This window comes from Aythya marila, assembly GCF_965140915.1.
Source record: "Aythya marila genome assembly, chromosome: 2".
Taxonomy (NCBI): Eukaryota; Metazoa; Chordata; class Aves; order Anseriformes; family Anatidae; genus Aythya; species Aythya marila.
The window spans coordinates 5251581-5520537 of record NC_139043.1 but is presented as its reverse complement, the minus strand read 5'-3'; the positions used below and the strand labels follow the sequence as shown (position 1 = coordinate 5520537).

The window sequence follows — 268957 nt, the reverse complement described above, 5'->3', positions numbered from 1 at the left end:
CTTCGTGGAAATACTTCCAGGTTTATTGAGGGAATCGTACTCATTAAATAGCAGCTGGTTATTTAATAAGGAACGAGGTGGTTTGCTCTCTAGTTAGCAAAGGCAAGAGTGTACATTGTCTCCAGGCATTTTTCATGGCATTTTTTGCCCAGGATCATGCAGTGGAGTAAGGAGGAGTGGTTTAAAACCCTCTGACTGGAGAAAGTCTTTCATAGTTGTTGTTTTCAAAACACCAGTGCCAGTCTAAACCTCACAGACAGGTTTTCCTAAATGCTTCTCTGTAGCACCTCCGCCCCAGCGCTCAGTGCCGGTGTGTAGGGCATTAAAACTCACCTTCGGGGTCACTTTGAAGTCAAGTAGCTGAAGGCCCGGTTCTAGCAGGTGGATTCTGGCTCTTACAGCGTGTGCTCTGAAACCAGATTTCGCTCAGCAAACACACCGCTGGTCCCATCCCACTGCCTCTCTGCAGAAACGCTGCGTTGTTCTCTCCCTTCCTCCCCCCAAAAATCCCCGGTTTTAAGCATTAGGAAACAAGCAAAGAACGTGTGAACAAGACATTTTTGTTCTTCTTACTCTTTTTTTTCAACATTTATGCTTTTTTTTTTTTTTAAGTATACAAATTGAAAGCCAATTAACCTTGTCTCTAACAAATTACAGCTTTGCCGTCTCCTCTAAATCTAATACAAAATTGATGCTAGGTTTAAGAAATAATTATGACAAGATCTTGATTGCCACGTACCTGAACCACAGCTTAATAATCATTCTTGCCTTCTTCTGGCTAACAACAATGCTGTGTGTTTAAAGAAGCTGCTGAAAGACGTTTCTCTTGCTCGTGCTTCTTTAACCCCCAGGAATCCAGCTGTCTCCTTGGAACAGCAGAATGGTTTTCCCACCGGCCTTTTCTGTGGAGGCTAAATCAGAAAGGATTTGCTAAACGGCTGAGCAGGACAGGGGGAATAAGGATGTGTTTCAGAGCTTTTCTCTTCTCCATTAAAAGCGCAACACAAGCCTGATGCAAGCATCCAAACCCAGCTGCACCAGCGGGTACACCTGGACGGGCTCCTCTTTTGTAGGTTATGAGGAGAGGCCAAAGATTGTTGGCTCTGTTACATCAAGCATCGTGGGTGTGCCTCTATTTAAGGCCATTTCAGGCATTTTATTATTCAGCAAAACTCTTCTATCAAAATCCAGATATAATTCCTAACAGAAATCAGCTTAATAATGCCAGATCGCCTCCTTGCTGTTTGGTGTTGCAGCAAAGAAGTCTTGAGTGTCCGTGGGGACTTACATCGTATCTCGAGGGCTGGTCGTGGCAGGACTGAACAAAGAAAGCAGTCTTCGGGGAGAGAAACTGCTGCTTTCAGGTGATGCTCCATGGATATTCTGGCAGCTGGGAGTTGCCCAGGCCAAATCTGCCCCATTTACAGCTGGCAAACTTTGAAGAAATAAAATAAAACATCTTTTGTGGCACTACAGGGAAGCAAGATGAATTCACTTTAAAAGGCAGTGAGAAGGGAAACCTTAGAAATAGAAAAGATCGGGCTGAATACGATTTCATTTATTTTTTTGCCATCTGGGAATGAGGAATGTAAGGGAAGATATCTCACAAATATCTCCCTGAATCCAGCTACGCCGAGGCCAGGCGAGGTTAGTGGTTCACAGGAACAGATCCTAATGCCATGAGTTTGCAATCACAGTTTAAGAGTTCAGTGTAACGGTGACTCACAGCTCATTACTGTGTCGATAGGAATGTAAAGAGATCTCGTTTGAAAAAAAAAAAAAAAAAAAAAAAAAGAAAATAAATCTGTTTGGATGGTTCGCATCCTTTCCTCCCTACTCATGGATTCCTGTGTCACTGACTGCGGGCTGCCAAAAATAGGCTGGCTTTTCGTGTAGCCCAAGTCAAGGAAAACCTTAACTAGGAGGAAATATTTACAGCGAAAGCTCCCTGCGAGCGCAGGGGTGTTTTAAAAAGATGGGAACTATCGAAGTATAAGGAGGTATTTTGCAGGAAGGAGAAGAGTTGATGGATCCCACCAGCTCCTTGCTTTGATGTTTAGCATCACGGGGAGGTGAAAATTCACCTTGCCATCAGACGTAGGCTCAAGCTGTGCTTTTGTCTCCATTTTACCAGCAGGAGAGGAAGTTTCAGGGAGCAACTCAGGACTGACAAGGAGCCAGAGAAGAGCCACAGAAGAAGCATCAGGTGAGCTCTAAAATCCGAGGCTGTTTTGCGGTTGCCTGCTCTTGCTCTTTGGATCCCCGAGAATCTGGGAGTTGACGCCTGGAGCCTCTGGATGTCTCGGTAATGAGGGAAGCACTCAGAGCTCCCCGGAGAACAGAGGAATGGAGAAGGAGGCTCGAAATGAAAGGAGGAGTCCTTTCATTTGCAGTCACCTGAAGCCGTACAAATCGTTTAAGTAGGAGAAGGGAACTGGGGGGGCAGGAGCAAGGTGTCTGTGAGTTACGTGCACTCCGTCCCCACCCCTTTGGGAAAAAAAAAAACCCCGCATGGCACCTCGGAAACAAACTGCTGAAGTGTGAAATCAGGCGGCAGGGAAAGCTGTCACAGAGGATCAGAAATGGAGTTAATAGGAAAAAAAAATCGACTGCTGCATAAATTGTGCAGATTGCCGGGAGAGGGAGGGCGAGAGATCCCCGGCTCCGGAGGGTTTAACCGCGCGCACCGTCTGGCGCGAGGTGCAGAAAGCAAGATTTCGTAGCCGGCGGTTCGACGTGTGCTGAATGCCTCCTCTTCAATACCCGACAATTAAAATCGATGACAAGATGCTAGGTAACAAAGGGAGATGACTGATCAACATGCATGTCTTGGAGCTGAAGGAAAAGCCGCCTGCCAAGAGCCGCATGCTGATGAGGGCAGATTTCTGAGAGCTCGGAGGGGAGATCTTAAAAGCTTCCATTCCCAGCGCTCGATAAAACAATGCAGCGAGCCAGATGCCAGACGCTGTGCTAGGAGAGGTGAAGTCACCAAGGAGGCTAAAGAATAACTGTTAGGAAAAACAGGGGATATTCGTTTTTAGGGGAAATGGCTCTGGAGGAAAAACCGTGATACTTCTCTTCCTTGCCTTTCTTTCGAAAGATCTCAAAAGCTACTGAAAAATTTGTGTTTTCAGTATCATTACTTGTTTGTTTTTTTAATACCCTTGTGAGGTTTGGAGATGCTGATGACGTTTTAAGGCCAACATCCATTTTAGTCCTCAGATTTCCAGCAGATTTCCAAACATTTCTGCAAATGTTGCTCCGAAGCAGCCGTCGTGGCTCATCATGGCTCGGGCAGCACAGGGACCAACACACGTGGATTTTCAGGTTCATTTACCCAATTTTCCCATCTTAATGGATTTTTTTTCTTCCCGAGGTGGCGGCTCACAGGCTGGCAGGCGAGCAGTTAAGCACCTCAGGACGTGCGGCTCCGAAATCCGTTCTGCTGACACCGACAGAAGGCGAGCGTGGCCGGGGATCGGAGCCAGAAAAACGCTGCAAAAAATTAAAAAAAAAAAAGTTTGTGAAAGTTCACTTCGTCAGAATGACCACGTGGGTCCAAACATATTCCCTCCAAGTCCATACTTTTCACCTTAAAGGGTGGATAAAGACCCGTTTTATCACCCTGTGGGGTTGATTTCCTCAGCAAACCCCATCGGGTTCGTACCACGGAGCCCTCACGTTCCTACTGGGGGTTCTTCTCCTCCAGCTCCTGCACCTCCTGGCCTGTGGGCCCCTCTGCTCTCAGCACAGGTGAAACCAGCAGCAAAACCCACTGACCTTTTCCCCCTGCAGGCTGGCAGCCGGCCTGGCTCATTCTTTTTTTCCTCCTTCATGTGACTGCACGCTCGGGCTGCGAGCAGAGCAAAACCTGTCCGGCCCGGGCCAATTTGGGTGCTTGGCAGTCGAGGAAAGCCTGGCACTTTTCTCCCAGTGTTTCCGTGCTCCCAGCCTTCTGCCACCTGCGTCCTTAACCCCCCAGGTGTGCCAGGAAGAAGTTTGGAAGGAGAAACTGCACCAACCCGTGTCCGGAGGGCAGGGACAGCCCCAGCTCTGTGGGCAGGAGGATTTGGGAACGGCGCCTTGCGTCGGCTGAACCAGGAGCAGTTGCAGAGGGGAGTTTGTTGCTCTGTCGGGGCAGTGCTTTATCCACCACCCTCCGGCTCAAAGCTCGGAGCATTTTGCACCTTACCCAATGTCACCAGGTAAACGCTGTCATCCAGAAAAAGAGGGGATGGCGCCGACATTCCTGCCTCCCAGCTGCAAAAGGGAATGAAATCGAAGTTCCTTCTGGCACAGGAAAAATGGCAGAGGGAAAGGAGCCACCACAGCCCTGACCCCACTGGGCTCTGAGCTAGTTTTACGCTTAAATATGGGCAAAAATCACCCAGATCACTGAGTGCCACAACATCACATCGAAAGGGATGCTGTTAGGGACCGCGAGGCACAGGTGGGTGCTGCGAAGGAGAGGAACCACACGTCTCTGAAGTACAATTTCTTGGTAATTTTCTTGCTGCTGTCACACAACGACACCTCTCCCCGTTCCAAGCCTTCACTGAGGAAGATTTTTTAGTCAAAACAAGAAAAGAAAAAAGAATCAGCCCGTATTATTCCCCACTAACGCTTCCTTCTGAGACCCAGGATATATTTTTCCGACGCCCAGGAAGGAGGACGCTCGGCCCATGGGGGTTTTCTGCTTTATTTTACAATGTTTTCTCACAGGTAGCAAAAGTTTGCTGGCAAGGAGGAAGAACCACAGAGGTGTTGGCTATTTTCAGAATGCCTGTACAACACAAACGCGTTTCTAAAATGCATATCAGGATAGAAATATAAACACATCTGTGTACGTATAAAAATAAACGATTTGGTATTAACAGCTTCAACGAGGACAATTTCGGGGAGGGAAAGAAACACAATTTAAAAAAAAAAAAATCATCATTTTTAAATCTCTTTTTTCCAGATGTTCAGAACAGCGACCTTCCAATAAGCACCGAAGAAGGGAGAAGGGAACCGTGCTGCCACGGGGCCGCGTTGACAGTAAGAGCATTTTGTCACCCACAGGTGTCACCCTGCATAAAGTCAGCGTGCCGAGACAGATGCAGAAATGTCACAAGTGCATACGTTGGGTTTTACTCGGAAAGGACTGACATTTAAACCACCTATTTTACATCCTAGGGCTACTGCTTCGCTTTGCAACACCCCCAGCCCCGAAGCGCAGCATCAGGACCCACGCAGAAGGGCTGAATGTGCCTCCAAACCTCCCAAACTATTTTAGGTGCATTTCCCTTAAAATAGTCTGTGAGAGGCAAAGGAAAAAAGCCCAGGGCGCTTCCCATCTTCACCCAGGACTCACTCAGGCCATGAAAATGAGCAGTCAGTGCCTGTTTCTCCTTCGTGGAGCAAGCAAGCTGCTCCCTCCAGCTCACAGCACAAGCCCTGCAGCTCCAGAGCTGGCAGCACGGACCATTGCCTCCCTCTAGCGTCTGGACCAGAGCCTCCTGCTTTTGTTCCTGCCCCTAATAAGACACCGGACGAGTTCTTTCAGCCCTCAATTCGAGAGGAATCTGGTTCAGTCCTGTGAGTAATGACCCGTAATTAATGTTGAGAGGCACTCTGCAGTATGGGAATTCACCAAGCCCCAGGAGCGGCCGGGGATCAAGCAGCCTCCAGAAACTCGTCCGTAATTAACATTTAACCATTATGCAGAAGCCCCGAGGCCAGCAGCTGGCTGTTTCTGCAGGAGAGGCCCGAGGGCGATAGGACACGAAGAGGAACTATTTAGAAACCCATCATCAGCTCAACTTTTCTCCTCCCGTGCCCAGGGGGCTTCTTACTGGAGACAGGAAGATGCAAATGTCACCTTGGCACCATGGCAGCGGTTGTGTTTGTAGAAGGGACTGAAAAACACCCAGTTTGCAGTCCCAAACTGCCCTGATGCTGGCATAAAACGTGTCACCAAGCGTTGCTGTGCTCAAATCAAGGCCTGAGTGCTCCCAGCCAGGAGGGAGCAGCAGCCCCCGGTGAGCCAGTATTAATTTCTGCTGTGGGTGAGGAAAAGAAACGTGCACGTTCCTGCCTGAGGAACTCAGCCCTGGTAATGCTTTAAAACATCTTTAAAAAAAAACTCACATCCACCTTAAAAATGTAAACTAGTAAACCATTAAGCTGTAAAATCAACAGGAGGCAGGGGCTGAAGTGAGGAACAAAGAGGCAGAGTTCAGACAACTGCAGAGACACGAGCAAGCTTCCCCTCTTCCCAATTAGTGGGTAAATATTTACTGAAAAGCTGTTTCATAGACCAACAGGTCACTTGAAAGCACTGCTTGGGGCAGAATTCTTGCCCACACATCAGTGACTCTGCTGGTTAACTCAAATATGCTCTTTCCTATTAAGGGCACATTATCTTTTATAATTTAAACAGCCCCATCTATAATTCAGTACGCTTTTTATTTGATATTTATCCCCGTGCCTTTGAGGCATCCCAAAAGCTGATGTACTTCTGGCAGGCTCTTCAAGGTGACAGTTTAAGAGCCGGACCCACGGAGGTGCCCAGCTCTGTTCCTCTTCAAGTCAGTGAGCAAAAGCACCCTGCACCTTGTGTGGCGAGGCCTCCCCCTGAAAATAAAGGTTTAAAGACTGATTCTCTAATAACAAGTGTCTGTTGCAAACGTTTAACAAGGCCTGGGAGTGTAAAATCCTGGTGTAAGACACGCTGCTTAATCAGATGTCACCTGAACACGGGCAGACACGCTGCAGGAGCGCGTCCTTCCTCGCAGTTCTCGCTTCAATAAGCAAAAAAAATCACTTCTGTCAAACCTGAGGAACTACCTCAGGAAGCGCTGGTGCCAAGGGATTCACGCTGCAAATGAACACGGAACGGGAATCCTGTCAGAGAGCCTAAGGATGGAAACATCCGCGGAAAATAAAGCCGAGTTCAGTGATTCTGCATCAGTTGTAATTGCAAGGATAACAGCTCTGATTTTCCTGATATTGCTAAGAACAGAGGTAAAAAACCAGACCAGAAGACGTGGCCGATTTTGGTGCCACAATCGGTCGTTCTGCTGGTGCTGGCCATTGCCAAACTGGGAACTGGAGTCCGAAGCCTCCCCTCCTGCAGATCACCGAGCAGCCGTGGGATTTCACTGACGTGTTAACAAGAAACCAACCCTAAACGTCACTGTAGCCCTTAGAGAGCTTTTAAAATAGCACGGCAATTTTGTTTACAAAAGCCTGCAGTTAGAGGCATTTCCTATCTTACACCAGCATTTTATGTTCCCAGGTTTCACTAAATGCTTACAGTCGGCCTTCTCGTGTTAGTGACTCAGTTTTTAAATGTGTATTTCCTCCATCTCCAGTAGAAGTTCTTCCTACACAAAACGCCGGGCGCCGTTGCTCACCGACCCAAAGAGGAACACCCGGGCAGTTCCTTTATCTCCCCTTACAGGTTAAGAAAAAGCAGAAGAGAAAATTCTTTGCTCCCAGTCGCCGGCTCCAAGCACTGATGGTGAGGCTCCAAGTTCTGCAGTGGTGAAAGGCACCGCGTGAGCAACACCGTGGTCCCAAAGGCAAAGTCAGGAAAAATTAAAAAAAGAGCAGCTGGAACTCGTAGCTTCGCGTCACGGCAGCATGAGGGATTTGGCCAGTCTTGTCCAGAACCATTTTTTGGTGCAAGGGTTGGTGTAATCACAGATTGTGATGAACCGCAGGATACTCGGGAACTCGTTCTTCATGGCTTTGCACTTCACGGGAATCAGCCGCTTGAGACGAGCGCCTGAAAGGTGAGCACAGGGAGAGCGTTACACAGAGCCCCGCTCAGATCACGGAGTCACAGAAAATTTGGGATGGAAGGGACCTCAAAGCCCACCCAGTGCCACCCCCTGCCATGGGCAGGGCCCCCTCCCAGCAGCCCAGGCTGCCCCCAGCCCCATCCAGCCTGGCCTTGGGCACTGCCAGGGATGGGGCAGCCACAGCTCCTCTGGGCAGCCTGGGACAGGGCCTCACTGCACTCACAGTGAAGAATTTCCTTCTAGTATCTAATCTAAATCTCCCCTTTTTTAATTTAAAGCCATTTTCCCTCATCCTACCCCTGCCCAAGAGTCCCTCCCCAGCTCTCCTGCAGCCCCCTTTAGGCCCTGGCAGGCCGCTGTGAGGTCTCCCTGGAGCCTTCTCCTCTCCAGGCTGAACAACCCCAACTCCCTCAGCCTGGCTCCACAGCAGAGGTGCTCCAGCCTCTGAGCATCCTCATGGCCTCCTCTGGACTCTCCCCAACAGCTCCCTGTCCTTCTGTTGGGGGCCCCAGAGCTGAGCGCAGGCTCCAGGTGGGGTCTCAGGAGGGATGCTGTGTGCATTTCCTCCTCACAGCAGCACACACATCACAGGACCCAGGTTTGGTCCCAATTTTGTGTCATCTCAGCACAACGCACCGAGCTCTCACCCTGCAGAGCAAGGTTCTCAATCAGAAACCCTCTGCTCAGAAGGTCTCAGCCAAAATACAGCTCAGGTCCCACGTTTCATCTAGCCTGCATGATGTGGCAGCTCGCACTGAGCCCATCTGGGAGTGGTGAGGCTCTAACAAACTAAAGATGTAGAAAAACAAAGCGCAGTTTCTTGTCAAAAGCACCCAGGAGTGCAGTGCTGAGTACTTCCAGATGTGCTTGGAGATAAAATCGGGACGCTCAGCTTCTCCTAGATGGTCAGCTCTGCTGGGTTATCTCCAGGTCTTTTTCTTCCTGCCCTGAATCCCTCAGAGAGGCTGCAGAGAGGGGCTGCGAGGGATCCCTGATAACAGGAGCTGCTTTTTGACAACCATCCCTGTGACAAATGCTGCTCGAAGAAGCTCTGGAGAGGAAGCTCTCCCCTCACAGCTTCCCACAGGGACACCTGCCACCAGCACGAGGCAAGGACAAGATCTGGGAACTGCAGGAGGTGCTTCGGTGCTGTGTGAAGCCACCCAGTTCGTCACTGGGGTGAAACTGCGAGCGAGTCGTGTTCCTTCTGCAAGCCCGTACTCACACGCCTGTTTTTACAGGCAGAGCTCAGGTTTTACGTTCACACAGGCGTTTTTTTTCCTTTTTCTGCTGGTCTAACTGCAGACATAACGCCAGAACTGAAAACTCTTTGCTGCAAATCCTCCTGGCTAGGGGCCGATGCAGTGCGCTTGAGATGCTCGATGGATTAATGGCCACGACAGGAATTATTGCATCAAGGAAGGTGCAGCCGACTCCCAGCTCTGCCACCCGCTTCTGACTTAACTTCTGGCATGTCCTAATGCCACGCCAAATCCCTCACCTAGAAACGAGGCTCGGTACGTGGGCACTCCCACAGATATTGCACAAGCTCCTCCTCCCCAGGAGCAGGGACGTATAAAACACGTATAAAACCCCTGTTAGCTTCAGCGGCTGCTTCTGGCGCTGATAAATCTGTTTGCTCAGGGAAGGGCAGCCCCAGGGCAGCCCCTGGGACTTTTACACGTCTGAGACATCGGTCGGTGGAAAGAGCCCGGGTCTGAGGCAGTCACTGCTTCTGTAGCTGTTGATTAACCATTTTCTCCTCTCTCACCTGTATTTATCTCACCTGTTTGATCACATCTAGGGCTCCGCCTCATTCTGCACTTGTGCAGTGCCCACGAGTAAGGCGCTGATCTCAGCCGGAGCTTCAGATGTGACCGTAGTACAAGTTATGATGTGGAGAGGCAATTTGAAGTGGGGTGGTTGGGAGATCTTACCTGGGGAAAGGCTAAGAGCAAATTTGGTCTGAAAGTCGCACTCGTCGCTTTCCAGGTAATCGTCTGAAATGACGACCACCATCCTCCGACACCTGGAACCGAAGCAGTCAAGGGTGAAGAAAAAATAAAACGTCGAATTAGACGCTTCTCATCCTCACTGGTAAAACTACAAATGCCTCCAAATTGCTCTGATGGAGAAATGAGCCCAGGAGCTGTGATCCAGCAGGAATTAAGCACAGGGTACAGACTACAGACAGACAGACAGCTACACTACGCACAAAAACTTGATTACAGACACACTGAACCACCACAAGATGAAATAGCAAAGTCCAGATTGTCTGTGCAATCTTTATTTGGTCCTCTCTTTATCCATTATAAAAAGGCCATCTTAATTATCTGCTCGCATGCTCCCTTTAATGACTGAGCATCGTTACTATGAGAATTAACTGGACAGGGCTCTGTTATGTGACTCAATTCACCTCGCGTAATGAATTTGAGCTTTATTCACCAATTTCCTGCTTCCATTCGTTGGAGGAGCCTGGCTGCAAACTGCGTGTTAGGCTCTTTAGGGAAGGCTTTGCTGCGTGCAAACTCCTGCCTGGGGGTTCTGCACAGAGCTAAATCTGGCAGGACTGAGGGAGCAAAAGAGCTCCGGAGGTCAGCATTTCCCCACGCTGCAGGCATCGCGGTGAAACCACACCGAGCTGACCCCTCTGCTCACCTCCTTTCTATAAGCTCTCCGCTGATGGACCACACGCACGTTCCTGGCAAGACGTCCCGGTCAAAGACACAGAGCTTCAGCTTGAACTCAGTTTGTTCCAGCTCCCTGATCATCTCCTGGACAAACTGGAGGTCTTTCTGACAGTAGCAGATGAAGGCGTCAAACAGCTCCGTTCCGTTCCCTGAAACCACGAAAATTTTAGCTGTCATCTCCTCTAAATAAACTCCTGCAGCGAACATTCACGTCTGGCAGCTCTCATTTATTTAGCACTCCTACCAACGTTAAAGCTCTTTATTTTAAGGGCCACGTCTCTCGGAATTAAGCACCTCAATATGGCCGGATAGTTTTCCACTGCGTTATTTTATTCCCGTGCCAGTTTCACTGCACGTATCGGGAAGTTTTTATGCCAGTCGAAGCCTGCGACAGTGAGAAGTAGGTCAGGCCCCGAAAGCTGAGGAGGGAAGCAGCAAGCCGGCAGGCAGATGCAGCCCAAGCAGCGCCCAGCCAAGCAGAAGGGCAGTTTGGCTGCCAGGAGGGGAGGGGAACAGAGCTGCTGTAGGTCAAGGCAGGCAAAGCCGCTGTGCACAAGCCCTGTGTTTGCTGCTCTGTGGACGTTTGGTGGGGACAGAGATAACAGCAGAAGCAGCCACCCAAACTCAGACCAGCCTTTTTGCTTTTCTGTGCGTCCCGCAGGGCTGTGGGGGGCAGCTGGAGGCGATTTCTACGCGAGGCATCGTGCAGCGCTGCGAGCGCGGGCAGGCACTCACCGTACGGATCGTCCCTGGTGGTGATGCCCATCAGCTCCGACGTTTTTGGCACGCTGCTGTCGACGGCCGGCACCTGCAGCGGCTGCTCGGCTTGCTGCTGCTTCCTCTTCAAGTACTTCTTGCAGTCCTCCTCTGCAAAAACACAGCAGCAGCGGCACGTGAGGCTCCCGTGACGGCGCTTTCACGCTGCCGGAGCTCGTCAAAACAGAGCTCAAAACCTATTTCATGGAGTAAGGATGTTTAGAGAGTAAAACCCCGCCTGCTTTTTGGTGCCTCTTTGCGGATGTGTTGGCCTGGAGTTTATCTAACCCCTCCTCAAACCTCTCGTTGCTGCCTCCAGCATCTCATCCAGCATTTGGCTCCAGAAGCTTACTCTTGCTGTGTAAAGAACTCTCTTCTAATTGTTTTAAACTTCAGCTCTGGTCTATCCCCGTACACTTTAAGCATCACTTAACCTACTGCAGGCTGCCACCACTGTGATTCTGAAATATTTATCATTGCCAAATAACTTTGGGAAGGGGGAATCTCAATTAGAACTCCTCGTCTTTTTCCTTTTCCTAATAAACGTCACACTTCAGCTGATTTCACACCTCCAGCCTTCGTAAGCCGGAGCTGCAGGTCACGATGAGTGCGTGTGCTCATCACAAACAGGAGGGACGTGCAGAATTCCAGCAAGCCCCTGAAAAAGGCTTTATGTTCTCCAAGAGCTACCAGAAACCTTCTTGTGGCTCAGGCACTGGGATAATGGATAGGGCAAGGAGGTCTGCTGCTACGAATTTCCCAGCCAGAACAGCCCTGAGCTATTACAAACAGGTTTTGTTCAAAAAATGAAGTGGTAAATCTGATGATCAAGACTTTGGAGAAGCGACAAGAAATCCTGCAGCCTCCGCTACCCTGAAACGGGCAGTTACAGAAGAACTTGAAAGTAAAAGGAGATTTGAAACTGGCGATTACCAAGAAGATGAACCTCCCGTCTGCCTTCTGCTGTGCTTAATGTATAGAAATTAAAAGAAAACAAACAAGCAGCAGTCAGAAAGCCCCAGTCACTCCGAGGGTTAGGGTGGAAAAGCGACAGGGATGGCTGGCACTGCAGCCCTGGCAGCGGGAAGGAGTGCCTGGAAGCACCCTGCCTGCAGTTGTGAGCAGGTGTTCGTTTTCAATGCATTTGCTGTCTTCTCTTCTTCTTTCTCCTCGTTGCAGAAGTGGCATCTGTGCCAGCCCGAGCTGAGTTTCTGCAGCTTGGTCCCCGGCTTGGTCACCTCTCCACTCCCAGGTGCTTGCTGGTTCACCCGGACCAGCCACATTCACAGATTTTTGATGGCTTCATGCTGTAATCTCATCGATTCCTGCAGCATAAACTTGAGCCACCAATGAGCCTGAAAGGATGGAAGATCTGCAGTAATTTGGCTTGGATCAGTCCCCAGCAGGAGTCACTGCCTGGGCACTCACAGGTTAATGAGAACGAACAGGAGTCAAAGACAGTCAAACAAAGCCTGAAGTATTGGAGAGAAGGAATAAAAGGCGTTGGGGAGGATAAAACATGAAACCTAAAGTGCAAAAGATAAGCATGTGGTCCTTGTAAGAGAGAGAACAGACCCACGCCCTGTCAAGCGGGAAAGCGGGACTTGTAACTGGTCAGGAAGACTTAAAAATCACTGAGTTTCAGCAGGAACCAGTACACACATACCAAAGAAACAAATTTTACATCCCTAAAGACGATCGTACAATGAAATAAGCTGCTGAGAAAAATTAAACATAGGGCACTGCTGCTGAGATGGAAAAGCTGCCCCCTGTACCCGCAGGTAGGACGCTGGACCTGAAATGACCTGTGACAATCAGGAGGTAGAGGCCGTGCAGGACATCCTGAGGCCTGTCAAGTGACTGAAGACACCTTTGTGGGGTCAGCTGCATCGTGCCCCAGATCTGCTCCTCCCGTAACGGAAGCAGAGACCACAGGAACCTCGATGCTGATGTTTTAATCTCTGAGCTGAATCCCACAGCTGAAGTCCTAATACGTGAAGTCCTAGTTCACGAAGATGCCTTTCACATCAGGACATACCGCACGTGACAGTTTATGCAACCGTCCATTTTCTTTCTTCTTATAAAATAAATAGCTCCGACTTCTGCAAGAGTTTGGAGAACTAGCAACAGATTGCAGGGCCCAGCCGCAATCCTCAGCCAAAAATCATAAAAGACAGGAACGGCCACACTGGGTCAGGCTGTGGGTCCATCTAACTGTCCAAACAACGCTTAAAAACAGCTGTCTAAGGGAGAACAGAAGAATAAAGTAAACATAGAGTGATATTTTCCAAAATTAATCTTTTAGCTGTAATCTATTTGTAAGATCTATGTTGTGGACAACTCGCAGCTCAGACATTTCCTGAGCCAGTGGCAATATTTTTGTACCCAACAGCCCTCAGTGGGTTTTTCTTCCAAGAATTTATCCGTCTCCTCTTATCAGCGTGACCCACAGCTGGGCTCAACTTGTGGCTTTCCTGGAGCTCTGGCTCCTCCTGCTCACCCCACTATTGTCTGTCCGGGGTCTGAAGAAGTCAGCCCACTGCGCTCCCTCCTTGGGGCTCGGCTGAATTTGGGGCCACGAGCAGCCTCGGTGAGCGATGTGTGCCATTTCTGATACCTCAGGTCCCTCACGCAGCTGTGGCTCACAAAACACTGATTTCTTTTTCCTTTCCCCAAAGTCTTCAGAGCGTCCTTCGCTGGGCAGAGCAGCGGGAGCACAGGGAAGCCCTCCGTCGGTTCGTAGTCAGGCTCTCCGCGCAGCCACATTCCTACAGCTTCAGCTCTTGCAGTAACAGGAAATGAGATTTGTTATTTCTTCATCGGTAACCCCGTAAACGACACGCCACAACACACGGCCTCAGAGCAGCCCCTGGCTTTGGAAGCGCTTTGGCAGTGAAGTTCCCCTCCAGTTCTCGCAGCCGGCTTCCCTGTGAACTCCTGTGATCGCGAGCAGAGCCTACAAAGCACAGGTTATAAAAGCAGCCGTGGGGCCTCCACGTTCACTGCTGTGTGCTGATTCTGCCTTGTAATTTTTCGGTTTACATGGAAATGAACTTCCCCTCCTGGCGCCCTGACCCTACAGGCGGTGCTGCACACCCCGCACCCCAAATCTCCCCCTAGCACCGCACCGCTCCCACATTGTTCAATATCTGAGCCTCCTCCTGGCCCAGGGTGCCGAAATCATCCTTGGACGTGCTGATAGGAACTGAGGGGGACCTCTGGATAAGATGAAGCTCGCGATTACTTCGCAGGGCTCACGGTTAGCAGAACCGGGGCGCCCTTCCCTCCTGAAAGCCCTGTGAGGAGGAACCGTGAAGGGGCTGCCGCGTCGCTGCGTGACCCCAAAAACCCCCAGCAAGGAGCCGTGGGGCTCAGTTTCCCCTCACACCCCCTCTGGGGACATCCCCAGGATAAAACCCGGCCCCTTTGTGCCCATTTCCACCTCCCCCTGAGGTACTCCCGCGCCTCACCCACGCTGGCCGCCAGGTCAACCAAGACGTCGTGGCGCTCCAGCTGCCTCAGCAGCTCGAGCAGGCGGCCCACGGTGGCCCCGCCGGGGCAGCGGCTCTGCCACTCGTCCAGCAGAGCCCCGGTGGGGTCTGGCAGAGCCTCCAGCCGCCGGATCTCCAAATATTCGCAGCCCAGCTCCTCGGCCAGCGCCGTCCAGTCGGCGGCGGCGGTGGTGCGGGGGTTGAGGTAGAGACCGAGGCGGCGCCTCACGCCGTAGTTAAGAGCCACCATGGGCACCGCCGCCAGCTCCGGGGGGAAAAAACCCGGAGCCGAGCCCGGAGCCGAGCCCGGAGCTGAATCCGGGGTCGAGCCCGAGCTCGCCGGGGCCGTGGCCATGGCTGGGGCCGCTTTCGGCTTCTACTTCCCTCCCCCGGAGCCTTCCCGCCCCGCCTCGCCTCACGGGGCAGGACCCGCCTCTGCCTCTGCCGCCCCCGGTGGGAGGCGAAAGGAGGAAGGATCGGCGCTTCAGGAGCCTTTATTATTACTATTATTATTATTATTAATGTATTTTTTTTTGCCCAAATAGCACTTCAGGAATCCACATTTTGTCTTATTGCCCAGCTCCAGGCTTCTCCAAAGGATCTGGGGGTGCTGGTGGATGCTCGCCTGAGCACAACCCAGCGGCGTGCCCAGGTGGCTGTAGAGCTCAGGGATATGGTTTAGTGTTAGGTCAGAGGTTGGACTCGAGGATCTTGAGGTCTCTTCCAACCTAGAAATTCTGTGATTCTGTGATTCTGGCTGGTAGCAGCCAGCAGGAGCAGGGAGGTGATTGTTCCCCCAGGCTCTGCTCTGCCGGGGCTGCACCTCCAGGGCTGTGCTCAGCTTTGGGTCCCTCAATACAGGGACATCGAGGTGCTGGAGTGTGTCTAGAGCAGGGCTACGGAGCTGGGGAAGGTGATAGGACCAGAGGGAATGGCCTCAGGTTGTGCCAGGGGAAGTTCAGGTGGGAAATGAGGAGACATTTCTGCTCAGAAAGCAGTCAGGCACTGGGACGGGTTGCCCAGGGAGGTGGTGGCGTCCCCGTCCCTGGGGGTGTTCAAGGAGAGGTTGGACGTGGTGCTTGGGGACATGGCTTGGTGGTGACATTGGTGGTAGGGGGGTGGTTGGAGCAGGTGATCTTGGAGGGCTTTTCCTGACTTAATGACTCTGTGATTGTCCCACCCAACACCCAGACCACCAGATTCACAAGGGAAGGCTGACAGCTGATGTACACCCAATCTCCGTGTCCATGGTTGTGCTTCTGCTCCTTTTCCACTCAAAAGCTGAGGCACTTCTGCACATCCAGCTTTGGAGCTGCCAACTCTGCATTATTCAATTTGTTTCCTTTTGACAGATCTCGCTTTTGTGCTCCATGTTGGCTGTCTTCTCAAGGCAGTCCTGAACCCCTCTACCTAAATAACTAAGAGATTTAGCAGAGTTACGGGATTATTCTTTACCAAAGAGGTCCGAGTGGATCCCTAGTGGTAATAAATCCCAGAGCCGCGTCCCTTCTGCTGAGAGGGGCCTGCTTCTAGGCACTAGACATCCCCTGAAGTCTCACTATCTGTGGATCTCTGTTGCGTCAGTGGAAATGAGGAAGATAAAACACTCCAGCAGCAAATTTTTTAATTGCATAATGAGCAGTGGTTTAAAAGCTTTAAGAATGAAAAATCAGCATAACAAAATTTGCGCTAAATGGTTCTTTCTGAGTACCTGCTGCACAAACCAGCTGCTCCAGTTTGTAAGAAGAGGTAGAAATGGAGCTTGTAACAGCTGTAAGGAACAGTGCCAAGCAGGAGGCACTAGAAAAGCAGCAACACCTGCTCAGAGTCCCAGTGAACTCTTCTCCAGCTCTTCTTCTGATGTGGATCGCCTCCGTCACTCATCTTTCTTGCGAGAGAAGTAAAAATCTATCCCTCTGTCCTTGTGCTGCGCCGGGGCGTCAGCAGGTCCTCTCCTGCCCTGGGGATGGGGGCTTCTTCCCTGCTGCAAAGGAGAGACGAGCACTGAGACACTTCTGCTGCTGCTCTGGGCACTACACAGCCTTGGCACGCAGTGTCAGGAAGAAAAACGTGCACGTGGCTCTTCCAGCCCCCAGATACGGGGCAAAAATTTGGGGTTGGCCTGAGGGACATGGTTCTAGTCCTGGATTTAGGAAATGAGAGTTTCTTGTAAGGTTTCCCAGCCCGTCCCAGCTTTCCCAGCACTCACAAGCCTCTGGTTGATGTGCCTGCTCCACTCCGGGGCCCTCACGAGCGGCTGTGGGTAGGTCTGGCCCAGAATTACGCCCGCCTGGCGGAGTGCGGCACTGCTCAGTGCCCACGGGGCGTGGGCATCAGCTCCCGCAATGCCTCGTAGCTCTGGCAGCCACAGCCGCACGAAATCTCCCTGCAAACAGAAGGGACAGGGTCCAAAACTGAAGGGTCCAAAACTCCCCAAAAGTTGCATTTTTCTTCCCAATGACAGATGGAAACCAGCATGAGCTTAGCTACACACCTCGGTGCTTGGCTAAACAAACCCCGGGATCTCTCCAGCTGCGTCCCCTGCTAGGAAAAAATCTGATTCCTGCTAAATTCTTCCTGCTACGGTGGTAAAAGGGAATGCTGCTACCTAAGGAACGGGGTGGAAGCAGGTAGCCCAGGATGTGAACGACACCAAAGCGATTGGAAAGGGCAATCTGTGTGCTTGGAGAGAGGCAGAGAAGCCGCAGGTTTCATCCAGCACCTCCTGAGGTGCCAGGCGAGCAGCTGAGGCTCTCCGGCCACTTCTGAGTCCCTCCCGAAGCTGCTGGAGGCAGGAGGTGTGTGACACCGATGGGAGGTGGCCGCCACCCGGAAGAAACGCTGACGAAACCAAGCCGCGGGGAGCTGGGGAGTGCAGCAGGCTGCAAACGTCAGCTTTTCCTGCACAGGGAGGAGGAGGAAGCTGCCAGCCTGCCGGCAGAGCGAGCACAGGGCTGCGGTGCCCACACGGCGCATCGATCCCCGGTCCCTGCAATATCAAGACGAGTTTTGCTCTGCTGCTCGCTGCGAGGCAGCCCGGGATGATTTATAACTTACGTTGCCGTCGTAGTCCAGGCCTTGTTTAATCACGTTGAATTTCCTCTTGTCCCTGGGGTCGTTGCCAACGCCGGCGCTGTACAGCCAGTTGCCATAATTGCTGCAAACGTCGTAATCAACCTCGAGGAGAGGAGGAGGAAAGGGAAAGCTTCACCACAACTCTCCCAGCCTTCAAGGGCTCACGTTCCAAGATGGAGCAGCCCGGAACATTTCAAATACTCCAGAAATTCTTCCTGGAGACCACAGACAAGCAAAATCATCCCTGCAGATCCCATTAGGCAGGCTGGAGAAAAGTCTGAGGGAAGGGAGTGAGCACACAGAGTGCAGGAAGCTGCCACCAGCACAAAGCAGCAGTTGAGTTCCTGCTACACTTGGATCTATTCGACATCTCAAAAAATCTATTCTGCACCTCAACAGAAAGCTCTCAGGGATGCTTGTGTAAAACGGAGCCAGGCTTTTGAAAGAGGCACAAACGAGAGCAGAGCACGGTCCTGCCTGAGTGCCCTTGGGATTGCCAGGATCTCGGCCACTCCTAACTCTTAATCACCGCTAGCTTTGAGCACCAGGCTTGTCCTGACACGAATTAAGCTGGCCTCTGCATATCACACCCACCTTTGTCAGCCACAGCTGGCAGATGCCACCAAAAGCCAGGCATGAAGCCATCCAGAAATGTGTCAGCGCCTTTGTGCGTGTGGGCGCCCCTCAGCTGTGCCAAACCAGGCTTCAGGGCAGCCCGTACACACAAGGCACTCAAGGTACAGGACTTAAATCAGTACTGAAATGCAGATCTTGGCTGCCAGAGCCCAGCTCCAAGGGAGCTCGGAAAAGTTACGTTAATAAAAAAAGGCTCTTTTAATTAATTAACAAAAAAGGCTCTTTTAATTGCCTGTGGGAGGGAAGTGATGGTTTCGTTGCACCTCCAGCCGCTCTCGTGAGCGGAAAGTTTCCTGAATATCCACAGCCTCTGGCATCCCACAGACGAGGTCTTCCTGGAAAGAAGCTGTGGGGCCAAGGGCAGAAGAGCAACCCGAGACTGTGTGAGTGCTGACTGGCACAAGGGAACGCTGCTCCCCTTGGCAGGGAGGCTGCTGACTCCCCAGAAGGAAGAAAGATGCCTCCAGCCAGGGTGGAGCCCCGTGGAAGCTGAGCCAGTACTGTCCCTGCTTGCCTGCTCCTCTCTGGGTGATTTCTCCGTCCACATCACCGCAAGGATCTGGGCCAACCCTGGCTTCAGTGGCGTGAACACATTTCTTTTTCTGTTCTATTTCTGGGCTGCCCTCCTCCCCAGCCTCTGGGGCGAGCAAATTAGAGCATTGTTAACGTTATCTACGTTAACGTTATCTATGCTTGACAGTTTTATTGAGTATGACAGATTTCTGGCCAAAACTCAACAAGAGAAGAACCAAAATTATCACTGCAAACTTCCTGGCTACCTCTTGGCTTCAGCCTTACCAGCAGGTGTTCGAACCACTCCGCCCCCATCCTCCAGTCCAGCCCCAGGTCCTTGGTGAGGAAGCTGGCGACGTTCTGCCGCCCTCTGTTAGACATAAAGCCCGTGGCAGCCAGCTCCCGCATGTTGGCATCGACAAAAGGAACCCCGGTTTTGCCTTCTGCGGAGACAAAAGGCGCTGCTGGGATGTGACGGCATTTTTTGGCACTCAGAACCGACCCGTGTGCATGCATTCACGGCTATCCGAGCAGGTAGAACAGTGCCAGTGTGCAGCAGCAGGGAGAGAAGTTTATGCTGGGGAGATTTCCTGATGTTCAGCTCTAAAAGACACTGGGAAGTAAACTGAATGGAAAAGTAAAATGAGAATTTAAAAATAAAAAGGTACAGAAAAACTTCAGCTTGGAAAACCAATGCTTCAGGTGGAATTGGAGCAAAATAAATGTACAGACAGCAGGGAGATGGGCCAAGGACAACAACAAAAAAATGCTGAGAAAGGATGAAGAGTGGAGTGGGGTGTATGGGACAAGTCCCTGAGGATTAGCACCTGAAAAGCAGAGAGCTTTGTCTGTTGATAAGGAAAAAAATTGCTGTAGCTCTGTGTGAATGGACAGATATGGCACTGATATGAAGAAAGATCCACAGATGTGCATGTCACTCGTTTGATACTTTAACCTGTTAGGCCCTCTGAGTTTTAATTTGGGATACTATCTTTGCTATTCATGTGACAACAAAGTTATAAAAGTTAAAAAAAGAAAACAAACAACAAGTGTATGAAAAGGCTGTGTGGCACAGCAAAAGGTGAGATTTATTCTAAGGCTGCTTTAACCTCACCAAAACCTCCTGGAAGAACAAACCTGGGCAGGGAAATCTACCTGCGGTTCATCTCACAGCCTGTGGCAGACAGAACCCGGGTATTTATGACATCCTGGGGGCCTGCTCCTGGATGGTGCTCGGTCTGGAAAGGCAGGCAAACATCCTGCACTCACCCAGGGTTCTGTGCTTGTTTGGTGATGAGAGTACAAAGTACAAACCTCAGCTGGCGCTGGGGCACACGTAAGCATGCAGCAGGTGGAAATCAAGAGCACAGCTAGCCAAACCTCTTGTTCCTACTGACCTTTCCAGCAGTCAAAGAGCTGAAGATCCTTTTTCCAGGGGACCTCCTTACTCTGAAGCCCTGTTGAGGATAAAAAGGAAGTGTTTGTGAAGACAAACGCTGACACAAGCATTTAAAAATGAAATGCTGACAGCCAGAGGTGCCTTGGCTGACACAAGACATCGGGATGGAGCTAGCCCCTCTGTCATCACAAACCACATTCCTTCTGCAAAGATTTAGAGATAATCTGTTCATCCTACAAAGTGTTGTAAAGGGGTGCCTGGTGCACGCAGGTGATGCTCAAGGCTTTCTGGATTTTGATTACTTGGCTTGCTGGTGTTTGCTGTTTAACTTAAAAATGGCTCAGACCTCCTAAGCAGCTAGAGATACGCTCTGCTCCAAGGTAATATTTTCTTGTTCGGTTTTATCCCAGCACAGTGCGTGTGTGAAAGCCATTTCCGCAGCAGATACTGACCCCAGAATTACTCTGCAGAAGCCCCTGGTAAGATTTTGCTCCTGCAGCTGTGTAGGAACAGATAAGGAGGATGAATTTTAGGTCTGCAGGGGTCCAATGGCAATTACAGTTCTGCACGGTGGGACGGAGACAGCAGGGACTCAGCTCTGGCTCCAGACATCTCAGTTCAGGCCCACCACTGGCACCAGGTACGATTCGAAACGCCACGGGGTGTTTGAAACAGCCACTTGGGCTTGGCAAATGTGACTCAGGCCCTAAGGGAGATGCGTGCCCCTCCGCAGCCACAGCTAGGTGCCAGGCAGAATGCCCAAGGGCATCTAAAAGTGCTGCCCGAAGGAAGAGGGTCTCTGGAAACAGCACTTTTACTCTTGTTGTGCTGCTGGTTCCCACTAATGTGTGTGATACTGTTCCCTGTAGTTAATCAGATTGGAGGCAAAACTTCACAGCAGCCAGGACCGTGGTGTTAAGGCACTTCTGTGCAAAAAGCAACTCACCAGGAGCGTCCCAGGGCAGTGACACAAGCACTGTACCAAGGGTGTTTGTACATCACAGCGCCTGCAGCCTCTTCTCTTCCTTTCCCTGATTTAAGACTGTCCCTTTCCCCTCCGGATACCGAGACCCGCACGCACCTCTCACTGAGAAAATCCTTCTGCCGTGCTTCAGGGCCACGAATCGGAAGTAATCCCGCCACAGCAGTTCAAACAGGACCCTACAACACAAAGCCACGCGTTTGAAGAAGAAAACAAACAAAGAGAAACACACACATAAGCGAGCAAGAGGTCAATATCTGTCGCTTGAATTGGAATTGGGCACGAGCGAGCTCAAGGCCAGCCCAGAGATGGATTCACTGACCCCAAGCACCCTGCAGCAGCGCAGATTCCCCCAGTGCCACCTGCAGGCACGCAGGTGGTGGGTGAGGAAGAGCAGGGATCACCGGGCTGGCTGCGTGAAGCCCGCTTCCGATCCCTTCTTCCCCTTTTCTAAGGCGTCGTGCTCGTGGGCAGCCAGCTGAGCGAGCGCGGGGCCCTTTTGCTGATTTACAGAGATCCGTCTTAAAAATTCTGAGCAGAAACCCGCCACCGATAATAATCCTCACTTATAAAACGCCTGAAGCCTCTGGATGTCAAGGGCAGAGCAATAAACCCGTCCTGAAACAGAAGTGCGGTGAGCCCCAGAGGAACCAGACAGCAGGCACAGGCAAAACGAGCATTAATTAAGAAGAAAGTTAACAAATCGCTCTCTCCTGTGCGTGAGACGCCAGTTTCCTTTCCAGAAAACACGCGCCACAGCCATCACGCAGGGTCGTACCAGTAGGTGCTATCGTTTGCCCCTCTCTCTTTTTCATACTTCCGTAGCTGCTCGTAGATGTAGCGGGGTGAAATGCAGCCCAGCGCCAGCCTGGAAGCAGAAGGGAGATGTTTGGAATTCAGAACAGGGCAGTGCCTCGCAGCCTGGTGTCTCCACAGAGGGCACAGAGGGGCAGCTTTGTGCTTAGAGCCTGAAAAATCTCGGAGGTTTTTCCAACCGAGATGATTCTGGGATTCTGTGAAACCTCTTCAGCATCTGCCGCCGCTGTCCAGCTCTTTCCCCTCCAGACCAATTTATCCCAACATCCAGGGCTCCTACAGCTGCAGCACCCACGTGTCTCGTTTGAGGAGCCACAGAAGGCGAGTGGCTTGCCGAAAATCTCAGGCAGGGTAGGAAAATGAGGGAAGCAAAGCCAGCTCTGGCATTTCAACCCTGCAGGCTCCTTCTGTTTGTTCCCCGTCGGTGCCGTGCAGGGCAGAAAACAAAACGCAGACTCCAGCCCGATGGAAAAGGGTGATAAGACCCTAAGATTTTCCCAGAAATGTATTTGAATGCTATTCCTCACCGGGGCTGATGGAAACATTTGACCTTCTGGTGAGTTTTGGAAAACAGGAAGAAAGGATTTGAGTTTTTCCTTAATTGCTGACCAGCTGCACGCCTCAGCAATGCCCAGCGTGAGGCGTGAACGGCTGCAGCCGGAGCCGGCCCGGTGCTGATTGTCCGGCAGAAGAAGATTTCGGGGCAGGCAGATCGGGACTGGCTGTGCTGGGCAAACGGCCAGCTTGAAAAAAAAAAACTCGAGTGGCCACAACGGAGAAAAGAAATTCCCAGTGGCCCTGGGATCCCCAAGTGCCAGCAGGTGGAGCCATCCGCTGCGAGCACTGAAGCACAGGGCTGAAAAGAAAAATCCTGAGCTGGAGCAGCCCCGGAAAATTGTTTCGCGTTGCGGTTCTGTGACACAGATCCACAAAGCAGCACAGAGCCCACGCTGCTGCTCTCAGCACGCTCAGCTCCTCACTGCTACCCTTCAGCAATTCCTAACTGCAGGACTGTTCCCGGGGAATAAAGAGCCTGATAACAAAGAGCAGTCCTGAGACTGCTGTACCCCGACAAAAAGGACAAGGGAATCACACTCAGGCCCCCGTCCGTGCTAAATGAGTGTTGAGCAAACAGGTAACGTCGCTTTAGGGTGGGGGCAGAAAGGGAGCTTAAACCTCACAACAGAAGTTGTTTTTTTTTACCATGGTGCGAATTTGGTTGAGTAATCCGTTCCTATCAGCCCGTTCCGAGTCTCCTTGTACGATGCAACCAGGTCCTGGGCGAGAAAAGAACAAACGACTTTAATACCTGACGTGCCACCTGCTAAAATGTCTTTTATGTCAGAGCCAGGACGATCCAGCAGGGCTGGGCTCCCTCTCACGGCTGCCCGCAAGGGTTACAGAGCTGCCAAATGACAGCCTGGAGAGCGCAGGAATTATTCAGGCCAGCTCTGGGAAACGTGTCACGAGCCGTGCTCCCTGCTCCAACCTGCAGCACGTTTCTTTCTGCAAGCACTGTGAAACACAGCACAGGTTACGAGCACTAGCGAGCTGTTCCGGCTCACCAAGGGCTGATAATATTTGCATAACTGTAAAAAAAAAAAAAAAAAGGAGCATCCAGCAGTGATCATATTAGTGCTCCCTAAAGATTAAAAGCTGTCCGTGCTCCCCAGCACCAAGCAAACGCAGGATTTTCATAGCACAGCTGAAAGAATCCCCTGGAAGCTGTGTCAGTGAGCGCACCGGACAAATCGTTTCTGAATTATTTGGCCACGAGTTTTTGGGCCAGACTGCTGGGAACGGCTGGCTGTGGGCAGCAGCCTGGCTCAGTTGTTCCTCACCCCAAACACAACTGCAGCCCTTCGGGCTCCTTTTCACTCCGCCAAAACGGAGGAACTGAATTGCTGCTGACGTGGGAAGGGAAAGCAACACGAGGCAAGTCAAGGTAAAGAAACCAAAAGGTGGTTCCAATTCCCTAAAGCTGAAAAAAAAAAAAAAATACTAAAAAGGGATGGCCACTAAACTATGTTCCTAAATGTTTGTCTTACATTTCCAGTTCCTGGATGGCTTCTTTTTGATTTAGTTTGTCTCGCTGTAACACTGAAATAATGCTAATTCTCTCCTTTGTACAGTGCTAATACAGGAGCTAAGGGATTATTAGGAAGTGAACTGCAGCCTCACCCACTGGTACAGCTGGATGGAGGAGGGGGAGGATGCAGAGAAGGAAATGTGTGGGTTACCGTGTCCCAGAAATAATACTGGAGCCTCGCTAAAGCCTGGGTCTCTCCTCCATGGCAGGGGAAGGCTGTTCGTGGATCGGTCCCGGGATCTGCCACAGAAAACATTACCAACAAAAATCAGCCTCTGGAAAGCACCTCAACAGCAAGGAGCTTAAAAACAGGACATTCAGCACGAGGGATGCTGCTCCGGGGAAATGCAAGGTTCTGCCAGAGCCTTGCTTTGAAAAAGGGCCACATCAGACACTCAAAACTGCTGATTAGGAGAATGTTTTCCACCCAGGGCCTGCCAACCCAGCTCCTGCAGGCAGGGAATTTACCAGGGGCTCAGCTGGTGTGTGAAGGGCAACCGCTGCCTTGCGAGGCCTCCTTCTTTTGGTTCTCAGTAAGGAATTCACGGGAGCAGCGGCCAAATTCTGTTTTCTTACCTTTCTGTCCCAAATCCTCCATCGTGGGGATACAGCCTTCTTCCACGCCCGGAGCCAGAGGCTTCAGCTGATCTGGCAGCTGCAGGGTTGGTCGGACCTTCCCCTCGGCCTCCACCGCTTTTCGGAACTGGGTGTAGACATCGGGCAGCCTGCAGGGATCGGAGCGCGGTCACATCTCCGTGGGAGAGCCGTGGAATTTCTGCCGTGTGCCCTCCTCACAGCCCTTCACTAATTCGCTTTCTGCTTCTGATGCAAACGGTGCCTTTTCCACTTGTGGCGTGTCCTGATGGGGCGATTTATCTCACCTGAGGGGCGGATTTATGGCACCTAAGTTTTAATCACCCCCAGGGCTGACCTCAGCATGGAAATGTGCAACCTCAGGCTGGCTTTATGATCGATGGAGACCAACAGGCATTGTTCTGGCCTGGCTTTTCTGCCCTATTTTATATATTTTCTTTAGGATACCACAAATCATTCAACTATGAACGAGATATCAAGGGATTATTGATGGAGGCATGAAGGGTCCACACCCAGAAGGCTCCTGTCACAGGCAGTTCCATCACGACCCCTCCTAAAACCCCTAAAACCCCTCCTGGGCATTCAGTGGAGCGAGCAATCAGTGGGACAGGCGAGGAGTGCGTGGCATCACCTGGCGATGGGCCTGAAGGGAAGGTCGTCGCGGTGGTACAGCGTGGCTGCCCAGAAGGGCTGCACCTCCACCCCGTGCTGCTCGCACACTTGGCACAGCTCCTTCTCCACGTCCAGCTCCTCCTGCGTAGCCTGGGGAGAACACAACGCGCTGAGAGCACTGCGGGGCCAAACCCAGCTGGCATTTGCACTCTCCGTTAGCAGCGCTGACGCCAGAATGGGGAGGAGGTGAGAGCAAAGCTGCTCTGAGGAGCCAAATCCACCACCAGACGCCCTGGAATACTTGTTACAACCTCAGAGATGAATATAAAGCGGATAAACGAGGCCAGGCTTTTTCCAAGAGCCAAGCAGAAAAAGATTCAACAAAGTGCCACTCAGGGCAAGAGGCTGGGTTATCATCTCGTGAGCAGTGAAGCTTGATAGATATTTTTGCAGATATTTTACGTTTGCATGGACTGCAAAGGTAACTGGACAAATACATGGACAAGAAGTTTGTTGATCAGTAGGGAACATCAGGACAGCACTCCTGCCTTAAGAAGTCCTTCAGCCATGGGATCTTGGGGGCTGGGGAGGTATTTACGGGGAGCATCTTGCCCTGCTCCTTTGGTTTTCTCTCCCCATCTGCTACTGGGCACTGCCAGGAGATGAGTTCCAGGACAGGTCAGCGAAGTGCCAACCCTGCCGGCAGCCAGGGCCCAGATTCCTGCTTCCTTCCTCACCAACAGCTGCGATCCAGCCAGGAATCCCACCAGACACCTATACCACCCCCCTTCCAGGAGCTCGCCAGCTTGCCTGGAGTTGCAACACCCCAGGGAAGGAAGGCTCTGAGCGTACAGGACCTGCATCATGTAGAAGAAACCTCGCTAATTTTACCTTTGAACCATGACAATACCTCCCTTACCTCTTCATGGAAAGCTACGACTCCAACGCAGCCCAGCTGAGTAATCAGATCACGGACCACATCTTCTGGCTTCCCTTTTCTCACAACCAGGGTACTGCAAACACAAAAAGTTGGCCCCAATCAGGTTTGATGTCATCGCTGGTTGTGCATAGAGGAGCCCAGGCACCCCTGTGCCCGTTCTGTGAGGAGCACAGCCAGCCTGTGGAGGCAGACAGACAGGATTTGACTAGCCCACATTTTTTTTAGGAACCACTGAACGCAGTTTGCAAGCCACCGAGGCAGAGTTTGCACTGAACACATTCCTACCAGCCCGGAAGCCTTAGAAAGGATGACCGGGCAGAAAGCCAGGCTGTTACCTAAACGTGAATCTGTCAGATCTGCTCAGCCTCACACACGCACAGGCTGAGATTCGAGAACTGAATCCTCTTCCGATCTCCTTCGCAGGTAGCGGTGGCTTGTGGGCAGCCCCCCCTCTGCTTTCACGTGGGATCGTTCAGAGGAATTCTTTCCTCGTCTTAGTAAGAATCAACAAAACTCCCCTCCCACACTGCAACCCCACAGACTGCCCGGCTGTGTACCCAGGGCACCGGGCCAAAAGAGAAGCTGTGGTGAGAAAGCTGGCCAGAGGTGGGTGCAGAGAATTCCGGGCAGAACCATCTCTCAGCAGCCACTAAGGGTGGCCCAGCAGCATTCGAGCAGCTCTGGATCTGTTCGCTGCAGGGTGAGGGTGCAGCTACCCACTGATCACTTGTTTCAGCCCCCCAAAACACCCCAAAGCTGCATGGTCCACACCACACTGCAAACGCAGAGCCATTCCTCTTGCATCTCCTGCCAGCACCGTGCTGCCCTGGGAGAAGATGGGCTCGCTGATGCATCTTCTGCTAGGCAAAGCCAAGTGTTCCCAAGTAATGGGATCTCTTTCATGCCCTGGTGTACCCTAAGTATAGTTCCTAAAGGTACACGAAAGAGGAATCCCTGAAGATCCCCTTCCTACGGCGTAGCCTGCCAAAGGGAACAGGTTTGCTGGGACAGGGCATGAGCAAATTTAACTCCAGTCTCACAGGACAGGACCCACGGAGGTCTGGCAAGCCAATTCCTGAGGAAAACTTGCTAGGGACAAGGAAGGAAGCATCCCAAGGTGCTTGGTGCCACTGCCTGTGTCTCGGACAACTGCAGTTCATGTCTCTGCAGGATTCTGGGCAAAGAGCTGAGGCTGACACCCATCTGTGCTATCTGAGGTCAGGGAAGCAAAACCTGACTGGCACACAGCCTGGATGTTACCTAAAAGTGAAAAGTTAGCCTCAGTCCCTTGCAGATGTCACAGCAAGTCATCCAAACAGGGCTTGGGCAGTGACCAACGCTAACAGAAGGGCTGCTCTCTGGAACAAACCATCGTCAAAGCCCCAAACTGTCAGGATTTGACTCACAGCATAGATAAGTTTTGAAAAAGAGAAGGAAAATTAAAATAGATGTGATATCTCTATGGTGCTTTCTCACCTTCCTTTCTTCTTGAGCGTTTCCCTCAGATCTTTCACGCTTTCCAGCAGAAACCTGAGCCGGTGCGGCCCCGTCTTTGGGAAGCCGTAGCAGTGCGTGCCCGCATAGTGCCGCGGGTCGAAGCAGTAGAGGGGAAGGAGGTAATCGGCATTGCTGGCAGCCCAGTGCAGCACCTGCAAACAGAGAGGGCCTTGACAGCACAGGTGTGGGGGATTTAGGGTTAAGGTTGGGGTTGGGGTTGGAGTTGGGGTTAGGTTTGGGTTGGGGTTAGGGTCAGGGTTAGGGTTAGGGTCGGGGTTGGGGTTAGAGTTGGGGTTAGGGTTGGGGTTGGGGTTAGGGGTTGGGTTGGGATTGGGGTTAGGGTTAGGGTTGGGGTTAGGGTTAGGGCTGGGTTAGGGTTAGGGTTGGGGTTGGCGTTTGGGCTGGGATTGGGGTTGGGGTTGGGGTTAGGGCTAGGGCTAGGGTTAGGGTTACGGTTAGGGTTGGGGTTGGGATTGGGATTGGGGCTAGGGTTGGGGTTAGGTTTAGGGTTGGGATTGGGGCTAGGTTTGGGGTTAGGTTTAGGGTTGGGGTTAGGGTTGTGGTTAGGGGTTGGGTTGGGATTGGGGTTGGGGTTAGCGTTAGGGTTAGGGTTGGGGTTGGGACTGTGTTGGGGGTTGGGGCTGTGGTCGGGGTTAGAATCGTGGCTGGGGTTAACGTAAGGGGTAGGGTTGGGGTTGGGGCTAGCACTATGGTTAGGGCTGGGGTGAGGGTTGGGTTTGGGGTTTGGGGGGGGCCACCTCTCCCCAGATTACCCACAAGCGGGGTGGCACCGGGGGTACTTGCACAGAACCCTCCCCACTGAGGGGATTTCACCGGCCGGGCCCTACCTGGTTATCGTGAGCCCGCAGGTCGCAGCGCAGCAGGCAGACGGCCGCCCTCGCCATAGCCCTCCCTCAGCCCGGCCCCTCAGCCCTCCCCGTTCCTTCATCCCGCCCCGATTTTCCTCATCCCTCCCCATTCCTTCAGCCCGCCCCGGTTCTCCTCAGGCTGCCCGAGGCTCTGCAGAGCCACCACATCGCCACCAGGCCATCCTCGAAGTCCCTTCCAACTCCCCGTCTTGGTGGTTCTCCTGGAAGCCCTGAGGAGGCACGGAGACCGTGGTGTCAGCCTACTGCTTGCTCACCTGCTGCTTGCGAGCTGTCACTTCAGCAATAAAAGTTGTGATTCCCAGCACTGACGGCAGCAAAGTGAGGCTGGCCTCATCCGATCGTTTCCGTAATTCGGCGTCGGACAGCGGGGATCACGCATCCCTCGCTCAGTCTGCATTACTCACTGAATTGTTCCTCGGGGTCTTTTTTTTTTTTTTTTCATTCAGCTGCTCTCATAATACGAGGAAATGTTAAAAAACAAAACAAAACAAAACAAAACAAACTGTCTGCGTGGCTCCCTGGCCGAGGTCTCCAGCCACATCCTTCTCGTGTCTGCCCCACTGGTGCTGCTGGGCTGGGCGAGGATGGAGAGGGGTTACTGGTGATGTCGGGGATCAGGTTTACAAGAAGGAATTCTTCCAGACATACCCAAAATGCTGAAAGGGACATCAGGGCGAGCCACACCGGCTCTTAAACACCCACCAGATTGTAGCACCCTGATCCTACAGAGTCCTGGGGAGTCCCGGTTTTATTTTCAGCGCTGCGCATTGGCCGCCTGCGGGAAGCGGCGCCGCTTCCCCACGTGCTCCCCGTGACACAAAACCTCCTGAGTCCCTTTCTGTGGGCTCCTTTTCCTGGCTCAGCAGCCTGCCAGGCCCTCTGCAAGAGCCGGTGACTCATCTCGGAGGCCTCCTGGTTGGTGAAAGAAAAAGGAGAGCCGCAAACTTTGGCCCGCGCCCAAGGAAAACACCGCCTTCGGCTCACAGCGCGCACGCTGCGGAGGGAAGCCTCTCCCCTCATCGCACCAGAAATTAAAGGGTTTTATCAGTCCGGTTTAGTAAATCTTCCCTGTTTGCCTCTGCCTTCGTCGGGCCAAGGACGAGCAGCGCAGTTGGCTTCACTTCTGTCTGCAGACGAGTAATGACATCCGCTGGTGGCTTGCTCAGAGCTGGCACTGCGACTCCAAGAGGTCTTATTTAAGGTGCGTGTAACAGAGAGGTGCCCAAAGGCTGAAAGTGCTCCTTTCCCACTGGAAAGGAAGGCTGCTTTAGCAGAAATAAAGAGAAGAGAGGAGATTTGAAACTCCTGCTACGCCGAGGAGGAAGCAAAAGTGGGTTTAGAAGCAAGCACAGCTCGGCCAGCTTGCTGTTTGTGTAAAGGATGCAATGGTGTTCAGGAAAAGTGGTGAGGAGCACTTTGTTCCAAAATTAGAAACCAGGAGAGCTGTCTGTGTTATCCGTGGGCTCTGGAGATCCTCGCCTGGCTTTTCCATTCCGACGAACGCAGTCACCGAGAACAAAAAGCTTTATTTTTTTCCACTGACACCTGTCTCTTCACTCCGAGGTGGCGTTCCAGCTTTCCAGCACCCCCTGAGCAGCGCAGAACCTTTGCCAGGAGGCTCTGCAGTAGCAGCAGGCCTTACGCCAGCACGGAACAAGCCTTCCACGTTTGTGGGACATGGGGGGAGGTCTGTGAACTCCCGTAGCCGTCCTCTTCCCCTTCGGGTGTCCCTGTTCATTCACTAAAGCCATTTATCAGCTTGTGTTTATTCCCGGAGGTGTCACAGACAGAAATGTTTGTTGTACCTATGGGTAACAGAGCCACAGAATTACAGCTCATCGTTCCTGCAGCACACGCTCCTTTTGTGCCTTGTGCAGAATAAACCTGTCAGAAAGCCAGCTGGTTTTGTGCCAGGGGGGGTCAAAGCTTCCTTTTGTCCTCCTCCTCTCTCCTCTGTCCTGTCCTATCCATTTATGTCCATGTCCATAAGCACCTGTGACCAACCACATCCACTCAGGTGGGGTTTCAGGTGGCTAAAGTAACAAAACGGGCCTGAATATTTCCTCTCTCAGTTTGGAAGCAGGTCCCAGCCTTTGCTTTCTCTAAGTCTCTGTGAGAACGATGCTTTTGCAGCTAGTTTGTCGTGCATGAAACGGCTGGCACCGCTATTTGATGGTTTACTGAGTCTCCCCCTGGGCCCCGTACAGAATCTCCAACCACGCCACCATCAGCTGTTTCTGTAAGAGCTTATCTGTGATGTAGCGCTCAAAGACAGCTTGGAGTGATTCTGTTTGCAGTCCTGCCGTGGCCAAGCATATGCCCTAACGTCTCCTTTGGGTATGACAAGGACAATCTCATTTTCTGGGAGTTGAGCAGCCTGCTAAATCCTCCCCACCAGCATTAGACACCTCTTCCTTTTCTGATATTCCATCAGAGCCTTTCCCCGGTGCCATTTGTCACACTTAATTGAAGAGCTCTTGGCTTGTCTTGGCTCTTGCCAGCAGGCAGTGTGTGGGGACCGTCTGATTTTGGTTCTGCCACCTTTGTAGGACAGCACACAGACCGGTCGCTCTCCCTAGGTCAGCCCGTGATCATTAAATCTGTCATTTCCCCCGCTGCCTTTCAGCGCTGTTTCCTCCATCGGGAGCCTGATGACCTTCTGCGAGCTCTCATCCACCTGCAATTACTGCACTCGGCTGAGGTTTGCCAAACGGTTTAAATAAATGGGTTAGTGGCGAGGGTCAGCTACTGCTTGTGGCTGCTGTAACACACCCTCGCCTGGAGTATGCCCTCAAAATACGAGAAGAAGCTACCTGGCTGAAGGATCAGATGTGCAAACTGCAATTAAAGTAGCTTAATGTCAGTGAATTAAATCCTTGCTTAATGTAATCCAACGTGGCTTCACCGGAGCTGACCGAAGACTTGCTTCAGCCCTCGGTTGAGCAGGAATCTCAGTTCAAAAGGCTTCTAAAGCAAAAAAAAAAAAAAGAATTTGCGGTTTTGTGGTCACAATTAGGCCTGGGAACATCACGTCTTTGTCGTGGTCTGATTCAGACTTCCTCCTGTATTATTGGAACGGCCCGGTTCAGCCTCTGCCTCCAGCTCTCGTGCTGCACAGTGGATGTAACATCACTGCCACATCGCACAGCGCATCTCAGCGTGGGCTGCCTGCGTCTCAGAGAGCCATCTCTGATGATACTGGAAGCACGGAATATTCCAGACAGTTACATTTATAGAAGGATACACTCAGGTCACCTCAGGCATCGTAAAACACAGATCCCAATGTTCCTGCCCACTGAGGTACGTCGATAGACACCAGGCCCTTTCTGTGATGCCCGGTATGGGCTCCACATCTCTCGGAGTTTTCTCTTGGGGACGAATCCCATAATCCTAGCAGTCCTGCAGGCCCCTTCTCCTTCCCGTGCAGCAAGGAAAGGTTCTGTGCTTTCTCCACTCCTCCCCAGATAATATTTAGCGTGGTGCCCACCAAGTTCTACCTAAAATAGCTTTTGTCTGTCGCCATTTACCCATTTAGATCAGATCTACGAGCTGCATTAACTTGCTGCTATTGTACTATTGCAGTTGGACTCTTGCCATCCTCCCCCCGTGGGTTTTCCACAGATCTCAATTTCAAAGTTTCGGCGCTTGCAGAACTCCGTTGTGTGAGTTCAGACAAGCTAAAAAAAAAATTAGTCATGTTTCCTCTATTCCTGCTGCTTTACGAGGCTTCCTATTTGCAATCCAATTATTTTTAATTTTGCCCGTGGTCCTATTGTTTGCCGGGGAGATAATCATCTTATCTCGCCGCCGTGCTATTTCTCTCCTTTCTCGTGTAGTTTCAGCTGGATTCAAGAAATCCCCCTCGCACAAAGCACGCCGAGTTGGGCGAAAGGGCATCTCACGACCGCTGGCTGCTGCGAGATTTGGGAAATGTCTCCCTTTTGGACAAAATAAGAGGTTGGAAGGACGCGGACATGCCGCAAGGGCAGCTGTTTCGGTGTGCTAATTGTACAGATGGTTAATTTTTATCCATCCCGGAGCACCCTCATGGAAACACGTGGGTGAAGTGACAAGGTGACACTGAGTTTTGTTCACCAGCTCTGACCAATGGCCACAGATGACAGCCGGCTGTGATTTTGGTCAGGGAGAAGCCAGAAAAATGTCTGAGTGCTCCTGCGGGACCCTTCTGCTCCTTGTTTCCCTGCTGAAACCACGTTAGCTCCACGCTGGAAAGTGGGATCTCCCCGCCAGGCTGCCCATCCCATAGGAAGGCTTTCCGCAGGACATCCCTGAACGCTCTCAATCCCCTCCACGTGTCCTGAGACCTTATCAAAGGGATTTAAACGGCAGCAGGTCAGCTCATCGCATTTTGAGGCTTGATTTTGAGTCATTTCCACAGGAAAACAAATGCCCAGGACCGGCTGAACACAAACCCAACACATCAGGCCCCTCGCAAACCTTCCTGGTTTCCCCCGTGCGTGGAGGATTTGGGTGGTTAACACACCAACAGCCACACAACGGAAAGTCAGAGGGGCTGCTCCCTTCTGTGTTTCGTAACCTTCACCCAAATCCACTCTCCCAGCGCTGGATGCCGCGCGCTTTACCCCCAGCTTCCTAATTATGGCTCGTATTTTGCTGCAGCTGAGGAAACGAGGACATATGGCTGCTGTGATAAGAGACGGCCGCGAGCTGTCTGTGCAGCAGGGCTGCAAACTTTCTGTGCAAGCCCACTTCTAAAACAAAACAGGCGTAAACAGCCAGCTTGTGATTGTTTCTGCCGTTTCTTCCCCCCCCCTCGTGACAGATTTAAGGGAAAAACCGCGGGTTTGCAGTCGATGCGTGCGGATAAGTTTATGGCTAACGGGACGGGTCCCACTTGTGGTAAATCGGTTTCTGCTTCCCCTGGTTTCTGGCAGCTCAAATCCAGCTCCGTGAAGAAATATGAAGGATCACAGGCGTGATGGCTGCTTGTGCTTGATTCCCCGTCAGCTGCGGGAGTGCAGACATGCCTGAAGAGTTCTGGTGGGAGCTTCTTCAGCAAGAACGCACCAAGAAGTGCAAAAGGCTGTAAAACAGCAGCTGTAATCCTGTGATTAAAGGGTAGATGGGTTACGTCCCAAATCAGGAGAGGGATAATGGAAATAGGGTCGGGTTCTCAGGGAGCCAAAGTCTGGGGAGTCAAAGAACAGGGCAGGCTGGAGGCACACGCCTGAAGCCAAGCCAGGACCAAGTCCTCGTCTCATCCCTCAGCCTTTACTCAAGAGGGGCCAGTCACAGCGTGGGGAATCTCAGTTCTACCCAGGAAACTTGTGATTTTCTCTGAGCTTTCGGGGAAGTTGGGACAGAAATGCAGGATATCCCCTGTGATTTTTGGCTTTCTCACACTTTCAGCTGCAAACGCTGCAAGGACGGTGTTTCTTGTGCTCCTTTCCACAAGCTTCTGGCATCAGACGAGCCCGTAGGTATTTTGGGATGGTTCTGACCTTGTCTGAAAAAGTCTCAAGTGTGTCTGTTTGCAGCCAGGGCTTTCAGCTCTGCCCCTCTGAGCAGCCTGATGTCCAGCATCACCGTGCAAATTCTGCTTGGAGGACGCAAGTTTCCAGGTACACACGGTGTGTGCAGGAGCACTGCAGAAAAACGCTCAGTAATTGCGTTTGCTCAGCAACCCACCCTGCAATCGGGTCCCCTCCACTTTCACTTTGTCCTCCTTGGAGCTGTTTCTGCCTTTGTTTAGGCAGAGAAGGTGAGTCATGGAACAACGGCGGCACGGAAAGTTACATCCAGCCATGCGAGCACACGTGACAGCTACCAGGAAAACAAAAAAAAATCATCCACACAACTTAACCTCGGTGTAATCCCACCCGGTGGGGGTGAATTCTGAGTTAAAACCTTCGTGGTTTGGTGTATCAGCGCTGCTGCATGCTGCTGTCACGCTCACCCTTCTGCATTTGTTTGAGGAAAGAAGACAAAACCCAGTGAGGCAAAGAGCCTGCTTGCTGAGAGGGCTTTCCCATTGCAGATCCCACGCAGGGAGGACAATCCCAACGACCAGGGAGCATTTCGTGCAATACGAGAGGAAGAGGAGGGCAGCTGGGAAGCGATGGCGGCTCAGCAACCCTGCCACAGCCCAAAATAGCAGCAGTTAGGTAAAAGCCAAGTGTCTTCCCCTTTCGCTCCCTGCAGCAAACGCTGGTGCTGACATCATGAAAGGAGGAGCATAAACTGAACTGCCCAGGGCTGTGATTTGCAAGTTCTGGGGCTGCAGATCCACTTTTCTTGCATGTCACTAGCACCCACTGGTGTTACCCAACTTTTCTCTGCAGATTTTGTCAGGGTGGTGTAGGCCTGCACTAACCAGTCCTCCACTAAACCATATCGCTCAGTTCAACATCTAAACATCTTTTGAAGACCTCCAGGGATGGGGACTCCACCACTTCCCTGGGCAGCCCATCCCAATGCCTCACAACCCTCTCAGTAAAGGAGTTCTTCCTAACATCCAACCTAAAGAAAAGAAGGAAGAAGCAGGCTGTATGGATACAAGGTGTGCCGTGCCTGCTGTCCTCAGGGACAGAGAACAGCTCCGTGTCTCTCTTTATTTCTGCATAGCAAGGAAGAAATAAGAAATTAAGAAATTAAGAAATTAAGAAATTAAGAAATAAGAAGTTAAGAAATAAGAGAGACACTACAACCACCGTCTGCACTGACTTTCCATAAAGCTCTCCGCTGTGTGTTCCCTGCTCCTCTCCAGAAAGGTGGTGAGGGAGGGTTGCTGGATTGCGTTTGTACCACAGCACGCAGAGCCACACAGCTCCACGCATCCTGCCAGGCTTCAGCAATGCTTTCAGGAGCAGCTCGAGGAGGCAGAATTTCGGGGCAGGGCCTCAGCACGCCCATCAGCAGAGAGCTGCTGGCATCAACGGAGCGAGGCTTTGCACACAGGGCGGGTGTTGCATTGTTCAGGAACACCCTAGAACCAAAATCCCTGCAGCTGGAGTCCTGGAGCATCAAACGAGTCGAGGAAAGAGAAGCTGCTTGGAAGGAGTTTTCACAAGGAATTGCTGCTTGCCTAATGGATTCCCATTAAAAACAGGAGGTTTTACAGGAGATCCTTGTCACTTAGTGCCTTATATACTCGAAGCCCAAGTCCTGGAGCCCTGTGCCTGGTTCCCAAGGTAAACACATCTGATTCATTTCAGAAATGCATCTGCACGAGAATTCATTACATATATCCCCGGTGGGCAGGAGCCAAATATTTCGAATGTGCCAAGTTACCAGAGCTTTATTAAAAGCTGTAAGGGTTAGAGGGAAGGTGCAGAGAGAGGCAACCTCCTTCTCCAAGCCAGGTGGCTCAGGATAGACTTACGCCGCTTCCCAAACCGATGAGGCAAGCTGGAGTCAGAGGTTCCTTCCAGCAACAGCTCGGTCCCCCTGGATGCCTCTCCGTAAGCTGCACAAATATTCTGGGGAGGGGGAGGGAGAGGGAGAAGAGTGAAACCTATTCAATTACATCAAGATCACGACTAGCCCCAGTAAAATCATTTATGGAGTGAGGGAACCCGGAGCGGTTTGGGCTGGAGCCATCTGCTGTTATTTGGTACACAGAATTGGTTTCTATGGATTTTATTAATAGGTCACGCGATTGTATGCGGGGCTGTGAGATCTGAAGCTCTCTGGAGGGGTCCCTGGTTGGGGTTTCTATTGCCTTTACAGGCAATAGGCTTTTTTGCTTAAACTTTCTTGCAGCAGCCAGCCCTGAAAAGCTTGAGGGGAATGGGTCTGGGTTTAGGATTCTGCCTGTTTTGTGTTTTTTTTTTTTTTTTTTTTTTTTTTTTCTCTCCCACACAACTGCAGACTGACTTTGTTCCTGTTCTTCTCCACAACGCATTTACTAAATGGGGAAATGGGGAACCAGTCAGCAAAACACTCTTACTCACTTTCTCCATCGTCTGCAAGAGTTCTCTGCCTTTCTCACAAGCGTGAGTGATTTCTAGTGCAAACCTCAGGCCCCACTCACATCATCTCTGAGGCTCAGGCCTTGTTTTCACTTGTTTTGCCTTCAAGCCTTCGAGGGCTGAGCCCAAAGGGACCGGGACGCACCAAGGAGCCTTGGGGCAGGTGGGTGTGAGTCCGAGCAGCCCCGAGGCTGTCTGAGGAGCCTGGCATCACTGACAGCCCAGGAAGGGCTGGGGGTCCTTCGGTCCTGGCTGCTTATTGCTCACCCTCAGCCCCCCTAAAGTGGCAAAAACAAATTAAGTGACAAGAGGAATCCTTTCATGTCCTGGCTGTGTGCAGACAGCTACACAGTTTAAGCAGTTTCTTCATTGTCCCCCCTGCCGCAGCCCCATGAGGGGGCTTCACCTCCCTACCTCCTCACCCCCCCAACCGCCCCCCACCTCACCAAACCCCACAGAACCCCAACCGGCTCCCTCAACAGCTCACCCCCTGGACTCCCCAAGGGCTAAACACCACCTCGCTAGCCCAAATTAACCAAAAACTGAAGAAACTGAAGGACCGAGGACCCAGCGGGGCTGCCACCCCCACACAACCACCAGCGCCCCTCAGCGGCGAAGGGGCCACAAAATGGCGCCCCCCAGCGGAGGGGGGGGTGAGGCACAAAATGGCGCCCCCTGGCGGCGGGACGCGGGGCGGCCGCGGGTGGGGGCGTGGCCTCGGGGCTTGGCCGGTTCCCTATTGGCGGAGGCGCCCGAGCGCGTCACCGCTTCCTCCCGCTTTTGTGCGCCGCCCCGCGCCGCCCCCCCCCGAACCGAGCCGAGCCCCAGCCGAGCCCGAGCCGAACCCGAACCCGAAGCCGAGCCCGAGCCGAAGCCGGAGCCGAACCCAGCCGAGCCCGAGCCGAGCCGAGCCGTGCTAAACCCAACCCAGCCGTGCCAAACCCAACCCAATCCAACCGAACCGAGCCAAACCCAACCTAATCCAACCCAGCCGTGCTAAACCCAACCCAATCCAAGCCAGCCGAGCCGTGCCGTGCCAAATCCAAGCCGTGCCGAGCCGTGCCAAAGCAGCGCTCGCAGCCTCCGCGCATGGCTCCCCGCGGGTAGCCGCTCTCCGGACGGGTAAGGCTGTGCTGGAGGGGATACAGGGGGGTATGCAGCCGCGCTGCCCCGCTTGGGTTTGGGGTTTTGTGTCCGGGTTTGGCTCCGCGGGGTCGGTTTTGGGGTTTTTTGTCCGGGTCTGGCTCTGCGAGCGTTTTATTTCGAGTTTTTCCCTGCCCCATCCTCTAGCAATGCAAGGGAGGGGTGTCTCTCGTCTACAGCACTTCTAGGATTTGGGGGGTTGTGGGTGCTGGGCACCCTATAACAACCTCCCCACCTCTGGGATGTCCCCTTAGAGGCAGCAGGTTGGGTTCCCAACCTGGTCCTGGTGTCCCTTTCCTCCAGCCTGCTCGGGTTTGGCTCCAGCAGCCGTCTCCCCAAGTTGGTGCCCGACACAGTTGTCCTACAGCAGCCCTATATGGGACAGAAAAGCAGGATGGGTTTCATCTCGGGGTAAAAAAGCTGCTCCCAAAGCCCCGGCTGCAAGGCACGGCTCAGCACGAAGCCTTCCACCCACCTCCCCGTGGTGAGCGTGTCTCTCACCGGCCCCATTTTACCCAGAAAAAGCCTTTTTTCCCCTCATCTGCTGCTTTTTTCCTCTTCCTCCCCAATTCCCGGGTCGCAACCCGGTGGCGTTTTCATTTTTTATTATTTTTTTTGCAATTAGACCTCGCTTCTGGTTCGGGGCTGGCCCCGCGTTGTCGGTGCAAGGGGTGAAAGCCCTCAAAAGGCTTTCTCAAAACGCTGAGGATGGGGAATGCGACATAACAGGGTCTTTTCTTTGGAGATTTGGGGTTTATACAGAGTTTAGGTGACACTGGGAGTTTCAAGGCTCAAATAAATGCATGTTGGCATAGCTGCATCTGAGGGTCCGCTTTCCAGACCATATAATAAAAGGGGGTCAAGGTTTTGGGGCTTTCCTCCGCAGCCGGGCACGGTCTTTGCTTTAGGAAGTTTTCCCGGCTTGTAAAAGCTCCTCTGTTGGAGGCAGGATGCGTGGCTGGCCGGGCTGCCAGCCTGGTGGGCTGCGGCTTTAAAGGCTCTTTTATACATCCCTTCTCTGAACGGGGTTCGGTACCACGAGTTTTTTTCCATGGGTCTTAAATCTCCGTCAGAAACTCTGCCGTGGCTACGTGTGCCGAGGGGCAGTGCGTTTCTTTTTTTTTGGAGACCCTTACAGCTCGCTCAGAGAGATGTAACCTGGATTTCCTAATGGGATGGAGAGCCTGTGTTGTGTAGAAATGGACAAATCTCTCCAAATCTCCGGATTTTTTTACATTTCCTGGGGTCCAACACAGGAGAGGGATGCGTGCCCCGTGTCCCTGCTGTCCCGGGAGCTGGGGCCGCTGGTGCCCGACGGCAGCAGGAACTTGGTTGGACTCTGGCCTTTCCACTCCCCTCTCTGCACGGAGCTGCGGCCAAGCACAGTGTGCACAGCAATGTGCAGAATGTCAGCTGTGCACCAGCGGGATGGAAAACGCATTATAGAGCCATAGGAAGGGGGATATGGAATTCAACTTTTTTTTTCCTTGAAGTCCTCAGGCGCTTTTCAGCCTTTCGAAAAGAGCTCTAAACGGCCCGCTGATGCTGAACCCGAATCCCCAGACTTTATTTTCCTATCTAAGCTAGAGCAAGGTGAAGGTGACCGGGTGTTTTTCTGGGAATCCTTCCAGGAAAGCATCCGTGGGGGCAGCGTGTCTGTCCCGACCTGCGAAATGCCACTGGGCTCCAACCAAATCCCTGTCCCGTCAGTAACACAAGACCGAAAAATAGATGCCTCACACTTCAAAGCCTGCTCCCTGCAGAAGATGGGCTGCACAGGATGGCAGAACAAGAGTGCTGAGATGCCCTCGTGGCGTAAACAGACGGGTTGCAGTCCCAGCATGAGCCATAGTGGGGAGGAATCGGCGAGGAATTTGGCGCAAAGCTGGCTCCCCCAGTGCTGCAGTGGTTTGGGGAGATTCATTTGGTGAGGTGGGGTGTAGGAGGTGCACACTCGAGCCCTGCGTCTCCGTGTGGTCCCTTCTTGTGGGGACGGGGACGTGGTGCTGGGTGTCATCCTGCACCAGTCCCTAGAGCATTGGGAGTGCCTCAGAAGGCAACCCGCAGGGGTGGACCTGCAGGTGCTGAGGCTTTTAGGGTGACAGGTACTTGTACCTCACAGAAGAGGGTGTTTTGGCTCCAAAATGCATTCTTCAGCCACTTTTCCCTTCCCTGGAAAATCCTCAAACAAATGTCAGGGGAGACCAAGTGACTCAGGATTTAATGAGAATCCCTAGCAGGGCCTGCCCTCCGCTGCGATAAAACCCCTGTTGGCTACCATTTTACCCCAAAATCATGACTATTTTGGCCAAAGCTCCTCTCCTTTCGCCCTCCCCACTCTGCAAGATGATCGGGGAGGACGAGCCGCTGCCAAACCGAAACCCAGGGTGGAATTTGGCTGGGTGCCGAAGAAATGGCACGGGACAAAGTCCGGGCAGCCTGGGGCCGTGCCCGGCAGCGCGGGCCAGATCCTGGAAGGAGCCGGCCAGTTCGCTGCGTGGGATGCTGTGTAAACAGCCTGGGTGGAAGGGGGGTGGATGGATTGAGCGTTCAGGTAGTGATTTAATGCCCAAAAACTTGAAAAAATATCCCTGGCTGGGGGGGAGTGTGGATGCTGTAGGAGTTTGCTGTGGCGTGGAGCTTGCGTGCTGAATAGCAGCTAGTCATCTGATTGATAACCAGGTGATTCATGGGGGGAAAGGCTCTGTGCAGTTGCTTTAGGGATTAATTGGTGGGGTTAAAAGCCCTTGTGAAGGAGGTCGGAAGGCTGTAAGTGCTGCTGTGGTGTTTGTGGGGTCTGCAGTGCTTGGAGCGCTCTTGCACTACTAGGATTGTCGTGGAGCAGTGGTGTTTGTCCAGTCCTTGTGAAGGTATTCCTAGCTTCTGGAGCCATCCAAGTGCCTGCAGATCCCTGTAGGACTGCTGGAAGTTTAATGTGATGAGCATTTGCCAGCCATCAGGTGCTGTGCAAAGATGAGCCCAGTGCTGTGCTCTGAGTTCTGCTGCTGCCAGGCTGGGTGCGGAGGTGTGGAGGCTGTTGTATGGGGGAGTCTGTTGAGGTCTGGCATGCTCCTTGGATGTGGAAGCCTGTCGTGATGACGATGGTTGGTTACTTCTTGCTTTTACACCTTTTACACTACAACCTTTAAGTTTTTGGTTTTGTTTTTCTTCAATTTAGAAGAAGTCAGGTCATCCCAGTCCAGTTGCAAACTGGAAATAGTGCAGCTCCCTCCGTGATAAGAGCCTAAAAAAAAAAAAAAAAAGCAGATATTTACTGTTTGCAGCGAGTTCTTTGCACCTTCACCTCCACAAGGCTGCAGCAGGGGTGCCCACACACAAGCTCTCGCTGACAGGTGGATGTCACCTCCGGGCCAGGTTGAAGGGCTGGGGCAGCCACCACGTGGGGCTGCGATAAGGAAGGCTCGGCTGGGGAGAACGGTGTAGGGTGAGGTCTTGTAGCTGTGTGCGTGCACAGAAATCCTGTCCTAGATGCTCTGTTCGTGCTGGCGTCGTGCCTCTTCCTCTCTGCCACTAACCAGGGAGTGCCCTGCAGAGGGACTGTCCCTTTTCTGCATGCCGGGTCAGCACAGTGCCATCGTGGAGGCTGGCTGGTGATGTTATCTGTACGTGGGTGATGCTGACGGCTCGGGTACTCAGCTTGCTGTCTGGAGAAACGGGGTGGCTGAGGTGGAAGGGGGTGGCTGGAAGGAGGTGTGTGGGCTGGGACAGGGGAGTGACTCAGTCCAGGAGGCTGCAGGCAGTGGGGAAGCTGTGCTTGGGCATGGGAGGTGAGAGACTGGGTTTGCTTCTGCTGAGGGAGATCAGTCACAGAGTGCTTTGGGTTGGCAGGGACCTCAAAGCCCAGCTAATCCCAACCCCCTGCCATGGGCAGGGACCCCTGCCCCCAGCCCAGGCTGCCCCCAGCCCCATCCAGCCTGACTTTGGGCACTGCCAGGGCTGGGGCAGCCACAGCTCCTCTGGGCAGCCGGGGCCAGGACCTCACCACCCTCACAGTGAAGAATTTCTTCCTTCTCTCTAATCTAAATCTCCCCTTTTTTAGTTTAAAGCCATTTCCCCTTGTCCTATCCCTGCCCAAGAGTCCCTTCCCAGCCCTCCTGCAGCCCCCTTTAGGCCCTGGCAGGCTGCTCTGAGGTCTCCCCGGAGCCTTCTCCTCTCCAGGCTGAACAACCCCAACTCCCTCAGCCTGGCTCCACAGCAGAGGTGCTCCAGCCTCTGAGCATCCTCGTGGCCTCCTCTGGACTCACCCCAACAGCTCTCTGTCCTTCTGTTGGGGGCCCCAGAGCTGAGTGCAGGCTCCAGGTGGGGTCTGAATGCTCTGTGAAGCCAGGTTTGTCTTGCTGAACGTATGAAACATCCTTCAGTAAAAACACCAGGCTGGGCCAAGGCCCTGGAAAGCTTGCCAGGGTGCTCTTGCTGCAGCCTCGATGCCTGTTGTTCACCCTTCAGCACAGAAGTGCAGTGCTGATCCCTTTATTGCAACCCTTTTTGCTGGCTTCCAGCTTGGAGGGCGGCCTTTGGGAAACCTGAGCACCCGGTTAATAAACTGGTGGAATGTGTTTGCTGCTCCTTGGTCTTAATCCTTCAGTGCTGGTGTAACAGAGTCATTAGAGAAATATGCAAAATATGTCAGTTATTTCGATTTGGAGGGAGCTGGTAGCAAAGGAGAAATAGACAGAGACTGTCCTGAGCTGTGCTTGGCTTATTGCAGCGTTGGTTTCAGTCGAAGGTTCGAGGTCCAGCTCTGAAGGGTGTCTTTGAGCCGTGCTGTGCATTGCCAGAGTGCTGAGGGCAGGGAAAGGAGCCGCTTTGGTGCTAGAATCAGTCATTAAGGCTGGAAGAGATCTTCAGGATCATCTGGTCCAACCATCCCCCTACCACCAATGTCACCACTAAGCCATGTCCCCAAGCACCACGTCCAACCTCTCCTTGAACACCCCCAGGGACGGTGATGCCACCACCTCCGTGGGCAACCCGTCCCAATGCCTGACTGCTCTTTCTGAGCAGAAATGTCTCCTCATTTCCAACCTGAACCTCCCCTGGCACAGCTCGAGGCCATTCCCTCTGGTCCTGTCACCAGTTACCTGTGAGAAGAGGCTGACCCCCAGCTCCCCACACCTTCCTTTCAGGTAGCTGTAGAGAGCAATGAGGCCACACCTGAGCCTCCTCTTCCTCATACCAAACACCCCCAGTGCCCCCAACCTTTCCTCACAGGACTTGATGTGCTTTTCTGGCTTTTCCCTTGAAAACTGCACGTGGCTCCTGCTAAGCCCCGGCCACTTCTCCTCAGGTGGTGGCAACCCAGGGAAGCCCTGCTCGTGTCTCCTGAGGCACCTGCTGCAGTTTGGGGCTGGGCAGGACCCTTGGGGCTGCCTGGATGTGGGACCACACACAGTTTTCTGCTAGGCCAGCTCTTGCTGGAGAAGGATCTGCTTCCCCAGTGGGCTTGGGCTGCTGCCCCCATGTTCCTTCTCCCAAAGCACTCCGGGATGCTGACTTAAGTCACGGGTGGCCCTGATGGGAGGGCGGCTGTGGTGTTCTCTGCATCCCCTAATGATGGTCCCTGCAGGCTGGCTTGGCTTCACCTCGTTTGGCTGAAATTAGCTCTTGAGTGTGAAGGGTTTGAGAAACTGTACCCGCTCTTGCCTATTTTTGTTTGGTGACGAAACACTTTGCTTGCTGGGGCTGTCCCTAAAGCGCTGACCTGTTGAAGTTACAAATGGTGCTTGTGTCGTTCCCTGTGATACCTGGCTGATGAGTCAAGAGAAAGAGAAAACACTCAATCAGCACAATATTTCAGCAGCTTCACGTACGGCACTACCGGTGTGACTAACGCCTGCCGTGTGCCTGCTCAGCGTCGGGCTGGGGCGAGGACCTGTGGTTTGTGCTCACGAGCTGCGTCACAGGAGATGAGCCCAAACAAATGCCTTTTGGCCCCGTTATGGAAGGTGTTGAAGATTGAAACCATCGCTCGAGGGAGAGCTGGGGACAAGCTCGTTTCAGCCTTGGATGTGTCTAGGAAATCCTGCACAGGAGAAATTCCCTTTTGGAAAGCCAGTTGGGCTGTCCCAGGGAAGAGGTGGCACGCTGAGCTTTTGTCTTATGGCTTTTCCCTTTGCGGTGCTTGGATACGTTGCCTGGACCTCTGTTGCTTGAGTCTTGAGGTGTCAGTAAACGCAGTCTCCTGTTTTAACTGCACGTGGGCATCCTTTTTGGCTTTCAGTCCTTGAGACATGAGAAGAGCCAACAGTTTGAGGGGCTGGTGAAGGCATGTCTTGTGTGTGTCTGTGTGAACACGTTCATCGAGTCCTGTAGGTGTAACTGTGGTGTGCAGACCCACCTGGTTGGAAGGGGTCTGTGGATGAACCACCCTGCAGTTCTCCCAACAAACCTCCTTGCCCCGGCGTTGGCTTTTGGGCTGGTGGCTTGGGAGAAGAGCATGGAGAAAGCTCTCGCCTTCTTCTCACTGCTCCTTGCCTGCATCTGCCACTCTCCCCTCCATTTGGGGTTCAGGATGAGGCCCACAGAGGACCCTGGCTGCTAAATCCTATTTGTGGCATGTCCTATAAAGCCTGCGAGGCAGTCGTGCCGCGAAGCTCTATTTTGGGGCCGTTTCTGATGTAATCCGTCAAGAAACGGTCTGCTCTTTGACTTACTGCTGGCAGCGTGGCTGTGGATGGATGAGCAGTTGCTTACCTAGCATTACCAAAGCAACGAGTTGTTGCTTTCCATGACTCATGAAAATGCACTGGAGGCTCTCTTAAGAATGGCTGAGATCATTTTTTTGGCTGGGGCCAAGCAGCTGGTTTCCTTAGCAAACAGCAGTGGGGGTGGAGGGAGGGGGATTTCCAACCTTGTTTCTTTGTATGCGGCGATCTGGAGTTTTGAGCTCGCTTAATAAAATACTTCATTTGAAAAGGGGAGGAAAAAAAAAAAGGCCTGTCGCTTCCACATCTGTTGAGTTTTCGTGGCATGACTTGTTTTGCCTTACCAAGGGGAAAGGTGTATTTTTCCTCTCCTGTAAACACAAACACGATGGGTGGCATTTTTCTCCTGAAGTAAATCTTCTGGGGGAAGAAGAAGAAGAAGAAGGAGGTGCAGAGAAATTTGGGCCAACAAAGCCGTAATTACACCGAATCTGGTTTTAATTTTATTTTTAATATATTTCTTTACTTATTTGTCACCTCTTCAGTCACCTTCTGGTTTTGGCGGCTCATTTTCAGAGGAGCAGCACTCCTGTCCTTGGGAACCAAGCTGCACAGAGGTGGGTTTAACGCACCTGTGCTCTGCAGGAAGGGTGAGGGTCAGGCTCGTTAAATGCCACGGATGCAGCAACATCAGATGTGGCTGGCAGTTTAATAGATGTGGACCAACTTGTTGCATGCTGTGGGTTCCTGCTGGTGAAGCTCCCAGCTGGGGAAGGCACAGCTACGTCCCCACACACTGCAGGAACGGCCTGGAGCCCCTCGTGGGCTGCACGGGGGCAGCAAATCAGCCCTGGGAACAGCAGGAACCCGGGAGCGTAAGCACCCGGCCGAAAGCCAAGGGGGAGCGGGAACAATGCGCCTCAACAGGTTTGTGCTCACTTCCTCCTAATCGCAAAGATGAGATAATAGAGAAACCCAGAAGCGTTTGCCAAGCCAGAGCAGCGAGGCTTCCTTTCTCTGCGTGGCCTGCGAGGCAGGAACAGCGCCTGGCACGGTCCTGCTGGCATCGGGGCCACGGGTGCTGGCTCCAGGCTGCTGCTCGTGTTGGCACACAGCACCCAGAGCTGCTCAGGGCGCTCAGCACCATCACGGTTCGGGCTCCGTCAGAGCCCAGAAAGGCTTTTTCAGCAGGATGAGGCCTTATTTACAGACTGGTTCTTACCACGCAGTATTTCTGCTGGACAAGACCCACCAGCAGCTGTAAATCTGGTAACGCTGGGGAGCGGAGGATGCCAGCAGATGAGCCGGCACAGCTGGACTTGCAGGGCTTTGCCTTACTTCAGGCTGGGTAAAAGAAGTGGAAGCAAAATTTGGCAAGTTGTTCCACTGCATTTTATTATTTTTTAAACCACTGTGCCTTCATATTGCCCTCTGCTGAACGGGGCTCTTTTGAGGAAAGAGGCCGACAGCTGCATACATCAAAGGTCTGTGTGGTTTCTGGACAGGTTTTGCTCTGAAAGCTGGATTTTCTGATCAGTAACCTACAGATGGGGATGTAGAAGCTCAACCCCATATTAAACCATTCTCCCCAGTCTAAAATTTCCAGTGTATATCACTGGGGGAAAGAGTCCTTGATCCCATTCCTTCCTCCAAAAAAAATTAAAATTGTGAATTGACTTTTTTGTTTGAGCACTTCAGACTTTGACTTATTCTTCTTTCTTCAACTTAGACATCTACAAGTACTTCTTTTTAACCCAGAATCAGGAAGTGTGGATTCTGAGGTAATCATGTGACTCCAGGAACTGGCTACTTATGAAAAACACCAAATCCTGTGAGAATTGGCAGTGCTCAGGGTTGGCCCATGGTCCAGCATCTGAACTGGAAGCTGAAGCAGAACCTGCTACTCCCAGCTCCCTTTGCAGTGGTAGGAGCAGTGGGCGTTGCTTCCCCATCCATTGATGTCCACCCAGTTGCAAGAGGAGATGTAGATTTGTGTGGCTTTCCCTTTTTACTCCTTTACACGGTTGAAGTGTTTTGGTTTTGATTTTTTTCCTACATTGTGAAATTTGCAGATGAGAGATCATGGGGCTCTCAGTTGCTCTTTGGATTACGTGAGGGCATTTTCTTGTGGCAGCCTTACAAATCGGTGCATGCTTTATTTGACTGCTCTTTGGAGGTGTTGGAGTAGCGCAGCTGCTGGGCCCTTCTCCGTGTGACTGAGCTTCTTTTGCATTTTGAAGATACGAGAGGGCCTTGCTGCTGCTGGGGACATGAACTGCTGCCAATGCAAATTGCAGTCGAAGCTGTACAGTTTAAGCTGCGTTGGATTCTCCTCTCCCCAAACCCATTGCTTCTTTGCCTCTTCACTTTTTATTCTTTTCTTTTTGGAGCTGGGTTTCTGACAGCCTGTTGCACCTGGCTGGCTGATGGATGGGATGCTTTTGTCTGTTCTCCTGCCAGCTTGTGCTTTGCAAAACCAGAGTGCTTCTCCGTGTCAGACAGGATCAGGAGTGAGTGCTCAGGGAAGCACGGAGTTCTCCAATAATAGAGAAATGAGGTTCTTGCACTGCTTGTGGCTGCAAGGGGAGAAATTAGGAGGCTCACTTGGGTGCCGGAGAGCTCACTGAAGCAGAAAGCCAGGCAAAAGCCCTCCTTTGCTTAACTTTACCTACTCCTTGGGTAAGTCCTGCTAGCACGAGTGACATCGCAGCAGGAACCGAGATGTCTTCAGAGGGCGACGCTCTCCCAACATAAGCAGACCAGCACGTTTCTTTACAACGTGGGAGATATTTATTCTGTGACTAAGCATAAAAGCTAAGGGATGGAAAAGGTCCTATTAGATCATCTCGTCCACCTCCCTGCTGGTGCACAATTTTTCTCCCCGGGGTCTATTTGTTAGCGGGCTGTCGGGCAGACAGTAGGAGTTTGCCCGGGGTGCTGTGGACGAGCAGCTTGCAGCCCATGCAGGTGAGGGATTTGTGCACGTGTGACTCGGCTTGCGTGTGCCCAACTTGCATGCAGCGAGAGGATTTTGTAGTAAATCAGCCCAAAACCCTGGGCTCAACATTCTTGGCTTGCTTGGAGCCTTCCCGGTGACTTGCTGGGACTCGGTTTGTGCGGGCGTCAGCTCATCTTTTTTTAACGTTCGAGGAATAAGCTAATTTTACTTGATATTTGTGATGGAGTAGGTGGTTTGAACACTAATAATAATAATAGGGGGGAAAAAAAAATAGAATCCTTTTGGTAAGGAGAGGTCAGCCAGCTAGACATCTGCACAGCTGGCTTGGGCTCCGTTTGCCATGATCTATGACGGCGGCGCGTGAAGGCTCCCGGAGGAGCCATCAGAAAGGTGCAGGTGGAAATGCTATTGCTATGACAAACAGAGCAGTGCTGGAGTTTCACGCCGGAGCTTGGGGACCATCAACACTGCTTCATTTATTATTCCTCGGAACGTGTAACCATAGCACGGCCTCATACACATGTACTCGGTGTTTTGTTTTTTTTTTTTTGTTCACGCTCCCTGATTTCGTTTATGGCCGAGAGCACTTAGCTTGAAACCCAGGTTGAAATCACCGAGTGTTGAATGTAAAGGGATGGATTCTGTTCTTACCTAAATCGGGGAAGACTTGGAGCGTGTGCCAAACATTGGGGACTGCAGGAGAAATTTCATATCGAGGCACGTGCTGAACTGCCTTCCTGCGTTGAGACTCTTGGCTTGTGCATTTAGGATCACTCCACCGCTTCCAAGGGTGTCTCCTGGTCAACAGTGTTGTGAGATCAATATTTGGGGCTAGAAACCAGGTCTCTTATGTGGTGCAGGTGAGCAACCAAGCTTGCTTCAGCACCAGTGACGTGGTTTTGCTGGTGTTGGGCCCCCAGGGCTGTGCTTTGGCCCGATGATGGGTATCCTGACGCTGCTGTGCGTTTTGTGCAGTTTTCTGCAGGTGTTACGGGACATCTTGTGGCTCAGCAACTGCTCTGCTAAATCAGGAGGAGCTACCCCCTAAACCTGAGGCTGGTAGGAGCTGTGGGTGTTTCACGGTACAGAACATGTCCCTGGCACCCGTGGTCTTTCTCTTGGCATCTCGTGTGGAAGTGACAGTATCGCGGATGACGTTTTCCAGGAAAATTTCCAACACTTGTAAATGAGCCCCGAGATGCGTTTTGCCTTCCTTCCTCCACCAGACATCTTACAGGGAAGGGGGAGTTGGAGCAGGGCACAGTGCATGCAGCGAGCAAATCTGCCTTGTTGTTACTTGATTTAGAGAAATCTTGGTCTGAAGATGCAAAAAGCAATCGTAAATGCTGTCTGGACACCACCTCCCCTCATCAATTAGCAGCATTAAACACTCAGCAGGGAGGATTAATTGGAAAACTGAAATCTTTCCATCGTGACCGCCTTCTGGTTTCCATCGAAATGCAGCTGAAGAGCTGGAAAGGCTTCTGTGTTTTGTTTTGATACGCAGGCATATGTTTCTTTCCATCCTGGAAATGAATTCTGTCTGGAGCAGGGCCGTGGGAATCAATACGAAGTTGTGCTGGGTTTCTCTGAGGTTTCTTCTGAGAGGAGCTGACTGCTTCCCCACTGCCCTTAAAGAGTGGCCTGGCTTTGGAGCAGCCAAGCAACCTCTGCCCCGACTGTCTTTGAGTCTGGAGGTGTTGTGTGGCTGCCCTGAGTGTCCAGGGGTTGCTCCGTGGCCTCTTGGGGGTGACAGGCTTCTTTATTCTGAAGGTCTTCGTGTTAGACTTCCTCCAAGGTACCTGCAGAGCCCCACAGGCTGTGATGCCAAAGACTTGCCGCTACACGCTCATGTTTTGTCATGTTTAGTCCCACATGAAGGCGAGCACCCTCGAGCTCATGTGATACCGTAGGTCAAGAGGACAAGGAGAACGAAATCTCTGTGGAAGCTGCCCCACGTGGCTCTGTTTCATAATCCCATCACCACCCCACCGGTGGCGCACGCGAACCCGCGGCTTGTGGGGATGGCAGCGTCCCCGGGGCTATGCAGGAAGGCGGTCCTTTCACCCAAAAACACAGCAGGCATTTTAGTCTTCGCTCTATGAGCTTGGCTTCCCCCTGGTTTAATCTGGATCCAGAATTACACAGCAGAAGTTGTGTGAGCAAGAAAAGGATCTCGCAAATTCTGAGGCGATTCTTGGGGGCCGAGCCTCAGGTCCCGGTCTCCCCGTGCGCTGTGGAGCTCATGCTCCTTGCCCACGGGAAGGGGTAAAATAACCAAGTAGCTGCTGAAAGGGCAGGAGGCAGTCGATAAACCTGCAGCCCGCGGCTTCGCGGTCGATCAGAAAGTCGTGGTTTGATCGATCGAAGGCAGAAGGGCCGCGGGGAGGAGGCCGCCGCTCGTTAAGGAGGCGGGATGGCTGTGAGAGGGACTATCGATCGCAGCCAGCGGAGGGCAAATGGTGGCGTAGAAAGGCCGGGAGGATGAACTGTGGGAGGCGTGGGATGTCAGCGGGGTGTTGGAAGTGAGAGAAAGTGGGTCAGGTAGCAAGGGGAGAGGGCACAGCAGTTCCAGCAGCCTGATGCTGCCACAAGGCCTTGCTGCCCGCCTCAGGGATGTGTGAGCCTCCCTCCCTCCTGGCCCAAACGTGGTCACTCGGTGTTTGACATCCTGTTAGAGCACATTGGGCCTGTCAGAAATTGTATTTCAGGACGGATTTCGTCTGCAAGTTTTACTATCTCTTCCTTCTTTTAGCTTCTGCTCCTTCTTCCTCTTTCTCCCCCCAGGGGAAGGACGGTCACCTCACTTTTCCAGATACGCTTTCTTGGTTGAATTTATCCTTAAGGTCTGCAGTCGTTTAAGCAGAAAGAACAACAAAAAAGGACAAAAAACCTTCTATAAGAAATTGTGATGCTTCTCTGCTTTGGTTTTTATCTTGTACACAGATGTCTTCCCCCTTGCCCCTTCACTTAGGGGCACTGCTTGTTGAAATCTAAGAGGATTTCTCTTGGTGTTGCTTGCATCAGGGTCTCTCTCCGTTTTATAAGCGCATAGGTAACCATCCAAGGATGTGTTTTTACCCTGTGTAAGGAGAAATGATGCATAACAGTGCTCTCCTCTAATTGCAGACCATCTTAACAGAGCTGTGCATTGAAATGAGCCTGGCTGGGTTGGCTTCCTGAGAGAAAAACGCCTCAGCCTGCAGGAGATGAGGAACCTTCGGACTTCGTCGCTGCAGTGCCAGACTTTTAACATTTGCATCTAGGGCTTGGGGTGTGATCATGGTGTCTGTAGGGTTGTCTGTAGGGTTGGTTGGGCTCTACCAGCTGCTGGAGGAGGCAGCTCCTCTGTAACAGGCAGGAATTCAGCAGGGATGCAGCTCTGTGCTGCGCCAGAAAGCATCCGAACAGCTGCTTCCACGTGTGCTCCCTGGAAATTTACTCTGCTTGAATTGTCTGTTTGATATATACAAATATATATATGCAAAATATGCTAGCTCTGACCTGTTAGGGCTGCGTTAGCTGTTTTTGCTGATGGAAGAGTCCTTTTGAATACTTTCGATTGCTTCCTTGTTTTGTGGTTTTCCAGAAGTTTGCAGTCTCAGTGCAAAATCAAAACTATTTTATATGCTAGTATGCATTACTGATTATTCCACTGAATTTGGTAAAAAGGATTATTACTGTAAAGCAGAAAGGGAAACTGATGGAAAAAAACCTTACTGGAGCATGTTATCTGCGTTATTTCATTTACTAAATCGTTTGCAGGAAGAGGAGGGGTTGACAGGAGAGATTTTAATATCTCAGTGGCTATTTTAAAGGGCTGTCAGGGAAGTGAATAGCGAGCAGCCGTGCATGTTTTAAAGCTCGTATTCTACACACATCTTGTGCTGGAATCGACAGGATGGTTTGGGAGGTTTTTCTTGAGAGGCAGCTGCTGAACTTAGCTGCGTTGGTTGGGTCTCTTAGGACTACAACAATCTTCCATCTTTCACGACAGCTCTTGGCTCATGCAGTTTGCCCACTTCAGAGATAAGCCAGGCTTGCACACGTTTGCAGAAGGTCCATCCCTGTTGCGTGCTCATAAACATTGGTGCGTGGGCTTAAATGGCTTCTTTTTGAGTACCCCTGCGTTGTGCATCCTTTGGATACCCTGAGCAGGACGTGCTGTGAGGGTGGGGTCTTACATTTCTCAAGCATCACCAAAATTTAACAGTTTTTTTTTGTAGATCCCCTAAATACAGATCCTATTTCCAGGGCAGCTGTATGTGCTTCAGATCAAATGTCCTGTAGTGTCTAGAACAAAGCTTTAAGGATGAATTTGAGGTGATCTGAGGAAATCTCTAATATTTCAACCTTTCTTTGCATTTGAATCCACCGTGATAACCTGCAGGCAGTCTGACTAAGCTATCAGCATGCAGGCGTTTGTATTCTCTCAGTTAAAACAATCTCATTTGCTTTGCTGTTGTTTTTAACACTACCCCAAGCCCTGGCCTCTGAAGCTTTTTGAAAATAACATTTACAATAATATTTTTAACAGTTCCGTAGTATACAAAACTCCAGCGCCCTGGCAGGACTCCCGGAAACTTGCTGAAAGTTAATGTGGTCAACTCTTAAAAAAAGGAGAGATTTTTTCCGCTTGACTCTTGCTTGTTAAACTCTCTGAGCCCAACATGTTGTTCCCTGCTGCTTGAAAAAACAAGGAAAGTCCCAATTTTAGCAACGCCGGTTTGAGTAGCTTTCCAGCTGAGCCACATTTCAGGGGCAACTGTGGCTTCTTATTATTTTTTTTTTACGGTGCCGTGTCCCTCCACCTTCAAACCAACGTGGTAAGTGGTGCTCAGGCTGGGCTAAGTAGGTGCTGCTTTCCCTGGAAACTTGGAGAAGAGATGCCACTTGTTCGTGCTGTGGTAGTGATAAGACATCCTGGTTTTTGAGGCTGTGTTTTATGCAGGATGCTGAGCCTCTGTGGGGTAAGACCAGCACTTCTGGGGGTAGGTGATACCATAAATCCCATTTCAAATCAGGCAGGCTGCTGGTGACTGCAGCTCTCAGTGCTGGACTGAATTCACCCCTCTTTCCTTACCCCTATCCCAAACCTTTCCTCCCACTAACTGCCTTCCCATCACTTCGTAGTCTTCTCCCAAAGCCAGGTCAAAACTGCTCTTCTCCATCACCTCCTCTGCTGCTTTGCCCAGAGACCAGAGCTGGGAGGCGTGTTGCTGCTGCCTCTTGAACCCAGTCTTAGTTAATCCCTTCCCACCTAGAAGCAGAGGAGAAAGGGGAAAAAAAAACCACCTGGGATTCATTTTTAAAGGGGTTTAATTGCATAGAGCTCTCGTGTGGATACTTCACTCGTGTAGCCTTAATGTTTTCGAGCCACTCGGGCTGCAGAAATGAATTCAGCCTGGTCGAATCCAAGCTGCTTTTATTCCAGATGAGCGTATCTGTCCCGGGGTTTCCTGCAGCTTGAGTAATCTCTGGCAGTTTCCTGAGCAGATCGGAGCAGAGCAGCTCAAGTCTCTTGCGTGCACGACACAAACCTGGAATATGAGCCCTGCGTCGCCCCTGCAGCCCTGGGAGCTGACGCTTCGCTCATCTCTTGCCCTCCTTGCTTGGGAGGAAGCCTTTGTGCACGGTGAGGCTACCAGGGCTGTAGTTTGGAGGTTCATGGTGGAGATTTACAGCAGTTTCACAGCTGAGGCTGGTTCTGCCGTGGTTGGAGAGGTGCAGTGTGGAGCAGGAGCCCTGTTTCAGGTGGTTTGCGTGGCGATCTCCAAGATTTGAAGGCTCTGCTGGGGGACCGTGGTGGGAGGAGAAGTGGGATGCTGCTCCAGAGTGCGTTGGAGGAGGAAAAGGATTTTTCCTCTCCCTCCCACCCCCCTGTTTTTTTACAGGAGATAATAAAAAGGCAGAATTTGTACTCGAAACAGGAATTTGGCCTGCTGTAACAGGAAGCTGCTGGTATGTATTTTTGGGAAGCCACGGAAATCGCCGGTGTTTGTGGTCCAGTTTGAAAGCTGCCTGTCCTGAGGATTGAAGAGAGCTGCTACAACAGAAAACCTCTTTCTCCCGTGTGTCTGTCCCCCGTTTTCCCAAGGATTGCTTGTGTGGCTCCTGTAGGCGCACGCTTTTGGGACTGGGTGCAGACTGCAGAGGCCTGAAAGGTCTCCAAAAAGGCGTTAGAAAAATCTGACAAAGTTAACCCGGGCTAGCTCAGGAATTTCGGGCTAAATCCAGGCTATCTGCAGGTGACCCTTGGAGCAAACTCTGCACGCAGCTTGTTTACTGGAAGTCCTGCATCAATTCTGAAAGCAAAAGCAGAGAAGATCTGAGCTGTTTCCTGTTCTTGTTACAATCAGCTGGAGCTTTTGCGCTGGTTTTGGTGGATTTTTGCTCTCTTGATCCAGTTCTTGCATAGACTGACCAGTATTTTCTCGAGATGGGATTTTAAACCTTCCTGAGCCTGTTAGTTACTTCCTTGCCTTCTCCTTTGTCTTGAAAAAGGACAGAGAGGAGCCCCCCACGGCCGTGAGCTCTCAGGGTAAGTGCTGCTGTCCCGAGAGGAAGCTGCAGCAGCAGAAGGAACAAGGCGCTCCGTGGCACTCGCGCTTCTCCGCCTTCACTGCTTGCTTATCGCCTTCCCTTCCTGCCTGTCTCTCTCGAAATAGGCTGGATAAATTTCCTCCTGCTTGCCAGCAGCGAGGCAGCAGAGTTGCAGAAAATCATTTCAATCCGTTCCTGGTTCACTTCAGATTTGTTACTGCTTTTAAATCGATTTGGCTGGGCCGGGGGGTGCTCAGAGCGCCTTCCTCCACCGCTCCAGCACGATACGGGGTATGTAGTGCTGCAGAGTTCATGGCCACATCCTGGCACACACATATCTTGGTGGTTTTGGGGCAATATTTCCCATAGGGACTGCAGGACAGGGGTGTCTTCCTCTCTCCGTGCAAGCCTGATGAGGTATGTGAGATGCCTCTGCGTTGAGTCATGCTATTAAGTTTATGGCCAAGAAATCTGCGGGCTTATCAGCCAGCTAACGTGTAAAAAAGAAACCTTTCTATCAGCTAAATGCAGCACGCCGGGTAAACTCATGGGCTTTGGGTGAATTCAGAGAGAAGCAGGAGCAGCTTGGGGCAACAGGCAAAGTCTGTGTGAGCGCTGCAAGGAAACTACCTGCTGTGAGGGATGTGTGGCTCATACTTTGCTGCTGAGAGCTGCCTAGACTCATTTTTTTTCCCATGAGGTCAGAGAGAGGCTGATGCAGTCTTTGGGAACCTTGGCTGGAATTGGGAAGACCTAAATTTAGGTCTCTGCTTTGGTACAGGCTGCCTCTAGGAGTGACGCTTTATGTCCTGCAGTTGGTTTGTGTCCCAAGGGAGTGTTATCTCGCGGGGACGCTGCAAAATGTAATGTGTAATTGCGTTTGGGTTGCATTAAACAATGTAAAAGATCCATTAAAGATGTAATGCATTAAGGATGGTGTCCTCTTGTCATTGCAGGGTGGATGCTTGAGAGTGGAGGATAAGGTGCAAGCGTCTGGGACCGGTGGAATGGAGGCCTGATGTAGATGGAAAGATGGGTAAGGACTGTGCTTCCCTGAAGCAATTAATTCTCTGCAGCCTGCTGATTTTGATTGGGGTTACCAAGCATGACAATGGAGCAGCAGACCTTGCCAAGGCTGCCTGGCTGAATATTAGTGTTTTCTAATTTCTTCTTGCCTTACAGTGGTGCCAAAATTGGACAAATTCTCTTCTTAACACCAGTGTGTTCTGGTGGGGCATGTTCTAGGTGGAGCCCCTTCCCAAATCTGCCTGTATTTCTGGACAGGGCATCTTCACTCCCTGTATTTCCTTTCCTAAGGAAGCTTCAGTTTCAAACAGAGCTTTGGGATTTTGCTTTTATAGCTGGTGACCTGGGCTGACTTGTACCAGCACCTTCTTCTGCAGGAATAAAGGAGGAAGTCACGTACCAGATGCCCTGTGGTGCTGAGGGAAATTTTATTTTATTTTTTACCTCGGAGCGTATTTATAGCTCTGGAGGTGCACAGTGATTGTTTGATCTAATCACTGCGCTAAAGGAAATTTGTTACTGCAGATACTGGGACCGTTTGGAAGTGCTGGGCTGTTTCTGTGGGTAATCAGCTCAGTGGCATTGTCTCACATCAGATAATCAGTGCGAGTGCCCCAGCTCCTTCAGCTTTTTGTGCTGTGGGCCATCAAATTTATCTCTTGCAGAATCACACCTTGCTTGCAGGGAAATGTCCGTGCTTTGCCAACGTGCTTGCAGCCTGGCACACAGCTGGGACGCTGCCGCAGGGATCGCCTGGTGTCTTCCCATCGCAGTCCTCTAGGGATGAAGGATGCTGAATGCGCTTTGCAGGAGGCACCTGCCTTCCTGAGAGCTGTGTGCTGCCAGGTTTGGGGTTCAACTAGAATCTTGTGCGTTTAGGAGCAAGAATTCATTCTTTGCAGAATGAATGCTGCCCTCAAAACCACTTCCAAAGTGGTCTGTAAGACATTTTGCCAGCCAGTAGCAGTTCAAGAAACTGTACGGGTTTCTGCTCATTTTCTTTAGTTTTGCTCAAAAGAGAAAGCTCAGCACGTTGAAGAAGGGCGGGTTCTGCCTTACAGAAATGTGTGTGATTAAATATAATTAATCACATGCTAATTGAGCTTGGATTGTCCACCAGAAGATAGAATTTGGATTGTCCACTGAAAGAGGCAAGTTACAGAGAAGCCTAAATGCATCTCCTGAAATGGTTTCCTGCCCTGGTGACCCAAGAAAGGAAAAAGTCAAGAATCCTCTGAGATTTTTGCTGTTAGCTGGGCACCTCACTTTTAGATTTTCGGTATTTATACAAGTTTATCCAAAACTTGTCAGGGTTGGTTGAAATGGTGGGGAAAAATAAAAAGAGGTGGTGGAAAATGCCTGTAAATTGTGACTGTCTCTCTAGGCCTAATAGAAGAGTGATGAAGAATTTGGTAGTGGTTTGAATTTAAAAAATAGAAGATGCAAAGCCAGTGCCACACCTTAACTGTTTGTCTTCCCTTATGGAGAAGGGAGAATAGGAGAAGAGCAGTGTTTAGCCCATCCTGGCTTTATCTATTTTTTTTATTTTTTTTTGTCTCTCTATTAACTGGGAGAGAGATTTTGAGGTAAAAAAAAAAAAATAATTTTAAGCCAAGTTTAAAAAAAAAAAAAAAAAAAAAGAAGGGCAGAGAAAGTTCAGACCTGGTTCTTCAGTATACAGAATGACAAATTTCACTTGAAAAACCCAGAATTTTTTTTTAGGGAAATTGTCGCTTTGAAGATGAGAGCTACTCCTATTCAATGCTTTTTTTTTTTTTTTTTTTTTTTAAAGGAGGAAAGTTCAGCCTTGCTCTGAGGGCTGGCAGGGAGTGAGGTGCTGGCTCCAGCCCAGTTTTCAGCAAAGAGTGCTGTGTGTGTCCCCCTCTTCCCAAATGTCATTGCCATTGCAGGGACTGCTTAGATCCGCCAGGCTGCCTTCAGAAGGGATCGTGGGGTGGTCCTGAGCCTGGGCCTTGCCTTGGCTGTTGGGGCAAGAGAGATGAACCGATGTGTCTCTTGATCAGTGTTACAGATCTTCTGTTATTTGATAGTCAAATGATGACTGCAACGGCTTTGAAAATTCGGCTGAATTTGGAGGGTTTTTTAGTTTCACACACACACCATTTTACATGCGTTCTGGTTTCCTCTGTGTGTAGGAGAAGGGGAGCATTTTCAATGGAAGAGCAGGGAATTTTCAGTCATTTCCTTGATTCCCTTCTGGTAAGCCACAGAGGAGTTATGCTGAAATGATCTCAGGTCTCCTCCAGGTCTGCCTTTCTTCCTAGGATCCTTTTCACACTCAGCCAGGCTGCATCACACAGCGCTTGGTGCCCAGTGCTGCAAATCAGACCAAGACAGCCCGGCAGCTCAGGGCCAACCTCAGCAGAGCTCCTTGGCCCTGGGTTTTCTTACATGGTGCAGATATAACTATGACCACATCGCCTGAGATTTGTATCTGCTCTCTTAATGCTGGCTGTGAAGGACTTGGAGGTCTTGCTGCAGGATATGGCTCCATTTCTGAGGGAATTGGAACTGGGTTCAGCACAGGGGCTTAGGACAGAATTACGCTGGTTTTGCTTCATGTTTTGGTTGTGGAACAGAATCACAGAATGGTCTAGGTTGGAAGAGACCTCCAAGATCACCCAGTCCAACCTCTGACCTAACACTAACAGTCCCCACTAAACCATATTGCTCAGCTCTACATCTAAACGTCTTTTAAAGACCTCCAGGGATGGTGACTCCACCACTTCCCTGGGCAGCCCATTCCAATGCCTCACAACCTGTTCAGTAAAGAAGCTTTTCCTAATATCCAGCCTAATTCCTGCTGGAAGGACTGGACTAATACTGAAGTCATTTTTTACATTGTGGCTGGGTTGCCACGCACCTCTTGCAGTGGCTTTCTCAGCCACAGAACAATTTCTGCAGCTCATGGTCCATTTCCATCTGCTGCCCCTCCAAGAGGATCCAAACCCTTTTTGTTGATGGATCAAAATGTAGCTGAGCACCAACAAGGGCCGAGGACACTTCCAAAGCTGTCTGTGTAACGCAACCCAGGGAGAGGACCGTGCTCAATGGCAGTTAACCGCTGTGTTTAAACATAACATCACGGTAAAAATAACATTAAAAATTGTGGAAGTGGGTATAAAAGGCACCAGCGTTTTCATTGCCCAACGTTTTTTCTTTTTGTTTAGGAGTGATTTGAGCATTCTTGACTCTGGTTGTGAAATGGTGTGTGTGTTTCTGACTGCAAAAACACTGGGCACTCTGATGCGTGAGTCAAAGTTTAGGTCTTCGGTACTTCTCTGGAGAAAATGTAAGTTTTGTTTCAGCAGCAAGGTAATTGGAAGTTTAAGGGATGGAAGAATAATGCCTTTTTACAGCCTTGACTTGACAGAGTGGGGGTTTTTTTGGAGAACAAGACTGCAGGATGGGCTGGCAAAAGGCAAGGCAGCTTGCAGCAGGAGGAGGTGGCCACTTCGCACAGTCCTGGTCTGTCCATTTAATTCCAGTTCTGTGCTCTTCTGGGGCTGCCGAGACACTCAGAGGAAAAACACCAACTCTCCGCACACAGACATTAATTTCTTTCACCTCTCCCATGCTCTGTGTTCCTCATCCCTCATTTGAAGGCAATGTCTGTGCACTTTACCTGCTCTTTGTATGCTGAGAACTGCAAAAAAAATAAAAATCAAGTTAAATTGCAGCAGTTTGCTTTATTGTTAGGCACATCAGGCTTTCTAGCTGAGTTTTTTTATTTTTGAGAGGTGTCTGACTTAAGCTCCTTCTCCCTTTCCTGGCAACATTGCGCCCAGGGCTCCTGTTTTGGGTCACACCAGGCATTTTGGGCAGCTGGGAGGGCAGGATCAGACCTGCACTGCTGTATTTGGGGCTCTGCAGCTCTTGCTGCAGCAACAGATGGAGAGTTCACAGTTTCTGGGCTGTGACTTTGAGCACTGGAAGTAGCTGAGTTGGGAGGGAGAAAGAGGTCTTTATGAGCCTGCAAATAACCTTCAAAGGTATCGGAGGCAGTCAGGGGAAATAACTTGCCAGCTGCATTTCTCACTGTGTAAACATTTTTCTCCTTTCAAGTGTGCTCAAGAGAGGCGCAGGTTGCGGGGAGAGGTAATATCTTTTATTAGACCAAACTGATAGAGGTGGAAAAAAACAGGCTGCCTTTTAGGTACATAAGCCCTTCTTCAGAAGCAGCAGATTTCAAGTAAAGCTGGAAAAGAAGCTGGAAAAATTGCCCCGAGTTTAATTTAATTTATGTTAATCCGTTGAAGGAAAAGGTAACCAGTGTCTGTGGAGCAGAAGGGAGGGTTGGCAAAAGAAAATCTGTGAAAGGTGGTGGTGGGTCAAGGGAGAGAAAACAGCACCTGGCACCTTTGAAGTGGCGAGGAGCTTTGTGGGCAGATGCTATGGGATAAAATGCATCGTGCCATAAAAGCAGACAGTCCCTGAATTTTCTCTTCAATTCTCAGTGGAGCTATAAGCATGCAAACTTTTCCTAAATGTTATTTTTGCTCTTTAAGAGTCAAGTCCTTGCCTGCAGGTCCCCAGAAGCCTCGTGAGACTAATACGTGAAAACAAATGCGAGATGGTAACTGCTTTGCCCCAGAGGCAGCTATTTAGCCCAGTTTATCTCAAAGCAGCTCCGTGCTTTTACAGGAAAGCCCTGAATCCTGCAGCTGGATTCCTGTCCCTGCCTCCCGTCTTCCTGAGGGCTGCAACTGGGAGCCGTCCAGTGCAGGAGTGGGTTCATGGCTAGGGAGCGCTGAGCAGCTGGAGCGGTCAAGGTTGGGTTGAGTTGGTCTTTGGTGCTCTGCAGGGTAAACGCTCGCTCTTTCTGTGACAGAGATGTGTTTATTTAATCTTCGCTGGGCTTTAGATTGCTTTACGAGCTTCTATAGCAGGGAGCAGGGCACTCTGCTAGCGATCAGCTTGTTGTGCGAGGGCTGTTGTTCACCCGTGTTACGGTCCCTGCTCCACAGATAAGCTTAGAGGCACTTGGAAGCAAAGTGATTTCCCCTGTTACACCTCCGTCAGTAAGCAAAACACGTCACGGCCTATTCTTTCTCCCTGCGAGCTAATGGCACAGCAACACGTGTGTGAATGTGGCCAAATTCCTGCCTCACAATGGGGTGGCCTCATCCCCCTTGCTGATGGGGAACAGCCCAGGAGCTAGGGGAGTGAGGTGAATAGATGAAACAAGTAGCAAGCTCTCAATGAGGTATGGAAGATGATAACGTAGGACTTGGGCAATGATCTTGTTGAGTCAACTAAAAATAAAAATAGTCTAAGGCGAGTAGAGCTGGTAAGAGCTCTTCTTGTGAGGCCCAGCCCTAACATTGCTTCATGCTGGGGACCCATTTGGGACCAGCATGGCTCTGGCCTCCACTTCAGCTGTACCGACAGCAAAATGGCATCTGCTGAGGGTTGGGGAAGAGTTTAAGGGATCAATACTTGAAGAGATGTGGGCGGGATAGGCACTTTGGGGTCCCCACAGCGTGGAGGCATGGCTGGGCCTGTGCACCTCGCTGCAGGCTTGGGGAGCCATGGCAGCCAGGCCTTGGCCCTGCCAGGGCTGGCTGAGCACCACTGCCCTGTGGTGACATTACAGTGTAAATCAACAAGCATCAGTGAAGCACTGAAAACCCTTCATATCCCTGAAAATGTGTTTTTTATTTTTGAACCATCGTACCTCCAATTCCAGGATCTGAATTGCTGCAGTTGCTGGCTGGTTTTGAGGGGCAGCGCCCATTTTCTCCAGCCCTTCCCTCGTCAGTAAATCTCTCTTCCTTCCCTATATACCACCCAATTTTAACACAGCCATCTGTCCTGTTAACCAGGGAGCATTAAAGGGCGTGGAGCACACACACTTGGGCCCCACAAGTTACTGCAGGGCCCCAGTGGGGCTGATGGAGGTGGCTGCAGGGAGATGGAAGGAGGGGGGAGGCCAGTTCTTGTGCCTGAAGGCTTCCAAAAACCTTTGGATAAACCTCACAAGGGCGAAGATTTTTGTCCATCCCCATCCTGTCCAGCTTGGACACCCATCACAGTCCAGCTTTCCTTAGCCTATAATGCTGGGGAGCTTGTGTGTCCTCTCGCTAATCAAAACCAACTTGTGGTGGTCGGGGTGTTGCATGGCTCCTATCTGGGGAAAATGGCTTTTAAGATGGATTTCACTGCTGTCTGCATCTGTGGTGACATCTGAGGATGTCTTCTGACAACATTGTGGGGGGACAGGGATGCGGAGGAGTGCGACACGTGTAAATTTGACTACACACATTGCTCTGAGGGATGGCTGTTTTGGGAGGGGAGGGTCGTAATGAAATGCAGATGTTGCTCTGCTTTCCCTCTCTGTCGAGCTCAACCAAACACCTTTCAGATCCTGAGTGTTTCTATTGCAAGAGTCCACGGTAAATCTCCAGGATGACTGTACATCGGGATTGTGCCGCAGCCTTTCACGTTTCTCAAGAAAAATTTACTGTGCTATTTGTGGCTTAGCCCCCACAGCTTTTACACGAGTGGTAAGACTTGCTGTGCTGTGCCCTCGAAAGGTTTTGGTTTTGGTGTTTGCATCGATCACTTAGTGTTTAAGGGCATCATTCTCACCTTACCTAAACTGAGGTGAATTCCCTGTAGCTCTCTGTTTTCCCTGGGGAAATTCAGAAGTCAGTCCAAGTTCATTATCTCACGTAACATACCTCAAATATGTTGCAACATAACATATTTATTTGCTAGCTTCTCTTCTGCTGTTTTCTGAAGGCTCTTAGAGTTGTAAGAGCCCAAATGCATCTAATATAATGTTATTTGCGTCGATGAATATTTTGGGGACTGTTTTTTTCGTGTCATTGTGGAGATCAGAATTACTTACGTATGCGATAAATGATTATTAGTAAAACTGTGTAAGATGGTAACTGGTTTAGCTTTTTGAAACAAATTCTTGCCTTTCCCCCAAGCCAATTGCTGGCTGCTAAAATCTGTCCTCTTTTACAGGAGGCTGTAAATGGAAGAGTTGTTTTTGATTCAAATACATTCTCTGACCTGTGATATTTTATTGATAGCTGTGTGGGTTACCCAAGGGATAGCTTATGATGGGGAGTAGGAGGCAGGACTCTTAAAACAAGCTTTATCCCCTGATAAAAAGATTTGTGGGGTGGTTATGTCAGTGCGTGAAAAACACAGGTATTTTATTGGGCATTTGGCGTGATGGACATCTGTAAATGCCTCAGATGGGTTTGCTTTTGTTCCTGATTGCACTGTAAAAAGCAAATTTGAAATCCCAAATTTTGTCATCTATGGAGAATGAGTGTTTAACATTGATTTGGCAGGTAAAGTATCGATGACCTTCGATACCTATCAGATCATGTAGCTTTCAGCATCGCAATTCCTCAGCTAGGATACGTGTTTTCAAGAAACCCCAGCACCTCGCAGCATTATTTATCTGGGGGAGCGTCTGCGTCTCGAGCTGGAGACGTCAGCGAGCGAACTCCTGCCAAGAAATCCTGCGTATCAGAAGGGTCTTTCCTCACTTCCTCCTGTATAATTGCTCTGTGTGACCTGCTGAGCTGTGCCCTGCCCTCGAGGCGTACACGGGTGACCTTGCTGTCCCTTGGGTGGGGTTGCAAGAAGGTGAATGACAGCAGGATCCAGCTGCCGCCGAGACTTTGCTGACTTGCAAAGGGAACGTGCTCCGCTGGTGGCTGCCACAGCGGCTAGCAATCTGGGCTGGGGGAGGGTAATGGGGTGATTTTTCTCCTCATCAGACACCAAACGCTGCTCCGGACAGTAGCAAAGCGACTTGTGAGTGTGGGTTTCATTTAAATGGGGGATTATCTGCGTCTCTGTCACGGGATGGCTGCGTGCAGCAGTCTTATTTTCCTGCAGGTCATTTGCAGACAGCCCTTCTAAGGGGGAGAGTCGCAAAATGGTATTTGAAGCTGTCAGAGCATCTGGTCCCTTCCTTACTTGCTTGACATGGTCCAAGCCAGGGTCTTGAGCTTGTGTTTCCTGCTCAGGATATGACTGATCTCCCTCCTAGTTTTGTCTGGGACAGTGTTTACTTACTAATTGATCCCTTCTGCTGTTTGCTGTCTTTATCTCTGCTCTTGATGTCTGTGCAGCTGGTATTTTGTGCGTGCCCTGAATGCAGGTGGCAGAACATAGCCACTGATGGAGTCTGTAGGTTGTGAAGAAACCTGAAGGTCTGAGTCCTTTACAGGCAAGGATGCTCTTTCTTCCTCAGTCAGAGTTTTGTCTTCAAGCTCTTTTTCCCTGTTGGCTTTTGGAGGAAAGGCAGTGTTTGCTTTCACAAGAAGGTTCTCTGATACCTCCTTAGTAGAGGTTAGTGCTATTTTCTTGGACCAGGGAAGCAAACTGGGGACCGATATGACCTTGACGTGATGAAGGCAGTGAGCAGCCCAGCTTGCTGCTGGTCCAGTAGATGTGAGCTGTTGCACTGGCAACGTTTGCTGCTATCCCGTGCTCACACTCCAAGTAGAAATGAATAGGTTTTGTGGCCACTGAATGTTGCATCCTGCTGTCTCCAAAACACTTCAGATACGAAGTTCAACGAACGAAGTATGAAGCAAGCTCCTCTCAGACTGGAACGTGGAGAGACATCGGTTACAGCGAGACTACTGAAATTATTGCGTGAGCTCTTCAAACTGAGACTTTCTGGACAGCTTTCAGAAAAACACTGTTGTGTCTGTTTGATTCAAGGTCAGGACATGATATAGACACTGCTAAACGAATTTCTGTGGCCTTTGTATCCATCCAGGAAGGCCAGATCGAGTTAAACCCTTTCCGAATTTAAACTCTATCAAGCTGTTTAGCTCTGGCCGCAGACTTGTGCAGTCTTGGTCAAGACTTTTGTCTCTCTCAGATTCCTGTCCGTAAAATGAGGCATAAACAGCAGCTCATCTCTCCTCCCGTGTGCCAATTTAGCCAAATTCCCAATTTCCAGCAGGAACTGCCCTTTGCAGGGTACTGGGCGATGCTGGGTGAGGAGTCTCGGCTTTCTGGGGCTCTCTTTGGTAAACGAGTAATGTCTTACCCCAATTAATCCAAAACCAGAGAAAACGAAGGGATGATGTCCTTTGCAGGCCAAATTTAAGATCGTTGATGTTACAGCCACGCGGTTCCACGTTTCTTGGTTCCGTCGCCTTGCTGAGAGGGGGATGCTGGCGAGGGGCAGGCGCCGCTGGAATTTCCACGGGCACGGCTGCGAAAAGCACAGCGGGATCTTCAGTGGCCACAGGCGCCTCCCGGCTGTGGTTTTACGCCGGATCCGAGCAGAAGTGTGTGTGGCAGCGTGCAGCCCCTCGGCTGCCCGCTCCTGCCTGCCTTCCCAGTGACTCAATGCCACCTCTCGGCCCTTCTGCAGCACCCAGGACTTTTCCCTAACTTTTCCCAGCCTGGTGGGCTGAAATCAGAGCTCATCCTGTTTTACAACACCCTGCTTTACTTCTGCAGGCTTTTCTTTTTTTTTTTTTTTTTCTTGCCCTGTGGATGGAAGCAGCCTCATGGCAGTACCGTAAGCTGCGTCTTAGTAATGACCTATGAGCCAAGCCAACAATAACAGTGCTGTCTAGACCATCCGAACACAGCTAAATTATTCCTTTGTCCCTCCTTGATTTGCTTTCTCTCCTGATTCTTGGATTGTTTCGGGTGGTCTGTGCTGACCTTCAGCCTCGCTATTTCTCCCATGCCTTATTTTATTATTTTTTTTTAATTTTTTTCCCTTTTTTTTTTTCGTTCAGCACCGAGCTGCTGTACTAAGACTGAAACTCCAGGTTCCTCTCTGCCGTGCAGCAGCGCCGGAAACGTGTCTCTGAAGGGCAGAGAGATGTGTCACGCTGTGGCTTTCTGCTTTTGCTTCGTAGTTGATTTTTCCAAGCGCTCGCTGCCCCAGATTCGCATCGGTAGCGCCTGGGACTTGCGAGTCCGAAGGTCTGACTGAATGGAGAGCGTGACGAGAGGAGGAGGTGCTCCAGGTTTGATACAAGATCTCACCAAAGCGGGTCGGGGTGATTTTAGTCAAGTTTCAGACCCTCTCGTGTCACTGCAGCTCTGCTGGTCATTGCTCGGCTGACTTCTCTACATAACACCAGAATTTAGGGAATTATCTTTGAGACCTCCCGACCTCCGTTATATTTGGTTGGAAGTGGTCCTCGGGGGGGCTGGCAGCGTGATCGAACGAGCTTCGTCACAGGAAGCTGATTAAAAAGGGCAAAACTGAGGGGTTGGTGGGAAGGAGAGAATAAAGAAACGAAACTGCTAAGAAGGGAAACGGCTGGAAGGAAGGAGAGAGCCGGGGGTGGAAGACGAGACACGGGGGATGGAGGGCTGGTGGCAAACAGCATTCCCCCAAAATTTTCCCCCAAGGAGAGCCGTCCCTCCCGCTCCTCACACGAAGCAAACCGGGGGAAGCGAGCAGCCTGCGCCGCCCCTTTCGCTTCGGAGCCTCGGGAGTGGCATTTGGATTTAATTAGGCAGCCAGCCGCTTGCTTCAATTTGCACTGAGCTGGCGGAGCCGGCTCCTCGTTTCCATGGAACAAAGTTCTCCACCCTTCCAGGGAGTCAGCTCGGAGACCCCAAAAGCTGTAATGAGGATGGGCAAGAGGCTTGGGTCTGGAAAGCATCAGGCCCGGTGCAGAGCTGTCACCCAGAGGGCTGCGAAGCCTCAGTTTTGCAACCGATGATGCAAAACAAATCGTGCTCCTGCTCCGAGGTTACCTTGGAGTGTGGCGTGGGGTTTTTTTGCTTTATTTATTTTTTTTGAACGCTTGAAGCTTCAAGTGTTCAAAGCTTCTTGAGGCTTGCTCTGAAATTGCAGCGTTTGGACTAAAGGCACGTGTTTTTTCAAGGAATACCATATTTCTGCTGGTGCTTGAGTAGGGTGCTCTGGTACATAGATGTTTCGTGCTTCGGTGGCAGAAAACAGGCTTGCTTGCTAGGACAGCAAGAAACCATCTTGTCTTTGTTTTGTACCACTCTTCCATGATGGCACGGATGTGTTTTCTGGTTTATGACACATCACGTGTAGGTTTTTATTGTAAAAGAGAAAAAAATGCTCATGTGCTCTTCAGAATCCTCTCCAGCATCAGGTTTTTAGTCAATGGTAATGGAAAGGGGCTGAGTTGGCAGCCTCAGTATTAGAAATCTCTCCTCTTTCGTCCTTTTTGCTTCTAGGCTGAGAAAGTGGGTGGCTGGGCGTTTCTGGAAAGGGGTTAGCTTTAAGCAGTTGGTTTTGGAAATGAGGGGGTGCTTCAAGGAAGGGAAACTTCCTAAGGAAAGGAGGTTTTCGGTCGTGCAGGTGATGCTGCAGCACCAGGAATTTGGCAGTGATAGGATCCACTTCAGCTCAAGGATCTCTTTTTCAATGGCTTTATTGGTGCCATGAACTCGTCCTCCACGTCCTAGCTAAGATGTAGATGTGGGGAGGACAGCGCTGAGCGGCGTGGCCGTGCTCACGGAAGCCCAGCTCTCTGCCACTGCCTGCTGAAACCCCATTTCCCCGTGACATCGGGGACTGTGCTTTGTGTCATCGCGCTCAGGAAACTTTTGTTGTCATTCAGGTTGGAAAAAAAAAAGGGGTGAGGGGCATTTTAGAGATTACAGCTAGCTTTGGTGGAAAATTCCTGGAGGGTGGTGTGTGGGTTTTTTGTTTTTGTGTGTGGCTTTTTTTTCATTTGTCCCTCCCCCATTCCCTTCCCCCTCCGCAAAATAATTTTTTTTCTTCTGTTTTTGTGTTTTTTTTTTTTTGTTTTTTTTTTCCTACTACAAAATCTGTCTGGAAAACCAGGCTTGTCCCCAGGGGTCCCTTTTTTCAACAACAACAGAAAGTAGGAAAATTCTGGTTCTTTTGTTTCTCCTTTTTTTTTTTTTTTTTTTTTTTTTTTCTCTTTCCTGAACAGGAACAAACCTCCTCATAAACCTCCTCATTTTCTTGAGTGCTTTATTGTGGCATCCCAGGTTATATTCCCTGCCACCCCTCCCGAAAAACACATCCACGTGCTCACTGAGCAGGGAAATGTGGAAGGGGCGAGGAACTGTACCATTAAGTACTTCATATAGACATGTTAAATATGTAATAAATAAAATAATAAATGTAATATTAAGTATATTTATTTAGAGACACATCGACTACAATAAAAAGTTTTTTGAGCTTTAAAAGTAACACCAGATTTTCAACTTTTCCCCCTTACTTTAATGAGGTGGCTCTGGGTACCCAGCACGCATGAGAAGCCTTTTTCTTAATCCCTCTTTGTCACAGCTTCAGTCCCGATGTGACCCGGCCATGCATGACACAGGAGGAACAGAAAAAGAGGAGGTGGTGTCTGAGCATGAAGACACACGGCGTACACATCCCTGGGGAAAAAACCTCCGTGTTTGGGTCCAGACCCATGCGTTTTCATGGCAATTTTTGTCATCTTCATCTTCCTTGCAGACTTGGAGTTAGGTGTACACTCGGCTTGGCGTGGGGGTGGCTCAGGTCCTGGAGACGCTTGGTTTTCCACAAAAATCAGGAGCTGTATTCATATTTATCCAGTAACAGCTGTGTGAACGTAATATTTGCCCTTCCTGACTGGATCACGAGCGTGGCAGCACGCACAGCGTGCCTCTTGTAACAGGTTTCTCGTCCTCTCCCCTGGTTTCTCACTGGCTCTAGGTTTGAAACTCCGAAGGGCCCCATGGGCAGCAGATGTGGCTCTTCTGGGGGATCTCTGTCTCCTGTGATGAAGAAACTTTCATTCCCTACACACGACGGGTTGGGTGGGCTGTGCTGTGTAGTCTTAGAGTGCCTCCCTCCACAGCAAGGCTGCACATCATGGCTTGGGACCCGTTTGGGTTGAAAGACGGCACATGCGATGCTGTATTTTCACTCCCTGTTTTCAGGGGTGAGGCTACCTTCCGTGCTTCAGTTGTCTTTTCTTCTTTTGCAGATGAGGAAGAAGCTCTGAATTCTATTATGAAGGATTTGGCAGCGTTGGGCAAATGTGGGGGGCTGCTGGACAACAACAGGAATAAAAACAGCGTCCACTCCAGCAAACAGGTAAGGCCTTGCTTGAGTCCACCCCAAGTAGAGGTGGGCATGGTGCTCACCAGGCCAGGAGCACAGAGTTTAAATGTTAGAGATGAAGTTAAAAAGTGCTGTCGGAGCTCAGCATGTCAGAAATAAAATAATTTTACCACGATGTAAGCTCTAGGATCTCTTATTGAAGAGTTGCAAAGAAGCTACAGGCAGCCCCATGTCACAGAGGGACAGTGGAGGACCAGAGGATGAAAATGATGCTCCAAATCACTCCTAAATATTGAGACAGAGCCTGAAACTGGTTTCAAATCTCAATTCCCACCCCCAAGGCTCTTCTTTTAGCACTGAATTTAGCAGAATTTGTTACAAGCGCTGCAGCTTTAAGAGTTAGATCAGTCAAATGTTTTCTGTTGACGGTGTTGATGAAATTCAATATTTATCACACACACATTTTACTTCAGATATTTTATAGATGGACTGCCAACTTTGAGCTGTAGACACCCAGGCTCTTTGGGGAGGAATAATGTCATTCTTATATAAAGTGTTTAAATATTAATTACTGGTGTTTATCTTTGCGCGCCTCAAACAAAACGTTTTGGCCCTGTCGCGTGCTCGGCGTTGATGGAGTGAGCAAAAAGCTCGTCCCTGGAGCAACGTTAGAAGTTATTTGCTGACATTGATATAATATGTAATAGCTGAAGGGGATTTAATAGGCGATTTGCATATGGAACAAATAGCATACAAAACTGAAGTTGTGAAGAAAATTCAGTCGTCAGAATACCAAGGCAAAAAAAAAGTTGGGGGGGGATAATTAGGGGTGCTGGGAAGCTGCTGGAGAAGTATGCAAGCAAATCCTCTTGGAATCCCTCTTCTAATGCTATGGCTTAGAGGAAACTTGTAATCAGCGTCACAACTGCTGAATGCCTTGCAAGGAAGAAACCAAACTGTCATTTACAGTTGTCGTGCCTATTTTAATGGCATCTGTGCTGCAAACAAAAAGCTCCTGAGTGTGGAGGAAGAAAATCCTTTTCCCAAATCCCCCCAGACTTCCTAGACACACGCAGACGAAAGCACACGCACACGTCGCATGTCTGTTTTCAAGCGTGTCCTGGCGGTAGCAGCTGTCCAAGTTGAATCACTGGAGCTGTGTTCAGCTCAGGCTGAAATAAATCCAAGATGTTTACAGGACTGACCGGAGACGTTTGGAGCTGGCTCTGCAGCTGCAGGCAGAGCAGACGATCCAGCGCAGCTTTGGATGGCTCTGAGGGCAGCATTTTCTGCGAGGCGATGGGTGGGGACCATACCAAACCATCTCAGGATGCTTGCAGGACAGCAAAACTTTTCAGGCTTCTCTTACATGCCGTGTTTGTTTTCTCACAATGGGAGAAAATTCCTGCTGTCGTTTTTGAAAACGATAGCTAGAAATGCTGCAGATGCATGGTTAACCAGACATTTAGTCAAAAAATGAGGAAAATAACAGTTTGCACTGTCTGAATTGTTAACTACAGAGGTTTCATGAAGTTGAATTCTTACAAGTTTGTGTCTGCAGCCCATCCACTCCATCTCCTTATACCTCGCCGACAGGGTCACGTTGTGCTCTGCTATCAGCTTGAGGATTGCTGGCTGCCCCGTGCATTTCGTCCTATCCTGTTAGGAATCCAACTGTTCTTCGCAAAGACAACACGGATGCTTGGAAAAGCATTCCCTCCTGTATCATTTTCCTTTTTATCCATAAGTGGATCGCCCGTAGCTGCCTGCTCAGAATTACTCAGAGCTCTCCGCCGGAGGAGGCGCAAGTAGTCAGCGTCCCGCACCCCTCGCGCATCCGGGGCTGAGGATTCAGACCAACAGGCCCCCCGAGATGAAGGGCGTTGGAGTTATGTCGAGCTGTTGCTTCACTCAGTTGGCCTAGCTGGAACAAGTCTGGCTCGCAAAACGATGGGAGTCTGGGCTGTGAGGTGGGGAGTGGCCACAGGAGGTGGAATTAGCGGGGACTGGGTTCGTGTTTGCAGCTCTCAAACCCTTAATTGCCTTGTTTGGGTCTTTTTTTTTTTTTCTTTTAGGATCTGATGGCAGGAGCTGGGAGGAAATTGTTATAGAAATGTGATTTGTTGTTCCTTTGGTACTTGGCGTTCCCACTTTTTTTTACGCTGAGGTTGGCTGATTCGGGCTGAGCGATGCAACACACATTCTCCTTTCTTGGACCAGGGCTAAGGCACGGGGCATTTAGATGCTCGATGCTCCTCTTGGGATTCTCATTGTGGGTGTCTGTTACGAGGCCCTGTAGCCACATGCTCACACATTGGTCTGGACGTTCAGTTCTCAGATTAAAAAACAGAAGTTATTTTTTTCTGTGGAAGAATGCTCTCTGAGGCATGGGAATCCTTCTGTCGTCGTTCCAAATTTCTGCTGAAAAACATTTTAGAGGAAAATGTGTCGACTAACTGTCTTGTCCCTCTGTGACTTGCAGTGGTTTTTTTTTTTTGGTCCACAAAGAAATGCAACCAAAATGCTACCTCATCCCTGTCTCTTGGAGGGGTTCCTCAGTGCTCTCTTGACAGAAGATGAAATCTGGAGCCTGCCAGATCGTGTTGCTGATAGGACTGGGCCACACAAGAAAATAGTCTGCGGTGGTGTGTGCTGCACAATATTTCTTCCCAGAGATAATGACAGATTTTCCTTTAGATTGTTTTACGGAGGGAACTTCTCCCGAGGCAAATTGCTTAAAAATCTTTCTTTTTTTTAGTTTGCTTTCCTTACAAATGAGTTTTTGGGACCCCCAGAGATCATCCTGACGTTATTCCTAGTGCATCCTCTGCTCTGTTATTCCTCCGTTATTCCTTTTATCAGTCCTTTATTCCTCTAGTACAGCTGGAAGGAGTCCTTTCAGGCAATCTTCTGGACTGAACAAACAGTTTCTAGCAGTTGGCTCAGTTCTTCCGTGATGCGAGAGAAGGGCAGGAGGAAACGGCAGCACAAAGATGTGCATTGTGATCCCGAACGAAAAAGATGAGTGGGATAAGAAGGGAAGCCACAAAGAACTAGCAACCCCAAACAGAACCGTGGAGGAGAAAGCAGTAATTATATTAACGTCTTTTTGCATCTGTTTATATGCACGTCCATTTAATTATATAAATAGCACTTGGCAGTGAGCAGTGCGAGGCTGGTTATCAGTGCTGGGCTTCAGTCAGACACCGAGGCATTGGCGTGGGCCTCTGCCCCGGCCGATGACAGCCAGCAGCTCCTCTGCCCCGTTCCTTTTGATTGCCAGCTCTCCCATGGCAATAAAGGCCGATATTTGTCGGGAACATTTCCCCGTGCAGGGCAAGTGTCAGACTGACCTAAAAGTTGTTCTTTTAGTAAATTACCTCTGGACTCTCTTTTGGCAAGTTGAACACAGCATAAGGCTTGCTCATAACCGGGATAAAATATAGCTCATGTTGCAGGGTTCTCTGTAGGTCTTCAAGCAGCCTAAAAAGGAGTTTGGCTTTATCACCTCAGTTTTACTGTTGGGGAACATAATGGGGGTCCACAAATACCACCTTGAAGATGAGAGTTGCTATGAGGAGAGCTGTGGGGTCTTCCCACACCATGGGGGCAGAAGCAAGAGACCAAGAAGGGAGTAGCATCGGCTGGGAAAGGCTTGGCTGGATCTGGCAAAGGCAGTGGGAGTCCCAAGGATTTGGGGAGGAGGCTTCCCCTTGCCTGCTGTGGAGCTGACTTGGGTGCTACAGGGTAACACCCAGCAGAAATCCTGCTGGGCAAAAGCTATTCCCTGCCAGGTAGGTGGTTTCAGATGGGCATCTTGAAGGCTGTGATTTGTGCTGCTGCATAAAACCAAAATATCTGTAACAAGGAGCAGCAAACCCTCTAGACGTGATCTTTCCACTGGCCTCAGGGGCTCACTTGCTGGTCTTTCTTATTCAGAGGAAGAAAGCTGTAAGGATTCGGGGGGACCTGGCTATCTCGTAGCTCCCACCCACCAGGAGGAGAAGGGGGCAATCCCAGACAAAACCCTTTCTGTCGGCTTTGCTGAAGAGCCCGAAGCGCGTGGGGGTTCTGTGTGGATAATTCCTAATGACGCCGATTAGTCATCTCCTATTGTGGTTTAGGGACACGGTCCAGCTGTCTGGCTTGTAACATACATCCCATTGCTAAAAGCAGGGGTGAGCACAGGACTAATCCAAACAACATGCGGCTTGGGGAGGTAGAGAAGTCCCCTTGGCCTGGCTCTGCGGTGCTTATTTCTCTTGGCTGCAGGCAGAAGTTGGGGAGAAAACCCACCTTTTTGTGGCTTTGTATGAAAGAGTAACTAAATCTCCAGTCCTTGAATGCCACAGTGCTCTGTGGGGTTTTCTCATTGTTTCCTAAGCCAACAAGTAGAAAATGAAAGAGTTGAAACCGTTTTACCCTCCAGCATGCAGAAATAGATCTCTTTCATTGCCCTTATTTTACCCAATTCTACCCAGAGGGGAAACTGAGGCAAAGTAGGTGTCATGGGTGGGGAAGAGCAAAACTGGAATGTCCCTCTTGGTTCATTCTGGGTTCAGACCAGAATACCATTAGCTGAATTTGAAAGACAGCGATGAGAGGAGTCTCGAATTTGAAGTTAACCCTGGCTGAGGACTTAAAAGAATGGCAATTTTTGGTGCTTCAGCTCTGGGTGCTGTGCTAACACACTGCCAGGGGTGTCTTGCTGGGTGTCTTCAGGCAGGACTGATCATCCCTTCCCTATCCGTGGTGATGTAGCCAGGATGGCCCTGTCTGGTCGGGTGTCTCCTACCAGTTTGGGCCCGTGCCCCCAGTCTGATTGCCCCTCTGGGCAGACAGAGGCTGAGGGTGCTCAGCACCTCCTGTTCCTCCCAAGCCGTTTCCATTTTCAGCCTTGCTACGTGTGCTGCTTCTCTCTGTGTGTGCTTTTATTACAAACAGCAGTCGGCTCTTCGGGGATCTCTCTAGCAGATCATGATTCACCTCGCTTGGAAGCACTTTTTCCATTTCTCCGACATCTTGCCTAATCCCAACCAGCTCGCTCTGGTTCCCCGGTACCTCAGAGGGCTCCAGGGGCCACCCCGTGTCCCCTGCCAAGCCCCGCTCAAGGGCTGTGCTGGAGGAGCCCTTTCCCCCTCGCCACCATCGCGTTCCCCTTCACCCTGACCCCAAGCACGTAGCTGCCGCCCTGTCAGCACTCGGAGGCTGTGGGCTTTTCCTCTTTGAGTGAAACGAGAAGTTTTAAGGAAGGAGCTAAAAATATACCCTCTGGAAAGCCTGGAAAGATGGTGATGTATTTGTGGCCGCCACAGTGGCTTTGCTTTTCCTTTCTGAAGGCAGATGGCAAGAAAGAGTAAAACACCAGGAGCCATTTGTTAGTGAGGCTGGAGGAAATGCCAGCACGAGTATCTCGGGGAAGAAATTATTCCAGAAACGAAGGGAATGACTGTGGTATTTCCTGTCAGTGTTGTCGCTAGTTTTGTTTGTGTCGCAGCAGGGCCTCAAGGCGCCATTTGAGACGCGGGCTCCCCGGTGCCACGTCGGATGCGAACGTGGAGCTTGCTGAAGTACATGCAGCCCGGGAGACCCAAGGTCTATATTTTGGACCTGGCTGCTCTGCTTCATCTCCTCGTGTCCTAGCACCATGGTGTCCCCTGCTTGCTTTTGAAATTGTTCATGAAACCATAGCAGGCATCTACTGCAGCTTGGCGTGAGGGCCGATTCCTCACAGCAGGGCCTCACCCCTCACCTCCGTGTTTAACACACGCCCTCCTTAGACATCTCGCCCTCTTCTCCTTTATCAATTAATGGCCTCCTGATTGTGGGGCAGAAAGAGTCCGTCATTAACCTCATTTGCCATCTGGCGGCAGCGAGGCCTAGGCAGGGCGAGCAGCACAGCCTGGGTTGTGCAAGGAGGAGTCGCTGCTGTCATAATTCCTCACAAAATTACAAAACTGAGGGGTGAGCAGCAGCCTGCACAACCAGTGCCTCTTCCACCTCAATGCCCTCATGTCATGTTGAGCTCCTGACAGAAAAGAGTCTGATTTTGCCTCCTCTTCATCACGTGTTTGAAGCCCTGGATGCAGGCTCATGTGAGGTTTAGCTCCGGCGCTTGGCATTGCCCCAGGCTCCCTGTGTGATCTCAAACGAGCTGCTCCGAACCAGATTTCCATGGGTGTAAAAAATCACAGCCCACTCCAGCCTTTAGGAAGTGCTTTGCATCCTCCCGGGACTTCCTAGCGCTTTGGGCACTGCCCACTTTTTTTTTTTTTGAAGGAAAAAAGTATTTGTCGCCGGTGGCGGTGATGAATTCAGCTTGAGCAGTGAGTCAAAAACGTGAGCAAGCCAAGGGAAAATAACTGTAACCAGCTCCTCAGAACACATATTCATATATACATACATGTTTTTCCCCTCTTCCAAATACTTACATGTTTAAGATCTTGCTTTCTTTGAGGGAGGCAAGAGCATAGTGGTTTTTACATCACCCCAAACCCTGATAATCTCATGAACAAACGAAGTGGCTTTTCGATCCTCTGATGCAGCCGGGGTGTTCTCTGCTTTGCTCAGAAAAAGAGCGGAGCAACGTGGGGCAGCTGGCCTGCTTCTGTTGGCTTCGGGCCACCGCACATCAGCCCTGTTGTTGATGTGGAAGAAAAGGATGCAGCAGGGTCATGGCTCTTTTTTTTCCCTTTTCTTCTCTCTCCGGAGCTTTACACAAGTGTTTTGACGTTTCCCGGCCACAAGCTGTTTTTTAAAACTTGTTTGTCTGCGAGGTTGGTTTTGCTCAGCACAAACACGCCGCGGCTGCTCCATCCCAGCTCAGCGCAGCTTTCAGGTCTGCGCTGAAAGTGAAACCTGTGTTTTGAAAGGTTTCCTGCAGTGAGGCTGGAGCTGCGTGAGCTTTTCCCCTTACACGTCCTGCTCTTTTGTAAGGAGAAACCTCGAAAGTTCCTCGTCCTGATTTTTCTCTTGTTTTGGAAGAGGACTCTCCAGGGCTGCATGCTGTGAATCCACTCTGGCTGATTTGCTTCCAGCATCCAGGAGAGGTGAATTAATTAGCCAGGCCCTGTTCAGATAAAATATCTGAATATTTTATTCAGATAAATGAAATAAAAAATGGCACGAGAGCTCATTTCGTGTTTTATTTTATTTTATTTTTCCTTTTCCAAGCTGATAATCAAACTTGGCAATTCCACACATATTTGGCTGTCTCTCTAGAGTGATTCAGACCCTCAACATTGGTCTGTTATGGTCATCTTTTCTTTTCAATTTTGGCCTGTTTTGTCCAAAAATAACCTGGGTTGGTATTTTAATGCTTTGGGCCTGGTCGTAGAAACGAACCACGAGTTTGAGCAAACATCGTGGGGCTGGAGAACCGGCTGCAAGACACCGAGGTGATGTAAGTGCCTGTAACGCTGCTGAAAAGTCCCATTTTGTGATGGTTCTTCCAGTCCTGTCTGGAAATGCCACAAGCAGAGCTAAAAAGGATGTGTTTCAGGTGATGCAGTGTGCTACCCTCTATCTGCCAGGGTTTTTAAGCTTTTTGACTGAGTCTCCTCTAGGCTCAACTGCCTGAACTTTGTTGGGTGTTCGCAGTGCTCAGGGAGCTGCCCTTTTAAAAATAAACCTAAGGACACCCGGCTGGCTCATTTTCCTCATCGGAGTCAAAGCTGTTTTGCTGCAGCTCTGCTTTCCCTCTGAGAGGGTGGAAAGTGTGCCTTCATGTGCTGGAAATCCAGGGTTAGAGATAAGGCCCTCGCTCAGGAAGGGCTGTCATCCACCCAGGCAGGGATTATTCCTGGTGGCGAGGGGCCGAGTCCTCCCTGGGGTTGTACTTTTGAAGGAGGTGGCGAGTTTTTTTTCTCCATAGGATGAAAGCCACTGTTTGAGGAGGCTGGTGGGGATTAGTGGGAGCAGAGCCCTGGTTCACTGGGGTGACAGAGTGGTCTGGGAAGTAAAAGGGTTTTTCATCTGCCTTGGATGCCATTGGAAAGTCCTGGCACGAGCTGAGGGATGCTAGAGGGATGCTTGGCTCAGGCTCAGTCTGAGAAGCTGAATGAATGAAAAGGCTTCTTTTGGTCTTACGATAGCTGCTAAATATACACAAGTAGAGGAGGGAAGAAGTGGCTTTGACTGGTGTCTGTGTGGTTGTGTTCCCAGTCTGCCCGTGAATCCACTGGAACTTATTTGGGCAAAGCTAAAGGTTTCTCCTGGGGTGAGCAAGAGTTCAGGGTGCGTATTTACTGTGTGTGGAGTAGTGATACCTGATATACTTTGCTTCTTGCCCTTTCACCCTTGTCTGAGTGCAATTTATTAATATTACACAGATGAGTCACGGAGTGATGGAGGTTGGAAGGGACCTCTGGAGATCATTTAGTCCAAGCCCCCAGCTCGAACGGGGTCACCTGGAGCACGTAGCGCAGGATTGTGACCAGGGAGGTTTTGAATATCCCCAGAGAAGGAGACTCCACAACCCCTCTGGCCAACCTGTCCCAGCACTCTGTCACCCTTGCTGTAAAGAAGTTTCTCTTCATGTTCAGGTGGAGCTTTCTGTGCTTCATTTTGTGCCCGTTGTCTCTTATCCTATCACTGGGCACAACCGAAAAGAGTCTAGCCCCATCCTCTTGACATGAGTAAGTGTCCTCTTGTTTACAGAAGACTTTTTTTCTTTGGCAAGTACGCTTATTAGCAAAGCAGTGGAGTTTCCCCAAAGTCCAGCAGGAAACTTGGCCCTAAATAGATCAGACACCCAGCAGAGTTAGGGGAGTCTCCCTGAGAACTGCTCTGCGGTTTGGATCTGCCTGTTAGTCCAGGACATGCTTTGGGACCTAACTCTTTTCTGTTTTTAATTTCAGCAGCGAAATGTCAGGATCAAGTTTGAATATGAAGGAGAGAAAAGGTATGTACCCACCCCAGTCCCCTTCCGTGTACAGGGACAAATTACCCTTTTTACCCAACAATGTCCCACTGACTTCAGCCAGCTGCAGATGAGCTCACAGCAGGATTTATTCCCCTGAAATCAACTACGATTTTATATGCAAGAGCCTTGCCTCATCATCCTGTTCTCCATAGTATCTCCTGGGATTTGCATGCGCTCAAAGTGCTTCCAAACTGGAAGTCATTAAATGCCTCTTACCAGGGACGTAGGGTGCCCAGTTGGATCCTTTTCTCTTTTTAATTCTTGAGCCTTGCTGAACTGCAGCTGAGCTGCAAGTCTACAGAAACGTGTCCTTTGATTAGCAGCCTGTGACACTTACTTAAGATAACCAGATTTTAGGCACGGGTCCCATAAAAATAGAGCTGGGAGTTAAAGCCTGCACGCCCTTCCCTACTTGACATTTTCATGGAATCACCTCTGCTCGATGCTCAGTGAATGTGGCAGGGCAGGCCACAAGGCTGGAAACTCACAGACTCACAAAATTGCATGGGAGAAACAAAGAAAATTCAAATAATGTCAGTGTGGGGCTAGCCTGTACCTGTTGACGTGTACCTCTCGAGTGCCTGCATGTGATGGTACAGGACAGTCACAGGATGTCAAACTGAGCCATTCCCTCCCTGCTCAGAGCCACTCGCTGAAAATGGAGGTGATAAATCACTCGCTGACTTGTGACCCTAGGGCTTCTCTCATGAAATGCTGCTGGATTTTCTTCTTTTCAACCTGTAAACAGGAGGGGGAGGAACAGAGGAGCTGTATTAGGATTTTTTGTAGATAGTCTTTAAGGGTAGGTCAAGTCTTCTCTTGGGCGTAGCAGCTGAGCAGCATTTTTATGAGTGTAAAAGCAAGGAGCAAGCTCTGTGTTCTGTGATAGAATACCAGTCCTTTTTTCTGAATTGTCAGTCTAATTCTGAATCCCAATATGCTTTTACTAACTCGATACTGCTGCTATGTTTGTTTGCAAATCCAGGATCATCCAGTTTCCAAGACCAGTCAAATTCAAAGAAGTGGTGCAGAAAGTCACGGATGCTTTCGGACAGACGATGGACTTGGTCTGTGTGAACAATGAGGTACTCTTCTCTTTATGGCTAAAGGATAGTTTTAGGGTACCTGCTGCTCACTTTGGAATTGAGTAACAGTTTGTTCTGAAGGCCATGATTTAATTTTGTACATTCATGTGAAGAAAAATATTCTTACTTTGTAAGAATTCTTACAAATTCTTAGTAAGAATTGGTATTCTTACTAGAATTCTTACTAGCAGGCATACAAGAGCTGTTCTCCAGACGCCTTTTGGTTGTATTCTGTGACTCCGAGCCAGGCTTTCTCCTTCTTAAAATAATTTCAGTTCAGGCTTATTAATTGATGACATAAGTAAATTGACCTTCCCCCAGAAAAAACGTCCCCAAACTCAGGGAGGTGATGGAGACATTGTCTGCACAGCCAGCAGCTGCCAGTGTTTCTCCATGAACACTACTTGGACCAGATAGGGCCAAATTTCAGAGCATTTCTTGCTGGTGAGGGCACACATGGGGCAGAGAACAGCCCAGCTGAGACCAAATGGCTTTCATGAGAGCCACATGAAGTGAAAGCCTGCTTGGGTTGGATGTGAAGACTCCTCACCTTGGGAGCAGTTTTAGGAGCATGCTGAAGTCCAGAGCATGAGGGACAGTGTGAGTAAACCAGCATACTTCATCCAGCACTGACTTTGTTTCCCCTTGAAGTGGCAGAACCCTGTGCATTTTCTGTGAGCAGGTCTGCAGTGAAATGGGCCTCACTGTGGGTTCCTCTAGCGGGTCCTGTGGCCACAATCAGCTGGCCAAGAAACCCTCCCTCTGCTATCCTTGCATTTTAAGGCTTGAAAACCTTTCTACTCTGACCTTCCAATGAACACAGACCACTTTATTATTTTTAACCTGTTCCTTGAGCTCAGCACTGGGTCTGAAAGGAGCATATGCAGGCTGCTGCTGAGGGCCTTCACCTAGAAGGGGGCCATCCTTGGGTGTCAGCTCTGGTACGCTCAATGTTTTCTTGTGAGGCACCTCCCCTTCCCTTTCAGTTAAGATTGAACCCAACAGAAGTTGCTGTTCTTTATTAATAGATACCTCACGATACCAACGTGTCCTCTGGGCTTTAGCTTTGAATGCGGTCTGGTTTCTAATCTCGGGCATTCTCTGACAGCCCTCCTGGGAACAGCTCGCCATTGAATTCTCCAGGAATGACTCATTTCATTCCAGGTTTCTTTCCACTGGAAGAGAGGACTTTTTTCCAACGACGGCAAACAGAAGCCTAAATAGTGCATTTTATCCTATTTTAGAGACTGTAATCCTGGGCATGTGCAGAGAACACAGCGGGACCCTAAGCAGGCCTTTGGGTAATCCTAACTTCATAGGTCTGAGGAGGGCCTTCAGTGGTTTGTTGCTGTTTTTATATACATCAAAATTCCTCTTTATGAGGAACTACACATTTGGGAAGCAGTAGCAATTCGGGGTGCTTGTGGCAGAAACCCTATAAACAGACAAACACTGACCTTTGGGGAAATAAACCATACGTCCCCATGGTGACCCTCCAGGGCCTGTAGTGTGCTCTCAGCCTTGTTTAGTCTCACGTCTTCAAGTCTCAGAGGTAGTTTGTCCACAGACTCATTCCAAGGACATCTTTCACCCTTTCTTCATACTCAAGGGGAGCTCTGCAGCAACTCTTCGTAGCTCCTGGATGTTTCTCTTGCCGTAGCGCCTTGTAGGCTGAAATTACACGGAGGGCAGCAGTCCCGTACAAAATCTTACCAAATGGCAGTCCCTGTCCTAGAGAAACAAGAGCCTTGAAGCCAAGGTGGACGAGATGAGCATGCCAGCTGGGTGGAGCAGGGGCACGCATGATTCACATCCTGGTGGGCCCATGGAATCAACGGGTTTGGGCTGGTGCAGATAAGAGCAGGGCCTGGCTGTGGATGTCCCACGCAGGGCATGTCTGCACGGTAGCAGCACAGCCAAATCGGGCCGTGAAATCAAACCATGGGCAGCATGGTGTGGTGACTTTTAGAAATCTGGCTGTGTTATGGCTTGGAAGAGTGTCTTCTCCAACAAATGCTCTCTGAATTTGCTCTGTGGTCGCTGCCCAGCAGCTGCTCCAGATGTGGCGAAGCGTTCCCCTGTCCCACCTCTGTCACCAGCTTGTGAGGTGACCTTGGGCAGATCACTGAACCTCTGCGTGCCACCAGTTCCCCTCTGCGACCTCCCTTTGAGCGTTGTTTTAGAGGCAACCACCACTTCTCAGCATCATTTCAGGAGGCTGAGGGGAGTTAAAGCCTAGGGAAATGGTAGAAGCTCCGCTGGGGGGGGGGAGGGCTGTGTAAAAGCATATTTAACAAACCTTTGTCGAGAATTGTTGATGCCAGTCAGCCCTGTATGGGGCAGGAAGATGAACTAATTGACCTCTCAGCTTTTTCCCTAACCCCATTTCCTACTATTCTTTGGCTTTCTGCAGTGTCTTACGCAGTGAGTCTGAGCAATAAAGCTGTGGCTGGTGAAAACTCACCCTGTGAAATCACTTTCTTAGGCTTATTTCTTGGACCTATATTTAATTCCATGCCTGTATCTGTTCCTGATACCCATGTGTGCCCCAGTGTAGAAGCCAAAAGGAGCAAAACCTACTTGCCAGATGCGGGTGATCGGTAAAGCCAAACCAAACACTGGCTCCAGGCCCTGGGAGGGCAATTTCTGCCTGATATTTTTGGCTCCTCAGGAGCAGGCATGCGAATGTGTTAATGTTGTCAGCCTGGAGTGAGCTGCAGAACATTTTGTTCACAGCAGCAGCTGAGGGGTCGCAGCTCCGAACGCTTGTGAGGAGCTCGGTGGGGAGATGGGTGAGCAGCGTGTGGGACCCGTGAGCTGTGCTTTAACCTCTTGAAAGCCCCGAGGGGTTGGTACCTGCCTGGGGAGCACTTTCCCCTCACACATGACCCGTACTTGACAGACTATGGAGCGCTCTGTGGCAGGGCTTTCTCAGCTTCCTCACAGAGGCCTTTTCTGACACAAAAACATTGAAATAGTTCTTGGACAGAGGCTGCACAACCAAATTCACCCTCTTCCCAGGTGAGTGTGCTGAAAGCTTTGATCTAGGGTCTCTCATGGCTTTTTGTAGAAATTTATCAACCGTGTTTGTGTACCTTAAAGCAGAACACCCCTGGCTCAGCCTGGGGTAGGTGTAAGCTCAGGCCTCCCTCCTACCCACAGCTTTGATCTCTTGAGGGATGACGATGTTAAGCCCGGTGTTTAGCCTCTAAAAGAGGTAGCCTGTGTGTGACCCAGCTCCCTGTCTGCAAAACGGGGCTGAAAGCTGACCTCCCTTTCACCCAGGAGAGGAGAAACACCACCTAAACCTTGAGGTGCCCGCACAGCAGCCACGCAAACACCTGAAACGAAGCTTGGCAGGCTCAGGCTGTGGTCTGGGGGTGGAAGAGGTGACTGGAGGAGTTCCCTGAGACGAAACCTTGTCTGTGTTGGCCGGGGCCTTCCCTTGACCTGCTCATCCCCAAAGCCCTGGCCTTAGTGCACGCGGTCGGAGGCGTGTTTACCTTCAGGCCAGCAGCCAAACCGGTGGCAACACCTTGGGATGGATCAAAAAAGGGAGACACAGGCAACTTTTGAGCATCGTCTCCTTGGGCAGTGGATCTGAGGCGTGTTTGCTGTGGCTGGGGCACGAACTCTGAGCACCCAGAGAGCCGCCTTTCACAAGGGCAGGGCTCCCAGTAAGACCGGTGGGGCTTTACTGGGAGCTGTGGCCGCCCGGTCCCTTTGGTAAGCAGATCCCGTGTGTGCTTTGGCACAGGCAGGAGCCTGACGTGCTCTGCTGGCTGCTCTTGGTGCCAGCACCCTGGGCAACCTACAGAGTCTGCAGCCTGCTTTTTAGGGCATTGGGGGCAAATCGTTGCGTTTTGGGCACTGGGAGCTTTGCAGTCCCTCTGCGGGACGTGGTACAGCACACAGCGATGCCAGGGGGTCGGATTCCCTCAGGAGGTAGGAGGGGAAACTCTGTTTGCTGTCTAAAAAGCAGAGCTGAATCTGTCCTGCTGGGTGTCAAAGAAGCTGTTCTGGCAGGGAAAGCGGCGCACACCTCTCACAGCAAAGGGTTTGAGGCCAGTTTTTGAGGTGTTCCTGTCTCATCTGATGCCCAGACGCTGGGGAAGCTGTCAGTGCACAGAAACTCAAACTCTTCCAGGGGGGAAACCCAAACTCCTCTTAAGCACGGGGCTGATTTGGCGCGGGATAGCAGCAGGTCCTGTCTACGAACTCCCAGATCAGAGCAGCCCCAGAATGGCAGGCAGCAAGGCTTCGTCTCAGCCCTCTCTGACCGCTCGCTGAATCGGTGAGCTGACCTTTCAGCTGTCTCCTCGCAGATGGTTTGTGTTGTGATTCTTGTGCCTGTTCCACGGTAGATGAGAACTTGGAAGAAAACACTGCAGCTCGATGAGCTGGAGGGCATGGGGTCTCTGTTTTCCATCCGCCTCCTCGGGTTCCTCCCTCGTCCCCCCATTCCCAAGCTGCTCACGGCGAGGATCTGGCTTCCTTTGTTTACCCAGCGGTGTGACACTGCCGTGCTCCGGTGTTTGTTCAATCCCTTCCAGCTCCTGATCCCGCTGAAATCCCAGGAAGACTTGGACAAAGCGCTGGAGCAGTTGGAGCTGAGCCCTTCCCTGAAGAGCCTGCGGATCCTCGTCAGCGCTCCAAAGAAAGCCAATGTGAGCTCCTCACCCTCTCTCCTCTTTCGTGTCCGAAGCGAGGCGCCTCGTTATTGCCTTGGGGAGGGGGAAAAGTCTCCTGACGGAGGGCAAGCTGGGCCTCGGGGGGTCTGAAATCTTCCTGGAGACCGAGCTCAGCTCCCTCCCACTCCTCCTGCAACCTCTGAAGGGTTAAAACTGTACTCATCCTCAAACTAGGAAGCCCCCAGGGAACCCTCTTGGTTTTTTTTCGGCCTGGGGAGGCTGTCACCCTTCCTCTGCATCCCCTCCACGTGCAGGAGGAGGTGCTGGCTGTCCCCGTGACCCAGCACGGGGACCCTTCCCTCCTTGTGGTGCTGAAATCCTAACAGCCAGGGGGGAGCAACCCAGAGAATCCTTCAGTGTCACGCGGGACTGTCTTTTTTTTATTATTATTATTATTATTTGTTTTTATTTATTTATTTTCCCTGAGCTCAGTGGTTTTGCAGCTAAGCCTGTTAGCTTGACCTCGCCTGCACGGAGCGCCTTGCCAAAGCACATGTCGTTCTGCCCCAAGCACAGGCTGTAAAACAAGAGATTTGCAGATGTTGCAACTCTTGTTTCTCCCTTATATTTCCTAGAAGTACCGGAGAGGCTGAGAGCCTTGAAACTCCTAGTGCTTGTCCTTGCAGCACTTGGGTTTCCTCTGCTCCTTTTGAGAGCCGCCCAAAAGGTGCAGGGAGCGGAGTCCCAGGGGGAAACCGAGCCATCATTTGGGGTTTCCTAAATCCACTTGCTCCTAGCTGCAGCAATATTGCAGCGTTATGCCAGCTACTTCAGAGCGGGGCAGCCAGGCAGATGCACGCATCCCTTTGGAGCTGGTGGAGCTTTTCCTGAAGCATGGCAACACAGACTGCAGGTGGGGGGATCATTCTGAGGTCATGCACAAAATCCTCACAAAATCACAACGCCCTGAGCACGGTACGTTGGTAAGATTGGCCACCAGCAAGTCCTGCCAGTATAACTCAGACTACACTTAACTTACCAGCTGGATTGGAAATTCTTTGCAGCCCTTCTTCTCTGTATTCCCTAGCGAAGACTGACTGACTGCTGTCTGCTCTGGTACAGAGGAACCTCTGCAGTGCTTGGTCTGCCACTGAGGGAGCACGGAGGAGAAGTTTTTGGGGTCACAAACGTGGGTTCAGGGCAAGGATCAATCTCCGTACCAATCCTGAAATCAGGCAGTGCAGGAACAGTCTGTATGTCATGTGTCTGTATTTATTTTTTACTGACTGGGCCTCAATTTTATTGTTTGACAGTATTTTAGTAACAGATGTAACTTGTGAGCGATTTTGGAGTCTTTTTTTTTAATGCTTCTTGGGTAGGATGGCCGGAAGGAGTCGCATACAGGATTTCACGGGGTGCCTCTGCAAAGGGGCAGAGTCTGATCGTTCCCTTTGTCTGATCCCCAGCTCCTCCAGCCGAACAACAGCAAGCAGCACGAGATGAGGATCTCCAGATCCATGGGGGATATCATGGGATCCCTGTACAAGGACTCCGAGAGGACGCGGAAATACTCAACAGGTCGGTGAGATGTGGTGCTCTGGGGGGTGCTGGTGCTATAACAAGCAGGGCCACCATTCCCTTTCCGTTTTCCCTCACAATCTCTGTAAGTATTATGGTCTGCAGTCTACCCCGAGGTCTCCCACCGGTATTTCAGTGCAGTTACAGCTTATCCTCAGCCTGAGGAAGAAACTGCAAGGATGTGGACAAGGTTGTGGTGAGCAGCAAGTCCAGTCAGGCGTGGAAACGAAGGAAGAGCAGAGGATCTGAGGTGTAACGTGAGGGGGAAAATGTAGTGATAAAAACCTCCAGTGAATTCGAGCTTCATCGAAGTGAAGAGTGAGGATCTTATGTGGTCTTTTCTTCTGTTTTCTGTGCCTGAGTTGGTGCTTTTCTTGCTTTCTGAAATAACTCGGAGCGTTTTGAAATGCGAAGTGCTGCTGGCAGTCTGTCTGTAGGACCTTTTGGGCGAGAATCCTTGGGGGATTTTGTAGAGAGAGAAGTCTCGTGCAGCCCTGGCAAAGCAGCCCGTCGGTCCGTGTAGCAGGGCTGTCAGTCTGCACGTTACAGCAGGCAGGCTCGGTGATTTTGTCTGGCAGTGACTGTTCCCTGCTACATCCGTGGGTGATGCTTACACGGGGATTTCTACAGAGCCCCAGTGTGCTCATCCAGTTATTTCCCATCTGTAAAGTGGGGCTCTCAGATACACGAAGATATCCTTCACCCTCCGAAGAGCATCTCTATCAATACAGCCTGAAAGCTTCCAAACTTTTTCCAAAAAGAGTATTGCTCTCCGAGGATTCTCCCTTTCTGTCTCTCACAGTCTGCGCTGCCTTGATAACAAATCCTGTGGTTTGCTGCAGCTCAGACAATGACATAGAAAGAAATTTCCTTCTAGGTTGGGTCCAGTTTAGCCTCTTGTGCAGCAATGCCCAATTCTGAAAGAAGCCAACTGTGGGTGCTGCGTGTACCAGAGCTCTCTGTGGTCCTGTTGCTGGGATGTGCCAACGATATCTTTTTCTGTTGTATTTTTTTTGTTTGTTTGTTTGTTTGTTTTCTAGCTTTCATAGCTCTTGAGAGTGTGCCCAGAATCTGGCAGAGTTTATAGATGGTTCTGAATGAAATGCAGACACGAGGACATGGCAAAGCACAGAGCCTCAGCAGAAACTGCTTGAGCAAGACATCTCTGAAGGGCTTTTTTTGGCACTAGCTACGCTGTTAACGTAACCCAGTGAAGAGCTGCGGCACCGTGAGCTGTCACTGATGTGTGAGCCGAGTGTAATAGGCAGAATTGATCCTGTGTGCAGTGAGAAAATTGATCCTTGCGTGCAAACTGCATCCCAAACAGGATCTTTGGTGCTTTTGCATCGTTAGCTGCCCTTGCCACAGCCAGCCCTCTTTTATTCCCGTGCAAACCACAACTCTTGCTCTTAGTTTGGACGGAGCCTGCAACAAACCTGCATGGCAGCAGCCCTCCAGGCCTCTTTGGAGCTCTTTGGGCTCCGTATGAAGCTACCACAGCCCACTTACTGGGGTAGTTGCAATCCAGCAGCTTCGTTTTGATGACTTCTGGAGTCAGAACTGGGCTCTCCAGCAGCTGGACAGAAACTTCAGCGAGCTGAAAGGGCGAGCAGCATGGCAGATGGAACAGAGAGCTGAAGAGCAGGCCTTAGACACACAGAAACATAATCCTGTGTTGTGTTTCCCTGGATTCAGTTTGGTGGATAATCAAAAATCATCCTAAGAGGTTGGGGTTTCTGTAGGAGAATCCGTTCTCCGCTTGCAGGTGCAAGATATTTCACAGTGTTTGCTTCTGCTGTCATCACAGCAGCTGCTAGCACGTGAGGGTCTCAGCTCAGTTCAGCTTTTCCCTTAAAACCACGTTTAAAAGGAGATTTAACGTGATGTTACAGCAAGAGGTGGCTCAGGGTCATGTTCTCGGTGCTTCTCAGCTGTCTCGTGTTTTTCTGCTGACTCCGCCGTGATAGCAGCAGCAAAAACTAATAAAACTGCATGTCGTTGGCACGAGCACGGTGGAAGGGGGGGGGGGCAGATGTTCTGGGGCAGATTTGGCTATTTTTGCTTCTGCTGGACAGAAAATGTCTTCAACTCCATGTCCCCAGAAAACCTCATGCAAAGTCAATATTTTTCTTATTTTTTTTTTCATAAGCATTTTCGGTGAAAATCCCTCCCCCCACTCCACCTTTTTTTTTTTGGAAGTGGAAAATGTTCCAGTCTCTGTAAGCGGCATCTGAAAACGTTCAGCCGAGTGTCAGAAAAAGTTTGGCTTCAAACCTGTCGGGGTCCTAAATTTTCAGCTAACTGAGGGCTGGATTTATTTACTGAGAGAAAACTCCACAAGGGCACTTGGGGGGGACACCGGCTGGCCAGGTGGCTCCGAGAAACATGGGCAACATGATGGCAACAGCCGTGCCATTAAATTCACAGGGCACGAGCACAGGCTAAATGTTGATGAAGGTTTTTAATCATCACCACGTTTCCTGACCCAAAATCTACCCAGGGGCAAATCGGGACTAGAAAACGGAGTGTCCCACTTGCTTAGCCTACACATAGCCTTAAATTTAGATGTAGGAACCCGTCCTCAGGGGATCAGCACAGAGAGGAGGGCGACTTGCAGGGGTCCCACTGCACAAGAAGCCCAAGGGGATGTGGTCGAGCTGCTCACACCTCCCCGTGGCAGCCACAGCTCATCAGTAAGACGTTAATTGAAGGTTTCTCTCTGCTTATCGTGCTTGAGGACTTCTCCTTGATGCAGCTCTGCGATGGGTGAAGTTTTGGGCAGGGAAGGGGTGAAGCCAGGGAACGAGGAGGCAGAGGGAAGCCAAACCTGGCGCGAGGGAGCCGGCCGTACGTGCAGCACCACGAGCTCCGCACACACAGCATGAAAGAGGCTGCTTAAATAAAAAAATAACAGAAGGGAACATGAAAAACCCCAGCAGATGCCAGCAGTGACTGTAAGTCTCCGTGCTGGCCTGGTTCGTCCCTGCCTGGGACATGCTGTGCTCTGCTCTCGAGTGCAGGACTTTTACATCAGCGCCTGCAACATGGAATCCCGTCCCAAAGCACCTTGCTGCAGAGGGGAATCGAGGTCAGCTGCTCGCCTGGTGCCAACCTGCAGAGTTTCTCCGAGTTCAGGAAGCCTGAAAAGAAAGGCTGAGATCTGGCCAGCCTCTGGCTCCTCAACGAGTCCCCCTGCCCCTTCCCCGCCGGGGGAACGTGATCCTGGAGGCTCCGGGACAAATCGCCTGGCGGCTTTTTGGAGCAAGAGCCGCCCTCGTTCCTTCCCGCAGCCTTCAGGGCTGACATCTGCCGAGCAAACGAGGGGACGGCAACGCGAGCCCCAAATGGTTAAACGTTTGTTTATCTTCCCAGAGAGGATGCTGAACTTCCCAACTGGTTTTGTTTTTCGGGCTGGGGGGAAGCCAGTTCATTATGCGCGCCGCAGCGCTCGAGAGATTCTCTCTCCTTGATCTTGGCCTTACTTCAGTTGGGCTGTATTTTTATTTTTTTTCCTTGCTGTGTTCTGCAGGAAATCTGTGAAGGAGAAAATAGGAAGAAGAACAAACATAACGCGAAGCCCTCGGAGTTTTATTTTTAAAATTCGAGCGAGGAGGCTGGAGGGAGCCGAGCCACGGGACGGGGCTATCGATGTGTCTGGTAGAAATCCAGCAAGGCTGATTCAGGGATCTTAAACACCGGGGTGCTGCTCTCCGTGCCAGCAGCTCCTGGGGCGTAGCAGCTGGAGGGAGAGGTGGGATTTGTAGCGTTGGTTGTGCTGATGGATTCGTGCCAGAGATGGGGCTGGCACAGTGGCCGTGATGCAGAACAGCAGCAGCAGAGGCTGAGGCGTTGTGCTGAGGGACTGGAGATGACTTCTCATCTGTTCCCCGTTCCTTTCTCTTGCAATGGGGCAGCTTGTTGGGGGGTGATGAACTAAAAGACTTCTCAAAAATACTTCAGAGGTGGGTGAGAAGTGCAGGGAAGGACACAGGCTTTTTAAAAGGCTTTCTAAAACGCTTTTTGAGCCTGCTTAAGAGCTCGTTGTGCTGCGTGAAGGCTCGCATTGCACAACGCTGCTGAGTTAAAGCTCCAGCACGGAGCAGCACAGACCTCGGTCAGCAGTTCCTCGCTGTGGAGCGATGGCAGCCCAGGGATGGAGGGGAGGGACTGCAGAAAGAGAAGCCAAGCCAGGACAACGCTCCCTAAACCTCAAACAGGCACCAGGCATTGGCTAGGGTGGGTTTGGGGGAATAAAAGGGAGGGACAGGGCACGAACACAAGGAAGTTGTGGAGTTTTCTCCCCTTGCTCCCGTGCTGCATCCTGCAGGGAGCACAGCAAAGCCCCAGGGACTCCCAGGTGGCTCTTACCCCGGAGCCTCCAGGCAGGAGGGTTGATCCCATCATTTTTTTCCCCCCTCTGTGGCTCTTGGGTTTGAGGGCCGGGTTTCTTCTCAAACAGAAGAAGACAGCGACGGGATCCAGGGGAGGAAATGCCTGGAGCTCGAAGCCTGGGAGGGGGGATTTGTGCTTTGAGTTCTCCCCATCGGATTGCAACAAAACTCTTGGAGCCTTTTTCTTTCTGGCATGAGCAGAGTACCCGGACGCGGGATCTTAGGATCCAGGGGAGGTTGAGAGCCAAGGCCGCTGGATGTTGTGTGGTCCCACAAAACAAACTGTCCCGGTTGCAAAACCTTTGTAGGGTCTTTGTGGCCAGCGTGGCTTCTCTCCTTCCTCCCTTCTCTTCCACGCAACTTCAAACCCCAGCAGCATCTCCAGGAGGTCTGTGCTCGCTGGAAGGACTCAGCTGTGGCCAATCCTCTCCTTCACCCGTGCTTTTCCCCTCTCCTAGGCTCTCTGCACACTGGCCGGAGCTCTCCGCCCCCGGGCAGCGTTCCCGAAGAGCAGCAGCAGATCGCTCGCCAGGGATCCTACACCAGCATCAACAGCGAGGGCGAGTTCATCCCTGAGACCATGGATCAGAACGTAAGCGGGGCTGCGATTGCAACAGCCTGGGGGTGTCAGCAGCTCTCGCTGCCTCCCCTGTGCTGTTTCTGCTTCAGTTCTGCTTGCAGTCCTTGGCCCTGCCTGCAGCCTCTCTGTCTTTTTTTTAATTTATTTTTATTTTTTTTCCTCTCTCTCTTCCTCTCCCGTTTTTTTTCTTCCTTATTAAACAGTTTGTATATTCCAGTCCCTCAGTAATAAAAAGAAAAGTGGTTTTTAGGCATGGTGATGAGCAGAACCTCTTCATCCACTCACTTTGGCCACGGTGAGGGGAACTCTGGAGTGCCCCGGGACCAGACGGGGGGGGAAACTTCCACCTCCCTCTCCACTTCCATCTCAGCTCAAGCTGTAGCTCCAAAGGGCTTGGTACCGGTGGTACCCTGCGCTTGGCTGAAGTCAGACGGGCAGCTTGAGTGCAAGACAACTTTGCCAAGGACTGGCAGCGTGCAGGAGGGATGTGGAGGGACTTTGGGAGGGAGCTAAGCAGTTCCTCGCTCCAGCAGGCTGCTGCAACACCCCCCAAGGGTCTTGCCTGCAGAGAAACGCATTTCCCCTGCTCGAGCAGCACCCGCTAGCTCTGTTCTGGGGCACGGGCTGTGCCAGCGTTGCCGTGGCGAAGCTGTGTTTTTGGTGCTTCCCCGTCCAGCCGTGAAGAAAACCAGAAACGAGCTGCGGGTGAGTCCTGGCAGCATCCACCCGCAGATGTATCTCGTGCTGCTCGCTGCCAAAAGCCAGCCCGCTGTGGTTTCCACACCACGTTCGGGAGACAACGCGCGTGTGAGCGCAGGAGGAAGGGTCTGCACGGCTCCGGGGGGGTCAGGGGAGCTCTGCCAGCACCGCCTGAGCTCTGCTCCTGCTGCTGAAGGCTCCCAGATGCTCCTCGCTCCTCCCCAGCAGCACGCTGTGGGTGGGCTGCCGCCCTTCTCCCCGAGGTGGATGCGTGCGCCGGCGAATTCAGCGCAGGAAAAAAGGGGTTTTGTGTTCTTCCCCACGTGGACTTTGCCCTCAGAAAGCCCTCGGGCTGCAACTTTTGCACGTGCCTGTTGTAAAAGCACTTACAGGTGTTTTGCTGTGGGTGCTTGCTGCCTTTTGGGGGATGCCCCCGCGCAGGCCCGTGATGTAAGCGAGGTCTCAGAGGTCTTCTCCTTGCCTCCGGCTTAGCAGATGGGCAGAGGCTGGTTCTTCACCCTGCTCCAACCTCCAGTTCTGCCCCCGTTGCCAGGTTTTGGAGAAATATTGAGTCCGTTTCAGCACCTCAGTGGGGAGAGGTGTGGAGTCGCGCTCCTCTTTGGCAGCTGCGCTCCGAAGCACGAGGCGTTGGGGTCAAAACTGGGAAGGAGAGGAAAAAAAATCAGGCTTTCCCCTCGGGACAGGCCCAGCAAAACAACGTGAGCTGTTGTGGCAACCCGTGAAGTAGGCAGAGCACAGGCACAGCCTGTGGGAGGAGAGGTTTTGTGCAGGGGAAGGAGGAGCAAATGGTCCAGGAGCCAGCAAAGGGGGGCTCCGTGCGGTGCTTAACCCCCATCCCTCGGCTTTCCCGGCCCTGTGTGGCTCTGCACATAGCCCCAGCTTCACCACAAACCCTCTATTGTTCCTCAGGGGCTATAAATAACCCCGGGCAGCACAATGGCTCATCCAGGAAGCAACACCAGTGTAGCTTTTGACTCACTGAGCTCGCCAGAGCCAAGCTGGCCCCGCAGCCAAAAACCCCGGTGATGCTTCACAGAGCACCGGGGACGGAGGCAGGGCTGCTGTGCCCTGCAAGTCAGGAGTCCACGGCCACCTGGCTGTGCTGCACGAGATCCACTCGGCCTTGGGCACCCCATTTCTGTCCTGTTTTCTGTTTTTTTTTCTGTCCTGTTTTCTTTTTCCTGTCCTGTTTTCTTTTTCTCACTTATTTCCCCCCCCCCCCAAATGCTTCGAGCGCTTTGAATCTCGTTGCCTCCTCGGCGTGCTTCAGATGTCAGGGTGCCAATTATCTCTGCCTCGGGTTCCCTGCTAGCAAATAAAAGTGAAATAACAATTGGGAAGGATCCTAATCCAGAGGGCATCATAAAGGAACTTCCTCTAGGAAGAAAACTTTGCTTGGACTGGATATTTTCTCTGCTGGGGCTGGTATCAGCTGGGGTAAATCAGCTGGTTTCAGTGGAGTCAGGTAGATTTGTATCCTGCAGCTTTCTGTTAGTGATGAGATTTGAGGAGTTATAATCTGTTGTTTGATTGTTTTTCCCTTTTCCTTCCTTGTCAGATGCTCGAAGCTTTCATCAGCCCCGACGGGTCGCTGTCTGGGAGCTGCCAGTCCCTGGACAGGCCCGTGGACAGGTGAGCTGCACGTGGCCCCGCTGTCACCACCAGAAACACAGCCTGCCCCTACAGCAGGACAGATGAGGTTGCACCCGAGCAAAAAAAAGCATTTAGACTGCTAAAAACCAGATCCTAACCAGATCCTGGGCTCTTACTCCTGCTGTAGATCCCCCTCTCACCCCTCCGCCTTCCTGCCCTCATGGGGCCAACGCGCCTCCTCCCCGGGCGTGCTGCCTGCTCCCTGCTGCCCCCCTGTAAATTTGGCAGCCCGGGCTGTGTCAGTCAAGGTGCTGAGGCCACCAGACGAGCAAAAACTAACTTTAGCTCCACGGCAGGAAGCGACTGGGACACGCTGTACTGCCGCGGGCGGCACTTCAATAGCGCTGCAGCTCCGAGCTCCCACGTGCAGAGCGACCGTGCGCCCGCTGCCAGGCTGTGTGTAAGACACGGTGTCCTTTTGGGAAGCGAGATACGCGTTTTTTTATTCATCCTCATCAAAGGGATTTTATTTTTTTATTTTTTTTCCACTGCTGTTTTTAATTTTTTCTCGCCACCCAGCCCCGAGGCTGCGCTGATCGCGTGGCGTGCCTTGGGTCTGTCTTGGGTCTGTCTCAGCAGCGAGGTCCCTTTCCTTTTTGTGGCTTGCGGTGTTTTCCTGTGATGTATTCGCTCATTGTCGTGGATGCATCAAAACCGGGTTCTTTTGCTCCCAGGCTCTGTGCCCCAGGTTTGCTTTTCGTGTAGATTTTGCTGGGGGTGACAGCAGAAGGAGCACAGCCGAGCTGTGATGCCTGGCTGTGAACGGAGAAGAGCATCAGAAACATCTGCAGGAGAGCAGCATGGCTTTGGTTCACAACTCTGTACATCCATTGGGTCTAGAGAGCTGGAAAAGGCACGAGGAGGGCAGAAAAAGGAACAAGTGTGACTGTTTCACACAGGTTGCTCTGTTAGGAGGCAGGATTTGGCCCTGATGATCCTCACAGGTCCCTTCCAGCTCAGGAAGTGCTGCAGTTCTGTGATCCTGCACAAGATGCAGCCGAGTCCTCGCTGCCAATTGCCTGAGGTGTTGTTAGCCTCCAGAGGGCAGAGCACGGTGACCAGGCTGATGCGACACAACACCACAATTAATCCCTCTTCCCCCTAGCAAACCTGCTGTGATCGGTGTGGACACAAATAGACTTCGGAGCACTTTGCAGAGCAAGTTTTTGCTACCACGTCCATTTTATTAAGAGGAGAGCAGAGAGAGTGGAAAAAACATCCTGTCCAGATCACCTCACTGGCCCTTACGGAGTGCTGGGATGAAGTTCCGATGGCTGAGATCCCCGCTCCATGCTTTACCATCCTCTCTTTGCAATTTTAAGACCTTGAGCCTGCTCCCTCCCTCCTGGTGTACGTGCACGGTGGTGGTGCAGCTTTTCTTGCATGAGGAAGGTGGGAGGTGATGCTCCAAGAAGAGGAGACCTTCGTGAGCTGAGCATGAAGGAATGACTCCAGCGTGTACATCCACACATCTGAGCAGTGCTCACAAAAAGCAGAGTTGCACAAACGAGCACTTGGCATCGAGGGAAGACAAATCTCCAGCCCTCCTCCTGCCCCATTTTGTGCCTAGGTGTTACGGTGCAGACTTGGCTGCTTTCTTTCAGCCTGGTGACCCTGTTTTCTCCAGGATCCCTTCTGTTTTCACAGGAAAAAGCTGTGGACCACCCCCCCAAAAAAAAAAAAAAAGAAAAAAAAAGCCTTCAATCTTCAGTTTTGTGCAGATTTAAGATGAGAGCTCAGTTTGGTCAATTGGGGTGATGAGTGCATCTTGCTGATTAGTGCGTGCTTTCTGTGTGTTACCACTCCTAATTCACTCCCCAGCCTTTCCAATGTAATAAAACACATTTTTGTTTTTCTCTTTGCAGCCCTCCCTTTACCCAAACCCCTGTTCCTGGAAGGAAGAGCCATCCCAAAGACGGTCTTGACTGCATGGGTAAGCATCGCTGGAGGTTCACGCTTGCTTAAAAGCACGGGGAGCATGTAGATGGAGGAGAGCAGATATTGGAGAGATGTTACTGCATGGAAAGTAACTAAAAAATTAAGCAAACCATCTCCATTGCTTAGGCTACACTTCAAAAAGGACCCTAATGATTAAACAGGAATGTTCTCTAAAACCAAACTGAGTCCTAGGCTCTCTAGGGAGTTACACCTGGAGAAACAGGAGGCAGAATCTGTACCACTGCAAGCTGTGTTGGAGAAAACATACTGGTAACTCGCGGGGACCAGAGGTTACTGCTTAACCGCCTACAAACAGCTGGTTAAGTCATGGAAACTCTGTAATGTCATGACTTTCACTATTAAAAATGAATAAATGGCAGTCAGCCCCAGCAGGATACCACGCTTCTGGCCAGGGGCAGCGTTTCCAGACCGAAGCGCGGCGATGGAGCTGCAGGCAGCCCGTGGTTTAACACCTCCCTGGTGGTGCAGGAGGCGTTTTGCCTCGCCGTGCCGCTCGGCGGTGTTGCCCACACGTGGCTTGCTGAGAACCCGTTGACCCGTCCTTGCTGCTTTTCCTTGCGGGCCGTGTTTCAGCCGTTACGGGCTCCTCTCACACCTCGCTGTGACGGGGAAATGATGCTACATAACGCTGCGGCGAGGCTTCGGCCAGGATGGGTCTCCAAGGAGAGGCTGCTGGCCCCTGGCTAAGACAAACAAACAATCAGAACGGGCTGTGTCGGTGGGGCTGGCTGGAGGAAAAACAGGAGGAGAAAGTTGGGGGGGGAGGGAAATGACAGATATTGTAATCTCACGTTAGGCAGTGCTACCAGCTGTGGCTTCCCGTGCTCCTTTTTTTTAATTAAAAAATACGTCCTTAGCTTTCACGTCCATCCATAATCACAGAATCACAGAATTTCTAGGTTGGAAGAGACCTCAAGATCATCGAGTCCAACCTCTGACCTAATGCTAACAGTCCCCACTAAACCATATCCCTAAGCTCTACATCTAAACGTCTTTTGAAGACTTCCAGGGATGGTGACTCCACCACTTCCCTGGGCAGCCTGTTCCAATGCCTCACAACCCTTTCAGTGAAGAAGTTCTTCCTAACATCTAACCTAAAACTCCCATGGCGAAATATAAGCCCATGTCTAATCAAAACTCTGCTGTTCAATCCCTTCTCTATATTCTAAATCGATCTTTCTAGCATTTAATCAAGGTAAATAGAAGGGTTTGGAGGGTATGAGGAGTTCTGCAGCTTTCACAGGTCAGGAGTCACATCTGAGAAGTGGGGATTGTCCCTCAATACCTGCAGATCCCTGCAAGTAGCTGATAGCACAGCGGAGATCTTGCACGAGATAGATCCGGGCCTGCCCCTGCCTGACAGTTCTGTTTCCACTCTAATTTTTGTGTTTTTCACGTGTAAACCAGACACGTAGCAGTCTGTGTTGGAAAGCAGACACGTTCTGTGTCAATCCCCTGCCTCGTTGTGAGCAGCGTGGGCCAGAGTCCGCAGTCAGTGGTTAACCTCTGTTTGCTTTCGGGAGACCAAGAGCAGGGCGTCTGGCCCTTCCTTTCCCTCTAGGATGTGACTGCGGGCAGATTTCAGCGAGCCTTGGGGAATGCCTGGCTGAGCAAAGGAACAATTTGTTACCTTGTTCGTCCCCGTAACTCGGCCCGGGGGCCTGAATGCTTTCCTGTAAGAACCTCTCTGGGCTTTTGGTACTGAGCTGACGCAAGAAACGTGTCTGTTCTTCCCTCCTCCAGAATTTGACATCCCCTTCTGCGAAAGGTTTGGGAAAGGGGGCACCTTCCCCAGGCAGTACCACCTCTCCCAGAGTCGCAAGGACTACAGCGACGGTAAGAAAACCACGGGGGGCTGGGGAGGGAAGAGCTCAGTGCGGGATCTCTGTGGGGATGGGAAGGGCAGGAGGCTTGTAACAGCGCCCAGGGCTGCAGAGACTCAGGAGGGAGAGGGTTGTAATAAAAGGAGGAGGAATGAGGGGTTACAGCGGGTTTCTCACAGAGCTGGAGGGAACCACCTACCAAATTCAGGTAGCGGTGTCTCTCCACGGCCGTTTCGAGCTAACGAGCTCTGAGCGTTGGGGACGGCTCCCTCACCTCACCGCTGCTCCTCCTTGCACTGTGTGAGTGGTGGGAGGCAAAACTGAATGAAGATCAAATTCCCTTGGAAAAAAAACCACAAAACCAACCAACCAAAAACCATTAAGGACACGCAAACAGCATATTGAGCCTTCAGAATGACCTTCATCTCTCACTGGCATCGTGATGCTGCTGGTGTGGTTGTTTGTGTTGGGGTCTTAGGGGACGCCAGGGATAATTGGAAGTGTAAGTCCTGTCCTGAGTTTATTTGTGATTAAAACCCGACAAAAACCTGATGTAATTAAACTGTTGCAAACCTCGCTGGGAACATCCTACGTTCAGTGTGATCCTACCTGCTGTAAACGGCTCTTCAATTGAATTCAGAACGGGAACAGGGCTTTGCTTCAGTTTCATTGAACTTGTTTTTCGTTTGAGGGGCTGCCTCGCTGAATCTGAGCAGTGACGTGAGAAGGTGGTGACAGGTGGATCCCAGCAGGCGTCTGTGTTCTTGCCATAACTCTTCCCCTTCTCTCTTGCAGGCCGGAGGACTTTCCCCAGGAGTTATTTCCCCCAGGAAAACCTCTTCCAGCTGGTCCCCTCCAGCCGAACCAAGAGCTTTAACGGGGACAGCAAGCTCAGCACCCTGCAGTACGACGAGTACAGGCCCAAATGGTGGAACAATTGTGAAAAAGGGCTGCAGGTCTTCAGCACCTCCCCTACAAAAGCTAGGAACTGTAAGTGAATCAAAGCTTAGCTCAGCACATTTGGGTTTCAACACGAAATCAAGTTAATCTTGATTTCTGAGTTATTGGGCATCAACTAAGCTAACCCTCTGTGAATGCACTCTGCTTCCAGCCCCAAAAGAGGCACGCTGCACTCACATTTCAACGAGGAATGTTAAATATAACTCACTGCACCTTACATTGGCCTCGAGGAAAGGGTGCTCAGAGTCAGCTGGTGCTCAGAGCTTGCTGAGTTGCAGAAAACTGCTTCTGTGTTGGACTTTTGATGTGCTCGCACAGCCCCAAGCTTCCAGGAGCCTTGGGATGTGGGAGCAGATGGGTCCCAGAGCAGAGGAGAGAAAGTTCAACGTGACCCAAGAAAGCAGTTGCTGGAGGAAGGACTCTAAAGAAACGTGACTTTGCTGTGACTTGTTTCTGCTTTACAGTAAAGTAGAGCACAAAGGAAGAGATCTTCATGCACGCACCAGTAGCACTCGTGCAACTAAAAGAGTTTTGTCAGCTCGCTTCCTGCCCTGCTGGGATCATTGCAGGCCTGCTGTGCATCTGGTAGGGTCGGTGCTGAAGCCTCCCTGCTGTGCTTTTCTCTCAACCCTCTCCTTCTTTTCTGCAGCCCTGCAGGCACCAGTGAACTGGAGGCTGGGGAAGCTGCTTGGAAGAGGAGCTTTTGGGGAAGTTTACCTCTGCTATGATGCTGACACGGGCCGAGAGCTGTCGGTGAAGCAGGTGCCATTTGACCCTGACAGTCAAGAGACGAGTAAGGTGAGTGTGAGGGCAGCACCGCGCTCTGTGGGGCTGTGGGGTGGAGGCTGAGGGTAAAAAAATTCCTTTAGCACACCTTCTCTCACGCAGTGTGTCTGTCCTGTTGCAGGAGGTGAACGCTTTGGAGTGTGAGATCCAGCTGCTGAAGACTCTCCGCCACGACAGGATAGTGCAGTACTATGGGTGTTTGCGGGATCCCGAGGAGAGGAAGCTGTCGATCTTTGTTGAATACATGCCAGGGGTAAGTGCAGTTCCTGCTGAGGATTGTCATGACCTACCCTGCCTTAGAGTTTGGAGAAATTTGGATCTGGAGTTACAGGGGAGCTTAGCTGTCAAGTTTATCTGATGAGCCAAAGCAAAGCACTGCATCCCAGCACCCCTAGATGGAGTTTAGATCGAGCCAGGTGTCATGGTCAGGCCCCTCAAGGTGCAGCAGGTCAAATCAGAAGCCTGGAAGGGTCTCAGGTTTGGATCCTGGGGAAGGGTGTGTGCACAGCCTGCAATCTGAACGTGGTGAATGCGGGACGTGCTCCAGATCTGGCTCCAAACGCCGCGGCCTGAGCCCATCCTTAAGTATTTATTACAAATCCCTCCAGGACACGTTAATAGCACAACTGTCCGCCCACAGCTGTCACCAATTATTCCTGGCTTTCAGCACGTGTGCGTTCAACCCAGCGTTACTCACTGCTAAGCCTTCTCCTGCTCAGGACTGAACCTTGTGTTGGTAGCACGATCCAACCTACCAGGAGGGGATTAACTTTGCGGTTTTGCTGACACATACAGGGTGAAATAGCTCCAGGGAAAAGGGAAGCTCTGAGGGAGCCTGGAGAGCACACACACATCAGCTGAACATCCCTGCAAGGACGCAGGTTGCATCAGAGTCAGCTGGACAAAGTCACTGCGTGGTATAAACCAGCACAACTGCTGGCGTTGCTGCGTGAGCTGCTCTCCTGCATCCTGCCTGCCCAGCTGGGTTCGTCCCCTAGCCCGTGGAAGAATAAATCCTTGTTTGTTCAGGCCTTGTTTGTAAGGTCGGAGGGGGCTGGGAAGTCACCTGGTCACAAATAATTTCGGTCGTTAGTAAATGTGCTGCAGGCTCTGCGAACATGTCACGAATCAGGTGGGCTTCATGCCTTCGAGCCCCTTCCAAGCACCGTCCTGCCTCTGTCCCCGGGGACAGGCACATCGCTTCCAGGCCTTAAGACAAGGCTCAGACCCCAAAGAGAAAAGCCCAGAAGCTTCAGCAGCACCCTTGCTGCTCGTTCTGCAGCGTGCTGGTGTTTGTTAGCAGCCAGGAAACCACCGTTTGGTGCTGGGGCAGCGTCCAGCAAGGCTGGAAGCTGAGTGTTTGTTTTCTTTGCGATAAACCAGAGCTCTGACCAAATACAGATTGAGTTCAGTGCCACGGGGATGGCTTACTGCACAAAAGCAGCACAGGGCTTTGGTTTCCAGTGGCAGTGGAAGTGGCTGAGCTCCCAAACCTCGCAGAAGAGCAGCTCCAAACTGCTGGATGTGGCCGGGTTTCTGATCATACACAGCTAGCGTGATAAAATCTTCAGGGGGCAAAGCTTGGGTGCACCACCAGGCTGGTGTTCTGGTGATCAGCCGTGTTACAAAGCTATTTCCTGCTGTACCCTGCACCATTCACCTCTTATTTTCAGTTTATGCTTGGAAAACAGAACGGTCCCTTTGACCACAAGTCCTGCAGACCCTGTTTTCCCTTCTTTGGCTTCATTTTTTGATGTCCCCCAGGATAAGGAAGCTTGCAGAGTTGAGGGTGAGGGAGGACACCCTGCCCACGAGGTGCAGGAGGGGATAATTTCCGAGCATCCCAAATTACTTCAGCAACACCGCGAAAGGGAAGGGAGATCCCCAGCCACAGGATTGCCACCAGCCCCAAAAGAAACTGGGAGAAAGGCTTCACAGAAGGTGACAACCATGAAGAGCTCATGGAGAGTATCCTCACCTGATTAGAAACTCCTCATCCGTGTGGCCCTTGTCCATGAGCTGTTGGTGAAGGCGAGCCACTAGAGGGGGAACAAGCTCCGTGCAGTTGGCAGAGGGTGGCACTGATCGCTGCCGGAGGCCTTTCCTCTTTTTCCACTGACCTCTGAGGCACTGGGCTCAAATCCTTGCTCTGTTCAGCGCCTCCTGGATGTTTATCTTGCCATTTCTCCAACAGAGTGGCTTGGGTTTTTTATTTGAGCTGCGAAATGTGGTGGTCAGGGAAGTTTATAAGGTCACCGTGACGTGTTGCACCCGATTCTTCTGGTCCTTACGGTTGCTGCCCAATGTTTCCTCTCGCCAGGGTTCGATAAAGGACCAGCTCAAGGCGTACGGTGCTCTGACGGAGAACGTCACTCGGAAGTACACCAGGCAGATCTTGCAGGGAGTCTTCTACTTGCACAGCAATATGATTGTCCACAGGGACATTAAAGGTGAGTAGGGAACACAGGGGAGCTTCTTGCTTGCTTAGCTTTCTTCAGCCCAGCCTCACCGTGCCCCAACATAATTCTTGTGCAAAACACAGAGCAGATATTTGGTTTTTAAGTTATTTTTTTCTGGCTTTGCCTCTTGAACCACGAAAATTTTGAACAAGCTGGAACCAAACTCTTGTTCTGTCTTCCTGCCTCGCTGTGGCTGCTCAGTTCAGCTTGCTGCTTCGTCACTCGGTGTTTTTGCTGTTGCTTCTCATCCCCAGGTGCCAATATTTTGCGAGATTCTGCTGGAAATGTGAAGCTTGGAGATTTTGGGGCCAGCAAACGTATCCAGACCATCTGCATGTCTGGGACCGGGATTAAATCCGTCACGGGAACGCCGTACTGGATGAGCCCGGAGGTTATCAGCGGGGAAGGCTATGGAAGGAAAGCTGACGTGTGGTAAGGAGCAGGGTAAAACCCACCACTGCCACGTTTTTGGAAGATGGAAAGGGTGCAGAGCTGAAAAGCCCCTGGAGAGGAGCACACACAACTACAGCTTGCTTTCAAAATGCCCGGTGTGTGAGGACAGGGTTTGCCAGATGAGCTGCTGAGCTCTGGTCACGCCGTTTTTAGGTTAACTCAGCCCAGCTTGGAGGCTCGGTGTGATCTTTTTGCAACCTCTGAAATCTGCTGCTGGGTGTTTGCCTGCGGCTCAGACACGAAGACACCCAAAATCTGTGGGTGCTCCTGAATGTTTTGAGGCCTCTCTGGAGGATGGCAGCTGGAGCTGCAAAGAGCAGGGATAACTCCACTTGGCCTGCCAATAAATGGGGATAAAGTCAGACGTAAATCTGTAGGCAAGCAGCTTTCATTCTGGCTCAACTCTTTGGGGAACAACATCCTATTATTGATACTGGGGTGTCTAAACTCATCGGGGTTTTCCTTCTGGGGTTGTTCCCATCAGGTGCTTTGCATTCTCAGCCATCTTTTTTTCACGAAGCTTAATCTTGAATTAAAGCAGGGCAGAAAAAAACACCCATTTTAGGACAAATCTCACAAGTCTCCTCTCCCCGGCGGTCTTGCCGTCTCGTTGCAGGAGCGTGGCCTGCACCGTGGTGGAGATGCTGACGGAGAAGCCGCCCTGGGCCGAGTTCGAAGCCATGGCGGCGATTTTTAAGATCGCCACGCAGCCCACCAACCCCCAGCTCCCCGACAGCGTCTCCAGCTCCTGCCGCAACTTCCTCAAGCAGATCTTCGTGGAGGAGAAGCGGAGGCCGACGGCCGAGGACCTGCTGAGGCATCCCTTCGTCAACTGCGGCCTCTGAGCCCCGGGCTTGGGGAAACGCTGATGGGACAGGGGGCGGCCGCCAGACCCGCGGCCCCTTTTATTTTTTTGGCACCCTGCCCTTCACACCTTCAGCCCCGGGCTCGTCCTTGCTTGGTGGCTCCCCCCTTGGGTCCCTTCTCGCTCGGTGGCTGCCGCCTTGTGGGATTTTTGGAAGGCACGCTCGGGACCTGGAGGCCACCGCCGGGGAATTGGGGCCGAGGGCTTCCCCGGAGCGCCCTCCTCATCCTCGGGACCAGCGGAGGAATGGGATGCTGAGCGCCCGGCGCCGCTCCCCGCAGAGGAACAGGGCTTCAGCCCAGCTGGAGATGATCCTCAGGGCGTGGAGCAGGAGGGACCCGGTGTCCACCAGGGGACAGGAACCTTTCGGAGGTGGTGACACCGGGTGGCCTCGCCAGGGAGGTGGCGTTGGCTCCTGTCCTGTGCCTTAAGCGGTTACAATCGCGGCGCCTGGCAGGGAGCCGGGCGCGTTTCTGCAGACGTCTTGCCTTCGTGTGCGTGCGTGTACGTGTGCGTGTGGGGCTGCGGGGGCACGGCCGGGCCTCCGCATCCTCTGATTTTGCCTCAAATCGGGCAGGGAGCGCCCGCGGGGCTGCGCCAGCATGAAGCCGCAGCCTGGGGCCGCAGAGCTGCGCGGATGGCGTGCAGCCGGGCTCCCTTCTGCAGTATTTCGGGAGGTGGAGGTTAAATTGGGAAAGCTTAAAGCAGAGCTGGGCTACGGCCCCCGACCAACACTACTACCCCGCGGGGAGCAAGCAGAGAGGCCCTGGGAGGCGATGAATTTACCAGATCTTGGGCATTTTGGCCAAATTAATTGCATCGCCCCATCTCCCGCTTCCTCGCTGCGTTAGCTGTTTCCACCCGGCTCAGTGGAGGTTAAACGAGCAGTTCCCAGGGCGTCAAACACAGGTTTATTTTATTTTAATGTTGTTTTTTTCATTGAAAATGAGAAGTGTTGCTCAGAGCAGAGGGAAATGGAGAACGGTCCTGGGTGGGAGAGATCGAAGTCGTCCTGCAGTGGCACTGGGAGCATTTCCTCGGCTGCAGCTCCAGAGAGAGAGGCAAAAACCACAATTATTTCAGTTAAAGAAAGGCTGGGGCTGTTTGGGCAAATTAAATAGCCGGAAGGGTTCCCTGTAAGGGTGTAAGAGGTTGGTGGTGCCTACCCGAGCTTTGTGCCTGGCCACCAGGGCGCTGGATGCCGGCTCCCCGGGCTGTCCCCTCCTTCCTCTAGGGGAAAGAAAGAATTTTATTCTGTGAATAGGACCAAATCCATCACTCTGGTTAGCTCCATAGGATGGATTTAAAAAAAAAAAAAAAAAAAAAAAAAACACACAAAAAAACCAAGAAAAAACGTGTTGGCAAATAAGGGGTTGTCAGACGAACAAAGGGTGTTTCAGGAAAGCTAAAAATGTTTTTATGCTCTATTCTCCCCTTTCACCCAACCTGTTCAGCTTTGATTTTTCGCCCCTTAGGGGTGGATGGGAGCTGAATATTTTCTCCAAAGCCTCGAGAACAAAAGTGGGGGCCCGGCCGCGCTGCCCCGAGCGCTGGGGGAGGCCTTGGGGGACCCTCCCAAAAAATGCTCCCTGGGGCCTCGTCAGCCCCACCAAGCACCCCAAAAAGCCTCCCTGGGACAGCCGGGTCCCCTGGCTCGTGTGTGATGGGGTTTGTGTGTGTGTGTGTGTGTGTGTCCGTGGGGGTGTGTGTAGGGCTGTGTGTAGGGCTGTGCGTGCAAGGCTGCGTGTGAGTGCCCGCGTGTGAGTGCGACTCGCTCCTCAGGTGCCTTTGCCTTTGTGTTTTTTTTAAAAAAAAAACCCTCGCAGTGTTCTGATGTACAAAATGAAAACTAGAAGAGAATGTAATATTATGCCATGTAAATTTCCTTTTTGTTTTTTTTTGTTTGTTTGTTTTTTATATATGTATATTTTATTTTGTCCGGCGCACCCAGGCCAGCGGGGGGGGGGGGGAGCCCTCCTGGGGCCGTGTCCCCGCTCTCCATGCGGTGTCGCCGCGTGTATCCCAGAGAAACGTTTTCCTCCCGTTGGAAAAAGGCTCCAGTGTCGTGTTCTGTGTCTGCCGGGCGCGCGGCCACCCCTCTGTGTCCTTCCCTCCTCGGGGGCTCTGCCCTGAGACTGTGACCCCCGCCACGCGTGGCACTCCCCAGCTGCTGTACTCGGCTCTGGTGAGGCCGCACCTCGAGTACTGGGTTCAGTTTTGGGCCCCTCGCTACAAGAAGGACATCGAGGTGCTTGAGCGGGTGCAGAGAAGGGCGACGAAGCTGGTGAGGGGCCTGGAGAACAAGTCCTACGAGGAGCGGCTGAGGGAGCTGGGCTTGTTCAGCCTGGAGAAGAGGAGGCTCAGGGGTGACCTTATCGCTCTTTTTAGGTACCTCAAGGGAGGCTGTAGCGAGGTGGGGGTTGGCCTGTTCTCCCACGTGCCTGGTGACAGGACGAGGGGGAATGGGCTTAAGTTGAGCCAGGGGAGTTTTAGGTTAGATGTTAGGAAGAACTTCTTCACTGAAAGGGTTGTGAGGCACTGGAACAGGCTGCCCAGGGAAGTGGTGGAGTCACCATCCCTGGAAGTCTTCAAAAGACGTTTAGATGTAGAGCTTAGGGATATGGTTTAGTGGGGACTGTTAGCGTTAGGTCAGAGGTTGGACTCGAGGATCTTGAGGTCTCTTCCAACCTAGAAATTCTGTGATTCTGTGATCTCTGCGGTCACATTGGCCTGGTGTTACACCACGGCAGAAGGTGTAGGGTGGGCTCTTTTATTTCTGCCTTCTTCAGTTCCATTCATTTAATTCATGTATTTTATTCATTTCATTCATTTATTTTATTCATTTCATTCATTTATTCCTATCTTCATCCACTTGCATTTTCTCCTTTCAGCGGACTATCTCACAGAATTTACTATTAATTTTTAATTTTAATTTAATTTTTATTTTAATTTAATTTTTAATTTTAATTTTATCTTTTCCTTTAACCTTTTAATTCCCTTTCATTTTCGCTCCCTTACCCCAATCCCTTCTCCCCTTTTCCTCCTCCCCCCCCAGAGCCCAACCCGTGGTGGGCGGGACCAACGAGCCGAGTGGGCGTGGTTATGTAAATTAAACGGGCGGGTCCATACCCAAACCACACCCCCTCCCTCCCCGCGGCGGGGGAGGTGCGAAAATGGCGGCGGCGGCGGCGGGCGGGGAAGCCAAGATGGCGGCGGGGAGCGGCAGCGGGGCGCTGAGGCGGGTGCGGGCGGTGCTGGGGCACCTGGCGGGGCAGCCCCCGGCCGCCGTGAGGGCAGCGCCCTGCGGGAGCCGGCCCGGAGGAGCTTCGTGTCCCGAGGATGTGGTGGTGGTGCACGGCAGGAGGACGGCCATCGGCCGAGCCAAGCGCGGGGGGTTCAAGGTAGGGATTTGCTTTATTTTTATTTTTTTTTGGGGTGTTCCTCATGCCCTAAATCCGCAGGGCGCCTCCGGATCCCCCCCCAATCCTTACTCGTCCCTCGGGGAGCTGCCTTTCCCCTAAATACCGAGCCCTCAGGGGTTGCCCCCACACCACTCGCCAACCGTCAGGGAAACAAAATCAATTTTTGGGGTGCGGAGCGGCCACCGGGATCCCCCCCAGCCCCACAGGCTGCTGTGGGGTGCCTGACCCCGCTGTGTCCTGCCTCACACTGAGCCCGACAGCCCCGGTTCCCTGAGGTACTGTGGTGAGGAAACATCTCCCTCACCTTCCTGCCCTGCTGTGGAGCTCCTGGTGTGGAGATCCTGGACCTGCCTGCGCCTTGCCAAGCCTCAGGAGCAGCGTTTTGGGGTTTGAGGGAACCCCAAGCATAATCTAATCGCTTTTTGTCCCCCTCAGCCTGTTCTCCTCGCCCCACGTTCCCCCAAACCCAGCCCCGGGACAGGCACGGCACCTGCAAGCGGAGGTGGTGGTGGTGGGACACGAGGTGTTGCCAAGCTGCCTGTGTTTTTGTAGGTTTTCAAGGGGCTGTGTTGAATTTGGGGTTGATAACGGCCCACAAAACTCTAGTGTTATGTGACTGAAGTCATCAAGTTGTGCAAAACCTGCTCCAGGCGTGTGCCAGGCGCTGCTGGGGCAGAAATCCCCACACTCAGTGGGATGTGGGCGGTGGGGTCCGGCTGCTGCTCTTTGGGGTCATTTTGGGATGAAGGAACAGAGGGAACTCTGCATGCTCGTGCCATATAACTCATCCTAGTCACTTTTAAGGCCCTACAACTTTTTTTTATGTGCTTGCAGGATACCACACCTGATGAGCTGCTGTCTGCTGTTATGACCGCTGTCCTGCAGGACGTTGGGCTTCGGCCGGAGGCGCTGGGAGACATCTGTGTGGGTGAGTGGTCACCCTCAGACTCCAGGACAGGCTCACAGGGGGCTCGTGGGTGTTGTGGGGGTCGGAAGGGGTTGATGCCTGGTGGTGTTATGCTCGTGAAATTAACACATCCTTGATGACCATCCCATCAAGTGGCTGGGCTCTGTGTCTTTGGTGTCCGCAGCAGGTAGTGGGGGCAGTGCAGCCGACTGATGCCAATCCTATATTTTGTGCAGCCGACTGATGCCAATCCTATATTTGCACACAGGGAACGTGCTGCAGCCGGGAGCTGGCGCTTTGGTCGCGAGAGTTGCACAATTTCTAAGGTAAGCTCTCAACCATATCAAAGTTTCTTCTCATCTTGGGCCTCGGCTACGGAGCAGCACTGGGTGAGAGGTCGTGATGAGGCTCATGAGCTCGTAAGAGTTTCCAGCAGGTCGCCTTTTGCCCAGAAATCAGACTTTGATCAAGCGTTTGGAGAGCCCTGCTGTCCCTGTTGGCAGGGACCGGGCGGCGCTGTGGGGAGCGGCCTCCCCTTCCACGCAGACATCGCTCCGCGGGCTGCCCCTGATGTTTCCTTCTGCTAAAGCAGTTTACAGACGCTGCTTTGGAGGGGCACAGGCAGCAATTAGCAATATTGCAGAGCCTTTGAGCGTTTCCGGCTCTGGTCAGAGCTCAGGAGCTAGGCTGGTCAGAGGGCCCTGCTTACAGAGGGCTTCCCAAGGTAGACCTGTGGGGAAACAGCACACGGAGCCACCTGCAATTCCATTTGGAAATGATCCGTGAATTTTGCTTTGTCTTGGTGCAGGTCCAAATAGGTCAACAGACGTTTATTGGGATCAGTTGAGCGTGAGGGTTACAGTTTAATCAAGAGGCTTCATGTTCTCTGTAGCAGTTTGTTTTGTTGCATGGTCTTTAACGCTCTCTCATGTCCTAGTGGGATCCCAGAGACGGTGCCGTGCTCGAGTGTCAACCGGCAGTGCTCCTCCGGGCTGCAGGCCATTATCAATATAGCTGGTAAGCGTGCACGGGCACTCGGGCTGGCGTTGATGCCTGCCCTGCTACGAGTGCTCCTTTATCCTGGTCATTTGTTCTCCAGTCCCTCCAAGCAGTAAAAACAGTGATAAAGCCTTCTGCTGCTGGGAATTCTCAGCGTGGTGTTGACTTGAATGCTTCCATATCCTTGAGATATGAAGATACCCTAACAGATACACCTCGTACCCTTGAGATATGTAAGATACCCTTAGAGAAATACCTTGGTCATCTGAGGATGAGTTCTTTCTACCACCACTTCCACGTCAGGCCCTTTCTCTGAGGGTCAATCCCGTCCTCCCTGCTGGCAGGTCAGGTCGTGCTTAGTTTCAGCCACGTCAGCTCCTTGGCTTACGTTGGAGCGCGGAGGGAAAGCCCCTTCCAGGGGCAGTGAACACATCAGGTGGTCACAAAACTGCAGCTGGGATCCAAGCACTTGGGCTCCTAACGATAATCAGAATGTTTGTGCCCTGCTGTTACAGGTGGCATCCGAAATGGGTCGTATGACATTGGCCTGGCCTGTGGGTAAGAACATCTTTTTATGGCACTTTTATGGCCTCCTGCAGCAGGTCTTGGATGGGGCGTCAGAAATCCCTTCCAAGCAGCTCTGTGTTCCCAGAAGGCAGCAGACCGTGAAGCATCTTAAGCTCCGTGGCCTAAGACTGACTGTACAAAAGCTCGCAAGTCCTAAGTGGTGGCTTTGTATTCGTGCAGTAAAATTTGGGTTCTTTCGATCTGTTAACCCATCTGTAGGTCAAAGGCTGCAGCCTCTGGGACCTACATCTGAAACTCTTCATGTTGCAAAATGCCAGTGGCATAGCTCACTGAAGTCTCTTTGTCGTGGGTTGCTTCACACTCGATGTTGTTCCACTGCCAACCAGTTTTTAAGCTGGAACTGGCCTTTTTCTGGCTGTTGACAGCTCTAGTCCAAGAATCTTGGGTTTCTCGTTACAGCTGAAGACAGAAGTGCCAGAATAGTTAGCAGCTCCTTCCTTGCTGTGGAAACATGAGAAATTAACTGTTAACATTGGTATCCTGTCCTAATGGAACAAGGACCCGCTTAGGCTAACGACCCGGTGTAATTTGGTGCTAATTTTTGTACTGACGCCTGAAGAGCTTCTTCCTCAGCCAGTTTTTAATTATCAGCTGCACTTCTGTAGGTTGATAGGGAATAATGTTGTCAAGACATCGATCACTCCTAGCTGAGCAATCACCATGAGTGTAGCACGGAAGCAGTGGCAGTAACTTCACTTTTTTCCCCATGTTTAGCGTGGAAACGATGTCCCTCAGAAGTGCCAATAACCCTGGCGATATCAGCTCCAGTATGATGGAGAACAGCAAAGCCCGAGATTGCCTTATTCCCATGGGGTGAGTAGGTCCAGGTTGAGCAGTCAGCAGTGAGCTTTGAGACCGAAGCCACTGCTTGTAGCTCGTGTTCTCAATAAAAGGCAATTCCAGCTTGATTAGGTACATTATTGGGTTAATTTTCTGATGTTGTTTTTCCCAGAATAACCTCAGAGAATGTGGCAGAGAAGTTTGGAGTTTCCCGCAAGAAACAAGACGCCTTTGCCTTGGCTTCCCAACAAAAGTAAATGCTGCTTATTTTCACCTTTTTGGTTAGAGAATACATAGAGAAAGGGGGGAAAAAAACACAACATTGCACTTTGCACGAGTGGTTACGTGCAGCCTTCATCTTGCCTTTCACAACTGAGCGGTGAGTAAAGAAGCCTGAGGTGGTCAGAGCAAAGCCCAGCGGCGTGGTGAGGCAGCCTGAGCCTGGAGCTGTGTGGTTTTGCACGCTCACCACCAGCCGTGCAGGCTTTGAGCACCGGGTGCAGCTGTGTTTGCCATCGAGTGAAGGACACCATTGCCACGAGGTTCCCGAAGCTGGCGGACAGCTCAGTGTTTTCCCAGTGGCTTTGTCTCGGTGTCATTTGAAACCCACCGTGGGCGTCACAGCAGGAGTGAGCTTCCCCAAGGGGGAGCATTTCAAATGAGGCACTTCCAGAGAGCTGCCGCGCTTATAAGAGGAGCGGCGTGTCTTTGCTGCAGGTGCTTGGCTCCAAGTGAGCCCAATCCTACCTCTAAAACCCTTCCTTTAGGTGAAATAATTGCCAGGGTGAGCTGACCCCTGGAATCCCTGGGGCGGTACCAGCAGTCCAGGGGGCAGTGGGCGAGACGTTGAAGTTGCTGGCATCAAGGAGTTAAACTTTCAGAACTGTGTTTAAGCATCGCCCCGGTCCAATTATTTATCTAATGCAGGAAGCTGCTGGACAAGGCAGTTAACCTTTAAATTCTGGCCCTGCTCGGAGGGAACTTGGCATGCCAGGCTTTCTCACTGCCTGATAGCGCAGAAGGGTATGTGAACACGATCCTCACCTCTCACATGAGGAAAGGGTTGATTTTCTGGCTGCAGGCTCAGGATGTCTGTGGAGTTACTGATCTCTCCTTCGGCTCTTAATCTCTCTTGGCAATATTAAATATTTATATTTTATGAATAAAAGCATAAAGGAGTAGAACAAGCTTTGTCTCCAATTTGCATTACCTGAAAAGGGCACTTTGCTGCTGGAAGGTAAATCTTCTAAATTGTCTCTGCTGCAGAGGCTTTTAAATACCTTGTTAGTATGAAAGATTAAAATTATGTGCTCGGAGTTAATTATAATTTATCCGCTTGCCTTCTCCACACTTCCATCAGTCTGCTTGTGTCAGTTGTTCCCTGCTGGTTGGACCAGACCCGATCCTCTGTGCACCTTTACTTCTGGTTCCCTTCTGTGTAGTCAATAAATTATGCAACACAAACTGGAATAATTTGAAAGATGACATTTAAATGCCAGAAGATGATACTTCAAGTCTGCAGTCTAAAAGTCAGCTTGTTTTTTGTAGGACAAAATCTGGAATGGGTGAAACTCTAGCTGTTCTGTAACTTCTCACAGATCATTAGTATTGCATAGAAGCTTAGCTGCCTCGCCCTGTTCTAAACTTTCAGAAATAGGCATTGATGTTTGGGCATCGGGATTATTTTCTCCCAGTCGTGGTGTGGCTGTACCACTGGACAAGTACAGCCTGATGGCTGTGGGCTGCTGGTGGTCAGTCAGTCACTGAGGTGTGAGTGGGGACAGAACAGGATTTTGCTCAGCACCTAGTGCTCCTGTGACCCAGGTTTGGGGAGGAATGCCCAACGTATAAGCGATGTATTTCCCATGACAGAGGTCAGAAGTCTGTCTTCCCGTTAACAGAAAGCAGTATTTGTCTTCTTCCCGTTACGCTGCTCAGTGCTGATGCACCTGGTACCAAGTCACACCTGAATTCATCCTCTGACTGTTCTTGTTGGCATCGCTTCTTGCAGTTCCCTTCCAGGTTATTTTAATTTTTGTGTTTTCCTTTAACAGAGCAGCGAAAGCTCAGCAAATGGGACTGTTTAAAGCCGAGATCGTCCCGGTCAAGACCACCGTCCAAGATAAGGAGGGCAACCAACAAACAATCACCGTGCACCAAGACGAAGGGATTAGGCCCTCCACCACCCTGGAAGGCCTGGCAAAGCTGAAGCCTGCCTTCAAGGAGAACGGCAGCACCACAGCAGGTCAGCTCTGCCTTCAATGACACGATTTTCTGCCCTTCCCGTGGCTCGCCTGCCCCGTCGCACCATGCGCTCAGGCAGAAGGGGTGGTGATAGATCTCTTCCAACAGGCAACGCCAGCCAGGTCAGTGACGGAGCAGCTGCAGTTCTGCTGGCAAAACGCTCCAAAGCAGCACAGCTGGGGCTGCCAGTGCTGGGGGTGCTCAGGTCCTTCGCCGTGGTCGGAGTCCCGCCCGATGTTATGGGCATTGGGCCAGCCTACGCCATCCCTGCTGCTGTGGAGAAGGCAGGTAAGGACCACGCTGCTCAGCACGGGGCAGAATCGCTCCCTGTGGACTGAAATTTGAGGTGATTATTCCAGCACGTGCAGCTAGAGCCCTGAAAGAGATGCTGCCTGGTGGTGGTGTAATGCTGCTCGCTTCTGAGGTACAAATTACCCCTCACTCGCCTGTGAGAAGCTCAGGACTAACGCCCTGCACGGCCTCAACAAGCTGCCAGCGTGTGGCAAATGATTTTAGAGTTCGTTTAGTTCTCTTTTCGCGTAATGTGAGGAGGCTGTGGGTGTGTGGTTTTCTTGTTTGTGTTTTGGTTTTCTTTACAATTTTGGCATCTGACCAGTGGAACGGGCTTTCCTCGGTGTTATCACACTCACAGGGTCGAGCAGCTTTTATGGCTCACGATTATTATTGCGGTCAGCTGTCGGCACTGTGGTTACACATTTGCCTATAGTTTTATCTTTGTCTCAAAATACCCTTCGGTCTTTAACCCCTCCACAAAGAAACCACATTTAATCCAAGGAAACTGTGCACACTCAGTGACGTGATGCCACGGACTGTGAGGTTTTGCAGTCTTCAGATACTTGTACACATAAAGACATAAAAACGTAGATACCCAATGGGGAGCCAAGGTCCTCCCTTTGTTGTTGTTAGCAGGGTAGAATTCATAAAGGAAGACTTTAAGCGAGTTGTTCTCTTTAATGTACTTATAAGGCAATAATATCTCCTTTTAAATCCTGATTTTTCTGAACCATAGGTCTGACACTAAATGACATTGATATATTTGAAATCAACGAAGCCTTTGCAAGCCAGGTGAGTGATCATTCTGGTTGAGTTGTTACATTGCTTAGAAACTAGAAATATATTTCAACTTGGTCTCAAAACGAAGATTTGACTTCATTTCTGGCCAAATGTTAAAAACATACAGACTATTTTCTTGAAATAAAAACAAGCAGGGCATTGCTTATGTAGCATAAGATTAAAAAAAAAAAAAAAGATCTTCACTAAATAATAATGATTACTTTGTTGTATCCTCATACTCACTTGCAAAATTGCTGTTTCACAAGGCTGTAACTCGTTACAGGGTGGTGTCCGTGTGAATGTGTTGCACTTAACAATTTGCATATCCTTAATGAAATGCAGAAATGTCACTTGTTGGCCACAAATCTGTGACTTGCCAGTCAGAAAGTATGTGGGCTCAGCTTGAGATGAAGTTGATAGATTTTGCTTGCTTCGTGTGCTTTGGATTTGTAACATAGTTCTGCTGCTTTCCACTGGAAAACGGTCTAGCTAGTCAGGCCCATAAATACTAATTATTTTAATACTTTAATACTTTCAGAGCAGCTGACATAACAGTGTGGCTTTTACGTAATAGAAAACATAACTTGAGCTCAATTCATTTTGAGCACAAATCTTCTGAAGCCCCTAGACCTGTTTAGGATTATCGGCCTGGCTGTTTGCTGTCTTTCTTTGTATGTGGAGATCACCAGCCTTCTCTGCAGCCCTCCTGGTTCTGTATTGCAGGAGAGCTGAGAACTAACAGAGGTGAGAGCATCCTGTGAAACATTTCCCATGTCCTTCCAGGCTGTGTACTGCGTTGAAAAGCTGGGCATTCCCATGGAGAAGGTCAACCCCCTGGGAGGAGCAATAGCCCTGGGACACCCGCTGGGCTGTACGGGCGCCCGGCAAGTCGTCACTTTGCTCAATGAATTGAAGCGTAGAGGGAAAAGGTGAGCACTGAACAACGGTATTAACCTTAGGTGTGTTTGGGTAAATCAGGCTCAGAAATAACCATCACTTTTATTGGATTTTTTTCCCCTGGTCAGGTGTGATATAAACGTGATGTTTTTCTTAATTTCACATCTTCTTTCGTTCCAGAGCGTATGGTGTTGTGTCAATGTGCATTGGAACTGGTATGGGAGCTGCAGCAGTATTTGAATACCCAGGGAACTAACCTCCAGCGTACTGACAAATCAACACAGCTGCTAATTCTCTGCCTTCTCTAGTAATAGCAAGTGATTTGCACTGTGGAATCAAGTGGATTCAGAGATCCGTTACTAGCTCTACAAATTACAGGCTCAAATTGAGACGCAGAACCAATCCTACAGATGAACTGAGGTGGAAAAAAGCAAGATTGACGTTCACTTCAGTGCTGCAAAGCATCCTAGGATGAGAAAAGAAACGAGTTCAGCTGAAGTTCAAAGCCAGGCCCTCATGTGGTGATTGTGAATGAACACTTGTAACTGATCCCTTTACTCTGAACTCCTCTCTAATTATATTTACATTGTTCATATGACAAATCACCTAAAACCATGGCTCCAAATGAAAATGTCAGTGCACATGAAATGGCTTTTCCAGGGTTTTCTTAAACTCATCATCTTACGGGAAGTCTAGAATGGTTTCTTTTGAAAGCAGTGCAAAGACTTAAATATTTCCTTTATGTTTGTCCTACCCAAGTCAGAAATTGGCTCTGTCTTAAATCACTCATATGCTAGAGGATGCGCTTTAACTTTCTGTCTATCTATAGAGAGATACTTTTTTTTTAACCAAGCTGCTCTGAAACAACCACGGGGGCAAGGTGGAAGGGCTGCTAGGAAGTAGTTTACGCAGCGGCAAAATATAAACAAATGGTTGGCGTGCCTGCACCAAAAGGTTCTGAGGAATTGGTAGAAACAAGGTGTTTGAAAGTAGCCATTCCATTTTTTTACAACACGTTTCTAATTACTAGCTTGTATGACTAACACAGGAGACAAGCTTCTGCTTAATAATTAGATATAAAGGAGATTTCAGCACTACATCTTAGGAAATTCTCCCTTACCTGTTCTTGTTAGCAGAAAGATCACTGAAGCTAAGAGCTAATGGCTTGAAAAAGAAATGCATTAATGATCTTTGACTGTTAGGAAGTTTAAATTTGTAACACAGACTGAAGTTTTTTGTCCCAGCTCTTATTTTGCACTTAATACAATTGGACTCCTGCAATATCTTTGTATTCTTTTTATTGTGATATTGGAAGGTCACGATTAGCGAGAGCTATTTTATTTTCTCATGTTCCTGTTCTGTAGCTGGTCTCGCTTACACCCACATATTTCAGAGCAAAAAGATAGCATTCTTTAACTGTAACTCAAGGGTCCTCTTTGCACACTAAGGTTCCTGTGCATAGAATGAGTTCTCAGTGCCAGTACGGCTCTGCTTTCATGCAGGCAGAAGGCAGATAGCATCATCTTTTGTTCTCGTCCCAGCCCTTCCTCCCCACACACAGTGCCTCTAACAAAAACTTTATGCGATGGGAGTGGAAAATCGAACAGTCTCAGAAGTGGGAATTTCAGTGACCTTTTGCTAAAGCAATTTTAAAAACAGTTGAAGGGATGTGTGAGTAAATGGGAACCATGTGGGAGGAAGGAATCAAGAGGAAGAAGGGTTTCTTCCCTCCGTAGCTGAAGGGGCTGTTCTCAATACCCAAGCATGATGAAACATGCAGAGTCCAGGAAATGTTGGCTTTCCCATATTCACGTGAGACATTGAGAAGACAGCCAGGGAAATGCTGGTCTATTCACTAATTCTTGGTTTCATTACGTATCAGTGGCCATTTTAATATCAAACAAGCAGAAAAATTGCAAAGCAAAAGCTTCTTTTTACTATACCAACAGCCTTGATTGTAATTTGAAGCACAGTGTACTATGCAAAAGTTTTTTGACCTAACAGTTACCATTGCTGGCTTGCAATTTAAAACATGCTGTTGCAGAGCCTGGCTCTGTGGGTAACACTAAGCTTATCAGAGCAATAAAATACCACAGGATGAGATTACGACTGTTTTCAAATTACTGTGACTTTTATCACCCGTAACCTATAAAATTTTTCTGCTAAAACTCCAGTACACATTTAAAAGCTGAAGTAGATGACAATACAGATGACAATACTTTTGTAGCTGACTTATTACCTTGCCATCCGTCCTGCTTAAATCAAATGCGGGTCTTCGTACTTCCCATCGTATGATCCACGTCCCCTGATGTGCAGCGTGCAAGCCTTCTCTCCCAGCATCCCAGTAATGGTCACAATTGCTTCATACTCGATGGCCTTCCTTAAGTGCAGAGGGAAAAGATGACATTTCAGTTATAGCTGGACCTATCCCCATGGTTTTGAATGATATTAGTTACTTTGTGGAAGAAAAAGGAGAGACCTGGCTTCAGTTTCATACATATGGGGGGTGGTTAAAGCAATGCTGCAGTCTCTGCCTCAGCTAAAGACACTGCATTATTAATTTCATTGTTGAAAGAAGACCCTGAGTGCCTTCCTATCTGTGAAAGTCAATTTGAGTTTAAATAAATAAAACCAAGCTCTAAGGAATTAGCATCACTTGGGAACAAACATCTGCCTGCACCGCGTTGCTGTGACAGCTCCTCCCCTCTGACAGGTTTGAAACAAGTTTGTCAATGCCAATAAGTCAAGGGATAATTGACCGAGTCCACATTGTAAATGAACATCAAAGGGCTTCCAGCAAGTGGAGTTTTAGCACTTGTGCTAAGTGGAAGCCTTACAGCGTAATTTGCCTAAGGCTGGTGCTACCCAACGCCCTTGGGCTCTTCCAGCTGAAGCACCTCTCTCAGAGATTGCCCTTGTAAAGGCCTCCAAGAGTCTTGTCTGACAGGCAGCTCTTATTTCTCATAGTACAAAATTCTGCAGGAAGACCACTGATTTAGGGAGGTGAGTCACTAAAATCACCTCCCGTATCATCACTTCCTACTGCCATGCTGGTGCTGAGCTCAGCAGTGCTGGGAATTCCCTGGCAGGCTGATTACTGTGGTACCTGTTGTCAGGCAAAAGGAAGCGCTTCAGGCAGATTCAAAGGGCTCTGCTGAAAGATTTAAGGAGTTGAGAGTGGCCCAAGTTCGTCTCTGGTGCAAGGCACTGCTCAGAGCGAGGCCTAACAGGCCCCATCCTGCTGAGACTGCAGGAGCTCCAGGCGTGGAGAGCTCACGGCCTGGCCCAGGGGACCCAAAGTTCCAGCAATAGCTGTCACCTGTAGGTTGCTTCTTGAAACTTCCCTCTCGGCAGTGTTCAGAGTTCACTGAAATCCCCGGGATAGGCTCATCCTAAACTTTCTGCCAAGATGTTAAATTTTCCAAGTAATGAGTGAAGCTTAAAAAAAAACAAACCTACTTGTCTTCTCTGGGAGGTGTGAAGGAATATCATGGGGCCTTTCCTCTGGCCATCTCAGCAAAAAAAACATCATTTGTAACAAAAGCTGTTTTCCTTCAGGATTTGCATCTCATTAATTACAGCAAAGAAATGAAAGGTTTTGGGTCAGTGCCTCTGCTACTCAGAAGTAATCCTCAGCCTTAACAAAAGGTTATGGTAAGCTGGCCATAAACGTAATTAGAACAATATCAGCTGTTTATAGGACAAAGACAATTATTTGCATCTGATCTCTTGTGCTCTTTGCTGTTGTCTGCCTGCAGCTCACGCTATCTTTGTTGTACAGAAAACCTTTGGACTAGAGACAACAAAAATGCATCGATTTTTTTTCCACCAAACATCAACACGACTCAGTCTAAACATTGCACCAAGCTAAGCAGGAGTAAAACAAATTGTCTCAGTGCATTCGAGTAACATTCTGCACTATTTGCTTCCTCAGGAGATATTCTGAGGTAAAGGAATTCAAAAACTTAACTTTTAGAGCACAAACTATAATGAAGTGCACTGCAAAAGACACTGCTCTTTCAGGCATGACAGATTCTTACTGGAATTTTGAAATACTCCATACACATTTCTCTCTTTGTCCTAATAAAGTGCTAGATGCATAAAGGAGCTAACTGTTGAATCGGCTTCTGCACTGACTTGACAGAGCCTGAGATTTACTCTGTTGAGGACCCTAAAGAAAGGGATTTTATCCAGTCATACGCAGGCAGTGTGCCATGCCAACTGTTTTAACGGTGTGATTTGAAGTAGGTAAACTGAAGGCTGAAATTCAGGGTGAGAATTGTAAAAGAAATCCCGTATGTGGCAGCAGTGGAGGGAAAGAGATTGGAAGCACAAGACTGACAGGTGTCAAAGGCCTGATAACACAAGAACAGAGCAGAATTCTGCTTTCAGTGACTACTCACAATGAGTCTGGGCTCGACAGGGAGTAACAGCAAAATTTCAGTTGTGTTAACCATACCTGGCAGTAAAGGTGATCTGCAAAACATCTTTGGTAGGTTGGTCCCCTTCACGTGCCTCCAAAATGCCATTAGGAGGGGAGACAGAAAATACTTCCAGATCATTATTATGCTTTTCTTGTTCATCTGCAGCAAAGAGGGCAAATATCAAACAAAGCAATATGAGACCTTCTGTATCGGTTTGTACAGCATATAGCTCTCAAAACAATGCACCTCCTTTCGTGCCAACTAATAAATCATATTTTGCACTGTCACAAGCTTTCTGTGCATGTGGCCAGTTTCTATTTTCATCCTTTAATCAAGGGGAGTGATCAATGTCCTTGTGTCAGAATAATGAGACCCTTATCTACTTCCCTTTGAAGTCCATCTGTTGTTGATCTCATTAGGCACAAGCTCAAACAGCCCTCGTGAGGAGGTGCTGCTGCTTGTTGCCTCCTGGGATTGTATTATAAATGAGCAAAGCATGTCCACCAGCAGTGAGGGTTGTGGTTTCATCCTTTGGTTAAATCTGGAGTAAAGGCTGAAACCAGCAGAGATACACTGATGTAAATGAAAACAAAAACCAACAGCCACCACAACCCCACATATGTGGGAACAGAAGCAGACCTGGTATGTTTGGACTAAACATCATCATATGAGTGAATGCACGCAGTCTTAACAAAACCAAAACAACCAAAAAAAAATGAACAGTGAAACTACAGAGCAAGGAAACCCAGTTGCAAAACCCAAATACCCAGCAAAGCAGTCCAGTAGCTTCTGCAGCCGCCCCTGTTAGACAGGAAGACATGTTCAGTCTTGGTCTGTGCAACAAAGCAGGTCTTGAAATCCACCATGTCGCAAGACAGCTCCAGAACTGGGACAGTAAGGTGTGCAGTCACTGGGACCAGCTACAAAAGAGAGGAAAGGAAAAACAAGAAAACACTTTTTTTTTTTTGTATTGTTTTGTATCTGCTGCAGCTGGATCATTCTTACCTCAGGCACTGAATCAAGAGTACTTGTTTTGTGTTCTTTCTGTAACAGTCAGTTCCCCATTCTACAGCTTTGAATGAATGAAGTTGTTGCTTGTTTCATTGCTTTGAGACAGGTTTTCATCTTTGTGGTCTTAATGCAGTAACACAGAGTGAACATTCTGATTTGTTATTAGGATTTTCTGTGGAGATGCAGACATTACAACATCTTGTTGTCCCCGAGGACTTTATATGGCCCACTGTGAGTCATTCAATTGGTGCAGATTGCCCAAGATTATTATTAAGTTGACTACATCTTAGATACGGTGCTCGGATCTTACAGATCAGCCCTCAGAAATACCTGGTGTGAAGACAATGCAGCGTACTGGAACTGCTGAAGATTTGGGTGGGGGTTATAGCTTTCCATCTGGAAGAGATCAGTCTTTAAATGTGTGTGGGCCACGACCACACCACATGAGCTGGGCAGGCTTAGGAGATTTTCAAGAAGCGCTTGGGTACTGCAGGAGGCAGCGCTTGGTGACTCAGTTGCTGGCATGTTGATTGAGCCTGTCCTGCTTCCTGCAGTGTCTCAGGACACAGAGTCATACTGTGACTGGGCATGCTGCCCTTTGATTGAGACATATCACCCAGGCCTTCCTGCTGTGCAAACAGTGCTCTTGCAGGAAAACGGGGTACGAACACTAGGCTGCTGACCCAGAACCTCTTTGCCAACTGGAGAGTCACCTGCAGGCTCAACAGACTGCAATCTCCTTTTGCTAATCTCTGGCCACTCGCTTTGACTGTATGCTACAGGTTTACTCCAGAGGTGGCTGTATTTCACAGCTCAGTGAACCCCAAGACATGTTCATTCTGAATCAAAGATGCTGATAGCCCAGTGCTGCCATCCTCCTCTTACCTGGGTGCTGTGGTTACTGTATTCGATGACCAGATTTTGACTGAACTTCAGCTTTCTCTCCCCGTTCTCAAACTGGAGCACTTGGAATCCAGGAAGCATCTGGGTATCTGGCAAATGTTGATAGGTAAGCAACTCCAGAGTTGTGTGGAATGACACTTTCACCTGTGGAAGAGGAATTCAGATGACTGTCACATAAGATGGCACTGTGTGCAGGAAATCCAAAGTAAACACTGCTCAAAGGCCCGAGTGCACATTTTCCCACTGGAACCCAAAAGTGTTGTGCCAGCAACCAAATTCCCACTGGAATAAAGTGCTTTAATGGACATTAAGGAAAAAGCACAGCTATTTCCTATAAATCCAGTACACAGAGCTGGAGTGTAAAGGTGAACAGCTAATTGCTGAACCACAGGAGAGAAACATTCTCTAGCAAGACAAAAGCGCTCAGTTCCTGAGGTTACAAATACCATATTCCCAAAGATGTCTTAAAAATGTAAGTCTTTCTTCTGGCACATGTGCAATTAAGACCTGTGTGCCTCTAAGTCAAAATGAACACTGAAAAATGAGAAGCACACTTCAAAATGCAGCCGAGGGTTATTCATTTTTGCACCCTAGGTAATTCTTGAATCCAAGACTTTGCTTCCTTTAATGTCACTGTGTACACCCCAAACTAACCAATTTATTCTCTCTGAACTGCCTGCATCTAATTTAAGGAAATGAGGGAATGTAGGTTTTGCAAGTCTTTTAATTAGTCCAGCATGTATTTGACTATTGATTTAGGTCAGGTCCAGAAATGACACAGGGCTTTCTGCAAGAGTTTGTAATAGGTCAGAGTTGATGAGAAAAGCACAGCAGAGCCGCTGTGGAAAAATACTTTGTACCTGCAATATAGCAGGCAAAATTGCAGTTATTAGCATTTGCTAATACACCACTAGTTCCCCTGACATCGGGAAATTTCTATATTGGTTGTGTTTTTCTTGTGGTTCATCTGGGCCATGCTAACATACCAATTACTAAACTATCTATTTTGGCAGAGGATTATTTTTTTTGAGCCTACCAGCATGTTTTGCTGGGGATAAAGTACAAGTTGCGGTTGCTGTTCTGTTTCTTCCTTCTTGCTGTGGGATGTTTTGGTGCTCTTCTGGAGATCTGTGCTGGCCAGGCTGAAGGGCGTAGACAGAAGGAGCCTGAAGTACAGAGGAACCTTAGTGCAATTGATGAGTTTCAAACTCTGAGTCATTACTGAATCTGTCAAAACCTGGTAGAAAAATTATTCAAAACTGGTTAGTTTAAACTCCCTTGAGAGCTTCGTGCTAGTCTGGTCTTTCAACAGCACCAGGGATCTGAAGGACTCTATCCCAAAGAAGCCCATTATTTTTCACTTGTGTTTTTCAAAATTTCTTGAGTAAAATCCCCAAATAATGTAATAAGGTTAGAGTCTTTGAATGTCAAAGGTCACAGAAACAGACTATGTTGTTCTAAGTGACTCATTCTGCTATCAGACCTTTATGTATTGAAAAGAAGTACTTATTTTTCTACTTAAGAAATCCTCTACAAATAAAATAATAATAGAGGAAGATGTATAAACTAGGCTTTGTCTGAGCCCAGCTATGCTTATTCCTGGCTAATAAGTACTTGTAGTCCTTTTAGTTTACATATAACTACGTGCAACATTGAAAATGGCAACATGAGGACACTGGTAAAGATATGCTTTAAAAACCATTGTATGCAGCTGTGAATTTTCACAGTAGCTCAGTCCAACAGAATACATCTGTGTGTGAAGTACTTACTCCTAACAGAGGCTGATCCGGTATGAGATCACTTGCCACAGAGTAAAACATCATTTCTCCATCGTGATCCATGTCTACTTTTAACCTGCGTGTAAAGAATCAGAGCTGGTCAGAGCCCTTCCCTCCAGGCTGATTTATTCTGTGAGTGTGTGAGGTGTCAGTGTGAAGGTACTTACAGAGCATGCCTTACGGAGGCTCTCAGGTCTATTCGTAACAGTGGGGCATCGTAGCCGTGTTTGCGGAGCACCTTGTCAGGCACTGTCTTTGCAAGCTGACAACAAAACCCAAACAGAATTTCTGGATAAATGACAGCACTAAAACCTAAAGCCCTGCTTTTAGCTTGAGAGGCTGGTAGCTAAAAGGGGATTCTTCTTGGCAACGTATTGCCTGTTTGTAAGATGTGATGGCAACGTGCAAGGAATGGCAGAAGTTGAGCAGTATTTGGACTCTCATGACTGTGTTTAATACACACACAGACAGTGCTTCCTACAGGAGTAAGGAACATTAGGGATGTTTTTACTAAATATTCTGTTATTCATTCATTCTACCTTGCACCTTTGCAATGATTCAGCTCAGAGAATCTCAGAGCAAATCATAAAGCACTGCTCAAGCCTCACATCAGCCCACGAGCTGCACTTGCAGTTTTTGAAGAGGAAGCTTCCCAGAGGAGAGAGGTGCTGTCCGAGAGCTCACAGGAAAGTTGGTGCAGAGCCAGGAACAGAACTCAGAGTCCTGAGTCTCAGCTGCATTGTTAGCTCTTGTTATCAATAAAACCTGATGTTGTGATAGCAATTCAAATCCTGGGCTATTGCCTGGGGTCTACTGCTCCAGACGACGTAACAAGATGTTGACATTCCCACCCCAGAAAGCTTCCAAGCTAAAAGGTAAACGCAGCTAATGAAATTAAGGAAGGATGTTCGGGGTTGCAGGAAGAGGACTGTTTGCACAGACTGGCCAAGTACACAGCAGCCCGCACGTGAAATTACAGGAATGGAAACGATTATTTCCTAGTCGTCTTTAGCCCTGCTGGGATATCTGTTTACCTTGTCGTCTAGGCTCATGAATCCCAGCGCAAACCCTTCACAGTGCACTTCAGTGACGGTCTCCGGGAGGACATGCGGGGTGAAGGAGATGCAAACGGAGATGCTGCCACCTCCTGGAACCACCTGCAATCGAGAGACGCCTGCTGAGCCGTGCAGGCAGCTGCCGGGGATTGCACAAGCAACCTCAGCGCTCAGCTGCTAAAACCGAGTTACACAAGGAGCCTGAAATCCCCTGGAAATGGGCTAAGCTCAGGGCACGCACTGAAATGACAACATGCGGCAACAAAACTGGTTTGATTATTTCAGCTGCAAATATCAGTCTGGCCATTTTATCAACAGTTTAAGCACAGCCACAGAACAGCTCCCCTGAGCACACATACATCCCTGTCTGGTTTTAGAAATAATACCCAATTCTACCCAGTTCTTCCCACTCTTCCTCCAAGGCTAACTCAGCTGTTACTCCTACAACTGACAGCATTCAGAGACATAAGAAACCTTTTCTGAAGATGTACAAGTGTGAATTATGAGTTTTTTTACAATTCAGTTAGCCATTTTTTACTTTACTAACAGCAGGGAATGTACTAACCAGCTACAGGGGATTTCCTGTGATGTACAGGTTAAAGAGGTTCTGCATGATTAAACTGTGTTATTGCTGCAAAAACACTTTTGCTTGCAATTTCTCCTGCAGAACCAGCCCAGGTCTAGCCAAGTTTGTGAGCTCGGGCCATGTGGTGTGTGCTGCTGTCAGGCTAGTGCTGTGCAAAAGCAGCCTCCCTGAGTTCATGGGATCACAGGGTGAGCTGTTTGGCCCTTCTGGACTTATGTTCAGAAGCAGCAGAGCTAGCTCAGCTCTCCTTGCACCGTGTTCCCCCACTCAGAGCAGTGAGGACATAAGGAAGCTCTGCCTGAGGTCTAGCAGGGCCAGAGCAGGGCTGGAGCTAGAAAGCTCTGCCATGTACTAAAATGCTTCAGGGTCTGGTCACGTCGAGTTTATTTGCTCACAGACACGGACTTGAGGCAGGTCTGGGTAGCTGTGCTGCACATCACCTGAGCTACCAGACCTTCTTGGATCAATAATGGAAATATTGAGGACATTTCTGAAAAAAAATACCTGAATGGCTCTATAGGCATCAATTACATTCCACGTGGGCCAAGATCTCTGCTAGCTACGCTGAATAGAGACTCTACACAAAGGGGCACTTGTGTTATCTTAGCTATCTCAGTATCAGATCACCTCAGAGCTGACCGTAGGCTTCATTGCTTTCAGAAGCCATTTCCATATATTATTTTATTTTTAATGTATTCTTTAGCTTATTCTAACTTGTAACTGAAACTCTTCAGCAAAAAACTTGCTAATCAGAACTGACACACTGGTGTTTTGGGCAACCCTATCACTCATAGTTAGATGTTTCAAGAGCTTTAGCTTATTTCTAAGGAATTGTGACAAGGTGGCCCCTATTGGTAGCAGGTTTTTTTTTTTTTTTTGACATACAGTGGGTTACAACTGTTTATTCAGAAATGTTGTCTACAGAAAACCCCTTTCCCAGCAGCCTGCTTTCTAATCCTGCCAGTTTTACTTAGCAAATCTGCACTGATTAAATAATGTGCTTCTAGAGCATCAGGCTGGGTGCCTCCCACTTCACACCATACACTTCACTGAGGCAAGCCAAGGGAGTTGTTCTCGCCCCCCAGGCCTACTGTTTAGTAGTCTCTGCCCCAACCCCAAGCTTCCTTTTCCTTTGTCTCTGCTATCCTACAGAAAACATGCTAAATCTAAGCACAAAGAAATGTACAGCTTACTATCTGTCTTGGAGTGACGGAGTAGGGGTTGTTGGCAGGAACCCCTTCATGAGGCCGTATGAGTACAGAGACAATCTTCTGCGTTGCAGGTCCTTGAGCGTTCTCTTTGCTGTCTGTGTCTGAAGACTGCAGGGACACAAGGGTGGGGAATGGTTAAAACGGTTACGTTGCAAAGCAGGAATGCAAGTGAAGTGTACAGGGAACTGTCCGTAAGTATGGCCAGCTCCAGTTTCTTTCTGGCACAAAAGTTGGACACATGGATTTGTCCTGCACATACATTTTTTCATGCATAGGTTTGCTCTCCCCAAACCAAAACCTCTTGAAAAATGTGCATGCTTGGGTCCTGTTCAGCAAAGAGCAGCACTCAGCTGAAACATCCCAGGCCCATTATATAACCCAGCACTCTAGGGAAACAACTTTCCCTTGCTGCACGTGGAACATTGGAGGTGTTTTCAGAACAACTATGCCTTCTGAGCTGAAACAGAGAAAAGGTGCTTTCTGTGAAGCTTATGCTAGATCCTGCATAACACCTTCTCCCTGTTGTTCCCAGTCTTTCACAGCAGTAAGTTGCCATATTATAATAAAACTTTACATATTAGAGTCTGTTATAACATGGTAACATCTAACAGAACCAGTCTGGTTTGGCACTGGGAAAAATGCCTCCAAGACATTAGCTGTGATTTGAACTCTGCACTGTAGATTCTGCTCTCTGACTGCAGCACTTAAAGTAGCCATGAGAAAAGTAGATCCAAATTGATTTGTTTGTCAAAGACTGTTTTAAGAACTGTTTTAAGCTTTCCTAAAGAGAAGGAGAAGATGAAGAGCTTTTTATTTATAGTCTGTTTTGGAAACCGATTACTGATACCTATAGCCACCTACCCATGTATTGCTTTTTTGACTGTGAGAGGAGCTGACATTTAATAATCCAGGCCTTGGTTAAATGCATGCTCTTGTTTTCAACCTTTCACGCCAAGAAACCCATCATGTATCTCAGCAGCAGTATGAAAAACAGACCAACAGCTGACCTCATCGGTGGTTTGCAAGGCTGGATAAACGCTTCCACAGGGAATGAGGGGTTGATCCAATTCTAACGCGATCTCCAACTCCGAGTTGCTACCAGTTGATGCAGCCTCATTTTTATCCATGTCCTTAGGAGGGAAAGGGTCTCCAAAGAACATCAACAGGTCCACCAGCTTTTTATCATCTTCTACTTGGTTGTAAGTTTCCCAGTCCAGGCGGATGTCTGAATTGAAAGGAGAAAGGACAGTTGTTTCTGGTCATTCAGAAGACTCACAGCTTAGTTGGCTCTATGGAACAAGAAGATCAAGTAAAGAATTTGTTGTCTAGCAACTGGATTTGTATTAGAGTACATGTTAAGCTTTGCCATGTTTGCTGTAAACAAACGATATTGATTTAAGAGCATGTGTGCATACCCTTATTACAGCTCTCTAGATCCCAAACTATAATTTCAATAACATCAACATAAAAGATATGTAAACATTAAAATAAACGGTAAGTACTTTGTTTGTTAAGCAAACGTTTTTGGTGGCATTCAGGAAAAAAAAAAAAAAAAGGTGATTGAGCATTGCTTTGAAGAGCTTAAAATCTCACTTGAGATAAAAAGACTAAACACAGAAGAGCCTGATGCCACAGATGCCACTAAGAAGCAGGTGAGAATTTCACAAAAACAGTATGGAAAATCCTGAATTTGCATCATTTCAATGTGGAATGAAAGCCCAGATGCACTAGGATGGGATGTGCTGTTTCATAGTAATAACACATTGAGTCAGTAACACATTTTCCTGTCCTCTGTCTGGAGCTCAGATGATTTACTGTTGCAGACAGCAAACTAATACTCATGGCAATAATGCCCTAATAATAAATACTACCATTCAAATAAAGACCAGACAACTCGTACTATTTTTCAGTACTAGCCAAGTTAGAAAACAGCTTAGATATCGTCTGTAAGACTGTCAATGTCTTTACCGAAAACATCCTGATAAGGAAACAAGGCCAGTTAGTTAACATGTTAATGGGTTGTTCTATTTTTATTATTACAGGGAGCACAATGCAAGCGTTGGTGTTTGTTTTACAAAAGTTAGTGTTACCAAAGGGAGTGGGATTGTTGAGCCGCACACTCCGTAGGACAGGACACCCTCCAGAAACGTGAGTGCCAAACCTGAGGGGGGAAACCTGCTGTTAGAACACACAGAGAATAAATAAATGTCCAAAACAATTTTTCGATAAAAATTCATTTAAATTGGAGCATATCTGGCTGCACTGGCAGCCTGTTAAGTTTGGCCAGCAGGTAACACATGGCCAATGCTGCAAAATACAACATTACTTTCTTTAATCAGTCTTTCTTCCAGTCTTAGTTGTGTCTCAGACATTTCAGGGTGAACATGTGAAGTCAGGAAGATTTGTTTGCATATTCTTTTCTAATTATGCTGGCAGAGACAAACGCATTGGTGTTAAAGAAGCAGTTATTGTACTTCTGCAGTCGCTGTGCTGACCTGCTCATTATATCACAGGAAGATGGGAACAGGTATATATATATGTTGGCTACTGCCCAGTGGTGCTTAATTGTCTGACTTCTCTGAGAGACAGTATTTTGGGCTGTACCTGATGATGGGTTGCTGTGTTTGTGGTCCTGTCATCTGCAGGAAGATTGGACAGCCTTTCACAGTCATTTGCATAGGAATTAATTTAGTTTGTAAGTCTCCCACCTATTAAAAATGATTTTTCGCTATTAGAATCAAGATATAACTCTAGTACCTTGGCTATAAAATTATGTTTTGAAAACCGGTTTGGATTTTCATATGTTTTGACTTGTATCTTTTAAAAGCACCTAATTCATATGCACCTAATTCATAAGCTAAAGTTTTTCTCAGCAGGAGAATACAAAAGCTCATACATTAATCAGCTTCCCTGAGGCCTTTCCATATAATATAATTAATAATTGTATTGGTAGAGCAGAGCAGTGCACTGGCCAGCTACCAAACAGATTTTATTTGTCAAAATTGCTCCAGTTACTTTAAAGACACATGGAAAACTCCCCAGGGACACGTTACCCCAGAACTACACCAAGAACTGCAAGAGCAAGGAATTGTTCTTTACATGTTGTTGCAGGTAATGGTAGCAATAACTACCCTGAACTTTTACAGACATGCTAATTACCTGAAAAAGAATTTTTAACAGAAAGGAATCTGGGAAATATAATTGGTGTCAAATCTGCCAAAGCAATATTTCATTTGAAACCAAGCCCCACCTACCTTACAGACAAGATCATCGTGGTATTCTCCCCACATGTTGTTGTAAGCTGTTATTTCTATGATTAGCTGCTGGAAGGCTTTCAGAGTTCCTGAGGAAGGTTGTACATGGAAAGCTACTCCCTTCCCATGAGACAGCAGCGCTGCTGCAAATGCTGAAGGAGCACAGCAAAGAAGTATTTGATAAGTTTTGAGGAAATGGAACAAAGTCAGCCTTTCAAAGAAAACAGAGGGCTGATCTTTAGCTGGTGTTAATCAGGATAACCTCACTGGCTTCAAAGAAAATGGGATCACTTACATAGCCCATATTTTTACCACTTTACTCCCTTCTGCAGTGGGCCTTAAAAAAAAAAGGGCAGTTTAAGTGAGTCAGTTCTTGCAGAGATTATTTCATAGTCTCCCTTCGAACAACCTGTTCCAGGCCTCTGAGATATGCAAGGCAACGATTGGTTACATAAAAACACACCCTCAGTTTGAGGAAAAATAAGCTGGAATTTGTGCTAACTGGTTATCTTTCTATTAGCAGCAGCTGCCTGTTTACCTCTGTACGCTGTTCAACACAAAGAATGTGAATTACAAAGAGCAGAGCCCTTCCACGTTCTGAGTCACTTAGTCTTCTAAATCAATACGCTTGCATGGAATCTGTCAGAACAGCTTTTTTTCTAATCTTAAGGGCTAATTCAACAGCTGAAAAGCTTTGTCTTTTTAACAAATACCAAACACTATGGCAAGATACCAATATATCCAAGTTTTATTTTGGATACAGAAGACGCATCCACACTTTATAGCATTTTGATCCCACTTCCCCCCCTCCCTCGGTCCCCTGTGGCTCCAAGTATTATTGTTTTCAGTGCAAGGCATCAGAAATGATGGATGTGCTGTGGGGCAGTTTTCTACAGCGGGGAGATAAATAAAAGGGTTTGAGGGAGAAAGGCCTGCTGCAATGGTATCGGAAGACAGCACAGAAAGGAAATGGCCAAAGGTTATACATCTTGTCCATACTGGGAATTAACTATAAGTAGAATCACCCATCTTTGTTTAAGACCGTTGGTTTCTTTTTAAAAAGAATAAAAAAAATGACCTAATGCTTATGCAATGCAGAGTTTCAGCCTCAAGAATGAAGTGAGGAACCAAGCTGTTTAACAGTGTAGACTTAGCCAAACATTCCAAGGAAAAAAAAAAAAAACAAAACTATGTGCCTGACTGGCAGATTTAATGCTGAATGTGGTAGTCAGCTGGTTTTTGCCTTCTCTCCACTGAGTGGGATAACAATTATTTCTCATACCTGACTGCGCTCTTTTGGCTGCATGTTTTGTGACGGGCCCTCTCCTTTTCACCAGGTGGCCTGAAGAGCTTGAAAAAAAGATATAAAAAAAAACACATGACAATTCTGTGAAATGAGCTTGTCTCTGCTAAAATAACAGCTCCAGCTGACTAATCATTTAGTGGCCATTATTACTTAAAGAAGGACTGCCTGCAAAGTATCTTTTGGAAGTAACATCCTTAAGTGAGAATTAACTTAAAAGAGTTGTAAGGCTGTGTACAACCCAGCACAACAGAGCCTTGGCAGGTACAAACCAACTTACATCCATTGGCAACAATAGTGTTTTGCCATTTATGCCAGCTAAAACTTCTGTCCTGGCACTGCAAGCGATCTGTTCCTGCAGGAAATATCATCAGCACTTTTCATTACCAGAGTCAGAGAGCTTTAAAAAAAATAATAATCAACCAACACTGGAGAATAGCAGAAAGTACATCTTGTGACACAGGAAACAGCTCTGTGTCTTGATTTCATTTTTAATCCAGATCTCTATTAGTATTTGAGTTATTATACAGAAAGGTTAAGACTTACAGGCAGATTTCTTCTGGAGTAGGTGAGTAGCCAGTAAAATACTCAGCTTCTAGTTTGAATGGTGCACTGATTGCGGTGTGATTGGTAAGAATCAGCTGACGTTTTACTATGTCTTTGAATGTAACTTCAGATCCAAAGTCTAGGAGAAGATCACAGGGGCTTTGTAATATTTGTCTTCCATCACTGTCAGAAAAAAAAAGTAAGTATTAAAACATCAGTCCTATTTTCTTATGCCACAGACAATTTCAGGAGATTTAAGATATGCATGAGGAAACGGATAAAGACAACAATTATGCTACATATATTAAAAAAAAAAAGTATATCAGTCAGATATACCAAGTTATAGAGAACTCTGGCAGCGCAGTAAGAAATCTTAATGGTCCAAACTACTGGATATTGGGTTTAGTTCTGTAAGAGCTGAATTTGCACATTTTTGGCACTGCAGAAGATAGCTCACAAACATGTTATGGACTACAGAGGCCCCACGCTTCAGTTAGCAGGCAGAAAGGGAATTTTCATGCTCTCTCCACACAGAAGTGTCGTGACAGCTGGCAGGTGACAAGTGCCAGGAGCACATGTGAGAACAGACATAACACAACCATGAGTTTCACTATATGCAGTTAACTTCACACCAGTTTATTATTCACAAATTAATTAATTCAGAGTTGTTAATTCAGTTTGTTTCAGCTAAACAATGGTGGGAGTGGAATAGTGCTCTAAGAGCTCAAAATCTCTTCTCTTGGGTTTACAAGGATGCTGAATTTGGGTATGGTGCAAACCCAGTACCTTTTCTTCACTCCGCCCCCTTCAGTGAATAGTCCCAGCACATTTTACTGTCCTTGCTGTCTACATAAAGCAGGAGGAAGAATAAAGCTTATATAAATAACTTTTTTTTTTTTCTCTCCTCTATTGTTCTTTTGCTCTGGAAAGAAGTAATTTATGTGGTGTTAATTTGGAAGCCCAAGATACACAGAGATCTTCAGTCTTATAGGGTGGTACTGTAAAATTCTGCACTGCACTGCACTCGCATGCGGGAACATTTAGTTTGGAAATAAAGTTTGACTGTGTCATTATGATCTGCCTTAAGGTCTGGTACCATGGATGTTTTGTCCAGTTTATGAAATGACAGCACTAAAACCTTGCAAAGAGATATGTAAATTATAGTTCAACATCTTCTATTGTTAAAAGATTATTTTTTTTCCCCCAAAACAGTCTTTGGTATACAGGTGATCTATATTGTATCTGGCTACAACAAAACTGCAAAGGTTTATCAAACATTACTCGTGCCATGACATTCTTTAGATGTTTTTAATACTATCAAACACTTGGGTATAAGTATTCTACAGACAGACAAGGGTTTTGCACCTATTAAAACTGTTCAACAAACACAACTGGAAGATGACTTTAAATGATGCCTTGGTTTACCTAGCAGCTCCACTTTCACAAGGTACTGAGTAGGTGACGTGCAGTCCTTTCACATCTCCAGAAATACTCAGAAAGAGGGGTTCAGTCATGTCTTCTATGCTACAGGAAAGGACAAGGTCTTTCAGCTCACCCTGAAAGGAGAAGAGTCAAATTTGTTTGTGAAACAAAGATCAGAGGAAAGGCAGCTTCATTAAGAAAACTAGTTAGAAAATGTGTATAAACCACACTGGACAAAAATAAAACAAAGCAACAAACAAACACACAGAACAACAGAATCCTGAAATTTTTATTGAATTGATTTGAGTGTACTTCCTGCTAGCATCAGATTTGCTTAGAAGGACATAACAAGGTAAAAAATTTGTGGCTGTTTCATATCTTTGTATTTGTATCTGTCTGTAACGTTAAAACTGCTCCATTAGTGATTTTTGATATGCTTCTTGTGTTTCAAGTTTTGAAGTTTTAAGCATTAATCACTTTCAATCATACTAAAATAATCTTCCAGAAACATGTTTCATTTCCACCTGGGTCTAAAGCAGGACTTGTAGGATGAAATACGTGACCAATACACCAGTACTCTAGCTAATTCAATACAACCATCCTTTTTGGCCTTACCAATACATGAATCAGTGCATCCTGCATAAAATAATAAACTGGGATTCATCTCAAGATCTAGACTTCTAAACATAGCTCTGCAAGTGTGAGACCTGGAGTTCATCTACAAAGGTGATTTCCAAATATGAGTTCTAGATCTCCACTGATTCGGTAAGGGTACTTCTCCATCTAGCTCACTCACAATGCAATCTTTCTTGCAGGTGGCTAAGGTGGGATTCAGCTCCCCAGCCATAACCAGAAGTGCCCTTTCAGATGGCCAGTGTGCCCTGCTGAGCTTCCAGCTTTGAATGAAAAAGGCTCAACTCTACTGGAATCCCATGCCACACATACCAAATGCACATGTTTGGTATCACATCTGTGTATCAGAGACATGTTAGGGCAGCTCTAGTAGTCCTGAGCACCTACTTTAAAGCAAGTAACTGTGACTTAGGTCTCCTGTGACTTAGTGGGAACTAATACACCTCAAGAACAGGGAGTTTCTTTATTTAGACGCTTTAAATCAGATGTCTGAATCCCCCCCATGAAGTCCATGGCTGAATTCACGAAGTTTGTGAACTCTGCAGTCTACACCCTGCAGGGCTTTTTAATTTTGCAGACTCTCAGTCCCAGCAGTCTCTTTTAATTTGTTTCCAAACACCAAAATGTCGTGAGCCCAGCTGCATTCAGAAAACCAAGTACGTGCTATGTATGTCAGTCTGCTATGTTTTATTTGGGATAATCATAAGTGTGGATCTGTATGCTCCATGAAAAGAGATAAAGCACTAAGAGTAATTGAATAAGCATTTAAAAAAAGAAATAAAACAAATATAGTTGGGAAACAAACAGGCAGGGTAGAAAATTGCACACCATGTGGACTGCTTTAATGGTTGCCTTCAACCATGGTTACCTCTAAAGCAAAGCAATTTCAGAGACATTGTATGTAAAAAAAGGAACATTATATTTTGTATATAATAATCCTTCCTTTTGCCAGATGGAGGCAAGATGAGAATGCCAGCATTGCTGATTTGATAAAATTTCATCTGTTTTTAAACTTACCGTGATGTTGGTTGTCAGTTCTATGCAGAATTCTTTTTCTTCATTTGGACCTAAGGTGCCACTGGCTGGAGACACAGTGGCAGAGCAGAAAGCTGCCTGACTTCCAACGAGCTGCCAAACAGACAGGACAAACAGTTAACTTTGTTAATTAATTAACTTTGTTTCTTCTGGATTTTCTTTCCAGATCACAGAGGACTATAAAAACAGAGTTATTTTAAGGTTTAGAACACTTTCAGGTAGCAACACGGTTTGCTGAGACAAAGCTTGCTTTACAATTCCCCCATGGCTGTTAAGATTCACCTGTGCTTAGATTAATTTTAAATATCTTCAGGTGCTCATCTGAGGGATCTGGAGTGGGAGCAGAGTTGCTGTAGACCCTTTCACAGTCACAAGCCATTGACTGTATGGATGTGGTAGGATTCAGTTACCTAAACACAGGTACACAGAACAGCTGCTGGCTGGTGTGACAGGACTTACAAGAGAGTTTCTTGAGTGACACCTGAAGGTCACAAAAAACACTTGGTGGCACCCAAAATGACACTAACATCTATATTCTAGTGACTGACTTCCTGCCCAAATTTCCCCTCACTGAAAAGAGGGTTCAAAAAGCAGCCCACATACTGACATTAAATTTATTTGTCCTAAACTGTGAACTGAATCCCACTCAGAACGTGGAATTTAAGTTTAGACACAATTCAAAAGCAGCATTGTCTCTTTGCTCTGCTGATTTAAACGCAGACCCTAAACTGCCATGACACTTTAACACCCTGGTAGCTTGGATCCTATTTTCCCCTTCCACTCCACCCACCCATTCTCCAATAAATGATTGACAGACAGAAAAACACATTAGCAACAATGGGGAGTTGAATCTTTTCATAAAGTCTGGTCTCAAGCTGAAGTCCTGTTCCTAAGCCAGTAAACAGCAATCATTATTCAAAGGGCACGTCAGAAAAGCTGTTAATTATTGTTTGTATTTTTGATAGAAATTACAGTTTCCATCCGCCCTTTATTCTCCATCCATCAGAAACACACTTACCTTTCCCCACAGGTATTTTGCTGGCAGCCGCGTCTGGTTAAAAAGTTTGCTGGTTGCTTTGACAGGAATTCCAGTATAAATTTCAGTGAGTGCTAGATGGCTAGACATCAGGCACGCTTGGGGGGTCTGAACTTCAACAAAAACAGGAAGATGACTGGAAATAAACACACAGATGGTCTATTGTTATCGCTAATGAAATGTGCTAGACATACAACAGCATGCTGGAAAGAATGATGATTATGTTTATTTAGCAATATTAGTGATTGGATGGCTCTTTGATAGGTTACACAAGCCCATTTCTGAGTTTCTGCTACATATATTTTTGTTTTAGGAGAGAAAACTACCTGCAGTGAAAATCACATGTGACTCTCAGGAAAAAATAAAGCAGAATGTGTCTTTTTCCCCTTACCTCCCTTCTCCGTTTTCTACCTCCAGTTCTAATATTGTCTGGAGACGCTGGCACAGCAGTGATGTGAACTGAACGGACACACTGCATGAACCCAAAGGAGGTATTTCTCCAGCAGATGGTTGAATGGTAAAGGGAGATACCTGTGAAAGGAAAGAGGACACAGGAATTTTTTTGATGCCTGCAAAGCAAGTGTAAAACGTTGTACCTGCACACTCCAATTAGGATTTGTGTGTCTAGTTTTTCCTCAGACATGTCCTTTTTCTCTGCCTCTGGATTCTCATCCAGTTGGATTTTAGTAAGTGCAATGCTAGCTTTGTGAAAACCAAGGAGGAGGGACTTTACTTCTATAGGGACTGCCAGTAAAACGATAATGGCTTAACAGGGATAGCTGTGCATAGGGTGAGGGGGAGCACGAAGCAGTCAGCAGTAGCAGTCAGCAGTCAGGGGAGATTCCTGAACACAGAGTCAATAAAAGAGGACTGGAGGAGCACAGATAGAAAAAGCACGAGTGCAGGATGTGGGCTGGAGAAGTTTGGGAAAAGGAAAGAGGCAGCTTTTATGCAGGAGGAAGTGAGAACTTGATCTTTGATCTTCACTGTGATATGAATGGACTCTGGGAAGATAAATTCAAAAGATTAAGGCTCTACAATCTCTCTGAGGTCCTGGGAAGTGTTGGGAATGCCAGGGGACAAAGTAATAACAAAGTGAGAAGGAAGAGTTTGAGAACTGTGAGGACAGGGTCTCCCCCAGGTCACCGTGATTCAGGTACTTCTGATTATAATTGTTTTGTGGAAAAGGGACTGGCACACACACAACTGTTTTGAAAGGCTGACATAGCCACCATTCAGAAAGCCTTCTTTTTTTTGCCATCAACTTTCACCCAAAGTTGGTGATACAACTGCATCATAGGGGAAAAAAAAAAAACAACAAAACAACACAACAAAGCTGCAGAACTCATGGGAGCAACTTCCCACAGCCTTCCATCTCCTGTGATGGTCAACAGAAAGCTCCTGCTTAATAAGCTGCTCTTTCAGTTGCAAAACTGACAAAAACTGTCCAGAAAAACAAAACTTCTGAACAGTGATGTTAAGAGACCTGCAGGCAGAGTCTGGCCTTTTGTTGCTAGGAAAAGCACTTACCCTTGAGTCCGGATTTCCTCACTTCCCTTTAACACTTAACACCAAGGAGAAATCTATCTACAAAGTCCACTGTGTGCCAGAAATAATCAAAATAAACATTTTTTTTTTGTTTTTATTGTTTTTTTATAATTTCAGAATATGCAATGGTCTGCAGTTAGCAGCTCTCACTCAATTCTTTGTATCATCTCCAGGCTCCTCGAGTTATTTCACATGAAATGGTGGAATGAGCTCTGAAATCAAAGAGTCCATTCCAGTCCTTGATATACCACAGCCTAGATAATACTGAACAGTAGTTTTAGCATTCACTGTGGTAAGAAGCCATTTTGGGACACACCTGCATGTTTCAAAGCCATCATTTGAAGCCACAAAAACCAATTTGGTAGGTGCTGAGATTCTTGTATCTGATGCTGATGTGGGTGTGTGGGAGGAGAACTGAGCAGCCTCCACTCTAATGAAGCCTTACTCCCTTGTATGTACATTATGTACGTATAAGTATGTAACTGTATGTACATTAGCAGCAGCTGAAATCCCTGGTGTACAGGAGATACTCCATGTCTCTTTGGATCAGACTGGTGAGGGGGGTTGAAATAAACAGAATTGAAAAAAAAAATGCAGATATATTTCATTTCACAACGAACTTGTGCACTGATGTAACTGTGCAGAACCTGTTTGATAACGGATCATTGAAAGCAGAATTTTTGATAATCTGGAATGAATAGTACAGCCTGAAAAAGAAATAGCTAAAGAGGGAGCATGGCAAGTTACAGCAGTGACTTACCTCTTCATTCCTTTCAGCTAGACAAACCTGGCTTTCTTGCATTCTCCACCGTGCTGGCAGCTGACACAGATTTTTAATCTCAAAGGTTCCTAACACACTCTCACCCCACTTAATCAAGCCTAACTGGAGTGATGGAACATCAATGCAAAGAAGAGGACCCTAGGACACCAAGAAACAGATGTCAAAACGGACATTTCTGCCAAAACTGCCTAATTAAAAAACATTATTAGCTAAGATTAATGTTGAGCTTCTCAGAGAATAGCAGAAAGCAAATGCCTTGCATGTAATACAGAAAAAATCTTACTGTCATGGGAGTATCAGCGTTTACACAGCTGTTACTAGACAGTAAAAACGCCTGCTATTTGTAACTACCCTAGATTTGTCAGGCCTTCAAGAAGCAAAAGGCTTTTTACAGTCAACAGCCAGGCCATGCATCTAGTCATACTGCACCACTGACCTGGTGCTCACCTTGAAAGCAGCCTCAATGTGCAGCACGACTGGCTCTGGAGAGTGTTCAATTTTACACGGCAGGTTATGGCTGACACACCCAGGTTTGCCTCCAGTAATTGTCAGTTCAAATTCACAGCATTCATTCATATCTAGAGAAGAAAAATTAACAAACAAATAAATAAAATCACCCTCTTGAACTGAAATAACCCACTGTAAGCCTAGTACTGAAGCTCCTGGAACCAACTTAAGTCTCCTACTAGCTCCAGTAGGCTGGGGATCAGGCCCTGCTTGCATTATGATGCTCTAAGACTTTTCTCTTCCATGAGCACCATTTTAAATATTTCTATCATTAATTGATACCTGCAAGTCACAGCAACTTTACCTATGACACCTGTGTGAGGTTCAACTTCCACAATGTCACAGGCTGTGATTTTCTCCCATGTGTACTTGATCAATGATTTGCTGTTATTCCACATCTAGAACAATCAAAAACAGTAAGATAATCAATGTACTTTAAGATTTCATAATAACAAGTCAATTTGCTGACAGCAGTGATGCACTGCAAACTAGGTATTGCAAGCCTCACATCACACTTATCTTTGCAAACTTTAGCAATGTCCTGATCACCAATAAATGTTAAAACCTACTGATGTTGCTTGAATCTAGCTCCAACATACAGTACCTTCACCTGAATCTTGAAATAAACTGAGCAAACTAAAAGTGGAAAGACACAGAACTTCACCTAATCTCTAACTTGAATGGTACCAACCCAGCATCATGCACTAACTACTGTTATTTTCATCATGTGCTGTAACCTCCCTTTGCTTTCCTCCTCTGTCATGTAAAACGAGCACAACAAGATGTAGAATTCATCTGACTGGATTTCGGATGTCTTCAAAACAGCTGAGAGCTCTATATCTGATCTCATCTCCTAGGATTCCCTTTACAGTCAATAAAGCCAATTTGATAGCGCTGACAGCAATTCCTCCCACACATTTTAGCCTATAAGATGTTATGAATCACCCTCTGGATACTGTTGTATAGACTCCAAGGCCTATAAGAAAACCTCAGAGCAGGTAGCTCAAATGGAGAGATCTATGCCAAAGGACTGTATTTGATGAACTTGGTGGCTACTTTCACATTGGTGTTTGATGTTTTCTGAAACTTGAAGAAAATCCATTAACTTTTATGGAATATTATCTGGAAATATTTGAAGCCTGTTAAGTTTTTTCAAAACTGTAACAGAACTTCAAAGCTTAAACTTGAAATCCTTCTTTTGAGAACAGCCTTTTTTGCCAAAGGATCTGTTTGTGAGGGAGATGTAAGCTCCTGAAATCTTTAGCCTGCTCTTCAGATCTATTCAGACCATACTCTAATTACCTATATTATGTTTAACTGTACTGGATTGCTGGAAAGTATGAAATGGCTGCCTTAAGTTGAAAAAGAACTGGTGGGAAGAGTGAGCAGAGAACTAAACGCCAGTTAGTACACTCTAAGAAAAAACGTGAAGACCATTAACAGGGAAACCTCTTCCTGCCTGGCCATAGCTAACAGATTTATTTATATTTACGTGAGACTAAGATCAAAAGGACCAAAAGGATCTCGATCTATAGAGAAAAGGATGTGGAATGAGTGGACAGTTGCAGCAGGAACCTGTCCCATAACAGTCAAACAGAAATTACCAGGACATGCAAGAATAGAATAAGGTCTAGAAAGCTACAGTCTAAGTGACTTCAGCTTTTCTGTGCTTGCAGTAGTCCTTCAAACAAAGAGTGCCTCTGTTACAAAGTCATTTAATCATCCATTGGCTATTCCTTCTAGCTGGAAAAATCTTGCACTACAGGAGTGACAGATTGATAAGCAACAGGTTTGTGACCCAGAAAAACATTTGGAAGCCTAACGCTCTGTGATATCAAACCTGAGAGATGAAAAAAGAGCAAAGCCTGCTGCCTGGAGTGCAGGGCAAAGGAGGCCTGCTAGGGGATTTCAGTACAGTAGTCATGGCCTCCTTTAAAAATATTTAAGAAAAACTAAAATAACATGGACCATCTGATAGCTTCTAACACCCATGATCGAGTGACACAAAGCACATGATAACAATGAAGTAAAAAGCAAACAAACCTTAAATGTCTTTCTGACATTTACACTAATAAAGCTTTCTCCAGGGATGATAATGGCGTATGGCTCCAGAAGCAGCTGAAACGGTTCTGTTGATCCTTTAACTTCTATTTCCAGTGCTATTACATCCTCTGCCTTGTACTGTGGGATGTTTTGAAGCATTCCCTCTTTCACTAAACTACAGGAAGAAATGTAGTAGAATTATTAAACATTTTTAAAAGATGGCATCCAGTTTAAGCAAAAGTTTAATTGCCAGATAAAAAGTAAGAAACGTCAAAAGTTTCTCCGCTACAGACTGCTGGAGTGCAGTTAAAAACTGGAAAAATCCCATTGGTCTTTTAACATGCTCTGGTTGTCCCAGCACATTCATGGAATAAGTATCTAAGTTGTTACTGTTTGTCACAGCAGTCTATAACAGAAAGAACTGCTGGAAATCTCAGCAGAAAGCATGGGAAATAAACAGACAAAATGTCAGAATTATCTTTTTCCAAGAGAGGTGCAGCCCCAGCTATGGCTAAGGCCATAAGACGTGATGGAAGCTCACAAAGACATTTTATACCACTGTTTAGTTGTGCACATAAAATCCTTTATTAGTTTAGTTGTGCACATTAAATCCTTTATAACTCTCGGTCCATCATAACCAGAAAGATAAAAATTCTGTTAACTTAATGAAACACCATAGCTAAACACCATGGCTACACATGTTACGTGGAAATCTCATTTCTCAGCTTACCTAGGTGATTCTGGGATGTCCCTCAGAACCATCTGAATCACACTGTGATATGTCTTCAGCTGTACAGATAAGGAAAGGCTTTTATCGTCAAGTAGGCAGTTACATTGAGAATTCAAAAATAGAGATGAAAACGTAGTTTACATTTAAATTATGAACAATCATCACTGAAGTACTAAACTCTGAAAAAACATATTCAAAATAGAGTTACTAAAAGAAAACATATTGGACTGCAAAACATTAAGCCAGATTCTGATCTCATGGTTTATGGTTCCAAGAAAAATACTCATTTTTGACATGCCTGTTATTATTTCCCTTGTATATTGCATACTACAGCAAGCATCTGCAAATACTCTGCAAATTAAGATTAGTATGGCTGTACTAACTTAAGTTTTTTTATCCACTCCAGGGTATTTAACTGACCATCAATCTAATTTTGAATAGAAAGCACTGTTTTGCCATGATGAGGAAGGAGGATGCCTTTTATATACTAATGGCAAAAAAAAAAAAAACAAACACCAACAGCAAATAAAGCACCCACAGAAGCAGGCCTTAAATCAGAAGGGCTTTGCAAATGATTCCTTTGTTTACAATGAGACATTTATCTAAGTGTGTATGTTAACTCAACATATTTTTGTTAATGAATTAAAATCTTTAAAACATCATTAATATATTTTCATATTAAAGTATTTTTAAGTTAAGTTCTCTTCCATATTTACTTGAGGCATTCCTATGTCTGTCAAACAACACGCCACGGGACATTTTCACTCTTGGGTTTACTCTGGATCAAGTTTCTTTAAATACAGTGAGCTCATACTCCCTATTTACATGGACGGGAGAGCAGAAACTAAGACAACAGTCAGCCATCCACTGGTACAGCTGCGCTCAAACATCACTGCACCCCCCTCTTTACAACAGCTGCATGTCATCATTCCTCTGCCAAAATCTACTACTACCCCTCTTATTTACTGCAGAGCTGTTCATAGGTCCCTTTTCAGCCCAAACAAGCTACAGTTGGAAACGGTTTAAATAATCAGCTTGCTAACCAAGACTGTTGAGCTATAATGTGGGTATGGGGTAGATTCCCCCAAAGGAGCTCAGTTAGCAGATCCTGATGGTCAGGGGATTGCGAAGGGGCTAGTAGCACAGTAAGGATGGCAACTTTATCAGCCAGCACAGCTGCAGCTAAGAGGACGTGTCCACAGCTCCAGTGTGAAGTTAATGGTGTCCAATCAGTACCAGAAATGCCATGAGATCAGAAGCTGCCTCATATTTTGCAGTCAAAACATGTTTTCTTTTCAGTAACTTTCTATATTTTGAATACTGTTTATTAGAGCATACTACCAGCCAATTACATTTAATTCAGAAAGCTGTGCAGCATGGGTTTTATGACTTGCATAAAAATACGCAGCTGGAGTTTGTAGATAGGAAGGAATCACAAGCCATACCTCCTGTGGAGCATAAGTGAGAGTAAACTCCTGATCAGCATGGGGAAGCAAAACTCCCTGCTCAGGATTCATGGAGAAGGCTGACTCTGTGTCTCTTTTGTATTCAATCTTTGTGAAGTCTGCAGCTTCTTCTGGCACTGATGGCTGCAGATTAGGCTTTATTATCTGCCAGTAGAAAGGAAGTTCTACATGGCTGCAAAGTGATCAATAAACAAAAAGAAATTATGATTAAAAAATTAGACATTTTTAAGCAAGATATTGGGAGAAATTTTTCAGCTCTTTTTTCCATGCAGCAAATTCCTCTCCTTATAGATTAAAGGGGGTTAGGCTTATCAGTGCTCGTGAGCTACAGAGCTGATGAGACAGCATAGAAAGAGTCAGAGTATGCAAATTCTACAAAGAATATGCAAATACATTGAAATAAGCTATATATATATATGCACAAGAGATGTTACTTTCTTGCCTTATTTAACTTGTAATGTTAATGCAACTTTTAAGAAACTCTAAAATTCTTTTTTCAAGAATTTGAGATCAACAGGACCATTCCTGCTGATATCAGTGTTTGCATTGGATCGCTGCTAATAATCTATGTAACGTTCTGAATTTAATCCAAATGCAAGCTCTGGTCTTTAACAAATCAACAAACAGTGGCTCCAGCTAGGATGATAGCAGTGGCTCTGCAATACTATTTGTAATCCAGAAAATGTTGCTAAACTGGGTTGCTTCAGCAGAAGTATTCCATGGAATCTGTTCATGGGTTTTAAAACTTTGTTCATTTTGACCTCAAAAACTTTGCCTTAGAAAATGGAGAAAGGACACTGGAGTTTCAAAGTGAAATTAATGACATAAACCTGAACAAGGACAATGTCTTGTCTCACTTTCCCTAGCTTTATAAAGTTTTCTCTTGACTGTTTCCATGAAGTTCAGTCTCAGCCTGCCCGGTTCTGCTTCACCCTAATGCTGACACCAGAAGCGCGTGGACTGCTGTCACGATGATAGCGCAGTTCACTGACTCCCACTTTCCTACACCCAAACAACATTCTGTTGTGGCATTGTGCATCTGTGGTTTGCAGGCCAGACTGATAACAAACTTCCAGAAATTCCCTGTAGCAGTTTACTTGCATGTATCTAGATACAGCACTGATCTCCTCACTGTTTTGGGGGTCTGCAGCTTGTAACTACTGCAACTGTGCAAATTAGTATAATTCTATTATTGTCTAAGTGAGTTTGATCAAAATCAGGATTCCACCACGTTCAGTACAAGGTAATTATGGAGGGACATATTCCTTGACTTCAAATAGAGTTTATATTTTAATCTTTTATGGAACAATAGTGGGAATCATGTGAAAGTTTAAAGCTGAGCTAGTAACACTGAGCTCCCTTTTAACCAGGGGAGATCCAGTATAGTCCAGGATGCATTATGTCCTATTCTGTAGGAGATGCCTACAGTCAGGTCAGAATTGTACCCTAAAAACCGTCTATCTCCCTTCACTATGAAAGGAAAGGTATATAAGGTGCTTAGCTCAGCTGTACAAATATACCTTGTAGACATGTAAAGTTAGATGAGGTAAATCTCAGCTAGTTGACCCTGTTAAACACTTTCTGCAACCATCCTGTTCTTCCAAGCATAATCCTTGAACCCTAATTACTAAACAACAGAGCAAAAAGAAGCATAAAGCTTCTGCACAAAGCTTAACAAGAGCATGAAGATTTTGCCAGTCTGAGAGAGTATGGTGTTACAATTAAGGTCCCTAGCAGTGTGTTTAGACTTCAGAGGATAACTATTAATAGTAGCTACGTACGTAGAGTTTCTTATAACCAAATTCTTCTCCTCAGTGGTGTGTGGGTTTTGGGGGTCAAATCGTATGAGGTGCTGTGCTGTGACATCAGTAACTTCACCAGGTGCAGGGCTGCTTTCTCCACCCGTAACGTGCAAAAGCTCCAGAGCTATCAGCTGGCCAACCCCTTGAAGAAATAAGTAGGTATTACTGTTTTCCACCTTATTAACTTTGTTCATATTGCTCTTTAACACCAAAGACCAGCAACGGTGATTACTGATTATGTCTGGTGTTTCCTCAGGTTTCAGAGCTCCACTGTGTTAACAGCACAGTATTTTCCTGATGTTCTTTAATTATCAATATATATCAGCAGAGATCCCGTCTTTAAGAATTTAACAGATTTGGATTTCAGGGCCACAACTTCAGCCCACCTACATTAGCATTGTTTCATTGAAGCCAGCAGAATGTTTACAATGGTTGATGCTGTGGCTTCCAGACATGTTGAGCAGTATAATGAAAATAAAAAATAAGCAGCAAAAGTGCTCTTAAAAATTCCCAAATGAAATACGTGTAATAAAGTGCTTGTATGAATTTCACATTAAGCCTCATGTCATAGTACTCACAATACAGGACAAGCACTAACAATTACAATAATTTCAACTTCTTTAATTAGATAACCTAAAGACTGCCTGCCTCTCTTGAATACCCTAATCCAAGATATATCCCAAATCTGCTTCACACCCAAATGCGCCTCAACCACCACTCACATTAACTGAGTATCTGCAGTGTTAGAAACATGATCTCTGGAAAGTCTTAGGAACAAACCTGTGACTGTAACATCATTGACCTGGCAATTGTCACAAACAATGGTATATATCTGCTGTGATACTTCTGGAGAGGAAGGAAAAAACACTACCTGAAAGAGAGAAGCAAAATAATAACGTTTGTAACTGATTTTTCTCCAGGAAGTCATAAACTTCAATCCATAAGTGTTCACTAAAGGACAGTTCTAATGGTTAATAATTAAATAATGTTACTTAATTTTCATTCTTGTAAATGTAATCTTACATTTACAAGGAACAGAGTCATATTCCCTTAACATAGCCCAGAAAGAAACAGGTGCTTTCTGGGTGACTAAACCTACATGAGTGCACTTGGCTGCTCACCACAAGCTGCCTTTGTAGTCACTGGAGCTGGGGGCAGTTCTCTAGGTCAGTCAGACAAATTGCACCCTCAGGATCAGGTCTGTCCTCAGTCACTTCTTGAGCAACACCACTGCTGCCTGTAAAGCTGCAGCAGTATGAGCAGGGTCAGATGCTGCGTGCCTTCCCCAAGCTCCATTTCAACAAAAATGATTCAGGGCCCAAACTGTGCAACCTTTGGCTCCAGTAACGTGCACCATGGTTCTCCTGCCTGCTCTCCATTACTGCCTGCAAGCCCAACCTGTGCTAAATCCACCTCCTCTTTCTCTCCCACAAATGGGTGACCTTCCTGAAGTAACGCAGCTGGGAAGAGAGAAAGGGAAACTCTTCTCCTTTACCCACACCTGCGTGATTCATTGATTTGGTGGCAGCTAGGAGTTACTGCAGAGAAAAAAAACAGGTTGGAGGCTGGCTGTGCTCCCAGTATCATTCTTCCTCTCCCCATCATGATGCTGTGATAAAATGCAGCCCAGATCAGAGAAAGCAGTGGTTGCAGCCAGTACTGCACACCTACTGCAGGATCTTTTTCAGTAAACAGCAGAACAGAAATAAGGATTTGTACCTGCTGCTCTACACTGTTATAATTTGCTTCCCAAAATGTCTCTTTCCAATAAAACTCACAAAGGAAAAGTTTGTTGGACTTGGTGCCCCAGCTGGAATGAAATAAGGACTTTTGTCTTCTCAGATTTCTATTTTTTCTAACAGGATTCTTTGCATGGGGAAAATGTGACTGGTCTCTGCTAGGTAAGTAGAACTTGGAAGATACAACGAAAGACCCTTCAGTAAGGCTCATAGCTGCATTTCTTCCCAAATCATTCTACAAAAGGACTTGAGCTCTTTTCTTCACAGAAACTCAAATTTGTAGGGTCCAGCCAGGACTTCCTAAACTGATGTTGTTTTGCTAATGTACTTGGTAAAGTACAAATACTTTCTATAGCAGTAGTTACTAACCTCTACTGTTGTACTCTGCCCTGGAGCTAGCTCAAAAACAGCAGGATAGATCCCAAACGGATCTTGCGTCACAAAGCCAACAGTGGCAACAGCCTAAGATTTAAAAAATAAAAATAAAATAAAAATTATTATTAAATTAAATCAATCAGCTTATTGGCTTACTGTTTTCATAACACAGGATTACCTAAAACAGGCGGCATACTAAAATATCACTGTTCTACACCTTCCCATAATTGTTTTATCACACCTCAAAAGCATATGGCTAATTTATACAGCTTAGTTAGAAGAAGTGCTCTGTGCTTTATAATTACCTTGGTGAAAGCTAAAAGAGGGAAGGTGCTGTCTCCAGAGATAAATGATCATGTCAGGTGCCCTAATGCTCACCTTCACAGGTGCAACAGCTATGCCTGAGCACAGGAGCTGTGTCTGTCTCTGTATGTTTATGACTGAATGGGATCTGAAATATTTCAGGAGGAACAACCTAGCATGTAAGCTATTCCAATAGCTTTTCCTCCAACACATGAGAGCAATCTACCAGTCACATTTCATCTTCGTTCATATAACACCCTGTTCTGTGATGGCAGGCTAAAGAAAGAGCAGTACCTGCAGTGGATTTCTAGGGCCTGCGGGTGCAGCAAGGTCAGTATTTGATGGCTTTGGCAGGGAAGGGGAGGAAACCAGCTCAAGTGTGCTAGGACCAATTTAAACTTTGCTTCTTTTATGTGTAATAAGTAGGCAACTCCTTCCACAGGTAAGCCAGAGCACATGCAGGAAGTACAGACAGTCAGGGAGACTGGACTGAAGGATAAATGTAAATCCCTGAGGGAATGGGTCAGTACAGATGCATCCAGCAAGGTCTCATGAATTCTGTACTAGTTAACCACAATTACTTCAAAAACTCTTCACATCAGGGCATCTATACCATGTCCAGTGATCACTCACCATGAAATTAGGAGGTGGCCAGGCTTTTTTTGGCATTATACAGAACTTCCCAGTGCTAAATCCCTCATTTCTGCACAAAATCAGTGTTACTTTAATTCCCCCAACAAGGCAAGAACCACAGTCTATAACACGAGGCACTGCAATGAGCAACAAAGAAAATCAGCTACAAATCCAGTGAAGGTTAGCAGCTGGCAAAGCCAGTTAGTTCTTAAATAACTGTGTTTTTTTTTTTATGACAACACTGCTGCAAATAAACATGCTAGGTCCTGTCATCCTAAAAGCCTTGAATTCTTTCCATTTGAATATCAAACTATGTGAGTTGCATATTTCTGCATTCATCTTACAGTTGAATGGTGCTTCCTACTTAAGAACTCCATTGAATAATGACAGTTAAGTAAGACGATTTTTCCAAAAGATGAATTTTAAATGAAAGCAAGTTTGTGCAAAAGTAGTCCTGATTGCTACACCTGAGGCTAAATATTCAAGACGTGAATTCTGCAGATAGATTATATCAATATATAATGAATGTAGCATGAATCTATATTAATCAATAGCAGCAAATATTTACAACTAAATCATAATTCCTTAATATTTAAGATTAATATTTACAGTTAGTCGTTTAGTAATGATGAGATACAAACCTAGAAAAGCAGTTCCTGTTCATTTCTCTAACACAGTGAAAATAAAGAGCTCCATGCATCATATGCAAATAATAGAGGAAAAATTTGAGGAGATTACACTTTAATAGCTAACAAATCTATTAGGAGTGAAAATGAGATTGGCATCAAAATGTAGAAAATGCACTGCCACATTTCTCCATGTTTGTTTTGTAACATAAAATTGGAGACAGTCAAATTAAAAAAAAAAATCCATTTAACATAAGAGACACTTAAGAACTGGATATTGCTCACATGTTAGCACTGGAGCTGGTCTTTTTGCTTGGATCTGGATCTGAAGAGGTTCTGATACTTGAGTCTCCACTAATATATAATCTTCATAATCTGCTAGATATTCAGGAATAAATTGGACTACATACTGGCATGACATCCCAGGAGCAATCATTCCTCCCTTTCCTGGAAATTTTCCTTGGAAAAAAAAAAGTAAGTAATTAAAAAATTGAAACCTCACAATGTTGACATAGATTTTTATGATCATAACTCCATCTGGAAAGATGCCTGTAAACTCTCACCATGGTCAAGCTGATAAAAAAGCACAAAGGGCCTGCCAGTGCAGTCTGTGTATATGCCTATCTTTCATTGAACTCAAAAGATTTTTTTTGTCTGAAATGTGTTTGTCTTAACTACAGAAAACTACAGGAGAGAAACCTGGAGATGTTACCCAGTTTTCCTCTGCTACAAAACATGCCTTACATGTGCACATCTAACTTCTAAATATCCTCAAACCTAATCTTCCTTGTTAGTTTGTTATTTCTTGCCCTCTCCCCATGCTGATTTCAATGGATACGAAGTCTGTTCCTAGCTGAATTCTGAGTAAGACTCAATCTAGGTATTCCACAGATACATATCAGTCTGACATCAAACACTGTAATGTTAGTTTTCTTGAACTCCTCATTACGCCATTGGAAACTGGTTATGAGTTGCATATGAATAGTTTTAGAGATGTAAAACAACCTTCAGTTTCAACGACCTTCAGTTTCTTTTACTGAAGAAATTGTTGTAATTGTTGTAATCTGCTACTCAGAGCACTATGGATACCAGAACAAAGCAAAAAGTCTCTGAAAAATATTAGTTCAAGCAGATAAATTAGATCTTTTAGGTGTTACTATCTTAAAGGCAGTAGAAGAAAAAAACAAACAAAAACACTTACCAGGTCCAATGGAAAATGCTGAAGTAGAGGGAGGAATAAGTCTTACATGGTGACATGTTGAAGTGACGTTCTGTATCTCTACAGTCATCTTCATTTAAGAAAGAAATATAATAGTATATTGTATTACTGTTTATCATCATGTTTGCTATTCCCTAGTACTTTGCTAGTAGGTGCTAATTTAACATGAAGACAGGCCTAAAAATCAAAATCAGGAATACCAAAGTTGCTGAAACTGTTCATTCTTCTCAGTTTGTGTAAAGTCTTAATGAAATACTAGCAAAACCAAGTAGATATTGAAAAAGGTTCCCTTTAGTTTGCATTGATTAGAGTGTCAGTGGTATGTGTGAAAGAGTATCTTGAAGGAAACTAAAGGGTCATTAAATCAATATAAAAAAGAAACTCAGACTTCTGTTAAATTGTGGAAAACCAAAAGATTGGGTGAAATCACAGCAGGATGTACTGTTTCCAGTGGCAAAATTGAATCCCTGCAAAGAAATTCTCACCTCATACACGTGTCCAACTTCATAATCAGAAAATAAAACAATAGGTGGATTGACATGAAACACAGGAACAAATGAGGTATCACTGAAAGAAAGGAGAAAAAAAAAAAAAAGAAAAGACATTTTCTTACTGCCTGGTTCTTTACATACTGACAAAATAACAAATTTCAAAGCGTATCCTTTAGCAAAAATCAAAATGTCATACAGACATACTCAATTTCAGGAGGCCATACAGACATTTAGCTCAAAATACCTATGTGTAAATCCATAGTAGTTCTATGGTGGAGCTCTTTGTGGGCTCTAGTTCAGAAGCAAAGAATTACATATACTGCTTACCCTTTATTAGCTTCTGCCATGATTTTTTCCATCTTTTCTTGAGAAATGACAAGAGATTTGCCTCCATGAAGAGTATTTGGTGGGAAAAAGCGGGGGTTCTTCAGATAGTTCTGTCTTTTCTCAAGTTTGGCAAGATAAGCACATTCTCTTTCTCCCTCTGCTTTGCACTTACTGCTTTTCCAGGCTGCCTCCTGTGAGGCATTAGATTTCTTTGAAAAACAGAGACCGCGGTGCAAAGTTAAACACTGCAGCTTTGAGGATGATGAAAAAGCTATCTGTACATGACTAACTGAAGCTATACAGCATTGAAAATTCATATGAAAATATTGCATTTCTCTTTTCTTAACAGACCAAAGAAAAACACTGTAGCCAAATTAATAAGGCAGTGAGATTCACCCTTTGTTTTAGGATTAACAACAGGCCCCGCAGTTCTGACAGACTAAAACCAGCAAATCTGTAAAACTTACCTTATTTGTCTTTTTGGTCTGGTGGCTAGAATCTGGCGTTGAAAGTAGAGTTAATGTGGATAAAGACACATTTGACAGGCTACCAGATATTTTCTGGAGGTGTGCAATTTGTGTAGTCATCTGGTCCTGCAAGTCTGAAGAAATTCGCTGTTTAAAACTAAATGTCTCCTTCATGTAACCAGGTTCTGTTTTCCCTGTAATTCAAAGAAAAATGTAATTCTGTAATAGAAAACATGAGTTAAAAGCATTTATTCTAAGCATAAGATCTTGTTTTAGTCTCATCAATGGTAGAAAACACACTTTAAATCCTCTAGTATTTTATTTATATTTATTGTTTATTTTGCAAAAATGAAGAAAAGTAATAGCAAAACTTTTGTAAATATTAGTCAAACAAGCTATATAGAAAGTTATATTACTGCCAGAAAGCTGTATTAAACCTATGAGTGGGATTTAGAATGTCCTGTCTGATTTACAAAAAGATCTATATGATGGACCTATGATAGCCAGAAAATTCACATAAACAAGATGTGAAATCCAGCCCCATGCTTTTATACTTGGACAATGAAATTACTACCTTAGAGGAAACTCCAAGATTCTAGATTTATGGCTTTCTTTTGAATTACTATTGATAAACAATCTAAATCATGGACTTTGTGACTAAATGTGACTGTTCTAAAAAGTCTAATTATTTTCTGCTGTAAAAGTTACCTTTTGGTGCTCTAGTAACAGGTAATTTATCAGTGATGTAATCATCAGGGCAGGTTAAATGATTTTTTCTAAGAAGTTCATTATCCACAATCCACCTAAAAGAGGATGCCACTACAACAGTAAAACAGAAAACCAAAGATAAGTGCAAAAGCTTAAGATACAACGATCTTGATCAACTCAAAGTTATGTTCTCTTTTTAACCCATCACTGTCAGGTAATATTTTTGGATAGATAAACTGTCTGGTATTTTAATCCCAGGACATGGGCATCTATCTCCACAATTTTAAATTCAGTTCAAACTGAGCTATGCAGTCATCAGAGAAACATCTGATCTTTGTTAGTTGCTGCTACACAGCAAAGTGCATATGTTTGTTATAAAGCTAGGTGGGAAAGCAATTAATAGCAAGTCTAATACCTTGAAAATGACTTGGTTGTTTTGTTTCTTTCAATGTTAAGCAGATGTTACCATTCTTGAAGGTCTGCACGAAATCTATCAAAGTTGCTCTGTTGATGTAAAGCCAAACTAAAAGTTCACTGAATATAGTGTCAGGCCTACCAGCAATTCAGACCAACATTGTGTTAGTCTCCCAGAACTATAGGCATGTACTGAGGAGAGACCCCGTACAGGGTTTCCTGAATTCTCACCTGGTGGTAATCCCATTTTGTGGAATTCTTCCCCAGCATCTACCTTCAGCACATTTAGAGCCCTTTCTTCTTCAGCTCTTGCTCGAGCCTGGGCTTGAATGATGTTCTCTTCTACTCTATCAGCTTCTGTCAGTCGGCAATTATACTCTGCTACAAGCTGTTACAGGCAAGGATGAAATGACTGTAGTTTAAGCTGTCACAAATTATTAAAGATTGCCTTACAGATAAATATTTGCCTATGAGAGGTAAATAGCTTAATAAAACATCATTAATTTACATCAATAAATTGGCTTGCTAAAACACCTTCGCTTCCATCATTTAACTTGTGCTGGGTGAGAAGCACTATCCAGCTACCCATATATCAACAAAAATGCATGAAATATAATGACACCCTCTCAGGAGGAGAGAAATGTCTCTTTTACCTTCTGTGGAACACTAGCTACTGTAACACATTTTGCCTTAAAAGTGTAGGATTAAGTTTAAAGTGAATGTTCCCTCCTAGTTATTAGGAAGGTCCCCAAATACATGCCAGCAGTGATAATTTACTTCTCCCTAGGTATTTTGGATCACTGTTCAGTGTGGTAAATGCTTCATATGCACACATCAGAAAGAAAGAACCAGCCTCAAAAAAGTTTTTAAAGAAAGAATAGCAGTGGAGGCACAAGGACATACAAGATGAACACCAAGTAAAACTGAGAAGCATTGGTTTCACAACACCAGTAGCCTATCACATCACAAGGTTTAACCATTTGTCTTTTTTTTGCTTGTTTGTTTGCTTGTTTTTAATAGAAAGGGCAGGATGCATTCAGCTAAAATGAGATGCTTCCTCCTGCCTGCTCATTCTAGTATCCTTCCACCATCAATGGAATACAGGTACAATTCCACCCTGTACCAAAAAAGGTACCTAAAATGGATCAGACAGACTGTGCCCCCTTAAAGTTGCCTTTTTTTTTTTTTTTCTTTTCTGAGGATATAGAGAGCCTTGGGTGATTAGTTTAGATGTAACATACAAGTAAGAGACATGCACTTTCAGGTGAAACAAATCTGTTTGCTTATGCATTCATATTTGCCTTCTTTTATTTTATGGAAGACCTAGAAATTAAGAGGTAGCAATGAAACCCAAACAGAGCTCCTAACTCTGGCTTGGTTTTTACTTGTACCTTCTGTAGCTCCTCTGTGAAAGCCTCATGATAAACATCCTCTCCTCCTCGGGACTTGATCCAGTTTGCCACTATGTCTGACCCTATAACATCTCCAGTGTACAGATCCTTAAAGGTGCTGGCCAACAGGGGGGAGATGTCCTGAGGAAAGGAAATTAGGCGATTAACGCTCAAGGCCTGAGATAGGAACAGAGAATATCATGGGAGGGAGACAGAGGTTATGAAAGAGAACAGTGATTAAGTGATGATTAAGTAATTACGCAGTGATTAAGTAATTACGTAGGCCTGCAGAACCTCATGTAGACACACACACACTTATTCCCTCATGGGCAGTGGAAATTTAGGGATTTCATACTGCACCACCGAGCTCCAGTGCATGCGTGCAACCAACTGGGACTGAAGGAGGGAGGAGGAAAAGTGGTGGAAAACTGCTGGGGAAAGATGGGGAGAATGAAAGAAAGGGTTGTATGCCCTGTGCCCTTACCTGTGAGCGGTTGGGGAAGCTGTGCCCAGCCATGGTGCCAGGGTCCCCCCGGCTGCCCTCAGCCTCTGGCCGCCCGTTGCCCAACGACCTGATGGGGTTCAAGGGCCAGGCCCACCTCATGGGGTGGAGTGGAGGGTGCTGGGGGGAGCCCTGGACCCCAATACCAGGGATTAACCCAGCCCCAGCTCTTCCTCACCCCTCACACAACGCCATTCCTGCCGCCACAGCAGCTCTGTTTGTGTAAATTGTCACGGTAACAGGAGCGGCTGGTTGAGGGCGGCAGCTTGTGTCTCTGTGAGGCACCCATACAGTCCTTCTGCCCTGACAGAATGGGTAGTTTCTGCCCTCTTTTAAAGCAACGGAGTGGTATACATTCATAATAATAATAAAATAGAAACAAAATGTTGATTTGAACCTTCTGAGTTGATATGAGCTTTTCACATTCCCCTCCACCATCAGCAGGCCCCGGTACAAATCCCGAGTTTTGCAGCCAAGGAAATGAGGCAAAGCCTTTCCTTTTCCTAAAGCTTCCCCAGCCGCCTGAAGAGGCAATCTTTGTCCCTGCGGCTGGGCTGTGAGGGGAGAAAAGCTGTGTAGTTCATTATCAACCCGAAAAACTATCAATCTTCCCTCTCGACCTGCTATAGCACCGCGGCTGTGTACACCGGTTGCTAACAACAGCTGCTGGAGTGGGTGATATTTTCCTTAGAAACCATCCTTGCACAGCTTTTTGTGTTTGTCTTGCCTGCTTTCTTTTATATATATATTTTTTCTTCTTTTCCCCTGCATCTTGCTGAGAGGGAAGGAGCCAGCTGGTGGGTCGTGGGGCTTCTCCCTCACTATGCGGGTAGCTCCTGCCAAGGGGGTTTGCAAGGGTTGGACATGGAGGGAATGATAGGCACTGTGCTTGTGTGTTACTGCCCTCTGATGGCACTGCACGGGAAATAACCATCCCAAAAAATAATAACAGTTTTCCAACCCTTCTTCTCCATGAGCAGATAAGCAAGACGCATCGGCTGCAAGCCCCATAATGGTGTTTGTCGGCATGAGACACATGGGTTTGTGACTACACGGTAAGTGTCACACGCTGTAGTTCGTCACTTAAACACAATCTGCATTTCACCACTGGAATACGACATCAAATTAGACTCTGAGGAATGTCGTGTTTTGAGTTTCCCTGTGAAAACAGAAACTTTCCCAAGGGAAAGCTCAGCAAGTCTGTGATATCCTGTTCCAAAGGTTAAGGAAAGTTAGAAAAATTGTAATCTGACAATGGTAAGACCAGGTACGTGTGTTTTCACATAGGAAAAGTTCACATCTTTGTTTCTGGTGGCTGTGAAGGCACGTAGGTGTGTGCTTGCCTTTAAAAGTAGGTTGGAGCATCCACATTTTGACATGTTTCCATATCAGAATTCCAAGCTTTCTTGTCATGTGCTATTACAATTAATTGTAACATCTGTTTGCTAGCTGGAATGTTAATAAAATCCAGCATTTCTTAAGGAATTCATTCCTAGCCTTGCAGAAAGCCTCAGAGCAGTGGCAGTAAAGCAGATGTTTTTGTTTAAAATAGTATATACATGTGCATGAAAACTGACCGTGGAAAAAGCTTTCTGTACTTTCATCTTTACTGTCTTTCAGTAAAATTGCCAAGCAGATCATCTCACTTTTCGAAGCTGGATGCTTTTTTCCAGCTGCAGTCTACCATGGAATCTGGAAGTGAAGGTGAGCTCTGTCTGCCCAGTAGTCAAACACAAGGTCAGAAGGGAGTCCCTACAGTCTAGTCCAGAGCTATACATAGTATCTTCCTATATGATACTGGTGCATTTTTTATTAGATCTCTGTTTTTAAGCCGTCATCATTTACTCATATAACATTAAAAAAGACATGCCACTGTTCCTGTTGTAAAGCTGTTTCATTCACATATATATTTACGTTTCCATATGAATACTTTAAAAATTAAGAACAATTTGCATATATATCATTCTACTTATCACTGTTACAAGATGCTTAACTTCCAAAGGCTGAAGAGAGACTTGTGCTTGTATAAAATATTAAAAGCACAATCAAAAAGAAGCTTTAGGCTACATTTATAAATGTGACTTGTCCAAATATAGACACTTTCTCTAACTGCCATGCATGACTTCTACCAGACATTTTATCTAGTGTTTTCCCTCTGTATCACATAGGATTGGATGTAATGCTGATGTTTTGGAAGAGACTCCTGAGGTACCCATTTCATATCATAGAATCACAGAATCCAAGAATGGCTTGGGTTGGAAGGGACGTTAAAGATCATCTAACTCCAAGCCCCCTGCTATAGGCAGGGGTGCCTCCCACTAGACCAGGTTGGCCAAGACCCCGTTCAGCTTGGCCTTGAACTCCTCCAGGGATGGGGCATCCACAGCTTCTCTGGGCAACCTTCTGGGCACCCTTACAGTGAAGAATTTCCTCTTCATGTCTAATGTAAATCTATCCTCTTAGTTTCAGACCATTCCTCTTTGTCCTGTCATTATCTATCTGAGTAAATAGTCCTTCTCCATTTTTTTTATGAGACCCCTTTATGTACTGAAAGGTCTCAATGAAGTCTCCCTGGAGCCTTCTCTTCCCCAGGCTGAACATCCCCAGCTTTCTCAGCCTTTCTACACAGCAGAGGTGCTCCAGCCTCCGATCATCTTTGTAGCCCTACTCTGGACTCACTCTAACAACTCCACATCCTTCTTGTGCTGGGTGCCCCAAACCTGGACACAGTACTCCAGGTGGGACCTCATGAGAGTAGAGTAGAAGAGGACAATCACCTCCCTCAACCTGCTGGTTACACCTCTTTTGATGCAGCCCAGGATGTATGTAGTTGGCCTTCTGGGCTTCAAGAGAGCACTGCTGGCTCATGTCAAAACCTTTGTCCACCAGAAAACTTCTGGTTTATATGCTTCTGTGTGCAGCATGGAGCACAATGGCATTTCTCTAGGAGGAAACCAACCTGAAACTGAAGTTCTCCAGGTGTTCACCTCATGTGCTTATCAGCTAAATAGTGCTTAATCTACAGGGCCAGGCTAAAGCTAACCTTAAGTAAAACATCTGCAAATAGATATAGAGTAGATATCATCTCCTGAGCACCAACTTTTTTGCACTGTGGTTCTGCCTCTGTTGCACCATACTTCTTGCTAAGGTAGACAGAGACTAAGTCATAGATCTTCGAGGAACCATAAGTACTGGATTATATTCCATCCTTAAAAGTAGTCTTGGTGTCTTGTCAGGATGATATTGCTTTTTTATATTTATTTTGTTCAAACTCCCCAGGTGATCCCCACATGTTCTTGTTATTCCACCAGGACCCTTAAAAGATCAACTGTTTGGATGTTTCCAGGATTTTCTGAAAACAAAACAAGTCAGACAGGCTTCGGGTGGAATTTTTTAGATATGGGAAAGTATGAGAAATGATATTGCAGCACTACCTTTTGCACGGGAAGAATTGCCCCATTTTTCATACTGTAAACAACAAAAATATATATATATATAAAAAAAAATCCAATTATTTCTATTCGTTTATTAAGGTCTTCTTGGGTTTGGGGTCTTACAGAACAGTTCCTTAAGTACTCTGAGGAATGATTCACTTGGACATTGCTGCCCTCCAGTGGTCTTGTTAAGGTTCCCATGTATCCAAGAAAGCCTTTAAAAATACTGTACCTAATCTCTGTTCTGTACTGAGCAGGTAAAAATACTTCTGTCTCAGTCTGATATATTCGTATTGGGTAACTGTGTGTTTATTCTCTACACTGGCAAAACTATATATTATAACTATAAATTATCCCATAATTATTGCAGAGCCAAATGCCATCAGACAGGTATCACTGGAATGCAGGCCTCCTGTGCATGTTACCATGTGTATCTTGAACTAAAACCAGCTTCAATAGCTTGACTTTAAAAACAAAGTGGATCTTGCAGACATGGAGGATGGAAAAATAACCTTTCAGTTTCAGGTGAAAAATGCCAAACCGCTCAGCTTCTGAAAGCTGGCTTCTTTCATTGCACTGCTTCCCTGTCCTTCTGTTTGTTTGTTTCTTTGTTTTTCCTCAGATGCCCCAGTTAGTTTAAAGACCATCCATTTCTTACAGGTCTTGCCTTGCTGGCTGTACTTAGCTCATCTCCAATTCTCTTCCAGGCAGTTCCACCTGGATATTCTTTCCACAATTTTCTCCCGTAACATCTTGCGTGATGTTATTTTGTGGCTGTCTCCCGCTGTGACTCAGCCCTTTCACTTGCTTCCTGTTTACACCTTTCTTGACTTTGAGCTTTTTTCTCTGTTTCCCACACCTCTCTCATGTATCTACAAGTCTGTCCTTCACTAACACATGTCAGTGGCTATTGCTAGCCTTCTGCCGGAATACTTACGCTGTAATTTCACTCAAGCCACATGGGGTTTTACAAACCAGACACACCCAGCATGTAGGAGAAGCATGTGGAAAATGCATACACAAAGGAGTCAGTCATTCCTTTCTGACAGTGTCTGGGCAGATACATCACTCTCTAATTAAGCTGAAAATGGGCTACGCCTCTATGCAGGGATCCAGCTGAGTGTGCAGTGCTGGGGTGACACTGGACTCTCAAGCAGAGCAGAACAAGGGGCTCATATTCCACATTCACATGTCCTTGGGCTCAAAGAGGTTTACTTGACTGGAGTGTGACCTTCTTTTGTCACAAGTTATTCCATTTAACCCCAAAGGGTTTACCCTGTAATGTGTTAGAATTAGTGGGCTTCATTCTGTTTTTCATTAATAGCTGCGGGTCCGTTGATTATTTTCAAGGAGTCTATGAAAGATAATAGATAAATGTAACACCCAAATTCTGCCTTCTGCTTCCAAATATGCCTTTGTTCCCCAAAGGAATGGTCTTTTGTGTGGTCATGAAAGGCTCTTCTCATTGCTAGGATTGATAAATGAATCAATTTCATTGCACATCATCTACATGGAGATCACAGAATCACAGAATCACAGAATCACAGATTTTTTCTAGGTTGGAAGAGACCTCAAGATCATCGAGTCCAACCTCTGACCTAACACTAACAGTCCCCACTAAACCATATCCCTAAGCTCTACATCTAAACGTCTTTTAAAGACTTCCAGGGATGGACCAGAGTTGATCTGTCAGGTCTTAAAGCCTTTTCAGATACAACAAGATTCAACTGATGCTTAGTATTGTCCTTCTACACTTCAGGGACATCACTAGGGATATGTCCACACCCCATAACTACACTGCTGATTCTGGAAAGAAATTGCACAGACATGCATGGGCTAGCTTTGTGTGAGCCTCTTCTGTCCTGGAACTGATCTAGTATGGCATGGCAGAACTCCACAACAGCTAATTTACAATCCTGAGAATAACCCACTGGTTGACGTTTATTAGTATGAAATGTGTTTCTTTCTTCCTCTGATTCCCTTCTGGGCTTGAGTTTGAAGAGTCTCCTTTTCCTTCCTGAAAATCCTTTCCATCAGCCAGGATTTCTATAGATGCAAAGAAACCTTGGAAGAGGAGAACATTTATGTCTGTTCCTTCTATTCTCCCTACCCTTTGGAGCACCTGCATAAGATCACAGCACTACTTTTTACCCCTTTGTGACTCATCTGGCCAGGCTCATTCAGTCAAGCCTCAGATCTTAGAAAACCATGGCTTGGACATGTCTCTTGCTATCCCAGTGTCTTGATCCTTTACCAGGCTTTCCCTCCTCACCTTAAATTTTTTTGCACAAGTAATTTGAAAACATTTCTCTTACCTGGTAAGATTTTTCTTAGCCTCCTGCTAGCAAGCTTTCAGACATGATGTGTTTGCAGATGTTCCCCTGCTCCTTTGGTTTGTGCATTGGGTGGATTAATTAAAGGGAAAAATACAAATTATTCCTCCATGCCTGTCTGTACTCTAGATATCTGTAATTTGAAAATGTGCTGAGCAATACCCTGCCCTGGTAAACAATGGGATGAGATCTGCATGTTTGGAGCAGAAGATGGAAAAGACGCGCCATGCACCTCTAGTACAGTAAGATACAATGAAGATCTGCTGCCTAATTCAGAAGGAAAAGAAGCCCAAACATTTCTACATTTAGGATTTTTCATCTGGATTTGTCCTTACTTCTTGATTCTGCTTTAATAAGAGCATAAGCAAAAACGGTTTTGAAGTAGATGTAAATCCTGACAGGCTCAGATGCAAACAGCTCACATTTAGCGTGATCTGTTGAATCCAGTGTCCCCTCTTGGTAGACATGTTAGGGGCTAGAAACAGGCACTTGAGAGCACCAGGAATGAAGCTTATAGGGATGTCAGGCCAGGTGAGAAGGAAGTTTCTAAGCTGAAACTTGGGAGAAGTGCTTTTTAAATTTTACCTTAGTGTTGAGTTATTTTCACCTCCCTGAAACCTACTGATTTAGGCCAAACCCCGAACTGTATCTTTCCTGGCTTGCGGTGTTTTGGGATGGTGAAAGATGTGGGCTTAAATGTATCAATATCCCTCTGTCCTCAGGAACTCAGGCACACACAAATGACCCAGAAGACCTGCTGAATTAGGCCTGAACAAGAACATCATGTCCTAGTCTGAAAAGATCGTCTCAAGGCAACCGCTCACTTTGGGACATCATGTATATGGGACCACCAGAGCTATCTCCAGGACCCTTGCAAGGGTTGGATGAGATGTAAGTAAATTGGTCATAGGCAACACAATGTCTCCTGCTGCAAAGAATTGGAGTGCAAGCAGAAGACGTAGCCCATGCTGTTGGAGAGAGGTCAGTGACTGCTGTCATCTGTAGGCTCATGGATGCTGCAATCTGGCCCTGGCAGTGGAAATGAAAAGGAAGAGGCTTGGATTTCTGGCTTCATTTTCTATTCTTGCTGCCCAGGTTAGCTCCAAACTGTGCTTTGGCGCTGGCAGACTGGGAAGAATCTCACTGGAAATAGTGGCTGCTGGAGTATGGTCAGGGCAACACAGTAGGAAAGAAGGAAAATGCATCCCAGTGGGACAGTGAGAGGTGGTGGTGTCCTGTGGGCATGCAGAGTCTGTCATCAGAAACATGTACAGCTGTGTTAGCACCTTGCTTTCCCAGGATGTTATCTCATTTTTGCTGGTAGGGAAAGACAGGACCAGCCCATCCAAACCAGCCGGCTTGCATATACTTTTCCAAGTGAGCCTTGCAGTCAAAGAAAAAGAGAAGGCAGCTGGATTCACCAGCCAGAAGAATGTTGCCTACCTACAAATTCAGCATCTTCATTTCTGCCCAGGCAAGCAGGACACATTCAGTACCATCCTTAGCTGCATCCAGAAAATCATGAGGCAAGCAAGGCTTCTTTCCATTTACCTTCAGTTGCTGCCATCTAACTGGTCTTCAACTACAGCACCAAGACAAGGGCAACAAATTGCCCCAGTGGGGAGGTCCTGGAATGACTGCTGGTCTCCCCATTATGCCCTGCTGTAAACTGCACCTGATAACTTCTCTGTCAAACTTAGTACCTGCATTTCCATTATAAAATATCTCTAGGCAAGCTATTCTAGGAGCTAGTTATATGATCTCTTAACATTTCAGGGGTTATTTCTAACAGGAGATCTTCCTTACTGTTCTATGCAAGGAAATGTCCAAAGGAAACTTTTATTTCTAGGAAAGCTTTGCCTACAATTGTCTACATTTAGGTGCCGGTCATGTAAGATGCCCAAGGATACATAATATGTTTGCCAGGGAGTGGCAGGCATTGACACAAGATCTACTGGGGATTGGCAACCTTCTGGAGCAGATGGGACATCCCACTGCACTTAAATTGACACTAAGACTTCACTTTTTAAGCATCCGAATACTGCTTTTACAATCAAAAATTTCAAGGAACACAGAAGCACCCTGAGAGTATCAGCAACATGTGAACAACCAAAATATGGCCTGACCTTCAGTGCTATATCCTAGTTCGGAATTAAAGTGCTGATTTTGATCTGAAAGCAACCAGTTTCCTAGTCAAGAAGAAATGCCTCTATTTTTGATATTTTCGATATTCAGCAGAAAGGGTGATTTTTCCTTAATTGCACTTTCCTTTAAAACGAGGAAAGGCCTTAAAATGGCCTTTTATGTCCAAAGTTCAGGCCAGAATTATGCCTGATGCATTAGAAAGTGAGCAAAATCCTTCAAAAGCTCATTTCAACCTGGGCTGCAGCTGGCACCTTGCAATGAAAAGCATCAGGTCTGCATCCCTCATTGGGATTGAGGACTATATGGTGTGAGACAATGAGAACGTGCCTTGTCACGTCCAACTGGCATGCTCTTGTGTTGAGACACCATGATTGCAACACTTTTAAGTGAAACAGTTCAATAAGCAGCCAAAGCTGGTTTGTTGGGTTGTCTCCTGCTTTGGCTGAGCAGCCCTTTTTACCTTTGATCTCAACAGAAAGGAGATCCACCACAGATACAAGCAGGAATGTGTCATCTCTAAGTACAGTTACTGCAGAAAATCAACGTCCGTGGGAATTCTCACCTTCTGCTCCACCAATCAAGTTGCCAGAGAGAGTGGAAAGGGTGAAGTTTTCAGGATTAAAGGATCACAGGGGTAGCTTTATTTGAACTAGGTGGACGAGGGAAGCCCTGAGGCTGACCCTAGATAGATGCCTCAGGTGCTACAAACCCAAAGACAAGACAGAGACCAAGCTTCACGTTTTTCTTCTCCAGCTCTTACATGCACCACAAGCTCCGAGCTGGGATCTCACTGGTTTATATTAATAGCAATCTGATAGCTCTGTGTTTTAGCTTCCATGTATTGTTCCCACGGGCACGTCTGCATGCAGTTGCACAAACTGGGTCTCCTACAATTGGAGGGGATGCGAGGCTGTTAAAATGCTTTTCTGATTTGGGTGCCCTACAGCAGGAACAGGAAGGAAATGAGTCACTCTTTGCTTTGGCTACACCAGGCTTGCAGATCTGAGGAAGAGGCACCAAAAAGAAAAAAAAGAAAAAACAAAACAAAACAAAAACAAAACAAAACAAAAACAAAACAAAACAAAAAACCACCTTCCTCAATGGGCAGCTTTTGTAGGTCTTTATGCATCCTGTTATACTCCTGGTTTTGTTTTGTTTTGTTTTGTTTCCAAAAAATCCAAATAATAACACCAGCCAGAGGGACGGCAGCTGCATTTGATTCTATGAGGAGTATAAGTACACGTTTTTGGATGTAACAGTTCCACCTGTATTTATAAACTTGAATTTTATTTGGTGCATACAGCAAAGGCTCATTATTCCCTTTGTAACAAAGATACAGCATGTGATCTCAGGCTTACAGCACTACATCTCTGGAGGGTGTTTACCCTGCCTGTTTTGAGGTCCTTCAGCATCTTAATTTGGTCCTCTTCATCCTTTTCAAAGGCTCCTCTCTCTCTTCACTGACGGTTTGTTGAACCATGCTCCTAACTTTCATGTTATGAATTGAAACTAGGTACAAAAAGAAGCTAAATTAGAAGGTGTGAATGCTCTTTTTGAATTAATAGGATTTTACAAGTTCATCCTTTTGTTCATTTGGGAAGTAAGTTAATCTAAAAATTAATCTAGTAATAAATTGTAACCTAGGCTGATTTTTTTCCCCCCCAAAAAAAGATTTCACTATGTGTCTTTCTTTTCTATTCATTTCTGGTTTTTCAAGAAAGGAGCCTAGCTGTGAATTAATACCAAACATGTTGGCCATTCATTAGGACTCCGGGAGACACAGGAATTCCTCTTCTATCTTCTGTGTAAACATCTGCTCAGGAGATACTGGCAATTCATATTCAAGAACATTTTCATACTCTGCATGAATTTTTCAGATGGAGATGGAGGGAAGTCTGATGTCACTGAGCTTGTGGGAATTCTAGTTTTAATTCTTTGGGACCAGAAGTAGAAATGCCTTACTTGTAACATCACCGATTATCTGTCTTGCACACTGTGGAATCACAAGATCCTCATGTGGGGTTTAAACTTCTACATAACAGGATTTTGTGAAATGAAGGTGTAACTCGGACATATTTTCCAAATTCATGCAAACTGGCCACACTGAAAAAAAGCTGTAATTAGGTAATGATATGAACAATTGCATCTAATTATTGTGATTATTCCAGTTACAGAGTATTAAGCTGATAGCTGAAGTATATTAAAAGGGACAATTATAACATTAATCATCAACCCTCCTCCATACCTAACTTGTATACCCCAGTGCTATTAGTTGTAAAGAGGCAACGGTGCAAGAAAGAAGAGCTGTGCGTCAACATTCCTGGCAGCAGATGACTTGGCCTCATGACTGTGGTCTTTTAAGGCTGGAAATGTGCTTTGTAACCTGGACATTAGAGGTAGTGAAGCTCACAAGCTCACTGTCCCAGCTCTGTTGTAAATTGTAATCTGTGATGTGTCTGAAGGAGCCATTAATGGATGAAAGTGGCAGGACCCTGGGGCCAGCCTCCTGCTGTTCTTTTTTTCCTAACAGCAATAATCACACCAAGAAACCTTTCCATACCAGCATGTGTAGTACGTTACCAGGTTCCCCAGTTAGGTTATTGTTCCTTATTCATGCAATGTTAGCTTCGTAGCAATGGTCAGATTCACTCACTGACTCAGAGAGTTACAAAATGTACCTAGTTCTCTAGTATTGTGTGGCTGACTTTTCCTGTTTGCTGAAGCACTGAACTGAGAAGATGATGAAATGTATACATGACATTTTCTTTGTGCTTCCCATTCACTGTTAATCGATGAGGTTTTGATAGCTTTCAAAAATTCTCTGGAGACTCCTTCCCCCCAAAATCTTGCTAATAGGTGTTTAAGACTAAACATACTTTTCTGTACAGCTCTCTAGTAAAGATGTCATTATCTCAGAATCAAAATATTTAAAGTCTGGGAATTCAACATTAGAGGGCTCACTTAAACCTAGATTTGTTAAAACACAGAAATGCACAAAAGTGACCCTCAGACACTTATAAATCTGTTTTGTAGTGGAACAAAGTAGTTAGAGAAATACGAAATAAAAAATTCGACACAAGATTAGCCCTAAGGCAAAATTAGTGACATGTCTAAATCATACCTAGTGCTATTATGCAGAGGTAGGACTATTTAAGTGTCTCCTGAAATTCCTGGAGTTATAATGAGTGGTTTGGAAACACTAAGAGAAACCCAGGTTTATTATCCCCAAATTTCATGTATAATCTCCATTCTTCCTCCATATTCACATCATTTTCTAGTCTGAAATCAGTGTGAGATATGCTGAGCTAGTAACTTTTTAAAGTCTTTAATTGTGACCAACAGAATAATAGACAAATCCTTTGAATATTTTATTGCTTTATTTGGTGGTTAGAGCTGGTTCTACTTACTTGTATGAAATGGGGGGGGGGGGGGAACTCTTCCAAAAACTTAAGATATACACAGTCTGGTAGGCATATTTATAGTTTAGAAAGTCAAATTTATTTTCTGCTCAAGCAGAAACACATCATTAATTTTAATGGGACTCGTATGGGATTATGCCAGCAACAGATTTAACATAACACATCCCAGCATCTGTAGCTTCGTTTTCCTGTGGCCGTGTACTGCCCTCCTGAATGGGAGTGACTTTCGCAATAAATGGTTTAAATGCATCAACATCGTTCTGTTTGAAGATGTTTTGGCAAAACTTTGTGGTGATAAGCGAGGATCTGGCTGCCCTACCCATTTTGCGAACTTTATGGCATTGCACTGTGCTCATTACATTTCAGTCTAGCTTATAAACTACAGTGAATTACTGTGTCCAGTGAGTCCTCCACAAACCCAATAATCTTACTGTTGTTACAGTGCTATAAATCCCATTTCTGAGCTTTTTCCAAATTATGTCCTAAGGGAACTTGATTTCCGAAGGGGCTGAGCTCTGCCAGCTCCTGCTCAGCCGTGAGGCTGCTCTGCCCTCCACTGCAGTGCGTTTCCCCCAGGGTGCAGGACCAGCAACTGCTAGAGACTTGGCAGTGTTGGGAAAACCTGCCAGTGGGTAAATGTGGGGTGGAGCAGACCAAGCAGCAGGACCAGTCCTTTGCCTCCCAGATCTTGCACAGGCAGGGAATGCAACACATTATCAGAAGGAAATCCTAAAGAAAGACAGCACTGATAACAGAAGAGTGATGACACCATAGCAAAATGTGAGTCATCGGGGTAACTGGAGTTGGCCTCCCAAACTAGTACATAGCCTATTTAATATCAACCCTGAGCAGTTCCCAAAATTTAAGAAGGCATGTGAAAATATTGCCTTTTACTGTCCATTATTGGCTTATTTACATGACAGTTGGATGTAGAGTGACCACCCGATCTGAAGATGGTAAGGTACCCCATGTAAAAACAAATGCGATGGCTTAAACCTGTAAACTGGTGGGGAAGAGACAGGAAAAAACAAAACAAAACAAAAAAAGAGTACAACAAACAGCCATAACAGAAGTGTCTGAAAAATTCAGGTCCCACTTCGGCGCTGACATGACCTCTAATATAACATTTTCCTTTGTGCTGGTTCCAGTAATTCTGATGACAAAAGAATATCACGTAACTACTGCAGCTCCCTGCTGGGTGTATGACCCCAAATGCTTCTTACAGTCCTGCCTTGTCACAGCGGCAGAAATCCCGAGGCCTTGCTGCAAAGCAAACAAAGCACCTTGCTGTTATCTTTGGGAGAGGCTGTTGGGAACACTTCTGTGATGAGGAGGGCGTGTGTGCGAGTCTGAAAAGCTGAGGGAGCCAGGAGGTATCTTCTCCATAGGAAATACTTGGTGACCGGGCTGTGTAGCATTCCTCTGAGATTAAAAACTACTCCTTCCACTGTGTGCAATTAAACAAACACTTGAGTCATGCTTTGAGAGCGCGGGCAGGTGAACTGCTCTGCTTTGGGTTCCCCATTGGGTTGAACCCTGCGAACGTTTTTTGGCTTTGAACTCTGCAAATGCTCATTGCTGCCTGGGCTGGGCTGTGTCTGCACAAATAAAGGAGACTGAAAAGGGGTGTAGGAGTGTGCGTGTGAGGAAAGGGAGCTTCTGTTCAGCTGTCATCGCAACACTACTGTGTGTGGATGGGTTGGAGGTGGAGGCTGGTTCCTCACCCGGCCTTGCTGCCATTGAACTCCTTCCACGCTCGTTTACACAGCAAGAGAGAGCAAGGGTGTTAACCAAGGTGTGTCCTGGGTTCAGGACTTGGCCCTCATTAAAATATCACGGTCCTGACTTTGGACCCTTTAAAAGTGGCAGCTTTGTTTTGGGGAGGCCGTGTCAACTCTCTGGCGTGTCCCCAGGCCTTGAAATGTCCTCACTGTGTCTTGGTGAGCTCAGACAATGATGGTATGGGCAGGAAAAGAGCAGGGTGCTGACAGAATGTTCTTCTATCCATCTGAAACATAATTGCTGTTTGCTTTGAGTCCCTGTGGCTGGAAAATGCACTGGTGTAAAGAAAGGCCTGTCCTCCCCAGCCGCAGCCAGGGCCTGAGCTCTGTGCCTGCTGTCTGTGCTGGGATGTCCTTCAGCCTGAGTCTGGGCTGTGGATGAGCCAAATTTAAGGGGCTGCGGAGGAAAATGGGCTTTGTGAAGCCTGTAACCAGGAGCCAGAAGATACCAGAATTGTCATCAGTGCAATTGTCACCCCTGAAACTCAGGGTTTGGAAAAAGCCTTTTGTGGTAGTCCAGATGCATGAGGCATGTATTGAGATTTTGCCCTCTCCTCCCAGGAACCTCATTTCCCCACCCTAAGAACAGAGGAATCCCAAGGAGGATCTCACAGCATCTCTGGCCTCTTCCCATTTAGGGATTCCTGCTCCAGAAATGCATCCTGCCCCCAACCCTTTCTGATGGGACCGAAAACTGGGAGTCCTTCTTCCTCCTCCAGCCCTGAGAGCCTTCATCTGCGGCCAAGGGAAGGGCTGGAGAAGGATGGAGAAGCTGTGCCAGAGCCTCAAGGGACTGTTTGGCTTGGCGGGGAACGACTGAGGAGAAGGGAACAGAAAAATAATAGGTTGCTCATTTTTTGAGTCATTGCTACGTCTAGGTTTCTTTCTGCCCCTCAGAAAATTCTGTGATGTAGAATTTGGGTCATTTTCTATCCTCTCCCTCACCTGGGCATTTCTAGATATTGCTTTTAATGCATTATTCTGCACAGGGGTCCCATCCTATATCTGCTGTACAAACAAGGAAAACGTACCCTGTGCACTGAGGCCAAGGAGCCCTACAGCAACCACCTGCTCCTCTCCTTGATTTACATCACTTTAATTTTTAACGGCACTCTACTTTTTATTTTTATTTTTATTTTTATTTTTATTTTTATTTTTATTTTTATTTTTATTTTTATTTTTATTTTTATTTTTATTTTTATTTTTAATTTATTTTTTATCCCAACCTTGCCTTTTGGGAAGGGAGTGAGGATGAGTTTAGGCCCAGGTACAGCCACTGTAAGCCAGGATCCAAGGAAGGGTGGAAAGAAGGAGGCGAGGACATGCCTATGACGGAAATTCCTCACATTCATCTCCAGCCTGGCAGGGTGATTTGGGGATTAAAATCCATGACAACAAAGGCAGGGAAATAAAGCAGCTTCCCAAGTCTTGGAGAGCCATTAAATATAATAACCTGCAGCGTGTAGAAAGCTGGGAGATACCAAGCTGGGCTCGGTGGTAAAGTCGCTGCTTGTAGGTGGTGCCCACAGGGGTCCAGAGAAAATAAATCCAGCCCTTGCTGTAATCTATCATGTACTTGTGGAATTCAGAAAAACAGGTTTTTCTGTTAGGTTTTGGCCTCATTGCAGGAAAAGGTGTGTTCCTCCAGCAAAATAATCAGTGCATGGTAAGTCACCTGCTGTAAAATCCTGGAGGAAGAAAGTTTATTAAGTGATAAATAGGGCTAAGTCATCATGGGCAGAAAGTATGCAACCACCATGTTCAGTTACCCTGCAATAAAAATAAAATACAATTAAAAAAATATATGGTCCTGTTGTTATTTCACTGTAAAGGTTAATTTTTAAAGTGACAAACCTTTGGTGACTAAAAAAGGCATTGAAATGCCACTTTACTGATGCCAGGACTGATCTACTCAGCATATACTGTATTTATTTAACTTTGGCCCTAAGCAGCAGGATTGTTGCTGTGAGTAACAGGCACAGAGGAGTGATGTTTAATTTTATTCATACTGAACTCTCCCCTTCAAATCCTAGTTTGATCTCAAAGATCAAGGGCCCCATAACTGTTCATGAGCATGCTGGTGGATAGAGTTTAGGAGGTACATTCAGACCAGGGAAGAAGCAATCAGAAATTCACACAGCTTTTTTAAAATAAGCGAAGATACGGGAACAGTCAGTTGCAGCCTATCTTATCTATGCATTTTGTTAGAGAACAAATTGCTCTCTTAGGACTCCAGATGATTTTATATATATATTTTTTTCACCAGTTTTAAACTTGCCACTCAGCTGTGATGCAGGCTTAACTAGGAAAAGGGCAGTCCCCCTAAACACCTTGAGCCTTTTGGATCAGCCAAAACCCAAACCAGGAAGGCAAACAGTGAGGGCTGTGATCCAAAATGGGGACCAGGGACTTGATTCAGATAGGATTCTTATATTTTCCTTTTATTCTTAGGAGTATTGTTTCAGGATTTCTGCAGCTTATAGGAGCCCAATTGTTCCTCATGTAATTTTGGTCTAATTATTATTCTGTGCATATATTTGTTTCAGGAATGGAGAAGAATAGGAAATCAAGTGTGTACGGCATGCATGCAGAAATATATCTAAAAAGACTTTTGCCTTGAGAAAAAAGGGTCTGATGAGACCAGTGCTGTATGATCTCAGCTTCAGTGTGTTTGCTGCAGGGTTTCCCTGGCTCTGATGGTGGCTGCTGTACTTTCTGATGAATGCCAGGAATGCAAGGCTGCCTGCAAGTGCTAGGCGTGTGCTGAGCACACATCAAGCCTGTCAAGGATTTAGGAGTGGTAATGCTTAAGCTTAGGATGGCAGGAAGGTGCCACAGTGCTCAAAGCAGCTAAAACAGTGATACTTCTGGACAGGTATGGGAGTGGGAAGAGTGGTGTAATGGAGTAAAGTGCAAGGTTGGACAAAGTTTTGTGAATCCTCCTGACAGGCACTATTTCTGCTCCCACTTGGAGGAAGCACAGGCAGATGCGGTGGGGTAGGCACAGAGGATCCTCAAATCTCAAATCTCACACCTTCAGATCTCAAGGTTTGATGGCAGGGAAGCTCAGTCCCTCTTGAGGCTGCCCTGTCCAGCCCAAGGAGGCCAGCACAGTCGTGATGATGTTCATAGTGTTGCAGGGGACTGCTGATCCTGTCTTGGTGCCACTGTGCCCTGTATTGTCGTGAAGGGGCACTATCCAGACCATGATCTTAATTGTTTTTGGGGCTAACAGCTTGCTTACACCTCTTTACTTTGCTACAGGGGACACAGGGGGACTGGCAGGTATGTCTTGAAGTGAGGCCTGGTGCTAGGCAGCGTGAGGATGCAGCAGGGTGTGATATAGAGAAGGGTAGAGGAGTGACTATAATGTTATTTCCTGTCACCGCTTTCAAACTGTTTGCCCTTCTCTGCTTCTCCTCCCTTCTGAAAACCCTAACATCTGCATCACCACCGCTTTACCGGAGTTTCCAGTCTGGCTGACTCACCTACCAGCCTCTCCAGCAGCCGCTTCTCCTTCAGCTGATAGCATGATGGGTTTTTGGTGGTGTCCTCTGGAAACCCCCCTGCCCTGGGGCTTTTAAGGCTTTAAAAGGATTCTTGAGACACCCTGGCTGCTGTCCTGCTTTCCTCACCACCAAAATATTTGACCCTGTCCAAGCCAGTATCTCCTTTTTTTTATTTATTGTGGGTTTGCAAAAGGGATGCTCCTTCCTGGGTCCTTCAAAAAGTATCTCACTTGTTTGCTCTTATGCTTTGTGCTAGTACGGAGGAGTTTTGCTATATTAAGGCAATTTGGAGGGCATAAAATTAGCTGAAGTCTGAGCTCTTGAAGGAGCAGCTCGATTCCTGGCAAGGATGGACAAACAGTCCTAGTCCCAAAGCATTTGTCACCAGGTGCACCCCAGAGCTGTCACTGTCAGCGAGGGACTTTTCCCTTCTGTCACTGGAGCTGCTGTGGGCACAGCTGCTGAGGAGCAAGGACTTTGAATCCTCTGACAGCTCCATCGATTGCATTAAGATCACCTAAATAACCAGAAATAAAAATAAACAACAGAAAAAAAATAATTAAAAACCTCCCTCAACCACTCAAGTAGATGGACACTTTATTTTCCTAGTGTGGATTCCCTTTCTTTCCCCCTCCCTGCTTGACAGCATCATCTTTTTCTCCTTCAAAAAGGAAAAAAAAATGTAATCTATTTTAAGAGCAGGGGGCAGGGCAGAGGAAAACAGCTCGGCTCGGTACAAGCCTCAGGGCAGCGAGGAGTTTTTTCTGCTTTCTGCCTCGCTGTCTCGAAAGCAAAGCTTGCAGCTTTTCATCTGCTTTTGTGGTTACAGCTTCTCCGCTGGCAACTTCTGAGCTGTTTTGTTGCATTTTTTTCTCCTTGTTTTGTTGCGTTGTGTCCTGAGAGATGCCCACAAGCCCTTTAAACCCCAAGCGCTGCCTCGTGTCTCACGGCCCTTCCCTTGGGTTGGGGACAGATTCGAGCGCTCGGCGTCTTCTGGAAGCCTTGCCGGAAAGGAGCGGTGCGTGTTTCAGCGTTTGTGCCAGCAGCAGGAACAGAAGCAGGGCTCGGAGCTCCAGCAGGAGCAGGAACAGGAGGCTGGCCCCACAGAGAAGGCCAGCTTGCACAGGGAGGAGCCAGGGCCGGCGGTGAAGCTGGGGCGCTTGGCCTCACTCGACGCGTTGGGCAGGCGGCGGCGGCGTGCGGATGCGGGAGGGAAATCAATGAGGAGTCATAGCGAAGACGGCTCTCCAGCCAAGGGGAAGGAGCAGGCCTCGCTGAAGGGAGCTGACATTTGGGGATTACTGGAGGAGGGAGCACGGGGGAGCCTCGCGGCTCTGGCTGCCAGCCCCAGCCGGTGCTAACATCTGGGCACAGCTGTCTGCCGGAGCCCTTTCCGCGGCCGCCCCTCGGCTCGTTTCGCAGCCATGGAATCGAACGGCACCTTCCTCGCCTGCAACAGTAAGTCTGTGCAAACGTCCTTGTGTTTCAGCCCTTTTATCTCGTGCGAGAGCTTGCTTTTTCCTCCCCTCTCCTCCCTCCCCCTTTGCCGCCGCAGTTCTCTCGGTTGGAAGCAACGCGGCGTTTCAATCAGCGTTACAGGGGAGAGGTGACAGATTTTTCTCTTTTATTAGGGTTAGATGTGTTGCTCAGAAGGGTGTCTTGGCTGATCAGCGTGTGCGAGCCCAGCCAGGCTGATCCAAATCTCCTCCCCTTTATGGTGAAACTGGGAGCGGGACAGATGCTCAGCGGAGTAAATCAGGCTTGGGGGAAGGCAGCAGAGTCAGGATAAATCTCTTCGGCTCAGCGTCTGCCCCCAAGACTCTGTAAATGCTCTGTAAAATACAAGTAATGTTTCTAAACAAAAAGAAATCCTCTCAGCCCTGACAGCAAGTGAGATTTAAGAAGTCTCGATCAGTACCAAGCTGAGGAGGCTTGTCTGATAGACAGGGTAATGAAATATCCCTTATTCCCTATTCTGATGTGAATATATCGATCTGTTACCTCTTCATTGTGTTTTATTCACTCTGATGAGCAGGAACAGCTCAGGACTTGAAATGGGCAAAGTCTATGTGCTTATTTGTTGTTCTTGGGATAGGTGCTTTCTTCCTGTAGATGAGCTATAAACAAAACTAAATTAATAGATCAATCTGTGATTGACTGTAAACAGAACCAGTTAGCATTGCCAAGTAAAATGCGAAAAAAATCACCCCCAGGCTCAAGAAATCTTCCCTCTGCTTTTCCCAGAACCTAGAAATCAGGCAGGAAGGTGAAACTGAGGTTAATGCTAAACTTTTTGTAGGTATCTCATTCATTATAGAGCCACTGGGGAAAGAAAGCTAGGAAATACATCTGGAACTATTAAAAGCTTTCCTAATCTGGCTTGTAGGTAATTTTTCAGTGAATATTACTTTTTTTTTTTGTGTGGTGTTAGGGACCAGGAAGAATTCAGCGTCTGTTCGTTATTCTATTTTCTTGTCTCAGACAGAAAAATAGACAAGTATGGAACGAGCTGTGTGCTTTCAGAAAACTATTTGCTGAAATTCCTTGGCACATACGTGCACAAGTGCCAAAGTCATTCCGAATGCCAGACTTCTTAGACAGGAGAGGTTGCTCACGTGCTGTTTAGTTAGCAGGATCAGACTTGTGCTGCTCCGTTTTGTCAGAAATTTCTCAGATACTGTGGTTTATAGGTATGTTTTATCTTTGGCTCGGTGTTTTGAAGCTCAATTTCTCCCTGTCCCACATGGACACAACTGTGTTTGCTGTGTCAGAATTAACCACAGACACACGGTTCCATCCCAGCACTCAGTAAGAGAGCCCTATGCGGGTTTCTTGTTGCTTTTTTTTTTTTATAAAAGGTCATCTGCATTTATTATACAATGGATCTGCCGGACTCTGTGGACTATTAATAAGCTTTCTTTTGCCTCATGAACCTGGCATGTATGTGAACTGGGGGTCCTTGTGCTCACCCAGATTGTAGAATAGCCAATTTGTGCTATGCCTTATTCTTATACACTGACCTCTTCATCCCAGACACTGTGCACATTGTGCAGGGAATGCCAGAGCCCCGTTACGGGAATGCCTTCTGCCACAGCCCAGGGTGAGAGTCAGCAGGGAGGGGCTCGTAAAATCCTACAGAACAGGCTGTTTCCTTGTTTCTCTGTCAGCCGGTCCCCACGACTAACTTCTCCTGGATTTAGATTTCCAAATGAATCATCTCCACCTGCCCTTCGAAGCTGGGAGCGCTGAGCAGGCTCCTTCTGGGCTTCACCCTCCGTGGGTGGAGGTGATGCTGCTTGGCATCAGCTGAGATCTGCTCTGGAGCAGCCGGTGCCTTTGATCTCCTTTCCTGCAAACAAGATACGCCTGGCACACCTGGATTGTTGCAGGTTGTGCCAGATGCATGACGTGGGGTTTTTTAAAGCCACAACTTTGCCAGTAGTGCAGGAGAATTTGCCATACTGGCACTGCTCGGTGCATTAAACATGCAGCGTTCCCTTTTTGCACAGGACAAGTCAGTCATCTTGGAAATTTTTATTTTCAATCAAAAACTGCTAAATGTCCAATCTGAGCAATGCTTTTTAAATAAAACTAAAGCCCTTAATTGGTTTTAAGACAATGTGCAAAGCCCCAACATCAGGCTCAGAAGCAGATGAGTAGAGCCAAAAGACGCTTGTGGAAAAATAGATTTTAAAGAAGAAATGAAAGAGGAGGAAGAAGGAAATGCAGTCACTTGGAAAACTGCTGCAGGTAGCAGGGATGAAAGGACACTGCCAAGTACAGGGAAAAGCAAGAGGAAGAGGTGTGGGGATGGGGTGGTTTGTGCAAGGTCAGGAAACTCAGCCAACTGGACAGGCAGCTCTGGGAACCACAGGTGTTGATTTGGGAGCAAAGTATAGTTTCCTTCACAGGCAGATCACGTATATATAAACAGGTATTAATAGGGAAAACTGCATCGTGCTCAGCACACTGCAGATATCACAGGATCACAGAATCGTTTAGGTTGGAAGAGACCTCCGAGATCACCTAGGCCAACCTAAAATCTAAATATCTAAATACTGTGAGACTCATCCCCAGTCCTTGCATCTCCAAAATCCTTCCCATGGGTGGAGCATCGAAGTCCTTACTCAGTCGAGCCCACCAGAATGGGTGGCTGCAGACCTGGGGTCAAACCTGAAGGTTTCTCTTTTTCTTTATGGAGGTAGAGAAGATTTTGCCACAGTTTCTTCTAAACCAAGATACTTCCACACCTTAAATAAGCCACTTGAGACGGTGTGTGCGGAGAAAGCCTCACACTTTGGGCTGCCCCTCACATGGGTGTCTTTTAAGGCCCTGTGTTGAGAGACACACAGCAAGTCTTGGCTATTTCTGGCTCTAGATACGGAGTGATGAAATTCCAGATACACAAAAAAAAAAAAAGACACACAAAAAAAAAAAAAAAAGAAAAGAAAAGAAAAAAGAGATTTTTTCCCCTAGTTTTGCATAACTCAGTGGTGCAATTCGATTATTGCACAAATTTTGCCCTGCGGTGGAATGCTCTGAGTGGCCTGCTTTTTGGCCAGGGAGGAAATCTCAGCTTCTGAATATGATGTTGAGAAAAGCTGTTAAGTGGCCTGAAAAAAATAAAATAATTGAAGCTGGGACCCACCTACAATTGACTTTAGTTTTATGACGTGAAAGTCTCCATCAGTATGTGCTGAGAAAGGTGACTTAGGAGTTGTCACATTAGGACAGCCACAACACGATGCCTGGGATCAACTCCTCCTACATGAAGCTTTAAGATCACCCTGCTTCTGCTCGGCAGGACCTCTCCGGCACACTGGACGAGAAGTAGAGTGGGCGAGAAAAGCCAGAGTAAGGAAGAAAAGAGAGGTTTGCTGATGCTGCCACCAACTTTGTGGAGGAGCCCATTCTCAGTGTCACCACAAGGTGGAACTTGGTCCATACCACATGCACCGAAATGCATCCATGCTCACCGAGCAGCAGCAGCAGCTTTGGCCAGAGATGCAACGGTGTTTGTGGTCCCAGTCCCCCCTCCCTGCTACCCACTCCCCCAGAGGGAGCAAAAAGGGGAGAGCTGCTGTAGAGGAACCACTGACATTTTTTTTTGGTGGTGGTGGTGAGAAACTGGCTGTTCCAGCAGCAAAGCCTGGTCCTGTGGTGTAACTGGGGAAAACAAAGCTGAGAGACAGTGGTGGGTAGCAAGGAAGGGGGAAATGGAAGCAAATGGAAAATGGAAGCTAATGGAAATGGAAGGAGGAAAATCCCAGGCAAGAGCTGATGTAAAAGCCGGGTATATATAACCATGGGTTGATGGCACATAACAAAAGGGGTCTCTCAGAGGCACCTCACAGGTGACATCAGTGTTTTGCAAAAGCACTTAGAAAACCAACTGATTTATTTGTCACTTGGCAGGTTTTCTGCTTTTCTGAACAGCAGCCGCTGCCCATTGCTGCAGGTGGCTGTGCTCATTTCCACGCAGCCGGTGCACTGACAGCACTCCTCGTAAATAATGTGCAAAAAAATAAATAAATAGTGTGCAAAGTAATCCTCGGACTTCATTGACCACCAGAAACTTCAGGTTCTGAGGGCTTCGTCACCCTAATAAGCAACAGCAGGTTGTCGTGTAGCTACAGAGCAGCTGGACCACAACTTTTCCAAGCTTTCATTGATTCTCAGTTCACCTGGATTGAAAGCTCTTGCTCCTAGTGAGGGCTAGGAGTAGGTAGGGTGAGCAGTGATACTTTGACTGCGCTGTTACTCTTTTTTAAATAATTCTATTGAATTTCACTGTGGGTGAGCCTGGGAGGGAAGCTGAAATTAATATTAAAATACTTCAAAGAAAAGCATCACGTGAAATAGACCTTCTTCCTTCTTGATAAGGAATAAGAGCAATGAACAACCTTTGACCTCATTAGTGGGATTTTCCCCCCAAATTGAGATGTGTAGGTGTTGTGCAGCTGCCAGAGGCGTTACTAGTCCTAATAGAGCAATTTACATCATGTGCCTGATGCAATGGGGAAGTGGTGAGGGCATCACCAACATGGATATTTTCATTCCAGTCCCAAATTATCACAAGTCGGGGCAAATCAGCAGTTGACAGCTGTCAGGTCATTGGGGTCAGCGTGGTGTAAAGAGGTTGCCATCAGTAATAGGGCTGCACCACTTCTGGTATTGCCCAAACGTAGCCACGGTAGGTGACCAGTTCCAACCCCAAACCAACTTGCTTCTTCCTCTGTGAGTGGTAACAGAGCTTCCTTCGGTCCTTTGCATACGGATGTGATAAAGATTAATTCATTCTGGAAAATTGCCTGAAGAGCAGCCTCAGCATTAATAGTTTTCTCACATAGCCCATTTCCTAACAGGCTCTCCAGCCTTTCTGTCTCAAGTGCCTGTTTCCTGCATATTGAAGCACTTTGCTAACTTCAGGACCGTGTTCTGACAACCTCATTCCCATCAATTTCCATTTGCTCCGCGAGTAATCCAGCCGGAATCGATAGGATGATTAGCAAAGCCCCGATCCTGGGCACAAGGACATGAATAACTTCACTCATGTGACTCGTGCCATCGATTTCAGTGGGGTTGGTCATAGGGGTAAAATCGCATGGCTGAGTGTTCACAGGCTTCGGCCCCAGTCAGGTGTTACCTGCAGTGAATAAGGGTTGGAGAATTTATCCCTGAGCCATTGAAGGAATCATTTCCTTCAGCACCAGCATGTGACACAGCATCGGGTAACATCAATGAGTACCCCGCAGCGCCACACTTACCCATCACGGCTTGTCTATCAGATATGACATTATCTCTAAATGACCTCAAGACCACAATAGATCCAGATCTCTTGTTTCCCCAAGCAGGGTGTTTCTGGCCCAGTGTTGTCATCTTTGTTTTAAAAACAAACTGATTTTATCTGCCTGGCATTTCCGAAGTGCTCACAACAACAGAACTTGCTCATTGCTGCTCTGGAGAAATGTCTAAACTTGGTGAGCGCCGAGATCCTGTGCTTTGCGTATGTGTAAACTTCAGGGAGAAGTACAATAAAATGTTCTCTGAGAGCCTGGGAGGCTCTGGGCAGTGCTGTTGCTGACACTTTTTATTAGGAATTAATGAGAAAATGAGGCAGAAGGGATCTGTGTGCTCCCAAACCGATCCCTATGGGACACTGGCTGCTGGGAGAGCTGGTGCACAGAAGCAAACTGTTTTGCCAAGGCGAGTACAAGAGATGACTCTCTTCCCTGCTCCTTAATTAAATCAGCACTCTCCAGTACAATGTGAAATACGGGCAGTGCTCAGAGCCTGCTAGCTAATAAGCATGAGCTAGCCATCACATCACGGTGCTCACCCACCCGCCAGGTCAAGGGCAAGCCCCCCACTGCCAGGGGAGGGCTAAAAAGACATCTGGCATACCTAGAGGGCTCAGAAGAGGCTGGGGTTATTTCCTCAAGCACACTGCCTGGCTGATGTTTTCGGCAGTGTCCCATCCATAAAATGCCTTTGTTCTCCTTTGCCTTCTGTGACTTGGAGCTGCTATAATAAGGCGTTACTAGTTGTGCTGCTGTTCAAGGCCAGGCAGTGGCTCTGCCTTGTCCCCAGTGAGTTTCTTACTCACTGTGCCAGGGATTAATGACTCTGATCCTGTCCTTGTGCTGGTTGGGTCACCTAGTCACCTCTGCTGATCTATGTGTGTTAGTAGGGCTTCCTCCAAAATACAGAGAAAGAGGAGGATGGCTGGGGTGCCAGACACCTGAAATAGAGAATCTGTTTCTAAAACCAAACACAAAATGCACTGGGTGTGATAGGGGCTGATGGTGGAGAGACCTGGATCTCCAGCAGAGATGGTGACACGTGGTTTGCTGTCGAGCTTCTCAGGCAGATGCTGGTTCTGCAGTAAGGGGACATTCACTCCAGTTTGGATCCATCTCCCCACATTATTTTCACTTGTGGCTGGCTTTTCAGGGCGGCAGCTCTGCAAAGGCAATGACAAAAAGCTGAAAAGGTCTGTAAATTTACCGGGGATGGGACAGCTTAATAAGAAGAGCTCACTGCAGAAGGAGTCATGGCTAGGGAAGAAATAGATTTTAGTCTGAATCATTGCCAGGAGAATAGGCAATGAACACGAGGGTCAGCAAGGGAAACTTAGATAAACAACTTAAACTTATATAAACAAATTCTTCACTATGAGAGCATCTAAGCTCTTGAACAGTGGTCTAGATCAGCTGTTAAGTTTCCATCCCTAGAGATATCCCAAACTCACCTGGACAAGGCTGTGAGCACCTGATCTGCATTTGAAGTGACCCCACCTTGGGTGGGTGGTTGACCAGGAGACCACCAGCTGTGATTCTCTATAACCAACTTGTTAACTTGTTAACTTGCTTGGGATAAGCCCCCATCGGAGGTGAACTTGTAGAGGGCTTATCCGTCTACCTGTAAACCTGAACTACAAGAATAAACCCAAAGCTATGCAGAAGCACAGGGTAAGTGACTCACCCAAGTCACGTAGGAAATCGGTGGCAGGGAAGACATTCTCCGGAGTCTCAGGAAAATGCTCTCCCCTAGGTGGAAAAAGGAGCATTAAAACAATTTCCGAGTGGCTTTCGGGCTACGTCTGCCTGCCCCGGTGTTTTTAGCTTCCTGTATATCAATCGCTGCATGTCAGTGGGAACAGCGCAGAGCTCGGCACAGAAGGAAAGGGTGGAGCCGAGGTCCCTGAGCCAGGCGTTTGTGGGCAGGCTGAGCTGACGAGCCCCCTGGAGCCACAGGCAATATTTGGGGCCCCTCCAGCCCCTGGAAAGGAGGCACAAAACCCCACTGGCTGCCTGTAGGAAAACTTGCTCCTTCTACCTGGGCTGCTGCCGGCAGACAGCCGGCTGTAATTTCGCACCCAACGCGTGCAGCCGATGAGCAAGCAGGAGGAGAGACTTCCCACAGTCCCACCCCTAGCCGGACTCTGCCCTCCTCTGCCTTCCTCTGCCTGCCCTTTCCTCGCTGCCTCTTCTCCCTCCTTGGAGCCCAGTTGGACACGGCGAACGCCCGGGGTTCCTGGATGAGCAGGGATCCCCTCGGGGCCGACGGGGCCCCCCATCCTTCCTGGCGCGTGGTGCCTCGTTGCGAGCCCTACGCTGGACCATGCAGTGCTTCCGAAGGCCGCCCAAGCGCACCGCGTCCCAGGAGAACATCCTGCGGGAGCAGAGCCGTCGAGTGGCCACACTGAACGGCATCAGGCTGGGTAAGGGCCACGTTGGCCAGACCCTCGGCACTTCCACACGCTGGCAGCTGCTTCGCTTCTGCCTCCTTTCCCTGTGCAGAGGCAGCACTCCACCCTACAGGCAGCTCCGAGGTTATTTTTAAACTCCCGAGGTTTCTTTTCCTTTCCTTTGCCTGTAACCACCCGCCAGATGTACGAACCGCATCGGTCGAGGCATCAAAGAAAGCGGGACCTCCCTGGCAGAGGGTGGGTTCGCAGATCTCTTGCTGGGCTTTGGAGCTGGTGGTGCCGTGAGGGTGTTTGGGGGCGGCAGTGCCCCTTTTCTGCCCGGTTTTAGGACTTGTCAGCGGTGCGGTGCCAGCTGATTACAGCCCGAGGAACCACTCAGAGGGCTGCGTTCACCAGATGAAAAGAGACAGGAAACCCCAGCGAGTTTCGTAACTTCTCTGACTACGAATTTACGGCTAGTGCCTGCTGTCTGGAGAGACAGCCTAAGTGGATGCAGGTCCGTTGATTTACGTGGCTACAGACAGCAGGTGGAAATGGAAAATCACCATTCAATCCCCCCCCGAGCTGTCTGTGTTTAATCTGAAAGGCTTTCTGCCCTTTTAAACTGGCAGTCCTGAGCTGTGCCTGGTCCTCAACCAGGTGGGAGAGAGGAGCAGGCAGGAGGAGGCTTGTTTTATAGCAGTCGTAATTGATGTTTTTATCAGATCAGCAGATTTGCAAAGCGAGCAATGCAGAAATACAGACTGTCGCTGTTGCCTGTAAATATCCCAACTATCTCCTCAGTGAACTCAGAGCCAGGCTGCTGCCTTGACAGTTGTTGTTTTATGGTGTTCCCTGCTTGCTGTAAACCTGAGATGGGTAACACAAAGGTTAACGTTTTGGGGCTCTTGGTGTCTAAAGCTTCATAGTGCAGGATATTAACTTCATGCTCGCGGTGGTGCTGTGTGTGCTCGAGGCTCTCCTGCCTATGCCAAATGCAATTTTCCCTCTGAGCTGTACTGTACACTACGTGTGTTGTGTTTAGCAAGTGTTTGACTGATATTTTTAAGGAGGGGAGCCTGACCCTTGAAACTCATAGCACAATTTTGTGTGACAGGTGTGTATTTGGTGGTTTGCAGAGGATGCTAAGCAAGACACGGCCCTGCCACATGTTTCAGGCAGGATCTGGACATCTATTTCAGCGTGGCGATCATGTTTCTCATGCCCAGCACTGTTATATAATTGAAAACCTAGATCCCTGTCCCACTGCACAGTGTTTCTGGATCGTTAGATGACGTTTGTATATGACAACTCTGGCTTTTTTCATACAGAAGTTTCCATTGCTGTGAGACAGGGCTCTGCACGGCCAACCTCATCAGCTCCCTGGGGATGTCTGGTAGAAGTCCCCAGGGGCTGGTTTGGATATAAAACCAAAAATGAAGGTTCTGCTTTGAAAAGATGTTTTTTGTAGGTTTATTTTTTTTCAGGAAAGCAATTCAAATGACCAGCTGAGAGTCATGTCCCACTGACACACTGGGGTTGCATTTGTGGCCCTATATTGTCAGATCAGAGTATGTCGTGGTCCATCTCTGACCTAATAAAACGCTGCTATCTGCCTCGTAGGTAGGAACAGAGAAGCTAAGAGCCTTGCCCAAGGTCATTTAAAGAGTCTGTTGCAGTGCTTGGACCTGGCATAGGATGCAGGACCCAAAACACGGGCCTTATTCCTTCCTCTGGGCCTACCATGGTGGCTCAATCCGTATTTTGGGTTACTGTTGGCAGAGGTCAACTCTGGGTGAATGCTGTGTATTTGAAAGGCCCCATGAGAGTACCAACCTCCCACATCAGAGGGGTGATAGAGCTCTTAGACACCCATCCTTAACCCTCTTGTCCTTTCCTGACCAAATTCACCATCTTCTGGAGGCAAACTTGTTTCCATCCCCTCCCTGGCTTCTCTCGCTGCCCTCTGATTCACGCTCCCTGACATCTTTGATCTTTGATCTCTGCTGTCCTTTCACCATGCACTTTCTCTCTTCATCTTTTTCTCCTACTTCTGTGAAGGGCAGTGGCCTCCTTCACTGTGTCGCTGAACCTGTCCTGGTCTTTGGTCACAGTGGCCAAGGATGGGTGGGGATGGCTGGCAGGGCTGTTCCCAACCTGTAGTTGGATCCTCCAAAGAGGAAAGAGAATTTTGTCCCATGCTGATGCAAGGCCTGGGCTATGAGAAGGATGAAGGGCTCACTCCAGCTTGTGTCCTACCTGTGTGAATCTAATTTGGAGGAGACAAACCTACCCCTGACTACTGCTAGTGGCCATCCAAATTTGCCCTTATGACATTGATGCAGCTTTTTGATCAGGTACCGTGACATGTTATGCATGCTGCATACAGAGTCTGTGCAACAAAAACATGTCACAGTCAGCAGGGGTTTCTCATTGCACACTTATGCACACAGGCATCCAAAGGAATTGGTGGTTTTCCTGCTTTCCTGCTCATGTCACCCCAGGATGGCATGTCCTCCTTCTAGTCCCATTACGATGCCTTGCATGGTTGGGATCTGAGGGAAGATGGAGTGAGGCTGGGAGCCAGAACATACATTTTGTGGGTGAACACAGAGGAGGAAGTTTGTTCCCTCTCCAGAAACCTTCAGGGGTACCACATCACTGTTAGTGAAGCCTAAGTCTGCAATTCTTTGTGCTTGAAAGACTTTAGGATCATAGAGGAAGCCTTGACACTGCAGCTCATGAGACCGATGCCTTGTGGGGCTGTTGTGGTGTCAGTCCTTCCTGTGGATGGTCTGGCCTCTTGTAGACCCCTAGATATGCTTGAACCTCACCAAACCTAAGAGGGTATCTCAGATTCCATAGCTGAGATCAATCTTTCACCATCTGTGCTTTGTGGGAGCCAGATTTTTCCTTCTCACCATGAATTTCTTCCTGAAGTTTCCAGGGGAAGCGTTCAATGCCTCCTCCTGGGCACTTCCAAACCTGACACTGGAGCTGAGAGGCTGTAGCATGTGCAGGCACTTAATTACTGATACAGCTAATTGAATGTAGAGGAAAGAGAGAGGCCACAGCAACCTCTTCATGATCTTCAGCTCCCGTTGTGGTGCTTTCAATTCTGGATGCCTCACCGAGGCTCAGCTCCAGGCCTGCTCCTCAGCGTTGGAAACCAGTGAGGTGCCCTGAGCTGCTTACTGGGTGGACACAGGACACCCCTAATATTTATCTCTGACAGAGATTGCAGATTTTACCAACCCAAAATGACCATGTTTTGTTTTTCATGTAGGACTGAAGCAATGCTTGGCGGTTTATTGCCTTGTCCTGTTCAAAGAGCAGCTGTTCAAGGCAGCTCTGCCCAGGGAGGAACAAACCCAATGGCCCAGGGGAATGCCATGCTGCAGTATAAATCTTATTGCACAAATCAGTTAACTCGGATTCCTGCTTTGTGGGGCTCTGTGTTGTGTTTATGGAGCGCTGGGACATATCCTATGATGGGAGTGTCAGGTGGCTGCAAGTGGCCAAGTAGTTATTAGTGACAGCCTCACCTGCATCCTCAAGATAAAGTTAGCAGAAGTCATGCTGAGTTGGAGTTGGGCTTGTTCAATGCTACAGAGCTAAATGTTGTTTCACCAGCTTTGAAACAGCCTTTTATGCAATGTCAGAGCTGCAAGGTGCCTATTACAGGAAGCCCAGGGTGTGTTCCTCATGTTTCATTCTCCTGCTGCCCCCCACCCGCCCTGCACCAGTTCACACACTGCAGATCTCTAATTAATGGTTGGTCTGAGGGACAAAATCTCCAAGGTATTTAGGTATGTGGAAGTCATATACTTCTGAGACGTTCAAAACCATGTAGAATGTCAAATGTACGTTTTGAAAGCCTTAGTAGATGACTGTTGCTTCTCTGGATGTCTAAGTGCCTTCCTGAACCTGGTCTGAGACGAGAAATCTCTGCAGGTGCTGGGACCAGAAGGGGACAGCTTTTCAGAGAGGGACCTGTTTTCATGAAGGAAATTTGCTGTGAATAGAGCTGAATTCTCCTCAAAGCTCCTGACAGCACTCCAATTAAAAGTTCCACAACTTTCCTTCCTCTGCTTTTACTTTTATGCTGTTGTTCTTGCATCTCAACTATATTTACTGTGAAGGAAATATTTGATGCTTGTAAACCACCTGAGAATTATAGTACAGAAATCTTTAGACTCAGTCTAAGAAATCCACAAGGCTCCAGTCTCTTTTGTGAGCATAAAATGTGACGTGGCAGATTTCTGGGTCTCTACTCCGCCATTCTCCCCAGAGCTGGCTGCACTGTAGTGCTCTGTTTATGTCTCTGACTTGTGTCCTGCTGAAGGGAAGACCCTATGTACATTATTATTTCTTGTGCTAGCTCTTATATATCATTACCACTTCTCTTTCTCCCCAGGCCTGAAAGATGACAAGGATCTGAAGTTCCTCCTAAAAGGCAGCCAGCTGCTGAAGGTGAAGTCCAGCTCTTGGAGAAAGGAGCGGTTTTATAAGCTCCAGGAGGACTGCAAAACCATATGGCAGGAATCGAAGAAGATGCTGAGGTCTCCAGAGTCACAGATCTGTAAGTAAAATCTGCATCATCGCAGGCGTGGGGCATGGTCTGCAGAGGTGCTTGGGATGAACCAGGACGTGCTTGTGGTGCAAAGGCAGGGCTTGAAGCAACGCGACCAGATCCTTCCCTCGTCCTGTATCATACACTGAGTTATGCTGTCTGTTTTGGAGACAGCTGGGAGGAATCTGCCGAGTCGGGAATGGCCGCATTTCCCAAGCTCATGAGCTACTGCTCAAAATTGTCATGGGGTAGAATGAACCACAGGGGCTGTGTGGCGTGGTGTGGCGTGATGCGGTGTGCAGAGGGAAGGGCACGCCAGCAGCAGTTGGCACCCAGGTGTCCTGTTGTGTTGAGGGATTGTCCCACTGGGGCATTGGGCTGTGCTGGGCTCAGCAGCCCTACCTGGCGTATTTCCTCTCCAAATAAAGGGTTCGGGTTACTCAGGTGTCTCTGTGGGGACACCTGAGTGTGTAATGCATGGTGTGTGACGTGGCTTGAGCATCCGTGGCATGGTATGGGGCACTTTGGCTGCTGATTTGGGCTCTGCCAGGACAGATATCTTTGGGAAGGAGAACCTATTCCCATCCTTATCTTGGAAATTCACAATCTGCCCCATTGTAAGAAGTTCAGATATGACAGTCACTATTGCACGGGCACAAGGACAACCATTCATCCCCAGCATCACCCAGCTCAGAGCCATAACTGGGAACAGGGGCTCCTGGTCCTGCCATGTGCTGTCAAAATGGGATCAGGCAGGGTATGTATTCCTTTGTATCTGCTTTTTTCCTTCCCATTTTTTTTTTTCCTGACATATTTCACTGTCACTGATAATCATGGTCTGGTAAAGACAGGAGGTAAATGAATAATGTGGAACTTATTTTATAGCATACTAAAATGTAGAACATGCTGCCTGGGTTATTTACACTGTTTGATTTTAACAGTCACAGCTAACTAAACGAAGAGTGGGTCTTCCAAACTACTCCATCCCTCTCCCAGAAATGGTGAGGAGGAGTAAGGTAGCAGAGCAAAATATGTTTAGTTTACAACCCAAATCTTTTATATGACTTTTGCCAGCTCATTTAATCTCTTTGTGCATCCTTCCCCCCACATTTCCTTTCTCCTCCTCATTCTACCTGTAAAAAGCTTTGGATTAGAGACTGTCCCTTGCTGTGTGCTTGCATGTCCTGCATGGTCCTAAGCTCAGCAGGGTCCTGAGCTCAGCTGGGCTGTTTAGGTACCAGTGCAATACCCCATAATAACACTTGAGCATTTGCTCCCTAGCAATGTCTGTTACGTGGAGCTCTGTCCCAGATAAAAGCTAAATCCTTTCCCAGATTGTCTTCCTACAAAACAAACAAGGGTGTGAGTGGAGAAGAATGGCTTTCAGAGCTTTCTTTCCTGTGCTCTGAGCCAGCAGTTTCCAAATTACAGGGGCTGAGGACACCTCCAGCAACATTCCCACCCCAGCTGATCCTCTGAAGTGAACAGGAGGCTTCATGGACCTTGAGACCTGCTCGGAGGAGCACTGGTCAATCCCATTTTCTCCATTGCTGGGCCAGTGGCGTGGAGAACTGGCCCCCCCATAACTTTATTCTGTGTTAAGTTGCAATAAGAGCCCCACAGTAAGATCAAATCCTTCGAGCTGGGTATTGGGCACAGGTTGGGAGTGTGTCTGCGTGGGTGTGGATTAACACCAACCGAGATAGACTTTGCTAACTGGGCCCAGCTAACATTACGGCGCTGCTGGGGATGGAGGCAGTGCAGAACCAGCTCTGCCCTAGGAGTGTCCTTGGTGCAGTGCAAGGATGGAGTAGAACTGCCTATTGACTCACACCCACAGATGTGCTCCGTAACACTCCCACACATTCACACCTTTCCCCACAGAAAGTCTTTTTATTTTTATTTTTTATCATCAAGAGACCAGGAAGGGAGACAAGGCATTGAGGCACAGCTGTCCTTGCTGCTCTGAAAAAGCAAAGGGCAGCAACAGAGCTGCTGGCTCTGCACCTTTATGCCCTGCTGGCTGTAGAAGCGTGCCTGATGTCATGTTGACCAACCAAGCACGATGGGGCAGGCCACGTCCCACACGCTCCTGGGAGGACGTGCAGGTCTGCTGGAGGTGCTGGCAAAAGTTTTTGGGAGGTTTGGATGGCCACCTTGGGGCTGCTTTCAGCAAGCACAGTGGATGTGCCTGAACCCGGAAGTCAACAGGAGAGATGAATACAGGACTGATGCCTGCCCAGTCCCCAGCCAAAACCCCAAAGCCACACATTTTCCCATGCCTTTCTCCTCTCTTGGTCCTCCGGAACCTTTCGTTCCCAAGTTTTCAGAGTGATTGCTGGGTTTGGGTTTGTTTATCGGGCATTTGACTTCACCAGGATGCTTTGTGTTTAGGTACAGAGAGGATTGCCCCTGCTTCACGTTGTGTCCTCTGGCAGGCTTTATTGCTGTGGCCACCTTCTCGTTTGGTTTGGTGTGTGTAGGCAGTCAGAAGACAGAGGAAGAGTTCAGGATCACTGATTTTATACACAAAACCAAGAATTTCAAGGCGAGTCTCTCCAGAGGGTCACCTTTCCTGGTTAACAGATTCCAGTGCACTCCAGTGCAAAGCCTTTCTAAAACTGATGATAAGCTGCTTTTTTTTTTAAGGAAGGAAAAAGAATGAGCTGAATGGAAACTGGGAGGTTTGAGCAGCAAGGCCTAATCTTATCTGCAGCTGAACTCAGAGCAGGCATATGGAGGCACCTCAGAGGAGCAAAGTCTGGATAGGGTAAGGGTTATGTTTTTTATTTGGGCAGTTTCCTGTTATTCCTCTTGCTGTTCTTATAATCAGGCAGAAAAGCTACTCGTAAACCATTGTGTGGTGGTGTCTGTAGGAGATAAAACTGCGGATCTCTAGGGATAGACAGGAGAATCTCAGCTGATTGAAGTTGAAAAAAAACAACATATCAGGGCTGTCACAGGCACAGATGTTGCCTGGGCCAGATACAAGGCATACAACCATTACCTTCCTCTGCCTTTATTTTAAACAACTGGAAATTTAGATTGGATGCTGTCTTGATATCTCTTATTACCTACAGGGCTTTTTTGGGGGAATAAGCTGCCCTTCTAATATGGTTGCTACACAGGAGGAATGTAATCCATTTTTTCTCTTTTTATCCATAATCCATTATTTTTCAGTACTTCCATTTAGGCCCAAGGAATGAGTTTTTCAAAAAGCCCCTGAAGCACCTTAAGGGGACAGTTCTCCAACAAATGTTAAACCATAATCCATCGGGGTTCAAGTGGCAGGATTGACAGTTTGGGGGCAAAAGAAGAGGTTTGTGCAAGGGGGCTGGTAGACAGCCAGTTCAGTCAGTGCCTGTTCTCTCCTGAGCATCATTATGGTGGGAGAGAAGGGAGGCAGAGGGGATTGCACTCAAGAAGCAGCAACCTGTCAGTAACACTGCCTTGGCTAGCTGTGGTCAAAGATCAGGTCTCATCTACACATGCAAAAGAATAGAAAGCCACGTGCTGCTTTCAGAGAAATCAGTTTTTGAAAGTTTTTTTCCTAAACCGGCTGAAATCCCCAGCTTGAGCTCACTTAAGCCAGCCTCAATCCCTTCAGAAACTCTCTGAACTTGAGGATCTGTAGGATGGTTGAAAACTTTCCAGTGAAACACCCTTTGGGGCGGTTGGTGGAAAAACAGACTGTTCAGAGGCGGAAGGAAAAGGCTGAATGAGTGGTTTAGATTCAAGGATACTACATCAGGGCCCCAGAGGAGCAGGTACCTCGCTGCCTCCTGCACCCTTTCTCTGTTGGAAGCTCAGGGAGATGACGTTTCCCATGACAGCCATGAGCGAGCTTCGCACACCACACAGGGGGTGACTCAGTGGGGGTGCTTCGTTGAGTCATGAACTGTGCAATCAAGAAACAAGTTTAAGTGTTTTGGCTCAAACATTGCAATTTCTAGCCAAAAGCTTTACTGAAGTACTACTATTGTTGTATTTTTTTTTTTCTTTACTTTGGTTAAAAGAAAACAGTTTGGGAAGCAATTTGCAGAGGCAAGCTACGCTCGCACAACTGTTTAAATGAAGATTGTATTATTATTTTAAAGCATGAAATTGATATTTTCATCTAATGATTAATTAGCTTCAGTATTAAAAATGCACAGAACTTGTTCCAGTTCCTCCCAATTCCAACCCAATTATAGGATATTTTATACAGTTTAAAGCTTTATAATACTCTGTACTACCAGTGTTCAGCAGAAAACTTTTTCCTTCAGTTTTCAGTTCTGTTAAATTTAGGAACACCCTTAAAACACCACGTGATGAGCATACTGTACCATTTTTATGGATGGATGAATGATTGCCTCCATTGAATTAATGCTCTGAACTTGCCTTTAGAAGAACAGAAAGGACATGGTATTGCTCTGTGCCTGCTCAAGTCAAGAAGTAAAAACTTTAAGTTGTTCCTGCGGATCTGATGAGTGCCAAAAGTCAACAGAAATTCTCAGCAACCTGTATGCACATAGCAGGAAACTGACTACACCAACAGCTTCCTTCTGGAGCTGGTTAGGCAGTTTCTCTAGGAATCGTTGCCTTCACGATCAGACATGTATTTGTCCCTGGAAAAATATTTGCTGATGTGAATATGTTATGCAAGGCAGCCATCAGCTGTGAAAACAAAACCGTCTGTCTGTGGGTCTCATTAGTTTTTATCAAAATCATTCAACCCATAAAACAAGTCACTTCAATTGCAGAGCTGCCTGTTTTTTCGATTTGATTTTAAATCAGGCCACTGCGTGAGTTTCTGGGACAGTTTTCATCACAGGCAGTCTGCTGGCAAATACCGACCTTATTCTCTATAGCAAGTTAAATGCAAAGGTGGAAGTGGTAAGAGCCTTAGATCCAAATTTAGTGGCAGGAGAAGTAGAAACTAGTGGCAAAAATAGTTTGCAGGGACTTGCTTGTGGTGTGTGGAATGTAAATAGAGATCACTATTTATATCAGCGCCCCGACCTGTGTTGCTTATACGGAAAGATTGGGTAAAGACCTCTTATTAAAATGTATTCCTGAACAACCTGTGAAATTACGCGTGCGTTATATCAGTGGTTGTCAGCTGGTGATACACAGCAGTTGAGAGCTGGAGTAATTCAGGCACAGGGAGAAGGGAGAGCAATGTGGTCAGAGCTAAGAAGGCACAGTACAGGGGGGCTCAATCTAAACCCACCCTCGAATCGTGCTGCAAAAGCATCCATCAGTGATGAGGGTGCTGGATGACCTTTGGTGTTCCCAGTCCAGGAATTTGATGTGCTCCCACTCCTGCTGATTACAAAGGTCCCGATCCCAACTGCATTTAGCCACTAGCATCAGTTGTCTATGGTGAAACTGAAAGCAGCTAAAGTGCTTTTCCTGGGGCAAAACCAAGGAGAGAAGCAGCACACAGTGCCAGTTTGCCCCATGTGCTCAGCGTGTTGCAAAATCCGTGTAGTCTCACTGCAGCCCCCCGGGCTGGCAGGGCTGTGCTGGGGGCAGGTAGCAGCTTTTGTCGGTTCTTGGCAAGATGCTAAAGCAACCTGACTGAGCTGTGGTCGGAGAAGGGGTGATCTCTGCAGAAATGCAGTGTTGTGTGCAAATATGGTGCGAGCTATTAACAGCTCAGTGCATTTCTCGTCTGCGTTTCCTGACAGTAAACAGAAGTGACTTACTAAGGCAATTAGGGATGGAGTAATTCAGCGTGACTGGATGCCACACTGTAGACATCATTTGTTAATGAAGGGGAAGTAGGATATGGAAAGGGAAGGATCTGAAGAGCATTTGCCCCACAGTGAAAAAAAATTTCCCCCCTTCTCCCAAGGCCAACTGTTTTGGCAGTGCCTCCATGTGTCCATACATTGTCCATACATCTCCCTCTTTATCAGCAAAGGCACAAGTAAGAAGCAGCTTGTTGTCCATGTCCTTCACATCCTTAGTGGTTTGCAGATGTGGGTTCAGTTCCTTGTCTCTTTTTTCTGTAAGAGTCTTGACAAATCATCTCCCCTCAAAGGGCTGCCTTTCAATCAGGAGGAAGGTAAAGGGATTGCTTTCTGCCTCTGCTCCTCCTTTTTCTGTATTTTTTAGGATTACCAAAGTGTTCTACTGTCCACATTCCCAGCACAGTCTGGATGTTTTATATTCGGAGCAATGACTGGAGAAGAGATGGACGTTGCCCCTGGAGCAGAGGCCAGTGGCCAGGGCTCGTCTTTCACACAAGTGCTCTAATCATGAGGCACCTTGTCAGGCTCGTACTTCTGGCTCTTCAGCATTTGTATTTTTGGCTGCCAAATGGCTCGCTGTGCGTGTATGTGACTCTTGATGCTCTGGTGTTGCTGCTTTTAGGGTGAAGGGGAGGTCAAATTAGGGTCCCTCTCCCTACTGCCTCCTGAGGGATTGGTTCCCTCACAAATGGGCCTCCCGCTGTGCAGGGCTGTAGGGCATCAGTCCTTGCACTGAGGTGGGCATAAGAGCACCTCACGGAGGGTGGTGAGGCTGGCCCAGGTCATGGTGGAAGGCAGGTGGGGAGCCTTTCCCTCAGGGGCCAGCCTTGGGGAGAAATCCTAGAATTCTGGAATCATTAAGGTTGGAAGAGACCTTCAAGAACATCTGGTCCAACCATCCCCCTACCACCAATATCACCACTAAGCCATGTCCCCAAGCACCACGTCCAACCTCTCCTTGAACAACCCCAGGGACGGTGACTCCACCACCTCCCTGGGCAACCCGTCCCAGTGCCTGACTGCTCTTTCTGAGCAGAAATGTCTCCTCATTTCCAACCTGAATCTCCCCTGGCACAACTTGAGGCCATTCCCTCTGGTCCTATCACTAAAGTGGTAGTGGCTCCTAGGGCCTGGGGGAGCTTCTGGGTCATGCAGAGACAGAGGTGAGGCTCCGAACCCGCTCAGTAAGGTTTTGTGGGTCACTCTGTTGGACCTGAGCTCTTGCATGCTCTCTAAGTCTGCTTTCAGGCACATCGGTGTGAGTCGCAGCTTTTGTCTTCCTTCAAAGGAGGTGTTCCTTGTCCTTCTGCATGAGGGGATGAGCTTGTAAGTGTAGCAGCAAACTCCTTGAAAGGCATGAAGAGAGAAATATAAAACAGAAGAGACTCCCAAAAGAGACACTCCTTGAAAATATTGGGCTGTTGAAACTGTTCTTCTGTATTCTGTGGGCCTGACTCAAACCTGATAATGCTATGGGTGAAATGGGAGAAGGGTACAGGACCAAGGAAGGGAGGTGCATGGGGGCACAAGCATAAAAAGAAAATTCTCACATCTCCATGAGACTGAGAGGAGTAATCTCAGTGGCTCCAGGGAATGCTGGTGTATGTCCATGTGAGCAGGGAGCTATGACCATCAGCTGTGGCGCTGGCCAAGAAGGCTGACCGGCATGTAACCTGTTTGACTCAATGTCTGGAGGCCGGGGAGGACACAAGCTTCCTAGTGTGATGCTTCATTATTTTGGGCTTTGCACAAACCAACTTTTCAGCAGACATAAACACTTAAGAGAAGCAGATGCAAACTTTTCAGATTCCCTTTTGCTTGTGGTTACCTCCCCACTGTGGCGTGATGGGGAAGGACCAGGAGAGGTTGCAGGGATATGTGATTGATCTGTGTTTGCTGTAACTGCACCTCTTCTGTAAATCACTTCTCTGTCCCCCACTTCTTTCTGATCTCTCCTTGCAGCTAGCTCATCTGAGAACACAGTTGGTTTGGGACTGCTAATACAGCTCAGTCTTTGTCCAGGAGCAGCTGATAATGTATTCATGCTGGACTAAGATTTTCCAGAAAAGAGATAACATTTGCAGATGGCTTGGGCTGACTCCTTTGGCTTCAGCTTTTATATTGATAGATGAAAGCAGTACATATGACCAAGCAACGGAAAGCTTTAAAAAATGTCCTCCTTTGCTTTTTTAATGGTTCCTGCGCTGATAGTTTCTCTTGTCTCTTGTGTGACAACAGTAGACATTGATCTTGTTTCTCAGCCTTCCTTGTACTTTTTCTGCATGGGGACATTCTGTGCCCTCCATCATCCTCTTCTCAGCAGTATACTCCATGGAGATCAAGGCAGCCCTTCCAGCTACAGGTTTTCAATCTTTTTTCCTCCCACACAACTCACTTTTTTTTTCCAGTGGATTCACTTTGCCAGATAACGGTTTCCAAAGAATACATTCTAAATTTCCAATATTTAACATCAGATTTTCTAGTCTTGGAAACACTCTGTCATTGCCAACCCAAAGTTTAGGGATTGATTGCACAAGCAGAGTAGCTAGCTGGTCTGAAGGGATAATAACTTAGGAGCCAAGCAGTGGTGAGCAGTTGGCAGGTGATGAGGAACAACAGGATGATCCTTCCACTTGCACTGCCATAACCAAAGGACACCAGGAGTGCAGCAGAATCACCTGCTTATGGACCATCTGCATGGCACACATCTGCCTCTGAGATGCTCTGCCTGGGCTTCCTTTCTGGTCAAGGATCCACTGTAGTCGTAGATTTAGGCTTTGATTTCTCACATGCTAAAGTTTATTTCTAAATAGGACAGAAAGTTTGTGTTCCAAAAGTTTTTTTTTCTCTCTCTCTTTTTTTTTTTTTCCATTGCTTATAAAAGGAGCCTAACTAAGATACTGAGATTTAGGTATTTTGACTGAGCTGAATCCCTTTAAACATCACGGCATCCTTTACAATAAAGGTGTAAACTGTGCAGTGCTACATAAGGCACAATCCCTGTCATTTGCCCAATGTGCTGGTTAACAAGCAAACTCAGCAGAAAGGCTCTCCACCAGCAGCCTAGCTTCAAGGGAATTGCAGCCCTTTTCTTCGAAAGATAGTTTTAGCACTCAAAACCATAAGCTTTCACTCTGAAGTAAGTTGGCCAGATAATGTAATTCCACAGCAGCCCATCCCATCCCATCCCAACCCGAACCTCTCCTCCCCTCCCCTCTGTCTGTTCCACTCTTGGCCTTCACCAAGTGAAAATAAGACCACACAAAGGTAATTGCTCATCATCAGAGAGGAGCTTTGCCAACTCCAGGAAGGGTCTCACGGCATCTTCTTATATAGACACCAAATCAGCGGAGTGTTATGGAAGGTGTTTGACCACCCCAACGCATGGTGGGAATTTAAAGCAAATGTCAAGTGTTGGTTTTGGACAGTCGCTAATTTTTGGAAATTGTAGGGTTTTTTTTGCTGAGTGTGTGTGTTTTTTCCCCACAGCTGAGCTATATCATGACTGCCCTGGGGAAAAAGGGAGATTTTTAAACTCTGATGAGCATCCAGTGAATTTTGGGTGATCCCAGGGCAGCCATGCTAAAAATATGCAGGGTGGATATTGAGTTGTGTATTTCTGCAGTGTTGAATTTGAATGAATTGGCACTGTAACAGTGAAAATGAACCAATTTAAATGAAGGAATAGGTTAAATCTTTTTCTTTTGGGGGGTAAATTTCTCAAGTTTCTCTTACTCAGCTAAATAGTAGAGATATTTTACACTCACATATGGTTTTTAACAAAGCTCCTTGAAGACAAGCACGAACAAAATCAGTCTCATACCTCCATGAGACAGGAATTAATATTTACCCATATTTTTCATTCTGGAATAGGTTTTTCAGTTTGAAATCTGGTTTTAGGCATGTGTGTTACTGAAGATGTCTGGATATCTCTGTGGTGGTTTTACTCAGCTAGGCTGCTGAGCTCCCCTACAGTTGCTCTCACTTCCCTTCCTGTAAGGGAAAGAGGGAAGAATATTTTGAAAAGGGCTCAAAGGCTAAGGACATGGAGATCACTCAACATGGGCGGCATCTCCCTCAGCCCCCCTGCTCCTGCGTGGGCTCCTCTCCATGGATCGCAGCTCCGGCCCGGGGCCTGCTCCTGTGGGGGCTCTCCATGGGCCGCAGCCTCCTCCAGGCCACATCCACCTGCTCCACCGGGGGCTCCTCCACCCATGGGGGGGGCTGCAGCGTGGAGATCTGCTCCATGTGGGACCCATGGGCTGCAGGGGGACAGCCTGCTCCACCAGGGGCCTCTCCCTTCACAGGCTGCAGGGGAACTGCTGCTGCGTGCCTGGAGCACCTCCTGCCCTCCTGCTGCACTCACCTTGGGGGCTGCAGGGCTGGGTCTCACTCCTCACCTTCCCAGCTGCTGTTGTGCAGAAGTTTTTTCCCCTTCCTTAAATCTGCTCTCCTAGAGGCACAAACAACATCACTTATTGACTCAGCTCTGGCCAGACGTGGATCCCTTTGGAGCTAGTTGAAACTGGCCTGTATGTAACATGGGGCAGCTGCTGGATTCTTCTCACTGCAGCCCACCCACTACCAAAACCTTGCCACATAAACCCAATACAATCTCTCAGGTGTGCTATCTTTTGTGTGTGTGCCCTGAGATGAATGTAGATGCTTGCAAAATGTTAACTGGTCTGTCAAACCCCAAGGCAAATGAAACTGGACGTTCTCAGTTATTGACTCCAACACCATTTTCAAACAGTTTTTCCATCTAGTGTATGTAAGTGCCATCCCTATTTAGGTGTTAAGTTTCTCAGCATCAAATCTGATTAAGCAGTGTCTGCCCTTTTCTCTCAGGCCTGTGTAGGTGTATTAAGTGGCCCATCAACTCCAGAAATACAAAAGGAGGCTGTGTGTGCTGCTGGGAGAGCTCAGTTTCTGAGCTTGCCTGCTTTCAGCAGAGCTTGAGGGCACCAGAAATGCTCTCAGAGCAGAGTAGGACTGTCTCAGTTACATACCTTTGCTTCACATACTTCGTTGAATACACAACTCTTTCTGGACTGCCTCGCATGAGCACATGGCAAACTTGGTGTGCCTTCAGGGCTTGTTTCCACTAGCCTAGGGTCAGAGATGGAAATGGGAGGGTTTGAAAGCTGTGTGTGTATTGCTTGCTGACAGCTACCAGGATCAAGTCTGCCTTTGGCAGGGGTGTGGACGGATCGTGGGTGACACCAAACTGCTCTGAGGCTTTGGTCTTTGTCTCCCCAGTTTTTACTAGTATGACTGAGAAGCGTATATGGGATTTTAAATTTTACCTTCTCACTTTTTGCAAACGATTTTGGTCCATCTCATCTCCCCGTGGGCTGTTAGAAATCTTTGTTTCCAGTTCTGAGACTAGAATAGCCAAAGGTTATTTGATTGATGGGGTGAGGTCCCGTTGATCATGATCCTCCGGTCTTTCAAGTGCTTATTGATTACATGGCATCTAATACTATGCCCAAGAGAAATCTTAGTTGTGTCTAAAACGCCAAAAGCACCCAAGCATTTTCCAGAGGAGGATTAGTGTTTTGTCTCCCTGTGTTTATAGAGGGGTGAGGAAAACACAAACAGATGAAGCCAAAAAAGCAATCAGTGATTTCTGGTGTCCTTTTTCAGAAGCATGGAAAGGAGCATGGATTTGAGAAACTGGTAGCTCCTGTCTCTGAATATCAGTGTCACAGGTTGGACACTTGAAAATGATGGTCTCAGTGATAAATGGTCTCAGTGATAAATCCAGGTCCAGATTTACAGAGGAAAGTGGACAGACCTACTGGGTTACCTGTCCCTGTTCATGGGGAGGCATAGACCCATCTCCCCCACTCACAGACAGGGGCAGAGGTCAAGGAAGAGATGCTCCAAGGACTGGAGCCAGCCTTGACAGTGACTGATAAGTCATAAACATGGTATCACAGTATGGCATACATGCATATTCTGAGTCTCTGTTAAATAAAGGACATGGGAAAAGAGCAAAGGAGAGGTGTCGGGGGTTTTGTATGTTTGTTTTCTTGCTCCGTCTGTGCCTTTTCATTTGATCTTTCTGCAGCAACAAAGTTTGTGGAAGGCAGAAAAGAGAAGGGAATCCTCCGGCTGTGGGAGGGAGAGGTTGCAGGAAAAGGAAAAAGAGTAATTTCTGAATATCCATCACCAAATAGAGATAAGGATGACTGAACCCCTGCTGACAACAGGCTCTGCTTTCTTTCCACAGTCTCCATTGAAGATATTCGGGATGTGAGGTCAGGCCATAAAACAGAAGGTATGGAAAAATACGCCAAGGATGTACCAGAGTATCGCTGCTTTTCCATCGTCTTCAAAGACCAGCGGAAAAACCTGGACCTCATTGCGAGTTCAGAGGACGATGCCAACCACTGGGTCCGCGGCCTTGGGAAAATCATAGCCCACAGCAACTCCATGAACCAGAAACAGAAACTCCAACAGTATCCTTTGCCTTGTAAAGTGATTAATCACACACAAAGAAGCACTTGTCCTTCTCAGTGGGTGGAGATAGTAGACTAGACCCCTTTTTTCCTATTGGCCCCGGGCACCGAGTTTTCTCTCACATTGATTTTGCACCCAGGCAAATCCCTGGTTTCCAGTGCTTTTTTTTCCTTTCCTACAAGCGAGAGTGGAGTCAGGCTCCACATAGCTCCTTAAGTAAAGAATTGCCCCTTTCAGGGATCTCTAGATAAAACAATCATTATCTTTTGTATTCTTCAGGGGTCTGTTTCACTTGCATTGCAGTAAACTCCAGGACAGGCACTTTTTGGCAAGGCATAAAAAGCCTGTATTGTTTATCATGTTTCTCAGCAATACAAGGCAAGGGAACTGATTCTCCTCTTCTCTCTGCCAAGTTTACTGTAGGGTAGCTCCTCTGACTTTAGTGAAACTACTCCTTATTTGCCTCAGCATGGGAGGAAGTTTTGCCCTGAAAGAGTTTGCAGTTGCTCTAGAGAAAATGCAGACACAGAAGGGAAAAGGAGCAAAGCAGGAAAGAAGAGTGAATTAGCTGTGAGAAGGAGAGTGAGATGGTTATTGGGTGAAATCCTGGCTTTGCTGAATTCCCAGGGAATTTTCCCCAGGGCCAAGTTTCACTCAGTAAGTTGCTTTGTGACCACAAGTCTTGCATCCATGTAAAAGCAGAATATCTGTGGGTGTAGCTTTTGCTTGATTTTCTAGGATCCCTGTGTGCCTGAGGCCGTGGCCGTAACATATGAACCTGCTGGCCAATTTCACCCTGATTTGACAGAGCAGCAGGGGTCATAAAATATTAAGTTCCTTTAAGCTCTACGAAAATAGGCATCCCGCTATCAGGGAGGAAAACAGATAGTGCTTGCAGTGAGGGGAGGCTGCGTGAGCTTCATGCCTGGTTCAACATCAAAGAATTTGTGCAGAGGAAGGGAGATGTGAAGTCTTCAGCTGGGGAAAATCACAAAACTGGAGTCTGAGCCTGAGCTGGCCCCGGGGAGCCTTGCCCTGAGTCAAGGCTTCACTCCATGCGGGTTCCCTGCTGGGTAATAATGTACTGGTGATGAAGGAAACGGCACATAAATGCTGAGCTTTCATCAGGTTTTACTCTTCTGTGGGTTCTCTGAAGCCTAATAAGCACTTGCACAGCCACAGAGCAGCTTCTTTAAAGGAATAAGATTCCATTAGTTCCGATGTGCATATGGTGGTGTGTTTATCTCTTGCCCTATGAGTATCATTTCAGGTGTTTTTTCAAGCTTTAGCCTCTAAGCTGTGCCAGCAGTTGTGTGTCCATGGTGGCAGGAGCAGTCCCCAGGCAAGCTGAAATCCTGCAGCTCCAGTGCTGATAGAAATGGTACAGCCTGGCAGTTTTCCTTTTGAATGTGAAGGCTGACCCCACCCCGTGGTGCGTGGGGGAAATCTGGACTACAGAAACTTGTCCCTGGAGCATGTCAAAATTGACTATATTGCTGAAAATCTTCCCTGTAAGAAGAGACCAGATCACTGAGGGGAGGGGGGTAAATAACAATGACATTTGCAAGGGAAGAAAGCTGTAAATTTCCAGCGTGGAAAAGTGCCTCACTGTCTTTGGAAAGCAGAATCAGAGCTAAATGGGGTTGGTAGGCAAGCCGTATTTCTGGAAGAGTAATTACTGTGCAGTGCTGGCTTCCAATCTGGGATTGTCTCAGGCCATTTAACGTAACCTGGAATTACAGAACAGCATGATTTCTCATTTGAAATTTGATGATGTTTAATTAAAGCCTGGGATTTTAAATTTAGTCTGTCTTCACTGGGTTTGCTTGGCAGCGTGGGCTTACTCAGATCTTACTTAAACCTCAGAAGTGTTCTCTGCATCTGTGAGCACAGAAGGGGAAGAGTCAGTTGTGGAGGAGAAGTGTTGGGTCCCCTGCTTGGCCCCCATCACTGGAGAACTGCCTTGCTGTGGGTCTTTTCCAGCCTTCAAGACCCTGCAAAGCAAATAAGGGCTGAGCAAGATTTTGAAAACAAGTTTTGAGAGCAAAGAACATGCTAGTGACAGGTGGGATTTGTTATAACCGTGGTAGCAAGGGACTGGAATTAGTGTCTTCTGTGTCCTCTCCAGTTCTATATACCTACAAGATAAAACCTCCTCGTGCTTGGAGTATTTCTGATGTTCTTGTGCATACAGTAGCGTTTTACTAAGCCTCAGATTTCGCCCTCAACAAATTGGCAGAGGTTGTTAAGCTAACATTGCAGGTATGTGCACAGGGATGACTTTAGGCCAGAAAATACAGGGAACTTTTCATTAGGGTAGCATGGCACCGCCTGCTTCAATTCTGGAATGTATATATGAGCTTTTCTTCTGGTCGGGAGTCACTTACCAGAAGTTTTGCAGCATTTCTGTTCCAAGCACATTCATGGGATGTCTGCCAGATGGTTTCACTCATCTCTCTTTGGTTTCACATAGAAAGCTGGTAGTCCTGAAGCTGGCAGATGCTTTGAAAACAAGGGGCAGGAAGCAGGCACTCTGGACGTATACAGGAATGGGACCAGCTCCTTCCTAGTCTGCCCAGGCCCAAGTAAGCTGTGTAAAGTGAAAGGAAGACCCACAACCAGGGCAGCAAAGCAGTGTTTGTATCAGATGAGAAGAATTTCAGTGTAAGTGCTTATAGTTCACCCAGCTCCTCTAAGCTCTCTCAAACCCGAGGGGGATCCAGATGCATGAGGAGTTTGGGTCTTCTGAGACTGAACACTGCTTGCTGAAATAACAGGCTGAGGTTCCACTTGTCTGTAGTCTCATTTTTCTCACCCTCGTGGTGAGAGGCCCTGCTGTGTGCCTCTGCTCTTCGCGGGCTCTCTGATTTCCCTCCCGCGTTGCTCAGCCTTTCTGGGAGCAATAGCAGAGAAAAGCATCCATTTGCAGTCAGACCCAGGCATATTCTTTTGTGGTTCCCTTTTACCGTTCACATACTGCTTTCCAGAGTGGACTTTGGATATGTGCATGAGCTTCGGGTGCTCGTGATCAGTGAAAATGACCACAGACTCGTAAAAAAGCCTGGTTTGCTTTTGCAGTGGCTAGAGCAAAAAGTGTAATTCCTACACGGAATTAGTAGCCACTCCTACTGCCCACGTCTGGCTACGACATACAGGCTTTCCTCTTGGCTCCCTAGAGGTGTGCATTACTCCTGTCCTCTTAGGGGAGCTAAAGGTGGTGCAGGGGTTGGGTGGGAATGGGTGGCCCTGCTGTTGGCACCACGTTGATGTACTGAGCAGATTGATGCTCTTGGAGCACAGTTGGTGTTCTCCACCCTGGGGAGGATGGTGGTGTGCTCCCAGCAGAGCATCCCTGGGAGAGCTCACATAGGAGCTTCGTGTCTCAAACTTGGTTTTATAGGGAACTGCTCCCAGCCAGAGCCTGGTACAGGGCCTTGGAGTAACCTTGGGAGCCAGGGCAAATGTAGCCTCTCTTTATTTTCATTTCCATGTGTATAAAAGAGGAATATTAATATTACCAGGCTAAGAGGGATGCAGCGTGAGGTCATGGTTTAGCACCTGCCAAGATTTTTAAAGACAGAAAGTTCATCTTTCCATGAGACCAACAACACTAACAAACAGTTTACACATATTTCCAAGTGTCTGGAAATATTTTAATCCAGTGGTAGCTCTGGTGAATACCCTCTTTCAGGGTTATGTCTATAGCCCTTAAAGGCTGTCAGTTAGCACCTCTTTTTGGAGGTGGTTTTGAAAGGACCAGATAAAATGTTATGGCACTATATGTCCCAGCTGGTATTTGCTAATTCTGAAGTTTTCTCTGTTTAACATCCAGATCAAGCATTTTTTATTTTTATTTTTTAATGAATTTGAAGCAATGCTTCCTGTGCAAGACATAGCTGGTTAGATTCATGGAGATCTAATTGTTACTTCCATCCTTTTTCTATTGAAAAGTAGAGATTCTTCTGGGTGACCTTTGTCATTTGACAGTTAAAGCAAATTACAGAGAGACAGCTGTTTGATGCAAAAAAAATATATATTAAAACAAAACAAAACAAACAAACAAAACCCCCCAACAAACTCCAAGGTATGTCAGCTGTCTAACATTATTTTCCCAAGGGACTAAAAAACACGGGACACCCAGTTCAAATTAACTTGTGTCACATTAAGAGGCTCATGTTTTATAGTAATTTCTTTAGATCCATAGATATATTAAAGTTATTGTAAATGAAGCTTTTAGGAACTATTATCACAGTAGGATACAGGAATGGACCTTGTGTATTTTATAGAGGAAAGTCAAGATCCATAAAGTTTGTATTGATTTTGATTTTGGCTTACTACAAAGTTCTTTAAGACTATTTAGGAAGAAATCCCTAAACAAATACAGAAGCTGAAGGTGAGTAAGAAGATAAATACTAACGTTTCTTTTGGAGAATCCCTGTTCAGTGTTCAATTTGATACACTGAATATCAGTCAAATCCCTAATGATTGGTTTCCTGTACTTGGGATTAGTTTCCTGTACTTTTACTCCCTCCTCTCTCCCCTCTTAACACTCTGGAGCAGAATGCACTTTCTTTTGTAAAAGAGAGATTGGACTGTTTTGTGATATGGTGCGACGAGAAACTCCTACAGGGTAAATAGAGCTGGTCCAGCTTTGGCCAGGTAGTTAAAAGCTTTCCCCATGTCATGATAGCTTGTATTACAGAGCATTTTGTTGCTGCCAAAGCACCGTTGTGCCCTTTCAGAGCAGAAGGTGAGCTGATGCAAGCTGTTCAGTGGGAGGGTGCTGATTTACAGCAGCACAGAGAGGTGGTTCAGAGTCTTTAGAAGAAATTTCCCTGCTTACCCCCGGGGCTACAGAGGGGTGGTGTTTAGGCAATGTACTGATCTGGAAAGATTTCCTTACATCATCCTGCAGTTGGATTCATACCTGCCTGCGGAAAGCTGATAAGAACAAAGACAACAAGATGAGCTTGAAAGAGCTCAAGAACTTCCTAAAAGAAGTGAACATTGAAGTTGATGACTATCATGCCAAGGAGATTTTCCAGGTAACAAGTGCAAGCAGATGAAATCCTTGCTGTTGGCTGAGGACAAGGTCTCCTGCTGCTTTCAGCTTTGGTTGGGGAACTAAATTGAATTCATAGCATCTTTACTTGTACTAAGGAAGGATGTGGGGGTTTTGGTGCTCAACAGATTCCTACAAACAACTGAGTTAGGGCAGCATAGTGCTTTTGGTGTAGTTATACTAAAGTGTTCTTTCTTTACCATTGATACCCAATTTTACCCGCGTTCAGAGAAGAGGAGACATGAACATGGATAGAGAGAGAAAACGAAAAAAGCAGAGTGTAGGTGCACTTTGAGTCCCAGGCGTTTCAGGAATTCTGTGTGCCATAACCACATATCGATGCCTAAGCCTACCTGAAATCAGTTTGGTTAAAATTATGAATCCTTTACCTTCCCAGGGGAGGAGGATTTCAAGTGACTTGTGTAAACAAATGTGAAATTGCACCTAGACCTGGAAGAGTCTGGTTGCTCTAATAGCCCAAGGTACATTCAATCCACTTGGGACATAAACTTCTAATAAATCTAACTCAAGATTCAGCTGCCGGCTGAGCCTATCTGAAGATAAGAAAGGGATGAAAATTTCTAAGTTGTTTTAAGAGTCCCTCTAAATGAGCTTTCCTGCTGAGGTGAGATAAAACATCTGGATAATTTCCAGACTCCTATCCTGTCTGAAGAAGGATTTGAATTCATGGGTGGGCAGTTTCAGAAATTCTGTTTCTGATCAGTGGTAAACGTGGGTGGTTGCAGGTACAGGCAGTAATTGTTCTGCTCCTTCCTGTAAGCAGATAACAGGGGAGGTTGGCAAGGTCTCGCTAGGACCTTCCCCCAGAGGAGGAGTTTTCTAATCCTTCCTTTATGGAGGTCTCGTTGGTATCTCTGAAGGAGCGATGGGAAGGTGGGCAGCAGATTTTGAAAATTTTAATCTTGCAAAATCCTTCAGATAGGCTGCTTGCTGTGGCTGGCATATCCTATGGTTTGTTCCCTGTTCAGGAAAACCCTGGAAGAATAGCAATAAGGCTGGAATTCCTCTGGTGGAGTTAGGAGTCTCCAGTGCAGGCACATACATTGAAAGTAATCACCAATTCCTTCGCTGCCTTTGCAGTCTGCATAGATCAAGCAAATAATGGAGACCGGGGCGTGATTCACCTCATCCTAAAGGAGGTATCTCACATGCATTGGATGAATCAGTCCCTAAATCTTCAAACACCAAACATCTGAAAAGACACCTTTTATCTTTAGAGGCACGGTCTCCTTTTCATTCAATGAACCTCTTTAGCTATGGCAATAGTTAGAAGGGAGCAGTAGGAGTGGAAACTTGCCCAAGTTCAGTTCACTTTTTGCTTAAGGACTCCCAAGTAGTAACTAAGCCCTGACTTATCCCATCTAAATCCAGGCTGCTAGTTGAAGTGCCCTCATTAGACATGTAATTGTTCTAAGCTTCCTGTATAGCCAGCGGAAAGAGAGGAGGTTAATTAACCTTCTGAATTAACCTTCGGGAGGTTAATTCATATCTCTTGTGGGGTGAATTGCCTCTAGGGAGTGTCTGTCTCACTCCGTTTGACCACTGAGTTATCCTAAAGCAATTACATATCCATTTTACATATTACCTAAATATAGATGGATTGAGAGACATTACAGTGTATTAAAATGGTGATCTTCTTTTCTGTCTTTGTGAGTTTTTCTTCATTTAGTCACAGGAAGGAAGGGTGACCAAGGATTTAAGAGGGAGCTACAGGGCACGCTCTCACATTTTTCTTGCTTTTTGTCACATAACTCCGTGTCCATGTCTAGGTTTTAGACACACCTAAGTAAGACGCATGCAAAGCAGCCAGAAACTGTGCAAATCCTGTAATTGCTCACTTCATTTCAACCTGGATGTTCATTCTGGTGCATCAGAAAGGGTCTGACTCTTTCTGGCAAATGAAAGTTCATTCAGAACTCGTGGTTTATGGTGCATACGAGTGAGCTAAAATACAGCCTTTTGTGTTGAGAGTCTCTCTCTCATACAGCGCTCTTGTAGCCCAAGCAGAAAAAGCCCAGTTTTACACCACATGTCTGATCCATCCTAGAGTCTGACTATGATGCCAATGCTGTTGTGCTATGTTCATCACAGCCTATAATGGCCACTAATGAACAAAATTCCAAAGGGACATTAGTTATAATGCTAGCTTCCTAGGAGTCATATCATGTTATTTTCTGTGTTTTGTCTTAAAGACAAGAATGCCTGCCATTTACAGCATTGCTGCAGTCTCCACCAGCTGGTTTCCATCTTTACACTCCTTTTTCAACTGCTAAATTTTAATGCTCAGCTTAGCTTGTGAGATCTGCCAAAGCCACAGGACAGGATCATACAGAGGTGAAAGGCAGCAAGGAAAAGATGTTTCCTGGACAGCTCAAAATCATTTTGAAGGTGTCTCTAGCACTGAGCATTTAATGGATTGTTCTATCCCTGAGATTAGTCCATGGCTTTTAACTATCCGATTCTGAAATCAGAACAAGTTGAACTTTTTGTTCTTGGTTCAGTTTGCGAAATGCAATGTATCAAGATTGTTTTGTTTGGTACTATAAGTGTACCATAAACTGCAAGTGAAGGGCTCCAGTGGAGGCATTGCATGGGGATAAGCAGTGTCATTATCATCTTGCTTGGAGAGCTGCCAAAGCCGCTGTGGCCATTGCTGAGATCATTAGAAGGGTTAGGCTGAGATTAGTGTGATGATTGGCATGACTGAGACATTCATTCTGCTCATAAAAGCCAGGACAATAGCTCTATCTGTCATAAGCGATCAAAGATCAAAAACAATTAAATTCCTCTGGTTTGACAAGTTGCCACATGTCAGCTAAGGCACAGTAACTGACAGCAAGTTGTCCATCTCGAGGGCGAGATGAAATGCACTCCTACCTCCTTGGAGTGGTGTGGAGCACGTGCTGCATGATCAGATCCAAAGAACAGTTTTTAGGCCAAAAACTAGGTAAGGCAATCCATGTTCTGCAAGCACTTTAAGTTCTGTTGGAGGTTTGGCATCCACGCCAAAAGTTAGGTTTTTCAGACTTACCTCAAATGTAGGATGTCAGGAGGCTGTATGAGATGAGAGCACCACTGCTGAGGGGCTGTCTCGCTGTATTGATAGAGAGGGAATCATTGTAGTAATAAGACATTAACTTAAAGTGGGTCAAATGCTGAAATTTCTGGGAAAGCACACTCTGAAAAAGTGTAATGCTCCCTGCCATAAGTGATTCCTCTGAGATAGGCTCCTGCTTGCCGTTGCAGCTTCTTTTGCTCAGTCATATTTATTGCAGAGGTGTACATCCCAGAGATAACTGGAGAATAGTTGTTCACCTCTCTGTGGGGAATTCTGCTAGGAAAAAACAACAAAATTCCTATCAGGATTTGCCACAGGGGAAAAAAAAAAAAAAAAAAAGATGCAAAATCGAACCTGGGAATATTTTAAATAAACTGGAAATATGTATTGTTGGAAAAGATGCTGTCCTTCATGGAGACACTAAATTGCATATCTTAAACTGCTGATCTTCTGTGATCAGCCAAGTCCTTGACTGCATTGTGCCACCAGAGCTGTTATTGAGTAAAGAAGTTTAAACCGTAGAGAAGCACGGGAGTGTGAAGAATTTGAATTACAGGTCCTTGAGAAGCTGATACATGACTTGAAATTTTGTGGAGATTTTGCTACGTGGTGATTTTTGCAGAAGAATAGATAATTTCCATGAAAAGAGTTATTTTTGTCCCCTCACTTAAACAAGCACATATTTAGCAGGATTTTTTTTTAAGTCAGTTTTGATGCTGTCTTTGCAACCAGCCCTACTAAATAGCCTTGACAGTCTCTTGAGACCTGAGTTCAGACCTACTAGGATCAAGGGGAAGGCCCTTTCCACTTATGAGATTTTAGGCCAGGGTTTCTATCAATTTAAGATGCATTGAGTTAATTGTTTCCCTGTATTCCTCCAAGGAATCTCAAGAGGTGCATTTCTTTTGACCCTTGATTTATGCTTAGACTGTAAAGACCCTTCCTTTTAACTCGTGTTTTGCACAGCACATAGTTCTGTGGAGCCTGGTGCTCTTCAGCATACAGATAATATGAGTAAATAATAATGATTGCAACCATTATGTGACTGTTGGCCTTGTCAATGAGAACCATCGACCACGCTTCTCATTCACTGGCCAGTAACCGTTTCCAATTATTTTGTGTTCTGCGTTGTGTAGCCCTGGTGCAGATTACGGCTGGCATATGCCAAAAGGAAAGAAGGTTTTCACTCCTTCTCCCCTCTACGTTTACAGCACTGTGACAAGTCCAAAACAGAGGCTCTGGAGGATGATGAGATAGAGGAATTTTACAAGATATTGACAGAGAGAAAGGAAATAGACAAGATCTTCCAAAAGTATGCAGATGCGGAAGGGCTCATGTCCTGCCAGAACCTAGTGAGGTTCCTCTACGAGACACAACAAGAAGAAGATGCTGTTGTTGCTGCACCTCCCTTAATTCAGAGATACGAGCCCAACGAATTAGGTAGGTTCGAAACCCTGGTTGTCTTGGGTCATAATCTTGCTATCTTCATGAACTCTGAATTGCTTTTCTGTTGTTTTCTTCTGCAGCTATATATATATTTTTTTTCCTTGAAATTGTTTTCAATTCATTTTCAATTACAATTTCAATTAAATTGTTGTTTTTTTTTTTTTTTTTTTTTTTTGTTGGGGCACATTAGCAGCTCTAAGAGAGGAGGGGACAGGAGAACCCAGGGAATAGTTATGTTCATTTTTGGCTTAGGCACACTGAGCATCTGGAGAGGGGTTGACATGCAGTTGATTACAAGGCAGTGAAATTCCCATGGGAAAGGCTCTGATGGCTTATTCAAATGTCAAGATCTCAGGTGGCTTGCAAGGTTAAGAATATAGCAACATTTCTGCTCTTCAGAAGCAGGAATGGAGGCAAATATTCTTGAATGTGAGCACCTGAAAAGCTGTATGTTGATGAGATCTCTGAGTAGAGGGCCAACAAGGTGGCAGTTGTTTAGGAGAGCAATCACAGAACTGTTTTTCTGCTCAGAAATTAAGCAAAACAGCAGACTGCAGCATTTGGAGGACATGTTCAAGAAACCAGCACTGAATCATAGGCTGCCTCTGTGCTGTCCTGGTATACCTTCATGAGAGGGATGATACTTCACAGGTTGAAAATAGGACAGAAATCTAGCTCAGTCCTTCAAGATGGGGAGATACTAATTCTCTCCCAGATTTGCATTATTTTTCATTTACTCTGTGCAAATCTTGTACTCATTGGATAATGTAGGCAGGATTTATCTGTCCATGTTTAGACATCTGACAATGTCTGTGTTGGCATGAAAGAGGCTTGAAGTGCTCAAATGGAGATTTTTGTACTATAGCTATCTAGAAGCAGGAGAAGTAAGTGCTGTCTTTGGCACTTTTAGGTCTTATCGAGGATGGTAAGTGCTGTAAGAACCTGCTCGTGAAGGGATTTTAAAAGCATTTTCCGACAGAGGAAGCTGTCACCATTATCTGAACAGCATCAATATCTACCATTAGCTGAATGCCTAGGGAGCACGTTTTACCTTTGGGATCCCCTGGAGATCAGCAGGCATCATGGTGAAGATGGCACCACTACCTGGTCATGTCAGATTTTAACAAGGGGTTTCTGTCTATTTATCTGGCAGCCAAGAAACGTAACGCCATGACCAAAGATGGTTTCCTGATGTACTTGCTGTCTGATGATGGGAATATATTCAATTCCTCACACCGTAAAGTTTACCAGGACATGACTCAACCTCTCAGCCACTACTTTGTGTCATCCTCACACAATACCTACCTAATGGAAGACCAGCTTACAGGTCCTAGCAGCACAGAAGCCTACATCAGGTAATGTATGGGTGTGTGTATTTATGTGTTTAAGTGCCTGTGAGGTGCTGATCTCTTTCTTATAGAAGACATCAGGTGCTTGAGACACATTATAAGACACCAGTGCTGCTAGATGTAAGAGAACCAAGAAGCAGTCTGTCACCCTGAGACCAGGGAATGTTACACTTTGTCCTGGGTCTCTGCTGAACCCCATGTGGTGTTCTTCTGACTGTAAGATAAATAATTACTACATTTTGGGGCAGGGGAGTCCCTCCCCAGCTCTCCTGCAGCCCCCTTTATGCGCTGGTAGGCCACTGTAAGGTCTTCCCAGAGCCTCCTCTTCTCCAGGCTGAGCAACCCCAACTCCCTCAGCCTCAATATGGCATGGGATCACATGTGAAAGAGCTTAGAGGGTGCAGAGATTTCTGGGATAAAGCTGGACAGCTGTGTAGAGACTGGAAGAAGCCCAAAATGATGCATAATGTCATGACATTTGCAATCCTTACTGCCTTTTGGGACTATCAGCATAGACGATTCCTTAGAGCCATACTGGGGTTTGTCTTGGAGAAGGCTAGCTGGAGTGATCCAAAAAAGATATGGGATGTGAGCTAACGCAGTCGTGTGAGTGATCAGGAATCTTCTGCCTGGTGTCTCTAGCTGTTTAGTTGCTCCCACGTCATCCCTGGACAGAGCAGTGTTGCCTGCTTTTGCCTGTAACGATGACTGCTGTCTGACGTCTCACGGCCAGATGTTTGCAGTGGCCTTTATTAACTTGCACAAACACCTTATCTTGCTTCTGTTGTCACCTGTGCTTTTATCAAGTGAGACAATGTTTCCTTATAAGCAAGTCAATGACTGTAATTCTGTCTTTGTATATGATTTATCTGATTACCAGGGAATAATGGCTATCTTGAGTCACATGCTTGAAGGGGTAGAGAGTGAAATCTGGCACAAACTAATGAAAGCAGCTGTTTGGATTCCTATTACAGTATCATAACATTACAAAATTACATTCTGGCTGTAAAATAAATAAATCCTGTGATTCTTATTGCAATGAGTTAAAGAAGATGTGTTACGTGAAATGTATGTAAAAGAAAAAAGATCACTTCCTAGGCAGGTAAGTCTTTACAGGGGGAACCTCCATTTGAAAAGAAATGAAAATAAGAGTATGAGTATGTAGAAGGGGGAGTTTCAAATGGGAACTCAATCTGTAGATTCTGTTTGGGAAACTGGTCCTCAGCAGTCTCCCCAGCTGTGACTGAGTTTCCCTGTCTCCCTCCCTGACATCCCTGCGGATCCATCCCTTGTGTCTTATCAGTTCAGAGGAAGAAGGCACATCATCCAGCCTTCACGAGCTGTTTTTTAAGGCTTTCTTCCAATCTAACCACTCTTGATTTTCTCTTCTCTTCACCATCTTGGGGAAAAGACTCTGGGCACAGACATGAGTGCCCTTTCTCATCTGGCTCTTACAATGTCTCCTTCTTTGGATAGTCCTTACTTTCATGACTTTCTTTCTGAGATCCCAGTGTTCTTTCCTTGCTCAACCTTAAGCTCTCTTTGTCAGCTCCGAGCTCTCCTGGTCCCATCCTTATTCCATCTGCTTTCCTGTTTTTCCAAGCTCCTCTTTTCTCCCTGAACTTCCCATCAACCTTTCCAGGCAATACCTGTGGCCGATCCACTCTCACTTTGAGACAGAGCCAAAGGTTTAAAACCCAACCAGGTCCCTTCTTTGTTTCCAGAGCCCTCACCAAAGGCTGTCGTTGTGTGGAGCTGGACTGCTGGGACGGCCCTAACTCGGAACCCATCATTTATCATGGCTACACTCTCACCTCCAAGATCCTCTTCAGCGATGTCATTAAGGCCATCAAGAACTATGCTTTCAAAGTAAGGACGAGAGACCTGGGACCCTCTAAGATTTCTCATATTACACAGTTCAAGACTGATAGCAGATCTCTGCCCTTCCAGTAGAGAGCGTAAAGAATGAAGACTTGACTTTAACTTTTCTTATGAGTAGAATATGTCCCTCCGTCTAGGCATCCTTGTTCTGCTTTCTGCAGAGATCCATTCCTGGAAGTCACTGGTGAGACAAGGCACTGCCAGGGGATGAGTTTAAATCTGTACCAGCACAGCTGGATACTGGATCCCACTGCAATGAAAATAACGTCCAACATCTTGAATATACCTGGTAGAAAATGCAAATGAGCTTTGGATTTGCTTGGCTTTGATGTCTCAGGGTCTGTCCCTAGTTTGCAGGAATTAAGTGTGTGCGCCTTGGAGGGACTCATGCGAAGGACAGTTTCTGTTCAGGTTTAAAAGGAATGAGCAGATCTAGACTCTGGAATGGCAGTCCTGGGCTAGCAGCCTTTAAAAATCCTTGGGTTTGTCCAGATTGACTGTGCTTTCTGCTATTTTCCTTCAGTGCACTTGACTTGAGAACCAGCCCCAGGTTTCCCTTGGGGCTATTAGGCAGTGGCAAAGCAATACCTTCAGCACATAGAATGTGTAGGGGACTTCAGGGAACCACATTAGTCCTGTGCAGGAAAGGAGGAAGGATTCAGATCACTTAAGGATCTGAACAAACTCAGGGACTTGCAAAGCTCCCTTCCCAGTCTTTCTGTGAGGTAAGAATGTGCTCTGACCTATGGTGCAAGTAGAGTGGAGACACAGGGAGCCTCACCAAACCTGGCAAGGCCATGGGAGGCATCCTGATCCAGCCTGGAAGGCATCAGCATAGATCTGAGTGGCTACCACACATCTGAATTTGTCCATTTTTTGTCTCTGCCATTGACACACACATTTCCAGAGCAAACAACACAGAGGTTTTATATCAATTGCTATAGACCGGTGAAATTACCGAGTTCACTGATGATGGATGTTATGTCTTGTCCTAGACCTCACCATACCCTGTCATCATCTCCCTGGAGAACCACTGCAGCCTCGACCAGCAGAAGGTCATGGCTCAGCACATGACGATGATCCTGCAGGACATGCTCTTGGTGGCCCCGGTCGATGGAAGCAAATCGCAGTTCCCATCCCCAGAGGTGAGCAAGGCCACTCTAGCACTTTCTGCCCTCTGAAGGTGGGACAAGAGCGAGGTCTGTCTTCTTGCTGGGTGCCAGCTGGGGGACTATATGCCTGAGGGGCGGTGGGAACTACACTTGCTGAGGAACAGAGCTTGTTTGTGAACAGTGGTGGAATAGGAAATAGGAGTAGCTAGAAATAGCTTCTGCACATCAAGCTCCAAAATGACCTCTTGCTCCTTGTTTGCTGTGTGAGATTTCACAGGAGACATTCCCGAGGGACTGAGGACATTCCTGGTCCATTTACTGAGGCTAGGCAATTTCCTTCATCCCATGAGGAGAGGATGTAAGGGAGCTGAGTCTTGTGGATCTATCTTGTATCTGCTCCCACACCCCAAACCTGAATACAGCCTCATTCGGGCTAATCCTCTGAAGCACAGGCAGGTTGCTGCACATGAAGGGAAGATTAGCTCCATGAGAAGTGACTACAAATTGTCTCGGTGTTTTTGATCCAGCAAGTCTGGGCACTGCCTGATTTCATGGTAGGCAAGCATTTTGCTCGGTGTTGAGGGATGTAGCATACACTTCCCTCCTCATTTAGTGCCTCAGGTACACTACTGTGGAGACCCAAACTGCTGATTAGGAAGTCATGAGGGCTGAAAGGACAGCTGAGATTGCTTGCCTCTTGAAACCCAAGGAGAAATTCAGCACAGGTGGCCTAAAATTGGATGTGAGATGTCCTTCTGCTGAGAATGGTGTGGCGTGGCATGGCAGAGGGGATGGGCTTACTGGGGAGATGTCCTAGGGGGACAAGGGGAGGTGGGAGATTGTGTGGAGGATAGGTACCACTGTGATGGCTGTGAATCAGGGCAGCCCTTCTGGGGGAAGGAGATATACAGCTCTTAACAGCGTACCACTGCATTGATGTCATTACCAGGCAATTAGAAAAAAAAAGTGGAAATGGAATCTTCATATATATATATATATATATATAAAAGAACTTTTTTTTCCAAAGAAGAAGCCAAAAGGTTAACCTTTTCATCTGTTTGTACAGTTTGGGTTAGAGTTTGCTTTCTTTTTTTCTCTCCTAAGCACTTTTCAGAACCAGACTTTTATGTGTGTGAATATCTGCAGTTCCTTTTAAATCGCCTTTCTTTGCAAAAGAAATAATTTTCCCCAAATTGGTGGAGAATGCCTAGCCGGAGCTGGAAGCAGTTTGTGGGTGGGATAAAGCTGGCAGTCAGTAGGGGAGGTAGGGGAGGGAAATGAGCCACCCAAAATATCTTCTGTACTTGTTCCCCATCTCCATTTTTTTCTTTCTGACTTTCCCCTTTTGTTTGGGAGTGTTGTGCCTCACTTGATACAATGCCTGCTGCAGAGGGAAGTTGATCTGGGTTAGTCCCTAGGTACCAGAGCAATGAATTAGGATGAATCATAATATTTAATAGTGCTGCTTCAGCAGGACCTTTGCATTGGCACAGACAAGTTGCCTCCAGTGAAGAAGTGACTCTCCCAGGATGAGGTTACGCCCAGCATGGAAACAGGTCTCCGCAGGCTGTTACTGGGTTGGAAAATCAGTCTTCAGCGTTACGTGCTGGCTTGTTATTTATCGTCAGCGTAGGATCAGGAAAGCTGCTGATGGCTTTTCAAAACACTGCCTTGTGACCAGAGGAATGATATGAAGAAAGAAACGAGAAACACCAGGGAAAGAAATGTGTGATGCGTGTGTATAAGGGAACGACCCCAGCTTCCCAAAGATGTTTTTCCCATTCTTGTGCTCATCTAACCTCCTGCTTTGCTTGCCCAGATGGACACGTGGCCCCAGCTGGAACAAAAGGGCCCAGATCTACGTTAGTGAATGGAGCTGGGCTGATACGCTCCAGTGGAGGGACTGATCCATTTAGTTTAAAGGGAGAAAAAATGTCAAGGTAGTAAAACATATCCTTTTTCCTCTGTTACTTTTCCTCCACTTTCCTGCCACGTGAACTAGGAGAGTGTGTTTGTGGAAAATACATTGAAGCCGAAACATTAAGAACAAAAAAACAACAACAAGAAACCCCTTGGATTTTCCACTTCCTTGTGCTGCTGGCATGAGGAAGCCTGAGGTATTTTGTCTTAGAAAAAGGGTGGGATCCACCTCTGGGAAGAGCTCTGAAAGGCTGTAAATAAAAACAGGCAAAGCATTGCTGCAAAGTGTGTTCGCAGAGCAATGTCAGTAATTAAAAGACCAACACTGTTTGTATTCACACTAACAATTCACAGTGCAGCACAAGGCAGGCATCTGGTTTATTAGGTCCCATTTAGGAACAGAGTATTGGGCTACACAGAACATCTAAATACCTCCCCCAAGCTGCTGTCTTTAGGTCCCAATAATAAATTAAAGGCCTATAGGATAAAAGGCCAAAAGCTACAAAAAAAAGGTTCCAGGAAAGCTTCAGGTCAGTGCCAGAGTTGTAGGGAAGAGCTGCTCCAATCTTTTCTGCTGCTTGTTTATTTATCAGGCCTTTTTGCCTGATTCCTGACCTGCACAGGGGTCTGCCAGGGCCCTTTCCCCCTGTCCTTGCATACCAGCTAGAAATGATGCAAAAAACAGTGTTGGAATGAGACTAAAATAGCTGCCAACATCACATGCTACTAATCAGCATATCAAGCATATCCAAGAGCTCTCCAGCTCTTTGCTGTTGGACACCCTTCACCATGAGGATGGCTTTGGGCTTAACAGACCTGCCTTGGTGGGTGACCCTTTGGACCACAAGCCCCCCAGGTGAGAGCCCCAGTGGGGCTGGGGTCTCAGCCATCCCACACCTCCCGTGTCCCACCAGTTGTCCCATCACATCCACTACTGAGCCCAGCGCCCCCATTCAACATCCCCTTGAGCCATTCAGCTCAGCAACTGCTTCCAATATAACAGCAGTAAGGCACAACTGATCTAAATCTCTCAAAATCTCCTTCAATAACGTGCTTCTTCCCCTCCCTTTTTTTTTCTGAGACTTTTTTTATCTTGTGGTGCTACTCATTGTAAAAGCTGCAACACCTCAGGCTACAGCTGCTCTGAAAGACATCCACAGATGGAGACGTGATAGGAAAAAGTGCTCCTGGTCTGTGCATCTCTTCATGAACGTGAACATGTTAATCCTCACAGCTTCTCAGAAATCTGGGGAGATGGATATCTCCTAAGGTGGCAGTTCTTAGTATATCCACGTACCTGAGCATGCCACTTTGGGCTCCGTTTTACAACTAGTTAATATGGTCAGGGGCATTGGAGGTGTGGTCCCAAGTGGTTGTCTAAATAGACCAGGTGAATCACATCTTAGGAGTGTTCAGTTCTATTTGTTGACTCTAAAGGAGGTGTGAAGCCACAGAAAGTTTGTAGAGGTGGTTTCTGTTAAGAGTCTGACACTCCCACTGTGACCAAGACTGGAAATCGGATCTTGCCATGGCCTTTGGGCTGCTAGCAGGGGCAGGAAACCCTCAGGTAAAATAATTGCATGTGTGCAGATCTTTTAAACTCTGCTCTTAACAGCTTTGCTCCTGATAAAGAACAGAACATCAGATAGTTGCCATGTCCCTAAGGGAGCAAAGCCTTGTGTCAGAACCATCTCAAGTGCAGAGCTGAGCTTGCTTTGGTGTGCCATAGAAAAGATGAGAGAGGAGGAACTCCACTTCTGGAGAACAAAGGCAACATGATTTACAAGGTACACAAGGAAGTGAAAGAGCTGCATTTACTCAACTACACTATACGTTCTCAGTGGAGTCCTGCATCCTTGTAGCTTTTCCCATTTTCCTAAGTTATATTCAAGTTCGGGCTTGCCACTGGCAATTGGAATAGCTTTATGGCCTACTTGGAGAGTATTTATTGAGCATTTCAGCTAATGCTTCTTCCTAAGACAAGGGATCTGCTCAGCAGAGCTGAACTGATGAGCTGAGTGTCTCTCCCCTCGGGCTAGAAATACTTAATGTCACATGAAGAGGAACCCAGAGGGTTGGAACAAGTGCTTGTGAGTGTTTGTTTCCGTGTTTGTCAGCTTATTTAAAACCTTTGTAAAGGGATAAGCACTCAAATGTAGGACTTTGCTTCCTAATATCCATGGTAAATGAGGGAGGGCAGTGTTTATCACTGGCAGCTTCTGCAGACACATTTTGTCTGGAGTTGTAAAAGCTTAGAAAGGGCCGGTGTCTCTGTTGTTAATCAAGCAGCCTGCCCCAAAGACATTTTGTCCCGAATTCCCTACTGCTGAACGGTGAGATGAGGTGATAAGTTTTCTCATGGGACGTTAGAAAGCAGAGGCAGGTAAGAATATAGAGTACAGCAGGATGCTATCTGCAGCCCCTGAAGGATCAGAGGGACTTCTCTGTGTCCCCCTACAACTGTCCCCAGTGCAACCCCTCCAGGCTGGGGCACTCAAAGCATTGCCTGGACACAGCTCAGCCTGGAAGAAGGCTGAGGAGTGGGGTGGCTGGAGGGTGGTTTGGGGATGGGGAGGAGGAGGATGCTGTGTTCTGAACGCTCCTTTGGGCCTTTTATTTCCAGAAACTGGTACATTCCTCCCAGCTGCCTCTGTGCAGCTTTTGAATGACAGGGAAAGTGCCCCAGCGTAAACAGATCATTTGTGGTAGATGAAGAAAAATCCTCTTGGCTGCTGCTTCAGGTGCCGGTGCCAGATTTTGGCTCAAACCAAGTTTCATCCACGGCGTAGCGGGTCCGTGAGGAGCTGTGCTGGTCTCCGCGGAGACACGATGCAATTTGCTTGCAGCCACAGAAGGGGAATGGCGTTCTTTGCAAATGTCTGTGTTGTTTTTAAAAAGATCCTTGGTTTTCCACAGGCCTGTCATTTGAGAGCAGTGGGGCTTGTTGCTTTTGCAGATGTGGAAGGGACAAATTTAGGATGGTGCTGGGAGAAGAGGGGCCATGCTACATGAGTAAAGGGACTGCAGTGGCTAAACCTGAGATTGCCTTTTTCCTGGAATAAGTAGCACCCTCCATAGCCAGCAGTACCACACACGTGGCAGCAAATCTCCCACTGACTTCACTGGAAGCTACAGAATCTAGGGCTGCTCCTGGGCTGAATTATTTGATTTTTGAGGCGTAACCCATTCACTTGGAGATTGCATCCAGGCAATACTACTGCTCCCTGCTGCCAGGATTGCTGCAGCACCGTTTGGGTTCAGTCAGCCCTCTCCAGGCTTCAGCTTTCCTCCCACAGTCTGAGCTTGCACAAGCACTGGGTCATGTCAGTGGTATGGTGTCAGTGGTCTGGTTTGGGAACTCTTCCCTAGGGTGTCCGTGCCCTAACACTTCACCTGCGAGATCCTTTATGTGTTCTGGTGCCATGTCTGCTAATCACCAGCTATTTTGTCCACTTCTCTTTGTGTAGCAACTGAAAGGGAAGATCCTTGTGAAAGGCAAGAAGCTGAGCAGACAGGAGGACCCCACAAATGGGAACAACAACCTGGAGGCTGAGGATGTCTCTGATGAAGATGAAGCAGCTGAAATAGAAGATGAATCTGTAAAGACAAAGGTGCAGCAGAAGGGGAAGGTAAGTAAAAAAAAGTAACTGAATCCCTGAAAGGGGCAGACTTGGAAAGGCAGAAAAGCTATGAATTAAATCTTTGTGTATTGCAGAACTCTTTGAAATCCTGCATCAGGAGGTCTGGTCTTGTTCGCCAATCACATGCCTTATGTTGGCAAACCACCTTCTAGGTGCGCTTTGTACCATGCTTGAAAACAAACAAACAAAAACAATAGAAATATACTTTTGATACGTTCTCAGCTAAAGCAGTTTTGCTCTGTCACGTGAGGACACTTACTTTTCCAGACTGCAGGTCATTGTGAAGGACATATCCCTTATGGACCAGGTTCACAGGTGACATAAATGCATTCAGCCCCACTTATGACAAAGTGGGTTGACATTGCCTCTGAATCTGGTCTGATATATGCTTTCCCTTGCTGATATGCCCACCCTTTGAGGGCTTTATTTCCTTCTCTGATCTGTGATCAACAGTGTGTATAATCATGAAGACTCTTTTTCTTTTCTTGTCTTTGGTGGGAGCTGGTGGCTCCCACTTCACCCTTGCATCAAAGCTGTGGAGTCGTTGGCACCAAAGCACTGTGAGAACTTCCTAAGTGAAGATAAAAAAGCCCAAGGTCTGGGGGTGCCCAAACATCTTTCCCTTCTCTCTGTTTCCAGGTCTGCATACCTGGCACCAGGACAGTATGTTCAGACCAGTTCATTGCTAAGGCTCAGTTGTCAGGTTTAGCAACTGGCGACAGCCACTGATGCTGAATTACAAATGATAATGCAGAAAGCAGCAGAAAGGGTCTCCCACCAACAAAAAGTGAGAAATTTTATCTGGAGGACATCATGCAACAACGGGTGCTGGGACAGCAAAGCGCCTCCTGTGTGAAATCCCCTCTTAGCTCACCAATACAGGCCGAATAGGTTCTGTCTGTGTTTATATCCCTAATCACTTGTGAGCTGTAATAGCCAAGGTGAAATAGTCATTCACATAACGGCGTGTGAATGAATGCAGGAGGGACAACCCAGATGAAATGAAATATTTGTTGTGGTAGCACTTGGGAAGTCAGTGATATGACTGGACAGGCCAGTATGGGCTGGTGAAACGTGCCGGTAGCGTTACCTACTGAAGGTGTGAGAGGAGGGATTAGCACTCTGCATGCAGGGAAAAGGACGTAGCAAGGGCAGGCTGCCCCTTTAGCATTCTGCCTAGGGGAGCCCCAACTCATCAGGGGCATCTTTTCCATCTGAAGTCAATGGAAAATAAAAGCCCCAGTGATCCTAAACAAAACAGAACCATTACTCTTGAGCTGGACTGCAGAAGCTCCCCACAAACCTCTTGCTCCTTCTTTTAGAGTGACACCCTGAAGCTGGCCAAGGAGCTGTCAGACACAGTTGTCTACTGCAAGAGTGTTCATTTCAATGGCTTCGAGGACCCCAGCCACCCTCGGGCTTTCTATGAGATGTCATCATTCACGGAGAGCAAAGCTCTGAAACTAGCCCAGGAGTCTGGTACGTATGTTCTGGCAGAAGGCCATCCTCTCTTCCAGTCCCCCATAAAGTGACAGCTAGTGGTGGTTAGGCATGAGAAAGAGGCATCCCCAGAGATCTAGGTCATGGTCTCCTTGGCCATCCATATCATTTTGAGAAACAGTGGGAGTGACTTAATGTCACGGAGGTTGTCACCAAGAAGGGCACTTTATGCAGGCCAGACTCACTGGACAGAAAAGGGCTATAAACAGCAGCATCAAAGAAAAGCAGGCCCATCATTGAAAGGAATATTTTTATTTTTTATTTTTTATTTTTATTTTTTCCTGAAGGAAACAGTTTTATTCATCACAACATCAGGCACCTGAGCCGGATCTACCCTGCCGGGTGGAGGACAGATTCTTCCAACTACAACCCCATCGACTTGTGGAACGTCGGCTGCCAGATCGGTGGGTGCAACTGGGAGCTTGGAGGGGGTCAACCTGGCTGGTTTGGTCATAGAATCATTAAGGTTGGAAAAGCCCTCCAAGATCATCTGCTCCAACCATCCCCCTACCACCAATGTCACCACTAAGCCGTGTCCCCAAGCACCACGTCCAACCTTTCCTTGAACACCTCAGATCAAACTCAGATCTCTCAAGCCCTAGAGGAGGGCCGTACCATAAGGGACAAGCTGTGGCCTGAGATCTTTCCAGTAGTCAAAGCAGTGCCTCTAGTTTGCTCCTGGGACACTGAAGCCCTGATGGCATTCTCATGTCTCAGAGATGTGATGAAAAGGTCTTGCAGCCTGCTAAGTGAATTATCTTGTAGCTTTCATTCAGAAAACCTGGTGCAGCGTATGTAGGACTAAGGCCCAGGATAAAGCTGGGCTTCTTTAGAAGTGGCTAAAGAGGTTAACATCACCTTGGGGAAATCAGGGGAGTACCGAGCAGGCTCTGGGATCTATGTGCCCTCCATTTGTGGTATTAATGAAACTGTTCACAGACACTGCTTCCAGATTTGACATCAGTGCTTTTAAAAAGATAGGGGCTAATTCGAAAGGATACAGGAAATCTGCCTGGTGTTAGGAGAACTGTGAGGTTTGATCTATTTTGGGCAAAGGACAATAAAGAGGTGATTTGATCACAGTTTCTCTACTGGACTGCATAAGGATTTCAGACTGTGAGGAGCTCTGTAGTGTAACCAGCAGAGGTCCCTGAGGGTGGCAGATGGAAATAGGTGTGTTTGAGCTGGAAAATAGGTTTTATAATGAGGTTAAGTAGCTAGAGAAACAATCTGAGAATGATCTGTGGCTTCATGAATGGGTTTATGTGAAAGATGTGGTTGTTCAACCAGGTGACGTGAATTCAGTGCAGGACATTTTTTGATCCTGTCGTAGGTAGGAAGAAAACTGAGGTAGCTACCATGGCTCCTTCCGCCTCTAACATCTCTGAATGGAAGAAATCCTCAGGGGAAGCAGGCTTTGGGGGTCAGAGGTTATCACTGATCTTTGCAGCATGGAAAAGTCAATGGTTATGTCCATGAAATGTAATTTCATGTGAACAGAATTGGTATACTCTCATTGATTTATCTGAAAGTGACTGAATTTATTTGTTTATGTTGCAGTTGCCCTAAATTTCCAGACAGCAGGCACAGAAATGGATGTCTACCAGGGTCGGTTCCAGGACAATGGGTTTTCTGGGTATGTCTTAAAGCCGGAATTCCTCCGAGATGAACAAACCAAATTCAATCCAAAATCCATCACAGAAGGAACATGGGGGACAAAGAAGAAGCTTCTGCTTAAAGTAAGAATAGAAGTCGGAAACTTATCTTAGTAGCATCCATTTTTTTTTGGGGGGTATAGGTTGTGCCTTCTCCTGGTCCCACGTGGGCAATGTTATCCCAGCCCTACTCATTTCCCACTGCCAGTGTCTCCACTTCAGTCCTGCATGGGCTTTCATCTTTCAGGGACTCGCTCACGTTTAATATTTGTCAGCAGTAGAGGTTAATGACAGTATTCACCCTACAGGAACACACAGGCGTTTTATAGACAGGCAGTCAACAGTCACTGCTGTTATTTCCAAGTATCGTCTGATCATTTTGGGGAGAGAGAGAAGCTGACTTTTCCCTGACCCAGACCAGCTGGCTGCACTGCAGCAGTGTTCATTAGGTGCTTTAGCTCCTGACAGCTTCCTCTGAAGAATGTCACATTGTTGGCTCTGAAAGACCAACACCAGCAACAAGTCCTGTGCTCCTGGAGAAGGAGAAGGATGTTTGTCAGGGAACCCCCTCTCCTACCAATGTTCTGACCTTTTCCTCTCTTTCCTCCACAGATCATCTCTGGCCAGCAGCTGCCCAAGGTAAACAAAAGCAAAAACTCCATCGTCGATCCCAAGGTAACGATTGAGATCCATGGCGTCCAACAGGATAACAACAAGAAGCAGACCAGAGTCATTGAAAACAACGGTAAGGGATTTTCTTTCATGCCGTGACCCCTGGGGCAGTAATTCTTTGGTTTTCTGTAGCAGTGTGTTCCTCATCAAGACCTGCTGCCCTGTGGCCAGGCCTGCCCAGATGCACCCAAGCTGGCTCACCCTAAGCACATCCATCAGATGCTGTTGGTGTAGTTCAGTGCAGTGACCCTGGTTATACAGCTAGCCCCACAAACTGTCCCCATGGGGCATTTCTTTCAGGGTTTTTTCCATCTCTTCTCTGTCTGAGGTGTTTGGAGATAGAAATTACCTATAAAACATCAGCCAGGTGAATTGCTTTTAGGTTGGCTGCCAAATCTGCAGACCCAGAGCTTTGGAAGTGCTCTTTACCTCCATGCAGTTGGATCTGACCTGGGACACAAAATTTCCCACCAAGATCTTCCCAGAGAAGGCCTCTGGTGAGGCTGATTTTATTTTGAAAGAGCCACAAACTCATGAAAGAGTGAGGTGGGAAGGGAGGTCCAAAACAGGACGTAAGTTAACTCACGTTGTTCACTGTATTGCCTAGATGGATTCTGAGTATCCCAAAGGATGGAAATTGTCTACGCTGTCTGGGCAAGTGATCCAGTCTTTCAGGGGCTGAATACTGTGGCAGAGACAGCAGAGGGCAGGTTCAGCCCTCTCTTCCATGGGAAGACAAGGCAGTAGGAGTCTGAGAAATCAGACCTCCCCCTCCTCCAGACAGACAGACACATAGGTACACCCAGACACATGCACGCACTGCTTTTCTGCGTGAAGCAAAAGCCCAGCACTAGAAAGGCAACGCATATTTTCCTCTCTGCTAACATTGTTTCCCTTTTCCTCCTTTCCTGTTTGAGTAAATCTGGCCTGGCTCCTAAAGCTCACGGTCATTTCCTTTGCCTACAATGATTTTTAGAATGTCTCGAGTGGAGGCTAAGGAACATTTTAGATCTGCCAGGCCTGTTCCTCAGGGCTGCTTAGCACATCTCCATGGCCAGCCCACAGCTGCCTGGAGAGGGGCGGGAGAGATGCTGGAAGGGAGCTCAAGGGGTGCTGAAGGGAGAGTAGCCCCAAAATTCCAAATAAATTGCAACAACCCAAACCAATTATTTTGATATGGTGCCTTTGATTTTGCTTTTTTGATAGCACCTTCAGGGCCAGCTGACAGACCACTGCCTCCTGCCAAGTCATCCACAGACCCTCCAGGACCGGCAGGCTTGAGCTGATGTTTTGCTGTCCTGGGGCCTCCGTGGCGCACAGGCTGTGCCGATGGCAGTGGGGTTTCAAACAGGATGTCCTCTTCTCCTGTTTGTTTCTGGGGAGTGGTTTGTTGAAACTGCAGGGAGCACCTGCAGTGACTTAGTGGGAGAGCACTGCGCTTGCTTTTTGTCTCTCATTTGATGGGGCTGTTGTCATTTTGTTTGCTTTGTGAGTCTGGATCACAAGATCTTTAGACATAAAGCCCCAGAGAGCTGTCATAACACAAAGGCACAGTTCTCTCCGCTTCCCCCGGGTCTGGGGCTGTAAAAGTCTGCTGCTGGTCCAACACAACCCGAGATGTCTTATCCATGTATCAGCCAGTGAGAGCCTTTGGAGCAGGGCTGGGTTCAGCCCCATTCTGCCCCCTGCTGCCTTCTGGGGATGTGGTGCTGAGGCCTGCAGTGAGCAGCCTAAACTGAAGGATTTATTAATTAATACCAGGCAGCGATTCAGTGTCAGAGTTGGGAACAAGTCTCAGCATCTCCTGAGACCTCTGACCTGGGTCAGGGTAGGTTCCCAGTCAGGCCAGGTCCCCATCCTCATTTGCAAACATCTCTGACCAACATTTTTGCTCGTGAGCATCTCCTACCTTCCTCCTTGTCTGCGAGCGGCTCTGATCTCCATCCTTGTCTGTGTTGCTCAGGCTTTAACCCAAAGTGGGAAGAAGAGTTTACGTTTGACATAGAGATCCCTGCACTTGCCCTGGTCCGTTTTGTGGTGGAGGACTTTGACATGTCAACCAAGAACGACTTCATCGGGCAGTATACGCTTCCCTTCACTAGTCTGAAGCAAGGTAAGGCCCTCTGCCCTCTTCCTCACACCCACTGATGCCTTTGGGTATCTCCAGTGTCCTACATGGGAGGTCCAGAGCCCAGAACACTTTGGGTCAGGACAGGTCCTTGCTCTGGTGTCTGGACAAGATGATAAATGATTTACCAAGCAGCTGTTGCACGCTGACTCCTGGGAGGGGACACGCTTGTCACCAGGGGCCTTGGACACATTGTGTTAACAATGCTCAAAGCCATGCCTCTCTGACCTAGCTGTTCTGTGGGACAGAGGGAGCAAAGCGCTCTCAGAGACGGGGAAATGTTCCTGCAGGGTCTTGGCAAACGTTAGGAAATGTTTTTCCGACCGGACTAAAGGCCGCTCTCCATCTGTGTCTGTGCTTCCAGGTTACCGCCACATTCATCTCCTGACCAAGAACGGCGACCCGTACTCCTCCTCCACCCTCTTTGTCTACATCGATATCCAGGACTGCGATTAGCAGCTTGGCTCTTCCAGGGTGCAGCGGGCCTTGTTACAGCCCTAGGAGGAACGCAGCGTGTGTCGGCTGCCAGTGCCAGGGTCCCACCTGATCCCCAGTGCCTTCTCTGGAGCAGCACACGGTGCCCCACAGGGCCCTGGTCTGAAATAGCCATCGACTCTCTCCTTTCTGCGTGCTGGAAACATCCTAATGCTGCTGTTGAGATTAATCCTTTCGTACCTGTCCAACCAATCCAGCTGTGTTTTTTAGTTCACTTTACTTTAGTGTGATTTTCAATTCTGCTTTTAGCAAGAGGATAGGGACTCCTTTTTCGCAAATTACAGCGCTTGGTGTGGGTTCCAATCAAGCATCTGGACAAAACACTCCACATCTGTGCAAGAAAAATGCACCCTACCACTGAAAGCAGTGGCTAGATACCAGGTGACTTCTTGCAGCTTCAGATGTCAGACATCCTTCACCATCTGAAGTCCTAAACGAGGACACAATTCTCCTCTTGTCTGTTACAGATTAAAAAGAAAGCTGCACTACAAAGGGCCACGTTATATAACTTGACTTTTCTTTTGTATTATAATAAAAAATACATGAACACTACTCTGCCTGCGTGCCTGGCTCCCAGCCAGGTCGCTTTGCATTCAAAGCCTGGCTTTTACCCTGTGAAGGAGAAAGAAGCTGCCGAGCGGCAGATTTCCCTCTAACCCAAAGTGAAATCCACTCAAAGGGACCTCAGAGAATGTCTTTTGCCGATGACAGTGGAAATACACTGAACTGACAGTAGGGCTTTTTTCTTTTTTTTTTTTTTAATGCAGTAAAACTTTGCGTTTTTATAGCAAAACCTCCTTTTAACACAAGAAGTGGCGGTAGAAATGGTTTTAAATGTTAGCTCAGTCCCAGTTGCACTGTAGAGGTAACCTAGCACAAGCAGAAAAAAGCGTTTTGAACAACCCAATATTTATGGCAAAAGGTGGTTTTTTTTCAAGCACAACTACAGAGTTAAGTGAATAGTGTTGAGATAAAATAATATATGTTTTCCAGTTCCAGCTATGTTACTAACGCTACGTTAGACTATTAAAAGGACAAAAAAATAATCTGAAAAAGTCCAATTCCTCGTCACTGTTTGCCTCTTTGACTTACCTGAACGCAACACGGATGAATTTGGAGACAGACCTGCTTAATTTCTTGAATTTGTCAGTCCTTTGGGGGGTTTGTTTTTTCGTGGCTGGCATTGGAGAGGATGGACTTCTACCAAAGAGGTTGATTTCTGTTTACAAAAATTCCAGTCCATTCAATCCTTCATCTTTTTCTGAGTCTAAAATAGCTTGGATTTAGTGATCCTTGGGCCCACTGCAAAACTGGGCTTCTTTTAGTCCGACCTGGAGTTTGTTATGCTGCAGTAATGCTGGACACATTGATTTTTCCTCTTCACTATAATTATCTGTGATGTTGTAAACCATTGCCAGATTAAATGTGAATTATATCCACACCAAAAAGGCTGAAATTGACTTAATTACCTGCGGTTGAAGGAGTTTAAGAGCAGCAGAGGGCACTGAGGCAGAGCTGGGTGTCCTGCAGTGACATGGGCTTTCACTCAGCTCACCTCTAGGACAGGCACATCGTACCAGGAGGCACGTTGGAAGGCCAAGGTTGGAGCATCCTTAGCTCTACCTCAGAGACACCCTGAGTTTGGTCCACCCAGGCTCCCAGGATGCTCCGAAGATTTTGTTTTAAGGATCTGGGAGAGATGAGAGCTGGGGGAGATGGGCAGGACCTCACCTTCCATCCATGGTCAGGGTGGGTTTAGATGGACTACATGGAGAAGCCAAGGCTGCCGCTGCCTGTTGTGAAGGTAGGCAAGATCTGTGGGAAGGCAACATCCCTTGTGGGATAGGTACAGAGGTCAGGGAAATGGGATAGGTAGAGGGGGCAGGAGAAGAGCAGCAGATGTGGGCCACGACCCACCAGATGCTGCAGCAAAAGCAAAAAGTGGCATGAAAGGGAGGATGTGGGTGAGAAACTGCCCTTTCCTTCATAAAACAGAGGCAGAGAGTAAAACCAACTCTCCCCATGAGAAGAGGAGAGCAGCAGCAGTTTCCAGCAGGCCTAAATATTGGAGATCTATTATTTGTAAAACAATAATATAAAAAATAATAATAAATAACCCTGCTGGTTTCCGAGTCCTGGTAGGACTGCTCTGTTCCCAGTTGCTGGTGAGCATCACGGTAGCACGAATGAAAGCAACACGTAGCAAACCAGCTTCATCTCCCTTACCTGATAGGGTTGCCACTGCTCTCCGTTGATTGCATGATGCTGATTAGGCCCCCCGTCAGGGCTGATGGGTGGAATCGCTGCATTTTATGAAGTAGCACACGCAATTTGTTAATTTGGGAGCTGGCACGAGCATGCTGCAGCGGGGCAAAATAAATATTGTACGTAGATTGCAGCTTCCAGCTGTGGTAGTAGTGTTGGAAGAGGGATAATGTGCACTGATTATATCCAGTGTGAACACAACAGGAGCAGTCACACCAGCAATTCAGCCAATCTGCGTCTCTGCTCGACTCTCACCTTACTCTTCATGGGTGTTTCTGTAGGTCTGGGGCTGGACCCTCAAGCAGAAATGAGACGAAGTGGTGCAGGAGCATGAAGGTTACTTCATATAAGCCACATGTGGTTGTGGCTTATATGAAGTAACCACCAATTTGTAAATGCAAAGATCTGCCCAGAAGAACCCACTGCCAGTAGGTCCGTGCCTCCAGACCTCCTGGGTACTGCAGGAGAGCCATCTGCTCCTCAACCAACACATTGGCAACTCCTCAGCTCCAACCCCACATCCCTACAGCAGGGCCAGGCAATCAAGCCACCTGCTGAACAACGTGGGGAATGGGGCTTTCAGGAGCAGAGTGCATGGGCTGGGGAGACAAATGGACCAGACTGTGGTGTTTAGGACTCTCCTTCCCAAGGAAGATCCCAAATTCCATCAAAGACCAGGTGTTTGAAGGCCCTGCAGAGCTTTTCTCCACCACCGTCCTACCCCACACACCGACCAAAGACTCTTACAGTGCTGCTGTTGGCTGTTTATTTGGAATCACCCATCAGGCTGGAAATAGAGTAAAGCTTTAAAACCACATCTTTGGGGTTTTTAAACATATGTTTTTCCTCCTTTCCTATATAGTTGCATCCCTTCATCACTGATCACTCACTTTTCCCCCTGACCCCTCCAATCAGATTGAGCTCATACCCCAAACCCTCCTGGCTTTGCCAAGGCTCTGGTCTGTGGGGAGGTGGACTCAGACTCACCTGCCCCCAGTCCTGCTCTGAGTGGGACCAGAGGTGTTGTCTGAATGGAAAAAAAAAAAATAAATCAGTCTTCTTGGGCAGTCAAAATCAACAGCTGCATCTAGCCTTTAATCTCATCATCTTCTTGAAATAGATTAGCTAATAAATATGCTCTAAATATGTATTTTTTCCCAACCCATTTTTTATGTTTTCCTTGCATTAGGCTATGCATGTTAGTCTATAATTGATCCTTGCTGGCTTATGACGAGGAGCTTTTCTGCAGGGTGAGAAGAGGCCGACCTGGCCAGTTGCACTCCATGGGCTGCCCCATCACACATCTGGCCACTCCACTGCCTTTTCCTGACCCCAAGGCTCTCTCCCTAGGGCTTTGCCCTTCTCTTCCCATCCAGAATTTATATAACAGCTACAAGTGGCCCTTGTCTCGCCTAAATTTAAAGTGCTCCAAACGAAGGAAGATCACGGCCTTGTGGATGTGGCAAATTGCAAAAGGGAGAGGAAAAGAAGAGGCTACAACACAGCTGTGACACACACTTGTCTTCATGGCTATTAGCAATAAAGTGTCCAAAAGGGGCAAAAACATCCTGCAAAGCCATTCTGTGAAAGGTTTTGTCTCCTTGTTTTGGGGACTTGCAGGGAAAAAGGAGCCATCCCCTGAACAGTGGCTGCTGGAATAACTGCGTTGGAGCTTGGCCTGATTAAGATGTTGGGTTGGGTTCGTTGAGCAAATGTCTGTACGTCCTCCCTGCAGCTCCTAAGAGAGCAAGGGTTGGTCCCAGAGTCACTGGATGCTGGGTGGCCCCTGCAGGCTCAGAAGAGTCCACACTGCTTCTTCTCATTCTGCTGCTTCCATTTGGGCATCTGGTAGAACTCGTGTTTGGACTTCCCGAAGATATCATGGAAATCAGCATCGGAGAGATAGTACTGCAGCAGGGCGAGAGAACAAGGAGAGGTCAGCACAGGCTTTTGCAAAGGCTGGGACACCTCCACCAGCTGTGCCCCTTCCTCACCGTGCCATCCCCTGAGTCCAGGCAAGCAGCTCGTGTCCTGCTGTCTGTCCTCGTGTTGGCAAATGGAACGTCCCAGCAACTGTTTCTCATCCCGCTGCCCAGAGCACCAGGGGAATAAAAGCCCACCAGCCCAAAGGGATGCCCTGGTTTTGACACTTAGCTTGCTCTGGTTGGAATTTGGTCCCTGCTGATCATGCTGAGGCCAGGACAATTAATGCTGATTCAGAGAAACTCTGCTGGCCTGACTTTTGAGTGCTTTCTCGGGCAGTGATTCACCATGAAAGCATCTTCCCCTGGCTTAATTGCCCCCTGAATCTTCCACTAGAAGTGCTCACTCCTATTGCTGGAAAGACAGGGACTCAGACAGTGGTCTCAGGAAGACCCTGTGGGACATGGAAGTTGAGTTTTCTCCAGCATTTCGAGTAAAAGAAAGGACTCTTGTACAGCCCAGCTGAAATACAGCCGTTAGCACATGGGCATTGCTGCAGGGCAGAGCTGCTGGCCCTACAGCTCTCTGGCCAGATGTAAATCTGGCTGTGACATTGGTCTTTGCCTGAAGGTCTGCTGGGGCAAGGAACTCATCAAACATGGGTTGTAGAGAACAGAGGGAAGCATTCCCTTGTGTCCATCCCACCAGCTTGCTTGCACTCAACTACAGATGTTGGCAAAAGCATGGGGCTGAAATATGGTGCTCCTCCCTGCCCTTCTCAGTGGGTTTTGCTGAAATGTAAGCTTTCTGACAACAAACAAAACCAAAAAATACCAAGATCCCTTCTGGAAGGAGTTTAAAATGCAAATAAAAACCTACAGCCCAGGCAAAACACACCTCCTGGTTTCATTCTAAGTGGCCTTTAGAACATATTGTTTTAATTAACTATTTAAAATTCACTTTTCTTCCATAAAAAAAAGAGGAATATTTCAACTACAGTAAAACTACCACAGTTTCCTCTCACATCAAACTCCTGCTTTTTCAATAGAGCTCCGTGTCTAGCTGTCATCTCCTTGAGCCTCAAGTAGGATCTAATAGCCCAAGGTGCCCGTGCTCTTAGCCTGCAACTAAGTTCCAGGTTGAGCTACAAAGACATCAAACCAGCAGTGCTGTCACCTCTTTTTTAGTGGGATCCACTCCTTCTGGAAGTTCATCCACGGTCTTGTTCATCAGCACCTCCCGGGAGTAGATTCCTTCGCCATTGGGCATTGGGGAAGGGCTGCTGTTGGTGTAGCTGCTGCTGTTGGTGTAGCTGCTGCTGTCAGCATGGTTGAAGTGGGATTTGTACTCGGGGGAAGCACTCGCTGTACTTGAAACAGCCAAGTTGGTCATGCTGAGGGTTTTCTTGCTCAGGCTGATGTTGTTAAGGTCCTGCCAAATGGAGGAAAAGATGTCAAGAGAAGCAAGGCAACTTGGGGGTTATCCGTGAGTCTTTCTTTCTGTCGGGGTTGAAGGGACTGTTCCTGGCACAGAACATCTGTTGCTCTGGAGAGCCAAAGCATCAAGGAGAAAGTCGACACTAAAACATCAGGCCAGTACTTCCATCAACATTACATCAAGATGTTAGGACTGTTAAAAGCACAGCCCTGTTGAGAGCCCTTAGAAATAACTGAAGACAATTCAAGTAGTCTCATTTTTCAAAAGATAATGGCAGAGAGAGGATGCACATGGGAGTACAGACAGTAAGATTAGATATCTATCATGTCTGAAACTTCTAAATTATGTGGCCCCTTTGCTGTGCTGCCATCTCTCCTTGTTCAAAGCCCCTACCACATCCTTCCAACCTTCCTCCTGCTCCTGTCCAGAGCAGAACCGATCCCATGTGACAATAGTTTTTGGGATTGATGGGACCTTGTGCTCTCTCTGCAGGATATCCCACTGGGCTGTGCCCTTCTTGACCAGGGACCCCATTTCTGGGGTCTTGGGGCCACAGCACTGCAAACTGATCATGCAGATCTTAATTTCACGCTCTTTTAGCTGTGCACACTTCCATTTGCACATGTAGTTTAGAAAGCAGCTGACCAGTCTCCTGCCCTCAGGTGCCTCTGTACAGGACTGGAAAAGGCCTAGGAGATCTGGGTGTATTTATGGGTTATTAACCACGACTCCCTCTGCTTCTCACTGAGGAGCATGGCTCTGATCCTGACAGCTTGAGGTCCCCACATCTGTTCTGGTCATTACAGCTGCTTCTTCAAGCAGTTAGTTGTGGTGAACTGGGATTCAGCCTCTTCTCACAGGTAACTAGTGATAGAATCAGAGGGAATTGCCTCAAGTTGCGCCAGGGGAAGTTCAGGTTGGAAATGAGGAGACATTTCTGCTCAGAAAGAGCAGTCAGGCACTGGGACGGGTTGCCCAGGGAGGTGGTGGAGTCCCCGTCCCTGGGGGTGTTCAAGGAGAGGTTGGACGTGGTGCTTGGGGACATGGCTTAGTGGTGACATTGGTGGCAGGGGGATGGTTGGACCAGATGATCTTGGAGGGCTTTTCCAACCTTAATGATTCTGTGGTTCTGAGATTCTATGGTACGCTGGGGGACATGGTGGTGTTTAAACCCAGGTGTTTCCCACCCATACCACCTCGAAGCCACTCACCACTGTAATCTCAGATATGGCCGACATGTCTCCTAAGCTGTTCTTCATCTCCTCATAGGACTTGCCATCCTAAAGGTAAAGAGAGTTGTTAGAAGCATGGGCCACCTTTAATTAGCACATGCTCCTGTCCCCTAACAGGGTCAGGAGATCGTATGAATTTTAAAGCCCAGTGGTGCTCACTGGGGTGGCAGCAATGTCTCCTTTAACTCACGGCTCCTGGAACCAGGAGACTGAGCCAGAGTCTGAGCTGCCACTTGAAAACAAAAAACAGATGAACTTTTGCCTCTGCAGTTATAAACTAACAGGTGAACACATAAAATGTAAAGACTTCAGAGAACAGAAGGCAGATAAAGAGAAATCATATTTACTGCTAGATTGATATCTTCTAAATTTTAAACTAATCTTGCAATTTTAATCTTGCAAATTTGGAATAAGATGTTATTCTTTTTTTTTTCTTTTTTTTTTTTTTTTCACTTCACTGTTTCACTTAGCCACAGATTTTTGAAAGCCTCAGTCCCAGACATTTTAGTGCCATGTGTGACCAGGTACCTTTTAGCTCCTACAAAAGGAATGTACTAGATACACTGGCAAGCTGATGGCTGTGTTTTCCTAAACAGCCAGGAGATGTCAGTTCTTAGCAGCACCATCCAGCAAAGATCCCCAATAAGAACAAACAACATAAACACAGGGACTGCAGAACAAACACATTTAGGCCCAAAACTGAGCAAGGAACACAAACACCAGATGTTTCTGGGATGTTAGCAGTTTGAATGGCTTGTCTGTTGTTGTTAAAACTGCATATAGGGGATACGTTTAGATGTATGTATTTTATAAGTTGTATCCTTATTTTTCAGCAGTTCCTCAGAAAAATCAAGTTTTGAACTGTGTTCTAAGCATCAACGTTGTTTTAAGGGTCAGTGCTCTGGGAGATGCTGTCTTATCTGTCCAAATACAGCTTTTAAGAATGATTTCCTACCACCTTAGAGACTGCAAATAAATATGATGCAAATTCAGCTACAGGAGAAAAATCTCTCTGTATGAGATTTCCTGCGGTGTGAAGTCCCCTGGGTATTTTCACCCACCACCCTGGTTGTCCTCCCTCAGGCTCCAGTGTGGGATTTATTTACAGATTTATTTACCAGAAGATGAGACTGCTTGTGAATAGGTTGAACAATGATTTTTGTAAAAAATACAGGAGGAAGAAGGGACAATCAGTGGCAGCCCACTGCAGAAGGGTCCAGGGGAACACCACCTGGGAGCTCAGCTTTTCCCAGCTGCTCATCATCCTAATGCTTTTCCTTTCCTAAACTGTGCACACAGGTGCCATCGGGTGGCAGGAATTTGGGTGCAGCCTGGCAAGCTTGCTTCCTCATGAGCTATTCCAGGTCTGTTAACCACCGAAGCTCCTCCAGGGTTGCCCTTTATTCCCAATAAATTCTATGCTGCACCCCCAAGGCAGGCTGGACCAGCTGGTGCATGGTCTGGATGGATGAGTGCATCGCTCCTTCCTCCATCCAACCATGCTGTACACAAACCAGGTGTGAGTTAAAGCACATTTACTTATATTTGCAGAAGCCCATTGCACCAAACAGGTACTTTTTGCTGATGAGGGAACAGAAGCTGCTGAGGGAAAAGTCATAGGGAGGGTTTGCTCCTCACACCCCAGCAACTTACACTCCATTTGTAGGGGTCCCAAGCGTTGAACCATCCTGTGAAGTTGAGGGGTTCACAACCCTGCTTCACCAGTATTATTGGAGTTGCCAAGTCTCTCCCCGCTGGATGGGTCTTGAGATACTCCTTGGCTGAGGCAATTGCCTCATTCCTCTCATATGTGTTGGAGGCTTTGCCAACCCAAAGGAAAATCTGGAATGAGAGAAGGCATTGAAGACCAGTGAGCAGTAAGGACCTGTGCAGACACAGCTCTTTGTTCTCCCCTGACAAGTGAAGTGGAGATAAGACTGCAACTGTTGTTTCCCAATAACCACCTGGGATTTTTATCTCAGATTTACTCCCAACCAAGAAGGATTTTGCTTCTGAGACAGGCACAAAGCATAAATATTTCAGAAAATAGGGAGAAAAGGAAGCCAAAGTCTGAGCCCCTGTTTCAGGTCTATTAGTACTAAGCTCAGGTATGCCCTTTGCTCTCCAGGAACATGGGAGCTGATTGCTTTTGGTCTGCTTTGAAAACATCTAGTCTAGGAGTAGAGAGGGAAGGAGGAAAAACTATTGTCTGTCTTTAGATTGTGTCTGAAACCATCCTGATTAGGAGGAACTACATTCCTCACACTGAGTGTACACACTAAGCAACCTTGGCCAAAGTGCTTTGCTTTCTGTGCCTCAGTTTCCCACTTTTCAGACAGGCTAACAACAGAGCCTCACTGAAGTGTTTTTACCTAGGTGAGAAGAATTAGACACTTGCCTGCTTGCCTGACCAGGTATCAGGAAGGGTTTAGAGACAGGGCAGAAGACATATGGCCCTCATTTTCATGGTGAATGACAGACACATATGAATTAAGCCATAACCTGTTTGAAAATGTGTCTGGAGGGTAGGGGAGTCTGTACTGACCTCTTCCCAAGTATCTAGCAGCATGACATCGTCTTCGTCCAAGTCTTCCTGGCAGAAGCCCACCACTTCTGTCATGATGAACCGCCCTGTCTGGTTGGAGCACTCAAAGAGGCGAGGCTGGTAGTGTGTGATCTGCTCTTGAAACCTTCCTCATGCATGACAGGGAAAGAAAAATTGAGATGAAAACCCTATAGTTTAGCACCGGGCCCCCTGCCACTACTAGTCATGACCATGCAGGGTGAAATGGAAACATGGCAGCACTTGTCAGAGGGCCTGAAATTCAGCGACGTCAGTTTGTACAAGCTATTTGGACCATTTTTACTATGTTAAAGGTAACTTTTTCCACCCAAAGGCAAAGGCAGAAGAACCCTCCTTGTGGAGAAGAGCCTGCTGCCAGGTGAAAGCCACATAAGATCACTTGGTTGCAAAGGAGCATGTCTCCAGCTCTGAGGGCTGGAGATTTCCAGGTTGTTCAAATGCCAGTTCAGTTTCGTGAATTTCTGGGGCTGCCCATAAGGCCAGTAATGGCTGGAAATGGAGGATGTGGGTCATGTAACTCTTATGACAAAACACGAGATGGGTTTACTGTGGGGAAATCCATCCAACCCAATACCCAAAACCAAGACAAGAGCCATCTTGGTGCAATTTCTGATTGTGTGAAACCAAGCTTTTGGGAATATTCTGATCTAGTGCTCTCTTTGATGAGGATATGGAATCAAAGTGCTTACCCACCTTCCTGCAAAGGTCTTATCCTTTACTTAAAGTTCCCTGGCCAAGCCCAGAGGAACCACCCGGTCACTATTACCTCTTTTCACTGGCATAAGGGGCTTTGCCTCCCAGCGCCTCCCAGAACTCTGCTGGCTCTTGTCCCTCCAGAATGGTGTGCTTGTCCCGTCTGGAGACGATGTCAGCCACCATCTTTGCCATCTCCCTCTCATCTCCGCTGCAGCCCTAGGTTCAGGACAGAAGATTGAGGATGAGTTAGTGACAGACTGGGGAAACGTATCAGTGGGGCTGAACTGTCTTGATCTCTGCACTGCTCCAGAGAGTTTTAGACACGCTTCAATGCTTTTGAGGGTCTCATCTGACCTGGTCACTAAGAATCTATTTCTAGTCATTGAAGTTATCTGATCATCGCAGTCAATGGCATCTGAGGCACAGCAACTCATCTCATCCTGAAGCAGACTAGAAGAGGTTAAATGAGCATGCCCAAATCTTGCTAGTTTCTTACAATTTTATAGCCTGGGGTGATTTATTCAGGTGAAAGCTGTAAGAACATGTAAAATGGGATGACATGAATCCCAAGGCGTGTTACTTCTGAAGAGAGAGGGCTGTCTTACTGCTAATCCTCCAGACAAAGCCTTCTCCTGGGTTCACCTTCTTCCGCTGAAATTAATGGGCTCTGTGCCCAAGGCTACACCTCCACGGCTCAGTTGAGGCTGGAGACTCAAGACCCACATCAGCAATTTCATCCCCCTGGGGCTGCCTCCCCTGGGATCACGGTGGTCTCACCTTCCCACACCACAGGTAGCAGACTTGGTTGGTGGCCAGCAGGAAGACGTCGTTGGAGTTGAGAGAGGAGGCCCGGGCTGGCACCTCCGTGGCCTTGGTGTTCATCTCGCTCGTGCCCCTCACCTGGAAGAGGCGGATCACTGGCTCGGGCGTGCTTTTCTGAGCCCGGCTTGTGCCACCCTGCAAGGCAACAGAGAGAAGGATGGTGTTGGGAGGTGAGGGTGCAAATCCAGGGTAAAACTAATTTGAGGGAAGAAGACTTGGTTTCCCAGAACCCCACGCAGCAACAGACCATGGGCCTGCATAGAGCAGGTGAGGAAATCCAAATAACTTCTGGTTCCAGGCCAGAATAAAACCCACATGTTGTAACTTCCACATTGCTCCCTGGCTATTCTGCATCTTGACCAGCTCCCATCAAGATGCTCAGCAGATCTTAGAGTCCACAAAGCACTTGCCATGTAAACTGGGCAGGGCAGCTGGACTCAGATTTCCAGCTGTGCTCTTCTGATCATATGCTGTGGTGTGTGGTGTGTGATCATATGCTTTAAGCCAACACAGAGAGCTGAGGGCAAGCCCCCTCTTTCCCAGCCATTTGCAGTGTCTCTACCAGAGATGTTGTCACCCAAAGGAAAGTGAGTTAGAAGTTAATGTGGTGTAATTCAGGCAGGGAAAATTCAAACTATGTTAACTGCTTGCTGGGTGTTTTGGAGGAACTCCTCTGGAGGCAGGCCCTGAAGGATTATGTTACCTGTAATTTATGATACTATCATCCTATTGTAACTGCAAAATATTTTGGTATAGAGTTGGAAAGAAAGAACATTAACGCATTAACACTGGAGCTCAGGGGTGGACAGCTGAGTCCAAGCCAGTCCAGGATTGTTCCCCTTTTCTCATGTGGTGTTGAGCCTACTCACTAACTTGGGAAGTTAGTGTGGAAAACTCAGGTCCTGTGATGTTCCAGTGTTCCTACCACACTAGAGTCTGCTTCAGTGCTGTGGAAATGGAAATCAGCCCCTCTGTGTCTCAGTTACCCAACTGTAGGCTGAAGGGGAGGGGGTTGAAAACACATTACAGCAACGATGGCTCTATTTGCACCCACAAAGGAAGAGCTAAAAATATTCCACCACTTTCCCATGCCAGCCCATACGGACCTGGCAGGATCTCTTCCTGAATACCAGCCCATTTTTCTGGACTATTTCCATTGTCACTGCCAATCCATCACTTTCACCTTCCATTGACCATGCACATGAAGCCACGTTACCTCGTAAATGATCAGCTTGCCCTTGAAGATTGCCAGGAAGTGTGCTGGCTCCTTGCCCATAGTCACGCGCACTTGCACAGCTTCGTCCCCGTGCTTTTTGTCCAGCTCAATGGCATTGAGGGCACAGGCAGTGATTTCATCCACAGAAGCATGGCGACCCTAGGGAAGAAGATGCAACATGCAACATGATGAGGGGAAAGGTGTAAAGCTCTGAAAAGTGTAACATCTTGCCAATCCAAAGCCCTGTGTACAATAAAATGAAAGTTAAAAATGACTTGATTTTTACATGTCATTTATTTCATTCTTTTGAAGCCTTTAGGATCACATTTTCAAAGCTTTAGAGAAAAGCATGCAATCCAGGAGAGGAAATTATAATTTAACGAGCAGAGCTATTGGTATTCATATACTCAGTAGACCCTAGGAGCTGAGGCCTTAAAGGACAATCTGAAAGACCACAAGATTTAACCTCAGCATTGTGAGTCCTATAACCCTTCACCACTTCTCTATGGCATTGCTGGCTCTCTGCCTGATGCTAGCTTGGGCTCAGTGTCCATGCAGCCTACAAAGCAGAGCTTGGGATGATTCCTAGTGGACAACTGATGAGCAAAGGACACGTGAGTTCTTCTGGATGTTTTACTTAGGATTTTTGTGTGCAACTCTTCCTTTGAGTTTCAGGCTTCTAGCAGACACAGCACAGTCCCTTCTGTTTCAGTTTGACCTACCTGCCACATGTACAGGACATAGTGAGGCCGGCCTGATCTGAGGTAGGTGTACAGGACCAGGTAGCAATCACCTCCATAAAACTGCCCGTATGTCTTGGGATTCACCGGCTGCATCTGCAGGTCCTCAATTCTCCACACCTAGTGTGAGAAACATGTTAGTGAGCAGCAGTGTAGTCAACGTGAAGACAGAACAGCCCCTTTGCCAAAAGACCACTGAAGTTCAGGTCTTTATCTGGAAAGACAACCCCCAGCTTGATTAAAGTGCTTGCTGGCAAAGTCACGTCTATCTAGTGACTGTCATAATATATGTGCCATAACTGAACAGTCAGTGGATCTCAAGGAGGTGGAGATGCAGCTTCTCAGACCCATGGCCCATCTCTCAACCGATTCTGTCTTCCATGGGAAGCCACAGGAAAAGGAGAGTGGTCTCTGCTCTGCACTGACACATGTAATATAGACTGAGCTCGGGGACAGTGTGAGAAGGGAGCTGCTCCTGATTCAGGCTCGTGCCCTGTGCACATGGCAGGAGAGGGTTCAGCTTGGTGGCTGCTTTTCTCTGGTGGACATGAGCTGGAGGAGAAATGCCCTAGAGGTAACTGCTGCTTGGTTGGAGTTTGTAAGCAGATTGCTCTGGCCACAACCATGCTACTTTGGGGAGGACAGGTGGGCACAGCTCATACAGCTGCTGTATGAAAAGGCAGAGAAGTTTGGAAACACTTTGGTAATTGCATTCTCTGTCAGTCAAAGGAGCTCTCTCACCTCAATGTCCCCAGACGCATCATCCACCATTCTCTGCTCAGCAGCTAGCTCTGGTCTGGCATGGAGCTGAGTCGTGTCAAACTTCACTTGCTCCACCTTGGCTGCATGTACCAGCAGAATAAAGGCAAGAACCCAGTGAATGCACAATAACATACAAACCCTATGCATCACCTTCGTGCACACACACACACACACACACACACAATCATTATGCATGTAAGAAAAACTTGGTCAGCAGTAGGCAAATGTTGATTTCGGGTTATACAAGAGCTCACACACTCCACCGTTGATCTGTTACAGGCTGGCAACTGCCCATATAGCACTTTACTGGAAAGTTGTGATGATTGGCAGATAAAAATAGAAGTTATCTCATGACCAAAAATTCATAATTGTTTTCCAAATCTATACATATTTCCCTCATTTTTTGAATGCTGCTTTTAGAACTAGAATGCCTACAGTTTTTCAGCTCATGATAAAGAGAGTATTTATGGACAGCAGGGAGAGAGAACTTGCAGAAGAAGGGTATTTGCATCTCTGAAGATATTACTGATGGAGACATTCAGCATCTCTGTCACTTCTCTCTGTCAGGAAGATCTCCCTCTTCAATGTTTACTCTTTGGGGTTAATGCCTTGCAATATTCACTTCAGCAGCATGATAAATGGGGGCACCATTTACACTGGTGTAAATACAGAATAATTCCATTGACGTCAGGAGGGGCTTGGGTGGATGCCAGTGTATATGAAAGCAGAATGTTGTTCAACACTTCCTTAGCAGGTTCATCATTAGCCCTCTCTAAAGAAAATTAAGAAGTTCTACAAGTGTGAATTTTCTGCACACATTTTTTTTTTTTCAGATGAGATTGATCTTCTGCCAGCATTCACATTTGGAATAAGTGGCAGTTTGATTTATGCAAAAAGCCCCAGCAGTTTTGAACATTGTTCAATTGCTGAATCATTGTTTCTACTGAAGAAGGTGGAAAATACAGAACATGAGAAGAATGTGCACTGGATTTTCAAAGAGCTGAGGACAGGGAACAGTTAATGTGAGTGATGTTTCCTCAGCTGTGGCTTATCACAGGTAGCAAAGTCAAACGTAGGGTAAGACATGGCTCTGAAAACATACTCACCAGTTTTACCAACAGTATAGATTTTTCCCAGTCCTAGTGTTTCATCCTTTTCTGTCCACTTCTGGAAGAGCTGTTTGAACATGGCTGACTCTGCACCATCGTTGATCACTTCAATGTTGGTAGAAGGAGAGTAGCCTTTGGCCTGGATAAAACCCTAACAGGGTAGAAAAGGGGCATTAGTGGGGACACACCACAGTTCTCATGGACATGGGAAGAAGAAGTGGCCTAAACCAGCCCCAAAAGCAAACTTCCAGCTGCAGCTGAACACAGAAGTATAACCAAGGGCAGGATTCACTCCAAGATGAAGACACTTGCATTCGGACTTATGCAGATGTCTACAAATTTAGAGGACGTCCAGCTGGATCACATCCTAAACTTAATTTCTGCATGGCATTTAAGTCCTGAAGAAAATCTAACTCAATAGGTCTAATGCACAGCCTCCTTCTGTCTCATTCAGCTCTGGAGACCTTCTGGTCATAGATCCATGAGTGGAAGGGGAGAGAACAGTGATGGCATGTGCCCATGACCTGAGAGCCTAGTTCAACTTACTTTTGTGCCAAAAAGACCCTCTCTGAAACAGGGATCCTGTCCTCCCTTTAGCATGATAGAGGACATGTATGCCAAGATAATGAAGGGATGGAGGCAGTTACATACCCCAGAATGTGACACATATTCTGAAGGGGGTAAAACTCTCATAAATATGTTATTTATTTATTTATTTATTTATTTAATTTTCCTGAAAAGATATTATTTATTTGAAATTGAGTTAAAAGAGTGCTTCAACAGAGGTGCTTGATACAATGTGCTAAGGACGAAAATTATTTGTTTTCTGCCACAATGTCAAAGTCATTGCTTGGTTTTTGAGAACTGCTCTCATGTTTATCTTGGCAGACTCCAGGATGACCTGGAGGTACAATGCTGACAGCCATGTTTCAGGGAAGGAGCCTGAACGTGGGCTTTCTGAGCATTCATCTTCTGCTGTAAATACCGCAGCCACATACTACCCCCAGGGAAAAGCAGAGCAGATGGTCTTCCCATCCCTCCCACCTGCCACGCTGAAAGTAAGAGATATCTGTTGTTCTACATTTGTAGCTCAGGGCCAGAATTTGCAGAGCTGATTGCCTATAAAAAGCATCTGGGTTAAGCTTTTGAAAGGAGCACAGAGGATTGTGAGATAAGTTTTAAGTCAAAGTTCATCTAAGCTTTTCTTCCCTGGGACAATAGGAGTAATTGTTATTGAAGTTGGGTATCTCAGGTAGGATCTCACTGAAGGTGGGGCCATTGAGGTTCAGTATCTCCAAGTAAGATCTCACTGAAAATGAGCCCATTTATGATCTTCACGTAAGTCAATAGATGAATTAGAATTAAGTTCCCTTGTAGACTTCATTTCCATCTGCCAACTACCATGCAAAACCACCAAATGCCTTACACACTCAGGCTCCCATGAGGCTAACTTTGTCTGAATGGAAGTGTTGAGGCATGTTCTGCCAGAAAACGACTGCGTGGCAACTTATATGAAGGAGTAGCATAGGCACCTGTGTGCTATGCTGGAGTGCTCTACCTTAACAGGAACCATGGTTTTTCAGCAGCTTGACTAATTCAAGTTAGTAACGGTTAATAACAGATCTCTTTTTATCAAGTGGAAGAGCCCTGTGCTGGCTTCGAATTCACATGGGCCCATTGACACTCTGAAAAATATTTGTTGCCTGTAATGGTCTTGGGATTGAGAACTATAGCACTTAATATCAGGTGTGTTTTTTCAGAGAGCCCAAGAAATTCAACTCCCCACTGACTTTCTCAGTAGTATTACACTTGGTTGGGGACACAAGATGTGCCTTTCTGGTTCAGAGCAGTGATCTGTGCTGCCTTGGACAGTGACAGTAAGAGATGTTGTTCAGCTAAAACATGTGAGCCTTGTAGCTATCTGCAATGTGATCCCTTCGTTCTCCCTAATATTCACAATATGGGGTCATGGATGTTACAGAGGCTATAAGAGCCTCCCCCTTCAATATCTGTTTATGGGCCCGTTGACCATGAATTGACCTAATCCCTTTTCAGCCCTGCTGATCCTCTCTGCCTGCACCATTTCTTGAAGCAACAAATTCCACAAGTCTACCAGTTACTGTGTAACATGGCATTTATTCTTTTACATTTTCTTGTCCTTAACCAATTTCTTTGTACTCTCAGTGACAGCCCTTAGTGAGATTTGCTGAATAACCATTTTACATTATGTCATCGCACCTCCCTTAGAAGTTCTTTCTCTGTTATTACCCAGGCCAGCTCCTCAAGACCTATTTTTAATTGTAATTAGTGGTCAGATCTAGATTAGTGCTTAGTTAACCTCCCGCGACATTGTTTGCACTACTCACCACAGCTCGAGTGAAGGCTGCTTTTTTCTCTTCCTGGTTGGAGGCTTTTCCTCTCCAGACATAAATCTTATAGCCACCTTGGTCTAAAATGTAGCAGTCCTGAGAAGAAACCAAAAAATATATGTAAAAAGATCTCATCAGGCAAAGATCCTCATTTGTAGCCTACCCAAGTTGGATTCTTCCTGAAGACCTAGATTAGATGTAGCTCTAGCTTATTTCATCACCTTCCAGAGTTTTAATGTTGGTAAACAATTAGTAGAGGCAACACAGGATGGATTTACTGGTTCAAAATTGGGCTAACAAGTACCATCAACCCTAGACCTCTTCTTCATGACTATTACATGTCCCCAGTATGAAGCTAAAAGTGTTGCATCAGGATCCTGAACCCCAGCAGGTTGAGATGGCTGCCAGGCAGCCTGCCTCCTCTGCAGAGAGCTGGTGGTCCAAAGTGACAACCCACTGTGAGACCAAAGGCTTCTTGTTTTTCAGGCTGGCGGAATGTCATTTAGACTAGTCACTTGCTACAGCATGAAAATATATCTAAATTCATGATTTTTTGAACACAGTGTTAATTTGCTCTGAATGCTGCAGATGGAGAGTTGCAGCAGAACATCAGATATTAAGAAGCCTTGTTTCCATCTGGAATTTATTCCTGGCCTCCAGCTTTGACTCTCCTTTTATAACGATTGCCAAGGTAACACTGTCCTTGGATGACAGGGTGGGTTTGCCATCTCTTGTTAGAGAAGCTTCAACCTGCTTCACTGCCTGCCTCTGGCCACTAAAGCTGTAGGTAAAGGCTAAGCTGTCTTGTTTGGGAAGGACACTGTTAATCTGGAAGGACAGAAGGGCTGATAATTTCCAGGAAATGAGTTATTCTATAGAAACAGGTGCTCAGCTGAAAATAAAGAGAACCACAGCCTCCTTTTTATTGCTATAAAGGCTGATGTCTTTCACCTCGTGCTGGAGCAGGTCCTGTGTCAGGGGCCGAGTGGCTATCTCCTGTACCACCAGGTCATTGTCCTTCTCGTAGACACTGAAAGACAGAGTTAATGAGTAGGGTCAGGCTGCACAGTGCCTGCTGTGGCAAGGGATGGGGTTTGGAGGCCCAGCCCCAGACTTACTGGTAGAGCCTGACATTTGCTTTCTGCAATTCATCTGCTTTCGTGTCCGGGATGGCATCTCGGAGCTCCCCACGCCTCTCCCCCAGCACCATCTTCATGATCTTTAGGAGGTCTGGGGAGTCTTTCTCGTTGTCAATGATGCCAATCTGAGCACGGCCGCCTCTTTCACTGTCCCTGATGCTACGAGCCAACGCGAGGCCCTGCACAAGGATCATCAGGGGATTAATCCTGGTCCATACAACAAATTCAGCAAGCATTGTGTCAGACCTAGAGCAATGACCGAGTACTAGTTGTCTACGCCAGATTACCACAGCTCTCCAAAGATGCTAGTGTCCTCACATCTTGCTATTTGAAAATGGGGTTTGTCCTTTATGCCTGTTTATTAATTCTATCTCAGAAAGATACTGCTTAGTACAGACATGCAGTAGCCACAGCGGGCATTGCTTATGTATGACAGTACACAAGCAGGTCCAATAATCCTGAGAAGTTCTGGGAGAGAAACACATGTGCTGAGGACAATGAGGCTGGATGCTGTAGAGCTGTAGGACCCTGGACGTGGTGACATTTTACATTTAAAGGTTTCAAGTATTTGAAAAACATGGATGTTTTATCTGAAAAAAGTGTGAAATGCCAAACAAATTATTTCCATCTTCCATTTTTTTTTTTTTTTCCCCCTCCCGTGACTCCCGTGACTCTTACCACAACAGATTTTAAAGGGAGACATCTCTGTTAGACCTAGGAAATTACCTGTTTGATTGCCAGGCCTGAGATGAACCTGTTCTTCTAGTCTTCCCTCTGTCTTGTTCCCTTTCTTCTCTGTCTCACCCTCTGTTGGATCTTCATCTCAACCCATCGTGCCCTGGACAACTGCCTTCCCTGTGAGGTCTCCCCCAACCCCAGATCATCACATGCCATTATGTGAAGAGCAGTCCCACTCGCCTTTTAATGTGTATAATTACAACCATCAGCTTTGTTAATGACCTGTAGATAAATCTGGCTTATTACATCCCTATATCACAGTTCCTCTATCAATAAAATAAGGATTAATGACCTCTTTGTAAAATGCCTTTATAAATAGGGATCTGACCTATCAAAACCTGGTTCATGCATTCCTTCTTGTCTCATACTGACCAAGCTGGAATTCCCTGTGATGTAAAAAATAAATTGAAATTCAACCACTCCTGGGGTAGTTATTGCAGTTAAATCTACTGGTGCTACTGACTTTTTATTCCCATGTCACACAAACTACAGTGCACAGAGGGCTGGATGGACCTCCCCAGAGGGAGCTGGATGCCTTTCTGGAACAGTGGATATCAGTGGATGAGGAAGTAGAAGATTTACCAGGATTTTCTCTGTTCAGCTCTGTGTTCCTGGTTTTAATTAGATTCTCACTGTGCAAACACTGAGCACTGTTTCTGTCTTCACAAACACCGAGCACTGTATGTGTCTCTCTCTCTCCCTTTTTTTTTCTTTCCCACCCTGTGATCAAAAAAATACCTCCAACAAACCACAGGGCTTTTGCCTGTACTCACCCTGGATTTCTCAGCAATGTTGCAGTTGGGTCCATTCCACTGGATCAGCACTTTCCCAAGGTCCAGTAAGAACACGTCACCCTTATTGAAGCTGTCCCAGGAAAGTGCTACCTGTTTGTTGTGAGGAAATGAGAAGGCTCGGTGAATAGAGGGGACAATGAGAGCTGCAGGAGACAAGTCACAGGCATGGAGAAACTGCCCTGGGGACGTAAAAACTGGTCTGCAACGACAGGCTAATTTTTCTAGCACTGAGCCAAATGGCTTTTCTTGGGATTATGCCAAACCCCAGTGAAAATGCTTGACCAGAAAAGAGCTTTCGAGCAGGCAGACCTGACAGAATATGGGTGTAGGAGGGGAGGCAAGGAGAAATGATCCATAAGGAGAGGAGCTCCCGTGCTTACTTCCGTGGCTGTCACATGCTTCTTCCCCTTGACATGAAGAAGACGTTTGATGTTGTACATATTGGTCTCCACATGCTTAAATCCTGAAGCCACTCCTCCCTTCTTGTAGCTGTTGTGCAACAAGGAATAAAGAGTTAGAGTTGGTTAGAAAATGAAGTCCCCTCTATCCTCTGAGAACATCTCAAGCTTTTATTTACAAGTAAAAAAATAAAGAGCTAATATCTCAAAGTCCTAAAAAAGGAGTGTCAAATGGTGCTGTGTTGCCTCACGCTACTGTTCATGGTCCCTGGTCAGACAACAGCTCCTCACAGTGACCATTCACCTGGTGTGGGTGTTGCTGTTGTGCATCCATAAATGGTCAAATAAAAAATGAGCCATGTTTTGCAGACAATATATTTTTTGCTAAAATTTATTTTTATTCAAAATAGGTGTTCTGTTTAAAGCAGCTCAGATGGAAAGTTGTTGCCATAAGCAGAACAAAATGCTGTTGTAAAGGGATACAGGACACCATCTTTCTCTCAGATTTAATCTACCAATTTTGTTGTCCTTCCATCCTTGAACACACACTTTGCAATAGCTGCTGTTAGCATCGTAATTGCCTCACTACATGATGCCATGCCTCCCTCCCTTTGTAACTTTGCAAGGAGGACACAATCCCATCATGAGAGCACACAGTCCCCCAAGAGAAGTCCCAGAAAATTTTAACAGTTTTTTTTGGACAAGTCTAACCCCTTTCCACATATCCTAGTCCATTCTAAAAATCTAACCCAATGTTCGTACTTCAGGCTTTAAAGTAACAGTTGAAGCTATCTAATTGCCATTTGTGGGAAAGAGAGGTGATTGTTGAGAGTTTTATAGTTTTGCTATGTGGAAAATAAGTATGCTTTATTATAGCTTGGAAAAGACTGGCAAATGTGGTCAGGCTTGTGAGTGATTCACAGTGCTTTAGACTTGTTTGGCACCGTTCTACAAATCCACAGAAGGATTCTCTGCTGATTATTCTACCTGCCAAGGTGTGGAAAGAGCCTGTTTTAATTTCTCATTCTGACTCAGACTTCCTGCTTGACCTTATGTGTGTGGTTTAGGCCAAGATGAAGTTTAACTCATACTGATTTCAGGGCCAGATAGGTTTCCAAATAGACTTCTATACCCAAATGCTTTTGAAGGTCTGAATTTCAGTCCTTCATTGCCCTTTACTCATCTTTAAAATGAGCATAAAAGCACTCTTCTGTCTCAGAAAAGTCCTGAAGAAGCTTATGAGAGGATGTAGAGAGGTACAATAACAAGATATGAAAAGCAATACAGGATAGAGTCTGAAGATGGGCTTTCATCTGGGTTTTCTTCAGCTGTTTAAAAGTGAGGAACTGCTTCACTGGCCACTTACTGCCAGCAAAGGTCCTCCTGGAGGATGTCTTTCGGAGTCACCTTCCAAAGACCCCAGAGGGAGTCATGACCACAGGTTTGGACTCAACACCACAGGGTTGGACTCAATACTGTCTTTTAGACAGCTTAGTTCAGAGAGTCAATCTTTGCTTCCTCTGCAGGAAAATTACTCCCAGCGTGAGCCAAATCAACACTTCTCCTCAAGGTGGCTATTAGTTTAAAGTGCTGTGGATGGGCATATTAATCTAAAGTGTGTGGAGGAGAGGAAGGAAGACCTTACAGTGAACAAAAGGGAGGCTAAAAACCTTTTACAGCAAATATCTGGGAAAAGAGTCGGTAGATCAGAATGACATGGGCCCAGTCCCAATGCTTACAATTAATTTTTTCAAAATGGGAAGTTTTCTCTCTGCATTTTGAACAACCCCAGTGCTCCATTTTTGAAACGTTGATGCCTCTGAGACAGAGGGAAGCAGAGAAAGCCCCAGGGACCATGATGATGCTGCAAAGCCTTTCATGCTACTCACATAATGCCATTGCGGAAATAGCTTTGGAAGGTCTCAGACTCGTGCCCCTGCACCTCCCGGTGCTGCACGGGGTTTCCCCTGAGCGCAGTGTCCAGCTGGGTGACGTACATGGCCGCGGCACCTTGTTCATCCTGAGATGAATCCTTGCCAATCCAATAATGCAAATCCACAGCCGTGCCACGAGATGTTCTTTTGCTCTGGAAGAGGCGAGAAAGATGAGGGCAAAGTCCAGATATCTGGAGCAAATAATGTTGCTGGGCAAGGGGAGATGGGATGGAGCCCTACGATGTTCCACAGGAGCTCAGCCTGGAGCCAGGGACTTAATTCAGGAGAATGGGGCTTATGTATATATTTTACTGAAGCAGGTTGCTGTCATATATATTTTTATGACTCTTGCTATCAAAGAAAACTGAGCACCTGTGAAAGTCCAAAACTGTGTGTGTTTGACCTGTCCTACTTTTGTAGAGTTTGATATTAAAACTTAAAGGACATTTTTCTCATAAATCATTAAAAAAAAAATAAGAGTAATATGCACTGCTATTTATTTGCCTGGAGATACTATCCTTTCTCCCCTTTTCTCTTTCTCATATTGCACTATATAGTAGCACCAACTGCCTGTGAATTCCTGCTGACTTGCAAAAGAGACATAACTCCAAAGGAAGCTGAGCCTGTGTGTGCATGCTGTGATTCATCTTATTACAGAAAAACCCAATAGCCTAGAAAGAAAAGACAAGCGATCTGAGAACAGGTGTGCTTACTGTTATGTGACTTGCGCCAGTTATTTTTCAGCACCTACTGTGTTAAATCCTATCATCCATGCCTGGGAAAGATAATAAAAGCTCATTTTATAAACTCGATTTGACACTAAGTTCTGTTTATTTGCTTTGTGCAGTGATACCGCGGTGTAAAACACTAGAAGAACTTGAATAAAATACAATTCAGTTCCTCTAGGCACAGCTGATTAATTTGTGGCAAAATCACTCAGTTTAATACACTGCTATTGAAGATGATCAAAGTCCCATTGTCCTGAAGACAATTTTTGTTTGGAGAGCATCCAGTCAAGATGCAGAACGCAAAGATGAATAGTTTTACCCTCTTATCTGCAGGTGGGAAGGGGAGTTGTGGATTGATTAAGGGCTTTTCTACCTGGGGAAGCTATTGCAACAAAAGCTGAGACTGTGAGCATCAAAATCTATAGTGATTATAGTCAGCCCCTTGCAAGGATGGTCTAAGCATGTCTTTGGGTGGCTGCTACCAAATCCATTCCCCAAAGCACTCAAAAGGTACCATAAAAGCATGTGCATGGTGAATTAGTGCAGGTGACTCATTGTGGATTGTTATCACAGCCTGCTTTCCCAGCCAGAAGTATAGTGAGTATGCATTTGGTTAACGTGGAATAGTGGAGGCTTTTCTGTCTCTCGACTGATGAAGGCACACTCAGGCCCAGGAAATTTCGAGTTTCCACCATGTGGATGTTGTTTGATGCAATGGGGCCTGGATTGCTCTTCACAGTTGAAGAGATTTGGAAGGAAGTCTGGGAGCACAGTGCAGCACATTGTCCTCCTGCAGAGCTCCAGGCACCTTGCACAACCCAACAGTAGGGTTAATTCTCAGAAGTTCCTTGTGCTTCTGGCTAGCTTGGGTACAACTGGTTGAAAGCAGGTCTGGATCTAATCTGGGAGGTCTCTTAAGGGGGAGAGGGAGAAGGGCTGCAGAGCCTCTCTACTGTCCAGCATCAGCTGGAACCAAAGAAACAACGTTGAACCTGTTGCCTACCAAAGAGATTAATCTCTGCCTTACTTACGTGCAGAATTATGTAACAGTCCCCTTCAAAAAAAGTCCCATAAGCTTTTTCAGGTACAGGAACCATCTTCATATTCTGTAAGATAATGAGCATGTGGGTCATTGATCATGAAACACCAAGGTGACAATGAGGGTTTAGAAAAGGAAGAATCAGAGCTGTGCCTGTGGGCTGGGAAAAGCCAATTCTGGGGGAAATTCCAAACATACTAAGGGGTAAGAAGGAGTAAATGAAAATGCTGCTTGCCTAGATTGACAAGTATATATATTTTTACCTCTCCTTTCCCCTTTGCAATCCTGTAGGCCCAAGGCAAGAAGGCCTAGAGGTCATGCTGAAGTGCTTCAGGGCTTGCATTTGTGGGGAACTTCCCAGGTGATTGCACACACCTCATCCTACATTTAGTTCTGGGGCATGGCTTATAATCAGTACCCATAAAACTCAAGGATAATTTTCAGAGCTTTGTTAGGATAACCACTTTGTTTGGGATTCAGAGCAACTAGAAGTGGTGATAAAAGATGGACACTGATGTGTCTTTCAACCCTCCAGACCCTTAATAGCATGTTGCTTCTGGTACAAGTGCACAATTGACCAGCTATGCCTGCCCAGCGTAGGTGGCTGGGTGTGCCACCCACCAGTACACACCAAGCTCCTGGGCTGGAACTGACTCTGTGGTTCCCTGGAATTAGAGACGTGCATTTTTTTGGTGGCCTGACTTGTTTCCCTGCATACCAACCTGACCCTCGTGAACTGATATGTCTCTAATTACAGATCCTCTAGCAAACAGCTTGGTACAATGCTTTGCAGAGAAATGGAAAGGCAAAGACCCTGTGGCATTGGGACTTTGGCTGGGATTTGCAGAGGACCACCACCTCTTGGAGACCCTTTCCTCTTCTCCCCTAGGCTGTCTATGCACCTCATTTGATGCCCCTTCTTGTTGCAGGGGAACATCCTGCAAGAACAAAGCAAAACTGAGCACAGCCTGGCTCCAAACTACAAGCAAAGACCACCCCAAGCAGAAGGTGACTTTGCAGGCTGTAGTATCCCATCAGTCAGAGTGGGAAAGCTAAGAATAAGATGGAAACAGACTCCATGGGATTTTTTCACTGCAAAAATGTGTGCCTTCACCATGGCAGCTGCCACACTGCTGGTATAAACTAAGGCTACTCATGCATAATCCCTCTTCCTGGTGAAACAAGTAATTCATTTCTAGCATGCTAAAACAGCCTTGCATTTGTTCCCCAAAAGGACTAAGAAAGACTCCAGTGCTGGAGGAACACCGTCAGTCCCACCAAATTCATGTTTCCCTAGTCAATACTACCCTTGTTTTACAGAGGAGGAACAGCAAAGCACCAAGCAACAACATGCTGAAAGTGGCATAGGGAGAAGCTGGGTTTCCTGTTTCCCACTGCTGTATCTTATCTGTAAGACCCTCTTTTCCTACCCAGATTACTTCAAGAATATTTTCCTTGAAACACACACAAGATATATGACATCATTGTTGTGTTGTCGTACCTCTATGCCCCATATCTGCAGTCCCAGCCTTCTCTCAATAGGTGGAAGATTTGTGTCACCGTCTGCCATCCTGCGCTCTGAGCTAAAAGGGAAAAGAAGAAGAAAAAACAAAATAATTACAGTATTGGATACGACAGTAAGTGCGTTAGTCAGATGGCTTTCTCTTACAGTCAGTGGAGGTTTAGTAGAGATAATCCTAGCTTGAAATGTCTCTGTCCCTCACCCTCTGCTGACTATGAAGAGAGTACAGCCCAACACAGATATAATTATCAACAATTAGGTGGGATGAAGTCCCATTCCCAGTGTGTACATGCTCATAGGGCTCCAATAAAGCACGGGAACACTGCCCATAAAAGCCTGCGTAGGATACCATAGATTGGTATGGGATTGCTTTTCCCCTGTTCGCATAGGTGGAAAGGATTCAGCAAGGTGTTGAACCTGACATCAGTACTGCTCTGCTCACACTGTGGCGAAAGGGGTAGCAGTTACCCTGTGTCACTGGTGGCCTAAGGAATTAAGTCCTTCCACTTCAGGAGGAGATGCAGGTCTAAATTAAGCTACCTGCAAGGTATCTCAAGGTAGGGCACCAGGCTTTCATCTCCATTAGGGCCCAAGTGAGCCAGTGCAGTCAGCAGAGCATAGGGAGTGAGTCAGCTGATGACCACATTATGCATAGCCAAGCGGCTCCCTAGGCTCTGATACCTGCAGGGCAAAGTTGTGGGGTTCAGCTACCCACACAAAGGTATCTGGGGACATTTGAGATGGTTTGAGTATCTCTGAATGCCATTCTGATGGGTGAAGGTCCATCCATCCTCTATCCTATCTGCCCACTGTGAAAAGAAAGAAGGACTCCCCTTAGCTATGTTCCCTGCTCCCTCTGCCTGGATGGCCGACGTTTTTGTTCAAGAAGGAACTTCTGAACCCAAGCATTTACAGGGCAGCCTCCTGAAGCAGATCGCAAGCAGTGTACATGAAAGCACTGGGTTATGTCCTAGCAGTGCTGGCTAGCCTGTGGGGCACAGCAGGTGCCTCCATATCCATTTATCTCAGCTGCAGTGACCACAGGACAGGCTGTGATTGTGGCGGGGCAGCACCCACATCAGCCCATCCCGTGTGAGTCAGTCCTGCTCACAAACCCAGCTTCGAGAGAAAGCACGGCTCACTGATTTCTGCGTTTTGCATTCATTTGCTTTACAAGTGCCCTCCCCTGATTTGCATTTGCTCATGACAGACTGAACTATTGTACTGTGTTAAAAAAAAAACAAACCACAAACAACTTGATTGACTGTATTTTCTTTTCCGCCTCTGGGTGACATGGCAGCGCTGGCCGTAGGCCGCGGCCTCCCCTGTGCTCCTCTGTTCCTTCACAGGAAAGTGCCTACAAGAAGGAACGGTGACATTTCTGCGTGAACCTGGCACAATACCTGAGCCACAATAAGGTGAAAAACAAAAGAAGCCACCACACAAAGCCACAGAAGAAGCTTCTTCCGAGGAACAAAAGAACAAAGATGGGTGAGCTCATGCCAGAAGGTGTGTTTATTGCCTGCGTTACAAAAGCACGGGGAGATACCCTGCACTTGTCACCAGTAAGTCATCAGAAGCCATGATCCTCCTCCTGAAGAGTTTTTGCTTAATTAAGAGGACAAAAATTGCTGTTTTAAGGTTGGTCCCTCCATATTTACCACAGCCCAGAGCCTGACTTCATGCCCAGTCAGTGGAGGGAAGCAGCTACCTTGCAGAGAGGTGTGAACATAGCCCCAGCACCTCTCTGCTAACCGAGCAGGAGTCAGCAACACTCACTCCTTGGACATGGATGTATCTGAAGGACTGTAGAAGGTTTAGTCCCCGTGGCCTCATACATCTATCAGGAGCGCATTCAGCAACCTTCAGCTCCCTTTCAGCTCCCTCCAAATAGCTTCCAGGCAAGAGCACAAACAGCAAGAAGAATGAAGATATTTTTCATCTGGATTCCCAGAAAGGTAATTGAGACCCACATATATTGAAAGCCAGATCCGGGAAGATATTTCACTGTCTAAGTTGGAGCTAGACACTTTTGGGAATGCAGTCCTGACTCACCTACTGTGGAGTCTGTGGCTGCCAGGAGCTAAGGCCAGAAGCAAGGTCCCAGATCAGCTCTTTAACCAAAAGACCATCCTTTCATTTCAGAATAGCATTCAAAAAGCTCCTATCAAAGAAAAAAACAAGTGAAGAAGAAAAAACAAGCCGCCTTCCTTTAGCTATCTTTTCCATTTGTTTATGTTTTTTCCGTCCAGTCTAGCACCAAAACAATTGAAAGCAAAGCCAGTGCAGAGGTTTGTATGTCAGGGAGCATTCAGGGGCTGAAATCTTTTAGTAAATCTGATGCTGCTCCCTGTGGAAGGCAGCAGGCGTCCTGCTCGCCTCCTAACAACAGGAAAACAGCAGCTGGCCGGCTGTGGAACACAGCTGGTGCCCCGCTTCTCCCAGCATCCCATCCTCTCCCATCAGAAAAGTTAACCCAAAGGATCCTGAGCTCAGAAAACCACTCTGGACAAAACCCTCCTAAAGCCAGAAATGCCTTATTGATGCCCATCAGAACATCTTTGACTCAAAATGGGGTTCTTCAATCTCCTCCGCTCCTGGGGCTCCTTTTTCAGGCACCTGCATGTTAACTTTGGTCCCGTTTTTCTGGGAAATGCTGTCCCTCCCCTCCTCCTGAGTCATTTAATGGTTGAAGTGTGAAGCAGACAAGGTCAGCTGTGTCTTTGGACTTTCCAGCTTCTTCCGGCTGGTGGCCAAGTTAGAAATAATAGGAATATGACTTCTATAATCAGACAGCTCATCTCAATAAAGATTTAATGCGGGTTTTTAATCAGATGGTCCCATAATTCAACTCCTGCCCAGACATAAGATCCAGTATTAATGGAGTAAAGACTTCTCATCTGCGCTGAAAGCAGGAAGTACAGAAACTTTTCTAATTTAAAAAGAAACTTTACAAGGCTTGGGCTCACCATGGGGTTTGAACAGTGATGTCCAGGTCAGTTCCTCTCTCAGCCAAAATGGTTCTGCCCAGCACTAGGTGAAGTGTGGAGTGAACTGCCTCTGGGGCAGGAATTCACTGAAAAAATCTGGTTATGGAAGCTATTTGCTTCTTCCTGCACAGACACAGATTTACCTGTTAAGGGCGAAGAGAGGCACTAAAGCAGCTGTAGCTCTGTGATGTGGATGTGACGTGGATTAGTAGCATGCAGCTATCCAATTTCCAACTCCAGGGCCAGCTACCCTATTTTCACCATTTCCAGAGATTCTTGCAGCCTCAGAAAATGGAGACAAGCTCACACCTTCAGTGCAGGCTGAGAGGAAAGAGCAGAGATCACTGCATGGCAAAGACAAATGCTGGCTCAGAGCTGCTTTGCTGGGTCATTGCTGCTTGGTTAAGACGTTATAAATGAAACTGGAAAGAGCAAATGCTTCTGCTTGGTGAGGGCAGGGGACCCGGAGACCAAACGGAGCTGGCATGCTAAGTTACAAAGCTGGTGGGTGAGGGTAGATGGGTCTCCTTCATACGTGCTCTTCTTCACATCCTGCCAAGATCAGAGCAATGCTTCTGCTTGGTAACTGATCCCCATCCCCTCTATAACCAGGGGGAAGAGCTTTGCCTTCAAGAAGGACTAGATGACTAATTAAGAGTCAAGGTCATTCCCAAGATTGGTTAATAAATAACAATTGGGGTAGAAGTGCCAGCAATCACTGCTTCATTTGGACAGCCTGGTACGTATGGAGAAAACAGACTTGGAGGAGGACATTTCTTCAGGCAGACTGGAGCTGTTTGGGTGGGGAGGGAGAACAGGGGCTCAGAAGGGGGATAGGAGATGATTTCAAGCTCCCGGAGTACGTTCCGAATTAATCCTGATTTGGCTTGTCTGGATTTTGGCGGTGCGCTTACTCGGCTGCAGTCACGGCAATAAAAAAACCCCAGTGAGATGACTAATGCTCTGTACAGCTTCGGGAAAATAGGAAGCAGCTGTGGCTCCAGCCCTTCCAGGCTGAAAGGCCTAATTATTGGGAATACTTGGGCTGGCATTAGACGAGGTAAAGCAGGGCTGTCCAATTGCTTATGTCGTCTGCACTATAGCTGGGTGTCTGGGCCGAAGGAGGTGCCAATTTTTGTTTGCACAGAGGGCAGGAGTTTGGTCTTGTTTTGCCCCAAGGAATGAAATTCGTTGTTGAACTACCTATTTTCCTGTTGCAGGAGGAGAAAAAGTGGCTTTCCATCTCACGTGGAAATGACTGGTGGGAGGCTCGGCCATGGGGCTTGTCTTCTCTTTGATGCCATCAGATAGGCACTCGTGTAATATCCTCCTCCAATTTTTCAGCAGGAAGGCAAAATTCATGTAAGTGGGAGCGCCCACAAGGTATAATACCCACAGGTACATGGGTGTGCTGGTGACAGCTCCGATCCTCTCACATAAACACAGGAGGGCTGCAGTCAGAGGGGCTGAATCTCATCACCCATGCTGGACGTGGTGATGAGGCAGAGGATGGGATACGTGCTTTAGGGGGTGGCAAAAGAAGAAAAAAAAAACACATCTCAGAGCACCCTCCTCCTCTAGACCCCTCGAGGTCCAGGTTCAGGAGCTCGGTGTGGCCAGCATGCCAAGGAGAGGGCTCTGCACAGATGCTGACCACAGAGAGCACTTCAGCCCTCTTGGAAAGAGCTGTTGCCTGGCAGCTAAAATTACGTAAAAGAAGCCTTGAAATAAGATGCTATTTCTGATCACGGTGGGCAATTAAACATTGGAACAGCTTATTAGGGAAGCTGGCAGGCTCGGCTTTACTTAATGTCTTTGAAATGAGATGGCTAAATGGCCAGGGTGTGCTCTCTGGGCTCTGATCCTCACAGCCTGAGAGCAGGAGGCCCCCGCAGGTTCTGCCCCTCCTTCATGCATGAGCCTCATGCTTCAGGGCTTCACCCAACCACCTCCATGGATCCCAAAAGATCCCCTAACCTTGCTAGGGAAACATCCAGGTAGATTACAAAAGGGGTCGGAGGGCTTTTTCAGTCTGAAGTAAGATGGATCCAAACTGGGGCTGGTGTGTTGGGCACGATGAGCTAGGATTAAGAAGAAACCTCCCCAGGGGAGGTTTATATTCCCTTTATATTCTCTGTAAAGGATGCACAAACCTGGATCCACCTAACCAAGTCACTTCTCAGGTTCTGAACGAGCAATAAGCAGTTTTCTCTGGCTGACAGAAGATGACCAGTCTCCCCAGGACACAGCCACAGTGTAAATTTCCAGGGTTCAAGAGACACAATCTCCAACCACTGTCCCAGGGCACTACCAAGATGCAGACCTTTGGCTCAGCATCTCTCTCTGTAACCTGTGCTTTCACCTCCTGTCCATTTCTGATGTTTCTGCCTTACTTTGTAGCTTGCACAATCTTTCCCAGAAACTCACTGGTCCTGTGAGCCTTCACCTTTCAGCCCCTCATAAGCCACAGGCAGATGGGCTTTGCACCAATTCTCCAAACTTATGATTACTTAAAAGGAAGGAGAAGTAGTCATGTTTTACTGGGCAATAACCACCTTCCCAGCTGCAGCAGCCCTCAATCTGTACCTCATCTGCCTCTTCAGATTCCTTGGAGGACATCTGACTTAGGAGGGCCAGCAAACCACGGTTTATCTGCTCTGACTTTGACTAGTCTCTGCAGCTGCCTCATTTCCACCTGCCATAAATTCTAGCTCAACACATTGCTCCATCCAGAAAGCCTTGCTCATCTCTCCACACCTCCCTTTATGACCTCCTTTGTTCTCTCTATTCATCTGACTGCTGGTAGCTTTCCAGCAGCCTGATCTTCAAGCAGATGGTCTTAGGAAACTGATTCGTGGGAGCAGATTTTCCCAAACTGCTGCTATTTCAGAATCCTCCTGCTAAAATGTTAACGTCTATTTTCCCTGGGACGGGTAGAAGATGCACTGTCTCTGCAAACTTCTCTACAACATAACAGCAACGTAGTGATAAGTCAATAGAAATCCGTACATCAGCCACAGCCCCCGGGTCACACAGATGGAGTTTCCACGCTCATCATACTGAGCAGAGAGACAGATGCTCAGCAGAGGCTGACATGAAAAAGGAGAGCAAACTGGCTAAACACAGAGGCTGGCGGTGCTTGCCTTGGTGTCCTACCCCTGCTGCTCTTGACCGAGTGCTGTCCCATCAAGTCCTTCTTCTCCAGGCTGTCTGTGGAAGCGGCAGGCTCACCAGCAGCTCTCCGGGGAGAGGGCGGCTCTGTTACACCCAACGCTTTCTGAAGCAGCAGCAGAGCCTGTGCTCTACTCACAGATCAGTCCCAGCGACCTGCACCGAAGTCGTTCAGCGCAAACCCACCTCTCCCCAAGGATCTGGCTGTGAGCAAGAGCAGTGGCACAAGCACAAGCAGCTTCTGGAAGCTGCATGCAAGTGCCTTGCAGCAGCGCTGCCCCTGGTGCGGTGCCAGCTGCATTATTTTCAAATAATAAAATGCAGCTGGACCCACGCCTGCTCCAGAGGTATCCGTTCCACCCCTGGCTCCTTGTCATGAGGTTATTGAGTCGGTAACGGTACAGAGCCATCCCCAGGGAAAGGCCGGCAAGAAGCCTGCCAATTCATGACGAACAAATCTCTCCTTTCTTTCAGCTCTTCCTGCCCTGGTGAAAGGGAGCGATCGCTGGCTCGGGACCAGCCCTGCGTCCAAAGGCAGGGCTCCATGCCACAGCGAGGGCAAAGAGATGCACGCAGAAGGAAAACAAAGCTGAGGCCATTTTAATTCCTCTTCCTGGTTCCCAGAGAAGCGGCTCGGTTAGCAGCATTGTCAGAAACTTCTTGTTCCTCACCGCCTCCAGGAAAAAAAAAAAAAGGTATGATCCTCTCCCACATCAGCATTTTAACAGAGCGTTGTTAAACCTAATGACCGCAGGTAAGTAAAACAAGAGCTGAGACATCAGGGAGGAGGACATGTGTTTGGTTATGTCTACGAGAGCTTTTTGAGCCCCAGGGAGCACCGGAGCTCAGATGCATGCAGGAAATTTAAGGTAGAGGCAAGGCACACAGCTTGCTGTAAGGACAGCTGGGAAGAGACCCCCAAAAGAAGGCATTTTCCCAGCTGATACCAAAGAAAGGCCACTGTGTGGGGTTAAAAGAGCCTGGGAAAAGGCCAGGAAAGGATGGGATTCATCCGTACCCACTTGGATATCTCAGTTTTAGGTGCTCAAGTCTGAGGACTCTCCTTGTGTGGTTTCCTGACACTGGGTTTAGGGGCAGATCTGGTGAACCTTGGTTCAGGAGGGACTCAGCCTACGAGAGAAGCCCCCGTGTGGAGATCCCAGTGTCCCACACCGTCCCTCACCTCTCGCAGATCGTGGCAGCTCAGCCCCATCCTCTGTGCCCAAAACCCTGCCTCATTTCCCAGGTCTGAAGGCCCTGACCCAGGTACGTCAGCGAGAACTGAGCCAACCACCACAAACAAACCCCAGTGAAACCCAACCAAGCCCACCTACACCATCCTTTTCACAAACCAAGTCGAAAAGTTAACGTTTTTGCCTACTGCATGCAACAATTTTTTACCTATTGCAAGAATGCACACACACATGTGCACACACATATGCATACAAGATAAGAGTGAGTTTCTTCTCTTCTCTCAAGGGAACCTCAGCAGCACCCACACTGGCGTTATCCTGTAAGCTTCTCTGAAACTGGAGGGGAGTTCAGAGTGTGTCTGGCACTCATCTGGCGTGAGAAGGGAAATCCAGCCCACACAGGTCCTCAGCACGCAAGCGCGAGGAGGTTGTGCAGCCCCATCTTGCTGGAAATGAAGGCCAGCTTTGAGAGAGCAACACAGACACTGCATGAAGCCGAATGAATAAAACATCCCTTCAAGCACTGCAAAGAGCTTTAGAAAGAGTCATTCACCCGGGACCTGGTTTTGCAACCAGAGCTGCCAACGGGAGGTCTGTCTGAGTGCTGAGAGGGAAATCAGGCCTCTGAAAGATGGGATGGGTGGGATTTGCTCAGGCCCAGAGAGCTGCTGCCTAGGCTGCAGCAAAGGACAGTAATTCGGGCTCTGGCAGCCTCCCAAAGAGAAGGTGGGTACCTCGACAGCTTCAATCACCCAAAAGAGAGCACGACGTCTAGTGCCGCCCGTTTCCTATTCTGTTAGCCTGTTTTTGTAAGAGTAGTTTTAAATAAAGGGCTATCCAAAAACCTATTCTTTCATTCCAGGGCATGGCAAAAGGACATTTTTAGGTAGGAGAGGCTGGCTGCTCTGAATAGCCCATTCCACAGGAAATGCCCAGGATGGAGCAAAACCGTGCAATTTTGCATCCCCTGTGCCTCATGCCTTTGACGTGGATGTAAAGTAAGGATAAGTTTTAGTCTGCCCAGCACAGCCTTAGATAAGCACGAGTAGGCTCAGATAAAAGACAGATAATGGGTGGTAGGATTTCTTTTTCAAGCAAAGGTCCTTGGAAATCAAGGCAACTGGAGCCTGTGCTAAAATTCAACGTTACATATAAGAGGACTCTTCAGACCGAAGGATGCCAAAGACTTGGGGACAACATTCACCCTTTTCTGCATTCCTTTTGCACCCAAAACACTCAATGGAAATGAATACTCGTCCAAGAGAAACCATTTCCAGGGTTGTTTTATGTGGAAAGGGAAAGCACAGAGAGAGGTGTTAACAGGTCTTAGGAGCACGTATCCCCTCGTGACTGTACAAGGTGTGTTTGGCTGAGGGGTGAAGAGAAGCTGAAGAGTATGTGGTAATGAAAGAGAGACAGAGCTGAGATATTTTGGGTGTGGGGTGTCCGCATGAAAGCCTTTCCTTGCACAGGTGGACATGTCACACATAGCAGAGCAGCTTTTAGGGCAGACAGAAAGCCCAACCCGTGGATTTGTGCCGGTCACTGAGCAAGAGTCAGGAGGCTTCAAGGAGCCCATTCCTTGAGAGTAACAAGGGCTCATCGGGGCACGTTCCTTCTCCAGGGGTGGTGCAGGTAGCACAAAGGCTTTCACCGTGCCCTGTGTTCCTCTTCGTCACACAGGGCAGTTCAGAGCTCGGCATCAAAGCAGGCTGTGATATATTTAGCTTTATCAAAACTTTCTGGTTCAACAGGCTGTGCCCAGCACGGACCCAGCCTGAAGTCACAGAGCTCATGGTGCATCTCCTTCACACGCCACACATCCCATACCTCCCTGGGGGCTCCAGGGCAGAAAAGGTAACAACCACCACACTTCAAGTCCAGAAAAACACGTGCAGGTCAGCAGGAAAGACCAAGAGACGCCATGAGCATCTTCAGTATCCTTGGCCAGTCAAGAGCAGAGATTCATTGTCTCAACCTAACCAGGAGCCCCAGGACACGGGGGAAGGAAGGAGACCCGGGTGACACCGCTTGTGGTCACAATAGGAAACCTTTGCTCCCAGCTGGGGGACCTTGACAACTGTTGCCACCAAGTCCTGCCTAGGAAATCATAGCATGAGCCTGGTGGGAAGGGAGTTGGAGGAGGAGAAGGGCAGGCTTACCTGCTAGAGGAACACAAGGAAACAGGCAGGAATGGTAAAACCCCAGCAACACGGAAGGCTGATGCCCTCTGATTGTCTAATCTCCACTTTTCAAGCTTTAATCTACCCATTTAGCCGTGGTGCGTAAAGAGCACCTGGGTGATTCACCAACTAAGTGCTACCCTGGTGGGGCCAGTTTGCCTCAGCTGTTGTAATATTTGTTTACACCTGTGCTGGGGCAGCCTTGAACAAACGCAAACCTCCCACGGATGCTAATTCATATCGGTTCTCCTTTCTGTTAAATATTTATGCTCTTAATAGACACGCCTAAGAAAAATACTGGCAAGTAAGCCTGCAGCTCAACTCCATTACAACTCGGTTTTATCTCAGTGCAATCTGCATCTCAAATGAACAAGGAGAGAAAACAATCTGTACTGGTAGAGCAAACAGCCCGGCGTTCAGCCATTAGCAGATTTATCCATTAGACTACAGCAAGACCCATGGGTCAGGACTTCCAGCAAGTTTTTTTCCCTGCTCGGACCCGTAACCACATCACACGGGCTTTGGGCAAGTCCCCATGGCAGCAAGAAGCGAAACAAACCGGGTTAAAGCCAAATGCCGTTAATTGCTCGTTGGGTGAAATCAAAGCTGTTCTGTGCAGAGAGCTCAACGAGAAGCATGTGTCCTCCAAACCACGGCCGATACTCGGTGCCTACACGGTCACAGCGGCAGCACCGGGCACGGTGCAAATCTGGGGGGCTCTTTGCCTTTAGTAGAGACACAGACTTCCACCAGGAGAGCTTTTTATGTTATGAAATACTTCATTTTTTTTTTTTTTTTTCTGGCTCTCCCACCCAGCAAGAGCAGTCTTGAAACCCTTCTGGCCTTCCCACTACAAGCAGGAGGGGTGCAGAAAAGCCGCTTACCTCTCAGTGGGCCCGGTATCCTCGCAGGTCTCCCTTCTCCGCACGCCCAGCACTTTCTCTCCTCTTTGGTGAGCTAGTTTCAAGGCACTTTTTGTTTGCTGTTCTGCTACCTTGTCAGCTAGGGAACGGCAGTGCTCGGTAATTCAATCCCCTACTTAGCTGCAGACACTCCTACTGGCGGATCACACCCATTCCCCCTGCGCACCGAGGGACAAAGACGGAGCCAGTATGAGAGAGTTTCAACCAACTCACTGTTTGCATCAAACATCCACCAGCGCTGCACTCGCCCAGCACTAATGGTTAAGTGCTGCTTTAATTAGAAACCTGTTTTGTCCAGATTTAAAGGGCAGGAGTTGGTTTTCCTCCCTTTTTCTCTGGCTCAGCTGCGCAGAGCCAGGCTCGGTGCTGCTCCGTGCCACATCAACACTCGGGCCCCAGCGTCCCAGCTCCTGTTCCTGGCTCTGATTGTCCCAAATTTTGGGAGCCAGCTGCCAAAACGGTCTGAGGGAGAGGTGCTGTGGGCAGAAAACCTGCACAATCTCCCGTGGTGTAGCCCTGGGGGTGAGGTTTGCCGTAAGGATTAAAGGCTGAAACGGGCATGTGACAGAGCACCGGAGCATGCAGCCAGGCTGCCCTCCCAGGAGAAAATAATGATAAACCAGAAAATCCCTGCAAAGCTGGCAGTGTTTGCTGCAGAAAGCTCTCCTCTTCGCTGGGGAAGCCTGTAGCTGGTGGTTCAGACGTGGCGTGAGATAACTCAGATAGGTGGGCTGCATGCCCACCTCCCTGACAGAAGGGATATATCAGAAACGGGATGGGTTTCGCCCTTGTGATGCTCTTGGCAACACACGTGGACACATGTCGTGATATGGTGGATCATCGTTAAGAAAAAAAGCATCTGCAAGGGCTGTAATATGAAGTTAGCCCCTCTGAAAGGGCCATCTCATTTCTGTCCCAACCACTCGTGGCTGGTGGTGGGAACCCTGGAGAGGGGTTGAGGCAACACGTCTTAGCCTGTTGTCACCAGGTGGCTTTGCCTTTGGGGACCAGGACACCTTGGGTGTCCCTGTAGTTAGGACTACCCAGCACCGAGAGGACTGCATGTAAACCTCTGCTTTTCAACTGTTTTTCTGCACACTGTTGGGCAGGTTTCTCAGACTTAGACTTTCAGAGAAATTCAGAGGCCAGGCTTCCACTGATACCCATAGGAAAGGGGCCATGGGTTCAGAGGCCATGAGCCTCTGAACATCAATCCCATCCATCTCCTGTTCTCCCTATGAAATTAGAATATCAGCCCTGCTCCACCTTTTGCAGCAGAGGGAAAGCGTCACCAGGCACTCAGGAAGAAGAAAGAAGATCATGCGTGTAGCAGAGAGATGCCATAAAGGCCAGGATGGTGTAGAGTTGGGTTTGGAATATCTCCAAGGATGGAGACACCACAGCCTCTCTGGACTAGGAAGTAAATAAGAAGCATCTTTTGCCATTTTCTGAATTTCTTAGAACAACCCACATTAACTTAAAATGGACATGCTGGATTAAACCAACACAGTTTTCACAGATCTCGTCTAAACGACCCACCTCAGAGCTGAGGAACCTCTACTGGGAAGAGTGCCCAAAGTACTCGTGACGTTTGGTACAGACGAGCGGGCCACTAATCACGATGGCTGCAGATCAGGGTGCAGGCTTGAACCTGCTCGTTCACCCTGTGTGTGCCCGAATTTGAGAGGAACCTTTCAGAGAGCTCATGGTTTCACAGCTGAAGATGCCAAAATCTCAGTGAACATTTTGTCCCTTAATATCAGCAGGTTACAGCTCACACAACCCGTAACAGCCTTCACCTTGCGTTTTTGATTCTTTTCATTTTTGAAAAGTTCATGCCGAGTAATTCATGTTACAGGGAGCAGAAGGATGATGTTTTGGGTCTCCCTCCAGCCCACAGGAGATGGGGACCTCCAGCAGGATCTGCCTTTACCTTAGGAGTCAGCCCCAAGCCCTCAGCAGCTTTGAGGGTCATACACCTGGCTGTAGTGGGAGATAATAATAATAATAAATAATAATAAATAATGGTGAGCTGCTAAGGAGCCCAAATCTGTAGAAATATATGTACAGCAGTTCAGAACAGTCGGTGCTGAGGGAAAAGGAAATGTTTGTCGTAAAATATGGGCTCATTCAGTGCTGAGCTGTAGGCACTTTTGCTTCCTGCTGATTTTGGTCATGCCATGGGGTTACGGAGCAGAAAACATTATTTCCAAGCAGTTTAGCTTGATACTGGTGGAAAACAGAACGGCCTGACTTTTGTAACCATACATAATCCGAGCTGTTCCCGTCCCAGCTACGTTTCACACATGCGTGACCTGATGCAATCCTATTCTCATCCTGAGCCTTGACCTGGTATTCCCAGAGCTCAAAGACTTTGTGGTTAAAGGATATTTTCCATATGTACAACTGGCAGATGAGGCTGATTTCGGTGTCCCAGTGCAAGCTTAAGACACTGAAGACATTGTCAAAGGGACATGCTTGGGGAAATCAGAGAGTACTGGGAGGAAGACTCTGCTGAAGCACACGATCAAGGTTTGGCAATGTAGTGGCCCCCATCTGCCTCACCCTTGGCCACCCCAAGTGCCTGTGGACAAGGTTAACATTGTGCACGGGGAAACAGGCTCTGCCAAGGACGTATTTGTCAAATGACACGTTGCAAAGGTATTTCCACCCTGCTTTCGGGTACAGAGCTCCGGGAGGAAGAGGGAAAGGCCAAACCCTGTGGGTGAGATAACACGGCAGGGGCCTCATGCTTTGGAGAAGTGAGGGAAGGAGACAAAAAAAAAAAACAACACATAAAAGAGAGCAGTGCAGGGACCCGTTGCTACCTATACAGGGTTAAATGACTGGTAGCAGCCAGGCACTGCATGGATTTCTGAGAATGCTGCAGGAGAGCTTTCCTTGACCCAACATGTGATATTTTAGTACAGGTTCCTCACTCAGCATCCAGCCCATGAGCAAGGCAGGGCTGGAGGACAGCTAGGAGGGATTGAGAACCAGCCTCTGGACTTGGCCCTGCTGCCTACAAGGGGAGGCACTTGGCTGTGGGGGAAGGTGAATGCAGCTTTGCTCTTTGGCCTGGCAGGTTTGGACCGGTGGAGGTCAGGGTTCGGAATGGAAAGTATTTCTCAGGGTAAATCTCTGCCAGATCCAGCTGACACGGCAGCACGGAGCTGTCTCTGCTGGGCAGCGGTGTGCTGGTTAATGGTTAACTGCAGCGAATGGAAACATCTCAGGACCAGGGAAGGTGCCTGGGCATTGGGTGAGGAGCATTCCCATGCAGGGCTGTCTTGCACTGGCCAGAACGAAGTGGTCTTTGGTGGCAGTGAGTCCTCCTTGCCTCAGCAGGCAGCTCTGGGCACATGGAGATGCCTCCATCCCTCGGACGAGCCCTTCCATCCTGGCTCTCGGGCAATGGAGCCCTGCACACATCGGTTCCCATAGGGGCAGGATGGGCCAAACCCTCTCCTCCCAACATGGAAGAAAGGAGTGGCTGTGGCAAGCCAAGACTCAAGGGTAAACGCTGAATTCAGGCAGGAATAGCTTGGTGGGAGCTCTGGAAAGCTGGTTTGTCTTCCTAGAGCCCACAGCTCGCAGCAGGCTGAGACAGGAGCAGTACCTCTGGCACAGCCAAACCTGTACTGGTTGCTCCAATTTATTGTTTGGTAACCTTGGTGCAAACCCCATTTTAAGCCAGCTATGATAGGGTGAGAACTGTGGATATGAGGCTCATATTTCCTTAGGCTCATGAGGGAAAGTCCCACTTGCAAAAGAAAAGGAGAGAGGGCCAGAGATGGTGTCACCTTCTAGCACCACAGTAAGGTCTGCCAGGGCTTCTGCTCAGCCTCGATGCCCAATTCTACACCTTAAAATATCTACAGCTGATCCTTGGAGGTGACAGGCACAACTCTAAGTCTCTGCTAATAAGGAGAAACACCTCAGCAATGATCCCTGCCTTCACTGCAGCGACATTGAAGGACGTGGCCATACCACGCCAGCCCTCCCCTGGCCTCGTTGTGTGAGCACTGACCACTACCGAAGGCTTTGCAGGGTGCTGTGCTGCACCAAATTTTGTTTTCCAAAATTATTTTTGGGAAGACATGGAGGAAAAAACTCAGGGAGCTGCTCCTCACCTTTGGGAGGTCAATCAGTTTTGCTGGCCCTGCCTGGGGGCACGGGGGGCGCGGGTTCCTCTGCTCCCTTCTCCATTTGCTCGCTCGTGCCAAGAATTAACAGGTGTGCTGAGCAAACAGGATGGCCCAGGTGGGGCCGTGCGGTGTGGCACGGGCAAACAGAGGCCCTGGCAGCTTTCCAGAGGGAACGGAGAGGAGGAATGCGGCAGTGGGGCCCCAGCACAGATCCGGCCGTTTTCAGGGCATTGCTTCATCTGGGGAAGCTTCCAGAAGAGCACGAGGCCCCCCCAGACCCCTCACCCTATGTCACCGTCAGCCCCTACCCCTAATGCAGGTGCGGAGTTTGGGCATCTGATGTCCTTCAGGTTATTGGCTGGATGCCTGCCAGGATGGATGAGGTTTGTGCTTCCATTTTCTACTGCTTCAGAAAACAGCTCTTTTTCTCCAGAAAGCCAAAAAGCTTTGGGGAAGCACTCGGTGTCAACGCAGGCTCAGCAGGACTTGGTCCTTTAAGGAAAGAGATGGAGAACATAAAGAGGTGAGCTTCAAGGCAATGCAGTGATCTACACAGAGCCTAACCCCAGGGGAACGATGTGCAGGAGAACCGAGCTATTGCATTCCTTTCCCTGAGTGTTTTCCTTGGTTTTACATAAACTGCAACCAGCTGAGCTGAGGTTCAGGGCTGTCAGCTGTTAATAACCCTTACTAAATTACCAACTTCCTTTAGAGATCTCAAATCCTGATTCAGCCCTTCACAAAGCAAGCGCAGACACCTAAACTGATCCTCCCAGGGTGAGTGATTGTGGGAGCCTGGCCATGTGTTTACCTCTCTCACGTCAGTCTTCAATCAGTAGCAGGGAGATGGATAAGGTCTCCCCAGCAGTATTAATGTGGGAACTGAGTAATAAAGGCATAAATAAGCCCAAATCACCCAAGCACCAGCCTGCTGACTTGGTCACGAAGGCGAACCTCCTCCTAAGTGTCCTGTCACCACTTTGTCTTCAGTCCTCAGCCGCAGCACGGAGCAGATGTTCCCCTAGGGAGAGCAGAGCCTACCTTGACGGGGAAGAGAAGGAGGAGAGGAAGGCAGAGAGCAGGGAGGAGCAGCAAAACCAAACATCCCTACCAACCGGCCAGCCCTGCACATTGCCGTACGGATAGCTCAGGAATTTCACAAAACCTCAGGGGCTCTCTCGCAGCCCTAATGAAAACCGTATGAAACCCAGCGAATTCCAGCACGCTTTGGTCAGGGTCATCGAGCAAAGCCTCAGCAGTTTCCAGCGGCAGCTGAATCCAGCAGAAAGCAGACATTTCACAGCAAGGACTGCACACGCAGGGAAGGCAGGGCCGTGCCAGCACCAGTTAATGGCTGTGTGACCATGGCAGCCCTTGGTGGAGGAGTAACTTGCTCATATCGTGGTGCTCACATCCCCGGAGATCCTGGGGTCTGTCCTGGCATGGGAGTTGCACCTGGAACAAGTAGGATGGAGAAAAGGAGGTTATTTATGCCTTTGGGGCCACAATTACATGGGAAGCCTGTGCAAGAAGCAGAAAGTCAGTGTGGGTCCCCAGCAGTTTGCAGGAGACATGCCCCAGTGGCGAAGGCTGCTGGAGCTCTCACCCTCACCATTTATTTTTAGCATTCAGGCAGACCAGTGGTTTTATCTACTGTGGGAAACCTGACTGCTTGCGTAGGTGACTATACCTGAGCGCCCACAAAATCACCCCACCCTCCCTCCCAAGCTTAATTTTTAATCCCTGTCATTTCGGCGACCTGGCTGCTGCTGTGACTCCCCAGGCAGCCTCTGCTGAAATCCCAAAGCCCTGTCCTTCTGCCAACACAGCAGTCACCCCCATGGAATCAGTGTCACAGCCAATGGATTTCAAACCCTAGGAGGCGAAGGGGTCAAGCTGCTGATCCCCAGGACCTGCAGGCAGCAGCAGGACCGTGTCTGCAGGACTGTGGGCACGGCAGGTAGCCGAGGCTGGCCGAGCTATTGTTTGCAGGAATGCAGCCCTCTGTATGCCAACCAGGAAGGAGCAGGAGAAATGAATCGCCCTCCGGGCTGAGAAATTGTCACCCTGTTAAACATCACCCCTCCCCGCCCTTCATGGTCCCCAAAGGGTGCTCAATGTGCTTCATTACCCCCAGTGAATTGACGTTGAACGCGTCGTGCTTCTGGAAGGAGCTCGGGTGGTGCTGGGCACGAGAGTGCTGGGCACACCTCTGCGTGGTCTGGGGGCTTCTCAGCATCATCTCCACCTGCCTCTTGCAGATCAGCCCAAGGAGCACAAATAGGATGTTAAGCAGGTGGGCAGAACCCACAGAGATTTTCTGGTTTTCCCTTCAAAAAATGGGAGATGAAAGGCATGAAAACTGTTTGAGGGAAACAACTTAGTTTGTGCTGTTCTGGTTGCTTCAATGATTGCAGAACTCCTGCAGCTGTGTTTTAGGCAACATCACAGCCTAGAGAGTTGAATCTCTTTGTCACTAAAGATCTTCAGAAAGTCAAAGCCAGAGGTGAAGCCCAGCTCTCCTGTGTCCTCCGCACAACCCATGGGGCCGTACATCACAGCTAGTTGCAAGTTTGGGTCCAAGAAGCAATAGGACCCAAGCTGCCACCCCAGCTGCCACCAAGCTCTGCACGAGAGGATCTACCTGGTGCTCCCTGAAACCCTCCCATTTTGAGGAAAAACCTCGCCCCGAGGCTGGTCCACCCAAATCCTCTGGAGTGCTTTGGCTGTTAGTCAGGGCAAGCATCGACACCGCCCGTCCTTACGGGGTCAGAGCACCGACACTTGTGAGCTGCGAGCATTTTCCTGGGCAGTTCCAGTCACCAGTTCAAACACCAAACAAGAAACCGGTGTTCCTTCCTCGTGGGCTTTCTACTACGAGGGAGAGGTCGTGCTCGGGGAATCCTTGTGCAAATGAGCAATGCCATTCCACTTCTAGCCAAACCTGCTTGGGGACAGGAGATAAAGAGATGCCGGGGAAATGATCGCATCACCGTGCACTCAAACATGGGGTTTCTGCCCATTTCTGCGTGGGTTTTGCCTCGCCTGGAACCAAAAGCATTCACAAAGAGGGCGGAGGAGTTGGATAAGAGGCTCTCCTTCATCTCCTGTACTGACCTTTGCTTTTAGGAGGTTTTCTCTCCCCGCTGAGGATCCGGATGGGCTCCTTTTGCTGGAAGACGTGCTGGGGAGGACTTCTGCAGGCCACATTCCTTCTGTGCACAAATCCAGCTCCAGGAGGCATCTGGGGAGAGGAGCACAAAAGATGCCTCCAGGGTGGCATTCCTGGCTTGGGGGGGGTGGGGGGGATGAATCCAGAAGGAAGAAGTTTCCTGCCATTTTACGAGGACCATACATTATATGTAAAAATGCAGAGAGAGGAGCAGCCTGCTGGTACAGGGTTGCTTTTCGCATGCACTAGCGACAAATTCAGGATCTCTCAGGAACATTTTCTGCAGTACCCAGAAACTGTCGATTATTCAATGAAAACCCACACCCCAGCTCTCAGCCAAATTCCAGAGCGTTTCAAATCTCCGATGATGCAGGCGTGAAGCTATTTCCTTACATCCCCTTTCTCCTCTCCTAACCAGCCTTCCCAGCTGGATTACCTGTCCCAAAGACGCCTCTAAAACACTTTCAGAAAGCAAAGCAGCAGCAGGTCAGCATCCTGGGGGTGCTGAGAGCAGACGGCTTTTACAATCCTTGCTTTTGAAGGTTTGTCCAGATGCTTTTGTGCCACAAAACGCCATCTGCAGACATGTACCTACAGAGACACATGGTGTCTGCATGGGGTGGTCCAGGGGAAGAAGCATCCGTGCTGGTGAAATGCTCCTCTGGTCCAGATAGGCGATGTCCCTACTTAAACCATGTACGGCTAGGCTGTAGCTATGTGGTAGTCCTAATATGTTGCTGAATTATTATTTTTTTGGTCGAAAATAATGCTGTTTTCTAGAGAGGACAGCAATCGGACAGACATCCTGCTAAAAAACAAGCATTAATCCCGACAAATTCTCTCTTTGAGAAGAAATGCACAGTGTGCTGCTTCCCTGTGGGTTAGGCTCTCCACAATCTGTGGCTCTGCCAGTCCACTTCATCGGCATTTTCTGCCTTAAGGCACACTGGCACTGAACACAGCTCCCGTCCAAATCTCCTTGGCATTGAGTAGCACAGCAGCAATGGTTTCCCAGATTTTACATAACTTTCCCTCTGAATATATTCCTAGAATGAGCCTTTTTTTTTTTTTTTTTTTTTTTTTTTTTTTTTTTTTTTGGCAATGGCTTGTTTTTTTAAACTTGAGGTTATTTTTCCTTCAGAAGCAGCGTGTAAGAGATCCAGGCTTTGTCATCCTCTGCATCTCCCTGCTCTCCTGCAGCGCAGCGCCCTGCGGCACAGCCTCCTGGTGTCCTGCCGTATGCTTGTTTGTTTGGACTTCTCCTGCAGGAGAGGCAAACACGATCTGCCCACTCAGTCCTAGAATTAGAGAGTGGTTTGGGCTGGCAAGGACCTCAAAGCCCATCTAATCACACCCCCTGCCATGGGCAGGGCCCCCTCCCAGCAGCCCAGGCTGCCCCCAGCCCCATCCAGCCTGGCCTTGGGCACTGCCAGGGATGGGGCAGCCACAGCTCCTCTGGGCAGCCTGGGACAGGGCCTCACTGCCCTCACAGTGAAGAATTTCCTCCTAATATCTAACCTAAACCCACCTTCTTTTGGTTTAAAGCCATTTCCCCTTTTCCTGTCACTGCACTCCCTGACCAAGAGTCCCTCCCCAGCTCTCCTGCAGCCCCCTCTGAGTACTGGTACGGGTATGACTGTATCCACCATCCCTCAGCAACCATTTCATTTTTCATGCAGCTTACCCGAAATAACAGCAATGTTTTAAATAATCCCATTTTCTCTTCCTTTAGCCCAATATTTCAGTTCACTAAAGACAGCAACCAAAACAGCACAGGGAAGAGTCCTCCCTGGGGGCAGCAGTATGAGGAAATGATCTCCTGAAAGCCCCATAAAGCCCACCAAAGCAGTGGCTTCGGGACTGGAGGGCTTAGTTCTTTCCATGGGGCTTCAGGTGGGACTAAAGCGATTTCTGCTCAAATCTCCTGAGAAGCAAAGCACTTGGAGTGGTGGGGAGGGGTGAGCTGAAAGAGAAGCGAAGCCATGGTTGGATACCAGGAGGAATGGCAGCAGGAGCAGGGAACAGGGGCAGCACTGACTCAAGAATACAGGATATTTTGGCCATGAGGGAGACCTCTCCCAAGACCTTATTTTCTCAGAAAAAAAGCATCTGATGTTGCTGTTCCCTACGGTGCATGTTTTTCTGCTCAAACAGCCAGCTTTGTGTTGGACAGGGCTGGGAGCAGCCTGGGCTGGTGGGAGGGCTCCTTACCCATGGCAGAGGGTTGGGATTAGATGGGCTTTGAGGTCCCTGTCACCCCAGACCATTCTGTGAATCTATGAAATGCTTTGAAGCAGCTGCCTCTGCTGTGGACCCGAGGGCAGCTCAGGGACCTGGAAGCTTGGCTTCACCTTTTGCTCCCACCAGCCCAATGGGGACATCGTCCCCTCCTGCCCTCCCACAGTGCATTTTTCAGGTGCTGCCGTCAGGATGAGCTCCAAAAAGGTTTTCCCATATTGGCGTTTCTTTCATTGCAGAAGTGCAGCTTATTTCTAACAGCCTTTATATCTTGAGATTGTTAAAAGGTAAAATTAATTATGCTCATTTACAAGAAAAAGCAAACAAACAACAACAAAACAAACAAACAAACAAACAAAACCAGGAAATAATCACAGAACTGCTTTGAACTTTGAAGATGCTGTTACAGGATTTGACATGATTTCATTGCTCTATAACTGGCCATAAAACAAGAGGGGTGACCAGAAAGTTTGTTGGACATGGCAAGCTTGCAGTTTGTTGTTGATCAAAGGCTGGCATTTTAAAATAAAGCAGCAGAGGGCACTTTCCCTAGCTCTGACTGCCACTGCTACAGAAGCTGCTCTCCAGAGCAGGGGGTGCAGTGGTGGAAGGACGCAGCAGGGGATCAAGCACTTCTCAGCAGCTCCATGCCCAAAGGGATTTATTCTTCTGGAGCGAAACCTCTGGCATTCAGGGGAGCAGGAAATGTCCAGGAGCGAGCCAGGTTTAGGTGGCTTGGGCTGCACACCCGTATGGACCTGGACTTGTTATAAGGTCAGACCTATAGAGCTGGGAGCTCAGTTCCTAAAACATGGCCAGGTGCCTGGGGCAAAGGGAGTGGTGAGGAGCAGTTATTGGGCACTTCTGACTCAAAATTGAACTTGGGGAACTGCAGCTGGTTGTGTTAACATGTGAGGAAGATGGGCAGGTGGCCTTGTTGAAGCTTTGCTGGAGAGCTCTGGGCTCCGAAGGCTCTGGAGGGGATGGTGCTATGAGCTGTGGGGTGGGATCCAGGGGACCTAGAGCCCTCTTCCACCATCTGTAAAATGGGTATATGCTGCCCTTCAATGGAGCACTCACCCTTCTACTGCTGTGTTTCATATGATGCAGCTGAGGGACATTAAATGGTGACAATTTTCTTCTGCTCTGAGGGCAGGGAGATGTAGGAACTGCTCGGATTTGCAGCTTGGCAGCTGGCCTGTGCTTCACCTCCCTTGGGGTCAAATCTCACCCAACCCTGACCCAATCCATTTGCTGGAGCACTTCTGTACATTTATCATCTCGCTGGTGGGTGACCAGCCGTTCTCCTTAATTACAGAGGTTCCTAATGATCCGATTTCTGCCTCACTAACATCATAATATCATGCAGTGTTTCTCAGGGGACACCTGCTCTAAAGCTGAAAAAGTTATCAGAGGAGGGAACCTGCTACTCTGACAAATTAGTCAAAATTAGCTTCAGTGTTTCCAACCCTTTCCAGGACGGAGCTGAAATCCGTTCCCCAAATTCCTAAAAGCGGGTGAGAGCACACAGGACTGGTGCCTGTGCAACCCGGCCTGGCAGAGAGCACATTGAATCCCCTGCTTTCAAAACACAGCAAGAGAGCATCAGGGCTGACAGCTCGGTTAAGAAGAAGTGAAATGATGGATTTTATTTTCTTGAATCTAGAGAAGCCGGGAAATCTGGCTGTGTTGGCTGCTTGTGGCTGACCCCTGGCAGGGCTGGCCAGAAGGTGCCATGGCGACGCAGACCCACGGGCGAGCAGGCCGCGGCCTTCGCAGCGGGTATGAGGAAATGCTTTATTTGTGGGATGGTTTGCCCTCAGAAACGGAATCCCTCAGATCATTTCCTTCCTTTATAGCAGAGTAAAGGTGAGAAAGGGCCGTGCCCATCAGCAGCACCCAAGGAAGTGGAATAATTCACAGGAGCCGCAGGATTTTGGGGAGATCAGAGCCCAGTTTAATGCCAGCCCATCGGCTGGAGCTGGACCCTTACTGTGGCACAGGTCAGTCGTGGTGCAGGCTGGCAGACACCTCCTGCAGGAATCCCACTCCTTTTAATTGAAATTCTCCATATTGCTCAGATTACATTAATCCAGTTTCACCTTAGTTCTCCTCCTGGGGGGCACATGCTGAGCCCAGGATGGGAGCGCTGAGCAGAGCTGGGCTATGGATTAACTGGAAGGCAGGCAGGAGATGTGCAGCTCGAGTCCCACGTGGTGTTCATGGCATGCCAATAGCTATTATTTCTCAGCTTTAATCTCCCGTGCTATGCACTGACAGAGAGGGATAACTTCCCATCTAGATATTGTGGGGAGGAAATAAGCCAACCAACACTCGGACAGACATTCATTCCTCTAAAAGAAGAGGCAGAAGAGAGGGAACAACTGAACCAGAATCCAGCAGCCCCCAGGCTGAGCTGGGGCTGCTCCCTGGGCTGGACAGATCCCCCTCCAGGACAGACAGACGTCCTGGCCCTATAACCCTGCCCCGTAACCCTGCAGCACATGCTGCAGCTCTGGCCTGGCCCCAAACCCCTCAGCTCAGCTCCGCACGCCGGCGGGGATGCGGAAGAGGCGCCGGGAGCGCTGCCTTGCTTCCACCTGCCAGCTTGGCATCCAATTCTGTTTATTTCTATTTTTTTTTTTTTTAATCTCCCTCCTGGAGATTTAACATTTGTCCACGGATTTTATGATGTACTTCGGCCAAATCCCAGACAATTTTAAGCAAACAAACAGACCAAACAGCACGGTTAGCAGCGAAGATTTTGGAGAAGTATGTTTACCACACTGGGGAAGGTGTAACAACATTTTAAACTCCGTTGGGGATATACTAATTTCCTTATTTTTCATGTGCTGGTGATAGGATTTTGCATTTTCTTGGAAGAAAATAAAACAGTAACTAAAATTAACACGAATACTTTCTGTGCTGTATTCAGCTGGGGAGACCCCAGTTCCTTTTGCAAGGGAAACTCAGCCTTCATTAAACAGATGAAGAAATTACCTCTGAAGTACCGAGAGAGATTTTAATTGAAGGAAGACATTTCCCACACGGGGTACAACGCTGGCAGATTAAGACAGCGAAGCCGTGGTGATGTTTTCATTTGAGATAATGTCTTTTAAGCTCCCTTTACGGCGCCTTTAAAAGCCATCGCTGCACAGCTGCACCATCTCGTGGTGCGCCCAAGCCCTGCATGGCCGAAGCCTTCAGAGCTTCCTGTTTTTCCCCATTTCCCCAAGACTTTGAGCATCGATGCGTCCAAAAGCTGAGCGATCCCACTGCCTGCCCCCGACCTTGCCATTTCCCTGTCTTCGAGCAGTGTCCCAATGGTTTTTGAATCGCAACCATCGTCATCCCACCCAAATATTTGCCCCCACTCTTTCAATTAGTATTTCAAGACCTATTCAGCTGTGAATGATGATTCATTGAAGTCTGCCTTAGCTGAATTACCAAGATGCCTGTAGAGGGCTCAGAGGAGATCGAGGCTTCATTGGGTTAAATGCATAAGCAGTGATCCTCCAAAAGCCTCACTATTAAGATAAAACATTAGAGGGAAGATTAAGGGGTATAGAGCCAAGGCAAGAACCCATCCAAGCTCAATCTTAGCCCAACACTTACACAAACTCAGCTCAACCAGAAATGGGCTCAGCTCCCAAGACAAGCTTTCCTCCCTTCAGCTCATAAATGCATTTGCTCGTGAAGGAGCAGCACAGCCCAGGACAGCAGGTATTACACCTTTACATTTTAGGCATGCAAAAACCACTTACATTTTACTTGCATCTGTGGTTTGCTGCCTCTCATTGTAAGGCATGTAGTAACCAGGTTGTTAGGGGTTGATCAGGGGGGAAAAAAGAATCTAAAAACTTTTATTGAATGATGCATGGAAATATGTCCTTCCTCCTCTCTCAGCTCCAGCTTAGCCGTAGCTTTGGAAGCTGAAAGCTTGTTTTATTCAAATCTCAGCAGGTTAACAAGGAAAGACCAGAATCCAAACCCAGCTGGAGAAGCCCCTGATGCCCACCAGTCAAGGCTGTGGTATTGCCTAGTGCCCAGCAAACCAAAAGACCTGGCAGGAACAGAACTTTCTGTCCTGATTCTCTAAAGTCTTTTATTTTTTTCCCCCCCAGGAGACTGGCACAGGGAGGAGAAGGGTTTTGGCTACACGCATGATCAGACATGGAGAAGATGAAAAAAATAACAGATTGTTTATTAGCAAACAATCAAAGCATGGAAAAAAAATAATCACAAAGTTACACTGTGAAGAAATTTGGTTTTCATCACAAAAGCTTGTAAAAATCTGACAAAGAGCCCAGCCAGCAACCCCCGAAACCACCCTCAGGTTTGTGCGTAACGGGTATTGAAGGGCTGCAGATTCCTAGGTGGTGCCCATCACGTTTGTAAGGACGAAACACTCAGCCCTCAGGAGCCAGGAGAGCTGTGGCTGTCGGGGGGATGCCAAACACTCCTGGCTCAGCGATGAATCCTCCCCGAGCCTTTGAGCAGCAGCAGCCTGGGCTCAGCTGGAGTCAGACTGAGTTTTGCTCCTCTGGCCAGCACTTCCATGCGATCGACATCCCGATGGAAGGTGGTTACAGCATGAAGGTAAGAGAGGCTTGCAGAATAAAGTGGTGGTCGCGGGGAGGTACGGCTGCAGCACAGCATCCTCCAAGATCCAGAGGTACGGCCAGCTTTGAGCCATCCCTCAAACATTGGGTTTGCTGCTGGTTTAATTAATCACCATATCTGTTTGCATCGTTGGTGTGGAATAGCAATGCAGACCTACTGTGCAGAAGCAAATCCAAGACGTTGGTGTGTTGCCCGTGCTTCAGAAATGCAACCTGCT

General features: G+C 47.6%; 7 protein-coding genes and 1 long non-coding RNA gene across 11 annotated transcripts; 3 read left to right on the top strand and 5 right to left on the bottom strand.

Annotated features, from left to right (window-relative positions):
- Window positions 1-4668: 4668 nt before the first annotated feature.
- On the bottom strand, window positions 4669-15091 carry MYD88 (MYD88 innate immune signal transduction adaptor). The gene is made up of 5 exons (XM_082753460.1): window positions 14704-15091; window positions 11213-11344; window positions 10446-10626; window positions 9725-9816; window positions 4669-7771 (listed from the first exon to the last, which is right to left on the bottom strand). Exons 1-5 carry the CDS (start codon window positions 15077-15079, stop codon window positions 7617-7619), a joined length of 936 nt encoding a protein of 311 aa, XP_082609586.1. The 5' UTR covers window positions 15080-15091; the 3' UTR covers window positions 4669-7616.
- Window positions 15092-16355: 1264 nt separating this feature from the next.
- On the bottom strand, window positions 16356-28782 carry LOC309875211 (cryptochrome DASH-like; the record flags this gene model as incomplete). The annotated part of the gene is made up of 14 exons (XM_082754357.1): window positions 16356-16708; window positions 16934-17110; window positions 17782-17901; window positions 19234-19391; window positions 20346-20405; window positions 21429-21508; window positions 22108-22197; window positions 23349-23422; window positions 24386-24474; window positions 24811-24959; window positions 25460-25590; window positions 26360-26453; window positions 27857-28029; window positions 28726-28782. 14 exons carry the CDS (start codon window positions 28780-28782, stop codon window positions 16601-16603), a joined length of 1560 nt encoding a protein of 519 aa, XP_082610483.1. The 3' UTR covers window positions 16356-16600.
- An 8753-nt stretch (window positions 28783-37535) lies between these two features.
- LOC309875575 (mitogen-activated protein kinase kinase kinase 3-like) lies at window positions 37536-101735 on the top strand. Of its 2 annotated transcripts, XM_082755138.1 has the most exons (18): window positions 37536-37841; window positions 50616-50695; window positions 54986-55065; window positions 68003-68112; window positions 76938-76981; window positions 77988-78087; window positions 82641-82754; window positions 84185-84296; window positions 89146-89279; window positions 91546-91619; window positions 93506-93573; window positions 95343-95435; window positions 96218-96412; window positions 97032-97180; window positions 97290-97421; window positions 99489-99618; window positions 99882-100059; window positions 100697-101735. In XM_082755138.1, exons 3-18 carry the CDS (start codon window positions 55062-55064, stop codon window positions 100923-100925), a joined length of 1866 nt encoding a protein of 621 aa, XP_082611264.1. In that variant the 5' UTR covers window positions 37536-37841; window positions 50616-50695; window positions 54986-55061; the 3' UTR covers window positions 100926-101735. The 2 variants fall into 2 exon arrangements, with proteins under 2 accessions (XP_082611264.1, XP_082611263.1); XM_082755137.1 differs by lacking the exon at window positions 50616-50695.
- Window positions 101736-104115: 2380 nt separating this feature from the next.
- On the top strand, window positions 104116-112487 carry ACAA1 (acetyl-CoA acyltransferase 1). Its single transcript, XM_082754379.1, has 12 exons — window positions 104116-104346; window positions 105202-105295; window positions 105543-105600; window positions 106212-106291; window positions 106789-106831; window positions 107576-107674; window positions 107814-107894; window positions 109696-109886; window positions 109994-110173; window positions 110916-110971; window positions 111743-111888; window positions 112037-112487. Exons 1-12 carry the CDS (start codon window positions 104119-104121, stop codon window positions 112110-112112), a joined length of 1332 nt encoding a protein of 443 aa, XP_082610505.1. The 5' UTR covers window positions 104116-104118; the 3' UTR covers window positions 112113-112487.
- Window positions 112488-112641: 154 nt separating this feature from the next.
- On the bottom strand, window positions 112642-150140 carry DLEC1 (DLEC1 cilia and flagella associated protein; the record flags this gene model as incomplete). Its single annotated transcript, XM_082754356.1, has 38 exons — window positions 112642-114236; window positions 116316-116439; window positions 117047-117200; window positions 118177-118338; window positions 119231-119431; window positions 119964-120048; window positions 120140-120234; window positions 121007-121129; window positions 122807-122932; window positions 123832-124049; window positions 124915-124985; window positions 125429-125532; window positions 126079-126230; window positions 127361-127428; window positions 127928-128110; window positions 129353-129483; window positions 131000-131110; window positions 132036-132189; window positions 132445-132584; window positions 134362-134520; window positions 134830-134960; window positions 135194-135287; window positions 136933-137107; window positions 137663-137721; window positions 139108-139300; window positions 140910-141072; window positions 141711-141797; window positions 143035-143131; window positions 143981-144117; window positions 144892-145065; window positions 145808-145895; window positions 146311-146392; window positions 146644-146852; window positions 147111-147304; window positions 147819-147929; window positions 148464-148620; window positions 149624-149764; window positions 150108-150140. The coding sequence occupies 38 exons, from the start codon at window positions 150138-150140 to the stop codon at window positions 114113-114115; spliced, it is 5010 nt and encodes a 1669-aa protein (XP_082610482.1). The 3' UTR covers window positions 112642-114112.
- A 17790-nt stretch (window positions 150141-167930) lies between these two features.
- PLCD1 (phospholipase C delta 1) lies at window positions 167931-220534 on the top strand. 2 transcript variants are annotated; one of them, XM_082753040.1, is made up of 15 exons: window positions 167931-168204; window positions 180354-180518; window positions 192483-192711; window positions 197628-197757; window positions 202065-202293; window positions 203453-203654; window positions 205373-205517; window positions 206525-206674; window positions 212029-212190; window positions 213525-213681; window positions 213990-214106; window positions 215263-215441; window positions 215970-216102; window positions 217993-218142; window positions 218522-220534. In XM_082753040.1, the coding sequence occupies exons 1-15, from the start codon at window positions 168171-168173 to the stop codon at window positions 218611-218613; spliced, it is 2274 nt and encodes a 757-aa protein (XP_082609166.1). In that variant the 5' UTR covers window positions 167931-168170; the 3' UTR covers window positions 218614-220534. The 2 variants fall into 2 exon arrangements, with proteins under 2 accessions (XP_082609166.1, XP_082609165.1); XM_082753039.1 differs by lacking the exon at window positions 167931-168204 and adding an exon at window positions 175512-175969.
- On the bottom strand, window positions 168845-175328 carry LOC309874655. Its single transcript, XR_014316879.1, has 3 exons — window positions 175231-175328; window positions 174562-174709; window positions 168845-168863 (listed from the first exon to the last, which is right to left on the bottom strand). It is a non-coding gene; the product is annotated as an uncharacterized lncRNA (long non-coding RNA).
- A 1889-nt stretch (window positions 220535-222423) lies between the features above and the next one.
- Window positions 222424-255012, bottom strand: VILL (villin like). 2 transcript variants are annotated; one of them, XM_082754526.1, is made up of 21 exons: window positions 254521-255012; window positions 246155-246263; window positions 244079-244160; window positions 242570-242644; window positions 240766-240962; window positions 238859-238967; window positions 238458-238568; window positions 236926-237125; window positions 236759-236837; window positions 235805-235903; window positions 233436-233589; window positions 232309-232409; window positions 231550-231687; window positions 230828-230986; window positions 229567-229746; window positions 228860-229005; window positions 228055-228199; window positions 227163-227351; window positions 225489-225557; window positions 224017-224271; window positions 222424-222825 (listed from the first exon to the last, which is right to left on the bottom strand). In XM_082754526.1, the coding sequence occupies exons 3-21, from the start codon at window positions 244145-244147 to the stop codon at window positions 222712-222714; spliced, it is 2589 nt and encodes an 862-aa protein (XP_082610652.1). In that variant the 5' UTR covers window positions 244148-244160; window positions 246155-246263; window positions 254521-255012; the 3' UTR covers window positions 222424-222711. The 2 variants fall into 2 exon arrangements, with proteins under 2 accessions (XP_082610652.1, XP_082610651.1); XM_082754525.1 differs by lacking the exon at window positions 246155-246263.
- Between the last annotated feature and the right edge of the window lie 13945 nt (window positions 255013-268957).

Coding starts and splice junctions, on each gene's coding strand:
- MYD88 (XM_082753460.1), bottom strand. CDS start 15,079: ATGGCCACGGCCCCGGCGAGCTCGGGCTCGACCCCGGATTCAGCTCCG. Junction 11,345..14,703: donor TGACCTGGCGGCCAGCGTGG/GTGAGGCGCGGG, acceptor GTGTTTTTGCAG/AGGAGGACTGCAAGAAGTAC. Junction 9,817..10,445: donor GGAGAGCTTATAGAAAGGAG/GTGAGCAGAGGG, acceptor CTTCGGTTCCAG/GTGTCGGAGGATGGTGGTCG.
- LOC309875575 (XM_082755137.1), top strand. Junction 76,982..77,987: donor GAATATGAAGGAGAGAAAAG/GTATGTACCCAC, acceptor TTGCAAATCCAG/GATCATCCAGTTTCCAAGAC. Junction 96,413..97,031: donor CCCTACAAAAGCTAGGAACT/GTAAGTGAATCA, acceptor TCTTTTCTGCAG/CCCTGCAGGCACCAGTGAAC.
- ACAA1 (XM_082754379.1), top strand. CDS start 104,119: ATGGCGGCGGCGGCGGCGGGCGGGGAAGCCAAGATGGCGGCGGGGAGC. Junction 104,347..105,201: donor CCAAGCGCGGGGGGTTCAAG/GTAGGGATTTGC, acceptor ATGTGCTTGCAG/GATACCACACCTGATGAGCT. Junction 106,292..106,788: donor GGCCATTATCAATATAGCTG/GTAAGCGTGCAC, acceptor CTGCTGTTACAG/GTGGCATCCGAAATGGGTCG.
- PLCD1 (XM_082753039.1), top strand. CDS start 175,870: ATGCAGTGCTTCCGAAGGCCGCCCAAGCGCACCGCGTCCCAGGAGAAC. Junction 197,758..202,064: donor ATGCCAAGGAGATTTTCCAG/GTAACAAGTGCA, acceptor CTACGTTTACAG/CACTGTGACAAGTCCAAAAC. Junction 218,143..218,521: donor CTTCACTAGTCTGAAGCAAG/GTAAGGCCCTCT, acceptor CTGTGCTTCCAG/GTTACCGCCACATTCATCTC.
- VILL (XM_082754526.1), bottom strand. CDS start 244,147: ATGGCAGACGGTGACACAAATCTTCCACCTATTGAGAGAAGGCTGGGA. Junction 232,410..233,435: donor CTATACTGTTGGTAAAACTG/GTGAGTATGTTT, acceptor TGGTACATGCAG/CCAAGGTGGAGCAAGTGAAG. Junction 230,987..231,549: donor ATGTCCTGTACATGTGGCAG/GTAGGTCAAACT, acceptor CTTCTTCCCTAG/GGTCGCCATGCTTCTGTGGA.